Source organism: Pristiophorus japonicus, chromosome 5, assembly GCF_044704955.1.
Source record: "Pristiophorus japonicus isolate sPriJap1 chromosome 5, sPriJap1.hap1, whole genome shotgun sequence".
Taxonomy (NCBI): Eukaryota; Metazoa; Chordata; class Chondrichthyes; family Pristiophoridae; genus Pristiophorus; species Pristiophorus japonicus.
The window spans coordinates 33,399,662-33,688,019 of NC_091981.1; the positions used below are offsets into that span (position 1 = coordinate 33,399,662).

Below are 288,358 nucleotides of genomic sequence, written 5' to 3' on the forward strand. Positions count from 1 at the left end.
GGCTTTCCATGTTCCTTTGAAAGATAGCGGCTGCTGATCGAATGCCAAACGGACACCTGTTGTAGACAAACAGCCCCTTGTGCGCGTCGATGATGGTCAGTAGCTTGGATTCTTCAGCCAGTTCCTGGGTCATGTAGGCTGAAGTGAGGTCCAACTTGGTGAACAGCTTGCCGCCTGCCAGCGTGGCAAAAAGATCCTCCGCTCTTGGAAGTGGGTATTGGTCTTGCAGTGACACTCGGTTGATAGTGGCCTTGTAGTTGCCACAGATCCTGACCGAGCCATCCGCTTTTAGGACAGGGAAGATGGGGCTTGCCCAGTCGCTGAATTCAACGGGCGAAATTATGCCCTCTCTTAGCAACCAGTCTAAATCACTCTCAATTTTCTCCCGCATCACATACGACACAGCTCTGGCTTTGTGGTGCACTAGTCTGGCGTCCGGGGTGATGCGTATCACTACTTTGGTACCTTTGAAAGTCCCGACACCCAGTTGAAATAGTGTCTCAAATTTCTGTAGGACCTGTGAGCATGAACTTCGCTCCACAGATGAAATGTCGTGCACATCCCCCCATTTCCAGTTCATCTCGGCTAGCCAGCTCCTCCCCAAAAGCGCGGGACCATTTCCCGGGACAATCCAGAGTGGCAGCCAGTTCTCTGATCCATTTTGTGTGACCACCAACATTGCACTGCCTAGCACTGGGATAATCTCTTTGGTGTACGTCAGTAATTGTGTGTCAATGCGTTCTAGTTTGGGTCTGATAGCTCTGAGTGGCCATAGTTTCTCGAATTATTGGACACTCATAAGTGACTGGCTGGCCCCTGTGTCCAGCTCCATGCGTACTGGGATGCCGTTTAATAGGACTTTCATCATCATAGGTGGCGTTTTAGTATATGAGCTGTGGATGTTTGCCACATGAACCCGCGTCCATTGCTTTGTCCCAAGCATCAACCTGCCTTGCAGACCCCTCTTCTGGTTCATCTGCCTCGTAAATTAACCTCGCTACGGGCTTCCTGCACATTCTGGCTAAATGTCCACTGAAGTTATAATTTCTACAGATAAATTGTTGAAACCTACAGATTTGTGCAGCAAGTCTGCCCCCCCCCCCCCCCCCCACCTCCAGCATGAGCTGAGATTGTTGTGAACAAAAGAGCTGTTACCAGGCATTCCTCTCTGATTGTCTCTTTGATTATTCTTGAGCACTCTGTTAGTGGGTGTCAATGGCCCCATCCCGGGACGTATTGTCTACTGTGATGGCGTAAATGTCCATTCAACCTGCCATTGTCTCTGTTGAGGACCCACTCTAGAGTCTGTTACTGCCTGGGTGGTGTCGAATTGCCCTTGCCTGCCTGCGGGGTTCTGAGTCGCGTTTACAATATTAACTCCCTGATCCATCGCCACGTTGGAAGCAGAGTTGCGCGCGTATATTATCTTAGTTTCCTCCTCCCCCGCCATGAAGGTCTGAGTCATCAACACTACCGCTTCCAAGGTCAAGTCCTTGGTCTCAATTAGCCTTCTGAAAATCCCAGCATGACCAATGCCCTCAATAAAGAAATCCATTAACATCTCCCCCCTGCAGGCGTCTGTGAACTTAGAGGTTGGCCAAACGCCGAAGGTCCGCAATGAAGTCCGGTATACTCTGTCCTTCCCGACATCGGTGTGTATAGAATCGGTGTCAGGCCATGTGTATACTGCTCGCCGGTTTGAGGTGCTCACCGATCAGTTTGCTGAGCTCTTCAAAGGTTTTGTCCGCCGGCTTCTCGGGTGCGAGCAGGTCTTTCATCAGCGCGTACGTCTTAGGTCCACAGCTGGTCAGTAGATGCGCCCTTCGCTTGTCAGCCACTGCATCTCCCAGCCAGTCCTTCGTGACAAAGCTCTGCTGGAGCCTCTCAACGAAATCGTCCCAGTCCTCACCAACACAGCACCGTTCCTCTGAGCTACCGGTGGCCATTCTCGTGAGTGTTGATTCCTGTTTCTCATCGCCAAATGTAATGTCCTTACACACAACTATAAATTCACATGAGGCACATTCTGCAGATAAGGTCACCCTGTGACCTGAACCTTTATTCACAGGACCAAGAAGTGATGACCCTGCGTGGGACCTCCCTTTATATACCTGGATGACCAGGTGAGGAGTGTCTCCCACAAGTTCACCCCCTGTGGTCAAGGTGTGCATTTCTTAGGTGTATACAGTATGCAGTGTTGTTACATGAAGGTTACAGTTACATGAAGGTTACATACATGACAGCAAGGTTCCACAAACAGCCATGTGATAAATGGCCAGTTACTTTGTACTGTTGAGAAATAAATGTTGGCCAGGACATCAGGAGATTTTTACTATTCAGTTAGTCAAAGCTTTGGTTTAACATCTCATCTGAAAGTACAGCACTTCCACCCTGTGGGGCTTGAACCCACAACCTTCTGACTCAGAGGTAAGAGTGCTACCCACTGAACCAAGCAATGCCCTGGGTAAAGGAGGGGGAGTTGGGGATCCCACTCCCAATTGCTACTGATTGTCTCTAGTTTGAAAGTACACATCTGTTGGCGTTGAGAGAGGCCACAACGAATTAGTATAGTATTAGGCAGTCCCCTCATGTTGAGGATGACCTGCTTCCATACCAAAAAAAACGATGAACTCTCAGGTTTTTCAAATGATGAACCTGACATTTCATGTCCCGAACTACATGTTGAAGGGTGGAAGATGCCTGTGCGTGAATTCTTTTAATGTGTGGTGGCCATTGCACACCAGCTACCACATGGGCTTGACAGAGCAAAGTCTTGGTTCAGTGGCAAGGGTTAACCAAGACAACTGGAGACCAAGCTCTGCTGCATGGACCTAGTATGCACACTCTGCGAAGTCTGACCATCAGAGGTCACACACGAGGAATGGCCACTTGGTGGTGAGGGGAAAAATATATAAATATTATTTAAAACTGGTTTGAGAGTGAATCGCGCTTTATCGCGTGGCTTAATGGGGAACCATCTAGAGGCTTGTCCTTGAGTCCTTTTTAATTGTTAAAAGGGACAATTTGAGTGGAAAATGGCACTCATCCGCAAAGGGGGACTCTGGCCTCTTGAGCACCCCCCGAGTTCCTTTGCTCCACCATTGGCGGCCGTGCTTTTAGCTGCGTAGGCCCTAAGTTCTGGAATTCCATCCCAAAACCACTCTGCCACTCTGCCTCTCTACCTGTGTCTCCATAATCCTTTAAGTTGCTCCTTAAAACCTACCACTTTGAGCATGCTTTAGGTCAGCTGTCCGATTATCTCTATGTGGATCGGTGTCAAATCCTGTCTGAAAAAGCTCCTGTGAAGATCCTCGTGATGTTTTTACTAGGCTAAAGGAGCTATATAAATGCAAGTTGTTTTGTTGCTGTAGTAGGCACTCAATCTTTGAACTGCTCCTGATTGCAGGTGCATCTCAAACTAGAAAAAGTCCCTTAGCTGAAGGGAAGACTTTGACTTACATGCCTAGGGCTGGAATTTCAGTTGGAGGCTTCTTAGGGCGCTAATGGCGGCGGGACGGTAAATTTTGCGTCGGGAAATTGTTTGCGGTGGCAGCCAACAAATTTGGTTGCTGCGCCCTGAGAATGGAGTGGAGTGCCACCTCTCTTAGGGCGTTAGGCCGGGTGAGCAACTGAAAATCCCGAGCTAAAGAGCCGGCTTCGGAGCGCCCTAAGAGAGGCCGCCCTGGAAAAAAAATTCGACACAAAAAACATTCCCAAAATATTGCTCACCCCAAATAAAGATAAATTGCAGAAATAAAAAAAATACAACCACACTTACCTCACGCAGTCATTCATTCCCTCACCGCCACCGGTATAACTCTGACCGGCAGCTCTTTCTGGCGGGTTGACTACTGGGCGTGAACGGGTTCAGCGCGAAACAAATTTTCAAATCGGGCGATACCGGGGGCGCTGCCCACCGGCGCGATGCTCATGAGCGGTTACTGCTCAGCCCTGCCGCAGAACCAGCATCAAATTTCCTGATGGGCACGAGGAAGCTGTAATAATTTCCAGACACATTACCTCCCCTCCGGGGCGCTAACAGAGACGCAATCAAACGAAAATCCAACCTCTAATGTTTGAAGTCCCTGAAAGGGTTCGCGTGTCAATGCCTGGATTTTATTTGGAGGCGATTTCAAAACAAAGTGCTGTTAGGGCAATACCTTTAGCACAACAACAAAGAAATACTGGAATATTTCAGTACTTTTTGCAGGAAAGGCAGGTTTTGAGAAGGAGATGGAGCTGCCCCAGGGGGTCACAAGTTTATGGTGGCACAGTTATTAACATATAGCTCCAGCATAACCTTACAATCGCCATGCACACAGATTGCTAATCTTTTACACAATGAGGGGCTACTGCAAAGGGAAGAGAGACAAAAGCAGATCCCGAAAGGACCTGAATACACGAACCATTCTCAATGGAGCAGGGATCTCATTTGAGGGAGGAGAAAGAATTAAACTGTGTGAGGGGCGGATTTTATAGAACAAAGGTCACATCAGACGCACAACCAGTACACAGCCACCCCACCAACTCTCCACCCCCCCGCCCCCCCACCCCCCCCAATACTTTAGCTGCTTATAAAATGATTCCTGCCTCAAAGGCAGTAGACAAACTGAAAGACACGAGGAAGAAAGGTTTGTGCTGTTAAACAGAATACGTTTCACATCTGCACATTACTGTAGAAGCTGATTTAGAACAGTGAATGAATGAAAACCAAGAGGGGTCTTACGCAGTAAGTATCCATTCCAGATCAGGAAAGACGTAGGTTCGATCCCCCTCATCTCAGCTTAGCTGGCATTAGGGATTCCAGAACAGGACTCAGTACCCCTGGGCTAGATAGAAAGAAGGGTGGAGGAATAAATAAATCGGACGGCATCAAACTCCCAGTGTTCTATAGTGACACCTGTTGGAAGTCAGGTGAAAATGAGGCACGGCCGTGATGCCCTTACAGTTGAATAGTTTGCTGGCACCCAACTGACCAGGCACACGCGAAGAATGATACTATTTCAATCAGGTTCCAAAGGGCAGCTGGCACTGGTGGAGCCTTCACCCAACATGAATCTGCAGGAGGGGGGGAAACGGGGAGTGGGTGGGGGAGGAAAGATGTGACCAAAGCTTGCAGGTGTCCCAATCCACAAGATGGCACATTGACTTTGAGAAATATTGCTGCTGGGTGCGCAACAGTAAAACGCATTCAATCCTCAGTACTAATGTACTCCGTTTTGGGTGCCGTGCTGCGGCCTTGGCAACGTGCTGCCCTGGTGACCTAGTGGAGGCCATCGGAGGCCGTGCAGATTGTGCAGCGGCCCTCCCCTTTAAGCAAAGGGGGAGGAGCGTTGAACCACGTCAGCGCTACGCGTGCGAGATTGCACTCCACTTTCTGTGCGGGGCAGTAACCGCAATTTCGCGACCGGGGTGGGATTTCCACGCTGGCCGCAGGAAGTCCCACCCCGAGCTGTTTACCGCCCCCAATCAGGGCGCTGGAGAATTTCTCCCCCATAAACTTTCGGGTTGTCAATCCGAGCTGCTTGTGCACTGGAGCTTCATTTAAATAGAACCAGCTTGCTCCAAACAGGCCTCGCCATGCAGAAGAAGAAGAACTTGTATTATTATAACACTTTCACAACCTCAGGACATCCCAAAGGGTGTTACAGCCAGTTCTGTCCTTAAAGTGTAGTAACTGCTGTAATGTAGGAAACGTGGCAGCCAATTTGCGCACAGCAAGATCCCACATTCAGCGCTGACCAGATAATCTGTTTTTTTTTTAAGGTTGAAGGATAAATATTGGCCTGGAGTAGCAGAGGCCCAGATTACTTTGAGGCCAAATGAATCTCTCATCCTTCCTCCAACCACACAAAAACATACCTACCTATTTTTTTGGTCCTCTTCAGTTGTATAACTGAAGTGAGGAAGAGTGGGGGGGTGCTGCATGGTGATCCACACAGTTGCCTCCCAAAATGGCTAATGGCATAGGAGCCCGAGGAGTGTATTAAAAGAGCCAACCTCACAGGTGGGCATTCTGGTCACCCAGCGGTAGGCTTCCCTTCAGGATAGCAGCGGGCAAGGCACGGGCGGAGAAGGGGTGGTAAGTGCTGCACCGTTATTTCACTGCCCCATTTAGACCAACAGACCAGAGTTAGAAATCTGTTCCTCCCCACCACTAGAATGGCTCATCACGCCAGATATTGAGGCAATGAGTTTCTGTCATTGATGGATACACTTACAAACTGTGGTTTGGGAGGACACTCCAGCACAACGGGAGGAGTTACTGTCATCATTTGTTACAGTGTTAATGAAAGGGTGGGCTGCCTGTTCCCATCATACATGTGTTAACAGCACAAACCAGCAAACGATAGAAAGAAGAAAAGTAAAAGTGGAGGGCAGAGAAACCCAAGGCAAAAATCAAAAAGGGCCATATTACAGCAAAATTCTAAAGGGACAAATTGTGTTAAAAAGACAAGCCTGAAGGCTCCGTGCCTCAATGCGAGGAGTATTCGTAATAAGGTGGATGAATTAACTGTGCAGGCAGCCATTAACGAATATGATATAATTGGGATTACGGAGACATGGCTCCAGGTTGACTAAGGCTGGGAACTCAACATCCAGGGGTCTTCAACAGTCAGGAAGGATCGACATAAAGAAAAAGGAGGTGGGGTAGCGTTGCTGGTTAAAGAGGAAATTAACGCAATAGTAAGGAAGGACATTAGCTTGGATGATGTGGAATCTGTATGGGTGGAGATGCGGAATATCAAAGGGCAGCAAACGCTATTGGGAGTTGTGTACAGACCACCAAACAGTAGTGGTGAGGTTGGGGACAGCATCAAACAAGAAATTAGGGATATGTGCAATAAAGGTGCAGCAGTTATCATGGGCGACTTTAATCTACATATAGATTGGGCAAACCAAACTGGTAGCAATACGGTGGAGGAGGATTTCCTGGAGTGTATTAGAGATGGTTTCTAGACCAATATGTCGAGGAACCAACGAGAGGGCTGGCCATCCTAGACTGGGTGATGTGTAATGAGAAAGGACTAATTAGCAATCTTGTTGTGCGAGGCCTCTTGGGGAAGAGTGACCATAATATGGTAGAATTCTTTATGAAGATGGAGAGTGACACAGTTAATTCAGAGACTAGGGTCCTGAACTGAATGAAAGGTAACGTCGATGGTATGAGATGTGAATTGGCTAGGGTAGACTGGCGAATGATACTTAAAGGGTTGACGGTGGAGAGGCAATGGCAGACATTTAAAGATCACATGTATGAACTTCAACAATTGTACATTCCTGTCTGGAGTAAAAATGAAATGGGGAAGGTGGCTCAACTGTGGCAAACAAGGGAAATTAGGGATCGTGTTAAATCCAAGGAAGAGGCATATAAATTGGCCAGAAAAAGCAGCAAACCTGAGGACTGGGAGAAATTTAGAATTCAGCAGAGAAGGACAAAGGGTTTAATTAGGAGGGGGTAAATAGAGTATGAGAGGAAGCTTGCTGGGAACATAAAAACTGACTGCAAAAGCTTCCATAGATATGTGAAGAGAAAAAGATTAGTGAAGACAAACGTAGGTCCCTTGCAGTCAGAATCAGGTGAATTTATAATGGGAAACAAAGAAATGGCAGATCAATTGAACAAATACTTTGGTTCTGTCTTCACGAAGAAAGACACAAATAACCTTCCGTAAATACGAGGGGATCTAGGGTCTAACGAGAAGGAGGAACAGAAGGAAATCCTTATTAGTCAGAAAATAGTGTTCGGGAAATTGATGGGATTGAAGGCCGATAAATCCTCGGAGCCTGATAGTCTGCATCCCAGAGTACTTAAGGAAGTGGCCCTAGAAATAGTGGATGCATTGGTGATCATTTTCCCACAATCTATCGACTCTGGATCAGTTCCTATGGACTGGAGGGTAGCTAATGTAACACCATTTTTTAAAAAAGGAGGGAGAGAGAAAACGGGGAATTATAGACCAGCTCGCCTAACATCGGTAGTGGGAAAAATGTTGGAATCAATTATTAAAGATGAAATAGCAGCGCATTTGGAAAGCAGTGACAGGATCGGTCCAAGTCAGCATGGATTTATGAAAGGGAAATCCTGCTTGACAAATCTTCTAGAATTTTTTGAGGATGTAACTGGTAGAGTGGACAAGGGAGAACCGGTGGATGTGGTGTGTTTGGACTTTGAAAAGGCTTTTGACAAGGTCCCACAGAAGAGATTAGCATGCAAAATTAAAGCACGTGGTATTGGGGGTAATGTACTGACGTGTATAGAGAACTGGTTGGCAGACAGGAAGCAGAGAGTTGGGATAAACAAGTCCTTTTCAGAATGGCAGACAGTGACTAGTGGGGTGCCGCAGGACTCCGTGCTGAGACCCCAGCTATTTACAATACACATTAATGATTTGGATGAGGGAATTGAGTGTAATATCTCCAAGTTTGCAGATGACACTAAGCTGGGTGGCGGTGTGAGCTATGAGGAGGACGCTAAAAGGCTGCAGGGTGATTGGACAGGTTAGGTGAGTGGGCAAACGCTTGGCAGATGCAGTATAATGTGGATAAATGTGAGGTTATCCACTTTGGTGGCAAAAACACGAAGGCAGAATATTATCTGAATGGCGGCAGATTAGGAAAAGGGGAGGTGCAACGAGACCTGGGTGTCATGTTACATCAGTCATTGAAAGTTGGCATGCAGGTACAGCAGGCGATGAAGAAGGCAAATGGTACATTGGCCTTCATAGCTAGGGGATTCGAGTATAGGAGCAGGAGGTCTTACTGCAGTTGTACAGGGTCTTCGTGAGGCCTCACCTGGAATATTGTGTTCAGTTTTAGTCTCCTAATCTGAGGCAGGACGTCCTTGCTATTGAGGGAGTGCAGCGAAGGTTCACCAGACTGATTCCCGGGATGGCAGGACTGACATATGAGGAGAGACTGGATCGACTGGGCCTGTATTCACTGGAGTTTAGAAGGATGAGAGGGGATCTCATAGAAACATCTAAAATTCTGAAGGGACTGGATAGGTTAGATGCAGGAAGAACGTTCCCGATGTTGGGGACATCCAGAACTCGGGGACATAGTCTAAGGATAAGGGGTAAGCCATTTAGGACTGAGATGAGGAGAAACTTCTTCACTCAGAGAGTTGTTAACCTGTGGAATTCCCTACCGCAGAGAGTTGTTGATGCCAGTTCATTGGATATATTCAAGAGGGAGTTAGATGTTGCCCTTACGGCTAAAGGGATCAAGGGGTATGGAGAGAAAGCAGGAAAGGGGTACTGAGGTGAATGATCAGCCGTGATCTTATTGAATGGTGGTGCAGGCTCGAAGGGCCGAATGGCCTACTCCTGCACCTATGTTCTATGTTTCTATGTTTCTTCCTAAAGTCTTTCAGTTTGTCTGTTGCTTTCATGGCAGGAAGCATTTTATAAGTGCCTAAATCAAGGAGGAGAGGGGTGGGAGCCTGTCGATGGGTATTGACTAAAAAGACCAAAAATTCAAAGGTAAAGCGCCCTCAATAGCGAATTACTCCTGGCAAAAAAGGAACTACCTGAACTCCTCATATGGCTGGAGTCATACCTAGCGCGAAGGAAGATGGTTGTGGTTGTTAGAGGTTAATCGGCCCTAGGACATCACTGCAGGAGTTCCTCAGGATAGTGTCGTAAGCCCAGCTGCTTCACCAATGACCTTCCCTCCATTATAAGATCAGAAGTGGGGATGTTCGCTGATGATTGCACAGTGTTCAGTTCCATTCGCAACTCCTCAGATAATGATGCAGTCCGTGCCCACATGCAGCAAAACTTGGAAGAAAGAAAGACTTGGATTTATATAGCACCTTTCATGACCACCAGATGTCTCAAGGCGCTTTACAGTCAATGAAGTACTTTTGGAGTGTAGTCACTGTTGTAATGTAGGAAACTTGGACAACATTCAGGCTTGGGATGATAGGTGGTAAGTAACATTCGCACCACACAAGTGCCGGGCAATGACTATCTCCAACAAGAGAGAGTCCAGCCACCTCCTCTTGACAGTCAACAACAACAACAACAACAACTTGTACTTATATAGTGCCTTTAACATAGTGAAAAACGCCCCACGTCGCTTCACAGGAATATTATGAGATAAAATATTTGCAACCGAGCCACATTAGTAGAAATTAGCGCAGGTGACCAAATGCTTAGTCAAAGAGGTATGTTTTAAGGAGTGACTTGAAGGAGGAAAGAGAGGTAGAGAGGTGGAGAGGCTTAGGCAGCGAGGTCCAGAGCTTGGGGCCTAGGCAACTGAAGGCACGGCCACCAATGGTTGAGCGATTATAATCAGGGATGCTCAAGAGGACAGAATTAGAGAATTGGGGGGTTGTGGGGTTGGAGGAGATTACAAAGATAGAGAGGGGCGAGGCCATGAAAATAAGGATTAGAATTTTGTAATCGAGGTGTTGCTTAACCAGAAGCCAATGTAGATTAGCGAGCACAGGGATGATGGGTGAGCGGGACTTGGTGCGAGTTAGGACATGGGCAGCCAAGTTTTGGATCACTTCTAGTTCACATAGGATAGAATGTGGGAGGCCATCCAGGAGTGTGTTGGAAATTCAAGGCATGGATGAGGGCTTCAGCAGCAGATGAGCTGAGGCAAGGGCGGAGACAGGCAATGTTACGAAGTTGGAAATAGACGATTTTAGTCATGCTGCGGATATGTGGTCGAAAGTCCATTTCAGGGTCAAATATGACACCGAGGTTGCGGACAGTCTGGTTCAGTCTCAGACAGAAGTTGGGGAGAGGGATGGAGTTTGTGGCGGGGACTGAAAACAATGGCTTCGGTTTTCCCAATATACAATTGGAGAAAATTTCTGCTCATCCAGATATGGATGCCGGACAAGCAGTCTGACAATTTGCAGACCATGGAGGTGTCAAGAGAAGTGGTAGTGAGGTAGAGCTGGGAGTCACCAGCGTACATGTGGAAACTGACGCTATGTTTTCGGACAGTGTCACCAAGAGGCAACATGCAGATGAGAAATAGGAGGGGGCTAAGGATAGTTCTTTGGGGTCACCAGAAGTAACGATGCGGAGGCGGGAAGAGAAGCCATTGCAGATGATTCTCTGGCTACAGTTAGATAGATAAGAATGGAACCAGGCAAGTGCAGTCCCACCCATCTGGACGACAATGGAAAGGCTTTGGAGAAAGATAGAATGGTCAACCGTGTCAAAGGCTGCAGACAGGTCAAAAAGAATAAGGAGGGACAGTTTGCCTTTGTCACAGTCACAAAGGATGACATTTGTGACTTTGATGAGAGCCATTTCGGTACTGTGGCGGGGCAGAAACCAGATTGAAGGGATTCAAACATGGAGTTCCGGGAAAGATGGGCACGGATTTGGGAGGCAACAACACGTTCAAGGACTTTGAAGAGGAAAGGGAGGTTGGAGATGGGGCGGTAGTTTGCAAGGACGGAGGGGTCGAGGGTTGTTTTTTTTGAGGAGAGGGGCGATGATGGCAGATTTGAGGGAGAGGGGGACAGTACCTGAGGAGAGAGAACTGTTAACAATGTCAGCTAATATGGGAACCAGAAAAAGAAGTTGGGTGGTCAGCAGTTTGGTGGGAAAACGCTCAAGGAAACAGGAAGTGGGTCTCATGGACAGGATGAGCTTGGGAAGGTCAAGAAGGGAGATCAGAGAGAAACTGGAGAAAGATGTGAGATCAGGGCTGGGGCAGTGGGCTTCCTTAGAGGAAGTTTGGCCCGGTGGGCTAGGGGAAGGAAGGTTAGAGGCAGAGGCAGCTGAACGAATGATCTCAATCGCAGAGACAAAGAAGTCCATGAGCTCCTCAAACTTATTGTCAGAGGTGAGGGTGAAGACTGCGGAGTGGGGTTTAAGAAGATGGTTAGCAGTGGAGAAAAGAAGCCGGGGTTTATCTTTACATTCCAGAATGATTTTGGAATAGTGAGCGATTTTGGCAGATGAGAGCAGGACCCGATAGTGCTTTATCTGGTCCAGCCAGATTTGGCAGTGAATGGCTGAACCAGTTATCCACCATATCTGTTCAAGTCTTCATCCCTTGGACTTAAGGGAGTAGAGATCAGGGCTCTACCAGGGGAACGAGATTACCATCAGTGAATCCCACACCATCAACATCCTGGAGGTCACCATTGACCAGAAACTTAATTGGACTAGCCACATATATACTGTGGCTACAAGAACAGGTCATAAAAACATAAGAACATAAGAATTAGGAACAGGAGTAGGCCATCTAGCCCCTCGAGCCTGCTCCACCATTCAACAAGATCATGGCTGATCTGGCCGTGGACTCAGCTCTTCTTACCGGCCCGCTCCCCATAACCCTTAATTCCCTTATTGGTCAGAGGTTGGGTATTCTGTGGCAAGTGACTCACCTTTTGACTCCCCAAAGCCACAATTTAGGACAAAGCAGTCACTTGATTGGCACCCCATCCACCACCTTAAACATTCACTCCCCCCACCACTGGCGTACCGTGGCTTCAGTGTGTACCATCTACAAGATGTACCGCAGCATCTCACCAAGGTTTCATCAACCGCATCTCCCAAACCTGTGATCTCCACCACCTAGGTCAACACCGCCTCCAGTGCGCCAGTGCAACCTTCGGCCGCCTGAGGAAAAGAGTGTTTGAAGACCAGGCCCTCAAAACTGCCATGAAGCTCATGGGCTACAGTAATACCAGCCCTCCTGTATGGCTCAAAGACATGGACGATGTACAGAAGACACCTCAAGTCGCTGAAGAAATACCACCAATGATGCCTCCGCAAGATCCTACAAATCCCGAAAGGACAGACGCACCAACATTAGCGTCCTCGACCAGGCCAACATCCCCAGCATTGAAGCACTGACCACATTTGATCAGCTTTACTGGGCAGGCCACATCGTTCGCATGCCAGACACGAGACTCCCAAAGCAAGCGCTCTACACGGAACTCCTTCATGGCAAACGAACCAAAGGTGGGCAGAGGAAACGTTATAGGGACACCCTCAAAGCCTCCCTGATAAAGTGCAACATCCCCACTGACATCTGGAAGTCCCTAGCCAAAGACCGCCCTAAGTGGACGAAATGAATCTGTGAGGGTGCTGAGCACCTCGACTCTCATCGCCGAGAACATGCAGAAATTAAACACAGGCAGCGGAAGAGCGTACGGCAAACCTGTCCCACCCACCCTTTCCCTCAACGACTGTCTGCCCCACCTGTGACAGGGACTGTGGTTCTCGTATTGGACTGTTCAGTCACTTAAGGACCCATTTTAAGAATGGAAGCAAGTCTTCCTCGATTCCGAGGGACTGCCTATGATGAGGGTGATGATGAAGTCACACACCATTTTGACTTGGAAATATATCGCCGTTCCTTCATCGGTGCTGGGTCAAAATCCTGGAACTCCTTCCCTCACAGCACTGTGGGAGTACCTTCACCTCATGGACTGCAGCAGTTCAAGAAGGTGGCTCACCACCACCTGCTCGATGGCAATTAAGGATGGACAATAAATGCTGGTCTTGTCAGCGTCGCCCACATCCATTAAATGAATAAAAAAAAATCTTACTTACACTCTGTATTTTTTAATTAAAACAACAACTTGCCTTCATATAGCATCTTTAACATAGTAAATTGTCCTAAGGCACGTCACAGGAGCCTTATCAAACAAAATCTGAAACCAGGCCACATAAGTAGATATTAAGACTGGTGACCAAAAGCTTCGTTAAAGAGGTAGTTTATAAGGAACGGCTTAAAGGAAGAGAGAAAGGTAGAGGCGGAGATGTTTAGGCGGAGATGTTTAGGAAGGGCTGCCTATGATGGAGCGATTAAAATAAGGGATGCGGAAGAGGACAGAATTGGAGGAGAGCAGAGATCTCTGAGGGTTATAGGGCTGGAGGACCCTCTAGGACTGCTCCTGGGCATGGCCAAGGTGGCCATCAACCGGTCCAGGCAGCGGGCGGTCGAGGGGGTCGTTCAGCCCAACTGCCTGCCTCTCTTTCGCGGTTACATCAGAGCCAGGGTGTCCCTGAAGATGGAGCACGCGGTGTCCACCAGTACGTTCGCGGCCCTCCGCAAGAGGTGGGTGCCAGAGGGACTGGAGTGCATCATCACCCCCGGCAACCAAATTTTAATTTGATTCAAATTTACTGTCTAAAGTTTAATGTGTCAGTTTTAGTGCTCCCCTTTCATCAGGGAGCACTTGATTTACATTTGATTTACAGGTGCAAATGAAATGGTTGGAGGGTTGGAGGAGGTGACAGAGATAGGGAGGAGTGAGGCCATGGCCATGGAAGGATTTGAAAAAAAAGATGAGAATTTTAAAATTGAGGCATTGTCGTAACTATTAATTGCAATTCTTAAATCTTAAACAAGAGGAGGTATTTTCAATATGAAGTACTTCCTCCTTCAATCTAGATTATGGAAACATTGGAGGCGGAAGAAATCTGCTTGTGGGAAATGGTATTGTTGTAGAGCCATCAAATGGACTACTCCACTTAATGGACTACTCCACTTAATGGACTACTGATGTAAAAACTATAAAGCCATGTGCTTGCACAGTTCTTATCCGACAGCAATGTTGTGAAGTGCATGTTTACTGTGTCTCAAGAGATCACAGGTGCCTTTCATTTTTCTCCGCTCTCACCAATGTTTCCTTTAAGCTGCATGGCTGGGCGGCGCTCTGAATGTCCCACGCAGCCTGTGAGCTGGCTGTTAAATAGAAAACCCGCTTTTGAATGGTCCACACAGCCCATTAAAGTTGCCGTGTGGGCCAAAAAAAAGTTAGAGAGAACATTGTCTCCCACCCTAGAGGGATCCATCTTCTTGAAATCAATGCTCCATTCCGTGGAAATCCTAAGGGCTAAACTTTCCTATCATTTTTGGCGGGTTCTCGGCGATTTTCTCAGTGGTACAGTTATTTTTCCACCTGGCAAAAGTTTCCCCATTATTTTTATAGTGGTATCGCCGGGACCAAGCCGCCGACATGCACCGCCGAGAAAATCGTTCAGGCGTAAGTTTGGCCTCAATGGAAGTCCGTCCAGATCGCCGAAGGGACTGTAAAAGCTGCTTAAACAGGGCGGTAGGTAAGTACTCTGCAAAGAAAGGTAAGTTAAAGGTTCTTTATTTTTATTTTATTTTAAAACAGCGATTAGGTGTAAAAGTGTCTTGGGGATGCTTTTTACCTTGTCATTGTTTTTTTGTGAAATTTTTTTTTAAAGTCTTCCCCCCTCCCTAGGCCCAACCGCAGCCTTGGACTAAATTTTTTTTTTTAAACGCCCGTTTTACTTAGTTCCCCCTTAACCACCGAGAAAATCGCCGAGAATAAAGGTACAAGGCCCATTTTCTCTCCCAGACGATTAGTTTTAATTAGTTTTTACATAAAAGTGTAAATTTTTACCAGTGTTACTTAATAAACGTTAGCGGTTTTTCTGGGCGGGCAATCGGGCATTGAGGGGCTCACGGGAAAGTCTAGCCCTAAACGTTTGGCATCTGGGCTAGTCATCAATGACAATCGAGAGTCACCTGAGCTGGCAAATTTCTATTCTAGTCCAGAAATTTCTTTGCCTCGTCAATATTAATTACACAGCAAGTTGCAAGAAGTGGAATTCACTTCCAAGTCGTGGAGGCAGAAGCTAGGTCAACCTTCAAGTTTGGATTGAATGGGGTGTGGGGAGGGGTAAAGGATAAGGAATTGTAGGGCTATCGGGACAGGGTAGATAAATGTGATTGGGGCTATTTGCTACCGTGGAGAGTAATGGTGACACAGCCTGTTTCCATGTTGTAGTTTCTCGGAGTTGTACTCCAACACGTACCTTTTGCATTCTGAGTGTCAGCCATTTGGTAGCACTCTTGCCTCTGAATCAGAAGGTTGTGGGTTCAAGTCCCACTCCAGACACATGAGTACAAAAATCTAGGCTGACACTCCAATACATTACTGAGGGAGGTGCTGTCTTTCAGATGAGACTCTGTCTGCTCGCTCAGGTGGTCGTAAAAGATCCCTTGACATTACTTCAAAGAAGAGCAGAGGAGTTATCCCTGGTGTCTTGGTCAATATTTGTACCTCAATCAACATCATTGAAAAAAAAAAACAGATTATCTGGTCATTATCATATTGCTGTTCATGGGAGCTTGCTATGCACAAATTGGCTGTCACGTTTCCTACATTACAACAGTGACTAAACTTCAAAAGTGCTTCATTGGCTGTAAAGATCTTTGAGGCGTCCGGAGGTCGTGAAAGGCACCATATAAATGCAAGTCTTTTTTTCAAATCATTGGGGTAGAAATTGCCCTCCGCCAGAAACGGGGCGTACCATTTTTGAAGAGTTCTGGCCGCCACAATGGATCCGGCGGCCTATCCGGCGAAATTCAGTTCCTCAGGGTTTTTTTTCCAGTGGGGCGGAAGTGGATCATCATGGGGGCGGAAGTGGGAGTGGAGCGGAGTGGGCGTCACTAGCGGGTCGGAAGTTCGCCACTGTCAGTCGTCAGCACCGCGTTGATGATGTCATCGCGCTGGCGCGTCACAACGTCTCTCCCCTTCAGTTAAAGGGGAGGGCCGCTGCGAACTCTGCATTCATTTTAGTCAGGTCCACTGGGCCAACGGGGAGGGTCTCGGCCCGGCCAGCAGCCTAACATCCAGCCAGGCTGCCAGTTGGCAGCCCTGCCGAACCCAGGGGCATAATTGTCGGATCAACCTGGCAGTCGGACGACTAAAAAAATAACATGCCAGCCGCGGCAGTGTGCCCCTCCCTTTAAGGGCAGCTGTGCCACCATCTCACACAGAGTGCACTGACAACAAAAGCTGGGTCCCCACCAGATAGTAAGGGGTCAGCGCATGCACGCCACGGCGGGCATACGGACAGAGCAGTCCCGGACACCACTTTTCCGCTCCTGGGGAAGGACAATTTCTAAAATGGCGGCCCCTCCACGGAGAGTCGGCGGCCATTCCGCGCCGCCCCGTGGCTGCTGTTTTCCGGCAGTCAGAGGCCTTATTGATTTTGCTTGGATAAGGAGACAGGCGAGGCCTCACCGTTCCCCATCCTATCGATGAAACTGTCCAGCTCTCACACAGGAGTGACTGTGTGCTTCCCAATTCCTGGCCCCACCCCTGAAGGGCAAGACTTGTCTGCATGAAACATGAAACCTGTGTTTGCTGAGGGTTTATGAGTAGATGCTCATTGTTTGACCTCGGTGTTAAGGATATGTGGACAAAATCCTTTGTGCAGACAATGAAGTGACCAGCTTTAGCTGAAACGCAGAGAGCTCTGGGCAGTGCACAATGTATGCTTACCTCACGGTAGAAGAAATCATCATCCGCACCTTGTTTAACTGATTTGTTGCGTGTTCACCCCTTGGGAGCATTGCATTTCAGGAACCCATGTCAAATGGTACAAGATTAGAATTGGTAGCCCTTTAGAGTGTTCTGGAAAGCTCCCTTTACTGATGTGGCCAGCCTCAGATTACAATGACTGGCGTGAAATTTTCCATTTCCACTAGCCATCATCCTGTGGCCTCGGACCGAGATTGCCAATTTAGAACCAATTATTGCTGAATTAGGGACAGTTCTATACAGTGGGCTGGGCTCCCACCCACGAGGAACTGGAATGAGACCACCCAGACTCATTTCAGGTAGTTATCTTGCAGCATCCTTTCACATTGCAGCATTCTTCTTCTTAGGCAGTCCCTTGGAGTCGAGGATGACTTGCTTCCACACTAAAGTTGAGTCACACACACACACATGCAACACAAGCCCCTCCCCGCCCCCACTCACACACACACATGCCTCCCAACACACACTCTCACCTCTTCACTGTACATAAACAACCGTCATATCAAGTATTCATCTCTTTTAAGGCATGGGCCTTACATTAAACATCCGCAAGACAAAGGTCCTCCACCAACCTGACCCCGCCACACAACACTGCCCCCCAGTCATCATGATCCACGGCGTGGCCCTGGACAACGTGGACCACTTTCCATACCTCGCGAGCCTATTATCAGCAAGGGCAGACATCGACGGCCGTCAACACCGCCTCCAGTGTGCCAGCGCAGCCTTCGGCCTTCTGAGGGAGAGAGTGTTCGAAGACCAGACACTCAAATCTGGCACCAAGCTTATGGTCTACAGGGCTGTAGTGATTCCCGCCCTCCTGTATGGCTCAGAGACGTGGACCATATACAGTAGACACCTCAAATTGCTGGAGAAATACCACCAACGATGCCTCCGCAAGATCCTCTGGGAGGACAGATGCACCAACGTCAGTGTTCTCGATCAGGCCAACATCCCCACCATCGAAGCACTGACCACACTCGACCAGCTCCGTTGGGCGGGCCACATTGTCCGCATGCCGGACACAAGAGTCCCAAAGCATGCGCTCTACTCGGAACTCCTACATGGCAAGCGAGCCCCAGGTGGGCAGAGGAAACGTTTCAAGGACACCCTCAAAGCCTCCTTGATAAAGTGCAACATCCCCACCGACACCTGGGAATCCCTGGCCCAAGACCGCCCTAAGTGGAGGAAGAGCATCCGGGAGGGCACTGAGCACCTCAGGTCTCGTTGCCGAGAGCATGCAGAAATCAAGCGCAGGCAGCGGAAAGAGCGTGCGGCAAACCAGACTCCCCACCCACCCCTTTCCTCCAAGAACTGTCTGTCCCACCTGTGACAGAGACTGTAATTCCCGTATGGGTCTGTACAGTCACCTGAGAACTCACTTTTGGAGTGGAAGCAAGTCTTCCTCGATTTCGAGGGACTACCTATGATGATCATAACTTTTGCCAGACAACTGATGCAATGAATACACAGCATACGTTCATGAAATATGTAGAAAATGTATAGCCCACATTACAAGCAAAAAAAATGCAGAAAATGCGGAGAACCACTACAGCCGATGAGTCTGTATTATTTGGCCATTACTGAGCATTGATAGCAGCAGTGGAGAGTGATGCACACTGCCAGACAGTTGATCATATGCAGTTCAGGGTGAATGGTTCCATGCACTACTGTGCTTAACGTGTGCATTCAGCTGGTTTAACTTGAAGGGAAAAGTGCAAGCAAGGCGAGCATCGCACGTACTAACCATAACAATCGGCATTAAGCAGAGACAGCATACTTCTCATTAGCAGCAATAGGTGATATACTGCATAGCTAGTTCAACATATCGACCCCTCGTTAGGAAGTGTATTGCATTCAGTGTTTCCCTAGTACTGCATTTTGCCGAGCTAAGCCAGCAAGAGGAGGAAAGGCACACCTGAAACATTGGATATCCTGCCACTATCCTACCCACTGGGTCTACTCTCCCAGCCACAAACACCAGGAATGACCGGGGAGCAGTGCTTTAGTAGGTTGGGGCTTAGCAAAGAGGCAGTGACAAGAGTTCTCCTTCAGAAAGGCCTCCAGTCAAGATCAATCATCCATACAGCATTGACAATGTTTGGCAAGGTTACTATACCCCTCAATTTTTATGCACCCAGCTTCTTCCAGGTTTGCACTGGAGATACCTGCAGAGTCAGCCAATGTTCCCTGTCAATTTTTTTTGGGGTGCACAGCCCCTTAAACTTCCAGGCAAACGGGGTTTTTCCATCGAGAAACTGGCAAGCAGCCTGTCCAGGAGCTTCGTGCAGCTGCGTGGCCACGCACCAATGGGAACATTGGTGTCAACCAATCCCCGCACTCAGATGCACCAGGGAGGTTACGCACACTTTATTAACCAAGGCCAACACGCATTATATTTACCACTGACCAGCAGCATGAACTGGTTGCAAATTCAATCAGTTTGCTGGTTTACCGTGAGCGACGGGGGTTAATGATCACAGCCAGGGCCAGCCTTACAAGTGGGTGACCGCCCAGGGCACCATGGTCGGGGGGGGGGCACTGTGGTCGCGGGAGGGTGGGGGGGGAGTGAGTGCCGTGGTCGGGGGAGCGTCGTGGTCAAAAGGGTCTGAAATTAACGATATCGACCTCTGCGACGAACTTGGCCATCTCAAAAGTACTGTTCCTCAAGAGCAAACCAAGTTTCAAAACAAGTTCTTAAACATATGGATAGCGCTCAGGATGCTGTTAACCATGCCTATATCAGTGGCGAGCAGCGAACAGAGCTTGTAGAAGTTTAAGCTCATAAAAACTTATTTGCGATCGACCATGGGAGACGACAGGCTATCTTTGCTGGCCATCCTGCCTATCGGGAATGATGTGACTCACAATATCCTGTGAACAAAGGTTTTTATTTGTTATTGTTATTTACTAGTTTAGTGTTTAATGCAATGTTTCATTTATTTATCACTTAGCTATCATGTTATTTTTTAATGAATGATATCTTGAGATTACAGCTTTATTTCTGAAACTTTCGCTAATACCACGACTATATACTTAACCTCGAAGAAAGGACGGCAAAATACAACTTCGCCCAGGGCACCATTTTCCCTAAGGCGGGCCCTGATCACACCCCCATTTTGCAGTTCGGGCTATGTGCCCGATGCAGTGATCTACATAACCAAAAGAAGTTTTACAAGTCAGTGTTCAGCTAGTCTATGACCACCTGCACGGAATTGTACAGGTCAATGCCCACTTCCCAAGCAGTTCCCACAATGCTTTCATTTTATGCCAATCATCTGTGCCCGTCTTGTGTTAAGGGGAATGAAAGTAGCAGGATGGCTCCCAGGAGACCATTGGAAAGCTCAGAAAGCCTGGGTTAATGTCCCTCCCACCCATGGACGGAAACTGAACACAGATACAATGAGGCTCATACAGGATGATTCAACAGTATACTGTAGAATTACATAGAGTCGAGAACACAGAACAGGCCAATATGCCACACGAGCTCTTCCTAATCTATTTACTAGTTCCCACCCTGTCGCCTTATCCCTATATTCCCTTCCTCCTCATGAATGGGATCTTGAAGGGTCCCCATTCGTACAAATCATTCCTTGCCCTGGTTCTATGGGCCAGTTACCACATGCACACCTGTGGTCGGTGTTTATCATGCACGACAATAATTTTGGCTTATCTTTAGATCCACTCAAGTCTGACATATTCTACCAAATATCACGCTGGGATCAGCGGGTGTGAAAGGCCGCATTCACCTTTGGTGTGACTATCTCCCAAATGGCTGGCCCTTCTGAGGATTAGTTCATCATTCTCGAGCAGTCTATCCTTCCCTTTGCTCTGTACTTGCAGTAGACCTTCACTAGCCTAATCAGTGAACCCTTGTCTTTCCTCTATCTGAAAGGCAACCTGGCTGAGGAGAAATGAGTGTGTTACCAGCTGAAGAGGTGTCTCCCCCTGCTTTAAATGAATGCTCAGTATATTTAATAATTGTGCTCTGCATTAATTAATGTGATGCCTCATTGGATAGCCTGCTGCAACTGGTGTTAAATTGCATTTTTTAGTGCACCTTCTAAAATCTGTACCATCAGGTACAGATTTCTTTGGGCTGGAAATTGATCAAAAACCGACATCACCGGATTACCGCCCAAAAAAACACTAAGATTATTAAATTAAGGCCGGCGGAAAATTAATTAAAAAATGAAAAAAAATCCACGCGCCGGGATAAATCGGCGTTGTACGCAGATTCTTGGCGGAAAACGCGAGCCGCGTCAAATTTTGACCAAGGCTGCAAGTTGAGCCCAGGAAGGGGAGTGAAAAACACAAAAAAATATTTTTCAATAAAACAAAAAATAAAAATATCGGAAAACATTCTCAGGACCCTTTTCCACTGAATCGCTGCAAAATAATTTTTTTAAAAACCTTTAACTTATCTTTTTTTGCAGGGTTTCATACCTACCGCCGCACTCCAGCTGGGTTCTCGTGGGCGTTATTTTTCTCCTCACCTACGGGTCACTGCTGTGTCCAAACTTGGGTGGTAGCGTTTTTTCCTGTGGTCTGCTCCCCAGCAGTATTTCGAAACCGCCGGTGGAACACTTCAATGAAACTCGCACCAAGTGGTTTTCTGCCAAAAACAAAGAATTACTGCCGAAAAACCCGGCGCAAATGCTCACCAAATTCCAGCCCTCTGTACCTAAAGCAACACTCAGCTAACCTTTTATTCGTCCGTCAATCGCAATTTGCACCCTGTGGTGCCAAATCTACATATTTAAATAATCCACAAGATTAAACAGATTTAACATTGAACTCACTGACGAACGGATCGGGTGAAATTGTACTGTGCTGTTCAATAATCTTTTTTAAGTATTAGTGTGAAATTTCTTTGTCCAGACTGTTAGTGAGGATATGAATCTATTGAAAAGTAACTGGGTTAAGGCCTGTTAAAACTGCAGGCAATTTCACACAGACATGTTAAGTGTTTGATGCATTAATGTCACCCAGCACAATTCCATCCAAAGTAACATTGTCATATCTGAGTTATATGCAGCCTTCAGGGAGTTTATTGGATATAAATATACTACAAAATATATTGGATATAAATAGAAATATAAACTTACAATAACATTAGAAATACAAGAGTGTCGATGCATGCTGTGGATCCTGTAAGTATCGAAGCACTGACCACACTCGACCAGCTCCGTTGGGCAGACCGCATTGTCCACATGCCCGACACAAGACTCCCAAAGCAAGAGCTCTACTCAGAACTCCTACATGGCCAGCAAGCCCCAGGTGGGCAGAGGAAATGTTTCAAGGACACCCTCAAAGCCTCCTTGATAAAGTGCAACACCCCCACCGACACCTGGGAGTCCCTAGCCAAAGACCGCCCTAAGTGGAGGAAGAGCATCCAGGAGGGCACTGAGCACCTTAAATCTTGTCGCCGAGAGCATGCAGAATACAAGCGCAGGCAGTGGAAGGAGCGTGCGGCAAACCAGACCCCCCCCCCCCCCACCCACCCTCTCCTGTGACAGAGACTGTAATTCCCGTATTGGACTGTTCAGAACTATTGGGAACATCACCACTGACACCTGGGAGACTCTGGCCGAAGACCACCCTAGGTGGAGAAAGTGCATCCGGGAGGGCATTGAGCTCTTCAAATCTCAACGCTGCGAGCGAGAAGAGGTCAGGCGCAGACAGCAGAAGGAGCGCACGGCAAATCAGTCCCACCCCCCTTCCCCCGACAAATGTCTGTCCCATCTGTGACAGGGTCTGTGGCTCTCGTGTTGGACCGTTCAGCCACCAAAGAACTCACTTTAATAGTGGAAGCAAGTCTTCCTCGATTTTGAGGGACTGCCTATGAGGATGAAATAGTGCCATGTAATCTTTTGCTCGCGAGAGCAGACAAGTTCGACTTTGATTAACACTGAATCATTCCTACAAAGCATCGAACAAATCTGCTATATTGGTTCTTTGTTCACTATAGCGATGTTTAAATGCATTGAGATAGAGTTTCATAAGGAATTATTTATACCGTTTACACAGGACATTGAAGTAGATGTAAAATTTCCTCAAGTATGGTCTCCAAATGTCATTGAACTCAACAATCTAAATTGATCCCTGCACAAAGTAAACTCACCTGAAAGGCATTTTTTGGGCTGCAAACAGAGGCTGAGAGTTAGGGGACTGGCCGCTATATTTCTTCCGTCCCATCTGCTTGCTAAATATAAGAAACGTGGCAGATTTACAAGCATGCAGTCTCTGCTATATGTAATTTAGTCCTCTCCTCTTATAGTTCACCTACCCTGTAATACTGATATCAGTCGTGTTAGATTGAGTGTAGTTTTTGGATAGTCGCTCACTTCCCTTGGAGAACAGCGTGAAGTGGAAGGATTCACCAGCTGATTAACAGGGTGGCGTGGGCATTGTTTTCATATCTTCACGCTCTCAACTTGGAGAACAGTGTGAAAGAAAATAAAAAGGAAAGACTTGCATTTATATAGCGCCTTTTACGACCATTGGACATCTCAAAGCGCTTTACAGCCAATGAAGTACTTTTTGGAGTGTAGTCACTGTTGTAATGTGGGAAGCCAATATGTGCACAGCAAGCTCCCAGAAACAGCAATGTGATAATGAGCAGATCATCTGGTTTTGTTCTGTTGATTTAGGGATAAATATTGGCCATGACAGTGGCAATAGCTCTCATGCTCTTCTTCAAAATAGTGCCATGGGATCCTTTACGGCCACTTGAAAGAGCAGACGGAGCCAAGGTTTAACGTCTCATCCGAAAGACGGCACCTCCAACAGTGCGGCGCTCCCTCAGCATTGCACTGGAGTGTAAGCCTAGATTTATGTGGTCAAGACCCTGGAGTCGGACTTGAACCCACAACTTTTTGACTCAGAGGCGAGTATGTTACCCACCGAGCCACAGCTGACAATAGTGGAAGGATTCACAGGCTGATTAGCAGTCTGGCAGGCTGCGACTTGAAAGCTCCTTCTATGGCTTAACCACCTTTACACCAGCCGGTAGGGTAGTTAGCCCTATGTGGCGGGAGGATTTTATGGGCTCCCACAATCCACACGATGAGGGGTGTCACCTGAGGACCCGTCTGCTTCCTCAGCTGGATGTAAAAGATCCCATGGCTCTATTTTGAAGAGCAGGGGAGTTCTCCCAGTGTCCTGGTCAATATTTATCCCTCCACCAAGATCACTACAACAGATTAATTAATCATTTATGTCATTGCTGTTTGTGGGAGCTTGCTGTGCGCAAATTGTCCACTGCGTTTTGCTATATTACAAGTGACTGCACTTCAAAAGCACTTCATTGGTTGTAAAGCGCTTTGGGACGTTCCGAGGCAGTGTATAAATACAAATCTTTCTTTCTATAATTTTCTTTTTAGCATTTCTGCTCAAAAAAAGTTTTTGTCAAAACTACAAACCCAAATGTTTCATGTTAAACAAATTATTGGCTCAACTAATTGTTTTATAAGTTCATCCGATGTTTGCTACTACCATATGAAAAAAGAAGTTAAGTCCATCCAACTTTTCCCTGTCTGTTTTGCTACCCAATCTTCCCCTAAATGGCACTTGTCATTAGGAGACTTCAATAAACTCTACCCTTCTCCATAGGTGGAGGTAAAGGAGAGGAAGAGGCCGAGGGGGTAGAAAGGAAAGATCAGTTTGTACACGTGAACTTATATTTACATACAGCACACGTTGTGTTGGGCATGGGGTAGTGCCAGTTATCAATTGTGAGACAATCACTGTAAAGTTATTCCACTGCAAAGAAAACATAAGTTTTAACGTGATTGACGCTTTATCCCTTGACAGTGTTGCCTTGAACTAATTTGCTGACATTTCCTGCTGTTTTGCAACAATATAATGAGCTGTGTGCAGTTGGGACATTGTTTAACTCACCTGGGGAAGGCATGTTTCAAGCATCAATGCTGTAGTTATTTGCTGTAGTAGCAGAATTTTCTAGTTAATTATAACCCTGAGTTCTGATACTCCAGGTAGATAATTAAAGATCCTCCTGAATGGCTTCCTCACTGTAATGAATGTAATGGCTCAAAAGACTTGTTACTGTAAACTGCCTCAGATGTAAACCTGATCTAACTTTATTCGCACCCAAATTAACCCACGTGACATGGTACCCGCGCTTATATACCAGTGGCTGCGCACGCGTACAGCCCGATAACCTCCGACAGTGGCGCCCCGGTGTCTGGTGACCGCAAGCATAAATACATAACAACATCCCCTTTCAAGATCTTATTATCAGTCTTTTAACAAATTAAGATGGTCTGGGACTTTCCGCTCACGAGTTGATCGTCTCAGTTCAGCGTTCTGAGTCAGTTGTGACTGAAGACTGAGTAACCAATCTGATGGGAGTGGTAATGACCACAGCAGAGACTGGAGTTCCAATTTCAATAATGACAGCAAAGTCCTCTGATGAATGAAAGTTGGTCACTGACTGCATCTTCCTCAAGCGGTTCCAGTTCATCCGTGTGCAGCAGTTTTATCTGATCAACATGTTTCCTGCATGTTTGCCCATTCTTGAGCATGACAATAAACACTCTGGCTGTAACAGTACCGGCGATCCACTTTGGACCTTGACCATAGTTCAGTACATAAACCGAATCGTTGACAGAGATGTCACGTGACACAGCAGCATGATCATGATACCCTTGCTGACTTTGACGATCATTCAAATTGGGATGAACAAGAGAGAGCTTGGTCTTGAGACTTTTCTTCATCAGTAGTTCAGCAGGGGAGACGCCAGTAAGCGCATGAGGACAAGCAAGTCTGCAGTGAACCCTGAGTTACACGTTTCATACTCTGCTTGATCATTTGAACAGCACGCATTAGAAGCAGGTTTGAATGGGGCTGACCTCACATGTTTAATACCATTGAGTTTCATGAACTCTTGAAACTCCAGACTTGTGAAGCAAGATCCGTTGTCGCTCACAACAATGTCAGGCAAACCATGAGTAGCAAACATGACACAAAGGCTCTCAATAGCTGTAGACGTACTGGATGACATAATAATACACTCTATCCACTTTGAATATGCATCCACCACAACAAAAAACATCTTTCCCAGGAAAGGGCCAGCAAAATCGATGCGGATCCTCAACCCTGGTTTCCTGGTTTAGATGGCCACGACCAAAGACTCAGCGGCGATTCCGCTGGTACTTTACTTAGCTGCATGCAAGCATTGCACTGATGCACACATGATTCCAGATTAGAGTCAATTCCAGGTCACCATACATGAGCCCTAGTAATGGCTTTCATCACGACAATACCAGGATGAGTGCTATGTAGATCACGTACAAATTTTTCTCTACACTTCTTAGGCATAACAACAAGATTACCCCACAGTAAACAATCTGACTGAATGGACAGGTCATCTTTGCGACGGTTGTAAGGTTTGCTCTCATCACACATTTCCATAGGTATTGCAGACCAATCACCACTGAGGACACAACGTTTCACAACCGATAAAATGGGGTCATGGCTGGTCCAGATCCTAACTTGTTGAGCAGTGACAGGAGTTTCTTCACTCTCAAAGCATCCATTACTAACAGTAGATCTGCAGGTTGAGGCATCTCTACCTCAGGTGTGGGCAATGACAGACGGCTCAGTGCATTGGCACAATTCTCAGTGCCAGGTCTATGACGAATAACATAATCATCATCCTCATAGGCGATCCCTCGAACGAGGATGACTTGCTTCCACAAGAGTTCACAGATGTTTTAATGAAGGACCTAATGTTCCAGTCCTGAACTCCAGTTGAGGGGGTAAAAACCACACGTTTTTAACGTGTGGTGACCGTTGCACATCAGCCACCACACGGGCTTGACAGAGCTAGGTCTTTATCCAGTGGAAAGGATTAACCAAGGTGACTGGAGAACTGCCCTGCTGCATGGACCAACATAATCATAGGCAGACAATGTCAACGCCCATCTCTAGATACGGGACAATGCATTGGTATTAATACCTTTGTTTTCCAAAAACAATGAAATGAGTGGCTTGTGATCCGTTTCGAGTTCAAAACGAAGACCAACAGGTACTGATGCATCTTTTTGACCCCATATACACAAGCCAAAGCTTATTTTTCTACCATGCTGTAAGCTCTTTCCACCTTTGACAAACTTCTCGAAGCATATGCAACAGGTTGTAGCTTACCCGACTCATTTGCTTGTTGGAGTACACAGCCAAGCCCATGTGATGAAGCATCACAGGCCAATACAAGACGCTGACATGGATCATAGTGAACAAGCAACTTGTTTGAACAGAGCAGATTCTTAGCTTTCTCAAAGGCTCTATCTTGAGACACACCCCAGGCCCAGTTGTCGTCTTTTCTGAGTAGCATGTGCAGCGGCTCTAACAAAGTGCTCAATCAGGGTAAGAAATGACCAAAGTAGTTGAGTAGCCCAAGGAATGAACGCAGCTCCGTCACATTCTGAGACCTGGGTGCATTTTTGATGGCTGTAGTTTTCGAATCAGTAGGCCTGATGCTATCAGCTGCAATCTTCCTCCCCAGGAATTCAACTTCAGTTGCCATGAAGACACACTTCGAACGTTTCAGCCTGAGTCCCACTTTGTCCAGACGATGTAGGACTTCTTCAAGATTGTTCAGATGTTCAGTAGTGTTGCGACCTGTGACCAGAATGTCATCTTGAAACATGACAGTTCTAGGAACGGACTTCAGTAAACTCTCCATATTCCTCTGAAATATGGCTGCAGCCGAACAAATCCCAAAAGGACACCTCTTGCAGACAAACAGTCCTTTATGGGTGTTGATGCAGGTGAGTTTCTTCGAATTGTTGCCAAGCTCCTGTGTCATATCGGCCGCATCAGATCTAGTTTAGTGAATGATTTTCCACCAGCTAACATGGCGAACAGGTCATCAGCCTTCGGTAACGGGTACAGATCCTGTTTCGAAAATCGGTTAATCGTAACCTTGTAGTCTCCACAAATCCTGACAGTGCCATCACTCTTCAACACAGGAACAATAGGACTGGCCCATTCGTTAAACTTGACCGGTGACATAAACCTTTCACGTTGGAGTCTGTCAAGCTCAATTTCAACCTTCTCCCTCATCTTGTAGACAACAGACCGAGCTTTACGATAGACAGGCCTTGCATCAAAATCCAGGTGAATCTGCACCTTGGCTCCAGTAAAATTACTAATGCCTGGTTCAAACAAAGAAGGAAACTTCTTCAACACTTGAGCGCACAAAGTGTCATCCACCGATGACAACGCTTTGATATCATTCCAATACCACTTGATTTTCTCGAGCCAATTTCTGCCGAATAGCGTTGGACCATTATCTGAGATGATCCATAATGGTAGATCATGAACCACATCATCATATGACACCTTGACTACTGCACTGCCAATCACCGGTATGAGTTCCTTAGTGTAAGTAAGCAACTTGGCATTGACTGGACTCGGCTTAGGCTTCACTTCCTCAGAGTCTCACAGCTCCTTTGACTCATTATTGACTGACTCGCACCCGTGTCCAGCTCCATTGATACAGGCACGCCATTCAGCTTCACATTAACGATTATCAGCTGGCTCCTTCCCAAGAACGAATACAGACCATACACTGCCTCCTCTGGTTGTGTATCAGGGCCAGCACTGGACTGGTCATCATCAGCAATGTGATGAGTGGCAGCACGCTCGCTCAGTTGTGGGCACATTCTCTGAAGATGCCCCACTTTCGAACAGCCATTACAGGAGTACTGTTTAAACCGACACTGATGAGGCTGATGATTGCCCCTATAACATCAACAGGGCGAAATCGGATTCATACCAGTTGGTGGACTTTGAGCAGCTGCAGGTTTCACGTAAGCAGTCGAGTAGGCCCTGCCATAAGCAGCTCTGCCAGATGACGACACAATCTTGTTTACAGTACTTGCTGTGGAGCTCCGACACTTCGATGATATCTGCCTCAAATTATCATCAGTCGTCATGCATGCCTGGGCAGTCGTGATGGCCTTGCTCAAATCCAACTTCTCTTTGGCCAATAACTTCTGAAGAATCACATCATGGTTGATGCCTAATCACAAAGAAATCTCGCAGCATGTCTTCCAACACGTTCCCAAACTTACACGGCTCAGCAAGACGTCACAGGTCAGCAACGAATCCCAACACATCCTGGCCCTCGGCATGAACATGCGTGTAGAAGCAATAGTGTGAGATGATGATCCCCTCTTTTGGTTTAAGATGGTCATGCACCAAAGCACACAAATCCCCATATTCTTTGTTCGTTGGACGTAAAGGCGAAAGAAGATTCTTCATGAAGCCATAAATTTTTGGACCACAAACGGTGAGGAAAACTGCCCTGCGCTGAACTGCGTCAGCCTCTCCCTCCATTTTGTTGACCACAAAATACTGATCCAGGCGGTCGATAAAATCCGCCCAATCCTCGCAATCCGCGAATCTCTCCAGAATTCCAATAGTGCCCATTGTACATGTGAAGGTTCTTAAGTTACCTCGTCATGAATGTAAAGACTCAAAAGACTTGTTACTGTAAACTGCCTCAGGTGTAAACCTGATCCAACTTTATTCGCGCCCAAAGTAACCCGGGTGACATGGTACCCGCGCTTATATACCAGTGACTGTGCACGGGGGCGTACAGCCCGATGACCTCCGACAGTGGCGCCCCCCTGGTGTCTGGTGACCCCAAACATAAATACATAACACTCACGAAGCACAAAGATGGGTGGGAAAGCAAATTGTGAGGAGGACACACAAAATCTGCAAAGGATATAGACAGACTAAGTGAGTGTGCAAAAATTTGGTGGATGGAGTATAATGTGGGAAAATGTGAAGTTATCCACTTTGTCAGAAAAAATAGAAAAGCAAATTATAATTTAAATGGAGAAAAATTGCAAAATGCTGCAGTACAGAGAGACCTGGGGGTCCTTGTGCATGAAACACAAAAAGTTAGTAAGCAGGTACAGCAAGTAATTAGGAAGGCAAATGGAATGTTTGCCTTTATTGCAAGGGGGATAGAGTATAAAAGCAGAGAATTCCTGCTACAACTGTACAGGGTACTGATGAGGCCACACCTAGAGTACTGCGTGCAGTTTTGGTCTCCGTATTTAAGGAAGGATATACTTGCAAAGGAGGCTGTTCAGAGAAGGTTCACTAGGTTGATTCCAGAAATGAGGGGTTGGAGTTATGAATATAGGTTGAGTAGGTTGGGCCTATACTCACTGGAGTTCAGAAGAATGAGAGGTGTTCTTACTGAAACATATAAGATATAGAGGGGGCTCGACAAGGTGGATGCAGAGAGGATATTGCCACTTATGGGGAAACTAAAACGAGGGGACTTGGGACTAGATTTTCCACTTTTTTTGCATGCTTAACACCCACCTAACGTCCATTTTACCGCTGAAATGACGTATAACGCCCATATATCGCCCATTTAGCCACAAAATGGAAACTAACGGGCATTTTTCGGAAACTTATCGCCAAGTGTTCCTTTCCCCATTGCGTAACGCCGGGAAAAATAATACCACCCGCCCACTTTTTTTGGGCGGAATCATCAGAATGGGCGAAATCAACGCGCATAATATCGCCCAGCCTTAGATTCCACACAGAATTAACGCTTAGATTCAATAATACCGCCTGCCCACTTTTTTTTGTCGTAAAGATCACATTTGCCGAAACTAACGGCTACGAGATCGCCCAGCGTCACTTTCACCACCTCGCACACATATCGCACACAATATCACTCGTCAAAAAACCACCCGGAAAAAGCGGAACTAACCAGAACTAATCACAGCATTATGGACGCCATGTTCTACATCACCTGTCGCGTCCTTTAAAAGGCTGCTTTGCTTCAATTTCGGTGGAGATCGGATGTACTCTGGAGGTCTTTGGAGGTGATGTGAACATGTGTACAAACACCTTGACCATGCTGTGACCGATTGGAATTTAATAGGTGTCTTCGTCGTGACATTTATTCTTTGTGACCAATCGGTGGAAAACAAAGGGCTATTGCAAGGGGGCCTGTCCTTTCTCACCCTCTCTTGATGAATAATTACATGCTGCAGACTCGAGATGGCCGAAGGTATGCTCCACAGCATTACCTGCCCAATGTAAGATGTGCCAGACTGATGAGGAGGACCAGACGTTACACCCCCGGCAAGTGCAGGGACAAGCAGCCTTACCTCGACTTGCCCGACATCACCTGCTTCCACAAAGAGGTTATCACTGAGGAATGCCAGCTTATAAGGGGAGATCTACAGCCATCCCAGCACCAGCAGTACTGCACTCTCCGTCGAGGTCAAAGTCACCACGGCATTGTCGTTCTACGCATCGGGTTCTTTTCAGGCCTCAGCTGGTGACATTTGTGGTCTGTCTCAGCATGCCACACATTGCTGCATTAGACAGGTCACTGAAGCCCTGTATGCACGCAGGACGGACTTGATCAGCTTCCTGTCATGTATTCCACTGTCATTGAAACCCATGTATAAACTGACCTAAGTTGTACACCGTGAGAACCATGTTCAGCCATGAACTCATTGAATGGCGGTGCAGGCTAGAAGGGCTGAATGGCCTGCTCCTGCACCTATTTTCTATCACTAGGTGGTGAACTTGTGGGAGACACTCCTAACCTGGACTTTCAGGTATAAAAGGGGAAGCTCCACCCACCTTCATCACTTCAGTGCTGGCTAATAAAGGTTACTGGTCACAGAGTGACCACCTTCTCTCAAGTATGGGCCTCGTGTGCATTTATACTGTATAGTAAAGACATATCATTGGCGACGAGAAACTGGGATTTAAACCATGCGAGCATGGCCACTAGCAGCACAGACGAGAGGTACTGTGTTGGTGATGATTGGGACGATTTTATTGAGAGACTACAGCAAAGTTTCGTCACTAAGGAATGGCTGGGACAGGATTCGGCTGACAAATGCAGGGCTCATCTCCTGACGGCTTGTGGATCCAGGACGTACTCCCTGATGAAGGACCTTCTAGCGCCAGAGAAGCTGGCGGGCAAGACTTTTGAAGAGCTCAGTAAGTTGATCAGGGAACACTTTAAACCGGCGAGCAGCATGCACATGGCGAGACACCGGTTTTACACGCACCGGCGGCGAGAAGGGCAAAGTGTTCCAGACTTCGTGGCAGACCTCCGGCGACTGGCGAGCCTATGTAAGTTCCCAGACGCATGCAGAGCGGAGATGCTGCGAGACTTTTTTTATTGAGGGCATAGGGCACGCTGGGGTTTTCAAGAAACTGATTGAGACCAAAGGCTTGACCCTGGAAACAGCGGCTTTGATGGCCCAGACATCAGGGGAGGAAAAGACCAGAATGATGTTTGACAAAAATCTTGGCTTAAATGCAGCAAATGGACAGGGAGTCAACATTGTTAACGCGGCACACAGTTCTCCAGGCAGACAGGGGCAATCAGACATGCCCGAGCATGTAGTCGAACCCAGAGGGGGAATTCAACAGAGACAATGGCTAGCTGAACGGTGATTCATGCCATCGCATGGGACAATGCGGCCAGTAATGGAGAAATCAACACCTGTCAATGGTGCGCTTAAGGACAGTTACAGAGACAGTCAGAGACGATCGACTGGTAATGGACCTTTTGTTTCCAACAACGGCTCACGTTGGAGGTGTGGAGGCAAACACCCAGCCAAAGCTTGCAGGTATCAGCAATATACCTGCAGAAACTGCAACATCAGCGGTCACTTGGCGCTTATGAGCAGGAAGCCTGCAGCCAGTTTGATGTACGAGGAGGATGGGCCCGATGTAAGCCCTACAAGGCCAAATGAACACTGGGGGAAATCGCTGAAAGCTGAAGTTCAGCGAGTTCATGTGGAGCACATATACAGTTCATACATCAGGACGCCACCAATAATGATGAAAGTAGTCCTCAATGGCATCCCAGTATCAATGGAGCTAGACACGGAGGCCAGCCAGTCCCTGATGAGTAACAAACAGTTCGACAAGTTGTGGGTGTCCAAGGTCAGGAGGCCAAAGTTATTGCCGATTGACGCACAGCTACGGACATATACAAAGGAGATCATTCCGGTGCTAGGCAGCGCCACGGTAGTCGTGACCCACAAAGACTCTGGATTGTCCCGGGGAATGGTCCCGCACTACTAGGGAGGAGTTGGCTGGCTGTCATGAATTGGAAATGGGGCGATGTCAATGTAATTTCTTCTGTGAAGCGAATATCATGCTCACAGGTCCTGGACAAATTTGACTCATTATTTCAACCCGGCATTGGCACCTTCATGGGGACCAAGGTAGTGATTCACATAAACCCGGATGCCAGGCGAGTACACCACAAGGTCAGAGCAGTGCCGTACGTGATGCGGGAAAAGATAGAAGGCGAATTGGACCACCTGCGGAGGGAAGGCATCATCTCGCCAGTCGAATTCAGTGACTGGGCGATCCGGATTGTGCCGGTGCTCAAGGCGGATGGGTCGGTCAGGATCTGTGGTGATTACAAGGCCACCATCAATCGGGTGTGACTCCAAGACCAGTACCCGCTACTGAGAGCGGAGGACCTCTTTGCGACGCTATCCGGTGACAAACCTTTTTCAAAATTGGGCCTGACCTCAGCTTACATGACCCAGGAGCTGGCAAGTGAGTCGAAGAAGTTGACCACCATCACGACACACAAGGGGTTGTTTGAGTATAACAGATGTCCGTTCGGGTTGCGTTCGGCCGCCGCGATCTATCAACGAAATATGGAAAGCGTCCTCAAGTCGATTCCAAGGACAGTGGTTTTTCAAGATGACATCCTCATCCTCATGTGCGATACTGAAGAACACCTCTACAACCTGGAAGAGGTGCTACGCAGACTGGACCGGGTAGGGCTGCGACTGAAAAAGGCGAAGTGCTTCTTCTTAGCTCCAGAGGTAGAATTCCTGGGGAGGAGGGTAGCAGCAGACAGGATCAGACCTACTGCATCCAAAAAGGAAGCGATCCAGAGAGCTCCCAGACCCCGTAACACGACGGAGCTGCGTTCGTTCCTGGAGATCCTGAACTATTTTGGTAACTTTCTTCCCAAATTGAGCACGCTGTTAGAGCTGCTACAGGTGCTCCTATGCAAAGGTCGCGAATGGGTCTGGGGGGACAGCCAGGAAAGGGCATTTGATAGAGCACACAATTTGTTATGCTCCAACAATCTGTTAACGCTATGTGACCCATGTAAGAAGCTTGTTTTAACGTGCGATGCGTCGTCCTATGGGGTCGGGTGTGTGTTGCAGCATGTTAATGCCAAGGGTCAGTTACAGCCGGCAGCTTATGCCTCCAGAAGGCTGTCCCAGGCAGAAAGGGGCTACGGGATGGTAGAAAAGGAAGCGCTTGCATGTGTATATGCAGTAAAAAAAATGCACCAGTACCTGTTTGGCAGGAAATTTGAGCTGGAGACAGATCACAAACCCCTAACGTCCCTTTTGGCCGACAACAAGGCCATAAATGCAAATGCATCGGCCTGCATACAGAGGTGGGCCAATGCAGCCGGGAGTAGCATGAGTTGGAGAGGCCTATAAAGGCCCAGCGGGAGGTCGAGAGGCGGCGGCAGGCGGCGAGAGCCGGGAGCAGCGTGAGTGAGGCCTATAAAGGCCCAGCGGGTGTTCCTGAGGCGGCAGCAGTCAGCGAGAGGCGGGAGCAGTGTGAGTGAGGCCTATAAAGGCCTGGCTTGTGCAGTTTCAGCGGGGAGAGAAAGCAAAAAAGAAGTCGAAAGAAATCAAAAGGTGATGTCATAGCCAAAGGGGTAAGTGATTGGCTGGTGACTGGTAAGTAGTTTTTCATTTTCTTTTTATATAAGTAAGTAACCTGTTAACATTGTTGTCGCCAAATTAAATGTATCTAAGGATTAAGTCATGGCAGGAGAGCTCGGACACGTGATATGCTCCTCCTGTACTATGTGGGAACTCAGAGACACTTCCGGTGTCCCTGACGACTACGTGTGCGGGAAGTGTATCCGCCTCCAGCTCCTGACGGACCGCGTTGCAGAATTGGAGCTGAAGGTGGATTCACTCTGGAGCATCCACGATGCTGAGAATGACGTGCTTAGCATGTGTAGCGAGTTGGTCTTACCGCAGGTAAAGGATCCACAGCCAGACAGGGAATGGAAGACCAACAGGAAGAGCAGTGCAAGGAAGGTAGTGCAGGGGTCCCCTGCGGTCATCCCCCTGCAAAACAGATACACTGCTTTGGGTACTGTTGAGGGGGATGACTCATCAGGGGAGGGCAGCAGCAGCCAAGTTCATGGCACCGTGGCTGGCTCTGCTGCACAGGAGGGCAGGAAAAAGAGTGGGAGAGCGATAGTGATAGGGGATTTGATTGTAAGGGGAATAGATAGGCTTTTCTGCAGCCACAACCGAGACTCCAGGATGGTATGTTGCCTCCCTGGTGCAAGGGTCAAGGATGTCTCGGAGCGGGTGCAGGACATTCTGAAAAGGGAGGGTGAACAGCCAGTTGTCGTGGTGCACATTGGTACTAACTATACAGGTAAAAAATGGGATGAGGTCCTACGCAACTAATTTAAGCAGCTAGGAGCTAAATTAAAAAGTAGGACCTCAAAAGTAGTAATCTCGGGATTGCTACCAGTGCCACATGCTAGTCAGAGTAGGAATTACAGGATACTCAGATGAATACGTGGCTTGAGCAGTGGTGCAGCAGGGAGGGATTCAAATTCCTGGGGCATGGGAACCGGTTCTGGGGAAGGTGGGACCAGTACAAACTGGACGGTCTGCACCTAGACAGGACCGGAACCAATGTCCGAGGAGGTGTGTTTGCTAGTGCTGTTGGGAAGGAGTTAAACTAATATGGCAGGAGAATGCGAACCAATGCAGGGAGACAGAGGGAAACAAAATGGAGACAGAAGCAAAAGACAGAAAGGAGATGAGTAAAAGTGGAGGGCAGAGAAACCCAAGGCAAAAAACAAAAAGGGCCACTGTACAGCAAAATTCTAAAGGGTCAAAGTGTGTTAAAAAGGCAGGCCTGAAGGCTCTGTGCCTCAATGCGAGGAGTATTCGGAATAAGGTGGACGAATTAACTGTGCAGATAGCAGTTAACGGATACGATGTGGTTGGCATCACGGAAACATGGCTCCAGGGTGACCAAGGCTGGGAACTCAACATCCAAGGGTATTCAACATTTAGGAAGGATAGACAGAAAGGAAAAGGAGGCGGGGTGGTGTTGCTGGTTCAGGAGGAAATTAATACAATTGTAAGGACAGACATTCGCTTGGATGATGTGGAATCGTATTGGTGGAGCTACGGAATACCAAAGGGCAGAAAACACTAGTGGGAGTTGTGTACAGACCTCCAAACAGTAGTAGTGATGTTGAGAAGGGCATCAAACAGGAAGTTAGGGGTGCATGCAATAAAGGTGCAGCAGTTATCATGGGTGACTTTAATATGCATATAGATTGGGCTAACCAAACTGGAAGCAATACGGTGGAGGAGGATTTCCTGGAGTACATAAGGGATGGTTTTCTAGACCAATAGGGGGGAGGAACCAACTAGGGGGGAGGCCATCTTAGACTGGGTGTTGTGTAATGAGAGAGGATTAATTAGCAATCTCGTTGTGCGAGGCCCCTTGGGGAAGAGTGACCATAATATGGTGGAATTCTACATTAGGATGGAGAATGAAACAATTAATTCAGAGACCATGGTCCAGAACTTAAAGAAGAGTAACTTTGAAGGTATGAGGCGTGAATTGGCTAGGATAGATTGGCGAATGATACTTAAGGGGTTGACAGTGGATGGCAATGGCAGACATTTAGAGGCCGCATGGATGAACAACAACAACAATTGTACATCCCTGTCTGGCGTAAAAATAAAAAAGAGAAGGTGGCTCAACCGTGGCCATCAAGGGAAATCAGGGATACTATTAAAGCCAAGGAAGTGGCATACAAATTGGCCAGAAATAGCAGCGAACCCGGGGACTGGGAGAAATTTAGAACTCAGCAGAGGAGGACAAAGGGTTTGATTAGGGCAAGGAAAATAGAATACGACAGGAAGCTTGCAGGGAACATTAAAACAGACTGCAAAAGCTTCTATAGATATGTAAAGAGAAAAAGGTTAGTAAATAGTAGGTCCCCTGCAGTCAGAATCAGGGGAAGTCATAACTGGGAACAAAGAAATGGCAGACCAATTGAACAAGTACATTGGTTCGGTATTCACTAAGGAGGACACAAACAACCTTCCGGATATAAAAGGGGTCAGTAAGAAGGAGGAACTGAGGGAAATCCTTATTAGTTGGGAAATTGTGTTGGGGAAATTGATGGGATTGAAGGCCGATAAATCCCCAGGGCCTGATGGTCTGCATCCCAGAGTACTTAAGGAGGTGGCCTTGGAAATAGCGGATGCATTGACAGTCATTTTCCAACATTCCATAGACTCTGGATCAGTTCCTATGGAGTGGAGGGTAGCCAATGTAACCCCACTTTTTAAAAAAAGGAGGGAGCGAGAAAACAGGGAATTATAGACCAGTCAGCCTGACATCGGTAGTGGGTAAAATGATGGAATCAATTATTAAGGATGTCATAGCAGTGCATTTGGAAAGAGGTGACATGATAGGTCCAAGTCAGCATGGATTTGTGAAAGGGAAATCATGCTTGACAAATCTTCTGGAATTTTTTGAGGATGTTTCCAGTAGAGTGGACAAGGGAGAACCAGTTGATGTGGTGTATTTGGACTTTCAGAAGGCTTTCGACAAGGTCCCACACAGGAGATTAATGTGAAAAGTTAAAGCACATGGGATTGGGGGTAGTGTGCTGACGTGGATTGAGAACTGGTTGGCAGACAGGAAGCAAAGAGTAGGAGTAAATGGGTACTTTTCAGAATGGCAGGCAGTGACTAGTGGGGTACCGCAAGGTTCTGTGCTGGGGCCCCAGCTGTTTACATTGTACATTAATGATTTAGACGAGGGGATTAAATGTAGTATCTCCAAATTTGCGGATGACACTAAGTTGGGTGGCAGTGTGAGCTGCGAGGAGGATGCTATGAGGCTGCAGAGTGACTTGGAAAGGTTAGGTGAGTGGGCAAATGCATGGCAGATGAAGTATAATGTGGATAACTGTGAGGTTATCCACTTTGGTGGTAAAAACAGAGAGACAGACTATTATCTGAATGGTGACAGATTAGGAAAAGGAGAGATGCAACGAGACCTGGGTGTCATGGTACATCAGTCATTGAAGGTTGGCATGCAGGTACAGCAGGCGGTTAAGAAAGCAAATGGTATGTTGGCCTTCATAGCGAGGGGATTTGAGTACAAGGGCAGGGAGGTGTTACTACAGTTGTACAGGGCCTTGGTGAGGCCACACCTGGAGTATTGTGTACAGTTTTGGTCTCCCAACTTGAGGAAGGACATTCTTGCTATTGAGGGAGTGCAGCGAAGGTTCACCAGACTGATTCCCGGGATGGCGGGACTGACATATCAAGAAAGACTTGATCAACTGGGCTTGTATTCACTGGAGTTCAGAAGAATGAGAGGGGATCTCATAGAAACGTTTAGAATTCTGACAGGTTTAGACAGGTTAGATGCAGGAAGAATGTTCCCAATGTTGAGGAAGTCCAGAACCAGGGGTTACAGTCTAAGGATAAGGGCTAAGCCATTTAGGACCGAGATGAGGTGAAACTTCTTCACCCAGAGAGTGGTGAACCTGTGGAATTTCTCTACCACAGAAAGTTGTTGAGGCCAATTCACTAAATAAATTCAAAAAGGAGTGAGATGTAGTCCTTACTACGAGGGGGATCAAGGGGTATGGCGAGAAAGCAGGAATGGGGTTCTGAAGTTGCATGTTCAGCCATGAACTCATTGAATGGCGGTGCAGGCTAGAAGGGCCGAACGGCCTACTCCTGCACCTATTTTCTATGTTTCTATGTTTCTCACGTTAGCCGCCTATGACTATACAATTCGGCACAAACCGGGCACTGAAAACTGCGCCGATGCACTCAGCAGGCTCCCACTAGCCACCACCGAGGGGGCAACCGAGCATGCTGCTGAGATGGTCATGGCTGTTGAAGCTTTCGAAAGCGAAGGCTCACCCGTGACAGCCTGTCAGATCAAAGTCTGGACAAATAGAGACCCGCTACTCTCTTTAATCAAGAAATGTGTCCTGAATGGGAACTGGGCAGCCACGTACGGGGCATGCCCTGAGGAATTTAAACCATTTCACAGGCGCAAGGATGAATTCTCGATTCAGGCCGATTGCCTACTATGGGGAAACCGAGTAGTCATGCCCCAGATGGGCAGAAAGGCGTTCATCAGAGAACTCCACAATGAGCACCCCGGCATTGTCATAATGAAGGCAATTGCCAGGTCACACGTTTGGTGGCCAAGGATAGATGCAGACCTGGAACTTTGTGTTCACAGGTGCAACACGTGTGCCCAGCTGGGCAATGCGGCCAGGGAAGCCCCCCTTAGCCCCTGGTCCTGGCCCGCCAAGCCATGGTCACGCATCCATGTGGACTACGCAGGTCCTTTCATGGGAAAAATGTTTTTGGTTATAGTAGACGCCTACTCCAAGTGGATCGAGTGTGACATTCTTAATTCAAGCACATCCTCTGCCATGGTAGAAAGTCTACGGGCGATGTTCACCACCCATGGTGTACCGGACGTCTTGGTCAGCGACAATGGCCCGTACTTTACAAGCATTGAATTGCAAGACTTCATGGCCGGAAATGGTATCAACCATGTCAGAACGGCATCGTTCAAGCCGGTCTCAAACGGCCAGGTGGAACGAGCAGTGCAGATAATCAAACAGGGGATGCTCAGAATCCAAGGGGGTTCCCTACAAAGCCACTTATCACGCCTCCTGTTGGCCAATAGATCCCGACCACACTCGCTCACGGGGGTTCCACCCGCAGAGCTGCTAATGAAAAGGACGCTCAAAACCAGGTTATCCCTTATACACCCCACCATGAAAGAAATTTTTGAGAGCAGGCGCCAGTCACAATGTGACTACCATGACGGGAATGCGAGGGCGTGATGTATTGATGTCAATGACCCTGTCTTTGTCCTTAACTACGCTGCAGGGCCCAAATGGCTTGCAGGCACTGTGATTGCCAAAGAGGGGAATAGGTTTCTGGTGGTTAAGCTTACCAATGGACAAATCTGCCGCAAACACGTGAATCAAACAAAAAGGAGGTTCCCATAGAAGAAGCAGAGGAAGAACACCATGTAGAATTCACTCCACCACAGGTGACTGAACACCGGAATCAAGTAGAGGGGAGCCCAGTCACTGTGGGCAGTCTGGACAGGCCTGAGACACCGCAAACAGCAGACACTCAGGCCAGCGCCCAACAACCGGAGCCCCAACTCAGGCGCTCTACAAGGGAGCGTAAACCACCAGAGAGACTTAACCTGTGATCCCAATAAGACTTTGGGGGGGGAGGTGATGTCATGTATTCCACTGTTATTGTAACCCATGTATAAACTCACCTAAGTTGTACACCGTGAGAACATTGACCACTAGGTAGTGAACTTGTGGGAGACAATCCTAACCTGGACTTTCAGGTATAAAAGGGGAAACTCCATCCACCTTCATCACTTCAGTGCTGGCTAATAAAGGTTACTGGTCACAAAGTGACCTTCTCTTAAATATGGGCCTCGTGTGCATTTATACTGTATAGTAAGGACATATCACTTCCCTTGACCAGGGAGGCACAGAGTGAGAAAGCTCTAAGATTCTCCAGAATTGCAAACTTCCTCAAGGTGCAATAGACTATACGCACATCGCGATGCGGGCACTTTTTCAGAATGAAGAAGTTTGCAGAAACAGCAAGGAATTCCACTCCCTGAATGTCCAACTCGTTGTCGACCACCAGCAAATTATTATGGCAGTGAATGCTAAATTTCCGGACAGCGTCCATGATGCTCACATCCTGCATAAGAGCACTGTATCTGACTTGCTTAACAATCCACCACAAGGTCAATGCTGGATGCTTGGTGACAAAGGATATGGCCTCGCCACCTGGCTGATGACCCCCCTGCATGACACCCACACCGAAGCCAAGAGGCGATACAATGAGAGCCACAGAGTCACTCGCAATATCGTGGAGAAAACCATTGAAGTGTTTAAACAGCGCTTTAGATGCCTGGACCACTCAGGAGGCGAGCTCCAATACCACCCTGAGTAGGTACCTCAATTTGTGATGATGTGCTCCATGTGCACAACTTGGCTATCAGGAGGGGACAAGAATTGCCTGAAGAGTCTGACAGTCCACCTCACCACAGAGAGGAAGAGGAGGATGAGGAGGTGGACGTTGCCATCGGCACAGACAATCAGGCTGACGCTGAAACCATGCCCCCGCCCCCCTGTAGACCGCATGAAAGGGCCCGTGGTGGCATGATGGCTGCAAGATCCTTATGTCAGGAGCTCATCAATGACCGCTTTGTCTGAAAGAACGTTGGTGTTATTTACAAGGCTGACACACTGCTGGGTGTGCAGGTCATACATCGATGGTGGGCCTCACCTTGGTGACAGTTAAAGTTTAAGTTGATTGAAGTTAAGTGTAATTATACCGTTTGATGTTAAGGAATTACCAGTGTGTAACGGTGTAGTAATCTGAGTCAATGCGCAACAAGGTTTTGTTAAATAAAAAACATTTAAACCGAACATTTGTCTGAAATCATCAGTAACTCTGTAAAAACTCTCCTGGCTCCAAGCCACCTGGCCAAGGAGCTCCTCAGGTGATGCTTCATTGGGGTGGGGGGGGAGATGGCGGCCGGACGCTGCTTGGACAGATATGGGAGAGGACGGTCCCGAGGTGGGACATGCTCCGAGCCAGAAGCAAGATGTTGCTGCTGGCTCTCATGTGTCGTTGGCAATGGGGGTGCGTCACCTTGGGGTGCAGTGCAGCATTCCGGGACCACTGGGAGCCCTCTGCCACCAGTGTTCCTGACTACCAGCTCCAGGGCCTCCACCATCCCTTCCATGTATCTTATTTGTTGGACAAAAACTCGGCACCAACTATGTTCTTGGTGCTTAGTAGGCTTTTTGCTGCTGGTGAATCTCCCTCGTGCCTCCCACAACAGCCAAACAAGCACACACCACAGCCACACATGCTTTCAGTCCCTCTCAGCTCCCTCTCTCTCCTCCTGCGCATGTCAAGATGACCCCTGACCTCCTGAATCATGGGAATCGAGCGTTGCCATGCCATTGCTAAGGATGGCAACACTTTGCAGCAGAAGGTCAGAGATTTAACGCTATTGTCCATTTCATATCGCTCGCGGTAACGCCCACTTTCAAAAATGGAGACTAGGTGCTTTGAGAATGGGCGAGAAGCCGGCGATCTGAAAACCCATTTTTACCACCCACGCCGGAAGTAACGCCCATTTTTGGGCACTATGCACAAAAGTGTAAAATCTAGCCTGTAGTCTTAGAATAAGGGGCCGTCCATGTAAAACTGAGATGAGGAGAAATTTCTTCTTTCAGAGGGTTGTAAATCTATGGAATGCTCTGCCCCAGAGAGCTGTGGAGGCTGGGTCATTTAATATATTTAAGGCGGAGATAAACAGATTTTTGAGCGATAAGGGAGTAAAGGATTAGGGGGAGCAGGCAGGGAAGTGGAGCTGAGTCCATGATCAGATCAGCCATGACCTTATTGAATGGCGGAGCAGGCACGAAGGGCCAAATGACCTACTCTTGCTCCTATTTCTTATGTTCTTATGTAACGAGAAATTACAAAATCAACTTATGAAGAATATAAAAAGAATTAATAAAGTGTTCTATAGACACATAAAAAACAAAAAGGAAAATTAAAGTAGGGATTGTGCCACTCAAGGACGAGCAAGATAAACTCACAGGTAATGACAGAGAAATGACAGAAGTATTGAATAACTACTTTGCTTCAGTTTTTTACTAAAGAAGATAACAAAATAAACACTTCACTGGAGGATGAGTTTGAAAAGAATAATACAGTTGGGATAGAAAGGGAGAAAAGAATTGATAAACTAACAAAACTAAGAGAGGATAAGACCCGGATGGTATGCACCCACCCATACTTAAGGAGACTTGGGAGGAGATAGCAGAGGCATTCGTTTATATATATATATAAATAAAAGTGCAATAGCAGAGGGTATAGAGTGAAGAGTGTATTTATATAGCGCCTTTAATGTAGTAAAACGTCTCAAGGCACTTCACAGCAGTGTTACAAGGCAAAACAAATACATTTGACACTGAGTCACATAAGAAGAAATTAAAGTAGATGACCAAAGAGGAAGATCAAAGAGGAAGTTTTTAAGGAGCGTCTTAAAGGAGAAAAGAGAGATAGAGTGGCGGAGAGGTTTAGGGAGGGAGTTCCAGAGCTTGGGGCCCAGGTAACCTGATAGAATTCTTTGAAGGGGTAGTGAAAAGACTAGACAAGGGTAATGCAGTAGATGTCACATACATGGATTTTCAAAAGGCCTTCGATAAGGAACCACACGGTAGGCTCGTGACAAAGATTAGGGCATGTGGAGTCAGGGGACAAAAAGCTGAATGGATAGCAAATTGGCTAAAGAATAGAAAGCAGAGAGTCGGGGTATCGGATGGTTATTCCGATTGGAGAAAGATAAAAAGCCGTGTTCCACAAGAACCAGTGCTGGGACCATTGTTAGTCATAATTTACATATTGGGCCTGAAATCCCGGTTCTGATCTTCCCACAGGTGTTCGCCTGTAAATAAGAAAAAAGATCTGCACCTACCTGTTGCTCCTCCACACTCCAGCGATCCGGTCTGAGGCCTTCACTTCCCGCACTTCGCAACATGTTCACGTCTTCGCGATGCAGAGGGAGAAGCTGGAGTCACTTGGCACTGGACAGCCAGTAAAGGTACAGTATTCTCATTCATAATAATGGGAACTCTGTAAGTAGGAGTTCTCACCATTATGAATGAGAACCTTTCCCCAAACACCCAAACACATTATAAAAAATTTAAAAAACACCTCACATATTTAACATTAATTTAAATTAAAGTTAATGAAATGTGTCAGAAAAAAAATTTTTTTTTTAGATTATTTTTTAAAATACTGTAATTAGGATTTAAAATAAACTCACCTTAGTGGACAGGGGTTTAAATTTTATTTTTATGTTTTTTATATGTAGTAAAACTCTTACGCTGGCAAAAGTAGGCTATGCGCCTGCTTTTACCAGGCACAAGAGTTTGAAAGACATTAGCTGGGCAAGAGATGGGCAAATAGCCCAATCGCGCCCATGCAAATGTTCTTCTTCCGGGGATGCGGAAGATCTGTCAAGCTAAAACTTGACCGATCGGAAAAGCTACTTTTCAGCGCATGCGCATTGCGCACCGAAAACCGGCTTTTGCGATGCCTTCCCGGGTCCGTACACACTCCATACGGACCCAGTGAGGCCGCAATTTCAAGGCCAATGATTTGGACTGAGGAACAAGTAATTCAATATCAAAATTTGTGGATGATACCAAACTTGGGGGTACAGCTAACACTGACAAAGAAGGCAGTATAATACAAGAAGACATTAGAAAAATTGCAGACTGGGCAGTTAAGTGACAAATAAACTTTAACATAGATAAATGTGAGGTAAAAAAAATAGAAACATCACATCCACCTTAGAAAATAAGAATCTGAATGGAGTAGAAGAGCAAAGAAATCTGGGGATACAGGTGAATCAATCATTAAAAACAGAGTCACATTCGCAAGGCAATTAAAATTCTAACAAAGCACTGGGATTTATTTCTAGAGGGATAGAATTCAAAAGTAGTGAAGTTATGTTAAACTTGTACAGGACAATGGTCAGACTGCACCTGGAGCACTGAGCACAGTTCTGGTCTCATACTATAAAAAGGACATAGAAGCACTGGAGAAAGTGCAAAAATGATTTACAAGGACGGTATCAGATTGAGAGATTACAGCTATTGGGAAAGATTGAAAAGGTTGGGGCTTTTTTCTTTAGAAAAGAGAAGACTTCGAGGTGACCTAATAGAATTATGAATGGATTGGACAAGATAGATGTGGAGAGAATGTTTCCACTTGTGGAAGAATGCAAAACTTGGGACCATAAATACAAGATAGGTACTAATAAATCCAACAGGGAAATGAGGAGAAATATCTTTAGTCAAAGAGTGGTTTGAAGGTTTAGCTCCCTACCACAGGGAGTGGTTGAGGCAAAGAGCTTAGATGCTTTCAAAAAGAAACTAGATGAGTACATGAGAGAAAAGGGAATAGAAAGATGAACTGAAAGGCTGAGATGAGGTAGATAGAGGAGACTTGTATGGAGTATAAACACTAGCACAGACTAGTTGGGCTGAATGGCCTGTTTCTGTGCTGTATATTCGATGTAATTCTATGTAACAGCTTGTAATAAGTGACCAAACAAAAGATGGCCGTGAATAATTGTGTGCTACTCACGAGCACATATATACTGCAAGATCATCGTCTGAGTTTATGAAAACCCTTAGTCTGATCAGCCGAGACATTGGGGTATCCGCCTTGACTCGGCGGTAACAACAGAGTGGTACGGAGAGTTCTGGGAAGTCTCAGGGCTGGAAACACTTTGGGGGCCATTTTAACCCAACTCGCCCAGCAGAAAGCAGGCTGGTGGGCAGTTAAACTTACCCAGGTTACTTACCTGCCAGGTTCCCACAGGTCGGGATTTTAACCTGTTCTACTGAGAAATCGGCAATGACACCCGCCCATTGCAATATGCATATTGGGTCCGGGTCTGCGGAGACTAGACGTGTGGTAAGTGTCTCATACTTGGGAGGAACAGGTGACTTTGGACCTATGGTTCCCAAAGCTCTGCACCACTGGGGTTTTCTTCACCTTATGCCTGGTTCAGTTGTAGACTAAGTGATAGAGATTCATTGCCATGGTTAGTCAACAAGTCCATTATCGTTGTATCATGCGACTACAGGTACAGCGTCAAAAGTCCGGAGTTCCGGAATCCGTACTGTTCCAGAGTCCAGACACCGGGACGATCCGGACGAGGTCGTCCAGAATCCAGAAAATGTTCAGGAAGCCAGAGCCCCCGCCTCAGGCCACCGCCGACCTCTCCCCCGCCTCGGGCCCCCACCGACCTCTGCCCCGCCTTGGGCCAACCCGCCGCTGCTTGGCTACCGCTCGGCCCCCCCATCCTCCCCTGCCCTACCTACCTATGGCCCAGACGTTTCTGGACTCAGGACGTCGGAAAGACGTTCCGAAGTCCGGAAATACACGGAATCCGGAGCGGCCTCAGTCCCGAGGCTTCCGGATTTTCGACACTGTACCTGCACCAGGATAGTAGAAGACACACTAGGTGGGCCATGGTCTTTTTTAGTCTAGCAATGCCTATGTTCCAATCGTTGATGGAAAGTTGGCCAAAGCATCAGGAGAATGCCCTTTTTGTTCTTCCAATAGAGCCACAGGATCTTTATGACCCACCTGAGCCACCGGTACAGGTTGACGGGTTCTCGACCGAAGGATGGTATCTCTGAGAATACCGCACTTCCTCAAATTGAACAGGGTGTCAGGCTGAAGGCCTCGAATGGGACTTAGCCTCTGACTCAGAACAGAGAGTGCTATCAACTGAACAAAGCTAACAATGTTCCAATATTGGCCCTGAATTTGCGGCCGGAGGATTCCCGTGAGGAAATGCCTCCAATCCGTAAATAAAATGCCCACGTACCTGGGAGGTACGGAGACTCACGGTCCTGGGCCTCTCCGGGTACCTGCGGGTAGAGACCCACACATCCCAGGGTCGCACGCAGTTTGCATGCACTCCTGGGATCACGCAGGTTAGCTCGACCAATAAAAGAAAGGAATCCCCATTCATGCTTAAGGGGATTCCATATGGAAAACCCATAAGCATGAATTGGATTATCCCCAAAAAATACATCTATACATCAAATAAAAAACTTTAAGTTACATATTTAAAATTAATTAAAATGCCATTTAATTAAATATTGAAAACAAAAATGGAATTTTTTGAAAAATAAATTTAAATATTTTAAAGGGGATAAAAATAAACTTACCTTATAATTTTTAACACATAAACGATTGAGAAAAAATTATTTAATGTTTTTTATACTCTTACGCTGGAAAAGCAGGCCTTATCAGGCGTAAGAATTTCATGGGCATTTGCTGGGCAGAAGTTGGGCAAATAACCCAACTCTCCACCCACAAATGCCCTGTTCCTGGGGTTGGCTATTTCTGTGCTATAAATTCTATGTACAATGTGCCTTGGCCCATCACCAGTAGAAGCAGTAGGATTCCCTTTGGAGTTGGAGTGAAATGGTACTGCCTCAACAAACTCAATTTGCAGCTAACAAATTCTAATAGTGAAAGCAGAATCAGGCTCGCCAAAGTCACTGCTGTGTTTGGCACTCAAGAAAAGGACATTAATGCCTTGGCATTGATGGAAGGAATATTAATTAAGTCTACAATTGATTACCAAAAGCAACCACTTATCACATAATAGTGTGATGCAAAACTAGGAGTGACTAAATGGCAGTAACCTGATTGAGGAGTTCAGATAATGTGATAAAACACCAGAATGAAGATTATTTCCAGAGAGTATCTACTACAAGTGTCAGCTATGGCTCTGTGAGTAGCATGCTGAGTCAAAAGGTTGTGGGTTCAAGTCCCACTCCAATGACTTGAGCAGAAGATCGAGGTTGACACACGAGTGCAGTACTGAGGGGGTGCTGCACTGTTGGAGGGACCTTGTTGTGCAAATTAGCTGCTGTGTTTCCTACATTACAACAGTGGCTACACTTCAAAATTGGTTGAAAAGTGTTCTGAGGTTGTGACAGGTGTTATATAAATGCAAGTTTCTTCTTTATTTCATAGATTATTTTTATCCTCCTAAAGGCACTGGCTCCACAGGACCTTGCACATTCTGCATGTCAATGTAATTATAGTGGGCATCACTGCACAGCCCAATGCTATCCTTATCCCAGTGTCCACATGTATGGATAGCAATCAGGAGTGTGAATCCTGGTTGACATTCCTTAGTCCATGGGGCACTGATATCAATTTCATCCCCACGGCAACTGCCCCTAGCTAAAGGAAGCTAACTCAACACAGACTGGGTATCAAACCCGGCACCCTCTTACCTTATAAAACTGCAAACATATTTGGAGAAGGTTCCCTGTGTTAGGGCTTGGGCATACTGGATTGCCTGGGCACAGTGAACATGGGGTTCTTTTGTAGGCCGATGGCTGCATCCAATACACCATCCAGTACATCCAGGTGACCAAGTGAGACCGAACGCAGAGGAAGCAAAGTCTCTCCCAATTGCGTCTTGCTACCGGAGATAGTCAGTCCAGACATGACAGCCTCTGAGTGTCAGCCATGGCTCAGTGGGTAGCATTCTTGCCTCTGAGTTAGAATATTGTGGGTTCAAGCCCCACTCCAAAGACTTGAGCACAAAATCTAGGCTGGCACTTCGGTGCAGTACTGAGGGAGTGCTGCAGTGTCGGAGGTACTGTCTTTTGGATGAGGCATTAAACCAAGGCCCATCAAGCCTCTCAGATTGTGAAAGATCACATGGCACTATTTCAAAGAAGAGCAGTGGAGTTCTCCCCGGTGTCCCGGGCCAATACTTATCCCTCAATCAACGTCACTAAAACAGATTATCACATTACTGTTTGTGGGGGCTTACTGCATTCATTGTAACTGCTCCGTTTCCTACATTACAACAGTGACTGCACTTCAATAGTACTTCATTGGCTGTAAGGCACTTTGGGACTTCCTGAATCATGAATGTTCTTTTTTTCTTTGATGCCATTAATGATTCTGGAAGTTCATCAAGAAATATCTTGTAGTTGATAATCAGGAAATAAAATGGCAGGTAGGTATTATAATAGATCATTACAAGGTATAAAATGGCAGGTAGGTATTATAATAGATCATTACACGGTATAAAATGGCAGATAGGTACAATAGAATATTGCACGGTATTGTTTCAGGAATCAGGATGGACTGAAGATTTAGGGTCAAGTACAAGATGCATCTACAAACTGCTCAAAGTCCTTAACTATTTGAGAATAATTAATTCTCAACACATATAATTTGTTGCCTCAGTTGAGCCAGGCATTGAAGACATTTAACCTACTTCTCCTCTTAACCCATTGAAAGCAGTAGAAGAGAAGATCTATACAAGGATTTTATGCTTCATGGAATATAATGTCTTTTTCCATACTCTCTCTGGTCCTTTCTTTAATGGTCAATGGGGAAACACAAGTGAATGCACTGTAAATATAATTTGCGGCCCCTACAGGCATGTATGCATCCATAAGGGCCACGCACCTTCCTGGTTTTTGCACATGTGAAACTGATCTATGCTGTTGTTTATACTCCACACGAGCCTCCTCCCACACTGCTGCATCTAGCCCGATCAGTACATCCTTCTATTCTTTTCTCGCTCATGTACCTTTCTAACTTCTCCTTGAATGCGTCTATGCTCTTCTCCTGCACCACTCCATGTGGTAACGAGTTCCACATTCTAACCACTCTCTGAGTAAAGAGGTTAGTCTTGAGTTCCTTATTGTATTTATGGGCACATTGTAAAGAAATAAATATTTAACAGAGCAGGTGGGTAGATTCAGTGATCCAGCCTTCTCTAAAATGTTGAGCTATAGTAATGAGGATAGGGAAGAGGAGAATAATGTTGCATATTTCGCAATATTATGCCACTGTAAAATATTTAACAATGAGAATAACACGGAGCAGACAAGAAGCCAGTACATGCCTCAACATCATTATATTCAAGCACATCATCCCAGACATAGCCACATTTTCAACATCACAAATACAGACTGTTTTTCTTTCCATCTGGACAGTGATACAAGAACCCTGCGTGCTTCGGCACACTAATCTGGCTGGGAGTCTTGTAGATAAAAGCACCTACAAGGGATTTAATCTTCCACGGAGCACATTTACTGCTCATACCCAGGGCACGATGCCACTTGAATACTAATGATAACCGAGGGGGAAACAGACTGGGGTCCTGCTGAGATAAATGAATTAGTTGTTGTGGATGTGTTGTCATGCACAGTGCGCTGAAATTGTGGTGGGCGTTAGTGCAGAATATGAGAGAATGAGATCTTAATTCAGTGCTATCTATTTGATGAAGTTCACAGATAATATTTTACGGACGATGATTACGACTGAAATGAATAGTTCTGAGTAATTGCGAACTCGGATAATTAGAATAGCAAATAAAGAGCACGAGAATAACCGTGTTTGCTTACAGTTGTGTGTGTGTGTGTGTGTGTGTGTGTGCGCGCGACGGCCCATGAGGGTTGCTGGATAAACGAACGTCTGCCCCGGAGAAGGGAGGGGGTGGCCGATGGAGCGTTGAGCGCCCGGCGCGAGCGGATTACATTTCCAACCGCTGCCTTTGTTTGTACATTTTCTTCTTTTAAACGCCCTTCTCCGTTTTATTTAACACCGTCTTTGTAAACACTATTTTATCTCTTGAAACGTGCCATTTGAATGCCAGATTTCCCAGGCGAGGAATCACAGACTTGCCATGATTGGTTAAAACACTAGTCAGACGCCCCGCACCGTGTTAATTAAAGGCAGTGATCTGACCAGCAACACCCCCCCCCCCTCCCCTTCTCCTAATTAATCGCCGGGCCCTGGAACATGGTGGGCCATCCCGACCTGTGTGAGAACACCACCGCAGGTCGGGGCTATAAATAGAGCTGGAGCGCCGGGCCCTGGAACATGGTGGGCGAAGGTGCGGCGAATGAGCGTACGGGGGCCCAAGAGAGGCGAGGACCCAGGGGCAGCACGGGCCAGCCCACACTGCAATATGTGTGTGCACTGGGTCCGTGCAGCAGAGCAGGTCTCCAGTCGTCCTGGTTTAACCCCTTGCCACTGGATAAAGGCCTAGCTCTGTCAAGCCCGTGTGGTGGCTGATGTGCAACGGCCATCACACGTTAAAAAAATCCACGCACAGGCATCTTCCACCCCTTCAACTGGAGTTCAGGGCTGGAACATCGGGTCCTTCATTGAAACATCTGTGAACTCTCGTGGAAGCAAGTCAGCCTCGTTTGAGGGACCGCCTGTGGATGATGATGTATTTATAAAATACAGTGACAGCAGGGAGTGCGCTGAAGATGAAGGAGGGCGGGGGTGTTAGGGTTGTGTGATGGCACGGAGTCACGAGGCCAGTTTGGGATCCAGTGATAGGAATCTAATGGTAGTAGCTGATCTTTGATCCTTTTGTCAACTGTTTTTATATTACCGATTGCAAAAATGCATTATCACGATCGTACTTGTGCCGATCTGACACCAGATTAAGTTGGTAGTATTTAGTATCACCCTTTAGTAGGAGCGCCAAAACCTTTGCATAGGGCCTCCGGCAGGTTAAATGATGCCCCTGTCAAGATGGTTTTAGAGAGGGCAGGAATTTCATGTGTGGCAAGGAGCTGGAAAGTAGAATTATAGAATGATACAGCACATCGTGCCTGTGCCGGCTCTTTGAAAGAGCTATCCAATTAATCCCGCTCCCCTGTTCTTTCCTCATAGCCCAGCAAAGTTCCCCCTTCAAGTATTTATCCAATTCTCTTTTGAAAATTGCTATTGAGTCTGCTTTCACCACCCTTTCAGACGGTGCATTCCAGATCATAACTCGTTGCATCAAATAAATTCTCCACATCTGCTCCCTGGTTCTTTTGGCAATTATATTTAATCAGTATCTGCATCATTCTGTGAAATCATATCAACTGGGTATAAAATCATAAATGTTTATAGCAGTCATTTGTTTCAGATCTAAACTTTGCTCATCTCTTGTGCAGATGGACCATAGTGTTATCTTTAGCAGATATGGAAGCACATGACCTTTTCAAACACTGCTGAAACACTTGTCTTGCTAATGATTTTTCCCAAACTGTACTTTTTTCCTAATATGCTTCAACAGAGCCATGAAGCTCATTGCGATCCAAGAGGCAGAGGGTTGTTGAATAAGCTCCAAATCCCAGAGATGTGATTGCAGGATTCAAGTTTCTCTTCTGCTGACAGATGAAGTATTGATCTCTTTGACATCTCTCGCCTTTCCTTTTGAGTCAAGTAAGACCCGACAGGAGTGATTGGCTCCAAAATGGCTGTAGGGTCAGCCGTGGCTCAATAGGTAGCATTCTTGCCTCTGACTCAGAAGGTTGTGGGTTCAAACCCCACTCCAGGGCCATCAGCATAAAATCCAGGAAAACACTCCAGTACAGGAGTGTTGCATAGTCAGTGGTGCTGTCTTTCAGATGAGATGTTAACCTGAGGTCCCATTTGCTCTCTCAGATGGATGTAAAAGATCCCATGGCACTATGGGGGAGTTATCCCTGGTGTCCTGGTCAATATTTATCCCTCAATTAACATCATTAAAATACGGATTATCTGTTTGTGAGTGCTTGTTGTGTGAAATTGGCTACCGTGTTTCCTACATTATAGCAGTGAGCATTTGAAAAGTACTTCGTTGGCTGTAATGCGCTTTGGGATGTCGTGAAAGGCGCTTATATAAATCTTTTTCTTTCTTTCTTAAGCACAAAGGTGCAATCCACTCTGAATCACACCAGCCATGGCTCCGTTCACCGAACACAACAATGTTCAAATTGTCTTTTATTTTTGCCAACTTATATTACCTTCCAGGCTGCTACATTACTATCCTTGCTTTGAACATACAGCAACATCAACTTTATCTCATTTCTTAATTTAAGAACCCTTTAAAGTGTGTTACAAAATGCAATAATAACCCACAGTTCCCCATCAAAATGAAGGTCCCATCGTAACCTTGTAGAGTGTTGCCAAGCATTGTCAAGGTTCTTGCCCATTAGCAGAAAGGAGGAAGGGAAGAGCACTAACAATGACTTGTATTTAGAGAGCGCCTTTAATGCAGACAAACATCCCAAGGTGCTTATCAGAAGCATTATCAGACAAAACGTAAAACCAAGCCACAAGCGATATTAGGACAGGTCAAAGATGTCATTTTTAAGGAGCATCTTAAAGGAAGAGAGAGCAGTTTAGGGAAGGAATTTCAAGCTTAGGACCTAGAGAGCTGAAGGCACAGCTGCCAATGGTGGAGGAAAGGAAATCAGGCATACACAAGAGGCCAGAGTTGTAGGGCTGGAGGAGATTACGGAGATGGGGAGGGGAGGGGTGAGATCATGGAGGGATTTGAACACAAGGATGAGTCATCACTGATCAACTCCTAATGGCTGGCTACAGAATGACCTCAGCAGTGTCCTCAGACCAGTGACAGATATGGTGTATAAAAGGCACTGCTCACTGGAGTACTAATCACAGTGTCATAGAATAGGAGCCGGAGGATTTGACCTGTCCTCCTACCACCCTTAGCCCATAACACAATCTCACCAATAAGGAATGAGGGATTTAGGCAACTCCGTTTCACACAAAGGAAAATAATGCAAATAGCAACTATCACGAACGATTGTGCAGGCTGGAGCTCTTTTCTCTGCAAAAGAGGAGACCTGACAGAGATCTTGCAAATGATGAAGTGTTTCAATAGGGTGGATGTGGAGAAACTGTTTCCAAAAGTGGATATGTCCAGAACAAAGGGGCATAGATATTGTATAAAGATAGTCACTGTCAGATCAACTAAAGAAGTGAGGAGGAATTTCTTTAAACAGAGAGTGGTGAGAATGTGGAACTCATTGCATCAGGGAGTGGTTGAATGCAGATAGCACTGACGCATTTAAGTGGAAGGCTTGATGCATGCATGAGGGAGAAGGGGATAGAGGTATACGGGACAGGGTGGCAAGATGGAATTAGAGTGGGAGGAGGCTCGTGTGTTGAATATAAAAACCAGTTGAGTCATTTTTGTGCTGAAGCTTTTATGTAATTCTATGTAAGAGTAAGGCAGTACATTGCCCTTCAGGAGGGACAGTAGGCTCGCTGTGGATGGATAAATTAAGATGGGCCGAATGGCCTTCCTCATCCATATTTTTGTAATCTTTTGAGAAGGTTGCCTCTCTGGATAAAGAGAGGATGGAGAAGCATGGTAGGAAGGCTGGAAAATGGGGTTGCGATCAACCAAAATAAGTTGGGTTTTTCGGGGACAATACAACCCCTTCTGTTCACCTACCACCCCTGTGCTCACTAACCTACATTGCTTCCCGATCCAGCACAGCCTCGATTTTAAAATTCTCATCCTTGTTTTCAAATCCCTCCTTGGCCTCGCCACTACCTATCTCTGTAACCTCCTCCAGCCCTAAACCCTTTGCGATCTCAGCACTCCTCCAACTCTGGCTCATGGTGTCAGCTGTGGCTCAGTAGATAGCACACTTGCCTGTGAGTCAAGAAGGTTGTGGGTTCAAGTCTCACTCCAGGGACTTGAGAATGTAAAACTAGGCTGACACTCCTGTGCAGTGCTGAGGGAGTGCTGCACTATCAGAGGTGCAGTCTTTTGGATGAGACGTTAAACCGAGGCCCCATCTGCTCTCTCAGGTGGACATAAAAGATTCCATGGCACTAGTTAGAAAAAGAGCAGGGGAGTTATCCCCGGTGTCCTGGCCAATATTTATCCCTCAATCAACAGAACAAAAACAGATTATCTGATCATTATCACATTGCTGTTTGTGGGAGAGTGCTGTGCGCAAATTGGCTGCCGCGTTTCCCACATTACAACAGTGACTACTCTCCAAAAGTACTTTATTGGCTGTAAAGCGCTTTGAGACATCTGTTGGTCGTGAAACGTGCTGTGTAAATGCAAGGCTTTTCTTTGTTTCTAGCACGTCCCTGATTTTAATCGCTCCATCATTGGTGGCCGTGCCTTCAGCTGCCTAGGCCCTAAGCTCTGGAACTCCCTCCCATAGCCTTTCCGTCCCTCTACCTCTCCTCCTTTAAGACGCTGCTCAGAAACGACCTTTTTGACCTAGTTTTGCTCACCTGTCCCATTATCTTCTTACGTGGCTCAGTCTTTAATAACGCTCTGGTGAAGCCCCTCGGGATGTTTTGCTACGTTAACGGCGCTATGGAAATGCAGGTTTCTGTCCATATATCCAGTGAGTTCCCAGACATACCGTTAGTAAAAAACTGAAATGTAGAGCAAAGACATTTGGCTAGATTTATAAGTACTTAAATCGTTTAATTGTTAGTTAATTACACTTGGCTGGAGAATAAAAACAATATATTCCCCTTTTAATAAGAAAATCTGTGAATTTATGAGAATGAATAAATGAATGGGTGCCAGCATTAAGAGAGATTTTAAAGTCTAGAGAGTGCCCATCTAATCATGCCATGTCATTATCACTCTCTTTTACATTGGATTTGGCAAAGGCCTCAATGAATTAATTGCCTGTTATCTAGATCTTTGAGCGTTCATTTACATCATAAAATTCCAACAGACCAGAACACAGCCAACATTAACACACTGATTTTAAAGAGGGGACTTAGTTAAACATTTATTTATTAAAGGGGGGTAGTAAAGGATGGTTATAACAGTATGTTGTTTGATGCTTAAAATGGAAATGGTTGACCTTATATGGGAATTCTAAACTTCGCTCTTTTAAACAATTTGATAACATAAAATGTAAGTATGGAATCTAAAAGCTAGCATGTTTTAAGTGCAGTTCTTGTTTGTTGAACTTTTCACTCTGTCGTCGATGTTAACCTACACCTCGTCCATTACTGTACAATCCAGTGTTCCAGGACTCTGGGTGAATTGCAGACCACAAATCATGCTGGACAGTAGTGCAAAAACATCCACTGCAAATCCGTTAGGAAGGAGCATGGCGAGTTGACTCGGAGCCCCGGGTCAGTAAACAGGGACGGACTTAAGTTCGAGTCCAGCTCTGCTTCGCTCCCAAATCGGAGTCGCGACCAGCTGGGGGCAGGGGGTGGAGTCACGAGGGAGAGTTAACATCTGAGAGAAAAATGTGAGACGATGTCTTTAACCAGCTTGGTGCCAGTCATCAGGTCAGACAAGACAACGAAAGTAAGGATTAAGAGTATTTATATGAACATAAGAAATAGGAACAGGAGTAGGCCATATGGCCCCTCGAGCCTGCTCCGCCATTCAATAAGATCATGGCCGATCTGATCATGGACTCTGCTCCACTTCCCCGCCCGCTTTGGGAGAACTACTTGACCAAATACTTGTGTTAAAACAAGTTGGATATTTTTGGTGTGAAGCCAATGCATGCTGAATTAGAGAAAGCAGATATCATTGTCAGTTTCTGATTACATATAATGTAAAATATTGCCAGTCTGTGAAATGTTGCAAGTATAAGTCTGAAATAAAACTCATCAACGTTTCGAAAGCTGCAATGCCCGAATACAGTGGCTTCAGATTATTAAGAGAAAATGTCTCGGAAATCATACTTTGGAAAGTTCCATCCTTCCTCACATCATTGCACTAAGATAATAAGCAACTCTTTTATCAGCTCATTGAGGTGGAAGAATCGAGGGCAAGACAGAGTTTACCACCCACTCTCACTCCCATTGTTCCCCAATGGCAGTGTTTGCACATGGATGAGTTACAACAAGCTGGACTAGCCCCAGTTCGGAATGAAGTCTGTTGCTGTAGGTTTGATTTTCCTTCATATTTATTTTGGTTCCTTCTTTTCATTTTAGCTGAAGCTTTTCTGTTATTTTTCTATTTTTAATCATGATTTATTTCTCTATGTCGTAGTGACTCAGTGGGTAGCACTCTCACCTCTGAGTCAGAAGTTTGTGGGTTCAAGTCCCACTCCAGACACTTGCGCACAAACAAAATCTAGACTGACTCTCCAGTGCCGTGCTGAGGGAGCGCTGCACTGTTGAATGAGATGTTAAACCAAGACCCTGCCTGCTGTCTCAAGTGTACGTAAAAGATTCCATAGCACTATTTTGAAGAGCAGCAGGGGAGTTATCCCTGGTATCCTGGCCAATATTTATCCCTCAATCAACATAACAAAAACAAATTATCTGATCATTATCACCTTGTTGTTGTGGGAGCTTGCTTGTGCGCAAATTGGCTGCCGCGTTTCCCACATTACAACAATGACTACACTCCAAAAGTACTTCCTTGGCTGTAAAGCGCTTTGAGACTTCCGGCGGTCATGAAAGGCGCTATATAAATCCAAGTCTTTCTTTTTTTTCTTTTTCTTTTTCCACCACTGTTGATCCCTTTGTGTTTCTTCACTTGGAGATTGAAAACATACTGCGTTATAAATTACAAATGTATGAACAAACCACTGCTAGCCTGGGCTCAGTGGTAGCACTCTCACCTGGGAGTCAGAAGGTCGTAGAATCAAGTCCCACTCCCGAGACTTGAGCACACGATCGAGCCTGACACTCCAGTACAAGTACTGAGAGAGCGCTGCACGGTCGGACGAGGCGGCTTTCGGATGAAACGTTAAACCGAGGCCCCGTCTGCTCTCTCAAGTGGACATTAAAGATCCCGCGGCAATATTCGAAGAAGAGCAGGGGAGTTATCCCCGGTGTCCTGGCCAATAGTTATCCTTCAATCAACATCACTAAAATAGATTATCAGGTCATGATCACATTGCTGTTCGTGGGAGCTTGCTGTGCACAAATTGACTGCTTTAATGCGTTTCCTACATTACAACGGTGACAAAACTTCAAAAGTATTTCATTGGCTGTGAAGTGCTTTGAGATATCCTGAGGTCATGACAGGCGCTATATAAATGCAAGTTAATTCTCTTCTTTCACCCTGAGCACAGCTCAGCTTGATTGAACATGACAGTCACAAAACTAATCGAATCAGAGTTTTTATCTATAATTATAATTGTGAATTGTAATGACAATGGCCCAGAGTTTGCAGTCGGAGACTTCCCACGGGCGAATGTGTCTGACCGCAAACATTTCTACAAAGGTACTCGGTGGTCCCGGACGTCCGGAGGCTTGCAGACTTGGGCCTCTATGCGAAGGCCTGCAAAGAGGCCCACATATTCCAGGGGTGTATGGGCTTCGTACATGTCCCTGGGATCACATGGACCGGCCCAACCTATCAGAGGAGGAGTATTCCCATTCATACGAATGTGAATTCCAACAACCATAAGTATGAATGGGCATACCCTCCAGAAACACAAACACTGAAAGTAAATTTAAAAAACAGCATCACATATTTAAAATTAATCAAAATAGAATTTAATTATTTCAAACAAAAATGTAATTTTTTGAAAAATAAATTTACATATTTTAAAGGGTCTAAAAATAAATTCACCTTATAGGATTTTAAATGTTTAAATTATTGAAAAAAAATTCTGTGCTTTACAAGTCTTACACTGATAAAAGCAGGCTTTACCCCCTTTTCCCACATTACAACAGTGACTACGCTCCAAAATTGGCTGTAAAGCGCTCTGAAACGTCCGATGGTCGTGAAAGGTGCTATATAAATGCAAATCTTTCTTTTCTTTTATCAGGCGTAAGAACTTGAAGGCCATTTGCTGGGCAGGAGTTGAACAAATACCCAATTCTCCTCCCGTGGAGGCCCTTTAGTTTTGGAGGCGTTAATTCTTGACAGATTGCAAGTTCCGGGTTTAGGCGCATGTGCTTTGCATGCCTAACCCCGGAACAAGCTGGGACCCCCCTGGTGCAAGCGTACCTTGTACACACCTGTGGGGAGCACAAATTCAGGCCCAATATCTTCTAATATTTCCTTTGATTAGGAACCCAGTGAGAGCAGTCATGCAAACAGTCATAACTCACACGTTGAATAATTTCACTTCCCCACCCCCTTAGTCCCTAGTGATAGCAAGGTTATTCGAGGTTGTATATATTACAAAAGGAAAATGTAGGCCAAAGGCAACTGCTAACACATCAAAGCTCGGGTCACATTTACCAAATTGTTGCTTTAATTAATTATTTGCCAAAGATATTTTCACCAGCATTAAACGAGAGAGAAAAAATTGCAGGGGAACTTGGGATACAAGTTACTGATTGATTGGTAATTTCCTGGTCTTTGGTGGAGTTATGTTACATTTGAATCTTTGGGTGTTGGAGATATCCTTTTGACCAAGGGGTCGCAGATGTATCTCATTCCATATCACGTATGGTGCTGCATACAACACCTCTGGTCCCAGTGCCTTGGCAAGGGTTTCAAGCTGACTGTGCCCAAGGTACAGCATTGAGCTACCAGTATTAATGAAGTTGGAAATACCCTACAGATCTGCCTGCACCTTTGAAGTGAAAACCAGGTTCATATTTTAAGTGAAGATCCTTCATCAGATTATTTCTGACGGAGAGCCTCCAACTGAAGCCCTTTGTTTTTTTTTTCAGATTTCCAACATCTTCAGTTTTTTTTTCAATCAGTGGAAGAAAAGAACTTGCATAAACATGTAGCACCTTTTATGTCCTCAACATTATCCCCAGTGTCCTGGCCAATATTTATCCCTCAGTCAACATCACTAAATAACAGATTATCTGGTCATTATCACCTTGTTGTTTGTGGGAGCTTGCTGAACACAGATTGGCTGCCATGTTCCTCACATTACAACAGTGACTACACTTCAAAAAGTGCCTCATTGGCTGCAAAGCACACTGGGAAGTCCTGAGGCATCAAAATGTGCTATATAAATGCAAGGTTTTTCTTCACAGTTAAGAAGTACAGTCACAGTTGTTATAAAGGGAAACGCAACAGACAAAGTTGTGCAAAGTGAGATCGTACAAACAGCAATAAGATAAATGATCAGATAATCTGGGTTTTGTTTAGTGATGGTGGTTGAGGGATAAATATTGGCCAGCACACAAAGGAGAACTCCTCTGCTTTTCTTTGAATAATGCCATGGGATTTTTTACAACCATCCGAGAGGGAAAAAGACTTACATTTATATAGTGTTTTTCACGACCACCGGACGACTCAAAGTGCTTTACAGTCAAGTAAATACTTTTGGAGTGTAGTCACTGTTGTAATGTGGGAAACGCAGCAGCCAATTTGCGCACAGCAAGCTCCCACAAACAGCAATATGATAATGAGCAGATAATCTGTTTTAGTGATGTTGATTGAGGGATAACTATTGGCCAGGACACGGTAACTCCCCTGCTCTTCTTCAAAATCGTGCTGTGGGATCTTTTACATCCACTTAAGAGAGCAGAGCCTTGGTTTAACATCTCATCCGCAAGACGGCACCTCCGGCAGTGCAGCACTCCCTCAGCATGCATTGGAGTGTCAGCCTAGATTTATGTGCTCAAGTCCCTGGAGTGGGACTTGAACCCACAACCTTCTGACTCAGAGGCGAGTGTGCTACCCACTGAGCCACTGGCTGACACTGTTGAAAGATGTGGGGGGCCTCGGTTTAACTTCTCATGCGAGAGACGGCACACCTCTGATAGTTCAGCACTTCCACAGCACTGCACTGCAGTGTCAGCCTAGATTAGGAGCAAAATCTTCAACTTGGGCAGGCTGTTATTCGGGCAGTGGCAAATCGGTTGTGCGCTATACACCCAGCTTGATTCGCCTTGTGATAGACTTCAACGTATAGGAAAATCAAGTGGGGTATGTAACAGGCGACTGGTCTTGTTGCCGCCTATTTTTAAAAATGCTTTAAAATTCATTCTCGGAAAGTGGGCGTCGCTGGCAAGGCCGGAATTTATTGTCCAACCCCTAGTTACCCTTGTGAAGCTGGAGCTGAGCCTGTTTCTTGAACCGCTGCAGTCCGTGTTTATGGCCCCCACTAAAGCTCAGTGTTAGGTGCCCTGAAATGGTGCATGGTCCCACAATCTTCTGACCCAGAGGCAAGCATTCCTTGCTGCCGACTGAGCCAAGCAGCAGAGATTTTAGTGCGAGCTGCCAATAGGGTTGCGAACTCCAGTTGGATGTATTCCGGGAGGTTTCCTCACTCGATTTCCCACCTCCCACCACGCTCCCACCACTGGTCGCCCAGAATATCCAGCCTCCTCCAGCCAATTGGAAAGCAAACAGCCTCATCCCTTCCCCACCTCCAACATGTTTCCCACATTACAACAGCGACTACACTCCAAAAAGTACATCATTGGCTGTAAAGTGCTTTGAGACGTCCGTTGGTCGTGAATGGTGCTATATATAATCTTTTTATAATCTCATAAACGAAAGTGTCGAAAGAAAATGAAAAAGAGAAACTATCTTTTTAACTCTGTGATTTTTCTCCCGGAGTTGCTCCCTGGAGATTAAGTTTTAATTCCTGGAGATTCCAGGACCACCCTGGAGATTTGAGCAACCCTAGTTGGTAAAGGTGTGAGTGAGCCAACCTCCAAGGGGAGCTGCTTAACTCTGACCATAGTTAAACTGAAAGGCCCGCTCAGGATTCAATTTCTACCAACAGAGAAGAAAAACAAAAGACTTACATTTATGTAACGCCTCTCACGTCTTCAGGACGTTCCAAAGCACGTTGCAGCCAACGAAGTGATTTTGAAGCGTAGTCACTGTTGTAATGTATGAAGCCCGGCAGCCAATTTACGCACAGCAAGCTCCCACAAACATCAATGTGATCACAACCAGGTAATCTTTTTTTAAAATTTTGTTATGTTGATTGAGGGATAAATATTGAGCAGGATACCAGGGATAATTACCCTGCATTTCTTCTAAATCGAGCCATGGAATCTTTTACCTCCACCAGAGAGGGAGGATTAATATCTCATCTAAAAGATGGCTAACTAATGCTGTTGTGGGTTTCTTAACCAGATAGATGCAGACGTTTGCTAGTTTTGCTCCTAAGCACACACTCGACAACAAAGGAGGGGGTGGAGGGGTTTGGAGGCAATTGCTTGTTGCTTCCAGGAGAGTACAAATTCTCTTGGTGCTGCAACAATAGTTTGATGTAACAGTATTCAAATTCCCCTTTCACAGCTTTTGGCTGCTCTGAAATAGAGCCACTGACAAAAAGTTGGCCTCTGCTGACCTCTTGTGGTGCGCTGAGGCAATGGCAAGAGTAGAAGCAAGTGGAGAGGGATGAGTAATAATGGAGAAAAGCAATTATTACATAGAAACATAGAAAATAGGTGCAAGAGTAAGCCATTCAGCCCTTCTAGCCTGCACCGCCATTCAATGAGTTCATGGCTGAACATGCAACTTCAGTACCCCCTTCCTGCTTTCTCGCCATACCCCTTGATCCCCCGAGTAGTAAGGACTTCATCTAACTCCCTTTTGAATATATTTAGTGAATTGGCCTCAACTACTTTCTGTGGTAGAGAATTCCACAGGTTCACCACTCTCTGGGTGAAGAAGTTTCTCCTCATCTCGGTCCTAAATGGCTTACCCCTTATCCTTAGACTGTGACCACTGGTTCTGGACTTCCCCAACATTGGGAACATTCTTCCTGCATCTAACCTGTCTAAACCCGTCAGAATTTTAAACGTTTCTATGAGGTCCCCTCTCATTCTTCTGAACTCCAGTGAATACAAGCCCAGTTGATCCAGTCTTTCTTGATAGGCCAGTCCCACCATCCCGGGAATCAGTCTGGTGAATCTTCGCTGCACTCCCTCAATAGCAAGAATGTCCTTCCTCAAGATAGGAGACCAAAATTGTACACAATACTCCAAGTGTGGCCTCACCAAGGCCCTGTACAACTGTAGTAACACCTCCCTGCCCCTGTACTCAAATCCCCTCGCTATGAAGGCCAACATGCCATTTGCTTTCTTAACCGCCTGCTGTACCTGCATGCCAACTTTCAATGACTGATGTACCATGACACCCAGGTCTCGTTGCACCTCCCCTTTTCCTAATCTGTCACCATTCAGATAATAGTCTGTCTCTCTGTTTTTACCACCAAAGTGGATAACCTCACATTTATCCACATTATACTTCATCTGCCATGCATTTGCCCACTCACCTAACCTATCCAAGTCGCTCTGTAGCCTCATAGCATCCTCCTCGCAGCTCACACTGCCACCCAACTTAGTGTCATCCGCAAATTTGGAGATACTACATTTAATCCCCTCGTCGAAATCATTAATGTACAATGTAAACAGCTGGGGCCCCAGCACAGAACCTTGCGGTATCCCACTAGTCACTGCCTGCCATACTGAAAAGTACCCATCCTACTCTTTGCTTCCTGTCTGACAACCAGTTCTCAATCCACGTCAGCACACTACCCCCAATCCCATGTGCTTTAACTTTGCACATTGATCTCTTGTGTGGGACCTTGTCGAAAGCCTTCTGAAAATCCAAATATACCACATCAACTGGTTCTCCCTTGTCCACTTTACTGGAAACATCCTCAAAAAATTCCAGAAGATTTGTCAAGCATGATTTCCCTTTCACAAATCCATGCTGACTTGGACCTATCATGTCACCTCTTTCCAAATGCGCTGCTATGACATCCTTAATAATTGATTCCATCATTTTACCCACTACTGAGGTCAGGCTGACCGGTCTATAATTCCCTGTTTTCTCTCTCCCTCCTTTTATAAAAGTGGGGTTACATTGGCTATCCTCCACTCGATAGGAACTGATCCAGAGTCAATGGAATGTTGGAAAATGACTGTCAATGCATCCGCTATTTCCAAGGCCACCTCCTTAAGTACTCTGGGAATTTATCAGCCTTCAATCCCATCAATTTCCCCAACACAATTTCCCGACTAATAAAGATTTCCCTCAGTTCCTCCTCCTTACTAGACCCTCTGACCCCTTTTATATCCGGAAGGTTGTTTGTGTCCTCCTTAGTGAATACCGAACCAAAGTACTTGTTCAATTGGTCTGCCATTTCTTTGTTCCCCGCTATGACTTCCCCTGATTCTGACTGCAGCGGACCTACGTTTGTCTTTACTAACCTTTTTCTCTTTACATATCTATAGAAACTTTTGCAATCCGCCTTAATGTTCCCTGCAAGCTTCTTCTCGTACTCCATTTTCCCTGCCCTAATCAAACCCTTTGCCCTCCTCTGCTGAGTTCTAAATTTCTCCCAGTCCCCGGGTTCACTGCTATTTCTGGCCAATTTGTATGCCACTTCCTTGGCTTTAATACTATCCCTGATTTCCCTTGATAGCCACGGTTGAGCCACCTTCCCTTTTTTATTTTTACGCCAGACAGGAATGTACAATTGTTGTAGTTCATCCATGCGGTCTCTAAATGTCTGCCATTGCCCATCCACTGTCAACCCCTTAAGTATCATTCGCCAATCTATCCTAGCCAATTCACGCCTCATACCTTCAAAGTTACCCTTTTTTAAGTTCTGGACCATGGTCTCTGAATAAACCATTTCATTCTCCATCCTAATGCAGAATTCCACCATATTATAGTCACTCTTCCCCAAGGGGCCTCGCACAATGAGATTGCTAATTAATCCTCTCTCATTACACAACACCCAGTCTAAGATAGCGTCCCCCCTAGTTGGTTCCTTGACATATTGGTCTAGAAAACCATCCCTTATGCACTCCAGGAAATCCTCCTCCACCATATTGCTTCCAGTTTGGCTAGCCCAATCTATGTGCATATTAAATTCACCCATGATAACTGCTGCACCTTTATTGCATGCACCCCTAATTTCCTGTTTGATGCCCTCCCCAACATCACTACTACTGTTTGGAGGTCTGTACACAACTCCCACTGGTGTTTTTTGCCCTTTGGTGTTCTGCAGCTCTACCCATATAGATTCCACATCATCCAAGCTAATGTCTTTCCTAACTATTGCATTAATCTCCTCTTTAACCAGCAATGCTACCCCACCTCCTTTTCCTTTTATTCTATCCTTCCTGAATGTTGAATACCCCTGGATGTTGAGTTCCCAGCCCTGATCATCCTGGAGCCACGTCTCCGTAATCTCAATCACATCATATTTGTTAACATCTATTTGCACAGTTAATTCATCCACCTTATTGCGGATACTCCTTGTATTAAGACACAAAGCCTTCAGGCTTGTTTTTTTAACACCCTTTGTCCTTTTAGAATTTTGCTGTACAGTGGCCCTTTTTGTTCTTTGCCTTGGGTTTCTCTGCCCACCATTTTTCCTCATCTCCTTTCTGTCTTTTGCTTTTGCCTCCTTTTTGTTTCCCTCTGTCTCCCTGCATTGGTTCCCATCCCCCTGCTATATTAGTTTAACTCCTCCCCAACAGCACAAACAAACACTTCCCCCTAGGACATTGGTTCCGGTCCTGCCCAGGTGCAGACCGTCCGGTTTGTACTGGTCCCACCTCCCCCAGAACCGGTTCCAATGCCCCAGGAATTTGAATCCCTCCCTGCTGCACCACTGCTCAAGCCATGTATTCATCTGCGCTATCCTGCGATTCCTACTCTGACTAGCACGTGGCACTGGTAGCAATCCCGAGATGACTACTTTTGAGGGCCTACTTTTTAAATTTAGCTCCTAGCTCCTTAAATTCGTTTCGTAGGACCTCATCCCTTTTTTTATCTATGTCGTTGGTACCAATGTGCACCACGACAACTGGCTGTTCTCCCTCCCTTTTTAGAATGTCCTGCACCCGCTCCGAGACATCCTTGACTCTTGCAATTGGAATTGAAGAATGAGGAATGTGCTGATGAAGCCAATTTTCCCCTATTACAGTGATTCAAGTAATGGCAAGTGTGAGACCACCTCCCAGGGGAGATACTCCCTTTGGACTAGAGTTAAACTATAAAAGGTGCATTTAAAACAAAACACTGAATAAAACAAAAATAAACAATTGCAACTCCCCTACTGCTAAACTTCTAGCACCAAGCTAACTTTCTCAGTGCACTGCAACTCCCACAGTCCCTTAATGTGTTACATCATAGAAATATGTTGATCTATAGACATAGGGCACCTGTTTATAAAAATGGGTCATTCCTGTTAACTCAAATAGAATTACACAGTACAGGCAACTCTCGATTATCCGCACACAGATGCAGCGGGAAACTGTTGTAACAGCATTTAAAATTCCGTGTGTGTGACGTCACTTTGAAATTCTGATGTTCCTTTCGAATGTTGACTGTTGAGCCTTGCTTTTAAACGTTCTGCCTTGTCTCAGCTCCCGCTGCTGCTCGCACACAGGTCCACTGCCTCTCATAATTCATTAAAATGCCATGAACAGTTACAGGAAGTAATCAACAGGCCTAATGGTCTTTAGATCTAGAGGACTAGAATTCAAGGGTTAGAAGATAGGCTACATTTATTGGTTAGAGCATACCTGCAGTACTGTAAGCTTTAACTGTAATGTCAACTCGATTTAACGGAGAAATCGTTTACCCGGCATAGCCCAATCCCCGAGGGACCCGGATAGTCAAGAGTTGCCTGTACTTACAGCAGAGGAACAGGCCATTCGACCCAACAGGTCTAGGCTGGGGCTTATGCTCCACACGATTCATTCCACCCTATCATATACTTAGAATCATAGAATGGTTACAGCACGGAAGGCGGCCATTCAGCCAGTCGAGCCTGTGCCGGTTCTCTGCAAGATCACCTTAGCTAATCCCACCCCCGCCCTGCAAATATCTTTCTTTCAGGTACTTATCCAACTCCCTTTTGAAAGCCGTGGTTGAATCTGCCTCCACCCCCTCTCAGGCAGTGCATCTTTGATCCTGACCACTCACTGCGTAAAATAGTTTTTCTTTATGTCGCCTTTGGTTCTTCTGCCAATCACCCTAAATCTGTGTCCTCTGGTTCTCGACCCTTCCGCCAATGGGAATAGTTTCTCTCTCCATCTACTCTGTCCAGACCCCTCATGATTTTGAACACTTCTATCAAATCTCCTCTCGCCCTTCTTTGCTCTAAGGAGAACAACCCCAGCTTCTCCAGTCTATCCACGTAACTAAAGTTCCTCATCCCTGGAACCATTCATGTAAATCTTTTCTGCACCCTCTCTAAGGCCTTCACATTCTTCTTAAAGTACGATGTCCAGAATTGGACACAATACTCCAGTTGAGGCCGAACCAGTGTTTTATAAAGGTTCATCATAACTTCCTTGCTTTTGTACTCTATACCTCTATTCATGAAGCCCAGGAACCTTCTATTCCTTTCTCCCTCATGTATTCCCCTTAAATGCATCAATGCTATTGGCCTCAACCTCTCCACGTGGCAGCGCATTCCACATTCTCTCCACTCTTTGAAATCCATTTTCAATGGATGTTTACAGGGAATCTCACCCAACCATAAGTAAAGCAGAAAATGTGCAAGCAGCAAAGCTGCCAATATCTAAAAGCTTTCCGTCGATCAGTTTACTCATAAGCATCACTCCGAGATTAATGGAAAAGCAATGAGTAATTTCAAACCACAGGCTTCTGCCAATCTTCCACACATAGCACAAAGAGAAATGGCACCGGATAGATATACAATCTTACAGCACAGAAGGAAGCTACTTGGTCCATTGTGCCTGTGGCAGCTTTTTGAAAGTGCTGTCCAATTAGACCCACTCCCCTGGTTTTTCCCCATAGCCCTGCAAATTTCTTCTTTTCAATTTTCTTTTGAAAGTTATTATTCAATCTTCTCCCACCACCCTTCAGGCAGTGCATTCCAGACAATAACAAATCACTGCATTAAAAAACTTCTCCTCAGTTACTGCTGGGTCTTTTGACAATTATCTTAAATCTGTGTCCTATGCTTACTGACCTTCCTGCCAGTTTCTCCCTATTTACTCGATGGCACCAAGCTCATGGTCAACACGGCAGTCGTGATACCCGCCCTCCTAAATGGCTCAGAGACGTGGACTGTATACAGCAGACACCTCAAAATGCTGGAGAAGTACCACCAGCGCTGCCTCTGCAAGATCCTGCAAATCCATTGGCAGGACAGACGCACCAACGTCAGTGTTCTCGCTCAGGCCAACATCCCCAGCATCGAAGCATTGACCACGCTCGACCAGCTCCGTTGGGTGGGCCACATTGTCCACATGCCTGACAGGAGACTCCCAAAGCAAGCCCTCTACTCGGAACTCCTATGCGGCAAGCGAGCTCCAGGTGTGCAGAGGAAACGCTTCAAGGGCACTCTCAAAGCCTCTTTGATAAAATGCAACATCCCTACCGACTCTTGGGAATCCGTGGCCCACGACCAACCAAAGTGGAGGGGGAAGAGCATCCGGGAGGGCGCTGAGCACCTCGAGTCCCATCACTGAGAATAAGCAGAAACCAAGAGTAGACAACAGAAGGAGCGTGCTTCAACCCAGCGCCCCCCCCCCCCCGACCACCCTTTCCTTCAACCACTGTCTGCCCCACCTGTGACAGAGACTGTCATTGGACTTTTCAGCCACCTGAGAACTCAGTTTTAGAGTGGAAGCAAGTTATCCTCAACTCCAAGGGACTGCCTACGATGATGATTTACTCTATAAAGAAAACCCTCCTAATTTTGAACATTGTATATCAACAATAATATTGCTGATAAACTCCCCCCTCCCACCACCAGTTTTTGCCCCTTCACTCCACAGAACCCTCACACACGCAAGCCACTGTCTTGCTTGACTGAACTGGGGAGCGGGCGGGTGAACATCACGGCCAGATCCACACACATGCATTTGCCAGCAGGCAACCGCGGGTCGCTGGTTTTTGTTTTGCCCTCCCCGCAAGTGCAGTGGGGCGGCAGCCCAGACCAGGCAACCCAGGGCTTTTCCAGCCTGTGCGGTTCAGCACCACGTTAGGCTCATTCTGGCCACCAGGGGAGCTGCCGCCCACAAACACTTGAGCAGGTCACGGGTGGGGACTGAATTGGGGCCACAGTTGGGTTAAAACTTGAATAAGCAGATCTCCATTCTGAAAACTAGCTGCCAGAGATTTCACAGCAACCAGCTGCAGCCAGGATGTTAATGAAATACAATTAATCACAGCACAGAAAAGATACCAAGGGACAAATACAATAATTCTGCACAAATAACTTTTTAATGACATAAAAATATTAAAACCAGTTCTTTGCATCAGATCCTTCCTGCATTTTGCTAACAAAGTTTGGAGTAGCAACATTTATTTTTATCCCTCTTGAACTTTCAAAATATCCCTCAGGTCATCTCAAACAAGCTGGAGATTTTAAACTATTTTAGCTCAGAAGGCTGCACCTATCTTCCAATAGGATGTTACTGGTAGTTTTGCCCTCTATAGGCATTGATATAAATGATTGAACGCTGTCTTGTTACCTCTGGGATCTAGCTTCAAATCGAAAATGATGGAATGAAAGCTTTTGAGCATTCTCAGTCCACATCACTAAACTGCCGGAGGGACGAATGCAATGTTTTCCAGCTCAATACTTCATTGGAATACACTCCAGGGGGCTGCTATATTTTGGCATGTTAGTGGGAAGGTTTGAGACATAATTAAACACATTAATCAGCGACCCGGATTTTGCGGTGAAGATAACGGTTAGGCTGTCAGCGCGCGCCATTATTAAAGAGTAAATCAGACAGCAACTTCTGGTGATCGCATGTGCGGAGTTAAATGGGGAAATCAGGCAGTCATTGTCCGAGTTGCTCTGCTCCTCCTGAGGATGCGCTATACCGGTATCTCGCCGAGAGACTCTGCATTGAAATACATAGAACGACATGAAGTTGCGGTACTTACCCACTAGAAACCCACTAAACACGCCAGAAAAAGTTAGGGCTTATCCAGTCCAGTGTAAGTATATTTTTAACGGTGTGAAAAGTTTTTTTTCTTTGTCTCTTATCTCTCGCTCTCTTAATCCCATCTTTCTTTGCCTCACTTTATTTAGCTTTCTGTGCATGATTTGACTTTGAATATTCTAACTGACACTTCCTGGTTCAGACTCTGCATAGCTCCATAAGGATTCTTCAATCTGATTGGTTAAGGAGATGCACAGTTGCTTGTCCTGTTCACACAGGCCCCAAATTCTCTGTAGAGGGCGCTGTGCTGTTTTGAATTTCCAATCAAAGTCTGTGGGCAAGTGCAAGTGTAATGAACGGCTAGCGCCATTCGTTCGTCACTGACTGCAAAACCCGGGTCAATACTTCCAGTAAGTTAAATGAGAAGTGTATTTCATCAGTTGCCTCACTATCCAATCCCCTTTATTTAGAATTATAGGCAGATCAAACAGAAAGTTACACAGGATGTCCCAAGATGCTTTATAGCCAATAACATTCTTCTGAAGTGCAGTCACTGTTGTAATGTAGGAAACGCGGCAGTCAAATTTCCAAAAATCAAGATGTTGGTTGAGGGATAAATATTGGCCAAGACATTGGGGAGAACTCCCCTGCTCTTCTCCAAATAATGCCACAGGATCTTTTACATCCACCTGAGAGCAGACGGGGCCTCGGTTCAACGTTTCATCCTCCAACATAGTCTCCCATGGGTGGTGGGTGTAACCATTATTTGCCCCAATTAGGTACAGAAACAGAAATTTACAGCACGGAAGGAGGCCATTTCAGCCCAACCCGTCCCCACCGGCCGACCAAGAGCTATCCAGAATAATCCCACTTTCCAGCTCTTGGTCTGTAGCCCTGTAGGTTACGGCACTTCAAGTGCACATCCAAGTACTTTTTAAATGCGGTGAGGGTTTCTACCTCTACCATCCTTTCAGGCAGTGAGTTCCAAACCCCCACCACCTTCTGGGTGAAGACATTTCCCCTCTAAACCTCCGAGCAATTATTTTAAATCTATGGCTCCTGGTTCTTGACCCCTCTTCTAAGGGAAATAGGTCCATCCTATCCACTCTTTCTTAGGCCCCTCATAATTTTATACACCTCAATAAGATCTCCCCTCAGCTTCCTCTGTTCCAAAGAAAACAAACCCAGCCTATCCAATCTTTCCTCATAGCTAAAATTCTCCAGTCCAGGCAACATCCTTGTAAATCTCCTCTGTCCCCTCTCTAGCGCAAACACATCTTTCCTGTAATGGAATGACCAGAACTGCACACAGTAGCCTAACTAGTGTTTAATACAGTTCAAGCATAACCTCCCTGCTCTTGTATTCTATACCTCGGCTAATAAAGACAAGTATTCCCTATGCCTTCTTAAGGACCTTATCTACCTGGCCTGTTACCTTCAGGGATCTAGGGACATGCACTCCAATGTCTCTGTTTCTCCACACTTCTCAGTGTCCTACCAAGACCTAGCTCTGTCAAACCCATGTGGTGGCTGGTGTGCAACGGCCATAACACGTTAAAAAAATCCACGCACAGGCACCTTCCACCCTTCAGGATGTAGTTTGGGATCTGGAATATTAGGTCCTTCCTTGAAACACCTGTGAACTCATCCCTTTTTGGCATGGAAGCAAGTCATCCTCGATATGAGGGACCGCCTATGATGATGAGCATTTAATGTGTATTCCCTTGCCTTGTTAACCCCCCCCAAATGCATTACCTCACACTTCTCTGGATTGAATTCCATTTGCCACTGTTCTGCCCACCTGACCAGTTCATTGATATCTTCCTGCAGTCTACAGCTTTCTTCTTTGTTATCAACCACACAGTCGGTTTTAGCATCATCTGCAAACTTCTTAATCACACCCCCTACATTCAAGACTAAATCATTGATTATATACCACAAAAAGCAAGGGGCCTAGTACTGAGCCCTGCAGAACCCCACTGGAAACAGCCTTCCAGTCACAAAAACACCCATCAACGATTATCCTCTGCTTCCTGCCTCTGAGCCAATTTTGGATCCAACTTGCACTTTGCCTATTCATAAACTCTACCAGCTAGAAGGGCAAGGGCAACAGGTGGGTGCATGGGAACACTATCACCTCCAAATTCTCCAAGTCACACACCATCCTGACTTGGACATATATCGCCATTCCTTCATCATCACTGGGTCAAAATCCTGGAAGTCCCTACCTAATACCTCACCACACGGACTGCACGGTTCGTGAAGGCGGCTCACCAACTTCTTAAGGGCAACGAGGAATGGGCAATAAATGGTAGCCTTGCCGGAAACATCCATATTTTGAAAATTATATATATTTTTTTCATATTTATAAATGCTCTAATTCAGTGCATAGGTGTAATCATTATTTGACCCAATTGGGTGCATGGGTACAACTATTCTTTAACGTAATTGGGAGCATATGCATAGCCATTATTTGCCCCAATGCCAATAACATACTTGGGTTAGTGCAAAGTTGCAGGCAAAATAGAGAATGCATTGCATAGAATGGAGTGTATGAAATCTAAACCACATAAATCTGCTCAGTTACTGCATTGGAAGTCATCAGTTCTTCAGCAGCCACTTGCTCTCATGGTGCAATTAAAACATGTTTTTCCCCTTCAGCAAACTAGTCTCATCCTCATGGTGCTAAATCCTGCTGCAGGTCCTTCTTGAACCTCATCAAAGCAACCATTATTGTTATGAGCCTTGGCAGAGTGTGTCAGCGGGCTATGTAACTTTTGTATTACAGTTGAATCTGATCAAGTCCTCACCAGGTATCTACACACGCACTCGCAATAAGAGCCTCGACAACTTTCCCCCTCTTAACCCAATTGTAGCACGTCTTCCTTCCTCGGCAGTACAGACCCAGGATCCATTTCAGAGCCTCCTAAGTAGATGTGTTACCATCTTCATGCCCATTTAACATTGACTACAGCTTGATGCATATTGGGAGACTACAAGATGCATTGCAGCAAGTTGTTATTTCACATCATGTTGAACTCGTCATGTAGGGAAACAAACATTTCTGGATCCCTCCATGGTCTCACTGCTCCCCCAGAGATATCTGCACTCCTCTAATTCTGCCTTCTTGAGCATCCCTGATTATAATTGTTCAACCATTGGTGGCCGTGCCATCTGTTGCCTAGGCCCGAAGCTCTGGAATTCCCTCCCTAAACCTTTCTGCCTCTCTATCCTCCTTTAAGACACTCCTTAAAACCTACCTATTTGACCAAGCAATTGGTCATCTACCCTTATTTCTTCTTATGTGGCTCGGTGTCAAATTTTTCATCTTATATTATTCGTGTGAAGTGCCTTGGGATGTTTTACTACGTTAAAGACGCTATATAAATACAAGCAGTTGTTGTTGCCATTCAACACTAGCCAGTCGAGGGAGGTTAATGGACTGGAGTGTAAGGGAATGGTACAAGAAATAAAGACTGTGTATATACACAATGGTCCTATTTTACATAGACCACTGGACAGATGAGGTGCAGAGAATCTAAATCTACCACGGAGCAATCAAGTCCCTTAAAAGAGATGACAACTTTAACATTTTAGAGAGCAATTCACCCACCCGCCACATCAACTAAAACAATAAAAAGGGTCAAAATGGGTGAAATCAAAACAAAAATTCCATGCAGTGTCCACTGGTCCTGGAAGGTATCCAATGAGCCAGAGGACAGGATGGGTCGATAGCCAAGGGTCAGCCAGGAATGAACCACAGGCAAGCGGTCAGAGCAAATCTTCCGCAAGAGTCGGCACATCTTGGATGAAATGGACTTAGAAAGAATGGGTTTCCACGAAAAGTAGAACATGAGTAAGATTAGGGTGCGATTGCCAATCCTCCATAAAGCACTCTGTGTTTGAGACTTTTATCAAATCAGTCAAGCATTTCCAAGATGTTAGATTACAAAGGTTACTTTAAACCTCTTAACTCATTGCTGAGGCCACATTTAGAGCTCTGTATACAGTTTTGGCCATCTTACCTTCATAAAGACATTGCAAGTTGCTGTTATTGAGAGAATAGAGTGAAGAATGACTAAGATGATTCTAGGACGTAAAATTCTAAATGATAATAATGATAAACTGACCCTATCGCATTCGTTCTCACTGGGGAAAAATGGTGGCAACATTAGTCAAGTTTTTAAAATAATAATAGGTTGGGAGGATAGAGATGTAAAGACCTGTTTATAAAAATTAATGTGATCCCAAAACCAGAAGATTCAAGTTCAAGATAATCCAATCTTGTGTAAAACTGGAGAAATTTGTTTTCCCTCGGTGATTTGATGTGTAGAATGGACTGCCATCAGTTACTGATCTCCTTCAAAATGGAAGTTGGGTAACTTTTTGGCTGGAATTTGGATAGGAATATAGAAACAGGAGCAGGCCATTCAGCCCCTTGAACCCATTCTGCCATCATAGCTGATCTGTATCTTAACTTCAATTATATGCCTGGAGTCCATCAACCCTTAATACCCTTGCCTAACAAAAATCAATCAATTTCAGTTTTGAAATTTTCAATTGCCCCCAGCCTCAACAACTTTTTGGGGGACAGAGTTCCAGATTTCCACTACCCTTTATGTGAATTAACTTCTTCCTGACATCATCCCTGAACAGCCTAGCTCTAATATTAAGGTTATGTGCCTTGCTCTAGACTCCCCCACCAGAGGAAATAATTTCTCTCTATATACAATTTTAGCTCCTTATATCATCTTAATGGAAGGATTGAAGGATGTAGGGATAGATTTAGGCCTAAATGATTAATTAGCTGTTGAACACTGTGGTGTGTGTCATTAACTACATGGCAAGGATGCATGGAGCAAGTTTATCAAAATCGGGTCAAGTTGGGGCGGGTGGAGAGGGGGAGGGGGTGAAAACGGAAGGAAAAATACATGAGAAAGATGGAAAGAACCTACCTATTAACCTACTGCCAGCAACAACCCATGAGCCAGTCAGCACCAGCAGAAAGATTTAGGTCAGACTTGGCTCACTATTTTTAAATCCCAGCCACAACAGCATTTGTCACACCAGCAATCCTCAGACGCTCTGGTAGAGCACTGGACTGCGGATGTAGTTTGATTCGCCAAAAACTTCATCCACTCAACAGTCCTCGAGAGGACAATTTCCTTCCCATCAGACGGTGCTGAATTCTAAAAACAAGGTCTCAAGAAGTGAAACAGTGACATAGCAAACAAAAACTCAAGAAATAGCTCAAATCCTGCCATTCACACCCCCTCCCCCCAGGACAAATAAATCCTAAAAGGATATTTACAGCATTTTTGAGTTCTCGCTTTATTGACACCTTTGTGCAACAAAATGATTTCAGAAACAATCTCAGCAATTCTCAAATATAATTTACAGTAAAAGACAATAATACTCCATGTTATTGATGAAGTCTTGCAGCAAGGGAGAAATTCCACTTGCACCATGATTACAGTTCCACACCCAGATTTACAAAAGTGAACAAACCAAAAGTGTCATCATTATAAGGCACCATACAAGTGTGTTTGTGTCCGTGTATGAATCTGCCCTTCACTTGGCACGGTAGTTACAAGCACAATACAGCAACATTGTCCGATCAAAGCTAAACACAAGCATACGTGTGGAGCATAATTGACTTGCAGCGTCAGTGCTAAATCAGAAACAGCTCCCCGCATTGTCTGGGCTTTTAAAATCATTTATCTATCAATTTTCAGTTCATAGCTATACAATGTGAAAGCTGCAGAAAATTGCAACATTATTTTTTTTACAATGCAGCTCATTAAAATGTATTTCAAGATCGGTCCAGGAGAAACCCATTTAGGAGAGAGAATATACACATAGGAACAGGAGTAGGCCATTCAGCCCCTCGAGCCTGTTCCACCATTCAAGTAGATCAAAGCTGATCTGTACCTTAGCTGCATTTACCCGCCTTGGTTGGGTAACCCTTGAAACCCTTGCCTAACAAAAATACATCACTCAATTTTGAAATTATCAAATTGGTTCCCAGCTCCAACAGCTTTTTTGGGGGGGGTGGGGAGAAATAGTTCTCGAAAATATAAAATACTACCCACCATCACAGCAGTTTGAACCACATGATACAAATGAGAATACAATTGATGGAGCCAACCATTTTGCATCTGCCATGAAGCCCATTGGTAACAAAAGGAAAATCCCCTCGCTCATCTTGTTGTAAAGACTTGTGGGGTGACCTCAAAGGTCCTAAAATTATGAAAGGGTTCCATAGGGTAGCCGTAGAGAGGATTTTCCCAGTTGTGGAGGAGATCAGAACTAGGGGTCGTAAGTATAAGATAGTCACTAATAAATCCAATAGGGACTTCAGGAGAAACTTCTTTACCCAGAGAACGGTGAGAATGTGGAACTCACTACCATAGGGAGTGGTTGAGGCATAGATGCATTTAAGGGAAAGTTAGATAAACACATGAGTGAGACAGGAATAGCAGGATATGTTGATGGGGTTAGAAGAAGGATGGGAGGGGACCTCATGTGGAGCATAAACATCGGCATGGACTTGTTGGGCTGAATGGCTAGTTTCTATGTTGCAAATAGAGGTTGAGGGTCTGAAAACCTCGGGACCGAGCGAAGTAGGGCCGGGCAAGATAGGACCGGGGCGAGGTCAGGCCTCCGAGGGCGGGCTGGAGTGGGGTCGGACCGGAGTGAGGTCGGACCGAGGTCGAGCCACTGAGGGCCAGGGCGAGGTCGAACCGCCAAGGGCCGGGGCGAGGTCGGGCCGGGGTGAGGTTGGGCCGTAGAGGGCCAGGGCGAGATCAGGCCGGAGTGAGGTCAGGCTGCCGAGGGCCGGGCGAAGTCAGGTCGCCGAGGCGCGGCGGGGGGGGGGGGGGGGGCGAAGGGAGGCGGGAGTCTGGATTTTGGAACATTTTCCGGTTTCCGGACGACCCCGCCACGGATCGGCCCGGTGTCCGGATTCCGAAACATTCTGAATTTTGGAACACCGGATTTCAGACGCTCAACCTGTACTATGTAAAATAACTATGTAAAGACCAACATGAGTGTGAGCGCCTTTTGAACACAGTAATGACACTCGGGTGATGTTGACCAACTAATCAAGCTTCACCTTGATGCCACCTGTACCCCTTAATGTTACTCCCTTATAAAAATGCAATGTGCTGGGGGATTATCTGGTGCAGTAATTTAGTTTTGTAGTGGCATATGTAATGCAAAGGAAGGGAACATGTGCGAATTCCGCCAGCAAATCAAATCAGGTGGAGAAGTCCAGTTACTAGTCAATGATGTACGAAAAGATTATATTCAGTCTAGATGGCTGAATGATTTAGGCAGAATCAAAACAAATTCCAGAGATAATTATTAACTCCAGCCACCATCAAACTACTCAATCAGAAATCAATCCATAGATGTGTACAAGTCTTAGGATATCACCAGGAAATTGAAAACACATGTCCAAAACCTCAACAAGAGCACAGTGGCCAAGATAAATGCTCTAAATATAGACGCAGGTTGCCCAATCTACTGTATCTCAATGGCAAAAGCCAGCCTCTCATCGGGCATGTTCCATTGACCCTGGTATAGGTACTAGTTAGGGACAAAGACTGGGTTAGACCAGCTGAACTAGCTTGGGCAAAACCAACTGGGATAAAGTTTAGGAATTTGGTAGCCAGGATGTTACATGTGCTACTATGTGGGAAGCTTAAATTGGCAGGGCTGTTCCTTGACAATTGGGGGAGAGAGGGGGAGAAAGGAAAAAGAATAAAAAGTACCTCCCATCAACAAGTATTTACATAACGCCTTTAATGGAGTAAAATATCTCCTGGCACTTCACAGGAGCGTAATGAGACAACAAATGATGCCGTGCCACACAAGGAGATATTTAGGACAGCTTGGCGTAGGCAGCTGAAGGCACGGCCAGCAATGGAGGGGCTGATGAAAATCAGGGATGGCAAGAGGCCAGAATTGGAGGAGCGCAGAGATCTGAGGGTTGTAGGGCTGGAGGAGGTTACAGAGATAGGGAGGGGCAAGGCCACAGATGGGTTTTGAAAAAAAAATGATGAGATCACAGAGTAATCTGGCCATGGTTGTGAAATTGCCTGGACTTCCTGGCTGAAGGAAGCGGATTGGCAGGATAGCAACGAGGGAAAGCTAAGCAGGGGAGGAGATACAAAATCAAAGTTACACTGTCAGAGGTATAAGAAAAAAGAAAGACTTGTATAGCGCCTTTCACGACCACCGGACGTCCCAAAGCGTTTTACAGCCAATGAAGTAGTTTTCGAGTGTAGTCACTGTTGTAATGTAGGAAACGCAGCAGTCAATTCGTGCACAGCAAGTTCCCTCAAACAGCAATGTGATAATGACCAGACAATCTGTTTCTTTATGTTATGTTGATTGAGGGATAAATATTGGCCAGGACGGCAGGGATAACTCCCCTGCTCTTCTTCAAAATAGTGCCATGGTATCTTTTATGCCCACTTGAGAGAGCAGATGGGGCCTCGGTTTAATGTCACATCTGAAAGATGGCACATTCCCTCAGCACTGCACTGGAGTGTCAGCCTGGATTTTGTGTTCAAGTCCCTGGAGTGGGACTTAAACCCACAACCATCTGACTCAGAGACGAGTGGGCTACCCACTGCTAAGTCCCATCAGAGCACTAAAAACTGCAAACCCACCGCCATGACTGCTGCCAACATATTATAGATTGTATGTCTACGTGTTTATGTAACGATGAATATACTCTGCCATTTGGGTGTTGGTTGTGTAAAAGATTTTGGGGTGAAAATCATCTTGGACAATAATGCAAAATGGGACAGCGACACGTCAGTCCCTTCTACATTCCGCATTATCCTCTTTACCGTTAAAGTCAAAGGAAAAGAATATTGGGCAGGGTGTAAAAGAGGCCGCCAATTTGCTGTCGCCTGTTTTGCTGTCCAAGTCAAATTTCACCCACTTGATATAATCAGCTGGTGAAGGATCGAACAGCTCGTGCTGTCATAGTGATGACATTTTCATCGTACTTCAATTGACATAGTTGTAATTCGCAAAATCACATGAGAAGCCCCTCTTCAAACATCAGCTACATGTGCATTCAAGGTTAGATGATTATGATTTTGGCTGCTTGGAAGTCAGAAAAACAAATAGCACGAGTCCGCCTACAATGTATGAACAACTGCACGGTGGTCTTCGAATTCTGCTAGCTGTCAGCCACTTGGCTAATTTAAGAATATTGGGGCTGGAAGTTACACAGAGAAAAATGAACAAACTTCACATTTGCATAACCCCAATGCTCTTCAAAGCCAATGAATTACCTTTGAAGTATAATCATTGTTATGCAGGCAACACAGCAGCCAATTTTATACACAGCAAGGTCCCACAAATAACAATGAGATGAATAACCAGTTAATCTGTTTTGGCGGTGTAGGTTGAGGGATGAATGTTGGCCAGGACAATGGGGAGAATGCCCTGGCTCTTCGAAAAGAAAGCCACGAGATCTTGTACGTCCACGTGAACAGGTAGATGGGACCTCAGCTTTATGAGTCACGCAAAAGATGGCACCTCTGACAGTGTAGAGCTCCCTCTGTACTGCACTGGAAGTATCGGTCTCGATTATGTGCTCAAGTCTCTGGAGTGGGGCTTGAACCCACAACCTTCTGGCTCAAAGCTGAGTGCTACCACTGAGCTAAGGCCGACAGAGAAATAATATATTTACATGAGACAATGTGTATAGCTAGCAACAGTAGCCTCACAGTAAATGCATGACAAACCAATCTGAAAAAGTTGCTTAAATTGGAATATCCTGTCAAATAGGGAGAGCCCCAGATTCAACCGCATGACTGATAGATCAGCCAACAATCTCGGATGGTTGGCTTTTTGCTGAGCAAATGTATGGATCGTTATAGTCTGTTAGTTTTGAGTAGAATAACCACATTCATTCCCTGATGTTTCAAAAAGGTGGTCTGAATTTCAAAATGTTTGATTTGTCCACATTTTAACATTATGTACAAATAAATGCTCTCTACATCAGTGAGCTCTCTATAAAACCAACCTAAATAAAAAGTTACAGTAATTAGTAGCTTGGCACATACACAAGATCATTTTATATTCCTGAGGAATCACTTGCACATCGCCTGCAATTTTATTAGATTAAAAGATCCGTTATTTCCTTTTAGATTTTATTTTAAAATATATTCTTACTCCCAACAAGAGCTAGTAAAACTTTGGACATGATACAGTATTAATCAGCAAGTATAAAACATGTGGAAGACATATTATATTAAGCAGAACTGGGAGATACACAAATGTACAGTTCACGTTACCAACTGGAGACATAATAATGTAGATTTGGTTCATTTACAACAATTGATTGGCTGCTACATGGAGATAGGGGTAAGAGAGAGACAGTGTACTCCCGTAAAACCCTCATTGAAGCCAATAGTCATCATACCCCCCTATTAAATCGGCATCTAAAATTCAGCCCGTCGGACCTTATTTACAGCATTAATCAATAACACAATGAAGTTCACAGAAGCACCACAGTGCATTCTAATAGAAATGACTGATCCATTGTTCAACAAAGGAAGAGAAGGAAGGAAAGAAGATATGGCAAAAATAATCTAAAATCAAAAGAAAAACCCGGTAAGAAAAGCAACTGGCCTACAACCAAGGCAGTGTCACGTTAACAAGTCATTTCACATATAATGTCCATCATTTTACATTGAAAAAAGGTCAGCCCAAAACAATGTGGGTTTCTACACAAAATAGGTGAAATTATTTATTTTGTTGCGAATAGTGTACACTGAAAAAGTCTTGAAATCCAGTTGTACATTATGTGCGGCTGAACACTATGTGAATAATCATACCAATGAATTTAGTTATTTCCTACACAATGGTTATCTGACCTCAACTGTGCGGTAAGGGGAGGGAGGCAGCCATTACCTCAGGGAACTCCTATATGCCTCCTAATGGCTGGTTATAGAGTAAGCTCTGGCTGAGGCCTGGAACCAACACTGTCAATCGGAGATGGTGCATGTCACAAGACATAATAAAGAGGAGGGTAATTTCACAACTGGAATCCCAATGTCACTAACCTAGAGAACAGAATTGTTTAGGTTGCAGATCCGCTGCACTGTGATGCTTACATCATCACTCCAGAGGCCAGGTATCAAATTAAATTTTGTGTCTAAAGAAAACAGATACACAAAAGACACCAGGTGTCTTCTGGAACAACGTTAATCTACAACCTTGCAGCTTACATCATTCACTGAACATTTGGAAGTGACTTGGAAGGGTGAAGGTGGGTTGAGAAGAGGGGCAGGTGAAAAGTTGAATCTCGGTGGCATTCCCTGACCTTGGCCCAGCACACCCCTTTTTCACTGGCGCTCCAATCAATGGCGAGTTTATCCCTGATGTGATGTATTATATTAAATTGCAAAGAAGGTTGGCAGCTTTCACTCTCCAAGCTCCCAAGTTTGATCAATTTAAAATACTCAGTGCACTGAACATTGGGAGTAAATAATGTTGTCCTTCAATCCTTGAAATGTGGGGGAAGGGTGGGGTGGAGGAGGAGTTGTGTCCTGAGGAGTGTCGACTAGTGGCAATCAAGGAAAGGTTTAACACAATCTTTGGAAGACGAACGCTTGCAGCTGGTTGGATGTCTCATTCTTCCATCTGTTGGAGGGAAGAGACAATCATTGCTACAACTACTCTCCACCTCTGGTACCAGGAGCTCACTTTACTATTTAAACTTAAGACTGGCAGTATTCAGGTGAGAGTATATAGGTTCCTTTCACCAAAATGGAGGAATAAATAAGGAGTTCATGGACTACTTTCACTGGTCAATAAGACCTATTGCACATCCACCGGAATACTCCCTCCTGCATTGCAAAGAACAACCTTAAATGCCAGTCCTCTCTCGGCAAAGTATTTGAAATCCTAACTGCATTAAAAAAGATTCCCTCTTATCCCATATTGCACAATTTTGACCTTTGTTGCAGTCTGAGGTGGTGTCTCAAAGATACTTAACAAAAAATAAAGCCTTATGATAAAATCTTCCACCACTGTGCCTCGTCCTTTTCTCGTGTACCATGAAGCCAGCAATGTTAATATTCACTCAACACAGGGAGTCAGGTTTTCAAATATTTGCCCAAACAGTATTGCGACTTATTGTTCTTTGACCTCCGATTTCCTGGAGATCCACTGGTCGGTTAACTTTCACACCTCATTAGGTTTTACAGCACCTCATCACCGATGACTATTGCATATGTATTGGTCGGTCTTTTATTTTAAAAATGCTCTAAAGCCAAGAATGAAAACCTGAACTGCAACAAAAAGCTTACAACACAAAACATCTAAAAAATAAATTGGATAAGAAAAACATCCGTAAAAGCCTGCCAATTTCCCAATAAATTTTAAAACATGATTTTTTTCTGCATTTCCATGGTCATAGTAAGATTTGTTCCCCCCCCCCACCCCACCACCGCTGTACAAGTACATGTGTTTTATAGAAAACCATGGATATTAATTCTATACCCTCTAAAATTCTTTTATTGTAGCTGCTCCTATTTTCCCCTCTGCAGTCCAGGATTGGCGTACCAATGTGGAGCTCCATTTCGGTGCCTGTACATGAAATGCATGTTCTGGAGTTGTATGGCACAACCAGAAGTTGCACAGTTGACTAATTAAAAGGTTCTAGGTTATTGCTGGTGTAGTGGAGGACTGTTGCGTTTAAAACTGTGTTTCTTCTTGTTCCAAGGAGTGAGGAGGAATGTGACAAGAGACTGGGAGAGACCCAAGTTTCTGGAGAACTGGATAACGCAGAGGTTTGGGCCGGTGAAACGATCGCCGATTCTGCACCCGCTTGGCTGCCGCAGAATGCATCTTATTGTCCTTGCTGATCAATGGCTTCTGCTCCTGCACCCCAGGGTCCTTCGAACTGTTGTCCTCCAGCTCTTCATTCAGCGTCTCGACATATTTTGTTTTCACGTCAAGTTCCTCGCTGCCATGCTGAGTAGGATGGTCTTCTTCCTTAAGCTCTGCTTCACTGATGGTGTCAACAGTTGCTTTCAGAACAATCTCAGTAGAACTCTCTTCTTGTGCAGCCACATGTTCTGAAATGGTGGGCACTTGGGATTCTACATTTTCCAGTGAAGAATAGCTCTGCACCCAGGTCTTCTGGAGATACGATGGGAAGATCCTCGAGGGTCTCTCAGAGCTAGGATCTTCTTGGCTTGGTTGGTCATCTTTCCAGGAAAGGTGTTTCTCATCCAAGGTGGAAGGGCTAGGCAAAGCAGGGGGACTTGGGATTGACTTAGAGTTACCTGCACAACAAGAAAGTGAGTCAGTGTCGAAAAACAAGATGCAACATTTACTTGTTCAAAACTTGAAAATGATATCATCCTGTTCACAAAATCGTCACCTCACCCCTAGATATAAATGGCAAGGCACTTCCTCCGGAAGTAACTCCGCAAGAGCAGGAAATGGTCACGTGAGAATTTCTACAGTCTAGCCCTTTAAGAATGTCTGATTAAATTGTCTGAAATGATAATGTCATATTGCTCTATTGGGTCCAGAGCCAACAGTTATTAAAAAATATAAAAGAAAGACTTGAATTTATATAGTGCCTTTCTGGAAGTCTCAAAGCGCTTTACAGCCAATGAAGTACTTTTGGAGTGTAGTCACTGTTGTAATGTCGGAACCCCTGACTATATTCCATTTATCTTGAGAACTGGTAAATAGTAAATTGTCTCGGTGAGGGTTTGAATTTACAGGCCAGCAGGCTATAGTCTGAGGCCAGAGTTTTCAACTAGAGGCTCAGGTTCCTTCAGTCACTGAAAAACCTGGAGGACATTCTCAGGATGGCACTGCATTCAATATAGGACGACAGCATCCACACTTTGCAAAAATACTGCCACTTTTTCTTAAAATGTCATTAAGTCGATAGAGGAGGTGGTCTGAACTATATGGAGCAATATTCTAATGCACCTTAGTGATCCGCGAGCAAAAAAATAACTTTACTCTAAGCTTCCATTTATCAACTCACGTTGATCAAAAGGGCTATAGATCAGTCCAAGAGGACCAGGGAGCTGTAACTAGAAACCTCACAACTTAAAATATCAATAAATCATATACATCAGCAACAAAACTTTTATAAAATGGAATTAAAAGCAGACTCATAATGTGCGTTCAATAAGGTTTTTAACAAGTACTCGAGCATCAGTTTGTTTCGTTATCGGAGACCTTTGACTGCATCAGTCTTGTGACTTTTTTTACCCAAGGTCGACATTATTCTCAGCAATGTGCAGCTTAATCCAGGGATAAATAGTAGGAAAGACACAACAAATAGGAGAGAGAAAATTGTTCTGTTAAAATGCAAGAACAAATGATGATAAAAGTGCTAGAGCGAAAACAGAATCAGTAAATGAAAACAAGAGTTAATGAACAGGCAATTCAATTTTCAAAGTGCAACAGCAGCACAAAGAGAGATAACGAAGTTAGTGATGTGAGAAAGTAAGGAAATGCAGTTCACACAACCTGAATGTGGAAGGATCTCAAAGTCATTTGTAAACAGCTTAAGCTTCCATTAGTTAACAGTCTGTGTGCTCAAGATAAAATTCAAAGGGGAAAAATAACTTCTTTGTTCAATTGAACCCTGTGAAGCGCTGGTTTCCATTCAATTTTGCACTGCTTGAACCTGGTGTGTGCATGTAGGCAAGTTGAAGAATATCAGTGCTAGGTAAAGGATGGCTTTTCATGTCAATTTCAGGTATCTAGTATCAGCATTTGGCACTACCAGATCAGGCATTGCATGCGTCAGATACAAAGTACAGCTCCCTCCACTCCATCCGAATAATTGTCCATCACCCCAATCACTCTGGTATCCATTACCACACCAGTGCAGCACTTCCATTCCCTAAAGCCATCTCTCTTGCCTCGATAATAGAGATCAGCAATTGGTGTCAAAATCTGAGTATTTGCACCCACTAGGAGCCGAACTAAGGCTACCCAACCTGGCTCCTAAAAAGAGTCAACTCAGTACCACGTGGAGGACTATCTACTGTGATGTACGTGTTAGTTACTTCGCTTTCCCATCCCCTTCCTAAAATATAAATGGAAGAAATCGCAGATTACAGAACTGTGCAACAATCTGCAAGATGTCCCATGTATTCCGTCAATATCTCATTTATCATTGACCACGTTCATTTAAAGTCTACTCAAACACACTACAAACTGTTGAGAGAAGATCTGAAAGAGATAGAGACACCAGAAAGTTAGGGGAGAGAGGAATAATATCAACTTACAAACAGAGAGAAAATTGAAATGAGGCTGCATTTGAGAACTTGTTCAATAGATTTTGGGAGAGGCCTTAACAATAGACTGAATTATGGGGCAATTACTGAAAACAATTACTTTAAGATTTGAGTACCATTTGCATAAATATATCAATCTTGGATTAAAATTGCTTTTAAACTGATATTTTCTAACACTGCTACCCTTTGCGTAAAAAAAATTATTGTGCTCTCTAAACGGAATCTCCTATCTTATATCTATATCCCTTTGTTCTAGACTAGCAACCACTAAACAGTGTATCTATCTATTCTGCCTCAGCTCTTCATAATTTTAAACAACTGTCAAATCAGCCCCAATATCCTCTGCTCTTATTAAAAACTGCTTTTTCATATTTGTATTTCCTCATATCAGGCAGCATTCTAGTGAATGTGTTGTACCCTCCCTGTTACCTCAACATCCTTCCTCGAGTGTGGAGCCCAAATCCGCACACAATCCTCCAACTGTGGTATTGCTAAGGTTTATGCAGATTCGCCATTACATCTCCACTTCATCATCGCCACAGTATTCCATTCGAGGTGCTGCTTTGAATGTCTTGTGAACCTGAACCCAAATCCTTCTGCTCTTCCACATCACCCAGCTTTCCCTCAAATATAATTTTTCTATAAATCAAAATGAAGCACCATACATCTAGTGTCACTGAATTCCATCTGCCACTTTGTTGCACATTCCACCAGCTTATTCATATCCTCTTGCCTCTTCCGCTGGACTCAATTATTTACTAGGATTCATATTTTGGCATCATCTGCAAAGTTGAACACCATTCCCTCTAGCCCTTATCCAAATCATTGATATATACCGTGAACAGAAGTTGGCCCAGAACAGAACCCTCTGGGACATCACCACCAATTCCAACCACTCCATTGCCCTATACTCCATTTCCTCCTTTCAAACTAGTTTTTAATCCAATGTACTGCCTTTCTCCCAATTCCACATCCCTTAATCTTCTCCAATAGTCTCCTGTGAGGTACCTGGTCAAAGCCTTTCTGAAAGACCATGTGCACCGACCGCATCCACTGCATTTCCTCCCATCCACCATATTGGTCACCCCCCTCAAAGATCACGATTAGATTCATCAAGTACAATCTTCCTTTCCGAAATCAACATTGGCTGCTTCTAATTATTTTCTCTTCACCTAAATATTCAGTAATTTCATCTTTAATATTGTCAAAGCAAAACCATTATTCAAACCTTAATATAAATACATTTGATAATTCTATGGTTGATGGGAACTCGTATTTGGGTCATTGTGAGATCAACGGGCTGTTCTTTGTGAAGCAAAAGGGTAAAGTGGATAATGTAATTACATTGATGATTCAGGTAGGAAAGACAACGGATGCTCATCCGAGATGTCTGCGAGCAAAAACGAATCAATGGATCGGTTGCTGAGCTGCAAAGGCGTGAGGCGCCTGAAGTTGTTGGGACTCCTTGGAATCTGTAAACGGGCCCTCTGGGATGGAACTACTGTTTCTTCATTGGACATCCACGGTGGAATCATTTGGTACACCGACTGATCCTCCTCAGTGGAAAAACTCGGGTTATTGATTCCTGCAGGAATTATTTAGTATTACAAAATAAGAATTAGTTCAAAGAATCTCTGAAGAATTCATAAGTAGACAAGTGCAGCAGGAGGTCCAACCTAATCACATTATAGCCAATGACAAACACTGTAATGTTAGAATCTATGCAAAAGACACAATGCCGCTGCAATAAATGTAGAAGTTAGAGCTAACCAAGACTCCGTCTATACAGGACATTTAACTATGAAGTTGGATTATAGGAAGAAATGCTCGAAATCTAGAGTTTGCAAGTGTACAATAGGATCTTCAGAACTACAGTTGTGGAAACGCAATGTGTAGTTGCCCAAGTTTCAAATTTTGGAATGCATCAAGGTGGCCCAAGAGCATCAGTGTACGACATCCATCATGTCATGGGAGGCTTTGAAAAAGAAAGAGCTTGCACTTTCACCAGAACGCACATCAACCGTTCCTTCCTCTCTCTATAGCTGCTGCCTGACCTGCTGAGTGCTTTCAGCATTTTCTGCTTTTTGGTTTAGTAGCCAACAGTGAGCATTGGTCAGCTATTCCATAGAATCATAGAATGGTTACAGCACAGAAGGCAGCCATTCGGCCCGTCGAGCCCATGCCGGCTCTCAGTTAGTCCCACTCCCCGTAGCCCTGCAATTTCTTTTCCTTCAGATACTTATCCACTTCCCTTTTGAAAGACAAAATTGAGTCTGCCTCCAATACCCTTTCAGGCAGTGTATTCCAGACCTTAACCACTCGCTGTGTAAAAAAGGTTTTTCTTGCGTCATCTTTGGTTCTTTTGCCAATCACCTTTTGGTCACAAGAAACATCGGAGCTGGGCCCAGTCCCGCTCTAAACCAACGTCCACTCTTTCATGAGGTATTCGCTCAATAGCGATCAGGACTGAGAACCCTAGCTGCTTTCTTCTCCCTTACAAAATGGTGCAGAGGCAAACTGGGATGCCACTACACCAGTCCCAAGATCAGATAGCTTGGCAGAGACTGAAGATTGAATCTGGGATCTTCCCGAGCTTTTTGGAAAGCCCTTCATATTTCATTTTTAGTCTAATATTTTGGCAACAGCTACCAGGATATTGTAAATTTATGGGGCATAGTTGTGTTGATGGAAAGTGGGTGTGCATCAATGCAAAAGTACTCAACTTTAACAAGTTCACTATAGCCCTAAGGTCCAAGACCCTCTACAGGAGCTGGTCACACCAGCTGGAGTTTGCAAATCCAACTTTTAGACTCCAATACAATATAAGCAGAGAAAACATCCAGGGAGAGAAACAGTCACCACACTGAATAGTTCTACAGGAAAAGTATATTACCAGTTCTTGTTTCATCGGATTCTTCGATTGGGGCAGTAATTAGGAAACTAATTCCTCCATCCGATGTATCATAATTGTCCTCGACATCAGAGTCTGGAAGAAATGGGTAGAAGACAGCTCTTAAATACAGCAGCAAATAAATGCAATACTACGGGCACTCTTTTGCAGGGGTCATGGATTTAAATCCAGATTTACAGGATATAAAGTTTCTTCTGACTTAAAAAAAAAGGGTCTCAAGGGCTTTGTGCAAATTCAACCCAGGAGTCCATGATGCTAAACAGTTGCAGAAAATACAATCATTTTAGTTAATGACTATTTTCTTCCTCATTTTGGTCAACAAAAACAACTCATCATCAACTTCATAGCCAGTCCCTCGGAATCAAGGAAGACTTGCTTCCACTCCTAAAGTGAGTCCTTTGGTGGCTAAACAGTTCAATGCGAGAGCCACAGATCCTGTCACAGGTGGGACAGACATTCGTCGGGGGAAGGGAGAGGGGGGGGGGTGGGACTGATTTGCCGCACGCTCCTTCCGCTGCCTGCACCTGATCTCTTCAAGCTCGCGGCCTTTAACGTAGTGAAACGTCCCAAGGCGATTCACAGGAGTATTATGAAATAAACATTTGACACCGAGCCGCATAAGTAGAAATTAGCGCAGCTAACCAAAAGCTTGATCAAAAAGCTATGTTTTAAGGAGCATCTTGAAGGAGGAAAGAGAGGTAGAGAGGCCAAGAGGTTTAGACAGGGAGCTCCAGAGTTTGGGGCCTAGGCAACAGAAGGCATGGTCACCAATGGTTGAGCGATTAATCAGGGCAGAATTAGAGGAGTGCAGACATGTGGGGCTGGAGGAGATTAGAGAGATTGGGAGGGGGTGAGGCTATGGAGGGATTTGAAAATAAGGATGAGAATTATGACATCAAGGCGTTGCTTAACCGAAACCCAATGTAAGTCAGCGAGCACAGGGGTGATGGGTGAGTGGGATTTGATACAAGTTAGGACACGGGTTGCCGAGATTTGGATCACCTCTAGTTTACGTAGGGTAAAATGTGGGAGGCCAGCCACGAGTGCGTTGGAATGGTCAAGTCTAGAGGTAACAAAGGCATGGATGAGGGCTTCAGCAGCAGATGAGCTGAGGCAAGTGCGGAGACGGGCAATGATAGAGAGGTGGAAATAGGCGGTCTTAGTTATGCTGCGAAAGGCTGAGCGGGAATAGGAAATGCCAATACTCTGATGGGAATGCCCTTCGGAGGTTGTGGTAAGCATACTGCTGGGACTTTCACATCATGTGTTGGAAATAGGCACCTGTAGGATGATTTACTCGAGGACAGACGTTCATCCATTTTGTACTTAACATAACAGTGCTGGAACTTTATTTTGCCTTCAGATAGCCAGAGCCTTAGCCGACTTTCCACTCTTTAATCCAGGGGTCTGGTAACCAATTTAGTGCCCTGCAGCCAACTTAAGATCACCCAACTCAGCAACGAATAGGAGTCTAGGACATTCTTGGCCTGCAGGTCTGAGTGACGCAATCCAAACCAAGGATGGTCGGAGTTTTCCTTCAATATGAGAGGAATTTTCCAACAGGGTAAAACTCAAACTTGGTTTGTAATCCAATCCCACGTCCGGAGCTCCAGCTCCAAGGACAAGTGGAGGTCATACTCTTCCCTGGGAAGGAGGGCGAAATCGGTATGGACGTTGGGTGGCTTAGTGGGTCAGTGCACTGTCCAGTGTGTTACTGAGCTACACACTCACCAAGAACAGTCCAAGACTGATCTGTGCTCCAGGTAAAGTTGGGGTGAGACAGAGAACTTGCATTTATATAGCACCTTTCACAGCCCCAGGATGTTCCAAAGCACTTTATAGTCAATGAAATGCTTTTGAAGCATAGTCACTGCTGTAATGCAGGAATCGCAGCAGCCAATTAGCGCATAGCACAATCCCAAAAATAGCAATGTGATATTGACCAGATAATCTGTTTTATTAGTGCTGTTGATTGAGGGATGAATATTGGACTGGGGAGAAATCGCCTGCTCTTTTTCAAAATAACACCATTGGATCTTTTACGTCCACCGGGGAGGGCAGATGGGGCCTCGATTTAACGTTCCTCCGAAAGGCGGTACTTCAGACAGTGCAGCACCCCCTCAGCACTGCACTGGAGTGAGTGCCAGCCTAGATTTTGTGCTCAGGTTTCTGGAGTTGGATTTTAACCCACAACCTTTTCACTCACAAGGGAGAATGCAAGGCAGACACCTAGGCTGGCAGGAAGGGCATTACTATTGGCCTCTGGATAGGAAGGTGTAGGGATTAAACGGAAAAAAAAAACAAAAGAAGGAAGTCGGTCATCCCTGGAAAGAAGGCGGGGAACAGAGGTGAAAATGCACTCCAAGAATTACCTTTATCGATATGGAACGCAACTGTGTGTGTCGGGAGCCTTCCATTCGGCACTGCATCACTGTGTTTCTGTAACAAAATCAGGAGAGCTAGAACAGGACTTAAAGGGGCACCAGCTTCGTGATACAACTTTTGCTCATTTGTTATTGTTAATTTGCAAATGAAATCACAGCAAATGCAACTGAAATCATAACCAAACTCATCACTTGCATGCAAAAGATGATTGATTACGTTTATCTCCTCCCTATATAAAACTGTACACGCACTTTCATGGAGACCTTTGCAGGGAAGGGTCATCTTTGGAAAGCTATAATCAGTGATATACCTGTTTCCCCCACCAGGAATCAGCATTTCTGAACTCTTTTCTCAGCTAGGAGCCATCCCACTAACACCAGTGATGACGAGTTATGAACAACTCCACTCGAAAGCCTCGATATTAACCACCCACAGTGGGCGGAAAAAGGTCAGGGGAGGGGGCAGGGGGAAAATGAAAAGAAACGGGGAACATGTCCCCAACTCGCCGCGTACACACCTGCCACTATTTTCACGGTGGTGGTTTTTACGGTGCGCAAGTGTCCCGCTGTGAAGACAGGTGTCACTTTATTAACATACTTGAATCAGCCTCAGTGAAATTGGTAGCCTGAATTAAATGTAACAGTTACTGCCTAGGGTGCGACAGTGAAAGGGAGGCCGGAGCAGCCGGCTCAGGAAGGTACATTCCTTTTACACCACTCCTTGTGGATGTGGACGGGCAGGAGGTGCTCCCCCCCAGGCGCCTCAAGGAAGCCTTTGGCCTCCCCTCTGCCAATCGAGGTCTCTCTTTCCCACTTGCAGTGATCTCAGACCTCCCCACAACCTCAACCGTACTCTCCACCCCCCCCACCCCGCCCAGCACTGATCTCCAACTTTGCCCCTCCTGCGATGGCCTCCTTCTTCCTCCCTTCCCCAAGCTCTGATCTGCGGCCTTCCCCCTCCCTCCCGATTGCCAGGCAATATTTCCAAGGGCCCCCAGTTACAGCCTCTGCTGATTTTTCCATCCGGTTAACCGGCCAGCCTGTCAATTTGGCTGGCTGCTGGGCGGGAAACAAAATTAGGAGGTCCTGCCATTAATTCCAGCAGGACTTACAGGTCCCTGGCCTAGACATGTTCCCTGGCCATTTCCGCCCTCCCCCGCACCTCCCCCCCCATAAATATCAGGGCCCCAAGTGTCAGAAATGTAACTGGAGGATGAGCTGTAAGTCAGGCAATCAGTCAAACTCAATACCAGATGAGAGGGAATCAAAATGGAGCTGAACTGCACATTAATTGGCCTTTATCTTCCTCCATGTAAAAGGGATTTTTCAACTTTAACTAATTGGGCAGTATTTCAAGAAGGATGTCCTTGCCTTTATTTACCTTGTTCTTTAAGGTGAGCTTTAGTCTATGGAAACAACCATTCTCTAAAGCTTTCTGCACGGAGCATAGGAGAATGATATTTCACACTACAGCATTGCTCTGCCAAGGTCAGGCTATTAGGAACCTGTGGGCAGGAGATCCACTGAAGTGCTCAAAAGCAATTAAATAAGCACCAAAATCATGAATCTCCATTTGACAAATCTTTGTTCACAAACTTTATTGAGTTATGCGCATGCTCTTTGTAGAATCTTACATCATAGAAGGAGCCATTCGGGCCATCATGCCTCTTTGAAAGAGCAGTCCAATTAGTCCCACCCCCCCTGCTCTTTCCCATAGCCCTGTCATTTACTCCCCTTTCAAGAATTTATCCAATTAACTTTTGAAAGTTGCTGTTGAATCTGCTTCCACCACCTGTTCAGGCAGTGCATTCCAGATCATAACTTCAGAAAGACGACAAACAGTCCCTCCCGTCCCCCATACATTTTCAGGAAGGAGGTCCCACTTTAAAGTATCATTTACAAAGTGTAAAACAGCCGTGTAAAACAAAGTTTTATTCTCAATGAAAAGAAATGCCGTCACGACTTCAGTTTACCTTTTTGGCTGCTCTTTCTTTCTTCATGTTCCTAAATTTAGTGTTGTAATTGGCTCCGAGCTTGGTGGGTTTGAAATTTTCCAGTCTCTTTTTCATGGTGCGCTGGAATATCTCTTTATCTTGTTTCTCATCTTCATTGCGTATCAGTTTGTGACGGCTGTAATTAAGCTTGTACTTTAAAAAAAAACAATTGAGCCAGTGAATACAGAGTGCAGCAAGAGGTTTCACTCCTAGCAGCTCATTCGCCTCCTCTCTTACCTTATTGATTAGATAAGGGTATCATTGTTTGGTAAGGGTATCAAGGAATAGAGCAATGGTGGGTAAATGGAATTGAGTGGCAGAGCAGGCCCGAGGGGCTGAGTGGCCTACTTCTGATCCTAATGCTCCTCTGAAAGAATCAAAAGGTCCAGAGAAAATGTGTAGACACACAGTACATTAAAGAACAACGGTAAATTCAATTAGTAAATGAATCGGCTAGTGTACGACAGTGTTATACAGTACAGGCGGATCATAGGTTCAAACCTTGGTCTGTGCTGACCCAGGCATACCAGTTGGGACAACAGTTCAGTCACAAGCATTGGTGGGCAATGAATCTTGGCTGGGACGTGTCTCCTCCCCCTCATGCTCGGTCAATCCGCCCTCTTTGGGCACACACCCACCAACGAAGTACTGGAAATCTGCTGGGGCCAACTTTCCCGCAGCAAAAGAATCGGCAACTGCAAGCAGGGAGGGGAGAAACCCAGGGGAAGAGAACAAAGGAACCGACAAGTGCAATTTCTGCTCGGCCGCCAACAAACCATTTCAAAAACACATAACGATGGATAGCACATCACAAAGCAAGGCCATCCTGCCCAGTCGAGCCTTACCTTGAGCTAAACTCGCCTGGTGCTAACCAGTGTAATCACGAGTCCTTGGCCTTTCCCCAGATTCTTATATTTTTCCCTGTACTTGGTCACAGGGAAGGTTGTGGCAAGTCTATTTGCTTTTCTTATTCCATTGAGGTGAACCAATCCCCTACAGCTGTCGTATACAGACAAACACTAAAACTGATACTACAAAAATTCCCTTTTACAATTCCATCTCTTGCCTATTTGTACTTGTAATGTATGCACCTGCGAGCATGCTCACAGGTTGGTAGAGCTGTTGCAGCTCTGGGCCCTGATTCCGTTAGGTGTGTCAAGGAGGCTCAAGCACGTGGGGAGATCCCGTCCAAACTGTCCCCCGTTCGGACGGAATTCCTCATCGGCGCCAAACCCCGGAACCCCCCTCGGGAGCCGGCGCCTCACAACTTGAGCCGCCTTGGGGAAATCCCCTCCGTGCCTTTCAGTTCTGCGCGGAGGGATTTCCCGTACGGGCTGCTCCTGCACACCCTCAACCTTGCCATCCTCGTCTGCCGTCCGGACACGCCATGGCGTACCATCTTGCCGTCCGGAGGAGGCGGGGGTCCCCCCACTATTTAATCGGGGACTTGGCCTGAGGGATGGTGCACGGAGCAGTCCCATGCAATAAACGTTTACGTCGGTTCACGGGCTCCCAGGCCGCCTGCAATTTCTGCGGTCTGGAAGAGTCCGTGTTCCACGTTTTTGTGGAGTGTGCGAGGTTGCAGCCCCTGTTTCATTATTTAAAGGGGCTGCTCCTCAACTTCTGGTTGCACTTCAGTCCCACACTCCTGATCTTTGGGCACTCTGCGCGGAGGGGAGCGAGTAGGTCCGAAGGCCTCCTCGTAGGACTGCTCCTGGGTACGGCCAAGGGTGCCATCAGCTGGTCCAGGCAGCGGGCGGTCGAGGGGGACGTTCAGCCTGACTGCCTGCCTCTCTTCCGTGCGTCCATCCGCACCAGGGTGTCCTGAGAGATGGAGCACGCCGTGTCCACCGGTACGCTCGCAGCCTTCTGTGAGAGGTGGGCGCCAGAGGGACTGGAGTGCATCGTTACCCCCGGCAACCAAATTTTATTTGATTTTATATGTTTTAAGGTTTAATTTGTTTTAACTACCGGTTTTAGTGTCCCCCCTCCCCTTTTATAGGGGGCACTTGTAAAATATACGATTTTAATGTCCAAAAAAAAAAAATCACAAAAAACCTCACAAAAATCACAAAAAAAACAAAAAAAAAGGCACGTGAAAAGTGTTTGGAGTGTCCCCCAGATCAGGGGGGCACTTGATTTAATGTTTATTTATGGTTTACTCCAAAAGAGTTGTGGAGCTTTTGGAGTGTCCCCCAGATCGGGGGGGCACTTGATTTAATGTTTATTTATGGTTTACTCCAAAAGAGTTGTGGAGCTTTTGGAGTGTCCCCCAGATGGGGGCACTTGATTTAATGGTTTTATTTTTGTTTCCAACAAAAAAAAAGAGTGGTCGAGCTGTTGCACTGTGAGTGGCTTAGCCAATCATGCAATGTTCACAAGACTCAATAAAACCCCACTTAACTGAGTTCAGGTTCTCCACGTTGAGGCGTGCAGTTGTGAACCTGGTGGGTGAACTGGCAGGGTTCAGTTTCATTGTTAAACCTTTGCTAATAAACCAGCTAGTTCTTTATAGCAAATGTGTAGCTATGAATTCTTCAGCAAAGAATCCGTGAAGCAAGTACACTACAGTACCAAGGAGTGAGCTTTATCTCTCCGGGCTCCTGAGGCCACATCCAATGTTCCCTCTAATTTACGGTCTAAGTGCGTGGTCCCTTTAAATTTGTGGTCTAAGTGTGTGGTCCCTTTAAATTTGCTGCGTGGCATCTTCCAGCAGCAGCAGATGACTGGCCTGCATAGGATGTCCCGATTGGTGTATGGCCACACACCTTCGGGGAAACATTGGCCATGTACTCCCCACTGATTCTATAGCATATTCCAGATCCCTAGCACAAATACAAATATGTGTAAATAGACTGATGAATATTTATTCAGCGGAATGAGATGGGATTTTGCCAACCTTTTATTTAGTAGCACACTGAGCAAAGTGTGAGCACTAAACCAACTAGGTATCAGGTAACGGCACCTATAGCTCATGTGCTGATCATATCTGTGCACATTTTTTAAAAACTGAATAAGAAAGAAAGAGCACAACTTAGAATTCTGAACACTTCCCAAATGCAGAGGGGCAGCAAACAGCCGGAGTGGGCCCATGAGTTTCCTTACCCGTTGCCTGGGTTTGTACAGATGTTGCTGCAACATGTGGTGAGTGACTGTTTCCTCTCGATCCTTTACGCTCTTCACTCTGTTCTCAACCGCTTGCATGTCCAGGCACACCTCGCTGGTACTCTCTCGCCTGGGAAAACAAACCTATCTTGTCACAAAGTGTCAACCTTGGTAGCGCTCCCACCTCCGAGTCAGAAGTTCGTGAGTTCAAGTCCCATTCCAGTGAGTTGAGCACATAGTCCAGGCTGACACTCTCAGTGCAGTACTGAGGGACCGTTGCAGTCGGAGGTGCTGTCTTTCGGATGAGATTTTAAACCGAGGTCCCGTCTGCCCTCACAGGTGAAAGTAAAAGATCCTATGGCACTATTTCGAGCAAGAGCAGGGGCATTCTCATGGTGTCCTAGCCAATAGTTATCCCATAACCAACACCACTAAAATGGATTATCTAATCTTATCTCATTGCTGTTTGTGAGACCTTACTATGTGCAAATTAGCTCCAGTGGTTCCTACAGTAACAACTTTTCTAAAGTACTTCATTCGCTGTAAAGCACTTTGGGATGCCTGGAGGTCATGAAAGGCGCTATATAAATGCAAGACTTTCTCAAATCAATTTCAAAACTGCATTAGGATTTTTACACTCAAATCAGTTCTCGATCCAGGCTGTGTTTCAGGTGGTTTAGAGAAATGTGTGCTGACAAAGAATGGCTCTCCCTGCGTGAAACGAATGCTCAAACACTTTTGGTCATTAAGAGGAGATTCTATCGTGGCCAATACTTACAGCACTGCAGAGACAGATGAGTCTACGACAGAGTGACGAGGCCCAGTGAAGTCAACATTAACATCACTGCTCGAGCGAATAAAAGCCAAGGACCCTCGCCGTTCTCCCTACAAAAATGAAAAGCCACAAGTGTCACACATCGACGGTCAAAGGAACAGAAATTGTTCAATTAATTGTAGACACCTAGGAGGTGTAAATTACATTTTGGAATTCAACAGATATCCAGTAAATTAAAGCAGATGACAAAGACGAGGCGGACTTGCTTCTACTCTAAAAGTTAGTTCTCAGGTGACTGTACTGTCCAATGCGGAAATTACAGACTCTGTCATAGGCAGGGCAGACAGTCGTTGAAGGAAAGGGTGGGTGGGGAGCCTGGTTTTCTGCACGCTCCTTCCGCTGTCTGTGCTTGTTTTCTGCTTGCTCTCGGCGATGGGACTCGAGGTGCTCAGCGCCCTCTCGGATGGTCTTCCTCCACTTTGGGTGGTTGTGGGCCAGGGACTCCCAGGTGTCGGTGGGGGATGTTTCACTTTATCAAGGAGGCTTTGAGGATGTCCTTGAAGAGTTTCCTCTGCCCACCTGGGGCTCGCTTGCCGCATCGAAGCTCCGCGTAGAGCTCTTGCTTTGGGAGTCTCGTGTCGGGCTTGCAGACGATGTGGCCCGCCCAACGGAGCTGATCGAGCGTGGTCAATGCTTTGATGCTGGGGATGTTGGCCTGAATGAGAACACTGATGTTGGTGCGTCTATCCTGCCAATGGATTTGCAGGATCTTGCGGAGGCAGCATTGGTGGTACTTCTCTAGCGTTTTGAGATGTCTGCTGTATATAGTCCATGTCTCTGAGCCATATAGGAGGGCGGGTATCACTACTGCCCTGTAGACCATAAGCTTGGTGCCAGATTTGAGGTCCTGGTCTTCAAACACTCTCTTCCTCAGGCGACCGAAGGCTGCGCTGGCACATTGAAGGCGGTGTTGGACCCCGTCGTCAATACTTGCACGTTCTACATCAGACTTGGCTCAATCGTAACGCTCTCACCAGAGTCGGAAGGTCATGGGTCCAAAATCCACTCCAGAGACTTGGGCCCAAAATCTTGGCTGACACTTTATAGAGCTGGCACAGGCACGATGGGCCAAATGGCCATCTTCAGTGATGTCTGAGTCTATTACTGATCGTCATTGTGACACGGGCTAATTAATAGAATGATCAATGGTTCCATTACATGCCGATCTACTGCAGGAACCCCAGACTCAACTAGTAGACTGCCTGTTGCAAACATTATACTTAATTGCTCCTGTTTTCAAGGAAACAATCATTAGTGTGTTTTTATTTGACAGCAATAAGTTTTTGAGTCACGCCTTGTACTTATCCTCTTCAATTAAACCCCAACGATTTATAAATTTATTGTTCAAATAGACACATCCTCCTGAGTAAAGACTCACTATCTAGGATGAAAATCAAAGCAATTAGACAAAGAAGATCAAAGGTATAGTAAACTGAGCTGGATAACTGGAATTTTCCAATATTGTATTTGATTAGTGCTTTACAAGGGGCGGGGGTGGTTGGGAAATAAGGTTGAGAATTTCATTTCAACACCATTATTTTATATGGTCTGGTGTGATTCAGCACAATTGCCCCGGAGATATGACCAAGCTTTCCTTTAGATTATGCAAGCAGCATGTTAAACAAAGGACATCAGTGCTTGTGCAGAACATTATTGTGTCACTCATTCATTGGTGAGGCCACACTTGGAGAGCTGTGTACAGTTCTGGTCTCCTTACCTACTTGCCTTAAGATGGAGTGCAGCAAAGGTTGACTAGACTGGTTCCTGGGATGAGGGGATTTTCCTATGAGGAGAAATTGAGTAGACTAGGCCCATATTCCCTAGAGTTTAGAAAAATGAGAGGTGATCTAATTGAAACATATAAAATTCTTAAGGGGCTTGACAGGGTTATTTTCCCTTGGCTGGGGAATCTAGAACACAGGGTCACAGTCTCAGAATAAGGGGCTGGCCATTTAGGACTGAGATGAAGAGAAATTTCTTCACTCAACATTTAAGGAGATGTTTCACAACTTGCAACGAAAATATATCCCAATGAGAAGGAAAGACTGTAGGAGAAGGGATAACCTTCTGTGGCTAACTAAGGAAATAAGGAATGGTATCAAATTGAAAACAAGGGCATACAATGAGGCCAAGACTAGTGGGAGGCCAGAGGATTGGGAAAGTTTTAAAAGCCAGCAAAGAATGACGAGAAAAATGATAAAGAGAGGGAAGATAGATTATGAAAGTAAACTAGCACAACATATAAAAGCAGATAGTAAGAGTTTCTGCAGGTACATAAAAAGGAAAAGAGTGGCTAAATATTGGTCCCCTAGAGGATGAGACTGGGGAATTAATAATGGGGAACAGGGAAAGGAAATGGCAGAGACGTTGAACAAATCACGGGAGAAGACAGTAAAACATCTCAATAGTGGAAAACAGAGTGTCGGGATAAATGGGTCATTTTCCGGTTGGCAAACAGTGACTAGTGGGGTGCCGCAGGGGTCAGTGCTGGGTCCTCAACTATTTACAATCTATATTAATGACTTGGATGAAGGGACCGAGTGTAATGTAGCCAAGTTTGCTGATGAAACAAAGATGGGTGGGAAAGCAAGTTGTGAAGAGGACACAAAAATCTGCAAAGAGATATAGATAGGCTAAATGAGTGTGCAAAAATTGGGCAGATGGAGTATAATGTGGGAAAATGTGAGGTTATCCACTTTGGCAGAAAATATAGAAAAGTAAATTACAATTTAAATGGAGAAAATTTGCAAAGTGTTGCAGTACAGAGGGACCTGGGGGTCCTTGTGCATGAAACACAAAAAGTTAGTATGCAGGTACACCAAGTAATTAGGAAAGCAAATGTAATGTTGGCCTTTATTGCAAGGGGAATAGAGTATAAAAGCAGAGAGGTCCTACTACAACTGTATGGGGTATTGGTAAGGCCACACCTAGAGTACTGCGTAAAGTTTTGGTCTCCATATTTAAGGAAGGATATACTTGCATTGGAGGCTGTTCAGGGAAGGTTCACTAGGTTGATTCCGGAGATGAGGGGGTTGACTTATGACGATAGGTTGTGTAGGTTGGGCCTATACACATTCCAACAGTCTATCGACTCTGGATCAGTTCCTATGGACTGGAGGGTAGCTAATGTAACACCACTTTTTAAAAAAGGTGGGAGAAAGAAAACGGGTAATTATAAACGGGTTAGCCTGACATCAGTAGTGGGGAAAATGTTGAAATCAATTATTAAAGATGGAATAACAGCGCATCAGGATCGGTCCAAGTCAGCATGGATTTATGAAAGCGAAATCATGCTTGACAAATCTTCTGGAATTTTTTGAGGAGGTAACTAGTAGAGTGGACAAGGGAGAACCAGTGCATGTGGTGTATTTGGACTTTCAAAAAGCTTTTGACAAGGTCCCACACAAGAAATTGTTGTGCAAAATTAAAGCACATGGTATTGGGGGTAATGTATTGACGGGATAGAGAACTGGTTGGCAGACAGGAAGCAGAGAGTCTGGAATAACGGGTCCTTTTCAGAATGGCAGGCAGTGACAAGTGGGGTGCCGCAGGGCTCAGTGTTGGGACCCCAGCTCTTGACAATATACATCAATGATTTAGATGAAGGAATTGCGTATAATATCTCCAAGTTTGCAGATGACACTAAACTGGGTGGCGGTGTGAGCTGTGAGGAGGACGCTAAGAGGCTGCAGAGTGACTTGGACAGGTTAGGTGAGTGGACAACTACATGGCAGATGCAGTTTAATGTGGATAAATGTGAGGCTATCCACTTTGGGGGCAAAAACACAAAGGCAGAATATTATCTGAATGGCAGCAGATTAGGAAAAGGGGAGGTGCAACGAGACCTGGATGTCATGGTTCATCAGTCATTGAAAGTTGACATGCAGGTACAGCAGGCGGTGAAGGCGGCAAATGTATGTTGGCCTTCACAGCTAGGGGATTTGAGTATAGGAGTAGGGAGGTCTTACTGCAATTGTACAGGGCCTTGGTGAGGCCTCACCCGGAATAGTGTGTTCAGTTTTGGTCTCCTAATCTGAGGAAGGACGTTCTTGCTATTGAGGGAGTGCAGCAAAGATTCACCAGACTGATTCCCGGGATGGCTGGACTGACATATGAGGAGAGACTGGATCAACTGGGCCTTTATACACTGGAGTTTAGAAGGATGAGGGGATCTCATAGAATCATATAAGATTGACGGGACTGGACAGGTTAGATGCAGGAAGAATGTTCCCTATGTTGGGGAAGTCCAGAACCAGGGGACACAGTCTTAGGATAAGGGATAAGCCATTTAGGACCGAGATGAGGAGAAACTTCTTCACTCAGAGAGTTGTTAACCTGTGGAATTTCCTGCCGCAGAGAGTTGTTGATGCCAGTTCAAGAGGGAGTTAGATATGGCCCTTACGGCTAAGGGGATCAAGGGGTATGGAGAGAAAGCAGGAAAAGAGTACTGAGGGAATGATCAGCCATGATCTTATTGAATGGTGGTGCAGGCTCGACGGGCCGAATGGCCTACTCCTGCACCTATTTTCTATGTTTCTGTGAGTTCAGAAGAATGAAAGGTAATCTTATCGAAACATACAAGATAATGAGGAGGCTCGACAAGGTGGATACAGAAAGGATATTTCCACTTTTAGGAAAAACTAAAACTAGGGAACATAGTCTCAATAAGGAGCTGCCCATTTAAAACTGAGATGAGGAGGAATTTCTTCTTTGAGGGTTGTAAATCTATGGAATTCTCTGCCCCAGACAGCTGTGGAGACTGGGTCATTGAATATATTTAAGGCTGAGCTGGACAGATTTTTGAGCGATAAGTGAGTAAAGGATTATGGGAAGCAGGTAGGGAAATGGAGCGGAGTCCATGATCAGATCAGCCATGATCTTATTGAATTGCGGAGCAGGCTTGACAGGCCAAATGACCTTCTCCTGCTCCTATTTCTTTTGTTCATAATCACCCTCACCCAGCAAAGTGGCAGGTTTGCCCTTTTCTCGAGCAGGTAATGGATAGTGACAATTGCAGTGAACAGGAAGGGACACAATATAAGGCAGATTGTAGGTTCAGAGACCCTCGCTCTTCAATACCTTATTTGTGCACACAACATGCACTGGTTAACAACCCATGAACAGTGCAGCTTTATGGTATTGAGTGAGAGAATCATACAACAGCAAAGCAGGTCATTTGGCCCTTTTATACCTATGATGGTTCTTTGAAAGAGCTATCCAATTGGTCCCACTTCTTTCCCCATAGCCCTACAATTTTTTCTCTTTCAAGTTTGTATCCAATTTCCTTTTGAAAGTTACTATTCAAATCTGCTTTCACCACTCTCAGTTAGTGTATTCCAGATCATTAAAATTCATTATATTTAAAAAAAAATTCTCATCTCCTCTCTGGTTCTTTTGCCAATTATCTTAAATCTGTGTCCTCTGGTTATCAACCCACCTTTCAATGGAAACAGTTTCTCCTTAATTACTTTATCCAAACACTTCATGATTTTGAACTCCTCTATTAAAATCTCCCCATAATCTTCTCTGCTTTCAGAAGAACAATCCCAGCTTCTCTAGTCTGCCTACAAAACTGAAGTTCCTCATCCCTGGTGTCATTACAGCAAATCTCCTCTGCACCCACTCCAAGGCCGAAAGTGTGGTATTCAAAACTGAACAGTACTCCAGCTGAGGCCTAACTGAAGATCTATAAAGGTTTAGCATTTTCTTACTGATACTGATCATTTTATTAGACCAACACATTATCAGACATACCAACTGCCACATATACCAGCTGCCAGATACAGCCTGCCTTCTCTGCATCTGCTTAACTAACCTACCCACTGGCGCGATTACCTCAGACACGTAGCTGATGGCATCCTTCAGATTCAGCTCACGGAAAACGCTGAGGATCTTATCCCGACTAATCTGTGCCGATTTCCTCATCATTACTTTACTCAGGTACTTTCTATCAAAGTTAGTCCACCTGAAATAGAACAAACCATAGTAAGGGGGCCGCGGTTCATATAGATTAACCAAATTGAGAGGGCAGGGAAGAACTGAAAAGCAGTAAAAATCTAAAACGAACATTTGGTGAAACGTCTTTGGGTCTAGAACTCTGGGTTGGATTTTCGGCTTGTTGCCACCTCAGTTTTGGCACTGGAGGGGCGGCAAAGGTGGCTTCCAAAGCCCCACCAGGACTTGCGGTGCCGGTTTCGGCGGGGCGCGGAGCATTACCGTCCAGAAAAGAGGCGAGCCAGTGTGCAATGCCCTTGGTTGCGACACCGGCTCGATTTTTGGCTGCTGCCCGATCCTAGGCGTGGGTAGAGCGCCCTGCTCTGACTGCCTGTGAAAGTGGGTGGTCCGAACTGCAGTGGCTGCAATGAGGTAAGTAATGTCCACCTCAGGTAAGTGTGATTGTTTATTTTTTTTGCGATTTATGTTGTGGTGGCGTGAGTTATTTATTGTGAATGTTTTTGGTGGGTTGTTTTGATATATGAGGAGAGACTCGATCAACTGGGCCTTTATACGCTGGAGTTTAGAAGGATGAGAGGGGATCTCATAGAAACATACAAGATTCTGATGGGATGGGACAGGGTTAGATGCAGGAAGAATGTTCCCGATGTTGGGGAAGTCCAGAACCAGGGGACAGTGTCTTAGGATAAGGGGTAGGCCATTTAGGACTGAGATGAGGAGAAACTTCTTCACTCAGAGAGTTGTTAACCTGTGGAATTCCCTGTCGCAGAGAGTTGTTGATGCCAGTTCATTGGATATATTCAAGAGGGAGTTAGAAATGGCCCGTACGGCTAAAGGGATCAAGGGGTATGGAGAGAAAGCGGGAAAGGGGTATTGAGGTGAATGATCAGCCATGATCATATTGAATGGTGGTGCAGGCTCAAAGGGCCGAATGGCCTACTCCTGCACCTATTTCTATGTTTCTATGTTTCCCCAGGCCTCTCTTAGAGTGCTCCGAGGCCAGCTGTTTAGCCCAGGATTTTTGCATGTTCAGCTGGCCTAGCACCCTGAGAGGGGTGTACAACGCCTCCTTTAGCGCTCCACCCCACACTCAAGGCCCAGCTGCCAAATTTTGCTGTCTGAGACGGAAACTGATCCCGGGCAAACTTTACTGCCCCGAAATGAGCTGAACCGGAAATCCAGCATTCTAAGTTGTACTGTTACAGAAGGGCAGTCAGTCTGTATGAGTATTGGATCACGCAGTGATTGTTATTTCAATACAAGCACAGATCTGGCACAGAACCAGTAGAAACAAGATCTGATAGGTCATACTGCACCTTTCCCTAAAACGATAAAAATTGGTAAGTTACACAATAAGGGAAGTAAGTATTAATGAATTGTGCTGAACATTTACAGAACACCAAGGAAATCTTTCACTAAGTTTACATACTTGTCTCGAAGATAGTTGTGTCCAATTTGCCCCGAGATATCTTCTATTGCAGACAGGATGTGATCAAATGCCTTAAAAAAAAAACAGGCATAATTCTTTAAATGCGAGGAAGTGAAAATGATTTTACTTGCAACACTATGGTACAAGGTCAGTTCTTTTAAGCACCCTTAATGAAACATCCCTTTCCACCGGACAAAAAATTAATTAACTACTGCACAATAATCTCCATTTAGAAAGATGTGAATTTGACAAATTTTTGTTTGAAATGGAGTTTCATTGGAATTTTCTAAAAATGAAATGCTTAATTATAAAAAGAAAAGATTTGAATTTATATAGCGCCTTTCACGACCACCAGACGTCTGAAAGCATTTTACAGCCAATTAAATACTTTGTATGGTCACTTTTGTAATGTAGGAAATGCGGCAGCCAATTTGTACACAAGCAATGTGATAATCACCAGATAATCTGTTCTTTTGTTATGTTGATTGAGGGATAAATATTGGCCAGGACACCGGGGATAACTCCCCTGTTGTTCTTCAAAATAGTGCCATGGGATCTTTTATGTGCACCTGAGAGAGCAGATGGAGGCCTCGGTTTAATATCTCATCCGAAAGACGACACCTTCGACAGTGCAGTGCTCCCTCAACAATGCACAGAAGTGGCAGAGTGGAGGTCCCGACCTGCGTGAGAACACCAGCGGCAGGTCTGGGCCATAAAAGGAGCAGCGTGGAGGCCTCGGAGCGGCGTGGAGGCATGCTACTTCAGGGAGCAGTGCGAGCTGGTGCAGGAGGGCAAGCGAAGAGTGACGTCATCAAGGTCCAGGTCGGTGATTGGAGCGTGGGCAGATACAGCAGGAGCGGCGAGATCGGGGTGAAAGTGCAGCGAGAGATTGTAGAGGGATGTGATCAGGGCTAGCGGCCCGGGGCAGCATGGGCCAGCCCACACTGCGATGTGTGTGTGCACCAGGTCCGTGCAGCAGAGCAGGTCTCCAGTCGTCTTGGATAACCCTTGCCACTGGACCAAGACCTAGCTCTGTCAAGCCCGTGTGGTGGCTGGTGTGAAACGGCCACCCCATGTTAAAAAAAAATCCATGCACAGGCATTTTCCACTGTTCAGGATGTAGTTCGGGACCTGGAATATTAGGTCTTTCATTGAAACATCTGTGAACTCAACCTTTTTTTGGCATGGAAGCAAGTCATCCTTGTTTCGAGGGACTGCCTATGATGATGATGGAATGTCAGCCTAGATTTTTTGTACTCGAGTTGCTGGAGTGGGACTTGAACGCTCAGTCCTTTTGACTCAGAGGCGAGAGTGCTACCCACTGAGCCACAGCTGATTAACATTGACATATTTTTATTGACACATCCATTCCTGTCAGCTTTTGAATATATTTGTTCTTTGAACAGCAATTGCTGATCACATTATTGGGTCATTAAATCCACCAGCTGATCCTCAAGTTTATGACCATTTCTCCAATATATATTAAGTTCCTTTGCACTGTTGGCTCGGGACAGTTTTTAAACCACAGCCTGTTCCCTCCTTTTCTACTTCCCAAACCCATCTGCTAAAGTCATTACACTCACTAATTAAGTGTAATTTTTAGTCCATATCTTGTTTAAATGGCTCAACATCATTTAGATTTTTTTTAAGTCATTTTTTGCTATGATGTCATGAAACAGCAATATAATGATGTCATTTGCATTGTGCTTGTAAACATCCACCAAAAAGAAAAGGTTTGCCACTTTGACAAGAAATCAGTGTCTCTTTAAAAAAAGTGTTTACCAGAATATAGGATGTTTACTTAAAATCAGGAATTAATTATTGTTTAAGTTGGTCTTGATGGCAACACTGCTATTTGAAGGAGTGGGGGAAGGATTTAAAATATTTTTGGCATGCTGCACTCACTAACTACTCAGGTTTGGTGGTATAATGGTTATGTTACTGGCCAGTATTCCAGAGAGTTCAAATCTCGCCATGGCAGTATGAGAATTTGAATTCAGTTTTTAAAATCTGCAAATAAAAACTGAAGCTATCGGGTTATCATAAGAACCCAACTGCTTCACTTATATCGATTAGGAAAGGGAAGCTGGCGTCTTTACCCAGTCTGGCCTATGTGTGACTCCAGTGTGCGACTCTTTACTGCCCTCTGAAGTGGCCAAACAAGACACTCAGTCGCATCAGCACTTTCTCAGGACAACTAGCCATGCCAGCAACACCCATATCCCAAGAATAAATGTTAAAGAAAATGAATAAATCCATGAGTCCAATGTCAGCACAGGGCTAGAGGTGATGCAATGATTGTCCCCAAACTAAGAGTCAACCAAAATGGACAACTTAGGCTGTAATTTGTTCTCAACATTGCTGTTGTCACAGCAGTAGTCACAATGAAGTCATGCAAGCGATGTGCTCCCAAATGGACGCAGTGCATCATCGCAGTGCTTATTCCTGGAGGGATTCTCCTTCAACACATTTATTGGATACTGAAAGATTGGACTTACTCTTCCGTGGAGTTTCTCATTGAGTAAAGGCTCTCTCTGTGAACTCCTCTTTACTTTCAGCCAATTAACCAATGGTTTGATCGTCAGCCCCTGCAAAATATCACAATCAGCTCAGCTTCAGCACCGAACAGAATCCATAATATTTCTGATATGAATATAATAAGTTCCACAGATCAGACACAAGCAAGTTGACAACAGAAGCCGTTCATCTCCATGTCACGGTTTACATGCAGCAGTGTCTATTTTTCATTCATTCAGAATACTCAATATACCAAATTTTCCCTCTCCAACAATCTTCATAGATTACAGACCGAGGAGGTAGTCTTCATCCCTATAGGTTTAGTCTTCATCCCTCTCCATACAACAACTTGTATTTATATAGCGCATTTAATGTAGTAAAACGTCCCAAGCTGCTTCACAGCAGTGTTTTAAGACAAAACAAATAAATTTGACACCGAGCCACATAAAAAGAAATTACGGCAGATGACCAAAAGCTTAGTAAAAGAGGTTTTAAGGAGCACCTTAAAGGAGGAAAGAGAGGTAGAGAGGTGGAGAGGTTGAGGCAGGGAGTTCCAGAGCTTGGGGCCGAGGCAACAGAAGGCATGACCACCAATGGTTGAGCAGTTATAATCAGGGGTGCTCAAGAGGGCAGAATTTGAGGAGCGCAGACATCTCAGGGGGTTGAGGCTGAAGGAGATTACAGAGGGTCGAGGCCATGGAGGGATTTGTAAACAAGGATGAGAATTTTGAAATCGAGGCGCTGCTTAACCGGAAGTCAATGTAGGTCGGCAAGCACAGGGATGATGGGCGAACGGGACTCGGTAAACAGTACAGACTATATTTTTAATCCCTCTCCATACAGTACAGACTAAGGGGAATCGGCTTCATCCCGCTCCATACAATACAGACCATGGGGACAACATTGCTTCCGTGTATAATGTTTAATTCTTCTGCATATTACTGTACTCTTCCATACATGCATAGCCGATACAGAGCTTTGGTGAATTGCTCACCCTTATTGCAGTTACCCCTTTCTTTACTCTTTTCCTGTGCACACGACTGCCTGAAGCAAGCTACTCAGAATAGTTTCAATTCTGAATCTCTTCCTGAAGTTACACAGGATACAAACTGGGATGTATAGTTTATTCAAAATGAACTACCAAGTGATACCAGCCACACAACTCATGAGCACCACTTGCTATTACAATACTCTGTTAAATGTATTATCTAAATATGCAGATTAAACTTGATTTCAGGCCCACTAAAACTCTTGCAATTCAATTGGAGTCTACTTCATAAGACTACAATTTCCCATCCTAATGACAGGTTCAATTTCCTATAATGCAGACGGGAATAGACCACCCAAGAGGGCAAACCACCAGAGAGGTTGGTGTAACGTTTCATCCAAAAGACAAAATAGCTTTACACTTCCATTCATCGAGTTACCACGGAGGGTTTGTACAGCACACAGTTGGTTACCTGGAAGATGACCGTGAAATACACCACAATGATGGTCGTACTGACAAACAGTTCCTTTGTGGGCATGGTGTCATTCAGCAGCACCGCCAGAGCAAAGGCAACAGCTCCACGTAGGCCCCCGTACGACATCACCACCTGATCGATAATCTCCAATTGCACCACACGGTAGTGGTTGAGAATCCAGGTCTGAATTACAACACCTAAAAAAGGTAGGAAAAAAAAAAGAGGGGATTATTTTAGCTAAAGCTCGAATATACTGGCATTTAAAAATAAAACACACAAGACTTGCAAGTAAAGGAAAGGGCATGACTGTACAAACCGTGAATTCTATGTACCATGTGACATTTGGCAGGATTGGTATACAGATGATAAAAAGGACAATAGATAGTGTTTTGAAAGCAATGCAACTGTGTTTTTTTTTTGTTTGATGTCAACTTTTTCATCTCCTCGCTAAGGTAGAACGGTTTTCTGGGATACAATTTCATAGATCCCGAGAACTCCGGTAACTCGTTCAAGTTTTCTAATGGCGAGTCTAAGCCGAGCTATTCAGGATTATTCAATCTCCAAGAGAGGCTTCTTTGCCTTGGTTGCAGCCCGCCAAGGTATCAGTAATGGTGAATCAACAACAGAAATCCAGAGCTATTTCACCCCTCCTGGCCAGACTGCTTTCCTGTGAGAGACTGCGACCCAGTGTTTAATCAAAGTTCCTCACAAACTGAAAGAAATCTTCAGGCAAATCATTTCAGAAATATGCTGTTGTCTGAATATTCGGTGTTAGATAAGCCACAGTAATACTCATAACAAATGCAATACAAGTGTATGTGGCCGTGAATAGCACGTCATTACAAAAATGGATATTAGGTCACATATAAGGAAACCAGAATTTATCCAATGTGTTTGAAATAACAACGTTTGTTGCGCCAGGAAAAATATCCGCAAGTTCATGAATTAAAGTAACTCCCTTGACTTAGCCACTGTTGAACACATTAAGCCAACAAGTACAATAATGAGACGCATGCACCATATTGCTGAGCTGCACAACAAACATAATCCACAGCAAACTTTTGAGGCACCACGAATAAAACAATAAAATCATTTTCCCGGTGGTATCATAGGCACCGTGCCCCAGGAAGGATATATCGGCCTCGGAGGGGGTGCAGTGCAGTTTCACTGGAAATGACACTGGGGCTAAAAGGTTTAAATTATGAGAAGAGTTTGCAGAAACTAGGCTTATATTCCCTTGAGAATCAAAGATTAACGAGTGATCTAATTGAGGTATTTAAGATGATTAAAGGATTTCATTAGGTATGGAGAGAAACTATTTCCTTTGATGGGGTAATCAACAACAAGAGGACAGCACCTTAAAATTAGAACTGGAAGTTCAGATCCAACATCAGAAAGCACTTCTTCACACAAAGAGTAGTGGAAATCTAGAAATCTCTCACCCAAAAGGGGTTAAGGGGTTATGGGGAGCGGGCGGGGAAGTGAGCTGAGTCCATGATCAGATCAGCCATGATCTTATTGAATGTTGGAGCAGGCTCGAGGGGCTGTATGGCCTACTCCTGCTCTTATGTTCTTTAAAAAGCAAAAGGGTCAATTGAAAATTTCAAAACTGAGATTGATAGATTTTGTTCGGTCAAGGTATTAAGAAATACTCCTGTTCCAATGTTTCAACAACAACTTGTGTTTATATAGTGCCTTTAACTTAGTGAAATGTCACAAGATGCTTCACAGGTGTATTACAAGACAAAAAAATAAGACACCGCGTCGCATCAGGAAAAATTCGGGCAAGTGACCAAAAGCTTGGTCAAAGAGGTAGGTTTTAAGGAGGGTCTTGAAGGAGGAAAGAGAAGTAGAGAGACAGAGAGGTTTTGGCAGGAACTTCCAGAGCTTAGGACCTAGGCAACAGAAGGCATAGCCACCAATAGTTGAGCAATTATAATTGGGGATGCTCAAAACGCCAGAATTAGAGCACAGACATCTCGGACGGAATTGTGGGGTTGGAGGAGATTACAGAGATAGGGAGGGGCAAGGCCATGGAGGAATTTGAAAACCAGGATGAGAATTTTGAAATCGAGGCGTTGCTTAACCGAATCACTGAATTAGATTGCACTGCACAGCAGTGAGCCATACAGGCTCAGAATTATGCAATTGGCCGGTCTAATCATTAGCCAAAGGTCTAATCTAATCCAATCTTTAAAAGTTAACTCATCTTAGTTATTGGCCTTGGTATTCCTCGAGTGTGAGAAAGCCTTTGGCTTAGTGGTAGCATTGCTGACTTAGGAGTAGGAAGGTGAAGGGATCAAGCCCTACTCCAGACAACCCAGCAAGTGGAGATCTAAACAGGGTCCCTAAATATTGGTTGAAACCCAGTGGGACAGAGTGACCACTGGCTCAGTGGTAGTATTCCCACCTTGGAGTCAGAAGGGTTGGGTTCAGGCCTCACTCCAGACACCGAGCAGAGACCAGAACGCCGAGGTTGACATCCAATGGTGGAGGAGGGTGGGGGACTTTATCCGATCAGTGCAGGTGGACCCATGCCCACCCCGCCCCCCCCCCGTAAAGGGTAAGTGGGGTGTTCTATTTCGCAAGTTGCAGCCCACCTCGGGAGAAGCTATTCTGAAGGTAAAACAGACCATGAGGAAGGCAACAGGAAACCACCTCAGGCACTTAAGTGGCTCAAGAAACTTGTATGAGACTCGAGTTAGGACTGGCCCCAAGAACAAATTTCTCCTGAAGTAGGAGGAGTTTTTTTTTTAAACTATGGGATATCTGCTCACTATCCACTTCTGGAAACTAAACATGTATTGATGTTGGGTAACAACAGGATGTGACTCACTGTGATTTCCCTTGGATTGAACAGCTAGTTAACTTGTTACAGTCGTTCTTTTTTTAATATTCGTTCATGGGATGTGGGCATTTATTGCCTATCCCCAATTGCCCTCGAGAAGGTGGTGATGAGCCGCCTTCATGAACCACAGAGGGCAGTTAAGATTCAACCACATTGCTGTGGGTCTGGAGTCACATACAGGCCAGACCAGGTAAGGACAGCAGATTTCCTTCCCTAAAGGACATTAGTGAATCAGATGGGATTTTATATAATCCAGTAGTTTCATGGTCACCATTACGAAAACTAGGACTTTTAATTCCAGATTTAATTAATTAACTGAATTTAAGTTCCACAGCTTCCATGGTAGGATTTGAACTCGCTTCTCTGATTCAGTTAGTGCAGGCCTCTAGATTACTAGTCCAGTAACATAATCACTATGCTACCGTCTATGGACAAGCATGCTGGGATTTTCCACGTGCACTCACCAGCCTACAATTTTCAGCCCATTCATTTTGGTGGGTAGTACTCTATCCCATTAGGAGCTATACCCAATTTAAAGCTGTGGGGGCTATTTCGATTACCAAACTTCATCCTTGGCCTGTTGGTCTCCACCAACTTAGCACCTCAGTCCATACCCAGCCCTAATGAGTCAATACTGTGCTGATTAACCCCTTCAAAAAAAAAAAAGGACAAAAACAAATTACTGTGGATGCTGAAAATCTGAAAGAACAGAAACTGCTGGAAACACTCAGCAGGGCAGACAGCATCTGTAGAGAGAGAAACAGAGTTATTGTTGATGATCATTCTTCAGAAATGGAAGACGTTAGAGATGAACAGCTTTTGAGCAAGTACAGAGCCAGGGAAATGGGGCAGGAAAAGAATAAAAGGGAGGGGGCCACTCCATCACAGATGAAAGGTCATCGAGCGGAAACGTTAAGTGTTTCTCTTGCCACAGGTGCTGCCTGATTTGCTGAGGGTTTCCTTTAAAAAGGTGCTGGATAAACATTCACTTTGCTAAGATTCTACTTCACATGCGAGGGGAAAATTTGGGATGATTAATTTTTTTTTTATAAAAGAGACAAGTAGGGTCAATCAAAACTGCTTTCTTCATATCTTAACCAATTTCTACCAATGCTTTGGTGACTGCAAGAGCATTTGATTAAGCAACTGCCTATTGACCTTCAAGTACCCACCAATGACTCTGTAGACAGAGATGAAGACCAGTGTGAGAAGGATAAAGGCTGTGTCCCATCTCCATATGGTAGTGTTCACTGCAGAGATTCCCAAAAACATGAAGATAATGGTCTCCGCTCCACTTGCCAGCATTTTCATCACGTACCTGACGGTGGTGATAGACTGCTCACAGAGGTTGGCCTTCACATACTTCTGACAGCAAATGCCACAAAATGTGATACTGGTAGAAAAAAACCAAGAATGTTTAAAGATAGGAGAATTGATGCAAAAACTCAACAACATTACCATCAATGAATCACACCAGAATATTGGTCACATTTTTCCCCCTTTGCTCTCTTATGTGGCCTTCCTGAGCAACACGCCTCCTGCAGTTGAGACCCAAGAGGGTAATCTTGAACCTCCACTAATGCAGCTGCTGAGCCAGTACAAGTAGTCTGCTCCTAGGCCTCCTGACGTTGCTACTCTGGAGCCAGTTCCTAGGGAGCCCTGGAAGAATAGTTTCACACCTGCAGAGAAGAACCTAGCCCCTTATCCATCTACTTCTCATAATAAGTGCGAGACTGAACTAACTGCCGAAACGAACTAGCATCCTACCACTCCATGGTACTGGACATTGATGCCTGGAACGGGTGATGGCCCCCTTGGACATGTCCAGGAGCAGTCCTACGAGGAGGCCTTCAGACCTGCCCGTTCCCCTCCGCACAGGGTGTCCAAAGATCAAGAGTGTGGGACTGAAGTGCAACCAGATATTGGAAGAAGGGCTGCAACCTCGCACACTCAACATACACATGTAACACGGACTCCTCTAGACTGCAGAAATTACAGGCGGCCCGGGAGCCCGTGAACTGACTTAAAAACTTATTGCACGGGACTGCTCCATGCAGCACCCTCCAGGCCAAGTCCCCAATAAATAAAGGAAGGACTCCATTGGGGACCCCAGCCTCCTCCGGATGGCAAGATGGTGCGCCATGGCATGTTTGGATGGCAGACGAGGATGGCAATGTGGACAGTGTGCAAGAGCAGCCCGTTCAGGAATCCCCTCCGCACAGAACTGAAAGGCACGGAGAGGATTTCCCGGAGGAAGCTCAAGTTGTGAGGCGCCGGCTCCTGAGGGAATTTTCGGGGCTTGGCAACGATGAAGAATTCCATCCGGACGGGGGTCAGCAACAGCTCTACAACCCTTTTAGTTGTGAAACAAAAATAAACATTAAATCAAGTGCCCCCTGATTAAAGCGGGGGGGGGGGGGGGGGGGGGGGGAAAACACTCCAAACACTTTCCAAGTGCCCTTTTTTTTGTTTTGTTTTGTTTTTTTAGGGCAGTAAAAGCATACAAATTATACACGTGCCCCCTGGCTAAAAAGGGGGGGGGGGAGGGGGGAAGACACTAAAACCCAGCTCAATAAACAAATTAAACCTTAAACATATAAAATCAAATTAAAATTTGGTTCCCGGGAGTGATGATGCACTCCAGTCCCTCTGGCGCCCACCTCTCATGGAAGGCCACGAGGTATCGGTGGACACCGCGTGCTCCATTTCCAGGGATACCCTGGCTCGGATGTAGGCGCGGAAGAGAGGCAGGCAGTCGGGCTGAACGACCCCCTCGGCCGCCCACTGCCTGGACTGGCTGATGGTCCCCTTGGCCATGCCCAGGAGCAGTCCTACGAGGGAACATGGAACATGGACTCTTCCAGACCGCAGAAATGGCAGGCGGCCTGGGAGCCCATGAACCGACTTAAAAACTTATTGCATGGGACTGCTCCGTGCAACACCCTCCAGGCCAAGTCCCCAATAAATAGGGGGAGGACTCCCGTGTAGAGTGCACACAATTGGGGACCCCCGCCTCCTCCGGACGGCAAGATGGTGCGCCTTGGCATGTCCAGATGGCAGACGAGGATGGCAAGGTGGAGAGTGTGCAAGAGCAGCCCGTACAGGAAACCCCTCCAACTGAAAGGCACGGAGGGGATTTCCTGGAGGAGGCTCAAGTTGTGAGGCGCCGGCTCCTGAGGGAAGTTTCGGGACATCCTCATAGGTGCATATATTACATTGACAAAAAGGGGATCTGTGGCCAATTCAGAAGTCCTCATTGAAAATTCCTCTCCGATTTCTCAAAAGGAGAATTGGCAAGCCTCAGGAGCCCTCAATTTCTCAGCACAGAACTGAAGAATGCCTACTTTTCTCTAGAATGAATCCACTAACAGTCATATTCTTAGAAACCACTTATATTTCAAGTCTGTGTATTTCCACCATTTTCTTAGCACGTTCTTGAATTGGGGTTGGGGAGGTGGGAGGGGAACGGTTGCAAGGCACACCCACCCAATTGACCAATCTTCACGAGTGAATGGAGTCTGGCAGGGGGCAACAGAGCCACCTGATCCTGTGCTCACCCATCATCCAGACCACCTGCATTTCCAGCAAGGGTCACTGGGTAGCAATCAACCATTGCAAACTCTCTCCACTGTAGCTCAGGGGCATCATAGCTGATTATAGCACCCATACTGCAACCCCGATTGAGATCAATTAACTCCGTGGGAATTGAAACTAGCACTTTCTAGCCTCAGCTTTACTGACTAAGCCATCAGAGGAGCCCCTCCTTCCCCTTTTTGTTGGGTCTAAACAGCCGAAGTAGCAGAAGGATGGCCCCCTCTGCTGCTAACTACAGGTAGGTGAGCGAACAGTATAGTCAACATTAAACATTTTTTTTAAAACTTACGCTAAAATAGCAGAAAGGGAAAGCATTTCTGCAGTGAGGTAGGACAGGTATGAAAATACGAAGACAAATCCAGGTTCGATCACTCTTACGTGCTTGGTGAATCTGGTTACCAGGGACAACACGAAGGCAAAGATAATGCCAATGGCAGTTCCACCCAAACTTACAACAAAGAAAGACACTAGAAAAAGAAAACAATCCCAGTTAAAGCTGCAGTCTGGTGTCAAATATGCCAAACTGTGAATAAGGACACTAATATATCAACATACTACAATACTGGATAGCAATAACATGCTGCATTTACATAAAGCCTTTAAATGTAGTAAAAAGTCCCAAGGCACTTCACAGGAGTGGTATCAAACTAAGTTTGACACCGAGCCACCCAAGAAGATATTTGGGCAGATGCTTACCTAAGGCGGCAAGTTTTGAGGAGAGAGAGGTGGAAAGGTTTGGGGTATTCCAGAGCTTGGGGTATTCCAAAGCACAGCCGCCAATGGCAGAACAATTTAAATTGGGCTGCTCAAGAGGCCAGAATTGGAGGAGCACTGATATCTCGGGGGGTTGTGGGACTTAAAGAGGTTACAGAGATAGGGATGGACGAGCCCATGGAGTGATTTGTAAACAAGATGAGAATTTTGAAATCAAGGTGTTGCTTAACCGGGAGCCAAAGGAGGTCAGCGAGCACAGGGGTGATGGGTGAACGGGCCTTGGTGTGAGTTAGGATACGGGCAGCTGAGTTTTGAATGAACTTAAGTTTATGGAGGGTGGAAGATGAGAGGCTAGCCAGGAGTGTGTTGGAATAGTCAGGTATAGACGTAACAAAGATAACAAATGAGGGTTTCAGCAGCAAATGGGCTGAGGCAGGGGTGAAGTCGAGTAACATTACAGAGGTGGAAATAGGCAGTCTTAGTGATGGTCGAAGTTCATCACGGGGTTAAACATGACACCAAGGTTGTGAACTGTCTGGTTCAGATAATGGCCAAGGAGAGGGATGGAGTTGATGACTAGGGCCGGAGTTTGTGGCGGGAACTGAAGACAAAGACTTTGTTCCTCATGATATTTAGTTGGAGGAAATTTCTGCTCATCCAGTACTGGATGTTGGAAAAGCAGTTAGACAATTTAGAAACAGTGGCGGGGTTGAGAGAGGTGGTGGTGAGATTGTGCTGGGTGCCGTCAGCGCACATGTGGAACCTGACGCAGTGTTTTCGGACGAAGTCGCCGAGGGGCAGCAAGATGATGAGAAATAGGAGGGGGAGCCAAAGATAGATCCTTGAGGAACACAAGAGGTAATGGTGTGGGAGCGGGAAGAGAAGCCATTGCAGATGATTCTCTGGCTACGACTGGATAAATAAAAGTGAAACTAGGGTGTGCAGTCCTAACCTGCTGGATGACAATGGAGAGGTGTTGGAGGAGGATGGTGTGATTAACCGTGTCAATGGCTGCAGATGTGATAAGATGGACAAAAAGGGATAGCTTACCATGGTCACAGTCACATAGGATATCATTTGTGTCTTTGACAAGAGCCGTTTCAGCACTGTGGCCGAGTACAGGGAGTGTCAGCATTAGCACTGTTGTCTCGGATTTATGAGATTGTGCATTCAAACCCCATTCCAGAGACTTGAGCATGTAATCTAGAATGACACTCCAATGCAGTCCCGAGGGAGCGCAGCACTGTCAGAGGTGCCGGCATTTATTGCCCATCTTGAGATTGATACAACTGGAGTAGCTTACTAGGCTACTGCAGAGGGAAGTTACGAATATACCATGTTGGTGTGGGACTGGAGTCACATGTAGGCTGGAGCGGGTAAGTACGACAGGTTTCCTTCCCCAAAAAGTGAACCAGTTGGGTTTTACTGCAGAAGTCTCCCTTATGCACTGCTGTCCTCTCATACCTATGCCTTTGAAATAGTCCAGGCCTTCAATGTTCCCTGCTCCAACTGCAACGAATGATTTAAAGACATTGTACAGCACCTAAAAAAGGAGAAAAAAAAAGGGGTTGCAATCAGCCGAGGTTGCAAAAGGGTACTTTTATAGAATTTTCCTGTTCTGATAGAAAGCCCCTGGATTCAAACATCTTAATTTCCATAATAAATGTTCACGACATCTGATATATTCAATGCGAGAGATTTGTGACTGCATGCAGGTACCATGCTTACATCTAATGCAAAAAACGCATCCTTCAAGGACCATCTTTTAAAGTACAGCTGGCATGTTGGACCTCTCACAATAGAAAGTCTCTTTGTTGGGAGGAGTGGGGAGGATGAGGAGTCAACAAAATATACATGAAACTAAAGCAGGGGGGAAAAAAATTCAGCAGAAACTGGTAAAGTTACAAGAGCAATATAGGAACAGGACTAGATCATTCAGCCCCTCAAGACTATTCCACCATTCAATTAGATGATGGCTAATCTGTACATTAACTCCATCTACCCACCTTGGCTCCGTAACCTTTAATATCCTTCCCCAACAACAACCTATCAATCTCAGTTTTGACATTTCCAATTGACCTAGCCTCAACAGCTTATCGGAGTATAGGAAAAGAGGTGGGGGATTGGGGGGGGGGGAGGGCAGTGGAATGAAGTTAAATCCTGGAGGAAATATAGGAAACATTTACTTCCGGGTTTACCGTCCGGAAATTTCTCCACTCCACCTCCACCCACCGCCCCCCCGCTCTCATTATGGTCCTGAATAAATATCGGGCCCATAACTCTGACAGAATGAGCATCAAGTGACAACACCCCCGCACCCCCCTCCTCCCCCTCCTCCCCCTCCTCCCCCTCCTCTCCCTCCTCCCCCATCAGATACCCTGTGTGTCTCAGTATCTGCCCTATTACCGATAGGTGAGTACTATCAGCGATGTTTTTGCGTGCGTGGGTGCCATTAACTACTTCACTGACCCAGCTTGGCTCAGTTGGTAGAACTCTCACTCGCAGTCAGAAGGTTGTATATACAAGTCCCAGTCCAGCACTGGAACACAGAATCTGGGCAGACACTTCAGTGCCCTACTGCGGGAGTGCTGCATTGTCAGAGGTACCGTCGTTTAGATGAAATGTTAAAACTGAGGTCCTTTGTGCCTGTTCCACTGGCTCAGGTGGACATAATAGATCTCACGGCACTCTCTGAAAAAGAGCAATAATTTGTCCCACTATCCTGGCCAACAGTCTCAACCAATCTTTTCTACATTTCATATTTCCTACATTATAACAGTGACTACACTTCAAAAGGTACTTAATTGGCTGTGAAGCACTTTGGGACGTCCTGAGGTTGTGAAAGGCGCTATATAAATGCAAGTCTTTCTTTCTGTTTTGGGACCTTGCTGTGCACTAACTGACTGTCACAGTTACCTCCATAACAGGAGCCGCACTTCAAAAGTAACTGAGCATTTGGAAGCACCATACGACGTGATAAGTGCACGTTTTCTTCCCAATTCTGAACAATTTTAAAGGACAGACAGATGAATCCAGATTTGCGTAAAATATTTTAAAAATTTACCTAGCAATTGTAATTTGGCACTATACACATTAATAAGGAAAGCTACTGACAGTCAAAATAATAATTTGTTGTACCAGTGTTTTCTCTATAGTTATCACTAGGGGGCACCAAGCCTATGCAGTTCAGACAAGAAGGTTTGACTGGTAAAAACAGTAGCCATCTGCACTGAAGTGTCAGCTTGGATTATGTACTCAAATCTTTGGAGTGGGATTTGAACCCACAACCTTCTGGATTCAAAGACGAGAGTGCTACCCACCTGAGCCAAGGCTGTTACCATGTGAATGTAAGCTATACATTCACATACTCAATCAGTACTCAACCCCTTACATCAAAGGCAGCAGCAATCATGGGACCACCTCTCCATTGCTATGGCAGGTATGATTTATCTTGGTCAACACTGGCTCAGTGTTGCCTCTGAATCAGAAGATTGTGGATTCAAGTCGCACTCCAGAGAATGGAGCTGACTGATTCCAGTGCAGTACTTATGGAGAGCTGCACTGTCGGAAGCCCAACCTTTCAGATGAGATTTTAAAACCCGGGCCGCATCTGACCCCTCAAAGATCCACATGAACTATTTAAAGACGAGGGGAGTTTTCCCGGTGTGTTCACAAATATTTATCCCTCAACTAACATCACTAAACCAGTTTGTCTGGTTGTTTATCTCACTGCTGTTTGTGGAACCGTGCTGCGTGCAAATTGGTTGCCACGCTTCCCCACAACAGTGACTACACTTCTAAAATACTCAATCGCAAAGCACATTGGGGCGTCCTTAAGGCTGCGAAAGGCACTATAGAACTAAGAGTTCTATCTTTTTGTGGTATCTGTATTGGCAGTGCGTTAGAGGGTCCTGAAATCCCATCATCAGTGATAGAAAGAGTTATAAAGAGCGCAAAGATTTCATGTGCGTTATTGTTCCAATACATGATGAACAAAAACTCTTGGTGCCCATCCCCTTGCTGTTCTCTCTGGGAGTTGTACGATTCCAATGTAATTTCCTTTCCCCTGACGTGAATAATATGTGTGTGTTACAGCAATATCCTGTAATTATAAAAGGGAGCTTTATTCGTGTAAAGCAAGGACATCTATTAGATTGAACTATATTAATTCCTACACCGATATCATCATCATCATAGGCAGTCCCTCGGAGTCGAGGATGACTTGCTTCCACTTAAAAAGTGAGTTCTTAGGTGGCTGAGGAGTCCAATGCGGGACCTACAGTCTCTGTCACAGGTGGGGCAGACGGTGGTTGAAGGAAAGGATGTGTGGGGAGCCTGGGTTGATGCACACTCCTTCCGCTGTCTGCACTAGTTTCTGCTTGCTCTCGGTGATGAGACTCGAGGTGCTCAGCGCCCTCCCGATATCAAGTATATAATGAAGGATGTTCTACAGAGATATCCTTTGCATTGTAAATTACATTCCACCCAATTCACTTGAAGCTCTGGTTTAACTATTAAAATCCACCAGATACCATGGGTCCCATTGCAATTGATGGATTATTCAAATCACTTCAATTTGTATATCTGAACTGGGTGCACTGCAATGTATAAATACGGTACAAGACTCAAGTCCTCATTTGTTGGCCAGCACATCTCTATGGGTCTGCCTTTTAGAAGAATTAAGACTCTTTGGTTACTGTGGTAACAGATTGAGTTCCAGATTCCGGAGATAAATCGCTGGATTCGCTCTATCTCGCATGTCTTGTGCTGCTCTGCAGGCTCCCCAAAGATAGTGAGTGCGGTTATTTTTAGTTTCCCCAAGTCCTAAATTTTGTCAGCCAGGATAAATTAGCCTGCCTGCAACATCCAGAGCAAGGTGGTGTGCAGAGAGCACTTGCAAAGTGAGCTTTGTGCCTACACGGCAAAGGCTCGCAGGATCATCCTGAAGTCTTCAGGATTTCTGCTGCGAGCAAATCCGGGAGAAAAATCATAGGGGCGTGAACAAAAATTGTGTCTTACCTCCACCACCATCTCTCCTCCCCCATCCATTTTCTTTGTTTATTACTTCTAAAAATATTGACGATGGGAAAAAATGGGGTGACTCTTGAATGTCAGTCAAACAGCCAATCGGGTAACAAACCCTCTGCCCCCTTTCCGATTGGCCATGAGCAGGCAGTCTGCCATGAGGATGGACGTGTTGGGTGACCAATGGCAGAGCTTGGGGTGGGGCAATCAGAGGCAGGACGTCATGTGGTGAAACCTCCAGGTGTTATGCCAAGAGTTGGCACCTCTAATGGCTCATCAGAGAAGACCATCAAGCTTTTCTTCATCTTTTTCTGAATAGATTCAGTAAGTCTCATGGACTGGAATAATTTTAGACAGGACAAGTGGTAAGTGTAGCATGCTTGGAAGCAACAGGTGACGTTGGACCTATGTTTCCCAGAGATCTCCACCACTGGTGGTTTTCTCCGCCTCATGTCTGCTTCTGTTCTAGACTAATTGATGGAGACTGATTGCTATGATTAGTCATCGTATCATGTGACTACCAGGATGGTGGAAGGCGACGGTAGGAACAGGTGTAGGCAATTTAGCCCATCGAGCCTGTTCTGCCATTCAATGAGACCATGGCTGATCTGTGGCCCAACTCCAAATGCCTGCCTTTTGCCCATATCCCTTAATATCGTTGGTGAATAAAAATCTATCAATCTCAGATTTAAAATTAACAATTGATCGAGCATCAATTGCCATCTACAGAAGAGAGTTCCAAATTCCTACCTGTATGTGTAGAAGTGTTTCCTAATTTCACTCCTAAAAGGTCTGGCTCCAATTTTTAGACTACGCCCCCTAGTCCTGGAATCCCCAACCAGCAGAAATAGTTTCTCTCTAGCTACTCTACCTGTTCCCTTTAATATCTTGAAAAGTTCAATCAAATAACACCTTAACCTTCTAAATTCTGAGGAATACAACCCTAATTTGTGTAATCTCTCCTCATAATTGAACCCTGGAAGCCCGGGTATCATTCTGGTATCTATGCTGCACTCCCTCCAAGGCCAACATATCCTTCCTAAGGTGTGGTGCCCAGAACTGCTCACTGTACTCCAGGTGTGGTCTAACCAGGGGTTTGTATAGCTGCAGCATAACTTCTACCCTCTTGTATTCTAGTTATAAAGGCCTTTTTAATTATTTTCTGTACCTGTCCATGATAGTTAATAATTTATGTACCTGGACTCCCAAGTCGCTTTGGACCTCCACTGTTTTTAGCTTTTTGTCATTTAGAAAGTACGCTGCTCTATCCTTTTTAGTTCCAAAGTGGATGACCTCACATTTGCCTATGTTGAAAATCATTTGCCACAGTTTTGTCCATTCACTTAATCTATCAATATCCCTTTGTAATTTTATGCTTTTATCTACACTGCCTACAATGCCGCCTATCTTTGAGTCATCGACAAATTTGAATATGTGGCTTTCTATCCCATCATCTAAGTCGTTAATAAATACGGTGAGTGGTTGAGGCCCCAACACAGATCCCTGTGGGACACCACTAGTCACATCCTGACAATTTAAGCACATATCCATTATCCCTACTGCCCATTTCCTGCCGCTCAGACAATTTCCTAACCAGGTCATTACTTTGCCTTCAATTTCAAGGGCTTCAATCTTAGTTAACTCTCTCTTGTGCGCGACTTTATCAAATGCCTTCTGAAAGTCCATGTAAATAGCATCCATAGACATTGTCCTGTCCATTACTAATCACCTCTTCAAAAAATTAAATCAGGTTAGTCAGGCATGACCCTACCTTTCACAAATCCATACTGGCTCTCTCTATCAGCTGAAAATTTTCAAAGTGTTCAATCACCCTATCCTTAATTATAGAACTCTAGTAACTTCCCGACCACAGATATTAGGCTAACTGGTCTATAATTCCCTTGTTCCCGCCCCTTGCCATTCTTAAATAGCAGAGTGACATGCAATTTAACAATTCCTGTTCTTAGGTGGTTTTAGCATTTTAGAGAAACCAGATGTATCCAGTTCTACAAGTTGAATCCCTGAAGAAGATTACTCAGGAGTATCAGCAGTGCTGCTGAAGGGTCTAAATGAAGCAGTCAGTCGATCATTCTACTTCACAGATGTTAACTCCTGCTGTCTTTTTTCAGAATTTTCTCTCTTTATTTCCCTGTTCTATTTAAGGCATTCAATTGTCCCAGTTAAGGCATATGTTCCATATTGGTGCTACAGCACAAGCACCAAGAATTCACCCCAACCACTGCCAGTTTCCCAGCTTTATAGGCTGGAGCAAGAGTCCTTTAGAGTGGAGGTCTCAAGACCAGTGCTGCTCACTTACTGTGGTATAACTTAAAACTTAAAAGCGCAGCTTGCTGTACAACCCCAAATATCACGAAAGATTTTCTTTTAAAGAATCGATCATCAGATTAATTCTGATCATCAGATTAACCCTTTCCACTTTAGGCTTAATTTTTCATACATTTTAAAGAATCACTTCTACCCATCCTCCTTTTATGGTCAGTGACTATTATTTATCTAACAGGAGCTTCAGTTTTTTTTGTGTTCCCAATATTGTCACCTCATCCTGGAATATACAAGATTTCATACAAACAGCTCAATTCATTTCTGCTACTACAAAATAAATGGAGACTGACATCTGAAAATATCAAAAGTTATGACAATATTGTAAGTCGAGGTTCCGACAATTTATTCGTCAGCCTTGCAAAATGAAAGCTCACTTTTCTACAAAGTTGAAATTTATGCTGCACTGAAGTCAGATGATGTCAACTCCTTAAATATTATAAAACTGAGATTTTGTGCGAATTCCAAAAGTGTGTCAATCCCACAAAGGCGAGTTTCGTTGATGGGCAGGAAGGTTAACTGCCCTTTTGTTTGTGGAGATTGTCCTGAAGGGCATAGTGTGTGAAATAAGTTGTGGAATAGATGTCTTGCAGAAAATAACATTTTAAGATACAGTACCCGAGTAATTTCAGACATGATATGTGGTAAGTGTAGCATGCTTGGGAGCAACAGATGAGTTTGGACCTATGGTTCCCAGGGATCTCCATCACTGGTGGTTTCCACGTGTTGTGTTTGGGTCGGTTGTAGACTAATTAAGAGAGATTGATTACCATGATTAGTCAACAACTCCATTATCGCTGTAAAGTGTGACTGCCAGGATGGTAGAAAGCAAATTAGATGCAGCTTAGAGCACAAGAACATAAGAAATAGGAGCAGCAGGTCATTCGGCCCTTCATTAAGATCATGGCTGATCTTCTCCCTCAGCTCCACCTTCACACACTACCCCATATCCCTTGGTTCTCTTAGTATCCAAAAATCTATTGATCTTTGTCTTGAATATGATCAATGACTGAGCATTCAGTCCTCTGGTGGGAGAGAATTCCAAAGATTTACAACCCTTTGAGTGAAGAAATTTCTCCTCATCTCAGACTTAAATGGTCGACCCTTTATTCTGAGACTGTGATCCCTAGTTATTGACTCCCCAGCCAGGGGAAACATCCTCCCGGCATCTACCCTACCAAGCCCCGTAAGAATGTTATATTTTTCAATGAGATCACCTCTCATTTTTCCAAACTCTAGGGAATATAGGCCTAGTCTATTCAATCTCTCCTCATAGGACAATCTCCCCCATCGCAGGAATCAAGTCTTAGCTAGACGAAAAAAGACAATGTTATTATGAATGTTAAGGGTTATCCTGACACAAAACTGCCCACAATTTAACACAACCCAGCATTAATCTGACTTAGAGGTCACGAGATTGGAGCGTTGCTGAATGTTCCCGCAAGGTTAGGTTTAATGCAAGGTTTTGGACAGTATCAGGAATCTTTACTCAGCATCTGGCAGTAGCTACATTAACCTGGAAGCACTTGCTGCAGCCTGTGAACAACTGGAGAGTATTCTATTCCATAGCATCAATACTCTTCAGTTTGATGGGAAAAATGCATCCAAAATTAATGGGAAAAGTACATCTTCCTGTGGAATTTATCCCCCAAAAAAGCTTAAGATATTAAGACCCGGGTATGGCAGTGTAGTTGTTATGGTGCTGGACTAATAATTCAGGGAATGAGCGTTCAAGTCCGCTTAAATTCACTTTAAAAATTCTGAAAATATGCAGCCGCTATCAGTAAAAGTGACAATGAAGTTCTTGCATTGTCTAGAAAACGCAACTGGGAACAAAATCTGCCATCCTTACGCGGTCCGGCCTATATATGACTCCAGTCCCACACCAACGTGATTGACTCTGAAATAATATCAAACCACTCGGTTGTATCAAACTGCTACAAATAATGCCACATGGACTGCAGCAGTTCAAAAAGACGGCCCCACCACCTTCGAGGGATGATTAGGAATAGGCATTAAACGCCGGCCTTTCCAGTGACGACTGCATCCCGAGAATGAATGAAAAAATATGCCCTCTGATATAAACAAAAATATTTGGGGCAATATCTCAACATCTAAATTGAAAAAGGCACCAGTGCAAATCCGAACTTTTCCCTTCATTACCGGATTAAAGAGGAAGAAATACTCAGGAGTTAAAACGCTGCTTGAACTTACCACGGTGACTGCATCGTTAAGCAGAGATTCTCCAAACACAATGATGAACAATCCTTCATTCACGTGGACCTCTTCAAACACGGCCAACACAGCCACTGGGTCAACTGCAGCGATCAGACTTCCGAACAGAAGGAATTCCAGAAGGCTAGCGTTGACAGTTCCTGCGGAGCAAGTTGAAATCACAAGGAACGTTAGCTTTCAGTCGCAACTAGGATAACAACAACTTGCATTTTTATACCGCCTTTAACGTCGTAAAACATCCCATGGTGCTTCACAGGAGCGCTATCAAACTAAATTTGACACCAAGGAATGTCTTACAGGAGGAGAGAGAGGTAGGGAAGCGGAGAGGTTTAGAATGGAAGTTCCAGAGCTTCGGGCCTCGGCAGCTGAAGGCACGCCCACAAATGGTGGCGTGATTAAAATCGGGGTTGCACAAGAGGCCAGAATTGGAGGAGCGCAGATACTGGAAGGTTGTAGGGCTGGTGAATGTTAGAGATAGTGAGGAGTGAGACATTTGAACACCAGGATGAGAAATTTAAAATTAAAGATAAGTGACAAAGTGCCAGCCCACCACGACTCTCAACTGGTCCCCTGGTCGCCTCATGCACTAAAGTAAGTGGGGAGGGCCATCACATTTGGGAGAGGGTAAGTCCAGGGCCAGGGAGACCCATGGAAACCACAAACACCAAAAAAAAACATAACTTCCTAGGTTAGATGCCCAAATCCTGGGAGTTAAATCGGCAGCAGGTATAAACCTGACACAAATGGAGAGACAAGTATTCCGTACCCATTTTCCATCTGGGCGCTGGGAGAGACACCCAGTTCTGACCAGCAACTCGCCGCCTCACAATCCTTCCAGTCCGTGCATGGCTCCCTCTATTTCAGCTTGGCTCACATCTCCAGGTCCTGGCGGCACCAGGCCAGCAACCCAGTGACAGTGCTGGAGGTGGGCAGCGCCTCGATGTAGAGTGGCCAGGCGCCCAGCCCAGCTTGCACCCGGCTCGCCTGCTCTCTGCATGTCTCCCTGTTAGTGGTGACCCTGGCTTGGGAGAAATGCAAAGCCTCCAGGATGAAGAGGAGCTCCTTCCAGCTGTCACCAACCTTCAGTCTCGTCTGCAAACGCCAGAGGCTCCACATCCAGTTGAAGGACGTGGGCTGGTAGCACTGGATCATCGCCCCCCCCCCCCCCCCCCAGGGCTACATGGCCAACTATTGTGAGCGAGAGCCTGAACGGCGCCAACCACGCCATTCTGCAGACACTGGTGCCCGCCACCGACCCCGGCCACAACCCCCCAGCCCTGCTGTGTCCCCATCAAACTCTCGCCCATTTCCATGCTCTATTACGATAATAATGACAATATAGTTTTGCGACAGTACGATGACATGGTGGTGGATGAGTATGGTTGTCGATAAGGTCTCTCCTCAGATGAAGTTGATTTTAGTTTGGTTACTTTTCTCCCCTTTTTAGCAATGTTTAAATGTTATTTCACCCCCCGCCCCCCCCGCCACACACAATAAATGTCCACCTTCTAAGCTTTTGTTTTGGGGTGAAGAATATAAACCTGAATTTAGTCTTTATATCTTGAAGGGGAGTGAAAACGTTCACCTTTTCCAACTGACTTCACGGTGCAGATTTGTTGGCCATAAAAGAAGCGGTGTGCGGCCCAGGGAGCAGCGTGGAGGCCCCGACCTGCGAGAAGCCATCAGCGGCAGGTCGGGGTCATAAAAAGAGCGGCATGCGGCTCAGGAGCAGCGTGGAGGCATGCCACTACACGGTACAGTGCGAGCTGGTGCAGGAGGGTGACGGCAGTGAAGAGTGACGTCAGCAAGGTCCAGTTGAGTGATTGGAGCGTGGGCAGATGCAGCAGAAGCGGCAAGTTTGGGGCGAAGGAGCTGTGAGACTGTGAAGGGATGTAATCGGGGCTCAGGGGAGGCGTGACTTCGGGGCCAGGGACTCGGGCAGCACGGGCCAGCCCACAGTGTGATATGTGTGTGCACTAGGTCCGTGCAGCAGAGTAGGTCTCCAGTTGTCTTGGGTAATCCTTGCCACTGGACCAAGACCTAGCTCTGTCAAGCCCGTGTGGTGGCTGGTGTGCAACAGCCAGCACACACGTTAAAAAAATCCACGCACAGGCATCTTCCACCCTTCAACATGTAGTTCGGGTTCTTCATTCGAAACACCTGTGAACTCATCCTTTTTTTTGGCATGGAAGCAAGTCATCCTCGTTTTGAGGGACTGCCTACGATGATGATGATGACCCATTTTAACCCGGGGGCGGTAAATTACAATGATAAACAGTCACTTGCACTAGGCATTACTGCACTATGTTACTTTCAACAGTCACAGTTATTCCTCCAATCTTGCTGCACAGACAGTGAGCTGGCACCCATTTCAGCCTGGCACAGGTCTGAGCACTAATTTGCAATCTTCACTTCAGGCACAGGAAAATGATGATCCAACTCAAAAAACAAGCTTTCACCACCTCAGGATCTTTCATAGGGCTTTAGAGTCAATGAAGTACTTTTGAAGTGTAGTCACTGTTGTAACGCAGTAAACATGGCAGCCATTATACGCACAGCAAGATCCCACAAACAGCACTGAGATAATGGCCAGATAATATGTTTTACTGCTGACGGCTGAGGGATAAATAAGGTCAGGATACCAGAGAGAACTCCCCAGCTCCTCTTCAAATAGTGTTATGGGATCTTTTATGTCCACGCAAGAGGGCAGGTTTAACATCCCATCCAAAAGAAAAGAAAGCACCTCAGACAGTGCAGCACTCCCTCAGTACCACGCTCAAGTGTCAGCCTAGATTGTGGACTCAAATATCTGAAGTAGAACTCGAGCCCACAACCTTCTGACTCGGAGGTGAGCATGCTACCACTGAGCCACAGATGTCAACTGAAATCAAGAACACCTTAGCCATTTGCAAATAGACTCCGCGTCCCAGTTATCTCACGGCAAACTAAGCAAATTTGCACTTGCTGCTAACTTAAACAGGAACACAATCTTGCCTCACCTGTAATCACTTTCTGCACATTACACAAATATTCACTTATGTATGTCCAGCCTGAGTCCCACAAAGATTTATGACCGAAAATTATAACCTTCTGGATTTAAGTGGTGTCAGCCTTGGCTCAGTGGTGGCATTATAACCTCCGATTGTGGATTCAAGCCAATCCAGAGATTTAAACACATAATCTAGGCCGACATTCCAGTGCAGTACTGAGGGTGTGCTGCACTGTCAGAGGGTTCATCTTTCAGCTGAGCCATTAAACGGAGGCCCCGTCTGCCCTCTGAGGTGGATATAAAGGATCGCATGGTACTATTTTTTTTTATAAAAAGGGTAGGGGAGTTCCTCTGTATCCTGGTCAATATTCATACCTCAAACACATCACTAGAACGGATTATCTGATCATCATCACATTGCTGTTTGTGGGACCTTGCTGTGCACAGATTACCTGTCGCATTTCCTAAATTACAACAGTGACTATACCTCAAAAAGTATTTCATTGGCTGCAACGTGCTTCGGAATGTCCCGAGGTTATGAATGGCACTATATAAATTCAAGTTCTTTCTCTTTATTTCTTTTAAGTCACCTGTACAACCTGCCTACAAACAGAACCTTCAACAGCACTACAGTTTAGTCATTTGTAACATTTCAGTATAGAATTGCCAAAAATTTAGTTTACTTTCGTAAATGAAGTAAGGGATCAGACTTGGAGGGACAGCGGACATTAGAATGTTCACATTCTTGAAGTAATTCTAATCTATTCATGGGGATAATGATGGCAAATCCAACAAATGGTTAATTTATCAAACTTCAGCCATGGAAATAAAATATCTGTTCACTCGAACTCCCACCTCTTCTGTCACACAGTACAAAAACAAAACTGCAAATAAAAAGTGTTCACAAATATGCAAAATCAACGGATAGAAAAGGTTGAAACTTTTCACACCAACGAAAAAAGGGGGCGAGATTGCCCCCGCCCAGATTGGGGACGGTAACCTTCTGGGGCTGGGACTTTTAGCAAAGTTGGCATCCGGTTGCGTGACGCTAACCGCGGTTCAAACACTTTTTTGGTTGAAGGATCTCTTCAAATCAATTAGAAGCCCCCCCCCCCTCCCCCTCCCACAACCCGTTGCTTTTAGGAAAACAGATATATACTTAGACATCAGTGAGATTGGTGTACCTGCCTCTCACACCAATTCTGGGCACTCCTCTGCAACAGATGGTCACTATTAGCCACTTAGTGCTGGACAATTTTTAAAGCAGCCAGTAGGCTGGCCAAGGAGAGTGAGGGCACCCATGCACATGCTACGATGCAGCTGGAAGCACAACTCACTGACATACTGTTCCACTGTGGCACAGGATCACGGTGACAGGGAGAGTAATCGGCTCGACCAGCAGGGAGGCTCGTTGTAAAGTGAGTGAGAGCCGTGGGCCTTTGTGAGAAGGTGGGCCCAGCCATTGGGAATAATAACTTATATTTATATAGGGCCTTTAAAGTAGTGAAACGTCCCACGGTGCTTCACAGGAGTATTATGAGATTTAGAAAATTTGACACTGAGCCGCACAAGGAGAAATTAGGGCAGGTGACCAAAAGCTTGGTGAAAGAGGCAGGGTTTTAAGGAGCGTCTTGAAGGAGGAAAGAGAGATAGAGAGGCGGAGAGGTTTAGAGAGGGAGTTGCAGAGCTTGGGGGCCTAGGCGACAGAAGGCACGGCCACTAATGGTTGAGCGATTATAATCAGGAAGGCTCAAGAGGGCAGAATTAGAGGAGCACAGACATCTCTGTGGGGCTGGAGGAGATTACAGATATAGGAAAGGGAAAGGCCATGGAAGGATTTGAAAACAAGGTTGAGAATTTTGAAATCGAGGCATTGCTTAACCGGGAGCCAATAATGCACAAGAACTGAATCGATGCCCCAACTACTAAATAATGGATTTACTAAATAAGGTACCTCTGATCTGTACCTGAATTCCATTTACTCTTCTTTGTACCATATCCTTTGATAACCTATCCTATCGATCAGAGCCTTGAAAATGTCAATAGGCTTAGCATCCACAGCTTTTTGAAGGAGAGTTTTCCACGACACTGTGAAAAATGTGCTTCCTGCTGGGTATACATCAGTGATTCCCCACAGAGCGCTCCGGATGTCAGCAATATCATTGCAACAAGGCACAAAGTACAGGTCAAATGCCTATCCTCAGAGAACCGCAGTACTCCAGAGTCATTCATACACATTTCCCTGCAGTCAGTTAGAAAGCAGCAGTGAGGAAACCCTGTTGGTATACACTGCCTGGGGAAAGACAAAGACAGCAACAAGGTAGAAAATTTAGACTGCTCCTTGGACTTCCGACAGCCACAACCATTACTTGTATTTTACCCTGGTCTCACTTCAGTTGGATAAGATAAATCTACTGCTTGAATCTGTGCCCTTACCCATAATACCCGACTTGAAGATACCATACAGGGAGAGACCGGTTGTTGCAGCATTCCAAACTGTTCCAATGACTGCGTACATTAGAATCGTTCCGATGTTCCCGAAGAAATGTCGGTTGGGCATGAAGTATCCGGCATCCAGTACGATTGGTGGCAGCAGGTAGAAGAAGAAGACAGTCGGCGTTAAGGTGAAGGAGGCAGCGCGATCGGCGGCCCAGACAATTCCTCCCAGGATCAGGCCCAGCACAATCAACAGGGCACTTTCTGGTACCACAGAGGTGACTTTTTCAGACAGATGGAAAACTAAAACAAAAAAGGGAAAAGAGAGAGAAAATCAATAACCGGGATTACATGAGAATATTCTGTGTAGATTACCTGATTAAAAGTTCACGTGACAAGATTAAATCAAGTGGATCACCCCACAGCAATACAAGGGCTCGAGTTTTCCACTTCTGCACTCATCAGTCCCCCTTTCCGCACCCCGCCTCGCCCCCCCCCTTATCCCATTTATTGTGATGCACAGCAAGCTCCAATCAAAGAAGCAGAAACGTCCCACCAAGATGTATCCGATTACCGAGACATATCGTCCTACAGACGTGTCATATAAACTTTTTTTTAATATCTCAAAGTTAACGCCATAGATTTGGAGCGTTGGCACTTGCTGAAGGTCAAGCCTGTTTACCATGCCTCGGTCAAAACATGTAAAGGATATATTGTGTTATCACAAGGTTAGGACTTGATCTGACCAATAGCATTGTGGCCACACATTACAATGCATTAGTCCTTGTATCTGTAATAATGATACACGTTGACACACAATTGTGGAATAAATACATACATTTCAAACCGGTGTACTTTTTTTTTTTAAAAAACAACATGATTTATATTTCGACACTGATGCTAAAATTACTCAACTGCCAACTATCAACAGTTCAACTGGTCTCAGTCCCATAATTAAATTCCAGAGCAAGAAAGAAAATTCAACCCATTCCATAATCATCATTGCAGGTATCCAGGTACAATCTAAAACTCCCCCTCCCCAACACCACCTCCTTGCAGCTGTAAAGAATTCAGAATGTAGGATGCACATCTGCAGCAAGTTCTTAGTCAGGTTAGTAATATGTGAACCCCAAGGCATTTGATTAATGAAACTAACAGCAACCCATGTCCAGCTACAGCGACCAGCATAATTGCACTTTTAGAACAACAGCCTGTGCAATCTTTCAAGGATGGAGTAAGACATCACAAGTCTCACAGCACTCTCCAAGGAGCCACTGTATTCTTGTACTCGTTTAGAAACTGATAAAAATTTCTCTCAAACTCAAAAGGAAAGAATACTATTTCTGTGACTGATTGCCCCCAATGGGAAACTATTTCTCTTACTGCGTGCTGGGTCTTCTCATTCCGGAGTACTCAAATTCTATTTTGATCAGTTTTACTTGTAAACTAGTGCTAATTTACATGGATAGCAGTACAGTACAACACATTTCTGCCAGTGACCAGGCCAGTTCAATTTTCTAGGATCGACTCAGAGCTGCAATCCTGTGGGTAGGATTATACATTTCACTGGAAATAGCTGATTGACTACACAACACAGAAAGGAGGAATAGATGTTGATTAAAAGAGAGATTATACAGCAGCAACTGTGGTGAGTACATCAACTCAGCTCAGCAACTGCCCTAAAAATGAATGGCCCAGAACTTGCAGTCCTGATGATGGCGACCTGGCAGCGTTTGCTGTCATTTCACCTTTGAAACTGACCGCAACTTCAGGATTTAGCACGTGCGCAGCTAAACGAGGAAATAATGAAGTCTGAGTCTGTCATTCACTACTCCCCCACCACAACCCAGAGCGGGCAATCAGTGAAATCACTAATCTGACAAAAACTTCCCCTTTTCCGAAGAAATATCACCGTTACAAACCCCATAAAAAGTTAGATCCATTCAAATGAAGTGTAACTGAGGTTTTTAAAAACAGTGATCTGAGTAATAACTACAGATAAAACAACCATCTGACCCCAAAAAACTAATTTTATATTGGTGGAATGTCAAATTTCTCCATGAAGTTAAAAATGATTAGATTTTACAATTAATTTTAAAAAAGTTTTTAAAGTTTGTTCATGATATTTCAGCTTCTACCTTAACCCAATGTGTCTGCAAAAAAACTTTACTTCGCTCTCTAATTTTTTTAAGTGATTGATTATTAATGCATTCTATTTTTTGGTTCACTGTGAGAATTCTGCAATGTGATTGGCTCCTTGGGCAGCTTGTCGATGTCACAGCAGGTCACGCAATGAAATTTCCATTAAACTATGTTGATTTCAGCTGCATGGCAGAAAAGCCAAACTTCTTGCGCTGTGGGCTACTTACTTGGGGCCCAGCGGTGAACGCATTTGTTTCGCCACTGACCACAAACTACAGGCCAATGTTTTATCCAAAAGAAACCAAGCATTCTTTCCTCAGGCTTCTTGGAGCACAAAAGACAAATGAAGGACCGGTTAATTCAGATTAGGACAAACTTTTAAAAGTTCTAAAAGAAAGACTTGCATTTATATAGCACCTTTCACAATCTTAGGACATCACAAAGTGCTTTACAGTCAATTATGTACTTTTGAAGTGTAGACGCTGTTGTAATGTAGAAACAATCACCAAAGTATTCTGCATTTCTGAACATATCCCAACAGATATTAAGCTCCCACATTGACCGACTAAATATTCTGAACTAAGATTTCACAAACATCCACTATTTACAACTACCCCAGAAAACAAAAACCGAAAACTGCAGGGACTTGTGTATTGTGATCCAAGAGCGTAACATGGGTCTGTAGCTAATGGAACTTGGTCTACACTTAGCTTCCCTACAACACAGCAGTGACGACACTTCAACAACACTTCATTAGCAATAAAGCGCATTAGGGCATCCTAAAGTTGTGAAAGTTGTGCTATATAAAAGGCAAGTTGGTTCTTTGTTTATACACCAGACATTTTCAGTGCCCAGAGCACTTGGGCTAATCCCAACTGTCTCAAAATTGGAGATGGGATTGAGAGTGCAAGTTTTGACCCTTATGGCTACTGTATCCTTTCGAGTACTTTAGCTACAAGCAAAAGTTCCATTGGGCTGTACAAGATGGGCTTCTAAAAAGGATCCTTTCACACACAATAACATTCACCAGCTTTATTTTGTCAGCTGTTATGTCTCATGGATGTTGCATAGCATTCTAGCATGGGATGCTTTCCAAACTCCCTCCTCCTCTTTGTGCGGTTTCAAAAGGATACAAGAAACTAGAGCACGAGTAGGCTATTTGTCCCCTCGAGCCTGTTCCGCCATTCAATAAGACCATGGCTGATCTCCTACCTCAACTCTTTCTTGCACTATCCCCATATCGCTTAATTCCCTTAATATTCAAAAATCTATTGATCTATGTCTTGAATATACTCAACGACTAAGCATTCACAGCTCTCTGGGGTAGAGAATTCCAAACATTCACCATCCTCCGAGTGAAGAAATGTTTCCTCATCACAGTCTTAAAGGCCAACCCCTTATTCTGAGACTGTGACCACTGGTTCGAGAGTCCTCAGCCAGGGGAAACATCCTCTCTGCATCTACCCTGTCAAGCCCTGTAAGAATTTTGTATGTTTCAATGAGATCGCTTCTCATTCTTCTAAACTCTAGAGAATATTGGCCTAGTCTACTCAATCTCTCCTTATAGGACAATCCCCCCATCCCAGGAATCAGTCTGGTGAACCTTCATTGCACTCCTATGGCAAATATATCCTTTCTTAGGTAAGGAGACCAAAACTATTATGTATTAATTCTTTAAATGCTAGCCATTGCTCATCTACCGTCATACCTTTTAATGTAGTTTCCCAATTTACTTTAGCCACCTTGCTCCTCCTACCTACGAAGTTTGTTTAAATTTAAAACCCTAGTTTCGGATTGAGCTAAATCACTTTCAAACTTATTATAAAACTATCATATTATGGTACCTCTTCACTACGAGGTTATTAATTAACCCTTTCTCATTGTACAATATTAGATCTAAAATAGCCTGCTCCCTAGTTGGTTCCTCAACATATTGATCGAGGAAACTATCTTGTATACATTCCATGAATTTGTCCTCCACATTATTATTGCAAATTTGGTTTGCCCAGTCTATATGTAGATTAAAGTCCCTCATGATTACCATATTACCTTTGTTACATGCGCCTATAATTTCTTGATTTATACTCTGCCCTACATTACAACAACTGTTTGGGGGCCTATAAACAACTCCTACCAATGTTTTCTGACCCTTGCAGCTTCTTGGCTCTACCCAAACTGATTCTACTACTTGATTTTCGAAGCCAAGATCCTTTCTCTCTACTGTCCTTTATTACCAGCCTCCTCCTTTTCCAGTTTGCCTATCTCTTCTAAAAGTTAGGTGTCCTGGAATATTTAGTTCCCAACCTTGGTCAGTTTGCAACCACACCTCTGTAATGGCTATTAGATCAAACCTATTCATTTATATCTGCGCCATTAATTCATCTATTTTGTTGCAAATGCTTCGTGCATTCAGATATAGTTCCCTCCCCCATATTCCCATCCATTTAGTTATGAAATTAGGATTTATGAATATACAACTTTGGACTCTGCATCTTCAGAGAAAGGTTTTTGTTAAATATTACTGAATAAAACAATCATAGTTTGCTTACAAAATTTTATGGAATGCATTAAAGAAAATGGACAATGAACATTAGATCGTTATGCTCCACAAGGTATTTTTGGCATCAATACCATTATCTCATATTACATGCAGGTGATATTTTTACATGATGCTAGGATACAAGTTATAAAATAAAATAGTTTACTAGATTCCAAGAACTCTGTTGATGGTTTCTTATCAGATGGAAAAGTACAGCCATGCTTCCCTCTGCTGCACTGTCACAACTCATTGAGAACATTTTGTCCTCGCTGCATGTTTTAAGTTGACTCAAGTGCATTGCTTACGAACTTTCCCTCCCAAAAAAGGTTAAATCACCCATTGGTCAATAAACAATTGACAAGCACAAGTGAGAGCCCCAGATAGGTGGGCAGTGGGTACCACAAGCTTCTTGCAAGCAGCAAGGGAATCATATAGACCATATCAAACAGATCAGTGGTTCCACCAGATGGAGATATGGAACTTCAGCTTCTTGTCTCTCTGCAACCCAGTTACAGTAGGCATTGAGCCTCGAGTATACAAATGCTAGCTCTCACACCTGGCCTCCAAACCCCTTCCAGCAGCAACCAACCCAAGCTTCAGAGGCTCCTCATCAGCTGTCGATGAACGTATGGAGCATGGCCACTTCCTTTGTTCAGAGTCTGATCGACAGTGCTGGGGACCAGAATCCCCTCGGTCAGAGAATAAACTGGGCAGCGATTGCTGCAGTTCACTGGGTTCAGCAGCGTGTTCAAGGTGTGATGGCAAGGTGGACACTGGAGACTAAACTATTCTCTTTCAAATTTTTTTTTTTTAAAAAGACCTTATTTTAGTATTGAACAATTGATTATTTCCTACAACAAACTTAATTCATAGCCTTCAGCTTAGGTTTGACATGGTATTTCAACATCTGATTTCTGCCAGCTTGGTGGGATTGAGTATCCCCTATTGTTTCTGGCAGAGAAACATCAGCGTGCATTAATCCCAGAAACATTGCGTAGAAAGGTCAAGTTTCAGCCAAGAAGCAGCATGGGCTTGCCTGTGGAAGCTGACATTTGCAGTGAGCTTTAATGAAAAATATTAGATAGAAATCCAAGTTCTAACAACGCTGAGATTCAGTTCCGTGAAATCTAGCAACCTTCCAGTATTTCCGCAAATGGCCTTTCTTCATGTTTGTACCTAGACAGTGAGTATTGGACTATTCAACTATAGAAGGCATCGCATTGGAGCTCAACCCCATCCTCAAGCAGCATTCACTGGATCAATTAATCATCATCATAGGCAGTCCTTCAAAATCGAGGAAGACTTGCTTCCACTCAAAGTGAGTTCTCAGGTGACTGAACAGTCCAATGCGGGAATTACAGTCTCTGTCACAGGTGGGACAGACAGTGGTTGAAGGAAAGGGTGGGTGGGGAGTCTGGTTTGCCACAGGCTCCTTCAGCTGCCTTCACTTGTTTTCTGCATGCTCTTGGCGACGAGTCTAGAGGTGCTCAGCACCCTCCGGATGCTCCTCCTCCACTAAAGGTGGTCTTTGGCCAGTGAGTCCCAGATGTCGGTGGGGATGTTGCACTTTTTCAGGGAGGCTTTGAGGGTGTCCTTGAAACATTTCTTCTGCCCACCTGGAGCTCGCTTGCCGTGTAGGAGTTCCGAATAGAGCACTTGCTTTGGGAGTCTTGTGTCGGGCATGCGAACAATGTGGCCCACCCAACAAAGCTGGTCGAGTGTGGTCAATGCTTCGATGCTGGGGATGTTGGCCTGATCGAGAACACTAAGCGTTGTTGCGTCTGTCCTCCCAGGGGATTTTCAGGATCTTGCGGAGGCATCGTTGGTTGTATTTCTCCAGCGATTTGAGGTGTCTACTGTATATGGTTCACATCTCTGAGCCATACAGGAGGACAGGTTTCATTACAGCCCTGTAGACCATGAGCTTGGTGCCAGATTTGACGGCCTGATCTTCGAACACTCTCTTCCTCAGGCGGCCGAAGGCTGCGCTGGTGGCAGTGTTGAACCTTGTCAGGAATAAGGATCCTGGTGGGCTCCTTCACCCCCCCGGCTAACCCATTCTCCTTTCTTTCAGCCCAGACATGATGAGGCAAATTTTAGCACCCCTACTGCCACACCAGCTAATTCAGTAACCACCAGAACTGCAACCCAGGGCTGTCCTAGTCTCTGTGCTTAATGATGGCACTCCGTCAGGCACAGCAAGCTGCACAATTCAAGAATGGCTCTACACTCGAACTACAATACATTTCATTACATGAGTTTACAATGGCTACATTAAATTACAGTTCATCATCGAACCAAGCTCTTAAAAAACAACTGCTGTTTATTATAAACATTTATAATTTCAAACAGTAGAATTGCATTTTTTTCTGGAGTCAACTGGGTGCCTGACCATCATGGAAGCCCAACAACCAGGGAGCGCCAATCCACATGTAAACAGTTGCCATTTGCATCACATGATTGCACACCTCACCTCCCCAAGGAATGCAGCCTAGTCATGTAAACCCAGAGAACTTCGAGCCTTGCTTCTCGCCAACCTATGTGGAGTACAACATTATGTCATGGACTGGAGCGGTGGAAGCAGCCTCTTCAGGAGAGGAACACACCTGCAAAGAATGCCAAGGTGCTAAATTAAGAACATAAGAAATAGGAGCAGGAGTAGAACATTTGGCCCCTCGAGCCTACTCTGCCATTTAATAAGATCATGGCTGATCTGATCTTGGGCTCAGCTCCATTTCCCTGCCCGCTCCCAACAACCTTCACTTCCTTATCGCTCAAAAATCGGTCTATCTCCACCTTAAATATATTCAATGACCCAGCCTCCAAGCTCTCTGAGGCAGAGAATTCCACAGATTTACGACCCTCAGATAAATTAATCCAACAACGAGTCATCTATAGTTAGATTTGGAAATATTTCTTTTACATTTAAGTTGGATTTCCGAGTTGCATTTGGGAGAAGATGGGGTGGGGTTGGGAAATGGGAGGGAAGATAGGGAGGAAAAGGATAAATGAACTTGGACCATCCTTATACTCTCTCTACAGGTGTCAGTCGTGACTCAGTGATAGCACTCTCATCTGAGTCAGAAGCTTGTGGGTTCAAGTCTCACTCCATCCACATAATCCAGGCTGACACTCCGGTATGTACTGAGGTAGTGCTACACTGGCAAAGTTCCTGTTATTCAGATGAGACATTAAATCAAAGACCAATCTGCTCTCTCAGGTGAATGTAAAAGATCCTACGACACTATTCAAAAAAGAGCAAGGGAGATTTCTCTGGTGTTATGCCCAATATTTATCCTTCAACCAATACCACCAAAAAAGTAATTACCTGATTGCTATTTGTGGTACCTTGCTGTGCGAAAATTGGGTAATGCTTTTCTCTATGTTACAACAGTGATTTAATTGGCTCATCCTGAGGTTGTGAAAGGTGCTATGTAAATGCAAGTCTTTCTTTTTAATTCACTGGAAGGTAACAAATGCTTTACGTAGAATGGGCAAAATTCCCTACTGGCCATTTTTAAATGTGTGGGCCAGCACAGAATTAATTGCAGGGGCAAGAGTTCCAAAGTGAGATTTAACCTCTATCTTTCAATGGGGCACACACTGTTTGGCAGACAATGAAATAAGGCTGGAAATCTTACGGCAATGTTATATTTAGTGCTGTTTATTGAAAGCTTTATTGATCTTGACCAGTAGCTCTGGTAGTGGTTCGATGGGCTCCCTTTCAAATCAGCTAAGTTCCACTTTCAGCACAAGATTGCACTGCCCTGTCCTATCTCTGTAACCTCCTCCAGCCGTACAACTCTCCAAGGTCTCTGCATTCCTCCAATTCTAGCCTCTTGCACATCCCTGATTTTCATTGCTCCACCATTGGTGACCGTGCCTTCAACTGTCTGGGCCCTAAGCTCTGGAATTCACTCCCAAACTTTTCGCTCCTCCTGTAAGACGCTCCTTAAAATCTAACCCTTACCTGTCCTAATATCTCATGTGGCTTGATGTCAAACTTTGTTTGCAATGCTCCTGTGAAGCGCCTTGGGATGTTTTACTATATTAAAGATACTATGTATAGGCAAGTCGTTGTCATCTGGTTTTGATTTTAAATAGGGTTAAGTAGTCTTGACTGTCCTTCGAATTCGAAGTTTAGTTCGTGATCTGAACGTAGCAGAGTTCAGTCAAGCCCATCACAGCAGTCGGTGGCTGTGCAGGATATTCAGCATTCAACATTCAATGAGAGTTTAACAACCACAGATTCAGAATACTGAACATTTCTTGCACATCTTTCACCCACCATAGTATCCCAACTCACACCACGTTTCCCCTCATCCATCATCATCATAGGCAGTCCCTCGGAATCAAGGAAGACTTGCTTCCACTCCTAAAATGAGTTCTTTGGTGGCTGAACAGTCCAATGTGAGAGCCACAGACCCTAACACAGGTGGGACAGACATTCATCGGGGGGGAAGGGGGGGGTGGCACTGATTTACCACACGCTCCTTCCGCTGCCTGCGCCTGACCTCTTCACGTTCACAGCGTTGAGATTCGAAGAGCTCAACGCCCTCCCAGATGCATTTTCTCCACCTAGGGCAGTCTTCGGCCAGGGTCTCCCAGGTGTCAGTGGTGATGTCGCACTTCACCAGGGAGGTTTTGAGGGTGTCCTTGTAACGTTTCCGCTGCCCACCTTTGGCTCATTTGTCATGAAGGAGCTCCGCATAGAGCAATTGCTTAGAGCTAATCCTCATCCATCACCACTGTGCTCACTGACCTGCATGGGCTCCAGATCCACCAACACCTCAATTTTAAAATTCTCATCCTTGTATTCAAACTCCTCCGTGACCTCGCCCCTCTCCGGCCCTAGAATTCTGTGAACACTACTTTCTTGCAACTTTTGCCTCTTCTGCATTCCCCACTTCCTCTGCCCCACCACTGGTGGCCATGCCTTCAGCCATCAAGGCCTCCAGCTCTAGATTTACCTCCCTAAACCTCTCCACTTCCTTGAAGGTGCTCCTATCTGAATGTCCCCTTCTTTGGCTCGGTATCAGTTTTTGTTTGATTATCCTCCTGTGAACTGCCCTGGGATGTGCCCTGGGATGTTTTACTCTGCTAAAGGTGCTATATAAATGCAAGTTGTTGTTATGTAACACAAGGAAATCATAAAGGATTACCAATTTGTTAAAATAAAGCCACTGAAAGCTAACTTTTACAATGTTCTGAATGATGCTATCTATGTTGAAGGTACTAAACCCCCTAATCAGCAGTAGCAACATAAATAGCAATGCTCACTATTGGTGTGATAAAAACCACATGCTTGGAGGTACATTCTGAAAGTGATAGTTCAGAAGCTGGGAAATATACCAACAGTTTATGCAAATTTGTTTTGTATGGAAGTCACTGCTGAATTTCCAAAATAATAACGACTAAAAATCTCTTTGGCACTACACAATGTTTAAAAAAAAACAATATTGAGAAACTTAGGGAAAAGGGACAGAAAGAAAGAACTACTCTTCATATAGTGCCTTTCATGACCTCAGGACGTCCCAAGGTGCTTCGCAGCTAATGAAGTATTTTTGAAGTTTTGAACTATTGTAATGTAGAAAATGCAGCATTGTACAGCAAGATTCCACAAACTGTAAGGCAATAATGATCAGATAATCTGGGATTTTTTTTAGTAATGTTGGTTGAAGGATAAGTATAAGAAGGATAAGGACACCGGGGAGCACACCCTTGCTCTTTTTCGAATAGTGCCATGGGATCTTTTACATCCACCTGAGGGAAGACATCTCATCCAAAAGACGGCACCTCCAACAGTGTAGCACTCCGTCAATACTGCACTGGGTATGTCAGCCTAGATTATGTGCTCAACTCTCGGCGTCAGAAGGTCGCAGGTTCAAGTCCCACTCCAGAGGCAAGAGTGTTACCAAAGGGACACAGCTGACACTTGCATATTGTATATATTGTAAACACCCCCACGATTGATAAGAAAAAGAGAGAAGAAAATGAGGGAAATAATATTTGGTGGTGTGGAGGCAACACAGAGTTTTGATTTTGCAAGCCTGTAGGGGAAAGGGGGAGAGAGAGAGAGAGAAATATGAGGAATTTAGGAATCCACATCCTCAAGAGGAATGGATTAGAGATCAAATGTTTGACCTTTTGAAACTGGCAGAGACTAAACATGACACAAGGATGAGAAGGAACAATGATTCTTGTAAATGAACTAACAGGAACACTAGGAAGGATGCAAAAAGTTTTATCAGATCCAAGGAGGAAAGTGCAAGTGTAAAGTCAAGTGAAGTTCAAATGGATGAGCTAACCATAGATAAGATAAGGGATGGCAATGAAAACCTGAAATGCTTGTTCAATCACTCATACCAATGAAGATCTTCAAAAGTTGTCGTGTCAGTGTTTGGGGAATACCTGGAAGTGCAAAAACTGGGAATCCTGATGATGATTTGGCAACGACTGAGTGCAGAAATGGGAACAACATCTCAGGAATTATATGACAGTCCTTCTTCCCACTGTCCATTCCCTACATTTCAACCACAGGAGAGACCAACAGTTGGCACAGGCAAGTTCGATCTCTCTAGAAGTTGAGGGTCCAAATTCCACTGTGTTAAGAAAAATTACTAGCATTGTTAAAATACATTAACCAATGAGCTACAAATATACATTTAGGAAGTGTTAAAATGCAGAAGGTAAGGGTTGGGCATTGTTCGTGTTATAACTTTTGACTTTGGCATTAATGGATTTAAGGATGGTTACATGTTAAGTTAGATGCAGACACGGAGCTATACAGCGCCATGAATCTGGATTAGAGGATGGTATAATAACGCTCAATATATGCAGCCTGGAGCTCTGATGATATCGCTTTACTTTGCATTGCAACTCAATTTTTAATATGACTTTACTTTCCACTAAATTATGTTGTGCGTTTGAATATCTCTGTGGCCTAAGAGTCTGCATGGTGTGCAAAGACAGGATAAGCAGAATGTCCTCCAATTAAATATTGGGAAAACCGAAGCCATTGTCTTTGGATCCTGCTACAAATTCCATTCAGTAGACACCAACTCTATCCCTTTCCCGACCAGTGTAAGGCTCAACCAGATTAGCATCATATTTGGCCCGGAGCAGAGCTACTGACCACATATCCTCTCCATCAGCAAGACCACCTACTTCCACTTCCATAACATCGCCCGTCTCAGTCTCTGCTCCAGTTCATCTACTGCTTAAGCCCTCATTCATGCCTTGGTTACCTCTAGACTATTTGAATGCTCTTCTGGCCAGTGTCATGTACGTATGCTTGGAGTTACTACCACCAGGGGGCACCCCTGTTGCAGGTCAGTGGGCTGTACGCACGTGTGCGCGGGCCACGTATATAAAGCAAGCCACCATGTAATGTGGGCACTTTGGGCCCGAATAAAGTTGAGCCAGCTTTGCACCCGAGTGAGTTTACAGTATTCAGTCTATCGAGTTATTACATACATAACATTTAGCAACGAGGTAACTCAAGAACCTTCGAATGCAAAATGAGCACCATTGGAATTCTGGAGAGATTCGTGGAGGGAGAGGACTGGTCGGATTTTATCGATCGCCTGGACCAGTACTTCGTGACCAACAAAATGGAGGAAGCTACTGATGCAGTTAGGCGCAGGGTAGTTTTCCTCACTGTTTGCGGTCCAAAAATCTATGGCCTCAAAGAATCTCCTCTCGCCTGCACGTCCAATAGATAAAGACTATGAGGAATTGTGTGCTCTGGTATGTGACCATCTCAAACCAAAAGAAGGCATCATCATCTCACGCTATCGATTCTACACGTGTGTTGGTTCTGAGGGCCAGGATGTGTCGGAATTCGTCGCCGACCTAAGATGTCTTGCTGGGCCATGGAAGTTCGAAGACGCGTTGGGAGACATGCTGCGAGATTTCTTTGTAATAGGAATCAACCACGAGATGATCCTCTGGAAATTATTGGCTGCTGAGATGCTGGATTTGAGCAAAGGCCATTGCAATTACCCAGGCATGCATGACGGTTGATGATAATTTAAGGCAGATATCATCGAAGAGTTGGAGCTCCATGGCAAGTACTGTAAACAAGATTATATTGTCGTATGGCAGAGCTGCTTATATCAGGGCCTACTCGATTGCGTATGCGAAACCCGTAAGCTGCTCAAAGTCCGCCAACGGGTACAAATCCAATTTCATCCTGTTGGCGTTGTGGTGGCAATCATCGGCATTATCAGTGTCGTTTTAAACAGTACATCTGTAAAGGCTGTTCGAAAGTGGGGCATCTTCAGCAAATGTGTCCACAACTGAGCAAGCGTGCTGCGACTCACCACGTGGATGATGACGACCAGTCCAGCGCGGACCTGGATATACAACCCAGGATACCCGAGGTGGAAGTGTATGGACTGTATTCGGTCCTGACAAAGAGCCAACCGATAATGTTAATGTGAAACTAAATGGCATGCCGGTATCGATGGAATTGGATGCTGGCGCGAGTCAGTCGATAATGAGCCAAAGGACATTCGACAAGCTGTGGGACACTAAGGCTGTGAAGCCTAAGCTGAGTCCAGCTGATGCCAAGTTGCGTACTTACACCAAAGAACTCAAACCGGTGATTGGCAGTGCAGTAGTCAAGGTGTCGTATGAAGGTGTGGTTTATGATCTACCGTTATGGATCGTTCCAGGAAATGGTCCAATGTAGTTCGGCAGGAATTGGCTCAAAAAAATCAAATTGAATTGGAATAATATCAAAGCGTGGTCATCGGGGGAGGACACTTTGTGTGCTCAAGTGCTGAGCAAGTTTCCCTCGAGGTTTGAACTGGGCATAGGCAATTTCACGGGAGCCAAGCTGCAGATTTACCTGGACTCGGATGCAAGACCCGTCCATCACAAAGCTCGGGCTGTTCCATACATGATGAGGGAGAAGATCGAAATTGAGTTGGACAGACTCCAACATGAAGGGGTCATATCATCAGTCAAATTTAACAAATGGACCAGCCCCATTGTTCCTGTGTTGAAGAGTGATGGCACTGTCAGGATTTGTGGAGACTACAAGATAACAATCAACCGATTTTCGAAACAGGATCAATACCGGTTACCGAAGACTGATGACCTGTTCGCAACGCTAGCCAGTGGGAAGTCGTTCACTAAACTGGATCTGACGTTGGCCTATATGAACAGGAGCTCGTCGACACATCGAAGAAACTTACGTGCATCAACACTCAAAGGATTGTTTATCTACAATAGGTGTCCTTTTGGAATTCGCTGAGCTGCAGCCATATTTCAGAGGAACATGGAGAGTCGACTGAAGTCCGTCCCTAGAGCCATCGTGTTTCAAGATGACATTCTGGTCACAGGTCGTGACCCTGCCAAACACCTGAACAACCTTGAAGAGGTTCCACATCGTCTGAACAAAGTGGGACTCAGGCTGAAACATTCGAAGTGAGTCTTCATGGCACTGGAAGTCACATTTCTGGGGAAGAAGATAGCTGCTGATGGCATCAGCCCTACGGACTCGAAAACCAAGGCCATCAAAAATGCACCCAGGCCTCAGAATGTGACGGAGTTGCGTTGGTTCCTTGGTCTACTCAACTACTTCAGTAATTTCTTACCTAGATTGAGCACTTTATTGGGGACAGAGTGTAGTTGTAACAAAATTTGCAGATGACACAAAGATTAGTGGGAAAGCGGGTTGTGTAGAGGACACAGAGAGGCTGCAAAGAGATTTAGATAGGTTAAGCGAATGGGCTAAGGTTTGGCAGATGGAATACAATGTCGGAAAATGTGAGGTCATCCACCTTGGGAAAAAAAAAAACAGTAAAAGGGAATATTATTTGAATGGGGAGAAATTACAACATGCTGCGGTGCAGAGGGACCTGGGGGTTCTTGTGCATGAATCCCAAAAAGTTAGTTTGCAGGTGCAGCAGGTAATCAGGAAGGCGAATGGAATGTTGGCATTCATTGCGAGAGGGATGGAGTACAAAAGCAGGGAGGTCCTGCTGCAACTGTATAGGGTATTGGTGAGGCCGCACCTGGAGTACTGTGTGCAGTTTTGGTCACCTTACTTAAGGAAGGATATACTAGCTTTGGAGGGGGTACAGAGATGATTCACTAGGCTGATTCCGGAGATGAGGGAGTTACCTTATGATGATAGATTGAGTAGACTGGGTCTTTACTCGTTGGACTTCAGAAGGATGAGGGGTGATCTTATAGAAGCATTTAAAATAATGAAAGGGATAGACAAGATAGAGGCAGAGAGGTTGTTTCCACTGGTCGGGGAGACTAGAACTTGGGGGCACAGCCTCAAAATACGGGGGAGCCAATTTAAAACAGAGTTGAGAAGGAATTTCTTCTCCCAGAGGGTTGTGAATCTGTGGAATTCTCTGCCCAGGGAAGCAGTTGAGGCTAGCTCATTGAATGTATTCAAATCACAGATAGATAGATTTTTAACCAATAAGGGAATTAAGGGTTATGGGGAGTGGGCGGGTAAGTGGAGCTGAGTCCACGGCCAGATCAGCCATGATCTTGTTGAATGGCGGAGCAGGCTCGAGGGGCTAGATGGCCTACTCCTGTTCCTAATTCTTATGTTCTTATGTTATGTTCTTATTAGCACTGCACATGCTACTCAGAAAAGGTGACAACTGGGTTTGAGGTGTGTCTGAAGATAGGGCTTTCAAGAAAGCTACAAATCTGGTTTGCTCTAACAAATTGCTGGTACATTATGATCCAGGTAAGCGTCTTGTATTGGCCTGTGATGCTTCATCATATGGGGTTGGCTGCGTGCTCCAACAAGCTAATGATTCGGGTAAACTGCAACCTGTTGCATATGCTTCGAGAAGTCTGTCAAAGGCGGAAAGAGCCTACAGCATGGTAGAAAAAGCAGCTTTAGCCTGCATGTATGGGGTAAAAAAGATGCATCAGTACCTGTTTGGTCTTCGTTTTGAACTCGAAGCAGATCACAAACCACTCATTTCATTGTTTTCGGAAAACAAAGGTATCAATACCAATGCATCGTCCTGCATCCAGAGGTGGGCGCTAACATTATATGCCTATGGTTGTGTCATTCGCCATAGACCTGTCACCAAGAATTGTGCTGTTGCACTGAGCCGTCTGCCTTTGCCCACACTGGAGGTGGAGATGCCACAACCTGCAGATCTACTGTTAGTTATAGATGCTTTTGAAAGTGAAGGAACCCCTGTCACTGCTCAACAAGTTAGAACCTGGATCAGACAGGACCCGATTTTATCGGTTGTAAAACGTTGTGTCCTTAGTGGTGATTGGTCTGCTATAACTATGGAAATGTGTGATGAGACCAAACCTTACAACCGTCGCAAAGACGAATTATCCATTCAGTCAGATTGTTTATTGTGGGGTAATCGTGTTGTTATGCCTAAGAAAGACAGAGAGAAATTTGAATGTGAACTACACAGCACTCATCCTGGTATTGTCTGATGAAAGCCATCACCAGGTCTCACATATGGTGGCCTGGAATTGACTCTGATCTGGAATCATGTGTGCATCAGTGCAACACTTGCATGCAGCTAAGCAAAGTACCAGCGGAATCTCCACCGAGTCTGTGGTCTTGGCCATCCAAACCATGGTCGAGGATCCACATCGACTTTGCGGGTCCTTTCCAGGGTAAGATTTTTTTTGTTGTGGTGGATGCATATTCCAAGTGGATAGAGTGTATAATCATGTCATCCAGTACATCCACAGCTACCATTTAGAGCCTTCGTGTCATGTTTGCTACTCGTGGTCTGCCTGACATCGTTGTGAGTGACAACGGATCTTGCTTCACAAGTCTGGAATTTCAAGAGTTCATGAAACTCAGTAGTATTAAACATGTGAGGTCAGCACCATTCAAACCTGCTTCTAATGGTCAAGCAGAGTGTGCTGTCCAAACAATCAAGCAGAGTATAGAAAACATAGAAAATAGGTGCAGGAGTAGGCCATTCGGTCCTTCGAGCCTGCACCGCCATTCAATGAATTCATGGCTGAAACGTGTAACTCAGGGTTCACTGCAGACTTGCTTGTCGTGCATATTGCTTAGTTACAGGACAAGACCCCACGCGCTTACCGGGGTCTCCCCTGCTGAACTATTGATGAAGAGTGGTCTCAAGACCAAGCTCTCTCTCATCCATCCTGACTTGAACGATTGTGTTGAAAACAGACGCCAAAATCAGCAGTGGCATCATGATCGTGATGCTGTGTCACGCGACATCTCTTAACAATCCTGTGTATGTGCTAAACTATGGTCAAGGTCCCAAGTGGGTCGCCGGTACTGTTATGGCCAAGGAGGGTAACAGAGTGTTTATTGTCATGCTCAAAAATGGGCAAACATGCAGGAAACATGTTGATCAGATAAAGCTGCGGCACACGGATGAACTGGAACAGGTTGAGGAAGACACGATCAGTGACCAACCAACCTATATTCATTCATCAGAGGACTCCGCCGTCATCAATGAATCTGGACTTTCAATCTCTGACATGGTCACTGCCACTCTCATCAGATTGGCTGCCCAGCCTCCAGTCATAACTGACTCAGAACGCTCGCCCAGAAATGGAGTTGAACTGAGACGATCAATTCGTGAACAGAAAGCCCCGGACCGTCTTAACTTATAAAAAGACTGATACTAAGATCTTGAAGGGGGATGTTGTCATGTATGTATGCTTGGGGTTACTTGGCACCAGGGGATGCTCCTGTCGTAGGTCATTGGGCTGTACGCATGTGTGCACGGGCCAGGTATATAAAGCAAGCCACCATGTAATGAGGGCACTTTGGGCCCGAATAAAGTTGAGCCAGGTTTGCACCTGAATGAGTTTACAGTATTCAGTCTATCGAGTTATTACATACATAACAGCCAGCATCCCATCTTCCACCCTCCATAAACTCTGCTGCCCGTATCCTAACTTGCACCAAGTCCCATTCCCCCCTCACCCCTGCTTTTGCTGACCTACATTAGCTCCCGGTTCAACGACGTCACGATTTTACAATTCATATCCTAGCTTTCAAATGCCTCCATGACCTCCTCCCTCCCCATCGCTCTAACCTCGTCCAGCCCTACAAACGTGAAATCTCTGCGCTCTTCTAATTCTAGTCCCTTGTGCATCCCCAATTTTCATCGTTCCACCATTGGTGGCCATGCTTTCAACTGTCTATGTCCTGTATGGAGGGAAACTTGCCAACCTTGGCCAGGTGTGGACTTTGTGACTCCAGTCCACGGCAACGAGCTTAACTCTTAACTGATCTCTAAAATGGACCACACTGCTTCGACCCAAGGATCAGATTAAGATACTACAAAGGCACACCATGCTCAGTCAGCCCTGCAAAGTCCTCCTCACTAACTTCTGAGGACTTGTGCCAAGGTTGGGAGAGCTGTCACATAGATTAGTCAAGCAACAGCCAGAGTTGTTCTCACAGAATCGTACCCATCAGCCAACATCCCAGACTCCTCCAGCACCATCCCTGGGAATGTCCTGTCCCACTGGCAGGGCAGGCCCACCAGAGATGGTGTAACAGTGGTATACAATTGGGAGGTTGTGGCCCTAGGAGTACTCGACATTGACTCTGAACCCCATGAAGTCTCTTGGCATCAGGCCAAACATGGGTAAGGAAACCTCCTGCTGATTATCACCCATCACCTCCCTCAGCTGGTGAATCAGTACTCCTCTGTGTTATACGCCACTTGGAAGAAGCACTGAGGATAGCAAAGGTACATAATGTCCTTTGGGTGGGGGACTTGTATGTTCATCACCAAGCGTGGCTTGGTAGTACCACCACTGACTGAGCCCTGAAGGACATAGCTGCCAGGCTGGGCTTATAACAGGTGGTGAGAGAACCAACATGAGGGAAGAACATATTTGACCTGGTCCTCACCAATCTACCGACCGCAGATGCATCTGTCCATGACAATATTGATAGGAATCATCGCCACACAGAACTTTTGGAGATGAAGTCCCATCTTGACACCAAGGAATCTTCTATCGTGTTGTGTGTCACTACCATGCTAAATGGGATAGATAAATAAATCTAGCAGTTCAAAACTGGCCATCCATGAGACACTATGGGCCATCAGCAGTAGAAGAATTGTATTCCACCATGATCAATAACCTCAGGGTTACATATCCCTCGCTATACCATTACCATCAAGCCACCCAACCAATCTTACTTCAATGGGAAGTGCAGGAGCAGGCTTACCTGCAAATGATGTGCCAACCTGATGAAGCTGCAACACAGGACTCCATGAATGCTAAACAGTTGAAGCAGCATGCTATAGAGAGATGAGCAACCCCACAACCAACGGTTCAGATCAAAACTCTGCACTTCTTCCACATTCAGTCATGAATGGCAGTGGGCAATTAAGCAATTAACAGGAGAGGAAGGCTCCATGAACATCCCCATCCTCAACAATAGGGGCTCAACACGGAAGTGCAAAAGACAAGGCTGAAGCGTACACAACTATAAAAGGCTTTGCTGTAGTGCTGAAGACCTGTGCTCCAGAAATAGCAGTGCCTCTAGCCAAGCTGTTCCAGTGCAGCTACAACACTAGCATCTACCCAACAATGTGGAAAAGTGCCCAGGTCTCTCCTATCCACAAAAAGCAAAACACATCCAATCCTGCCAATTACTGCTCTATCAGCTTATTCTCAATCATTAGCAAAGTGATGGAAGGTGTAGTTGACAGTGCTATCAAGTGGCACTTACCAATAACCTGCTCACTAATGCCCAGTTTGGGTTCCGCCAGGAGCACTCGGCTCCAGACCTCATCACAGCCATGGTCCAATCATGGACAAATAGCTGAATTCCACAGGGGAGGAAAGAGTGACTGCCCTCGACATCAAGGCAGCATTTGACCAAGTGTGGCACCAAGGAGTTCAAGCAAAACTGAAGTAAATAGGAATCCCGAGGAAAACTCTCCACCGGCTGGTGTCATACCTAGCACAAAGGAAGATGGCTGTGGTGGTTGGAGGCCAATCATCTCAGCTCCAGGACATCGCTGCAGGAGTTCCTCAGGGCAGTGTCCTAGACCTCACTATCTTCAGCTGCTTCATCAATGACATTCCCTCCATCAGAAGGTCAGAAGTGAAAATTGCAGTTCAAATTGCAATTCCTCAAATAACGCAGCAAGGCCTGGACATCCAGAGTTGGGCTCATAGGTGGCAAGTAACATTTGCACCACACAAGTGCCGGGCAATGACCATAAACCAATAAGACAGTCTAACCACCTCCCCTTGACATTCAATGGCATTACCAGTATCAAAACATCTTGGGGATCGCTACTCACCAAGAACTTAACCGGACCAGCCAAATAAATACTGTGGCTATAAGAGCAAGTCTGAGGCTGGATATTCTGTGCCGAGTGTCTCATCTCCTGACTTCCCATAGCCTTTCTACCACCTACAAGGCACAGCTAAGGAGTGTAATGGAATACTCTTCACTTGCCTGGATGAATGCAGAACAAATGCTCAAGAAGCAGTCCGCCTGATCGACACTTTAAACATTCACTCCCTCCACCATTGGTGCACCGTGGCTGCAGTGCGTGCTATCTACAAGATGCACTGTAGCAACTCACCAAGGTTTCTTCGACAGCACCTCCTAAGTCGCGACCCCTATCACATAGAAGGACAAGGCCAGCAGGCGCATGGGAACACCATTACCTCAAGTTCCCCACCAAGTCATACAACAGCCCAACTTAGATATTCATCGCCATTCCTTCATCTTCACTCAGTCAAAATCCTGGAACTCACTACATCACTGAGGGAGTATCTTCACCACACGGATGACAGCGGTTCAAGATGGTGACACACTACCGCCTTCTCAAGGGTGACTAGGGATGGGCAATAAATGCTGGCCTTGACAGCAATGCCCACATCCAGTGAATGATAAATAAAGTTCTGGTATTCCCTCTCTAAACCTCTCCGCCTTTCTCTCTCTTTTCAAAGACACTCTTTAAAACCTACTTCTGCGGTGAACCTGCTCTAACATCTCATGTGGCTCGGTATCAAATTTTGCAAAGAGCCTGGGGATGTTTATTATGTTAAAGGCACTATGTATATGCAATTGTTTTCATCCGACCTTGATTTTAAAAAGGGTTGTGCCCAGATTTATACTGCAGTTATAATGTAAATATAGTCCAAGACAGACTTTATAGTCCAGATTTATAGTCGTTTTATCCAGACTTTTGGACACGTCCTTAAATAGAACCAAATGGTGGCAGAGCAGTGGAATTTCCCCACAGCGAACTTCCTTTAAATATTCTTTAACTAGAACCATACAACACCAATTTAACTTCTGAACCACTCTCCTATAGTCACTGAATACCATAACCTTTGGAGTTTCTTATCTGTAATCACAATGATGCCTTTATCTGGGTAAAGACCAAGAGGTGCTTGTACTTTGCAAAACTTCCTTGTGGGTGAATCCATTTGAATTTTCAAAATGGTAAAAATTAAGTTGGAAACAAACTGCATTGATAAAAGAAAAAGATTGCATTTATATAGTGCCTTTCAGGATCCCAGGATGTCCCACTGCTCTTTGCAGCCAATGAAGTGTAGTTACTGTTGTACTGTTGGAAACTCGGCACTCAATTTGTGCACAGCAAGGTCCCACAAACAGCAATACAATAATAATCAGATAATCTGTTCTGGTGATGTTGTTTGAGGGATAAATATTGGCCAGGACGCTGGGGATAACTCCCCTGCTCTTCTTCAAACTAGTGCCATGGGATCTTTTACGTCCACCCAAGGGAGCAGACAGAGCCTCGATTTAACGGCACCTCAGGCAGTGCATCACTCTGCAAGTACTGCACTGATCGTGTCGGCATGGATTATGTGCCCAAAGCTTTGGAGTAGCATTTGAATCAAGAACCTTCGGACTCAGGAGATGAGTGTGCTTCACTGAGCCACGGCTGTCACTGAAAGAAAAACATCAAAACAACAGGAGCATTTGAAAATTTTACGTTTCTTCTTTGTCTTCTGGGACTTAAAGTGCAAATTAAAAAAGGATTATTGAGTCACACATGTTCTGCAAGGTGCGTGGACATCAGAAGCCCCTTGCAGACTAGAACTAATTTAACTAAACTATCTGCTGACACATCATCACTTGCAAAAAATAAAAAATACCATCACATTCTCAATAATTTATGGGGTGATCAATAAATCCGTTGATATTTAAAGGGAGCGGTCTCCCAAAAAGGCTCTGCTCAACCACAAATACTAGGGCTTGTGGTTTTAGATGCTCAGGTTGTCTGAAGTTTATCTTGCTCTTGTCACACAGGGTGCCATTTTTTTTTTATAAAGTAAAATGAGAGCCTAAGTTGGCAGAAGCATTTTGATTGAAAAGCATGTATGACAAGGAGACAGGTTGTTCTCAAGCTCAAGGCAGAATGAGCATAAACAAAGGCACATAAAAAAATCTCGACAATCAACTGGTTCTCTCTTTCTCTCTGGAGATTGTGCAGTTTGGGTGAAGTCCGTGACTGGACCTATAGCCTGCAAGGCCATTCCCTCCAAGAATCAGCACCCACTTCACAATATTGCAAGACCCAGTATAGTGCTGTGCAATTGTTAATAAGAAACCAAATAAAGATCATTCAGGCAAGATGAAGCTGCATTTGTCGGCTTAATTCCTGGTCACAGATGACAGAGAACCTCAGAATGCCTACATCATCGACTACAGGAGGGCCCGAGTACCTCAAAACTACAAGGAGAGTCCACACCTGATGGAAAGAAGTGTTCTGTTGCTTCTGCCAGAAAATTAGGATATTTGCCATGGACCAAGAAGTCACAGAGAAAGCAAAGGCAATCAAGTTGGATTTTGCCAGACTGTCCCAGCTGGATTTATACACATTAGTGACCATCTGATATTAATGACTCCTCCTTTCGGTCCTCCCCCATAAGTGGAAACGTCTTCTCTAAATCTACCCTTTCAAACCGCTTCATAATTTTAAAGACCTCTATTAGGTCACCCCTCAGCCTTCCCTTTGAGAGAAAAGAGCCCCAGCCTGTTCAGTCTTTCCTTCTAAGTATAACCTCCTAGTTCTAGTATCATACTTCGAGAGGAATGCTGGCAAGTCACTGTGAGAAGACCTCTGATTTTCTTTGATTAGTCCCATGGGGACTTTTATGGTAACCTGAGCCATCAGGTGAGGCCTCAGTTTAAGTTTCTGTACTTAAATAGCAGATGTTAGCAAAGACAGACTGCAGTGACCTCAAAATTCGTGTAAGCAAATAAAGATCAAGATAAAGCCATTCAACCGATTGAACAAAAACAAGCTCAGGAACAGAAACTCATATAAAGAATTTGACAACTACAGCATTTGCTAAGTACAGCCTTTTTTTTTTGAGCATCATCTGACCATTTATGAACAGAAACACATTTAGCAGATACTTGTGGACTGCTGAATTGGATTTCCCTGATGGCGATTAACTGAACCATTGATCTCTCCATATCAGCTGTTCTTGACTAAAATCAGTGCCAGGTTACACTAATAGGAACTGGATTGGCCCACTCACTTTTAGTTAAACCTTTATAATCATCAAAACTAGCAGGCAGACAGACTTTGGGTCTGGGCTGGATTCAAGCCGTGGATGCTGTTCACCATGCTATTCTCATTCTCTTCTGAATGGGTCACAGGACATTTGGAGAAACCTTGCAATCAAAATGAGGAAATTCATTTTATGCAGCCAGAACAGGAAGTTCTGGTGCAACTGAGTTCATGGCTAGATCAATCCATTAAAAGAAAAAGACAATAATTGCTGAACTCAGATCAAACATTCAGTGACTTTTAACTGTACCTTACGAATTGCTGAAATGAAATATGAAGTATTATTTTCACATAAATCTTTTGCACCTTTCAAAATGGCCACTGTTGATGCATGTCCAGTTTACCGACAAAAATAAATTCTCAACTTTCAAAAACCTATTAAAACTCATTAAGATTACTAATCTTGCAAGGAAACGAGCAAACCTCAAGGCATATTATTCAAAATACAATTACAATACATTCCAACTTGATAGTGTCAGGTCAACGAATGGCAATTCTATTTGCAGAAACACCTTTACTGCAGCTCTTTAGAGAGTCACCTCTGGGCTACAACCGCTATCTGTTGATCAGAGGTTGAGATTAAGCAAGCCTTTGCATTACTAGCAGGTCCAAAGCTTCTTAATAAGCAGTGCTGAAACAGACCAGCCTTTTACAATGTCACATCACAGAGTTGTGGCAACATTTCCAGTTTCTGCCAGGGTGCAGGGAACACTGGGAAACCCACTGGATTTCCCAGTGTTCCCTTGGGAGGAGCGTGCACCCATAAGGAAACGGACATGATCTGCTGGTATTTGTTGTGCCAGATTATCCATTTGCTTCAGACACGGGAACAGGAAGATTTGCCCCATATTTAAGTAATTAAGAGATTTGAGGAACACCACCTCCCCTTGTTAAATCATGAATGCCTGTACACAGGGTGTGAAAATGTTGGATACATGTAAGGCAGGAAATGCTTTTCTTCCCAGTGTGGACAATACTCACCATTTTAGTAAAGTTTGTTGTGTTCAGTGTTGCTAACACTCGTAATACCTGTGCATACATGAGTAATTGGGGACATGACATGTGGCAAGCGTAGCATGATGGAGAACAGGTGACTTTGGACCTATGGTTCCCAAAGTTCTCCAAATCGGAGTGGTTTCCTCGCCTCATGTTTGGGTCTGCTGTAGACGAATTGATAGAGATTGAATGCCATGATTAGTCAGCAACTCCATTATTATTGTATCACGTGACTCATCATAGGCCATCCCTCGGAATCGAGGAAGATTTGTTGCCACTCTAAAAATGAGTCCTTAGGTGGCTGAACAGTCCAATACGAGAACCACAGTCCCTGTCACAGGTGGGACAGATAGTCATTGAGAGAAAGGGTGGGTGGGACTGGTTTGCCGCATGCTCTTTCCGCTGCCTGCGCTTGATTTCTGCATGCGCTCGGCGATGAGACTCGAGGTACTCAGCATCCTCCCGGATGCACTTCCTTCACTTAGGGCGGCCTTTGGCCAGGGACGCCCAGGTGACGGTAAGGATGTCGCATTTTATCAGGGAGGCTTTGAGGGTGTCCTTGTAACGTTTCCTCTGCCCTCCTTTGGCTCGTTTGCCGTGAAGGAGTTCCGAGTAAAGTGCTTTCTTTGGGAGCCTCGTGTCTGGCATGCGAACGATGTGGCCTGCCCAGCGGAGCTGATCAAGTGTGGTCAGTGCTTCATTGCTGGGGATGTTGACTGAGCATGTGACTACCAGGATGGTAAAAGGCGAACTAGATAGACTGTGGTCTTTTTCCGTCTAGAAATTCCCATGATCATATGTATTAATATGTACAATTCACAGGGGAGGTCTAGAGAGACCAAGGCTCTCTGTAGAGATTGCGGAAGAATAATTTCAGCAGAGACAATCTCCCCATCCAACATCTGAAGAGGTTCCCAAGACTCACCATTAAGTATAACACATTAATAGTGGCCACTTAGGCAACTATCAGAGGTTGACCTATGCCCTTGCAACCTGAGCCAGTTAAAGAGAAAATTGTAGAGGTAACTAAGGCAGGTTACAAATAGATAAACATATTTTCAAACCGATACCCTTGAACAAACTTTCAGCAGGCCACTCCTGGGAAGAAATTTAAAGTTCCTGACAAAAACAGTCCAACAGGAAGGCAAAAAGCTTTGTGGTCAGCAGCCCATCCATCACCTTCAACATCCATTCCCTCCACTACCCTTGCATCGTGCCTACAGTGTGTACTATCTGCAGGATGCACTTCAACAACTCGCCAAGGCTACTTCGACAGCACTTCCCAAACCCATGACCTTCACCACCTAGAAGGACAAGGTGCATGGAATCATCACCTCCAAGTCCTCCTCCAAGTCACACACCATCCCGACTTGGACATAAATCGGCATTCTTTCATCGTCATTGGGTCAAAATCCTGGAATCCCCTACCAATATTTCCACTCATTTTTTTTCCCCGTGCGGGCCCTTTAATTTCCAGCGTGCGCAGTACCTTTTCCAGCGGCAGCAGCTGGTGAGCATCCCGCGTGGGACCGAATGATTGGTGCGTGGCTGTACACCTTACTGGGTATATTGCTCCCTCCCCAACAGCACTGTGGGAGTACCTTCACCACACGGTCTGCAGCGGTTCAAGGCGGCAGCTCACCACCACCTTCGAGGGCAACTAGGGATGGTCAATAAATGCTGGCACAGGAATTATATTTTTAAACCCCAATGAAACTAAGCAAAGTACCCACGTGCGCTCTTCAAAGCTTCTATTGGTACATCTCTCAGGTATTCGGAGATTAAAGACACTACGGTGGCCTAATGAAACAGTGCTGCCACCAAGTGGTAGGGCAGGGCTTCACAACCACAAATCTTCCACAAATTTCTCAATTTCAATCTCCTCAACCCCCACCTCAACAGGAACTGGCCGCCAAGCACAAGGTCACCACGAGTTTGGAATATGGAGGGAAAGTAAAGACTAGTAAACTTGGGATGCTCTCACACACCTAACAGGTAGCTCAAATACAATGTTGGCAAAATCCTGGGAGCAGGTCATTCACACATACGTGTCAGGTATTGTCCTTGTGGCTGGTAGGGCCACAAGGAGAAATATTTTTTTTTTTTATAAATGAGAAAGGGGCACCTTTCTATTTCAAAATGGGAAGTCAAAATTTCTTCCCCTCCTTTAAAACAGAAAGTAGACTCAAAATGCCCAAGAAATGTTCCACCAACCTTAAATGACTGATTAAGAATCTTCACATGGTGGGGGGGGGGGTTAACAAGTGGAAACTCTGAGATGTACGCTATACCAGATGAGATAAATGGAAGCAGTGGATTCAGAGAGGGAGATGTTACGAGAAATATTAGGAAATATGGAATATTTCCCCTCCCCTCCCCTCCCCCCAAACCCCCAGCATCACATACTCAAGATATACAGATTCTTGTCTCCTCACTAAAGCTTGTTGAAAATTCACTGGGATTTTGGAAATTTCCACTTCTCCCAGTGTTTTAGAAGTGATACTAGTTAGTGGATTCTTTAAATTTCTCCCATCATTTGCAAAATAACCAGGTTGTTCTTTTACAGTCATAGATTGGAACGAACCTGAAGCCGCATATGAGGGGCAGCCATTCTCTTTGATTCTTGCTCCTCCACCTTGAATTTGGTTTTTAAAATAATTGCTTTTCTTCCGAAGGCGACTATGCACTAAATATGCTGATGCCCTTGAAATGGGACTGGTGAGAAAAAGGAGAGCTCATTCAGGTATGAGTGAAAGCCTGGTGTGATGGTGTACAATCTTCAATTGAATGCTACAAAACCGAGAGCAAATGGGGTTTGGCTTCAGTGGATAAAATGCAATTTCATGGGTTGTTAGGAACAATGAGATAGTCAATTTGCTCAATTACTAGATCGGACACAAATTGAAGCAACAATGAAAGTTAAAACATCGACTTTTACATCTGGATAAAGCTGGAGGAGTACAGAATGCACACAGTGGAGCATCCAACTGTCAGCCATGGCAGAGCGAGTAGCCAATGGCACCATTTCGAAGCAGAACAGGGGAGCTCTCCCCGGTGTCCCAGCCTCAACCCATATTACTAAAACTATCTCATTGCTCTTTTTACGACCTTGCTGTGCACAAATTGGCTGCCACATTTCCCTAGTGGGAAAAAGTTGAGATGCAACAGGTTTTAAGCAAGTGTAGGGGCAGGGAAAGGGGAGGGAGGGGAGGAAAGAACAAAAAGGGAAGGTCTGTGATAGGGTGGAAGTGATTACATGACAAAACTAGGTTACACACAGCACAGTCCTCGGTCTGGATGATAAGTCGAAGCTGTGTGGTTCTGCTGCTTTGCAGAAATTCAACGACTGACATTAATGGTTTTTCATCACTAGGGCATGAAAACCTCTTATTTGCATATTTCCTCAATTTAAAAAGACAAGTTTATGAGCAAAATTCTAGGTGTGATACATTGTCCCCGGGCTTTGCCTGAAAATACTATTATGCAAGCAAATGTTTGCAACCAAGCATATCAGACAATGACACATAGACAATGAGCCACGGTGGGGCAATAACAGAGTTTGATGGATTGAAGTAATCTTTCAAGAGCGTTGTGGTATTGTTGGCAATGTGGGCATACCGTCTAGGAAATCCTGGCATTGATCCCTTGTCTTTGCAGAGTTAGTTGATTTCAGCCAAGGCAGCAGAGTGGACAATGGAGAACCAGTGGATGTGGTGTATTTGGACTTTCAAAGGGCTTTTTTGACAAGGTCCCACACAAGAGATTAGTGTGGAAAATTAAAGCACATGGTATTAGGGGTAATGTATTGACGTGGATGGAAAACTGGTTGGCAGACAGGAAGCAGAGAGTCGGAATAAACGGGTCCCTTTCAGAATGGCAGGCAGTGACCAGTGGGGTGCCGCAGGGTTCAGTGCTGGGATCCCAGCTATTTACAATATACATCAATGATTTAGATGAAGGGATTGAGAGTAATATCTCCAAGTTTGCAGATTTCATTAAGCTGGGTGGCGGTGTGAACTGTGAGGAGCATGCTAAGAGGCTGCAGGTTAGGAGAGTGGGCAAATGCATGGCAGATGCAGTATAATGTGAATAAATGTGAGGTTATCCACTTTGGAGGGAAAATCAGGAACACAGATTATCTGAATGCTGGCAGATTAGGAAAAAAGGGGAGGTGGTGTACCTTGGTGTCATGGTACATCAGTCATTGAAGGTTGGTGTTGTGTATCTGTAAAGCATGCACTCCCATGTTCCGCCACCAGGGAGCACATCCCCTGAAGTCCCAAGGGATCCCAGCATCCCTTGGGAGCACTGTATATAAGCCAGCCCCCAAGGCCTGTTCCTCACTCTGGAGTGTCTTAATAAAGACTGAGGTCACTGTTACTTTAACCTCCCTGTTGCAGTCTCATCTGTGTTAGGAACACATTAACTGGCGATGAGTATACAAATCCAACGCAATGATGCAGCAAATTGTGGGCATCCTGGAGAAGTTCTCGGAGGGTGAGGACTGGGAAGCCTATGTCGAACGGCTAGACCAGTACTTTGTAGCCAACGAGCTGGACAGAGAAGGAAGCACTGCAAAAAGGAGAGCGGTCCTCCTCACGGTCTGCGGGGCACCGACCTACAGCCTCATGAAGCATTTTCTGGCGCCGGTGAAACCCACAAATAAGTCGTATGAGGAGCTGTGTATACTGGTTCGGGAGCATCTTAACCCGAGGGAGAGCGTGCAGATTACGAGGTATCAGTTCTACACGTGCCAGCGATCTGAAGGTCAGGAAGTGGCGAGCTACGTCGTCGAGCTAAGGCGACTTGCAGGAAAATATGAGTTTGATGGCTACCTGGAGCAGATGTTCAGAGACTTTTTGTATTGGGCATTGGCCACGAGACCATCCTACAAAAACTTTTGACTGTAGAGACACCGAACCTCAGCAAGGCCATTGCGATAGCACAGGCGTTTATGTCCACCAGTGATAACACCAAACAAATCTCTCAGCACACAAGTGCTAGCAATTAACTGGAACTGTGTTTGTGAGCAGAAATTTACAGGGCAGAAACCACGAGTCTGCAACTGCCAGCAGCGTCAGGTGATCCAGATGACTGAGAGTCCGCAACAAAGGATGAATGCAAGGCAATTCACACCTTGTTGGCGTTGTGGAGGCTTCCATTCAGCCTATTCATGCCACTTCAAAGGGTATGTTTGCAAGAGCTGTGGAACAATGGGGCCTCTCCAACGAGCTTGCAGATGAGCTGCAAGCTCTGCAAAACCTGCTAATCACCACGTGGCAGAGGAAGTTCGGTCCATGGTGGATCAAAGCAATTTTGAGCCTCAGAGGAGGCAGATGCTGAAGTACATGGGGTGCAAACATTTAAGACGATATGTCCACCTATAATGCTAAATGTAAAATTGAATGGCTTACCCGTAGCCATGGAACTGGACACTGGCGCTAGCCAATCCATTATGAGTAAAAAGATGTTTGAGAGACTGTGGTGCAACAAGGCACTCACACCAGCCCTGAGCTCCATCCACACGAAAATGAGAACGTACACCAAAGAGCTCATCACTGTCCTGGGCATCACCATGGTCAAAGTCACCTACGAGGGCTCGGTGCACGAACTGCCACTCTGGATTGTCCCGTGCGATGGCCCCACACTGCTTGGAAGGAACTGGCTGGGCAAAATCCGCTGAAATTGGGATGACATCCGAGCGCTATCACATGTCGATGAGGCCTCATGTACCCAGGTTCTTAACAAATTTCCTTCCCTTTTTGAGCCAGGCATTGGGAACTTTTCTGGGGCGAAGGTGCAGATCTACTTGGTCCCAGAGGCACGACCCATTCACCACAAGGCGCGAGCGGTACTTCACATGATGAGGGAGTGAGTGGAAATCGAGCTGGACAGGCTGCAACGCGAGGGCATCATCTCCCCAGTGGAATTCAGTGAGTGGCCCAGTTCGATTGTCCCAGTACTCAAAAGTGATGGCAGAGTCAGGATTTGCGGCGATTATAAAGTAACTATCAATCGTTTCTCGCTACAGGACCAATACCGGCTACCTAAGGCAGACGACTGATTTGCGACGCTGACAGGAGGCAAGACGTTCACCAAGCTCGACCTGACTTTGGCCTACATGATGCAGGAGCTGGAGGAGTCTTCGAAGGGCCTCACCTGCATCAACACGCACAAGGGACTGTTCATCTACAATCGATGGCCGTTTGGAATTCGGTCGGCTGCAGCGATCTTCCAGAGAAACATGGAGAGCCTACTCAAGTCGGTACCACGCACGGTGGTTTTTCAGGACGACATATTGGTCACAGGTTGGGACACCGTCGAGCATCTACAAAACCTGGAGGAGGTTCTCTAGCGACTAGATCGCATAGGGCTGCGGCTGAAGAGGTCGAAATGCTTCTTCATGGCAACAGAAGTGGAGTTTTTGGGGAGAAAGATCGCGGCAGACGGCATTCGGCCCACAGACGCCAAGACAGAGGTCATCAGGAACACGCCCAGGCCACAGAACATAGAACTGCAGTCGTTCCTGGGACTCCTCAACTATTTTGGTAACTTCCTACCGGGGTTAAGCACCCTCTTTGAGCCCCTACATGTGTTATTGCATAAAGGTGAGAACTGGGTATGGGGAAAAAAACCAAGTAATTGCTTTTGAGAAAGCCAGAAACATTTTATGCTCCAACAAGCTGCTTGTATTGTATAACCCGTGTAAAAGACTTGTGCTAGCATATGATGCGTCGTCGTACGGAGTCGGGTGTGTATTTCAACAAGCTAACATTGCGGGGAAGTTGCAACCTGTCGCCTATGCCTCCAGAAGCTTGTCTAAGACCGAGAGGGCCTACAGCATGATTGAGAAAGAGACATTAGCATCTGTGTTCGGGGTAAAGAAAATGCATCAGTACGTGTCTGGCCTCAAATTTGAGCTGGAAACCGATCACAAGTTCCTCATATCCCTGTTCGCTGAAAACAAGGGGATAAATACTAATGCCCCAGCCCACATACAAAGGTGGGCACTTGCGCTATCAGCATATAACTATACCATCCGCCAGGCACCGAGAACTGTGTGGATGCTCTCAGTCGGCTACCATTGCCCACCACGGGGGTAGAAATGGCGCAGCCTGCAAACTTGCTGATGGTGGTGCAGCCCGCAGACTTGTTGATGGTCATGGAAGCATTTGAAAATGATAAATCACCTGTCACGTCCCACCAGATTAGGACTTGAACCAGTCAAGATCCTCTGCTGTTCCTAGTAAAAAAAACTGTGTACTGCATGGGAGCTGGGCCAGCATCCCCATTGAAATGCAAGAGCTAGTCAAGCCGTTCCAGCGGCGAAAGGACGAGCTGTCCATTCAGGCAGTCTGCCTATTGTGGGGAAACCACGTAGTGCTACCCAAAAAGGGCAGGGAGACGTTCATCTCGGATCTCCACAGCACACACCTGGGTATAGTAATGATGAAAGCGATAGCCAGATCCCACATATGGTGGCCCGGTATCGACTCTGACTTAGAGTTCTGTGTACGGCAATGCTGCATGTGTGCTCAGTTGAGCAACGCGCCCAGAGAGGCACCACTAAGTTTGTGGTCCTGGCCCTCCAGACCATGGTTGAGGATCTATGTCGACTATGCGGGCCCGTTTCTCGGTAACATCTTCCTGGTGGTGGTGGATGCTTTTTCAAAATCGATTGAATGTGAAATAATGTCGGGAAGCACCGCCACCGCCACCATTGAAAACCTGAGGGCCATGTTTGCCACCCACGGCCTGCCTGACATACTGGTCAGTGACAACGGGCCATGTTTCACCAGTTCCGAATTTAAAGAATTCATGACCCGCAATGGGATCAAACATGTCACCTCGGCCCTGTTTAAACCAGCCTCCAATGGGCAGGCAGAGCGGGCAGTACAAACAATCAAACAGAGCCTTAAACAAGTCACAAAAGGCTCACTCCAAACCCGCCTGTCCTGAGTACTGCTCAGCTACCGCACGAGACCCCACTCGCTCACAGGGGTGCCCCGGCTGAGCTACTCATGAAAAGGACACTTAAAACCAGACTCTCGCTGGTTCACCCCAACCTGCATGATCAGGTAGAGAGCAGGCGGCAGCAACAAAATGTAAACGATGGTCACGCTACTGTGTCACAGGAAATTGATCTGAATGACCCTGTGTATGTGCTAAACTATGGACATGGTCCCAAGTGGATCGCGGGCACGGTGATAGCTAAAGAAGGGAGTAGGGTGTTTGTAGTCAAACTGGACAATGGACAAATTTGCAGAAGGCACCTGGACCAAACGAGGCTGAGGTTCAGAGACTGCCCTGAACATCCCACAGCAGACACCACCTTTTTCGAGCACACAATACACATCCAAAGGATCAACACCACCACCCGGACCAGGAAATCGAACCCATCACACCCAACAGCCCAGCAAGGCCAGGCTCACCCAGCAGCCCTGCAGGACCAACAACTGCACCTATTTTCTATGTTTGTATGTTTCTAACACGCCAACCCAGCGAGGGCACAGCCAACACACCAGAACAGACATTTGTACAGAGGAGGTCCACCAGGGAAAGAAAGGCTCCCGACCACCTCACCTTGTAAATAGTTTTCACTTTGACTTTGGGGCGGGGAGTGATGTTGTGTATCTGTAAAGCATGCACTCCCATGTTCCGCCATCAGGGAGGGCATCCCCTGAAGTCCCAAGGGATCCCAGCATCCCTTGGGAGCACTGTATGTAAGCCGGCCCCTAAGGCCTGTTCCTCACTCTGGAGTGTCTTAATAAAGACTGAGGTCACTGTTACTTTAACCTCCCTGTGTGCAGTCTCATCTGTGTTAGGAACACAATAGTTGGCATGCAGGTACAGCAGGCGATGAAGAAGGCAAATGGCATGTTGGCCTTCATAGCTAGAGGATTTGAGTATAGGAGCAGGGCGGTCTTACTGCAGTTGTACAGAGCCTTGGTGAGGTCACAGCTAGAATAGTGTGTTCAGTTTTGGTCTCCTAATCTGAGGAAGGACGTTCTTGCTATTGAGGGAGTACAGCGAAGGTTCACCAGACTGATTCCCGGGATGGCAGGACTGACATATGAGGAGAGACTGGATCAACTGGGCTTGTATCCACTGGAGTTTAGAAGAATGAGAGGAGATCCCATAGAAATATATAACATTCTGATGGGATTGGATAGGTTAGAGGCAGGAAGAATGTTCCCATTGCTGGGGAGTTCCAGAGGTCACAGTCTAAGAATAAGGGGTAAGCCATTTAGGACCGAAATGAGGAGAAACTTCTTCACTCAGAGAGTGGTTAACCTGTGGAATTCTCTACCGCAGAAAGTTGTTGAGGCCAGTTCATTAGATATATTCAAAATGGAGTTAGATATGGCCCTCACGGCCAAAGGGATCAAGGGGTATGGAGAGAAAGCAGGAAAGGGGTACTGAGGTGAATGATCAGCCATGATCTTATTGAATGGTGGTGCAGGCTCGAAGGGCCGAATGGCCTGCTCCCGCACCTAATTTCTATGTTTCTATGCAGCATATTGCCCTTTGGTTGGGAAACCGGCAAAGAAGAGGGAAAGTCGAACTGGAGTGCCCCATACAAATCATTCAGTAACAAGTCCTGTGTCATGTGTGGGTGAGTCTGGGCATTACACAAGGACAGGGTACGGTACTGTAATGGTTAAGTTACTGGATAGTAATCCAAAGGCCAGGGCCATTAATCTAGAGAATGAGAGAGTTCAAATCCCACCTTGGCAGATTGAGAATTTGAATTGAGTTTTTTTTCAAATAAAAAGCTAGTATCAGTAAAAATAAATTGACCATGAAGCTGTTGGATTGTTGTAAAAACCCATCTGGTTCATTAATGTCCTTTAGGGAAGGAAACCTGCCATCCTGATCTGATCTGGCCTCGATGTGAATACAGACTCACAGCTCCCCTCTCAAGTTGGCCGAGCAAGCAGCTCAGTTGTATTACCACCTTCTCAGGGCAACTGGGGATGGGCAATAAATGTCACATCCTCCCCATCTATCGGAAGGCTTGATTTCATACACAGCAAAACAATCACTCAATATGTTCTGTGCTGCCTCAGTGTGTCAGGGCTACATGTCCATCCAAAACGAGGCTTGGTCATTAAAGCTTGCAAACAGTTGTTTCTTTAAACACCCATTTTACAGAGTGAAATAAAAAGTTGTTGAACTTGACTCAATATATTCATAGGAACACAAGAACCATTCATCCACTTGGGCCTCTTCCCTCATTCAATTAAATCTATACTTCAACTCCATTTACCTCCCTTTGCTTCATATCCCTTGATACACTTAATCAACACAATCTTATCGATTTCAGTCCTGAAAGCTCCAACCAGCCCCCAGCATCCATAGCCTTTTGGGGGAAGAGAGTTGCTGATTTCACTCTGGAATGATCCGGCTCTAATTTTAAGATTATGTCCCATTGTTCTGGATTTCCCCCACCAGAGGAAATAGTTTCTCTGTATCGACCCTATAGAATCCTTTTAGCATTTTTAAAGATCTCCGATCAACCTTCGATACTCAATGTTTTTAGAATTTGTAAAGTGGAGTTTTCCTTGAAGGGGCCAGTGGAAAGGTCCAGTTTGTGGTCCCAACATTTCACTAGAAGAAGATACCAAATACTACCTACTTAATCTGGTGCCCGTACGATCATTAAAAAAATGAGTGTTTGCAGTCTGCAATATAAAAATAGTTGACAAATTAATCAGGGATCAGCTATCACCATCACGCAAGTTTATTTCACTGGATCTGCTCAGGAACACTGACTGTCTCAGGAACCTCATGCGAATGCACAGTGCTAACACCACCGATATTCTAAAACAACATTATTAGCAATACACCTCTGAATGACATTGTCAAAATAAAACAAACATTCAGAAAGCTCGGATTAGAAGCTGAGTTAAACAACTAAACCGAGCAAAATGTGCTTTACAAACACACTAGCGTGTTTGAATGCAAAGCACGCGATCTCCGCAATGAGAAGAAACATATATAAAAAATTGTTTTTGTGACTCTTTTACATCACAGGCAAAGTTTACCGTCAGCCCACATACAGGAGTTCATAAGAACTATTGGGTAATGTTGAATTGTGTGAAAAACATCAATTTCCCAACTGCAGTCTCGGTCATCAAAATCAATGCATTTCTGATGGCAACAGAAAACTTTTATAGGCAGTATAAGTTCCATTTTTAATGGTGTTCATTGCATGTAAAAAGAGGCCACAGGGTGTCTCACAGGGTGGATAGTGAGTCGACACCGAATGGGTAAATGTAGTTGAGGTATAGATCAAATTTAATGGCAGAATTATCTGGGGAGGCTGACTGCGCTACTCCTGTTCCTAGGAGAGCGAAGTTGGAAGGAAGAAGAGAAGACAGTGGGGCAGAGAAAGAGGCAGGTTCGGAGGTGGACTTTGAAGGTAGAGAAGGAAATGGCTAGATACAGCTGCAGGGATGGGGGAATTAAAAGAAGAGGGAGGAGGAGGAGGAGGAGGAGAGCAGGGCAAGATGGCTGGAGGAACAGCTTGTGATAGTAGCGAAAGATAAATAGACTGGTGTGAGGTCTGGAAGGGCACGTCTGGAGGAGATCAGAAGCAAGCTGTACAGAGATTTGAAGGTCAGGACAAGAATCCTAAAATCATTTCTCAGATATGGGAAGCCAGAGGAGGAGGGAAAAAGACAGAAGTCCTCACTCCTGATCACTATCCAGGCAACATCTTCTAATGGGTGGATAGACATTGGGGATGCAACAAAGACTGGGTTCTGCTATGATGCTCCAGTGGTTAAATATTCTAACAACACTCACTGACAAAGCTCACACATGAATAATTATACTGGAGGGCACCTATAACCCAGGTACCCTTATCCCAGCAAGCAGCCAAAAAAAAAAAGTAAACCAATTCTTGACATTGACCTGGAAGAATATTGTTCTCGTATGTCCTTGAGCCGAGGGAGTTACTTACTTCACACTGCATTTTACAAAGTGAGTGATTAACTAACTCTCCTGGTCCTCCAGTTTATAAAAGACACACATTCCAGACTTCTAATGTCTACTTTTAAATTACTATTACATACCAGTATTTTTCCACTGAACGGTCTACATGAATTCACTATTCTTAGAAAATAGCCATAAAGCCATTACCGTTAATTGTGTTGAGCTAAATTTTCATGTGTTTCTTTAAAAAAAAGGACACATTATCTAGCATGAAAGCAATGTACAAACAATTCTGTAACCTATCCACATTCCAATACACAAAACATCAATTTTCACAACCTCCCACTCCCCACCCCCAATATCGTTCCTTTTTCGGAAAAGCTAATTAATGCTGGAATCAAGTTCCACAGTATGTGTTGGCAGGTTATTCAGTCATTGGAGAACATCATCGCTGAGCCCATCTGATGATTTTATTATACCTAAAAAGGAAAGGACTTGCAATTATATAGCGCTTTTTACAACCTCAGGACGTCACAAAGGGCTTCACAGATAAAGAAGTACTCACAATTTGACAATGTTATAACCACTGTTATAATGCAAGAAATGCAGCAGTCAATTTTGCATACAGCAAAGTCCCACTAACCGCAATAAGATAATGACCAGAAAATCTGTTATGATGATATTAGTTGAAGGAATAAATAAATATTGGCCAGGACACTGGGAGAATTCTCCTGCTCCTCTTCCAATAGTGCCACTGGAACTCCTCAGTTTCGGATGCCCCCAAAAGTTTGTCAACATCCTTTGCCTGCTTCACGATGACATGCAAGCCGTGATCCTTACCAACGGATCCATTACAGACCCAATTCACGTCCGGACCGGGGTCACAGGGCTGCGTCATCGGTCCAACCCTCTTCCCAATCTTCCTCGCTGCCATGCTCCACCTCACAATCAACAAGCTCCTCGCTGGAGTGGAACTAAACTACAGAACCAGTGGGAAGCTGTTTAACCTATGCCGCCTCCAGGCCAGGTCCAACCTCTGTCGTTGAGCTGCAGTATGCGGACGACGCCTGCGTCTGCGCACATTCAGAGGTTGAACTCCAGGATATAGTCAATGTATTCACTGAGGCATATGAAAGCATGGGCCTTACGCTTAACATTCGTAAGACAAAGGTCCTCCACCAGCCTGTCACCGCCGCACAGCACTGCCCTCCAATCATCAAGATTCACGGCGCAGCCCTCAACAACATGGACCATTTCCCATATCTCGGGTGCCTCTTATTAACAAAGACAGACATTGATGTGGAGATTCAACATTGCCTCCAGTGTGCCAGTGCAGCCTTCGGCCGTCTGAGGAAAAGAGTGTTTGAAGACCAGGCCCTCAAATCTACCACCAAGCTCATGGTCTATAGGGCTGTAGTAATACCCGCCCTCCTGTATGGATCCGAGGCATGGACGATGTATAGAAGGCACCTCAAGTCGCTGGAGATCTATCACCAACGATGTCTCCGCAAGATCCTGCAAATCCTCTGGGAGGATAGGCGCACCAACATCAGTGTCCTCGACCAGACTAACATCCACAGTATTGAAGCACTGGCCACACTCGATCAGCTTCGCTGGGCAGGCCACATAGTTCGCATGGCAGATACGAGACTCCCGAAGCAAATGCTTTATGCGGAGCTCCTTCATGGTAAACGAGCCAAAGGGGGACAGCGGAAACGTTATAAGGACACCCTCAAAGCCTCCCTGCTAAAGTGCGACATCACCACTAACACCTGGGAGACCCTGGCCGAAGATCGCCCGAGGGGGAGAAAGTGCATCTGGGAGGGCGTTGAGCTCTTCGAATCTCAACGCAAAGAACGTGAAGAGGCCAAGCGCAGGCAGCAGAAGGAGCGTGTGGCAAACCAGCCCCACCGATCCCTTCCCTCGACGAATGTCTGTCTCACCCGTGACAGGCTCTTGTATCGGACTGTTCAGCCATCAAAGAACTCACTTTGGGAGTGGAAGCAAGACTTCCTCGATTCCAAGGGACTGCCTATGATGATGGAACTTTTTTGCATCCATCCATGAGGAAAAACAGGGCCTTACTTTCATGTCTCATTCGCTAGTCTACAAACAAAGAGCCTAACTGCAAGACCACCTACCTCCCACGCCACCAAACTTGGCCAAATCAGACCAGCAACAAACCTCCAATTTTCGGTGACACTATAACTGTCAGCCTTGGCTCAGTGGTAGCATTCTCGCCAGAGTCAGAATGTTGCGAGTTTAACCCCCACTCCAGAGACTTGATTATCCAAGTTAAGACAATTCAGCGCAGTACTGAGAGGGAATGCTGCACTATTGGAGGGGTCGTGTTTCAGATGAGTCGTCTATCCACTCAGGTGGACCCAAAAGATCCAATAGTCCGTTGTCAATGAATGGGCTACTTGTGGAGGCACGACAGGTACCAGCAATGTTAATGAGGCTTGAGGCCCAATTTCTGGCAGGCCTCCTGGTTGGAGAGGTTGCGGGGGGGGCTGGTGCATGGCATGCACTGTGCAAACTTTAGGGCCAAAATTGCCCATTTTCTATAAGCAGCGGCTACGGGTCAGTGCAGAGTGTCCCTGTGGAGGGGCTGCCATTTTTTTAAATTGTCCTTCCTCAGGTTTGGAGCAGTGTAGGGGACCGCTGTGCCAGTTTTCCCGCCGCGGCGTGCATGCGCTGATCCCTTACCGACCGGTGGCGAACCCTTCCCAAAATTGCCCCGCAGGAAATTGCCCCTTTCCCAGAATTGCCCCATAGGAGCGCGCCACCGCCAGTCGGTGCCCCCGACAACTTTTGCTGTCGGTATCCTATCTGTGGCTTGGTGGCGTGGCCACCCTTAAAGGGGAGGTGGCGCTGCCAGCGTGCCATGTTATTTTTTTTTGGTCGGCCGACTGCCAGGTCGGGCCAACAATGATGTCTGTGGGTTCGGCCGGGCCAACAACTGGCAGCCGCCCAGCCGAAACCCTCCCTGGTGGCTCAGTGTTTGCCACTCAAGTGGCTGCAGAGTTCGCAGCGCCCCTCCCCTGATGCAGTGAGACGTTGTGATGCATCAGCACGATGATGTCATCAGCGCGGCGCTGATGACTTCGAGTGTTGGCTACTCCGAACCATCCCGTTAATGATGGCCATTCCGCCCCACCCCCACTTCCGCCCTGATAATGAGGCCACTTCCGCCCCGCTCCAAAATAAAGCCAAAGTGCTGAATTACCCCGGTTTGGGTGCCCCATGCATTGGGGCGGCCGGAATACATCGAAAATGGTAGGTGCGACTCATTTTGGGCGGTGGGCAATTTCGGCCCCAAATGAGCCTTAAGGGAATTTCTACTCTATAGTCTTGAATTAGAGCATGAAGTTAGAAGACATTGAAACAAGTGCACTTACACAGTTTGCCAACCAGTTTCCCCTAATTTTCCCTTCCTTTCCTATATAATTACAACTGTATTATCTTTGCATCAAGTGATTGCCAAGATGGTAGAAGGCAAAGTAGAGGGACCTCGGTCTTCCTTTGTCTAACAATGTTGCTCCTCAAAAAATAGCACCAGTTATATCCGGGAAGCAAACTGAAGTGAGATATATACTTCAAGAGAACATTCTACTGCTGGTGCTTTGGAGTATGTATATATCGAATGCTCACAGCTGTGCACCATCCCTCAGATCTTTAACTGCCAAAAGCATGCTTGGGATTGTTTCTGTCCAGTTCTCCTCAGTAATTGATAATGGGGTGGTGTTGGGGCGATGCGTGAAATATTTTAAACCAGAAGTTGAACAGTATGGTTTAGTATATAGCAAGTTTTCCTTGATATCGAGGGACTGCCTATGATGATGAGTTAGTATATAAATGTTTATACAGTAAAGTGCCGCAAAACAAATCTTCAAAGGCAAAAACTTCTTTTGTCCAATACAGTCCCACCTTCCACCAACATCGCAGTATTTAAACATCATGGCAATGTTGTGATGAAGCACAATGTGATGAAATGAAAAGGAGGATTAATTTCTTCAGGTGATTTTTAAGCCTCCATTCATCAAACAAACAAACGTGTCACAAAGACAGGGGAAGCACAATACATAGTCCGACCAAACGTACACCAATTCTACTGCGGTTCTCTTTCAAATCAAAGTAAGGTACGTACTTCAGTTGACAGGAAGGAACAGCAAACATTATCTTTCAAATACTGCTTGACAGTTAAGCTTACGGTAAGGGGTGGCAGTGCTGGGGAATTTGAAAATGAAACACATTTTCCTTTTAACACCAAGGGACACAGTTAGGCAACACTCAGTGCAATACACAGGATTGAGATACAGCTCAGAGCCCCAATGATGAGCTAATCCCCTAAATTCTGAAGAAACACTCCACTGTTCTACTATGAAAATTTAAACTTAACAAAATCAACTTACATTGCTCTCTGCACAATCTAATGGCATCACACAAAGCAAATATAGATTAACTGGCTAGTCATCCCTTTACTGTTGCTGGGATCTTGTGTGTACAATTTGGCTACTGCATTGGCCTACATAACAGTCATTCCATTTCAAAAGGAGATATAAAATACGAAGAAAGTCTTGTCTTTTTGTTTGATCAACACAGATTGCAGTGCGATATGCTGGAAGTTTATTGAAATTATGAAAGGATGGAACAAGGCAGATAGAATCAGACTGTTATCAAGTGATTTGAGGGGGGGCGGTGATAATAAGGGGCTATAGATACAAGATTAAATGAAAGAGATTTAGAACAGAGGAAAGGAGAAACTTCTGTTCATAGATAGTTGGGTGGCTGTGAAATTCACTTCCAGGATTAGTGATTGAGGCATAAACTTGGTCAACATTAGAGACGAGATTGATGGATGGATGCATGTATGCAGGAAAATGGGATGAAAGTGGGTAAATGTTTCTGTTTCTAACTTCTGTCTATGTATTTATCTGTATGTAATTAATTTCTTGTGAGGCAGACGTGCTCCAGAGACTTGAGCTCAAATTCTAAGCTGAACTGAGGGAGTACAGCACTGTCAGAGGTGCCTTCTTTCAGATGAGACATTAAATCGAGGTCCCGTCTTCCCTCTCAGGTAGGCGTAAAAGTCCCATGGCATTATTCCAAGAAGAGCAATGGAATTCTTCCCAGGTGCCCTGGCCAATATTTATCCCTCAACCAACATCACTAAAACAGATTAGCTGGCCGTTATCACATTGCTGTTTGTAGGAGCTTGCTGTGTGCACACTGACTGCCAGATTTCCTACCTTACAACAGTGACTGCACTTCAAAAAGTACTTCATTGGCTGTAAAGTGCTTTGGGACATCCCAATGTCGTGAAAACAATTATATAAATACAAGTATTTCTTTTTATGGTGCATACCCATTTAAAAAATGTTATTTACAAGCTTGTGTTCACTTCTTGGAAGTTTTAAACATCCATCACTGGTCAAAAAGAACATCCAATGACCCTTGCTCTCTACCAGAGTTCTATAACAAATGCTACAGCGACTGATCAGTGCCAGTGGGAACTCTCGCAACGTTTATTTTCTGCTTTTTCACCTTTCCCCCCGCAAAAAAAACCACTTGATCTTTAACACGTCCTATCTGCTGCATTTCCAGTACTTTTGCAATCTACAAGTTTTATTTTCCATCTAAAATGGAATATTTGCTGAATTTTATTGAAACCTCAAAGATGTACTTTGCACATTCCAGTTCACAGATTAAAAATGCCCAGCCCCACTGAAATTCTAGTACAGCCAAATAATTACTGCGGGGTGGGGCTGGAGCAATTTAATTTAAATTGCCTAAAAAAGAGAATTGTGGATTTGAATTGCATTTTTTGACCAATGTACCATTCCTAGAATCCAAGGGTAGCGTCATTTGAATAGGAGTGGCACTGATAGGAGAGGCAGGTTGATCCAAACTGATATTTTGTTGGCAAATGCAGAGAAGCAGACGCCTAAAGAGTCAAATATTTTAACATTGTCTGGTCTGAAAAGTTAACAGGAGATGGGCAATATATAACTACATGGTGCAAACTTAGCCATACACAATTATACAGCACAGAAGGCAGCCATTCGGCCCATCGTGCTGTACTGGCTCTTATAAATCTCACTCCCCTCCCCACTTTCTCCTTTTCAAGTATATATCCAATTCCTTTTTGAAAGTTACTATTAAAGCTGCTTCAATCACCTTTTTAGGCAGTGCATTCCAGATCATAATTCAGTAACAACAACATGCAGAGCACAATGAGTAGGGTGAGCATGCCTAATTTTTTGGAAAGGTATGATCATTTTTTTTGGTGTAAGTAAGTAACAAGAAAAAAAGGATAAATATATAATTTTACACCAGACCTTCAGAAGTTTGCTCTGATAAAATCCGGCAACTCAAGGTCTGTCTACCTCATTAAAAAAAAATTCGTAGGATGCACAAGGCAACATATATTTTTTTTAAAATCAAACTTACGTTAGAGAAGCTGGTTGAATGGGAGCGATGACAATCAGATAAGTGTAATGACGTCCTCAGATGCACAAAGGTTATGGGAATGAGTGGGACTACATTTTTTTAAAATATTCATTCTCAGGATACAGGCATCGCTATCAAGACTGGCATTTATTGCCATCATTAGTTGCACGAAAGAAAGTGTTGGTGGGCCTTTTCCTTGAATCGCTGCAGTCCATGTGGTGAAAGGACTCCCAGTGCTGTTTATTTGGGGACATCCAGGATTTTGAACCAACTTGGAGGAAACTTGGAACTGTTCACATGCACCTTCTGTTCTCCTCTCTCTCTCTAGGTGGTGGAGGTTGCGGGTTTGGGAGGTGTTGGCAGGACAACAGATTTGATTGTGGTGGCCTCCAACACCGGTATCTAGGCTCACACATCATATAGAACCATCACTCAGCAAAGGCAGCCCATGATTCCAGGAGGGAAAGAAAAGGGGTAACATGGAAGAAAAGGGGAGGTAATTTACAATAAACTTCGGGGGAGAAATTGGGAGTGTTTGCGCCTCAGACTATTCGCCTGCGAGTAGCGCCGCTTACGACTCCCGCTAAATTCCACAGGAGTTTAGCGGCGATGGTAGTAGTGCCCCGCTCCGTCAGCGATGACAACGTCATCACCTTGTGCAGCAGAGCAAAGGTTGGCATCACATCTGAAGCTTCACCGGACGATGCCAGCAACTGCTTCCAGGGCGTGTACATGATGGCCGGCCGCTCGTGGGGCACCAGGTAAAGGGGAAGTGGCGTGCGCATGAATGGAAAAAAAAAATAGCCGACTTACTTGCCGCGCCCCGTTGCCTCCTTGAACATGGGGTCCGTGCCGCGATCTGGCAGCCCGACACTCCGCTTGAGTGCCGGGCTGATGGCACGGGGTGGTGTTCTTCGGCGGTCGAGGTAGGGCCCCACAGTGTCTGCAGCTTGGCCCTCCCCTTTAATGAAGGGGAAGGCCGCTCCTACGCAGCAGCACTATGCAGCCCAGTGTGTAGCGCTGCGCTCCTCCCCCTTGGTGCCCCAGATAGGAACTGCAGTGCATTTCTTTGCGCTCCACTTCCTCTCGGGGGCGGTAACCCCAATTTCGCGAGCGGAGCAGGACTTCTGTGCCTGGTGCTGGAACTCCCACCTCACAGATGTTACCGCCCCCAAACAGGGCGCTACGCAATTTACCAACCAAAATTTTACCGGTGGCCTTATTGGAATACAAAGACACTACACTCCCATCATTCAAGTGGAAGACTGATATCACAGCAGTTGAGTCACATGCACGAAGATTGATATTTTCAATGATATCAGACAGCTCTTAACGACTCCACATTTCTGCCTGGTACTATAAATCCAGCATGCCTTGAATATCTTACAGAAGGTTAATAAATAAAGATACACAATACCAGAAAAAGGAGAAAACCCCATTTATCTGTGCTTTTTTCCCCAATTATTTTGTTCCAACCTGCACAATATAAAAACTTTCACTCTCCTAGTTTATGTAGTTATCTGAACCCATGTGATAACTTATCAATAACATGCCTGGTATCTACAACTCTCCATGCATTATATCAATATGAAACATGCACTGATATGGAGTGGTCAAGTATAATTGCTATTTAGTATTTTAAATTTGTCACAAGGGAAACTCTACATTTTAGCCAATTTTCTTGTCCGACACAGCACATTAGTTCTTGGTTAGATATCCTATCCATCAAAAGTTACAAGATGGAGGAGTTTGGAGATTACAAAGAGCAAAGGATACAGTTCCTAAACCTGATACACTCCACTCCACATATTTTACTCTTTGGAAAGAGTTAAGTTAAATATAACTAGGCCACAAGAATGCATTAATTGATCGCCACAATTTACAAAGCTAGCATGACTAAGGAGTGACTTCTTTCTGTTGTGAAACAATGGTAACTTGCACTTGGACACCTCCAATTATATTCTGTAAACATTTCAATCAGAAATTCTAATACCTGTATCTTGATTTTTATCTAAAACATTCTTTGTGCTGCACTAAAATGCTAAACCCTCCCCCAACCAATGGATCAAAGCATAGTTATGTAGCCCTACTACGTCCTGTTGAGAGTGGTGGTAGACAATCAAGCTACGAATGGGAGGTGGAAGTTCCCTGATTATTCACATCCTCATCTGTGGTGGGGCCCACCATGTGACTAAGAGGCAATGCTCAGTGATTGCAAGCCTGCTCAACCAAAGTGCTGAGTAAACCATCCTATTCTCCTTCAGAGGACTCCCGCCAAATCAGATGTTAAGGTCCATCCAATTTGGTGCATTCCACATGTCATTGTAAGTGGCTCGGTGCACTGGACATAGAGAAGGCTATGTGCCCCAACAAGGTTGAAGCTGTAGCGCTGAAGACCTGGATCAATATCCTGGAACTCCCTATCCAACACCATTGCAAGAGCACCACCTTAGAACGTATTTTCATGTGGAAGCAAGTCATCCTCTACTCCGGGGGACTGCCCAAGAAGAAGAGGGGAGCACCACCATCATGAGGACTGCAGCAGTTCAAGAAGACCCATCCACTTTCTCAAGGGCAACTAGGGATGGGCGACACCTGCTGCCTTGCCAGAGAATAAAGAAAGATGGAAAAACAATTCTGCATTGTGCAAAATGAATCAACCCTCCAAATCTGTAGACTCAGGTGCCAAGAATTATGCCAAGCATTTCAAAATAGAGACTGTCCCATTAAATGCCACATTGTTGATACCATCTAGAGTCTGGGCTTTACCCCACGCAGTTGGCCTGGTGCAATGACCCTTTGTGTAGTAACCCCTCCCTCCCCTTTCCATCTACAGGATTTTAACAGCCATAAGAAAATGCAACTATTAATATAGATGCTAAGTAAATAACGGAATCCAACCAAATATTTACCTATAAGCTGATGACAAATTATCAAACTTTTTTTCAAGTCATACTACTTTAGCTGAATGGTGGAAGTTGTCAAGTTAAGTTTTGTTCTAAGTTACAGTTTTAACATTGGGAGCATTATTTTACAACAGACTATGAATAAAATTGCTTGTTAGTGGTTTTAAGTGTATAATCTAGACTTTAAACAACTAAAGATTAGAAGACTTGCAGCACAATTCATTAAATAAACAACATGGTTCCCGATTTAAACCCAATCTATATTTAAATAGGTCGAGGGCACAAAACCACTGACATATCGTGTCAAAATGTCACATGAATAAGACAGAAAATGCAAAACACCTCTCCCCAAATCCGCTGCAGCTCATCTTAGAGGCCCCTCCGACTACTGCTCCTGGTCCCTTGTAGATCATTTGTATTTACAATGTTGACATCTCCACATGGACAAAACAGCAGCTATTCAAAGGTTGGATTTGCATAGTGCAAAGGGGTTTATCTACATCATGCTGTCATAAATTCGATGTTTTGTAATACAGGTCATCAGCAACACCGTGGTTTTAAAAGTCTCATCCTAGTGTTGAAATCCTGCCATGGCCTTACCCCTCCCCATCCTTGGAACTTCCTCCAGCCCTCTGAGATCTCTGCACTCTTCCAATTTTCATCGCTGCACCATTGGCAGCCAAGCCTTCAGCTCCCTAGGCCGAAGCTCTGAAATTCCCTCCTTAAATCTCTGCACCTCTCTCTCCTCCTTTAAGTTGCTTTACTTTGACCAAGCTTTATGTCACCTGTCCTACTATCTCCTTATGTGGCTCAGTTCAAATTTGGTCTGATAACTCTTCTGAGAAGCACCTTGACATATTTTTACTATGTTAAAGGTGCTATATAAATATAAGTTGTTGTGATTGATACAGAAAGTGCAAACCATTAGCATATGACCAAGGAAGATAGGTAATGAACAATACATTTGCCGTTTTAAACAGATGTATTCCTTTTGTTGACTGCACAACCCCCAAACCTACCCTATACACAGTGCAGAAATATTTGAATAAGCACTGGTTGAAAAATCTCTCTGGATTCTCCACTACTGGCATCTCTTAGTTTGGGAAACAGAAACATGTCCTCCCACTTACAGTGTCAGCTGTGGAAGGTTGTGGGTTCAAGTCCCATTCGAACACAAAAATCTAGGTTGATACTCCAGTGCAGTACTGAGGGAGTGCTGCATTGTCAGAGGTACCGTCTTTTGGATGAGATGTTAAATCGAGGCCCCATCTACCCTCTCAGATGACATAATAAAGACCGTGGCACTATTTCGAAGAGGAGCAGGGGAGTTCTCCTTGTCAATATTTATCCCACAGAGCCGTTATCTGTTCATGATCACATTGCAGTTTGTGGGAGCTTCCTGTGCAAATTGGCTGCCACGTTTCCTAATTACAAATGACAGCACTTCATTGGCTGTAATGCACTTTGGAATATCCAGTGATCATAAAAGGCATTATAAAAGAAAAGTTTTTCTTTTTTCTTTCATTAGTGTATATTTTTTTTTAATCCAAGATGTGGAAAAAGCATTTGCATCACTGACGTTTGTTTCCAGTGTGACCCAAATCTCGCAATATAGCATCCAGCCGCCTTATGAACATTAAAAGTCTTTTGTCTCTATTGTCCCATCCAGATTATTTGGTGCCATTTATCTCCGATACCATTTAACATATTGTTATAGCCCTCAGGAAAGGTTCACAGGAACATAGGAACAGGAGTCGGCCATTCAATCCCAGTTCAGCCACTCAATTAGATCATGAATGATCTGTATCTCCATCTACCCACCTTGGTCCTGTAACCCTTGCCGAACAGAAATCTATCACTCAGTTTTAAAATGTTCAATTCATCTTGCCTCACCAGCTTTTTGAAGAGAGTGTTTTAAATTTCCACTACCCTGTGTGTGGAAAGAGTGTTTCCTGATATCAGCCCAGAATGGCCTGGCTCTAATTTTAGGGTTCTTCCCCTTGTTCTGGATTCCCCCGCCAGAGGAAAATGCTTCTCTCCATCTACCCTTTCAACTCCTTTAAGCATCTTAAGCATCTCAATTAGATCACCCCTTAAACTTTTATACACAAGGGAATACCAGCCTAATCTATGCAACCGGTCCTCATTAACCATCCCGTTAACAGCTTCCTTTCTGAAATGTAGATCGTGGCCTTCACCAATCTTTCCTCACATTTCACCCACGTCATGCCTGAACTCCATTATAGTTTGATAACACGAGGTATTGTATACACCAATTACTGCAATTCATTTTTAATGGGGCACTTACCCTTTTAAGAACCTGGTGAGAAACAATACACTGGAGCATAATCTGTGAGCTCATCTTACAAACATATATATATAAAAAAAGAATTAAGTAAATATTTGGAGGGTACAGGAGGTATTGGAATTCGAGTAGAGAAGCTAATCAGGCTGAAAAATTGCACAGCAGACGCAAAGAAGCGGGGGGGGGGGGTGGAATGGTGTCCTCGTGTGCTGAAAATACTGTAATTCTCTTTCTTGTTTAAATTTTTATAGTTCAGTTAGTCCTGTCGCTCTTCTCTGCACCCTCTCCAATGGCCATGTGCTTTTTTGGTTATGAGCCTTGAGCACAAAAAAAATCTAGGCCGACATGCCAGTGCAGTACTGAGAGAATGCAGCACAGTCAGAGCTGCCATCTTTCAGATGGTGGACGTAAAAGATCCCATGGCAGTATGTTGACAAAGAGTACGGAGTTACCCCCGGTGTCCTAGCCAATATTGGTCTCTCAATCAACATCACTAATACAGATTATCTGGTCATTATTACATTGCTGCTTGTGGGAGCATTCTGTATGCAAATTGCCTGCCGCATTTCCTATATCGCAACAGTGATTACACTCCAAAAGTACTTCATTGCCTGTAAAGTGCCAGTGGCCCTGAAGGCACTATATAAATGCAAGTCTTTCTTTTGATGACCAGAATTGAACATACTTCAAATGTGGCATAATCTCTTAAAAACATAACTCTAATTGTTAAGTATCCCAGCATTCTGCAGTAGGTTTCTGACACATGGATCTCCCCAGCTAGTAACAACCCGCGACATGGAAGATATCACGTGAAGTCATATAGGGCCCTCTCCTACATACTCAAGGTTGGGAAACCCCTTTATTAAAAAAGCATATTAAAGCACTAAGTCATCCAGGCAGGTTTGCAGCCAGTGATTAGAGACCTGTACATCAGAAACCAGCTGTGCTGCCACAGATCTCGGATTATATGAAAGCAATGTTGCTATCAGTAGCAAACTTGACAAGTTTACATTTGGTTTCAATATGCAGGTCATTAGTGTAGATTAGAATCAACAAGGGTTCAAGGATCACGCCCTGTAGGATTCCATCTAATTTTTCCCCTTTCCTCTTCTCCCTTCCCAACAAGTCATCGTCACTCAAAAGCTCTCCTCTCCAATCTTCTTTTAAATAAACGTCTTATCCAATTCCATGTTCTGCCATTGATTTTGTTTGGTAAATGCTAAAAGATCGATCCTTGTTTATATATTTGATATAAAAGGGGAAACAATGTAAATCATTTAGAGTCAAAAAAGACGATGAATTAGTTGTTTGCCTTGCACTTGTACAGGTACTTAAATCAATACTCGGGTACATTAATGATTGACTAATGAGCAATTGGCTATTCTGCTCTCATCAATTGTTTCCCAATAATTCAGAGAATACATTTTTTAACAAAACAAACTCAATGAGGCATTTATGAATATTGATCACCAAGGAACTTACAATTGTGAATGCCTAATTATCAAGTCTATCATTAAGTCGCTAAGTATTAGTATTGTTTACTCTTCTACTTTCATTGCTATGGACATATAAAGCACTCAGCTGCAGTTACCCTAAGCAATGTTAGCAAAGTGATGGCTTGGGTTGCTGCTACTAATGAGAAAGGAGAAAGGAAGGATGAACTTGCATTTCTCTAAATTACAACCAGTGATTACATTTCAACAGTACTTCATCGGCTGTAAAGTGCGTTAGGATGTCCCGAGGTCGTGAAAGGAGTTATAGAAATGCAAGTTCTTTGTTTCTTTTTTGCATTTAGATAGTGCCTTTCATGACCACAGGACCTCCCAAAGCACCATACAACCAATGAAATACTTTTGAACTGTTGGAATGTAGGAAATGCGGCAGCCAATTTGCTCGCAGCAAAATCTCTCAAAGTGTAATGAGTTAGTGACCAGATAATCGGTTTTAGCGAGGGATAAACATTGGCTTTGAGAACAGGAAGACTCCCCTGCTCTTCAAATACTGCCATGGGATCGTTTGCATCCACCAGAGAGGGAAGACTTTGGTTTAACTTTTCATGCAAAAGATGGCACCTCCAACAGTGCAGCACTCCCTCAGTACAGTCTATGGAGTAGGGCTTGAACCTACAACCTTCTGACTCTCAGGCGAGAGTACTACCAACTGAGCCAACATCTGATTGCAAGTGAGCGACAGCCGGCTGGGTTTTTTCATCTGCAATCAATGACAATGCCCTCCACAGTCAAAATCATCACCATCATCATAGGAAGTCCCTCGGAATCAAGGAAGACTTGCTTCCACTCTTAAAATGAGTCCTTAAGTGGCTGAACAATCCAATATGAGAGCCACAGTCCCTGTCACAGATGGGACAGATAATCGTTAAGGGTAAGGGAGGGTGGGACAGGTTTGCCACACCCTCTCTCCACTACCTGCGCTTGATTTCTACATGCTCTCAGCAATGAGACTCAAGGTGCTCAGCGCCCTCCTGGATGCACTTCCTCCACTTAGGGCGGTCTTTGGCCAGGGACTCACAGGTGTCGGTGGGGATATTACAAGGACAAAGCCTCCCTGATAAAGTGTAACGATTCCTCTGCCCACCTTTGGCTCGTTTGCCGTGAAGGAGTTCCGAGTAGAGCGCTTGCATTGGGAGTCTCGTGTCTGGCATTCGGACAATGTGGCCTGCCCAGCGGAGCTGATCAAGTGTGGTCAGTGCTTCAATGCTGGGTTGGAAAGACTGGATGTGGGGAGGATGTTTTCCCTGGCTGGAAAGTCTAGAACAAGGGGTCACAGTCTCAGGCTATGGAGTAGGAAATTTAGGACCGAGATGAGGAGACATTTTTTCACTCAGAGGGTGGTGAACCTGTGGAATTCTCTACCACAGAAGGCTGTGGAGGCCAAGTCACTGAATATATTTAAGAGGGAGATAGATAGATTTCGAGAAACAAAAGGCATCAAGGGGTATGGGGAAAAAGCGGGAATATGGTGCTGAGATAGAGGATCAGCCATGATCATAGTGAATAGAGGTGCAGACTCGAAGGGCCGAATAACCTACTACTGCTCCTATTTTCTTTGTTGCCACGTTTCTATGTTGGCCTGGTCAAGGACACTAATGTTGGTGCGTCTGTCCTCCCAGGGGATTTGTAGGTTCATGCGGAGACATCGTTGGTGGTATTTCTTCAGTGACTTGAGGTGTCTATTGTACATGGTCCATGTTTCTGAGCCATACAGGAGGGCGGGTATTACAACAAAATAGGCTTGCTAGCACTTACTGCTGATACTTGGACATGAAGAATGGCTACCAGAAGATTGTGAATACCCACAAAACTGTACAAATGTCTGTGCTTTCTTGTGAGGAGAGATGGGAGAAAGTAAGGAACCCAATAAAAATTGCATTCAGCCATCAAGTCTTTACCAACCATTCAGGAATTCAACCTTAATGCCTTACATCTTCAGCCAATCACATTGTAGAAGTCATCCATTGTATTGTACCATGTTTGTGTCATGAAATAAACAACCTTGCCTGAAACAAAATACAATGTCTACTTAGTGTCAGCATACAAGACATATGCACACAAGTACATCTTGACTTTCTTCTGAAGTTCGTACAAACAAAACATTTTGGATCAGTGAAGTTCCCTTCCCTTATGTATCGAGTGAAGAAACCGACAATTTAAATATTTAATGCTCCCTTTTCTACAACTCCAAAAAAACAAAGGAATAGGAAACATGCAAGTTTAGAAGGCACTCTGTACCTGGTTACAGAAGCAATTGCCCAGAGACTCCCTAAAGGGCTCATATAGTAAAGTCAGTATGTAAGTGAGCCGTAGTGAGCCGTAGACAAGGATCACGTTCCACTCCACACTGAGTTAGCTGATCTTAGCCAAGAAGGAAGTAAGTATGCTGCAAATCAGCTTCAGCACCACTTTTGGAGGGTCATGGGAAAGAGCTTAGTTCGTTCCCTGCCCCCACCCCAGTGACTTTCGCTGGAAGTACGCACATGTGGACATCAAGGGAGAAAGATCCATTCACCAACCGGCATCACAAGATGAAGAGCGATGGCTTGACAAACAGACAGAGGGACATCAGCACTCGTGGAAGCAAACATAGAATGTCTTCGGGGAAAGAGGAGAAAAATGGTGGTTTTGGAGAGGGGGGGTACAGTGGGTGAGAGAAAACTAAAGAGGAAATTGCAGCTAGGAAAAATTTTTATCTCGGGAAAATATTTACCTCATAATTTAGAACACAACTTTAGTCCAGCCTTTAAAATACTGGTTCTTCTTTATTCATTAAATGATCACTCTCTCTGAAAACAATTTGGGAAACCTTTATCCCCTCCCAGATAAGAAAGTTCCAAGTTTGCATTGGGTGAGACAAATTAGCCACGGTGGCTATAGAACCATTAAAACTGGCCTCATTTTTTCCCAGCTTAGTAAGTTTGGTCAGGCCTTGGCTCTCGATTTTGATTGGGATCCAGCGACTCCTGCCAGAAAATTTCCTAAATGTGACCAGGGTTTGGTCATGGCTGCAATGCCCTCTTCCTTCTTTCTACCCACCCCACAGTGGGAGCAATAGCCTGCTGACACTCCCTCTCCAGACTCATAGATAAAGGACCACTGAATGGCGGCAGAGTGCCCATGGAATCAAACCCCATCTTTTGGGAAGAGAGCAAACAGGAATGTGTCAAAGACATGATCTTTGTGGTGATATACTGCTCCATCTCCCCAAAACAAAACATTTGCCAAGCATATCTTTGGGAAGTCATTGCCCCTTTCATCCTGTCCAGCAATGCTGAAAGCAAGAACAAGCTGCCGGTTCTTGGATATTAACAGGGCAATTTGAAAACGAAACTAAATAATTAAGGTATTTTTAAAGCTCAAGTCGAAAATCATAATTATAACACTCCAATTTTTAAAATAAGGCAACAGGATGAATTCACTGCTTGGTAGCTCCGTACATGGCTCAGCTGGTAAAAGACAATGATTAGTTGATCCCTGCTGCCCAGAAATGGTCATGGTTCAATCCCTGTTCTTTCTTGAGTCAACTGTTCTCAGCATGGAGAAGCAATTCCTACAATTGGCCCCAGTATAAGAGATAAAAGGCAACCAGCACGACTGGAGCTGACCTATATTGGTCCAAAAATAGTTGTCAAAACAACAGTGAGGCTAATAGAGCTCACCATTATTGAAGTTCAATTGCCACAACATCATCAAGCGAGGGCAGTTGTGTGATTAACTGCAGAAAATCGAGAAGTTGCTGTCGGAGATGCAAAAAGCTAGTGGGGAAAAGAGCGGGAAAGTGAGACTAAGTGGATTGCTCTTTGAAAGAGCCGGCGCTGACTTGATAGGTCGATTGGCCTCCTTCGGTGTTGTACCATTCTATGATTCTATGAAAACAGCACCTTGCAGTCTGACTCCCCATTCAAATGCATTGAGCGGTGTGAAGTTGCTGTATTTACACTGTAGATACGAAGTAAACACGCTACAAAAAGTTAAGTCAAATAATTTCAAGTAGAAGTACATTTTTTAAAATGTGATGTTAAATACTGCCAGCCAACCTCTCTGCCACTGAAAATTAACTATTACAAGTGTGGTGTCTCATTCCTTCAGGTTTTAATTGTTGTCGGAGATTTTTTAAATTTAAATGGAACTTAATTTTTTTACTTTCTTTTCTTTCTCTCTCTCTCAAATTTTTCTTTCCCTTTATTTCTCTTTCTGATTTAACATTGAATTCAGTATTTTAACTTACACTTCATTGTTCAGTCTTTACACTGTTCATTTCACAATCTATCGATGTGATTGGTTAAGGAGACACACAGTTGTTTGCCTTATTCACTCAGATCTCAGATACCCTGTAGAAGGCGCTGTATCGTTTCCATCTCACACTTCCAGCAACTTGCATCATGGAGAATAAGTGGGCATGGGCAAATCTAACTAATGGTGGGCGCTGTTCATTGACAGGAAGTTTTGGGCCATTATATGCCTGGGCTATTGTTCACTGGAACAGTAAACTCCATTTAGTCTCATTGGTCTCATTCAATTCTTCGCCAAACATATATCACATCCATGCATACTTTCCTCTCAATTTAATCATTTTGTTTTGTTAAAACCAATCCTCCGAAATAAATCTTCAAAACTTGTGATTTCCCCAAGAAACCCATAATTTCCAGATCTCAAAAGTTAGACTTTGAACAAGTCAGAAAGCACAGGACATGGTTAATACATCGAGACATTTACCATGATGGGGAAACGTTTGATAGCTGCTCTAAAAATTGATAGCCTGTTACTGTCCCAAAATGCCCTTCTTAACCAGATTTATTATATCAGACCATCCATTTAATAGCACATGTAGTTACATTAAAAGTGCTCACTAGGTGTGAGTGGGAAGGGATGAAAGAGAGATTGTGCCAGGATCAGATTTAGTAGAGAGATCAGCCCATGATTGAAAAGTCTGCCCACAGCCACAATCTATACTCAACAAATGACAACTTGGGCAAGTTATGCAAACAGTCTTTGAGTCCATGAAACTCCTATTCTAGCAACAAGTATTTATATAGCGCCTTTAACATAGTAAAACATCCCAAGGCACTGTACAGGAGCATTACCAAACAAATTTGACACCGAGCCAGACAAAGATATATTAGGGCATGTGACCAAAAGGTAGGTTTTAAGGAGTGTCGTAAAGGAGGAGGGGGAGGTAGAGGGGAAAAGAGCTTTAGGGAGGAAATTCCAGGGCTTAGGGCCTTGGCAGCGGAAGGCACGACCGCCAATTAAAATCGTGGATGCTCAAGAGGCCAGAATTGGAGGAGTGCAGAGATCTGAGAGTTGTGGGGCTGGAGGACATTACTGAGATAGGGATGGATGAGGCCATGGAGGGATTTGAACATAAAGAATTTGTTTTAAACATGAGGCATTGCTTAATCAGGTGCTAATGTAGATCAACAAGCACAGGTTGATAGGTGAATGAGACTTGGTGCAAGTTAGGACACGGGCAACAGAGTTTTGGATAGGTTACGGATGAAACGTGGAAAGACAGCTAGGAATGAGCTGGAATAGTCAAGAGGAGGAGGCAACAAAGACACGGATGAGGGTTTCAGCAGCAGGTGACCTGAGGCAGAGGCAAAGTCGGGCGATGTTACAGAAATGGAAATAGGTGGTTTTAGTTATGGCGCAGATGTGGTCAGAAACTCATCTCAGGGTCAAATATGACAGCAAGGCTGTGACAGATTCAGCCTCAGACAGAAGCTAGGGAGAGAGATGGAGTCAGTGGCAAGGGAACGGAGTTTGTGGCAGGGATCGAAAAAAAATTACTTTGGTCTTCCCAAAGTTGGAGGAAATTTCTGCTCATCCAGTACTGGATGTCAGCAAAGCAGTCTGACAATCTAGAGTGGAGGGGTCGAGAGAGGTAGCGGTGAGGTAGAGCTGGGTGTTGCACGCGTACATGTGGAAACTGATGCTGTGTTTTCGGATGATGTCGCCGAGGGGCAGCATGAGAAATAGGAGGGGGCCAAGGATAGATCCTTGTGGGACCCCAGAGATAACAATTCGGGGGCGGAAAGAGAAACCATTGCAGGAGATTCTCTGGCTATGACGGGCAAGGGGTCAACTTCCTGGCAGGAGGAGGAGGTGATAAAGTCTTCCTGCACAGGTCTTTCAGATCATTTATCTGGTAAGTTTAACAAAGCATATTAAAAAAAATCAATTAAAAAATGACTGACCGGATATATAGCTGCACAGACCTGCATGATACAGAGAAACAGACACCTAGGATTATGTAACTAAAAATATCAATTTCAAGCGAAGCTCTCCCTTGAATGTGCCACGGTTCATTTTCAAAGCAATTTATCCACGCTGCTTTTCTAGGGCACACAATCCAAAATTAGTTTGCAAGAACAAGAGGGCAACCCCCAAGGTAAAGGCGAGAGAGAGAGAGAGAGAGAGAGAGACCCAGGAAAACATCTAGTGGAGACCCCAATCGCTCACCAGTCTTCGCGAGAATGGCCACCAAAATCCAGACAGCGATGAGGTAGGGGTCCTGCACATGATGCCAATCGAAGATGACGATCTTGTACGATGTCGGCGACTTTTCCTCGCTGGAGTTGCCGTGTGCTGGGCTGGAGTGGGGCTCTTGAGGGACAGTCTGGGGTCCGCTGTACGGGAGGCGGCTGGCGACTCCTTCTCCCGGGCAGCGAGGCAGCCAAGTCAGGGCGAGCAGCACCAGGAAGCAAAGGCTGTAGCTGGCCGCACACTCGCTCCTCGCCCTCCCCATGCTGGTGGTCCTGGATGATCCGCGATCGAATCCGCGCTGACGCCGGCTCGAATGGCTCTGCCCCAGCCCTGGCCGCTCGAATATTTAAAGCCAGCCAATTAAGAGGAGGTGGGGCCAGTCTCTCACCTCGGACACAATGACAGTACCTGCACTTTTTACTGACACCAAGACTTCGCTCCCCTGCCAGGCAGCTCAACTGAATGAGCGACTCATGCCACCTCCCCTCCTCTCCTCTCCTTCAGTCCATCCTTTTTCATTTCGAAAGTCATTGCTTTGAGCTGAATGGTCGGTTGGAAAAGGTGACTGCCGTTTAATTGTTGGCTGAAGGAGAGCTCACATCCCAGACAAGTCGATGGCAGCACCGAGTGACAATCCGGTCAGAACTCAGGTCGTTGAAGGTGTCTTCCCAAACTCAGCACTGCAGGTCCCTGGGATCCTGGAGAATCAACCCAGCGTGGCCACACATCGCCAGCCTTCTCCATCCCTGGGCTAAACTCTCACTGGAACATCCACTTCGTCTCATTCTCTCCCGCTGGACCGACATCCCACCCCTTCCCTCCCCATTCAATCAGTTCTTGGCTCAATATTCGAAAATAACATTTGCAAAACTTTGTGACTCCCCCAGAAAGAGAGGCACGAGTTCCTGATCTCACCATTCAAGGCAGAAAGCACAGGACTTGTTTAATAGGCGGAGACACATTTGCCCCCGATAGAGCCAACGAGACATGTACCCAAACATTGACAGCCTGTTACTGCCCTCTGCGCCTGGATTGATTCCATCAGGCAATGGATACACCCCAGGAGCCACGGTTACTCTTTGCAAGATTGAAAGCAAGTTCGGGTTTTCATTAAAAAAAATTAAAGTTGCAAAGGTCATCTTTAATAAGAATAGTTAAGAAATGAATAGCCGGGGTGATGCAATTTTTGGTTCTCCGGTGTATGTCACGTCTAGTACCATGGTTAGGTGCAGCAAGTATATTGCGAGACCGTTCAAGATATTAGCCCGTGATAAAGATTTATTAGCTACTTGTACTGAAATATTAAATGCGGTTGGGTACCCAGCCGTCACAAGTGAGAAAATGTGTTTTTTTAATATCGTTCATTTATGGAGTTCACTGAGCATTAGAATACATACGACCTTGCTAAATATATATAAGTCACCCATTAAAAGTGAAATGACCTGCTAGCAAGGAAGTGCAGTTGAGAACGAGCTTTTCTCAATGAGGACATGCTTTTGGAGGTTGTGGCGACGCCCAGTGAGGTGCTCAGGTCACAGGTCTGATGGGAGTTTTAATATTTGACCATTAAAGAAAGATTCGAATTTCTATCGCTGCTTTCACGATCTCAGGACGTCCCTAAGCACTTTACAACCAACGAAGTACCTTTGAAGTGTAGTTACTGTTGTAATATAGGAATCACAGCAACCAAATTGCACACAGCAAGCTCCCACAGACAGCAATGTGATAATGACCATCTTGCGATATTGGTTGAGGGATCGATATTATCCAATACACTGGGCAGAACCTCCTTGTTCTTCTTTGAGGAGTCCCATGGGATCTTTCAGGTCCACCCAAGGGGGCAGAGAGGGTTTAAAATCTCACCTGAATTACAGCACCTCAGTCACAGCAGCACTCCCTCAGTACTGCACTGAAGTGTCAGCCTAGATTTTGTGCTGGAGGCTGATGGAGTGGGACTTGATCCCACAAGCTTCTGCCTTCAAGGCAAGAGTGCTACCCACTGTGCCACGGCTGTTGAATGATTAGAGTATATCGCTCCGATCACCATCCTGGGTAGCAACACTTTCCACCTCACAGCTGGTGAACCAGATGATGAAGTGCCTGGGGATTGGAAGTTAGGAGAGTGGGGCTGCTCATAAGCAATAGAGATTGCCCTAGTGTCAGACAATGCTTGGAAGGGAGGGGGTTTGAGATCTAGGAACGTATGAACAGGAGGCGGCCATTCAGCCCCGCAGCGTGTTATCGTTCATTCAGTTAGATCATGGCTGATCTGTGGCCTAACTCTATTTGGCAGCCTTTTGTTTCATATCCTTCGATAACTTTACCTAACAAAAATCTATGGATGTCAGTCGTGATTTTAATTGACCCAGCATCAACAGCTTTTTGGGAGAACAATTAGTGTACGTGATGTATGGCACTATTTGAGAACAGAGCGAATCAGAAAAAATTGGCCCATCCATCAAGTCACAGCAGAATATTTAATGGAAATGCCTGTAAGGGCAGAAGTAACTAACACATGTGTAGAGGCCCAGAAGGTACATCAGGAGTCAAAGGACAGCCAAAAGATCAATGCAAATAAAAATATTTCCTTTGATGGGGACAGGGGCAAGGTGATTAAAATATTAAATATGCACTACCTCACCCAGTTAATGCAATTTCTAATTAGTGCCAGTATTCATTCTGGATTTAAATGCAAGACAGGAATTACAACTTTACAAGTTTGTAGCTCTTTATTAGGCGCAAGCCATGGCTCAGTGGTAACACTCTCGCCCCAGAGTCAGAATGACATGGGTTCAAGTCTCACTCTGGAGACTTGAGCTCATCATCCAGACTGACACTCAGTGCAGTACTGAGGGAATACTTCATTGTTGAAGGTGCCCCCCATCTTCCACACTCTCTAAACTTGAGCTGATCAAAACTCTGCTGTCCCATTCACCCACCACCCATGTTCACTGACCAACATTGACTCCTGATCCAGCAACGTCTCACATTTAAAATTCTCATTCACATGTTCAAATCTGTCCATGGGCTCCCCTCTTCCTATCTCTGTAAACTCCCACAACACAGAGAACTCTGCATTTCTTCAATTCTGGCCTCCTGTGCATTCTTGATTTTCTTTATCCCATCATTGGCCCCAAGCCCTGGTATTCCATCTCTCTCTCTCTCTCTGTGAAGACACTCTTCAAAGCCTATCTCTTTGACCAAGCATTTAATGTCTGAATATATCCTTATGTGGCTCGATGTCAAATGTTGTCCGATAACACTCCTGTTTTACTACATTAAAAGACACTAGATATAAAAGAAAGTTTTTGGCTTTCATACAATACAACAATGTCTACACTTCAAAAGTACTTCATTGACTACAATGGCCATGATAGGTGCTATATAAATGCAAGTCCATTCTTTCATTAAATTATTGTTTGTCAAGGTGCAAAGACTTGCATGCTCAATGAAATAGCTTTATGTCACAAGGGGTCAGCAGGATAAATGTTGCAGGTCATGTAACTAATGTTTAATTCTGACATAAATGTATTAAACTCCCTGGGTAAGAATATTCCATGTGTAACATCTGCTCCCAAAAGATTAAGACTGCATCCTGTTTAAATTAACTCAACCAAAGAAACTGAAAAGTGTTACCCTGAAGAGTGTGGTATAATCTTTGTGAATAGTTAACCGTTTTTAAAGTACACTGCTGTTCAGTTTATTTTTGTTAATCTGTATTCTCTTTTGCTTCTGTAATTTTTAAAAATTTGGTCAATACATTTGAATACAAAGAGGTCTGTGGCATGGAAATTTGCCACCTGCCAAACTGAAAAGTAGAGATCATGTGTTCTCCAGCAAGCAATTTAGAACCAGAGGTTTACAGCACAGAAGGAGGCCATTCAGTCATTGTCTGTGTTGATTCTTTGCTGGAACAATCCAAAACTAACCTCACTGCCCTGCACTCTCCCTATAGATCTATATCTTCCTTGGCTTCAAATACCATTCCCAATGTTCTCAAAAGATGCAATGGCCTCTACCTCAAACACTTCTTGTGGTAAAACATCCCATGCTACAGGAACACTCCATGCAATGAACTTTCTCCTCGCCTGAGAATTGTAAATTGGCATCAAATTACATTTGACCGCAATAGACATTAATGGTTGATCTAAACGTTAGCCCAGTAAAAGAGATTAAAAGCTACAGATTTCATTTTGTATTGACAGCCTGTTTACAGAAACAGTCATGGCATTCACAACAAAAAGGTGTTGGACACCACCCAAAATACATCAGTCTGGTCATACAAGGCTTCAGATGCCTACAATGAATATCAGTTCTAGTTAACAATGCTCCAGGCCAGTTATGTTATTAGAATACCAAAATATTTTGTTTTAGATCTCCATATTTGCACCTCCGAACACATCATACAAAAGAGGGAATATGTGCAATATGTTAATGTGTAATTCATTATGGGGTTTGCACTCTGGAATGGTTATCAATCATTTAAAAGCAACATTTTAGCAGAGCTAGCATAATTGGCCTGAAGTAGAGATTATTCTTCTCATTAACCATTGATGCTGCCACCATCATCTTGCATTTAAGTTAGAAAGATCTCAAGAAGCTTTAGGGGTAGTCAACATGTTAAATGGTTGGTCAATAAGCCAGGAAAGGAAATATTACAAGATGTAACCAAAAGCTTGGTTGGAGAGATGGGTACTGAGGAGGTTTTGAAAAGAAGGAAATGTGGAGAGAGAGAGGTGAGGTTTAGGACTCAGATGGCTGAAGCAATGTCGTGAGTGAAGAGGGGACAAGGGGGAGGAGGAACATTTTCCAAAAAGACCAGAGTTAGAGGAACGGTATGTGAATAGAAACGTGAAGTGATACATTTTGGTTGGGAAAATAAGAGACGAGGCAATATGAACTAAATGGTGCAATTTTAAAGGGGAAGCTGGAACGGAGAGACCTGGGGGTGTATGTACACAAATCTTTCAAGGTGGCAGGACAAGTTGAGAAGGCTATTAAAAAAAAACACATGGGTATCCTTGGCTTTATAAATAGAGAAAGAGAGTACAAAAGCGTGGACGTTATGCAAAATCTTTATGAAACAATGGTTACATTTCAGCTAGAGTATTGTGTTCAATTCTGGGCATCATCATCATAGGCAGTCCCTCGGAATCGAGGAAGACTTGCTTCCACTCCAAAAATGAGTCCTTAGGTGACTGAACAATCCAATGAGAACTACAATCCCTGTCACAGGTGGGGCAAATAGTCATTGAGGGAAAGGGTGGGTGGGACTGGTTTGCTGCACGCTCTTTCCACTGCCTGCGCTTGATTTCAGCATGCTCTCGGCGATGAGACTTGAGGTTCTCAGCGCCCTCTCGGATGCACTTCCTCCACTTAGGGCGGTCTTCGGCCAGGGACTCCCAGGTGTCGGTGGGGATATTGCACTTTATCAGGGAGGCTTTGAGGGTATCCTTGGAACGTTTCCTCTGCCCACCTTTGGCTCGCTTAAAGTGAAGGAGTTCCGAGTAGAGTGCTTGCTTTGGGAGCCTCGTGTCTGGAATTCAAACTATGTGGCCTGCCCAGCGGAGCTGATCGAGTGTGGTCAGTGCTTCAATGCTGGGGATGTTGGCCTGGTCGAGGATGCTAATGTTGGTGCGTCTGTTCTCCCAGGGGATTTGTTGGATCTTGCAGAGACATTGTTGGTGATATTTCTCCAGCGACTTGAGGTGTCTACTGTACATGGTCCATGTCTCTGAGCCATATAGAAGGGCAGTTGTTACTACAGCACCACACTTTCAGAAGGATGTGGAGGGTGCAGAAGAGATTTACTGGAATGGTATCAGGAATGTGGGAGACTGGAGAAGCTGGGGTTTTTCTCCTTCGAGCAGTGATGGTTAAGAGGAAATGCGTTCAAATCATGAATGGATTTGATAAGAGTGGTGGAAGTAAATTCAATTGTAACATTCGAGAGAGAATTGGATGAATACTTGAAGGGGGAAAAAATTCAGAGCTATGAGGAAAGAGCAGGGGAGTGGGATTCATTGGATAGCTCCATCAAATAGTTGGCACAGGAACATTGGGCCGAATGGCCTCCTTCTGTGCTTTATCATTTTATAATTCTAAGGTTCCAGGTGTGTATAAAACTTTCAGCAGAAGAGGGGCTGAACTAGACATGGAGCGGAGAAATATTGGAGAAGGACGTAAGCAGTCTTTGTGATGGAAAGGATATGGGGTCTAAACTCAGCTCGAGTTCAAACAGGAAGCTTGCCATCTGGATCAGCCTGAGACAATTGTCAGAGGGTAATGAAATCAGTGGCAAGGGAGTGGCATTTGTGGCAGGGACCGAGATGATGGCTTTGGTCTTCTGAAGACGGAGCTGGAGGGAGTTATGACTCATCCAATATTGAATGTCAGGTAAGCAGTCTGACAGCACAGGCTGATAAAGACTCGACAGGGCCTTGGAAAAGGGGAGCCAGGCATCCATTGATGAGCATGTGGAAGTTGGCCTAACGTCTAAAAAGGATACCAAGGAGCAACCTGTGAATAAAGAGGAAGGAGCCAATGATAATGCTAGAGGTGATGATGCATAGAAAGGGAAAGAGGCCATTGTTGAAGATGCTTTGGCCACATTCAAAAATGCCTTGGAACCACATATGGCAATCCCAAGCAGCTAGACAGTGTAGCAGAGGTATTGGAGGAGGATGGCCTGGTCGTTATGGTGTGAAAAGATTGAGGAGAATGAGGCTGAACCATGGTCAGACACAGAGGTCAGTTACAACTTTGGTTCGAGCCATTTTGCTATTGAGAAGGGTAGAAGCTGGTCTGGTAGATCCACATGAGAGATAGGCACAGAGTTGGAAAGCAATGACATGTTTAAGAGAAAAGGAGTGTTGGAGATGGGTGAAAATTGCTAAAGATAGAAGGGTCAAGGGCACTCATCCTTGAGGGAAGGGGCTTTGATGGGGAAAGGAATAAAAGGAATAGTCCCAGAGGAGAACGAGCCATTGATAATTTCATCGAGAATGGGGGTCCAGGAAGCAGTAGGTAGATCTTGTGGAAAAGAGGAACTTGAACAGAGGAGCTTGAACAGGGTATTTGGGCAGGGTGGGGGAGGTGGAAAGAAACTGCAGAAGGCTGGAGGTTCGCGGCTAGAATGGATGGAGGGAACCAAGGCCCAAGATGAAGGGGTGGATGCAGCTACATTAATCCAGGACCTCAAATCTGGCACCAAGCTTATGGTCTACAGGGCAGTAGTGATACCCACCCTCCTATATGGTTCAGAGACATGGACTATATACAGCAGACACCTCAAAATGATGGAGAAGTACCACCTGGCTGCCTCCGCAAGATCCTGCAAATCCATTGGCAGGATAGATGCACCGTCAGTGTTCTCGCTCAGACCAACATCCCCAGCATTGAAGCATTTGTTAAGTCTCAAATAAAGCAATGTGACACAGAGTACTGTAGACTTGAGTAAGTGTGAACTTAGTCTCCTTATTCTGACTCGAGTGCCGGCACAGCATGGGAGGCCATGCTTATATGCAGTGCTCCCAAGGGATGCTAGGATCCCTTGGGACTCCAACAGATGCACCCTCTGGTGGTGGTAGAATGCTGGTTACAAGATATTGCATACATAACAGCATTGGCCACACTTGGTCAGCTCCGTTGCATGGGCCACATCGTCCGCATGCCTGACACGAGACTCCCAAAGCAAGCGCTCTACTCGGAGTTTTGACACGGCAAGCGAGCCCCAGGTGGGCAGAGGAAACATTTCAAGGACACTTTCAAAGCCTCCTTGATAATGTGCAACATCCCCACCGACACCTGGAAGTCCCTGGCCAAAGACCGCCCTAAGTGGAGGAAGAGCATCCGGGAGGGCACTGAGCACCTTGAGTCCCATCGCCGAGAACAAGCAGAAATCAAGCGCAGACAGTGGAAGGAGCATGAGTCAACCCAGGCTCCCCACCCACTCTTTCCTTCAACCACTGTCTAGCCCACCTGTGACAGAGACTGTAGGTCCCGCATTGGACTGTTCAGTCACCTGAGAACTCACTTTTAGAGTGGAAGCAAGTCATCTTCGACTCCAAGGGACTGCCTATGATGATGAATGGTCTCCATTTTGGATATCAAAAAAGCCAATGAACTCCTCCCCCTGGATGTTTGAGGCAAGAATGGAGGGGTGAAGCAGGAAGGGGTTTAAAAGGAAGTGGCTGGTCATAGAAAAATAAAAAAAGGAACCTTTGGCTTTCCTTGTTCTCCAGAACTTATTACGCTCATTGCCTTTAATGTTCATAGATTATTCAGTCCCCTCACTTGTATATAATTTGCAGTCAGCAGCTCGATGTGGAATTTTCTGTTCATATGCCATATTCACAATTCCAAGAACCCTGGTCTTCATTACACTCCCCCGTATTTCCAGGGCTTGTAATGAAATGAATGATAACTGCATATGGTGGAGACATGCCCACACATGTAGCAATACCCGAACTGTGCAGGGGGCAAGGCTGGTGCTTGAAAGAAAGAAAAGACTTTGATTTGTATAGCGCCTTTCACGAGCACCGGACGTCTCAAAGCATTTTATAGCCAATGAAGTACTTTTGAAGTGAAATACGGCAGACAACAAACCGCAACAGGAGCTTGGAGCAAAATGGCTTCACTTTTAGAAACGATGTATACAATTCAAGATATCCACAAGTTTTCTTACAGTTGATTATAATTTATATCGTTTTATTATGGGGTTATAGGGAGAGGGCAAGGAAGTGGAGTTGAGGTCAAGATCAGATCAGCCATGATCTTATTGAATGGCAGAGCAGGCTCGAGGGGCCAAATGGCCTACTCCTGCTCCTATTTATTGGCCCAGAAATTCTGGCCTCCCCAGGTCCATACGGAGTGTATATGGACCCGGGAATCATTGCAAAAGCCGGCTTTCAGCACACAATACGCATGCGCTGAAAACTGGCTTTTCCGATCCGTCAAGCTCCAGCTTGACAGATCCTCCGCATCTCAGGAGCTAGGACACTTACAAGGGCAAGATTGCGGGAGTTACCCATATCTTGCCCAGCAAATGTCCTGAAAACTCTTGCACCTAGCCTACTGTTACAGGCGTAAAAGTTAAAAAGAAATTTTAAACACATTTTATTGTTTAAAAACCCTGACCACCATGGTAAGTTTATTTTAAACCATAATTAGAAAACCTTTTTTAGAAAAAAAAATTTAGATTTACAAGACATTTATTAACTTTAATTTCAATTAAAGGTGTGTTTTCTATTTTTTTATTATGGTGTTTAGTGTGTTTTTTTTTCTCATTAATAACTGTGAACTCACTCGTAGATACGGAGTTCTCATTGCTATTAATGAGAAAGCTGTGGAATACTATACCTGATTGGTTGAGCAGTCACATGTGACTGCACCTTCTGCGTCCAAACCTGGAGGACGGGAGAGCGCTTCAAAAGCACGGGAAGAGAAGGCCTCCCCAGCGGAATCCCACGCTCCTCCAGGGCCACCAGGTACTTTCATAATAAACCTCCGGTCGGTAGAGTTTATCCGAAAGAAGCCTCCAACCGGAATTTCAGGATCAATATGTTATGTTCTTATTATTTGCCTGCTCCTCAGTACAGAACCATTTAGAACATAGGAACAAGAATAAGCCATTCAACCTCTTGAGTCTGTTCAGCCATGATCCAATTGAACGACAGATATGTATCTCAACTCTATCAACCCACCTTGGTTCTGTAACCCTTGCATAACAAAATTCTAAATTTCAGTTTGAAATTTTCAATTGACGTAGGTCACAGCAGCTTTTTGGGAAAGAGTTTTCCAGATTTCACTACCCTGTGTGTGAAGAAGTGTTTTCTGACATCACCCCGGAATGGCCTAGGTCTAATTTTAAGTTTATGACCCCTTGTTCTGGACTCCCCAGATTGCTCAAGCCAGGAAAGTTACAGTTTAGAGAGAGTAGATGAACTAGCTGTGATGCAATTATAGGATAAAAGTTTGGAGAAGAAATATCTGCACACATCACGGCAGGTGAATGCATCGATGCTCTGAACACTGATCGTCACCATCAGAGGTGAGTAAGGCTTTTATCCTCATCCGGAGCAATTTATGCCAGAGGAAACAATCTTGCCCAATTCGCAACTCACCTCCCCAACCCACCCACACACCCATCCAATTTGCAGAATCTAACTACCTCAATGTCTTGGCAGGTAACTGCACAATGTGATGCAATATGGCACCACAGTAACTGAAACACTCCCAATGTTCAATCCTTGGTTTCTGCAGAATTAGTTCATCAAGTCTGGGCAGCAGCTAATGGAATATAAAAATCACCCAATTACCCATGGACTATGGAAAGAGGGATACTAAAATAGCAAGTGTTCATATGCCAGATCTTTATGTAGTTATCCCGGATAGAAAGTGTGCATCTAGACAGGATTAAGATCCGAAATTCTCTCCCCGGTCAAATGATCAGTAAACACCCATAGTGTAGGATCATTTGTTGAAGTATAGGCACTCAACCATTATCCACTCAGATACAGCTAAGATCAGTAACTAATGTGACTGGGGAACGTAGATGTCAATGATTTCAATGTTCAGCAACATTGAAACACTCACTCCTTTTGTAATTTAAAAATTTTTTTTTAAATAAACACGAGAAACTGGTCCAAGATTCTCATTGCTTTACTTGAGCATCTTTTTGGGCGAGCGATCATTTGGGCAGTAGATGGGCGAGATGATGAAAGTAATGCTTGCCGATAATCTGGGCGTTACTTTCCATTATATGCACAAGTGATGACGTCAGATTTTTTTTTAAAGTATGGGTAGGTGGTTCAGCTAATTCCCGACGTTAACTGTATGCTGAAAGTTACGCCGCCGATAATTGGGCGATAGTTTCCATTTTTACTCAAATATGGGCGTTAAACTCAATCTCAGTCGTTAAATGGGAGGTAACTGGGCGATCCCAATGGAAAGTCTAGCCCAAGGTATTGCATAGTTTGAGGTTCTGGGAAAGCAATGAATAATATGAGCCTTCATTTCAACAATGGAAAATGTAGAAAAGATGAAGAACATGTCGACCAGCGTGTCTAGAATGAGTGTATGTTCAAGGAGCTTGGATACATACTGAGGGAGAGCAAGATTTTTTTAAAAAGAGCCAGCTTTTGTGGTGCAGCTGACACAATGTTGTGCAGTGTGCGCCACTAAAATATATATCTTAAAAGGTACACCCAGATAATCATAACTGATCTTATCTTTGTACAGATGCCGACTCATCAGTGTATTTGCAGCATTGTCTGTTTTTATTGCCTACTTCCAGCTGTTTCAAAAATGTCTACACAGTGTAAAAGTCAAGTGATTTAAAGCACTATAGAATATTGCAAAATCAAATCGATTTTAAACCGGGTCATAAAAATTGCATTTGAAAGCAAGGACATTGAGTTTGTCTATAAATGAAGTATTTAAACCTGGCAGCCAAAATAGAACATGTGTTATGCAACTGAAGAGGAGCATAGGTACAACTTTTAAACTAATACTCCGATGGCTGGCCACCTCTCTTTAAACCTCTAAACTTCAGCTCTGCTGGCCATATCCTAACTCGCACCAAGTACTGTTCACCATCACCCCTGTGCACGCTGACCTACATTGGCTCCCGGTCCAGCACCAGCTCCAATATAAAATTCTCTTCCTTGTGTTTATATATTTTAAATGGCCTCATCCCTCCACATCTCGAACCTCCTCAAGTCCGACAACACTGAGAACTCTGCGTTCCTCTAATTCTGACCTCTTGTGCATTCATGATTTCCTTCACATCCCCATTAGCAGCCATGCCTTCAGATGACTAGGCTCTATGTTCTGGAATGCCCTCCCTAAACCTCACCTCTCTCTCTCTCTCCACTACTTTAAGGCCCTCCTTAAAACCTACCATTCTGAAAAAGCTATTGGTCAACTGTCCTAATATTTCCTTATGTGGGTTAGTGTCAATTTTTTTTGGACAATATTGCTGTGAAGCATCTTGGGATATTTTGATACATTAAAGGCACTATATAAATGCAAGCTTTTGTTCTGGAATTTCCTCCCTCCATATAGCCTCTTCTACCCTCCTTTAAGATGCTCCTTCAAACCTACCTCTTTGACCAAGCTTTTGGTCATCTGTCTTGATATTTCAGTGGCTTGGTGTCAAAATTCGATTGATTAACGCTCTAATAAAGTGCCTTGGGACATTTTGCTACGTTAAAGGCGATATATAAATGCAAGTTGTTGTTGTTGTTGAGCAGGTTTTAAGGATCATCTTAAAGGAGGACAGAGGTGTAGCGAGCGAAGAGGTTTAGGGAGGGAATTCCAGAGCTTAAGGCCAAGGCAGCTGAAAGCACAGCCAGCAATGATGCCAGAATTGGAGGAGCGTAGAGATCTTGAAGGCTTGTAGGGCTGGAAGAGGTTACAGAGCTAGGGAAGAGAGAGGCCATGGAGGGATTTGAAAACAAACATAAGGATTTGAAATTTGAAAGGAAGAGGAGGAGGATCATCATCAAGAATTTATATAGTAGTAAAACACCCCAAGGCGCTTTACAGAAGCATTATCAAAACAGAATTTGACACCGATATTACAAGGTGATATCAGGTGCAGGTGACCAAAAGCTTGGTCAAAGAGGTCGGTTTTAAGGAGCATCTTAAAAGGAGGAAAGAGAGAGGGAGAGAGGTGGAGAGCATTAGGGAGGGAATTCCAGAGCTTAGAGCCTTGGCAGTTGAGGGTGCGGCCGCCAATGGTGGAGCGATTAAAGTCGGTGATGTTTAAGAGACCAGAATTGGAGGAACGCAGAGATCTTGGAAGGATGTCGGGATGGAGGATATTACAGAGATAGAGAGGGGTGAGGCCTTGGAGGGATTAGAAAATCGAGGCGTTGCTTTACCGGGAGCCAACGTAGGTCAGTGAGCACAGGGGTGATGGGTGAACAGGACTTGGTGCGAGTTAGGACACGGGCAGCAGACTTTTGAATGACCTCAAGTTTACAGAGAGTAGAACATGGCAAGCCGGCCAAGAGTGCATTGGAATAGTTTAGTTTAGAGATAACTATAAATCCAAGTTTTTCTGTAACAAAGGCATGGATAAGGGTTTCAGCAGCAGATGAGCTGAGGGAGGAGCGGAGTCAAATGATGTTAGAGGTGGAAATAGGTCTTCTTAGTGAAGGCTAGAATATGGGGACGGAAGCTCATCTCGGGGTCAAATATGACACCAAGTTTGCGAACAGTCTGGTTCACCCTCACAGATAGTTGCCAGCGAGAGGGATGGAGTCAGTTGCTTGGGAACAGAATTGGTGCTGTGGACCAAAGTCAATGCCATTGGTCTACCCAATATTTAGTTGAAAAAAATAGCTGCTCATCCAGTACTGGATATCGGACAAGCAATCATCCAACACCTCCAAGTGAATAAAATTAAACTGTGCTCGCCATCCTAACAAGAAATACAGCTCGAGTCACCAAGAACCCAAATACAGTAACCTCTAAACCACATAGCAGTTAGGACTATGTGCAAGGAAATAGTCCTGTAAATAGTTGCAATATAGATCAATAACCCTATATATCAACGACCCTATAGCATTGTAATTGTATTTAAGCAAACCAGCTCTATCTAAAAAGCAATTATAAAATGGCTTAATGTTCTGTAGTGGTAAACTTTAAAGACTAAAAGAAAAACTTCATTTAGACCAAAACAAAACTATTTTTACAAACATTGTTCATTTATTTTCTTTGCCACACAATATATTAAAGCACCATGAATATAAACAATCAAGTGTACTCTAAAACCCAATAAAAAATAAAAAAGATAACTCCATTTAAACCAATGATATTCCAAGCACCATCAATTTAAGTAAAATCATTTCACTATTTCATCAACCCCACCCAGTGTTGATACCATGTGTATGTGATTTTGGATCCCTGCACTGAGACCCAGTGATAATGAGGTCCACCTGCGGATCGCATTCAAAATCAAGATCTCTAATCCTTATCGTAACCATATAGCTTTCATATCGACTGTATGATCTAATCTGAAGTTTTTTTTTTTAAATCACTTGATCTCCTAATCTTATCTTGTATTTCAAAACTAAATGCTGAATCTCAACACGCGACTCCATACAATAGGCTCGATAACAAATGTCAGACACCAGTTTCGCAATAAAGCCACAGTAAGTTATCTGGCAAGCTTCAAGACTAACTTTCGCTCTTCAGACACAGACTAACATTTAATCACATATGATATCATCTAATAAACTTGGTACAATTATAAACCCTAATTGCACAACTTGTTTGTTTGGAGTCAAAAGAACAATCGTTTAAGAGCAGGTTACACACAATATGCTTGCAGTGCAGTAAGCACACTAAAATTATCAAGTTAAATCAACAACTTGTGAAAGAATGACAAAACACTAATGAGGATATAGAAGGTGGGGTGCTACAATTACCTCAGTATCCCTGGCCTAGTGCAGGGAATAACTCTCACTGTCGTATATACAACTTTTATAACATCTTTAGCATAGGAAGATGTGCACACCACCATCCAAGACAAAGCAGTCCAATTGCCTGGCACTTCATCCACTTGCCTAAACATTCATTCCCTCCACTATCTCATCATCATAGGCACCCCCTCGAGATCGAGGAAGACTTGCTTCCACTCTAAAAGTGAGTTCCCAGGGAGCTGTGCAGTCCAATGCAGGAATTAGTGTCTCTGTCACAGGTGGGACAGACAGTGGTTGAAAGAAAGGGTAGGTGGGGAGCCTGTTTTGCCGCACGCTCCTTCCGCTGCCTGCGTTTGATTTCTGCATGCTCTCAGCGACGAGACTCGAGGTGCTCAGCGCCTTCCAGGATGCTCTTCCTCCATTTTGGGCGGTCTTGGGCCAGGGATTTCAAGGCTTTGAGGGTGTCCTTGAAATGTTTCCTCCGCCCACCTGGGGCTCGCTTGTTGTGTAGGAGTTCCGAGTAGAACACTTGCTTCGGGAGTCTCGTGTCGGGTTTGTGGACGATGTGGCCTGCCCAACGGAGCAGGTCGAGCGTGGTCAGTGCTTCGATGCTGGGGATGTTGGCCTGAGTGAGAACACAGACGTTGGTGCATCTACACGATACATGGCACCAATTCCAAACCCGCAACCTCTACCACCTAGAAGGGCAAGGGCAGCACCTTCAATTTCCCCTCTAAGTCACACACCGGCCTGACTTGGAAATGTATCGTCATTCCTTCTTAGTCACGGGGTCAAAATCCTGGAATTCACTCCTTAACGGCACTATGGGAACACCTTCACCATACATCGCTTCTCGGCCTTTTGGCTAAGATCATGCATAACTGACCTGACAGGGGAGTAGCCACCATAACCCCAAGGTGGTTCTCCCTGGATCAGGAAGGTATATGCTTGCTTTTTTGGAAACAGGAGGTGGGTGGGGTGGCTTGACTCATCCACCTCCACGGAGGTGTGTGGGGGGCCTGACCCATCCACCTCCATGGCACGAACCTAGTATTGCAGTACTTCCAGGAACGGTGCAGTGGTTCTCGGCCTTTTGGCTAAGAGCATTGGCGCAGAGTGATCCTTGATGTGTGCAAGGTGACCTCTGGCGTTTGTGATTTGACAAAGAATTGGAAAGATTGGCTACGAATTTAAAAAAAAATACAGACTGCAGCGGTGCAAGAAGGCAGCTCACCACCACCTTCTCAAGGGCAATTAGAGTTACCCAAATCGCAGGAACAATTTATTTTTATTTTTTTTAAAAAGGTGCCTTTAACAGCACCTCCAAAACATGTGACAACCACCTCATGAAGTGTTGGGCTCCAAGTATTACAGTGGGGTTTGTGCTCTCAATCTTCTGACCCAGAGGCACAAGTGCTCCCATTGTATCTGCAAGTGCATGAAGAAAATTTCCTGTAGCCTGAATCAGAAATAGTTCCATACCCTCTAAGAGCAGAATATCTGAGGAAGTAATTGCATTGGAGGCTGTCCAGAGAAGGTTCACTAGGTTGATTCCGGACATGAGGGGGTTGACTTATGAAGGTAGGTTCAGCCTATACTCATTGGAGTTCAGAAGAATGAGAGGTGATCTTATCGAAACTTATAAGATAATGAGGGGGCTCGACAAGGTGAATAGAGAGAGAGGATATTTCCACTCAAAGGGGAAACTAAAACTAGGGGACAATGTCTCAGAATAAGGGGCCACCCATTTAAAACTGAGATGAGGAAGAATTTCTTCTGAGGATTGTAAATCTGTGGAATTCTCTGCCCCAGAGAGCTGTGGAGGCTGGGTCATTGAATATATTTAAGGTAGAGATGGACAGATTTTTGAGCGATAAGGGAATAAAGGATTATGGGGAGCATGTAGGGGAATGGAGCCGAGTCCAAGATCAGATCAGCAATGATCTTATTAAATGGCAGAGCAGTCTCGAGGGGCCAGGTGACCTGTTCCTATTGCTTATGTAACATTCCAAGTGCACTGTGGAAAACTCTACATTATGTATCCAACGACATGGTGTGCCTCGACTTCCAAAAGTCATTTAACAATAGTTTAAAGGCTCTAATTTAAGCTCAAAGCAATAGTGATTCGTGGAATATCTTGGGGATGGAGATCAAGACGCTCCTTAAACCTACCTCTTTGACCAAGCATTTGGTCACCTGGCCCAACTCATTGTGGCTTGGCATCATATTTTTGTTTGATGACACTCCCTGTGAGGCGCCTTCGGACATTTTACTATGTTAAAGGCGTCATATAAATGAAAGTTGTTTGGCTAGAGGAGTTACAGAAGGGTGATATTGGCCGAATGGAAGTACTGAGAGGGGTGCCCCAGGGATCAGAGTTTGGGCAAAATTGGACACCAAGCCACAAGGAGATATTGGGTCGGATGACCAAAAGCTTGGTCAAAGAGGTAAGTTTTAAGGAGTGTCTTGATATCCATCCCCAAGATATTCTATGAATCACTACTGCTTTTAGCTTAAATTGGAGCCTTTGTTTGTTTGAAAATAGAAGCGAGAGAGGCAGAGAGGCAATTCCAAAGGTTTGAGCCTAGGCAGCCAATGGTGGGGCAAAATAAATCATGGATGCACAAGAGGATAGAATTGGAGGAATGCAGAGTTCTCAGAGGGTTGGAGGAGGTAACAGAGATAGGGAGGGATGAGGCCATGGAGAGATTTGAACACCGGGATGATCATTTTAAAAATTAGTCATTGCTGGACCGGGAACCGAAGTAGATCTGCGAGCACAACATGTGGTGGGTGAACGGGTCTTAGTGAGAGTTGATCATCATCATAGGCAGTCCCTCAAAATCAAGGAAGGTTTGCTTCCACTCCAAAAGTGAGTTCTCAGGTGATTGAATAGTCCAATACAGAAATTACAGTTTCTGTCATAGGTGGGACAGACAGACGTTGGAGGAAAGGGTGATTGGGGAGACTGGTTTGCCGCACGCTCCTTCCACTGCCTGCGCTTGTTTTCTATATGCTCTCGGCGATGAGACTCGATGTGCTCAGCACCCTCCCGGATACTCTTCTTCCACTTTGGCCAGGGTCTCGGGTGTTGGTGGGGGTGTTGCACTTGATCAAGGCGGCTTTGAGGGTGTCCTTGAAACGTTTCCTCTGCCCACCTGATCAAGAACACTGATGTTCTTCCACTGGCAGCAGAGTTTTGGATGAACTGAGATTATAGAGGGTGGAAGATCAGAGGCATCAGAGTCTTAGTATACACAACCCTCAACATATCCAACTAGTACCAAGTTGCAAAAGAAACCAAAGCTAATTGAATACTGAACTAAACACTACAAGTCAGAGAGAGTCATGCTCAAACTCTACAGTGCTCTGATCAGTATCTGATACTGGTCATCAGAACACAAGGGAGACATTTAAGAGCAGAACACAGCCACAACCCCGGTGACAGAGGTCAGAGTCTTGAGGAAAGATTGGATAAACTTGGGCTTTCTAGCCTTGAGAGGTGATCTTATTGAGGTAGAGATTGTAAGAAAAAAATCCAGATAATTTCAAACTAAATATGCAGATTAGAAGGGGATGGAAGAAAAATAGCAAATTGCCACTAAGATCTTCAGTGATAAAATAAAAATCTATTCTGTGTATTAAAGTGTATTGGATATAAAATCCTGGAATTATTTAACAAATAATGGCTCTGCAATAGGGGGAGACGAAAGGTCATATAGAGTCATTTTTGATGGATGAAATGATGGGCCAAATGGCCTAACATGTAATTATTTCTGATGCTTGGATATTGGTCTTTATTGATTGTTACATTTTTTATTGATTAGATTTTGAAATGAAGAATGTAATAGTCAAACATTGATTGAAGTGAGAACAATGAATCATTTTAATTATATAACTGACAAGGGAAGCAGATAGTCTTGTGCCATATTGCAGTAAAATGTGTGCCAAGTCACATATAGAAGCAATCGCTTGCATGTAAAAATCTGAATCTCAGGCCTAGAGCTTCATTATTGTTATTTGAATACTGGGCTTCGTAATCACTCTCTGGTATATTATTAAAAGTAAATTATTAAACACGTCAGGAAGCCGAGCTGCAAGACATTGCTGAGGAAACAAGATTAAAAAAAAACTCTCCTGGTGACAGAGTTTATAAATGCAGGACCCAGCAAGACCAGGAATGTTGCCATATTTAATTCCCAGTCTATGCTCATGAATTCAAGGCAGCAGCTAAGGCATGAGAAATTCTCAGTACCTGTAAGTTAGAGTGAAGAAAGAAAAAAAAACTGGAATCCCACTCCCAATTCCAATCCAGAATCCATTACTGGAAAGGGCCAGTGTGTGCAACATCAGGCAAGGAAAAGATCATACTTAGCTGTGACACTCTCTGTGGTCAAACAGCCATTCAGATCTCAGGTCTAGGATCACCCTAAGAATGGACACTTTGACGAGGTATGTACGAAATGGTCAGTACCCATGGATCTGTTCCTCAACTTGAGAAATTTGGGAGGGGATGGGGAGGGTGTTGCGTGGAGACAAGATATTACACTTAGCTTCTTTGGCACACAAAAGACAGTATTAAAGAATATTATTCCGGAACGATGATGATAAAATCAATATTTTTGATTGTGGAATTTTTGAAACTCTGTCAATCAATCTCCAAATACTTGAAATCACACACTTTATTATGCAGCAATGCAAGCACATTTAACATTTTAAATAAAAACTCTTGCAATTACATTTTAATCTGGTGTTGTATCTTCCAATTTCCTACATGAAATGGTGAACACATTAAAAAAAAAAATCTGCAAAATTTCAGCACTTATGACTGCTAATAACCATCATGCACACAAGTTAAGCACTCGGGTCATCAGTAGCTTTATTTCTAGTTTTGAATATGTCCAAATCATTGTTAATGTAGGTTGCAGATTTGAAGGCTTCAAAATTGCTTATAAATTCAAGACAAAAGGAATAGCTAAAGAACTGGTTTTATTAGACTCCATCAATCCACACTAGATCACCAATGATCACATACTTTGTACTAGACTACCAAAAGATCTCAAAGTCACACCTCCTGTAAAAGGATCAAGTACACCAACTGTGGTACCAGATGTTGGGGATCAATCACAAACTCCCCGGGGCCGAATTTCAGCCTCCTAATAAGACCCGTGTGATATATTCACAGAGCACAAGCACACACAGCTTCCAACATGGCAGGCAGCTCGGTCAGAAGCCTCCGGAATCTGCCTGGTTCTGTTTATTATTAACCCTGCAGTTGCAGTACACAATACGTCCACATCCACAATGTGGAGCTACAAACATTACAAGCTTACAGACATTACACTTCTCCCTCCTTAATGAAGAAGTTATTATATCATACATAACTTTCATGTTTATACATAACACAGGATATAGACTTAATTTTTTTTCCATATTTACAAATTTAACTTTACCACTTGTTTTCGGTTTCGAAGAGGATACCTTCGCTCTCGAACAGAATCTTCCAAACCTGATGTCGATTTCATACTCATTCGAGGCTCATCCTGAGGACCGTTTTCCTCCACGGAATTTCCTTGATTTTCATTTGAATTCACTCTAACTTCAGGCTCTTTGTTTTCCCAACTCGGACTCAGACTTTCATTCCGATTCGCTCTTGGATTTGTTTCCAGTACATTGGATTGAGGATTTGCTACTGGTGTACCAAAACTATCTGATGAATAATTGAATCATTCCCACCTTCAACTCCTTTCATGTCTGTAAGTAAAATATCAATATGAACAAACCTAACCTGTCCATTATCAAACATCTTTACCAAATATGTGCGAAGACCACATATCTTCACCACTTTTACCATTTATGGTGATGGTTCTTCACTCTCACCACCTGGTTTAATTTCACACTTCTCTCTTTTACTCTACCTCAATCATGATTCTCTTTGTCTTAATTGCGTCTCTTCTACGCACTGTGCCAAATTTGGGGTTTTAACAATGAGAATCTGGTTCGTGGCTGTCGTTTGAGAAACAACTCTGCTGGTGTTCTACCAATAGTTGTATGAGGAGTATTTCGATATAGAATCAAAAAATTAGCCCATTTGTGATCCAATGACAACTGTCGTCTCCTTGGGTTTAGATTTAACATTTTTTGTTAAAATGAGAGCACGTTTTACAATTTGTACAGTGCTCTCTGCTGCACCATTCGAAGTAGGGTGGTATGGTGGAACCTTGGTATGTTTCACACCATTTTTGCTCGTGAATTGTGCAAATTCTTCTGAACAAAATTGTGGTCTATTATCCGAAACAATTTCTTCAGGGAGGCCAAATGAAGAAAATAATTTTCGTAAAATGTCCAATGTTTTATTTGTTATTTTCCACATTGGAAACACCTCAACCCACTTCGAATGGCTATCACAATGAACAATTGTTGTCCTTCTAACTCAGCAAAATCAATATGTAGCCTTTGCCACACCCTGGGAGGCCATTTTCATGGCTGTAATGGTACTGCTGGTGGTTGCTTGCTTACCGATTGACATGTCGTACATTGACTCACGATGTATTCTATATCTTTATTAAGGCCTGGCCACCATAAATAACCATGCAAAACTCTTGGTCAAGCACACTCCCAGGTGCTGGTCATGGAGGTCTCCAAATAATTTGGACCTGAATTTATTTGGTATAACCACTCTTGCACCCCACATGATACAATCTTTATCTACTGATAAATCATTCCTACGAATGAAGAAGGGATGTGTATCTTTGTCTGTTACCTAGTTTGGCCATCCATTTGCAATATACTCATACACCTTTGGCATCACTGGGTTAAGTTTGATTGCTCTACCAATCTCTTCAGCTATGAATGGCAGTTCATCAATGAATGAAAAATAAAACACTTCTTCCCTATCGGGTGTAACTTGTGATGGGGCAGACAATCTAGACATTGCATCAGCATTACTGTGATCATCTGTATTCAATATCATATGTATATGCTGACAAAGTCAAAGCCCATCTCTGCATTCGGGCTGCAGCTAATGTTGGAACTGGGGACTTTGGATGAAGGATTGCTGTTAGGGGCTTATGGTCCTTAACGATGGTAAACTTACAACCATACAAGTATTTGTGAAACTTCTTGATCCCAAAAATGAATGCCAAAGCTTCCCTTTCAATTTGCACATAATTACTCTCACTGGCACTGAGAGTGCGTTGAAGCAAAAGCAATTGGTCTCTCCTCCCCACTACGTGATACATGAGAGATCACTACCCCAACTCCAAACAGAGAGGCATCACATGCTAGCTTAATCTCCTTAGATATATCATAGTGAACTAACATGGTGCTCTCTACCAATTTGCTTTTCACTCCTTGAACGCTGTATCGCATTCTTTTGACCACTTCCAATGGACCTGTTTTTTCAATAGTTCATCAGTGGATGTAATACTGTAGCCAAATTTGGTAGGAACTTCCCATAATAGTTCAAAAGACCCAAGAATGAACGAAGTTCAGTGACATTCCTGGGAGTGGGTGCATTTCTGATTGCATCCAATTTTTCCATGGTTGGATGTAAACCATCTTTGTCTACTCTGTACCCGAAGTACTCCACTGAGTTTTTAAATAACTCACTTACGAGCAGACACTCGTACTCTCTGCTTCTCTAGCCATTTGAGGACTTCATTCAATATGTTATGATGAATTTGCCTATTTGGTGCTGAAATTAGTATGTCATCCAAATAACATACTACCCCTTCAAAACCTTTCAAAATCTGGTTCATCACCCCTTGGAATATGGCAGAGGCAGAAGACACTCCAAACAGTAGCCTATTAAATTGATATAGGCCTAGATAAGTATTTATAGTCAAACATGACTTGGACTCCTCATCTAGTTCAAGTTGTAAATAAGCATTCGTAAGATCCAGTTTTGAGAAGATCTGACCACCTATCAGTGTTGTGAACAAATCTTCTATATTCGGCAATGTATTGGTGACATTACCTGGTTTACGGTTACTTTATCACCACACAATCTTACCTTACCATCGGACTTAGGTACAACAATGGATGTAGCCCAATTACATCGATCTATCTTACAAATAATGTTCTCAGTCTCTAGTCTTTTGAGTTCTTGCTCAACTTTCTCCTTGAGTGCATATGGTATGGAACGTGGCTTGTATTAAACCAATCTAGCATCCTTCTGTACCCTGACACTTGCCTTGAATCCGACTGCCCGTTTCGCAGAACACCTTCGGATACTTCTTGATAACCTCATCCATTGATGAAAATCTCGCTTCCACACAGATAATCTTACTCCGATCCAGCTTCAGTGAGTTCAACCAATCTCTTCCTAGTAAGGCAGACTTGTCTCCCTTCACTACTATTAGAGGCAAGTTCTGAAATTGATCTTTATATTTCACCGGTACGGTGATACGACCGACCACAGGAATTTTCTCTCCCGAGTAGCCTCGCAGCTCTATCTTGGATTTTTCCAGTTGGAAATCACGCATTTTGTCGAGCTGCAGCGATTCCAGTACTACATACATGGATGTATCAGTGTCAATTTCCATTGGTATCTTGAATTACACAATATCCATGTGGATTCTGATGCTTTCCAAAATCGCTGTCCGTTAACCTCGTGCTCCTGATGACGTGTAACTCTAACATCTCCTCGTCCTGTTGTTGTTCTTCCATGCTATGTAGTCTCTTGGGATTTCTACTCATAGCTTTGAACGCTGGACTCATAGCTTTAAAAGCTGGTTTACCCTTCAGTCGGCATGCCTTCGTAAGATGCCCAGTCTTTCTGCAGAAGAAACACTCTGCCTTCATGTATGGACAACTTTGAGCAATGTGTTGTCCCAGGCACCTATAGTGCGACTTCGACGCTCTGTTAGAATTTCCAGTTTCTGAGGCTTTGTGCCCCCACCGTCTTTTACTTTGAACCTGCAGGTGATTTACCTCGGTTGACTGACGACCGTAATTATTATTTAATTCTCAGGAATATTGTTCGGCCATGCCCATCGACCTCGCTGTCTGACAAGCAATCTCAAAAGTCAAGTCATCCATCGTCAATAACTTCCTTCTGATCGCAACATTTTTCACCCCACAAACAAAACGCTCCCGTAATGCTCGGTTTTGAAAGTTTCCAAAATTACAGTGCATTCATAGCTTTTTTAATGCTACGATGTAATCACTGATATTTAATCAGTCTTTTGATTCCGAATCCCGAAACGATAGCTTTCAGCAATTTCTAACGGTTTGGGGTTATAGTGCTCCTCCAGCTTCATTAAAATCTCAAAGCGTTGTGTCTTTTGGCTCGTCAGGCACAAGCAGATTTACAAGAGTGTCATATAATGCCGGACCTGCCTCCGATAAGAAGATCGCTCTCTTACGTTCCAACACAGCCCGGTTCTGGACTGCACTGTTTGGAACTTCGATTATGTTATTTGCAGTGAAATACATTTCTGGCCGATCCACATACGCTTTAAAATGTTCCCGGTCGTGTCTATATTCCCCCAAATGTCCGATTACACCTGCCATTTTAATCTCTAGCTGTTCACACCGTGTGCTGTATTTTACCTCGGATTTTTGTAGCTTTTTCCAAAGACAGAAACTTCCAAAGTCTCTGTCGGCTGGCTGAATCCTTCACCAACAAAATTTAAGCTTTAAATCATTCGAAAAAATCCCATCTTGCCGCCAAATGTGATATATTCACAGAGCACAAGCACACACAGCTTCCTACATGGCAGGCAGCTCTGTCGGAAGCCTCCGGAATCTGCCTGGTTCTGTTTATTATTAATCCTGCAGTTGCAGTACACAATACATCCACATCCACATCCACAGTGTGGAGCTACAAACATTACAAGCTTAGACATTACCGCCCGTTACAGCCGGAAAGCAGCAGCCACACAGAGGTGTCGAATGACTGCCAATTTTTTGTTGCGAAATTCTCCTTTGTTTTTCCCAGCAGTCTGCACTTCCACCCCGCTGCTGCCAAGCCCTCCCAAGTGAGTCATCAAAGCGCGCTCTGCCGATCTCCCGCTCCGCAAGCAAAATTCGCTAAAAAATCTTGCAGCCACCGCTCGGTGCCCCCAACAGATTTTTCTGTCGGTGGTGTGCAAAATGGCGATGTGGCCCACCATTAAAGGGGAGGGCGCACTGCCGTGGCTGCCATCTTGTCAGCCGAGTCCCAGGTTGGCCCGACATTTATGCCCCCGGGTTCGGCCGGGCTGCCAACCAGCAGCCTGGCAGCCCCTCTTGGGTGCCAGGCCACTGGCCTGGCCGAAGTCCTCCCTGGTGGCCCAGTGGACCAAATGAAAATAATCGCAGAGCTCGCAGCAGCACTCCCCTTTAAGTGAAGGGGAGAGACATGGTGACGCGCCAGCGTGAGAACGTCATCAGCGCTATGCTGATGACTGACAGCTGCGACCACTCCCACTTCCGTCCCTTGTATGACCGATCTTATGATCTCCGCCGCAATTATGAAAGACTTGCGGCCTGCTCGGAAAAAAAAGACAAAGAGTTTCGTGCAAGAGGCTACTGCAGCGGCGAAAACACAGGAAAATCGGTAGGTGAGACCTGCTTCCGGCGGAAATGAATTTCTACCCACCACTCCCACCTACCACATCATTTTAAAAGCTTTAAATCACATCCTTTTCTTTGTACCATGAACTTTCTTTTCAGTCGTGTGGCTGCAAATGTAACTTACATGCACCTTTATTGCAGAAGAGCATCCCAATGCAAACCAGGATGCACAATCCAAAAAGAAATGGGTGTAAAAGAAGGAGTTTTTAAGGATTGGTGATCAAAGGCTTAGGCACTGACCACACTTGACCAGCTCCATTGGGTGGGCTACATTGTACTCATGCCCGACACAAGACTCCCAATGCAAACGCTCTACTCGGAACTCCTACACGGCAAGCAAGCTCCAGGTGGGCAGAGGAAACATTTCAAGAACTCCCTAAAAGCCTCCTCGATAAATTGCAACATTCCCACCGACACCTGGGAGTCCCTGGCCAAAGATCACCCTAAGTGGAGGAAGAGCATCCAGAAGGGCATTGAGCACCTCGAGTCTCGTCGCCAACATGCAGAAAACAAGCGCAGGCAGCGGAAGGAGAGCGCGGCAAATCAGACTCCCTACCCATCCTTTTCTTCAACGACTGTCTGTCCCACCTGTGACAGAGACTGCAATTCCTGTATTGGACTGTTCAGTCACTCGAAAACTCGTTTTTGGAGTGGAAGCAAGTCTTCCTTGATTTCGAGGGACTGCCTATGATGATGATGATGTCAAGGAAATAGGTCTCAAGGAGGAGAATTTTAATGGAGGATAGGGAGGTGGATACCTTTAGAGTATAGGGCCTAGGTAGGCAGAGGATACAGCTACCAAAGATGGGGCAAAGAGGAGATGCAGTAGACACTAGAGTTAGAGGAATAGGCAGTTCAGAAGGAGGGGGTTGTAGAACTGGAGAAGGTTACAGAAATAGGGGAAAGGCAAGGCCATTAAGAGATTTTAAACACAAGGATGAGAATTTAAAATTTTTTGATGTTGAGAAACCAGGAGCAAAGTTGTGGGCTTTGGCAATGATTAGATGAAGATCCAGATCAGATGCAACCAATATACCCATTATCTACATTCACACTAGAATGCTCACTGAAGCAAAATGTCAGGGGGAAATCAGTGCCCAAAACTGGAGCCCAGCACAAATCAGCATCCTTAGGATAACCAGAAAAATGACACAATTACTTTCAAGAAAGGAAACTAGGTCATATTCTGAAGTGCAAAATAAAGTACATTCCAAAATGACAGTATAAAATGAATCCAGCAGCAGCCTGTCAGCATGCCAAACAATCGTACCAGAAAGTTTTTCATGCCACAAAGATCTTGTATTTATCTAGCAGCTTTCACTACCCTCAGGATGACCCAAAGTGCTTTACAACCAATCAAATTCTTCTCAAAATATAGTCACTGTTCTAATGTAGGAAGCACAGCAGCCAATTTTGCACAGCAAAGTCCCACAAACAACAAATCAATCAGTTAATGACCCATATATAATTTGTTTTTAGCGATGTTGTGAGGAATAAATATTGGCCAAGACACTTGCCTGTTCTTCTTCAAAATAGTGCCGTGGGATCTTTAATAATAGAAAATGCTGGAAATATTCGAAGGTCATCAACCTGAAAGGTTAACTCGGTTTCTCTCTCCACAGATGATGCCTGACCTGCTGAGTATTTCCAGCATTTTCTGTTTCAGATTTCCAGCATCCGCAGTATTTTGCTTTTGTGCCATGGGGTCTTTTACGCTCGCCTGAGGGGTCAGACAGGACCTCGGTTTAACGTCTCATCTGAAAGCCAGCATCTCAGGCAGTGCAGTACTGAGAGTATTGAGAGTACTGCACTGGAATGTCAACCTAGATTATGTTCTGGAGCAAATATCAAAAGCATACTGAAATAGATGTATATGGAAACTTAACAGTCAGAATTTCCAACAACAAAAGTTGAAAAACAGCTTGTTTTAGATTTTACACAAGGCGCTGATGAGCTACAACAGACAGGAAGCCCCAAGTCAATGCTGAATTAGCAGAGCACAGTTGCAGTGTTAAAATTGGACTGAGCAGTCATAAGCTTGGAAGAGGGAGAGGTGGGGAATTCCCATTCCAGAACAGTATCCAGTAATCACTGCCAGAGGTGTATGTATGGCCAAGATCAGGCTTGGATGTAATGCTCCCTGTTGTCAAACAACCTGCACCATTCTTGACAAAGCCCTCCATTATTAAATGGCTTCTGGGCAATGCAATAGGGACAACTGGTACTCCTGGAAGGAGAGGGGAAAGGGAAGGAACCAAAAAGAAAAATAGAATTAATTTTTTTTTTTTAAATCGGTTCTTTAGCTTGTAGTTAGCATTTCTTTCTCGAAAAGGAATCTAACTAGCATTTTTACAAGGTTCACTCATTTCAAAAATTGATTGATGTTACCTGCATATCCTATATGCACCCAATTATCCTCCAGAACTAGAAGATACGTAAAATACTTAATAATACACGGACCTTTGCAGCAGACTGCTTAAAAATCCATTCTTGTGATAAGAAAGAAAGACACACAATAAAATGCTAAGAGAATCAGGAAGTAATGAGCCATGAACCACAAGGCGTTTTCTCCAGTAATGAGGAGACACCACCTTACTGGGCAAAATAACTCAAGTCATTACAAGTAGCAGCAGCAATTAATTACCTCAAAATGACATCATAAAAGTCTAACCAGGGTCATCAGTTCTGACTCATTGAGTTCCACTAGGTCCTGAACCGGTTCAGCAAGCAGTCAGGATAAAAAGGTTCCATAAACAGCTCTGAGCATTAGCCAGCAAAAGCTTTTGGTCAAATTTATCTAAATTATTATGTTCACCCAAAAATATTTTTCAAATGTAACCAAGCAAAAAAAAAAAATTTATTCTGTAGAATAAAAGGCTTTTTTGGTTTATCCAGGTAGTTCATTCAAGGAGCCAGGAAGAACTGCAGCCAATTAGCCAGATACAGAGAGTCCAATCACACTCCCTCTCAAACACAATCACCACGACAGCCCCCATTTAGATGGTCAGGGCATCTCCAGTCCAGGCTACAAGACAACTGGAATTTGCAGCCATCGCAAAACATTCAATTGCTGTCTGCCAAATATTTTTGTATAAAAATAAAGTGATTGCACAAGCATTAAATTTTCAATTTCAATTGCAACTGCAGACCATCACATCTTCATCATAGGCAGTCCCTCGGAATCGAGGAAGACTTGCTTCCACTCGTAACATGAGTTCTTAGGTGGCTGTAGAGTCCAAAAATGAGAACCACAGTCTCTGTCACAGGTGGGGCAGATAGTCATTGAGGGAAGGGGTGGGTGGGACTGGTTTGCCGCACGCTTTTTGCTGCATGCTCTTTCCGCTGCCTGCGCTTGATTTCTGCATGCTCTCGGCGACAAGACTCAAGGTGCTCAGCGCCTAGATATACAGGCCATCACATAGATATACAGCAAGCATACAATCCATTTAAGATTTTCCCTTAACAAAACTGTCCAGTTCTTCATTCCTACTGGTAACCCGTCATCTTAAGTGTATGGAAGAAATTCTAGAAGTTGTTGTCCTAACTGTATAGCTTTGTATTCACAAACAATCTTCCCAGCCATCCCCGATTCTCACTGTTTTGTTGTGTTACAATCAGTTCATAAAGGGAAAGAACAGATGAGCTTTCATTTATATTCTCTTTTTTTCATCTCCTTAAGTTGTTCCAAAGTGCTTCAGAGGTGATGAATTACTTTTGATGTGTAGTCTCTGTTATATTAGGTAAATGTGGCAGTCAAATTTGAACACAAAATCCCACAAACAACAAATGAGATGAATGACTAGTTAACCTATTATGATGATGTTAGTTGAGGGATAAATGTTGATCACGACATCCAGAGAATGCCCTCCCCTTCTTTGAATAGTTACACGGGATCAAGATCACCTGAACAGGCAGATGTCTCATCCGAAAGATGGCACCACCGACAGTGCACCACTCCCTCAGTACTGCACTCAAGTGTCAGTCTAGGTTACGTTCTCAAGTCACCTCTTCAATTCTTACTTTCTCCTTCAACATTCTGACTCAAAAAGGCAAAAGTGCTACCACCTGAACTAAGCCAACAATGGTAAACAATCACTAGCTCAGTCTTTTCAAAATTTAAAATGTTTTAAATAAAAGTCATACTTCATAAGATCACCTTTAACAATATATCTTGTTGAGGTATTTGGAAGGTTTCAGGAAATGCATTCAATATCCTTTATTTCAAAATTTATTTTCAAGACATTGGCATTTAGACATAGTTCATCATTAGGAGCACGGTGCAGAGATTTCTCCAGTAGAGGGCACGTTAAGTGTTGACAATCCAGTAGAGAGATTTTTTTTTTAGGGTCAGCTGGGCTTCTCATGGCAAGATGCCAAACCAAGCTACTGGCAAATTACCACAGATGGAGGCTCTATAAAAACAGTTAACTGTGGAGAGAAAAGACAGATTAATGGTTCCAATAAAAGTCTTAATCATCACTCCAACAAACAGGATTGAATAAAGGGAGACTGGCGAGAAAAAACTTTCAGCTAGAGAGAGTGCAAATTAATGGATTGAATGACTTGCTCAGTGGCAGCAGTCCCACCTCCCAGTCAGAAGGTGTAGTGTTCGAATCCTGCTCCAGTCTCAGTGAGTGGAGACCAGAGCTCCCAGTCTCAATCCTGGAATGGTATCCAATCGAGGGCATGTTCAGTGTTATTATCCAGTTCGGAAATATGGATGGCCCCACCACCCACAGCATATGGGCTGTGGGAGCCCAAAGAACCCTCACGCCATATAGGACTAACCACCCTGTTGACTGATATAAAGATGGTTACGGTCATGGAAGGAACGTTCACGTTGTGGCCAGACTGCTGATCAGCCCGTAAATCATTCCATTGCTGTTCTCCAAGGGAAAAGCATGAAGATATGAAGACAAGAACTTGCAAACTACTTAATAGAAATGTTAGATGATATAAGGATCATTCATTAAAATGGGAAGTGGGTGTGACAAATATTAAACAAAGGAACGCAACAGAAAGGGTGCACACATTCATCAGCAAGAGAGGGGAAAAATAAATCACCACTCCCACAAAATACTGACCACGAAAATAAAAATATACTGTTCCTGAAACTTGCACCGATACTGACTGGAATGGTGCAAGAGGCCAAAGATGGAGAGTTGAAGTGGGGAGTCCCCAATGCAAACTAAAACCCTTGGGAGTGAAAGTGACAAGTTAGCCAGGAGTAACACTTGCCAACGGAATGGAGACATTTGGTGAAGGCATTTATGGTGTGTGGTCGTCTCCCAATGCAGAGGGTTTGGAAGAATTACACGAATTGCTGTCTCACAATAGGGATATTTGGGACCTCGTGCAACTGTATGCGAAGAGGTGAATGAGCAATCTGCTGCGGTTACATAGGAAGGTGGCAAGCAAAGAGCAGGGCAATTGAAAGAAAGAAGGAGATTCCTGAATGAATGATCCCTCCTGAAAGAATGATCCCTCCTGAAAGGAGAAAGAGTGAAAGGGAAAAAAAAGATGCACTTGGGGGTGGGATCATGTCACAAGTGGCAGAAAATAACCTGGAAAATGGCCCCCGAGTCTTCACCTTCAGGCAAACTATCCCTCCTCGTCCCTCATGACTTGTCTGCAGCCTTTGACAGGGTTGACCACTCTATCCTTCTCCAATGCCTCTCCACCGTCATCCAGCTGAGTGGGCTGCACTTGCCTGGTTTCATTCTTATTTATCTAATCTTGGCCCCTTTCCATTTCTCAACTACACGTTGCCCCTTGGCGACAGCATTTGCAAACACAGCGTCAGTTTCCACATGTACACTGATGACATCCAGCTCTACCTCACTGCCATTTCTCTTGACCCCGCCATGGTCCCTAAATTGTCAGACAGCTTGTCCAACATCCAGTTCTGGATGAGCAGAAATTTTCTCCAATTGAATATTGGGAATACCAAAGCCATTGTTTTCGGTCCCCGCACAAACTCCGCCCCTCTCCATAACTTCTAACTGAGACTGAACCAGACTGTTCGCAACCTTGGTATCATATTTGACCCTGAAATGAGCTTTCGACCACATACGCAGTATAAGTAAGACCACCTATTTCCACCTCCGTAACATCGCCCGTCTCCACCCTTGCCTCAGCTCATCCGCTGTTGAAACCCTCCTCCATGCCTTTGCTACCTTCAGACTTGACTATTCCAATGCACTCCTGGCTGGCCTCCCATATTCTACCCTCGAGGTGATCCAAAACTCAGCTGCCTGTGTCATACATTGCACCAAGTCCTGCTCACCCATCACCCCTGTGCTTGCTGACCTACATTAGCTTCTGGTTAAGCAACACCTCCATTTCAAAATTCTCATCCTCATTTTCAAATCCCTCCATGGCCTTGCCCCTCCCTATCTGTAACCTCCTCCAGCCGCCCCCACCCATTCCCACGCGAGATGTCTGTGCTCCTTTAATTCTGCCCTTTTGAGCATCCCGGATTATAAATCGCTCAACCATTGGTGGCTGTGCCTTCTGTTGCCTCGGCCCCAAGCTTTGGAACTCCCTGCCGAAACCCCTCTATCTCTCTTGTCTCCTTCAAGACGCTCCTTCAAACATACCTCTTTGACCAAGCTTTTGGTCACATGTGTTAACTCCATAAGTAGAAATTCGGTGTCAAATTTATCACAATACTCCTGTGAAGCGTCTTGGTCATTTCACTGCATTAAAAGGTGCTATATAAGTACAAGTTGTTGTTGTTCCATCCCACCAGTCTCCTGCACTTGAAACCAATGTTTTTGTTCCTCTGTTCTTTTGTCTCTCATTTTCTTTGTGTGGGCCTCCCTCTGCCTTTTTATCATTTCAGCACTTTTTATTTATTTATTTATTGCCATTTTCCCACCGATTCTCTCATAAACCAGTTTTCCATTAAGCAGTTTGCAGGTCATTCAACCAATCAATGCACTGTAACTGAACTCTCTCTCAATTCCCCCCTCCATGCACAACCAACTAGAACGCTTATTTATCTTCAGTTTTAATTTTCAGTTCAAAACAAAAAAGTTATGCCTAAACCTCCAACATTTGTATTTCCAGTGCAGTGCTGAGGGGGTGCTGCATTGTCAGAGGTGCTGTCTTTCAGATGAGACGTTAAATCGAGGCATCGTCTGCCCTCAGGTGGACATAAAAAGATCCCATGGCACTATTTCGAAGAAGAGCAGGGGAGTTAACCCCAGTGTCCTGGCCAATATTTATCCCTCAATCAGCATAATAGAAAGCAGATTATCTGGTCATTATCACATTGTTGTTTCTGGGAGTTTGCTGTGCGCAAGTTGGCTGCCACTTTTCCCACATTACAACAGTGACTGCACTCCATAAAGTACTTAATTGGCTGTAAAGCGCTTTGAGACGTCGGATGGTCATGACAAGCACTATATAAATGCAAGTCTTTTTCTTTTCAGATACTGACTTGACCTGGTATGTATTTCACAGTTTGTGGGGTTTTTTGTTGCAGGAAACATTTTTCCAAGATGGAATGAGGCCTCTCTCCCCATAGGGACACAGCCCATTTACCCAAAACCAGAGAGATGAACTAATAATCCAGAGAACACAAGTTCAAATTCCACCATTGCAGTTTGAGAATTTAAATTCAGTTTTTTTTTAAATTTGGAAACAAATAGATGTTGTCAATAAAAATGACCAAGAAGCTAATTAGGGAAAGGAAATCGACTGTCCTTACCTGGTCTGGCCTTTATGTGACTCCTGTCCCACACCAACACAGTTGACTTTGGACTGCCCTCTGAAATGGTCTAGCAAGCCACTCAGTCATATCAAACAGAAGGCCCACCACCTTCTCAGGACAACGAAGGGTGGACAAATGCCAGTCTTGCTCGTGATGCACACATTCCAAAGGGCAGTGGGAGAAAGAATATCCATCATGTTGCTCTTCACATCCCTGCCACCCCCCCACAAAATGGGTTTACATCACTGACTTTATGAAAGCATTAAAAAAGGTAGAGTTTGAGGGGGGGAGGATTTATATAGAATCTACTGTACAGAATCAGGCCATTCAGCCCAACTGTTCATTAATGGAGCATTTGTGTTCCACACAAGCCTCCTTCCATCCCATCAGCATATCATAGAAATTTATGGCACAGGAGGAGGCCATTTGCCACAACATGTCTGTGCTGGTAGAAAAAGAACTAACCAGCCTAATCCCACTTTCCAGCTTTTGGTCTGTAGCCTTGCAGTTTATGGCACTTCAAGAGCATATCCAAGTACTTTTTAAATGTGATGAGTTTTTCCACCTCTACCACCCTTCAAGCAGTGAATTCCAGACCCCCACCACCCTCTGGGTAAAACAAGTTTCTTTCAACTCCCCTCTAATCCACCTACCAATTACTTTAAATCTATGCCCCCTGGTTATTAACTTCTCTGTTGAAGGAAATAGGTGCTTCCTATCCACTTTATTTAGGCCCCTCATAATTTTATACAACTCAAATAAGTCTCTCCTCAGCTTCCTCTGTTCCAAAGCACACAGCCCCAGCCTATCCAATCTTTTCTCATAGCTAATATTCTCCAATCATGGCAACTTCTTGGTAAATCTCCTCTGTACCCTCTCTAGTGCAACCACATCTTGTAATGTGGTGACCAGAACTGTATGCAATACTCTAGCTGTGGCCCAACTAATGTTTTCTATAGTTTTAGCATAACCTCCCTGCTCTTACATTATATGCTTTGGCACCTTATCTTAATCACCTTATCGACCTGTGCTCCTACCTTCAAGGAGCACCTTTTATTCCTTTCTCTTTCAAGTGCTTATCTACCCTCCCCCTTAACGCATCTATGCTATTCGCCTCAACTACTTCTTGCAGTAGTGAGTTACTCATACTTACCACTGAGTGAAGAAGCTTCTCCAGAATTCCCTGTTGGATTTATAGTTGACCATCTTAAAATTGTAGCCCTAGTTTTGGTGCACCCCACAAGTGGAAATATCTTATCTACTCCTACCTCATCAAACCCCCTTCATAATTGTAATGACCTCGATTAGGTCACCCCTCAGTCTTCACTTTGAGAAATGAGCCCAGCCATTCCTGATGAGCATGTCCACTCATTTCTGGTATCATCCTTTGTACAATAATGATAGTTCATCCAAATGGTGCTATAACATTTACACTCATACATTTGTAACAAAGATAAGATAAGATTATCCAAACATTCTTTTCCATCAGGATTCTCTCCCTTGAAGTAATTGACTTCCTGTTGAGTACAATTGCACAGGTATCAGTCCTCCAGAACTTCAACCAAGTCAACATTGGCAGAGTAATTTGATAATAAAATAGAAACATAGATAGAAAATAGGTGCAGGAGTAGGCCATTCGACCCTTCTAGCCTGCACCGCCATTCAATGAGTTCATGGCTGAACATTCAACTTCAGTACCCCATTCCTGCTTTCTTGCCATACCCCTTGATCCCCCTAGTAGTAAGGACCTCATCTAACTCCTTTTTGAATATATTTAGTGAATTGGCCTCAACAACTTTCTGTGGTAGAGAATTCCACAGGTTCACCACTCTCTGGGTGAAGAAGTTCCTCCGCATCTCGGTCCTAAATGGCTTACCCCTTATCCTTAAATACATCACATCAGAGACTATTCTCGACCTCCCCCAATGTCCTCACGGAGGGGCTTCCAAACAGGGAATGACTAGATAGCAGTCAAATAGGAACTCCTGCCGATTGACTCCCTGCCCAGATTCACCAAAGACAACTGCAGTGCTCCCATTAGGTTTGTGAACACAAATTGCTGCACATTGCCACAATTACCATATCCATTAACTGAATGGAATTAAAGTTTGGGATAAAATTATCTAAACTGCTCATACGAGATAAGCTGAAGACAGTTCAGAAGCACCAATTAGCACTGCACCCAAAATGGCCATTCTTGCTGGATAAGCTCAGGCAGCAAGTGTGGACAGGTTATTTGATCAAACTGGCACCACAACTGCCACACACGCAGATGACCTTATAAGTAAGTGCCTCGAGACAACAATCAGAGGGATTCTGCCTCGTCGTTTTATTCTCTTCCCCCACGCAAGCCTTCGGTTCAGAAGCCAATTGTACATCCTGGCTGAGATGAGCTAACTCAAGAGACCAATGATCTATTGAGTTGGCATGCATGACTCAGTACCACAACAGGTGGAGAATTTATCCCAGGAACATTATTGTTGTCTCAAGGTTCTGCATTTTTTTTTTGTTCCCGCAATCATATAATTTGACATGAGCAGAGGTGATGGATTCAACAGTGAAACCAGGACTTTTTTCAATGTTACAAAGAAACATTATAACTTGTATATATTATATAAAATATTGCACCTACGACAGTGTTGCCATTAACACAACACTGCATCAAATCTAACACTTGTTTTCATGAACCATTGTGCACGTTTGCCAAAAATTAATTAATTCGCTTAGATCTGGGGCTTTTAAACAACAACAATTTCTATTAGCACCTTTAATGTAGTAAAATGTTCCAAGGCATTTCACAGGTGTGTAATCACACAAAAATTGACACCGAGCTACATATTGAGGTATTAGGGCAGATGGCCAAAAGCGGTGGACAAATCTTTTATCAAAGAGGTAGGTTTTAAAATATAAGTAGCATTTTCAGTTTTTCCAAAGCAGACCAGATAAATGGACATCACAGCTGAATAAAGAAATGCTCCTGTAAGGATTCCCTTGGCCAATATAATTGAAACACATATTGTCAAAGTCTTTAACGGTAATCAACCTTCTATGGAATCTATGAAGGAACTGTTCAGAAAGTCTTTCAAGTTATGCACCAGGCATGAATAAAAAAAGGGACTATTTGTACTGCACTTATTGTGGCCCCCCCGCCACCGTCAAGCCATGTCATCCACATAGTTCCAGAAGCAGGACCTGGCGGCGGGGGGAGCTCGTAGGGAGGTGGGGGTGAGGGGCGTAGGGAGGCAGGGGTGGGGGGCGTAGGGAGGCAGGGGTGGGAGAGATGCTTGGTGGTGGGGGTCGGGGAAGAATGAGGCTTGGTGGGGGGGGGGTCGGGGAAGAATAAGGCTTGATGGGGGGGGGGGGGAGGTCGGGGAAGAATGAGGCTTGGTGGGGGAGGGGAAGAATGAGACTTGGTGGGGGGGGGGGTCGGGGAAGAATAAGGCTTGATGGGGGGGGGGGGGGGAGGTCGGGGAAGATTGAGGCTTGGTTGGGGGGGGGGGTCCGGGGAAGAATGAGGCTTGGTGGGGGAGGGGTCGGGGAAGAATGAGGCTTGGTGGGGGAGGGGGGGAGGGGAAGAATGAGGCTTGGTGGGGGAGGGGAAGAATGAGGCTTGGTGGAGGGGTCGGGGAAGAATGATGCTTGGTGGGGGGGGGAGGGGAAGAATGAGGCTTGGTGGGGGGGGGGGTCGGGGAAGAATAAGGCTTGATGGGGGTGGGGGGGGGTCGGGGAAGAATGAGGCTTGGTGGGGGGGGGTCGGGGAAGAATGAGGCTTGGTGGCGGGGGGTCAGGGAAGAATGAGGCTTGGTGGGGGGGGGTCGGGGTAGAATGAGGCTTGGTGGGGGGGGTCGGGGAAGAATGAGGCTTGGTGGGTGGGGGGGTCGGGGGAGAATGAGGCTTGGTGGGGGGGGGGGTCGGGGAAGAATGAGGCTTGGTGGGGGGGGGTCGGGGAAGAATGAGGCTTGGTGGGTGGGGGGGTCGGGGGAGAATGAGGCTTGGTGGGGGGGGGGTCGGGGAAGAATGAGGCTTGGTGGGGGGGGGTTCGGGGAAGAATGAGGCTTGGTGGGGGGGGGTGATGGGGAGGCAGGAGTGCGAGAGATGCTTGGTGGAGGGGGCGGCGAAGAGTGAGGCTTGGTGAGTGGGAGGGGCATGGAAGAGTGAGGCTTGGGGGGTGGGAGGGTGAGCATGAGAGGGGCTTGGGGGGTGGGGAAGAGAGAGAGTCTGGAGTGGGTGGTTGGAGTGGGGAGGGCAAACTCAGCGAAGACGGATCACGTTCTACTAACGCCTTACAAGGAACATCGTTGGAGTGGATGATATCCAGAAGCCACAACACTGTCACTATTCAATTCATACCCACCAATAAACCTTTTAGCAATCTGCACACAGTGCCCCATCTATGGTGGGGGAGGGTGGTGGGTGCGAAGGATGCACTTGGACTGGGGTATGGCACTTCGGCTGGCTCTTGCATTCTTCTGGGGAGCGCTGTTCTCTGTCGCTTCAGGAAGTCATAGTGGATCGAGTTACAATTTGCAAAGTCAGTGAGACCTTGGGATGGGCGCTTCCAGTGACACTTTCCTATAAAACTTCAGGGTGCGGCTTATCCTCCAAGGGGATCAATCAGAAACAAAGGGTGGAGCATGTTGGCCGTTTTGGCAGTACAAATAAACGTGTCCTTAAAAAAAAAAAACACTTTAAATCCATTGCAACCCTTCTAACCAAACACGCCTAAAGAAAGGAAGGAAAGACTTGCATAAATTGCACCTTTCACAATCTCAGAACATCCCAAAGCATTTCACAACCAATGAAGTACTTTTGATGCATAATCACTGTTGGAATGGAGAAAAAGTGGCAGCCAAATTGCATAGAGCAATGAAATAAATGACCAGACCATTGGTTTTAATGTTGATTGAGAGATAAATCTTGGCCAGGACACCGAGGAGAACTCCCCTCAATCAATCATCAAAATAGTGCTATGGGATCTTTTACGCCCACCCGAGGGCAGACAGGGCCTTGGTTTAATGTCTCCTTCAAAAGAGAGCACCTCTGACAGTACAGTACTCCCTCAGTACTGCACTCAAGTATCTGACGACATTTTGAACACATGATTTTCTGACTCAGAGCCGATGGTTCCACTGAGCAAAAAGGGGTTGGACTTTGAATCCAATAAATGTCGCCTGAATTTTACCTTCAATTCAGGCAAGTTTGACCACTTTTCAAGATAACTATCTCAAGGAGGAAAGGTTGTATTGGTCCTATAAGTCCGGTCAGGCAACATAAAGCACTAAAGACAGTGGTCCTGAAATTCCATAAGTGGGGGGGGAGCGGTCTCTTGGAGGAACTTCAGCAGAACCTCGGAAATAAAACGGGGGGAAATCTGGTGTAATGGGCTTGTTGCCATTTTTCAGGCTTCTGCCAGAAAAATGACATCCTTGGGACAACTCTCATGATATGTCAGGACCGGTGGCTGCAATAAGTCTAGAGTATAGAGCAGCCCCGCATAACCGTACCACCACCCCGCCCACTCCAGTTGAAGGTAGGAAGGATGTGGAAGCGGAAGGCTAAAAACAGAGATATTAAAAAAGAATACATTTTATGACCCATTATTTTAAAAATGTATTTCAAAAGGTTTTCCAAATAATCAAGATTTCCAGTAATTGACAGGTCTGGAATGTGGGACCATCGATACAAGATTAAGAGCAAGAGATTTAGATCAGGTTTTGGAATTCATTTCCAGGGTTCGTGGTTGAGCCAAAAACTGTCAATTTTCAATATTACATTGGATAGATGAAGGAAATGGGGAATATGGTAAATTGGATCGAATGATTTGCTCGTGTGGCGTGTAGAACCCGACATGGATTGGTTGGGTCAAACGACCAGTTGTAATTTCTATGCATGTTAATAAGCGGAGGTAAATTGTTCAAGGAAATTACAAAGCTTTACTCTATCTTGTCTATGATACATCTGACCCGGGAGTGCTCACTGCACAAATATTTGACATCTGAAACCAGAAGTGTTCCATTCCCCAGTTCTGATGTCCTACGCTTTGTTAAGTGCAAAACAAGTGGTTTATGCCAAATGTCCATGTACACCTCAACAAGTGGTGAGGAGTACATGACATTTGGCATAAAGTATCAGACTTCATCATAAACCTACTTCAATATTTCCTATCTGTACCATAGAAAACTCAAATGGGCCACTGTAATTTGCGGAGAAAAAGACGCAGGTAAAGCCCGAAGTTAGTTCATTATAAAGGATCCAAAAGAATATTCTACACATCACCCAGCTCAAACTGAACCCTCGCTAGCGCAAAATAGTAGCAAAGGAATTCAGACTTCTCACGAGCATCGAATTAGGCCATCAATAAACCAAGAGGGTAGAGGTAGGATTATTATATATTAAAAAAAATTTCAGTTTGAAGAGAACATCTATGAATAATTGGTAGGTCTACCATCAGTTTTGTCACCTTCACTACCAGCTTTTTGCTATCTGCTAAAAGATTATGCATTTCCAGATGTTTATCTATGGATCCCAGCTCGTTAACTCTACATTCGTTAACTCGACATTCGTTGTGTTATTGGAAAAGTTAGCACGGTGACAAAAATGGGGAAAATCGGTCATTTTTAAATAATTACTGTTTTGTTAAACGTTGATATTCAACTCAGCTGTGGCTCAGTGAGTAGCACATTCGCCTCAGAGTCAAAAGGTTGTCCCACTCTCAGGACTCGAGCACAAAAGTCTAGGCTGACGCTCCAGTGCAGTACTGAGGGAGTGCTGCAATGTTGGAGGTGCCATCTTTCAAATGATATGTTAAACCATCCGTCTGCTCTCTCAGATGGACATAAAAGATCTTATGGCACCGTTTCGAAGAAGAGCAGGGGAGTTATCTCTGGTGTCCCGGCGAATATTTGTCCCTCAATCAACATTACTGCAACAGATTATCAGGTCATTATTACATTGTTGTCTGTGGGAGCTTGCTGTGCTACCACATTTTCTACATTACAACAGTGACAACACTTCAAAAGTACCTAATTGGCTGTAAAACACTTTGGGACATCTGGTGGTCGTGAAAGGCATTATATAAATGCAAGTCTTTTGTTTTCTTTTCACATAAGAGTGGAGCAAACAATGAAATCAAGCCATCAGAATATGAGACCAGGAAACCAAAAGTTGGCAAGAGTGAGGCATCAGTTTCATAAGTCGTGGATCACAAAACAGCTTCAATGAAGGTTGAGGGCAGCAGGCGGCCATCGGTCACAGCACTGCTGAAGATATCACCTACTAGTGCAATGGACAAATTCATGGTATGCTACTGAGCCATGCACAATGGTCATCCCCCAGGCTTCATGCCCAACCCACGTCAAGTTCGGCAATTTCAGCTTGACGGCAGTAGGCAATAGATTTCGCCTCAGTATCCAAGGGCTGGAGAGGGAGGGGGGAAAAAGTAGGAAATGCAAACAGAGTGTGAGAGAACAAGCTCTCGACTGAGACAACTAGTACAGTTTTCACCTGCCAAGTATTAAACAGATCAATTTTTTTTTTTTTAATTATTAAAAAGTCAGACTCACCACTCGATCCTGCACAAATGGGACATGGAAGTGTCAGCAGAATGCTGGAGAGGTTGTGTTAGAACCGTCCTGCGATGCATTTTTTGGTCATACCCAAAGAACTACCGCCACAGTCTAAAGATTGTGCGCGGAATCCAAAAGGAACACCGAACCACAGGCTTGAACCATAAATCACTGCACCTCGGTATTCACCATTTGTAAGTGCCAATTTTAAATCCATGACACACACCACCACCACCACCTGCCCCGCCCCGCCAACTCGATGAAATAATATTTCCCTATTCACCATCACAATGCTTCATAAGTTTTTTTGAAAACAGCACTCTCCTCTCAGCATCAGGTAGGTTGTGCCATATTAATGAAATGTGGGCTTTTAATAGCATTTTTAATTTGAGCTACGATTCCCTGGGTGGCTTGCAGCCCTATGCTTCATACTGGCAGGTTCAATTCTGGGCTTTCCACCATTCCCTCCACCCTCCAGTCACACAGACAACACAGTACAGAAGGGGAAAGTCAGATTCCCTTCCTTGGGCAGTCCAAAGGTTCTTGTTTATTCTAATACAGGTAGTCAGACCATCGTAAAATTTAAATTAACAAACTCCAAAATAATCTGGTCAAAATTTATTAGCAAGACAAGAAACTGCAAGCATGCATCACACACATTTTTAATTCTGCTTTTTGTAAAAAAAAAGAAAAGTACACAGTACAATTACATTTTAGTGTAGTCAGACTACAAAGAGTCTTGAAGGTTGTAACAACCATCATCATTCTTATACTGAAATCTTGGTGAACTGTACACTGTATTCCCATAGAAGGCAATTATATTCATTTTGAAAGCTATTAATATCAATGCACTGATTTTTTAGATCCTTTCATGCTATAACAAGTTGATTATATAAATAGATGTTCCCAAAAAACAATTATCTGACATTGTTCAGATACTGTGCAATGACAGAACACCAGTACCTCTATTGGAATGAATTCACTGGGACCACTGACTGCCAGACACCGAACAGAAGTAAAGAGGTGAAGCGACAGGCTTTGCAACCGTATTCCTTATTCAGTGTGCCAATTCAGCTCAGTTGATAGAACTTTGGCCCGAGAATCAGAGGGTTGTGGGTTTAATCTCCACTCCAGGACTGGGAGTACACAATCTAGGTTGGCACTTCAGTATTGAGGGAGTGCTGCATTGTCAGAAGTGCCATTCCTCAAAGGAGATGCTTACCTACATTACAAAGTGACTAGACTTCAAAAGTACTTCATTGGCTGTAAAGTCCTTTGGGATGTCTTGAAGTCATGAAAGGTGCTGTATCAATGCAAGTTCTTTTTTAACACTGATATTAAGAGATCGCATGGCGCTATTTGGAGAGATGTTCCTCTTTCCAACATGCCTAAAAAAAAGCAAAGCACATCTCCAACTGAAGAATTAAGTTTGTTCAGATAAGCATCTACATCAGAGTGGTGCCAGAGACTGACAAAGGATACACTCAGATGCTGCATCTAAATGCTTCTTAAATGATTCCAGGGTTTTTTGCCTTCACTATTCCACTCAATGTGAAAAGCCACCTCCTGATATTAGTCCCAAAGTTACCCTTCACTAGTTTGAACCCATATCTTCTTGTCCTGCTCCCAATTATTTTAAAGTAATATTCCAGATGAGCCTTTTCCATACCATCTTATTTACTAGTCCAATAATATACCACCACTACACTACTATTAAGTTAATCAGGAGTAACTCCTAGATTACAGACATCAACGCTTTGCAGTTCTTTTATTAATCCTTTTTTGCCAGATTTTCTTTTGGGGTGTGGGGGGGGGGGGTGGGCGGTGGTGCGGAGGGGATGAATGAACAAGAAATACTGGAGCTTTAAGGAATAAAGGAAGAAACCTTCATACATTGACGAGGATGATACAAGCGCTCTTGGACAAAGGAGTGAGGGAAAATCCAGGATTCTTGCTCCCAGCACCATCCAGCGACCCTATGCTAGCCAGTGATGGTGAGACAAGGAGAGATAATCTCTCTCCAGGCCCCACAGCAGGGAGTCTGTCGCTTTTTAACCTGGCCCACAAATAGGATTCTTCTCTATCCCTCTTCAAACATGGTTTTGTCCCCTTATCCTCATCCTTCAGTGTCTCTGCATTCCCTGGCCCTCAGCATTGCTGAAACAAATTCAAGGAGATTTTATCAAAGAGAGATTTCTATGCATAGACTTATTTATTTACCACCCTCTCCTCCTTCATCTCTTTCTATTGTTTCTTTGCTCTGTCTCCTATGTTTTACCTAAGGCCTTTGTACCCTCCCTACCACCACTTGTGTTGTGCTAATACGGCATGAGCAATGCCAAATTAAAAAAGATTCAGATGTTTCTGCAGGCATCAGCACAAACAGATTAACTGGTAATTCATCGCTTTGCAGTTTGTGGGATCTTACATGTGCAAATTAGCTGCTGCACTTTGCAGTGGTCTTGAGCACAAGAAGGGGATAATACAGTGATAATTCTTTCAAATGAGTTAAAATGATTTATTGTTATAAATATTTGAGCCAATCAGGTTGTGTGATTTAAACAGACAAGATGTTAGTTATATAACTGATAAAAACCACGAAGAATGAATTGGTAGTTATATAGCGCCTCCCAGATCCTCAGGACATCCCAAAGCTCTTTACAATCAATGAACCATTTTTTAAGTGGAGGCAAAGATGGCAACCAATTCTCACACAGAAAGGTCACACAAACAGCAATAAGAAATGCAACCAATTAATTTGTTTGCAATGTTAATTGAAAGATAAATATTGGTCAAGACACTGGGGAGAACGCCACTGCTGTTCTTAGAATAGGGGCGTGGATCTTTGACATCCACCTGAAGAGGCCTTGGTTTAACTTCTCAAAGATAGGAATAATAGCCCTAGATTATATGCTCAAGTTCCTTGACCTACGATTGACTCAGAAGGGAGGATGCTCTCACCAAGCCAAGGCCGATACTTGAACTAACACATCATCCGAGACAGCATTAATCTGCAATCATGTAAAATTCATGGATGTTTCAACCTTCCTTTTCTCTGGTTATGAAGTCATCAGATTTCAGCGATCAAATAACATCTGACCAACTTGCTTCTGGGTATCTAATTGCACTGGTGTGGGTTAGACAGTTTATTAAAGAATGTATGGTGCAATGACATGACTAGAAGCTTGCAACATCTCTTTATGCAAGTGCTTCACTGATGTTTAAACAAAGCACTTGTTTTAGTCAGGAGTTAATACTGTAAGTAAAGCTGCCAGGTTAGCTTGTTGGGTAAGTCACTACCTTAAGTATCACCAACTCATGCATACATAAATGTTTATGCACCCACACAAAAGTTCACTCGCAAAATGGCCATTTGGTTAAGATATCAGAAGAGCCCACCCAAGTACCATAAAAAATATTACTTTCCTCCTTCTGCACTCAACGACTTCTCATCCTTAGTGATTTCAACCTCCATCTCAAATCATCATGCTCTCTCTCCTTTCAGTTCACTAGCCTCTTGTCCTCCCTTAATCTTTCCCTCCATGTAAACTCCCCAACCCATTGACCTTGACATCTCTCGTGGCCTCGCTACTCCCAATTGCAGATAAGGCCATCTCTGACCACTTCCTCGTATCATTCTCCACCTACAACCCCTTCCACCCAATCCCTTACCCTACCTTCTGTGTCCACCCCTGGAAAAAACTCTCTCCTGACTCTCTTACAACTGCACTTATCAACTCCCAACTGTCCAGCCTTGGGCCCTCCCTTCACCATGACATCTCGGCAGCTACCGATCTGCTCAATCACACCCCCACCACCACCACCAGCTTTGTTGTCCTAGTCCCTGTTAAAACAATTACTCTCTCTCACCCTGGTCATTCCCTCTGTTACAGCCCTGGTCTTCACTCCCTTAAGTCCAACAGATATGGCAGACAACTGGTTTAGACATTCACCGCCAAATGTGCTGGACTGCATAAAGCATTATCGAGTCCTGCTCACGTCTGCCAAAATCCCTCACTATTCCAGAATCATTCTGGAATGTAAAGATAAATCCCGGCTTCTATTCTCCACTGCTAACCGTCTTTTTAAACCCCACTCCCCAGTCTCCACCCTCACCTCCTAAAGAAAGGTGTGAGGCGCTCTTGGATTTCTTTGTCTCCAAGATTGAGACCATCCGTTCGGCTGCCTCTGCCTCTTCCCTTCCTTCCCCTAGCCCACCGGACCAAACTTCCTCTAAAGAAGCCCCTTGCCCTAGCCATGACCTCACATTTTCTCCAGTTGCTCTACAATTTCCCCTCATGACCTTTCCAAGCTCACCCTGTCCAGGAGACCCATTTCCTATTTCCTTAACCTTATTCCCAACAAACTGCTGACCACCCAACTTCTAGCTCCCATGTTAGCTGACATTGTTAACGGTTTGCTTTCCTTAGGTACTGTCCCCCTCTCCTCAAATCTGCTGTCATCACCCCCTTCTCAAAAAAACACCCCTTAATCCCTCCATCCTTGCAAACTCATTTCCTCTCCAAAGTCCTTGAACGTGTTGCCACCTCCCAAATCCGTGCCCATCTTCTCCACAATTCCATGTTTGAGTCCCTCCAATCCGGTTTCTGCGCCTGCCATAGTACCGAAACAGTTGTCACTAAAGTCACAAATTACATCCTTTGTTTCTGTGACAAAGCCAAACTATCCCGACTCATCCTTGTTGACTTGTCTGCAGCCTTTGACACGGTTGACCATTCTATCCTTTTCCAACGCCTCTCCACCGTCATCCAGCTGGGTAGGACTGCACTTGCCTGGTTCCATTCTTATCTATTTAATCATAGCCAGAGAATCACCTGCAACGGCTTCTCTTCACACCCCCACATCATTACCTCTGATGTTCCCCAAGGACCTATCCTTGGCCCCCTCCTGTTTCTCATTTACATGTTGCCTCTTGGCGACATCATCCGGAAACACAGAGTCAGTGTACACTGATGACACCCAGCTCTACCTCATTACTACTTTTCTCAACCCTTCCATGGTCTCTAAATTACATCCAGTTCTGGATGAGCAGAAATTTTCTCCAATTGAATATTGGGAAGACCAAAGCCATTGTTTTCGATCCCCGCCACAAACTCCGCTCCCTAGCCACTGACTCCATCCCTCTCCATAACTTCTATCTGAGGCTGAACCAGACTGTTCACAACATTGGTGTCATATTTGACCCTGAAATTAGCTTTCGACCACATATCTGCAGCATAACTAATATCATCTATTTCCACCTCCATAACATCGCCCGTCTCCACATTTGCCTCAGCTCATCCGCTTCTGAAACCCTCCTCCATGCCTTTTTACCTCTAGACTTGACTATTCCAACGCACTCCTGGCTGGCCTCCCACATTCTACCCTACGTAAACTAGAGGTGATCCAAAACTCGGCTGCCGTGTCCTAACTTGCACCAAGTCCCGCTCACCCATCACCCCTGTGCTCGCTAACCTACATTGGCTTCTGGTTAAGCAACACCTTGATTTCAAAATTCTCATCCTTATTTTCAAATCCCACCGTGGCCTCGGCTCTCCCTATCTCTAATCTCCTCCAGCCCCACAACCCCCCCGCCCCCCACACCCCAGAAATGTCTACGATGTTCTAATTCTGCCATCCTGAGCATCCCTGATTATAATCACTCAACCATTGGTAGCTGTGCCTTCTATTGCTTAGGCCCCAAGTTCTGGAACTCCCTGCCAAAGCCTTTCCACTTCCCTTTCCTTATTCAAGACACTCCTTAAAACATACCTCTTTGACCAAGCTTTTGGTCACCTGCACTAATCTCTACTTATATGTGGCTCGGTGTCAAATTTGTTAAATCGCATAATACTCCTATGAAGCGCCTAGAGACGTTTCACTATCTTAAAGATGCTATATAAATACAAGTTGTTGTTGATTAAAAGGCACAGCACAATAAATGATTAAAAGGGAAGGATTTTCATGATAAAAAGTAGTTATTTTTATTTATTTTTCAAAGCACAAGTATTTTTGGTTGTTGACTTTGAAATTAAATCTGGTTTGAAGCTTGCCCCATATCATTTTGCCAATAAAACTCTTTGCAATTGAGGTCAATCCATAATCTAGGTTGTTCCCATGGAAGGGCGCGTGATGCCGTCGAGAGATACAGGGACAGGATTGTTAAATACTGTAGGAGCAGCAGACAGTAACACAGTGGTCTTCTTCAGTCACCTCAACTTTATTGAATTAACAGTTTACAGTCGCAAGAAAATCTGCATCCATGTTTCTCCTGCTGGATTATGGACACTTCACCACAGGAAGCTGGTCTCAAAAGAGCTTGTTCTCCAGGTCCCTGTGTTGACCCAGCTAGAGAGAACAGGTCCCGAGCAGTAATGCAAAAGCAAGTGTGCAGCATATAGAAACAACAAATGGACAATTATATAGAGCAATGTCCTGTTTGTATCTTATCAGGTTTCCACCCCCTCTCCCACCCCTCCACAACACTAACATGGCCCTAACCAAAGTCACAAATGACGGTCACAGTCAATAAAGACTATGGAGCATTATCGCTCCTCAACCTCACTGCAGTCTGTGACATGGTTGACCATACCAACCTCCTCCAATGCCTTTCCTCTGCGGTCCAGCTCCGTGGTACTGCCCTCGCCTGGTTCCAATCTTAGCTATCCTATCGTAGCCACAGCACCTCTACCAATGGCTTCACTTTGCACCCCCACACCGTAACTTCTGGAATTTCCCAAGGATCTATCTTCGGTCCCCTATTCCTCCTCATATGCGATGCTGCCCCTTGGTAACTTCAACTGAAAACATGGGATCAGGTTCCAAATGTGCGAAGATGACATCGAGCTCTACCTCTTTAACTTTCTTAACCCCTTCACTGCTCCGGTGTTGTCAAACAGCTTATCTGATGCCGAGACTTGGATGCACCACACCTTCCTCCAGCTAAACATGGAGAAGACTGAAGTCTTTAGTTTTCGCCCCCACCACAAACTCTGTACTTTTGCCAACAAATCCATCCCCATCTCTCACCGCCGTCTCTCAGACTGAAGCAAATTGTTTACAAACGTGCCATCCTATTTGACCATGAGCCAAGTTTCTGACCCCGTATCCCCTACATCATAAAGGCTGCTTAATCTGACCTCCATAACATTGCCCACCTCGATCCCCTACACTGTTGAAACACTCAGTCATGTCTTGATCACTTCCAGACTTGAATATTACAAAGCTCTCCTGGCTGATTTACCGTCTTCTACCCTCCATAAACCTCAACTCATTAAAAAAAACACTGCTGACTGTATCTTGTCCGATACCAGGTCCCACTTGCCCAGTCCCCCAATGCCTGAAATTTTAAATGATCATACTGCTGTTCAAATCACTTCATGGCCTTATGTCTCCTAGCTCTAAACCTATTCACCTTCCACCCCACTAAGACCATCCTCTTTGACCATATTTTTGGTCACTTCTCCTTTGACTCAGCATTTTTTGGGATTACGCCTCTGTGAAGCACTTGGGAACTTTGTCTACCTTAACAGCACTATATAAATGCAAGTTTTTATTACTACATCTATGTGAACATTCCAAAGTGCTTCACATAGAAGGAATTACTTTGCAATGCAGTCAATATTTTTCAGTAGCCAAACACAGCAACCATCTTACACAATGCAATGTTCTACAAACAGTGAGATAGATGACCAATTCACCTATTTTGGTGCGGTTAGTTGAGGGAAGAATGTTGGCCAAGATACCAAGGGAAATCCCCAGCTCTTCCGAAAGTGCCATGAGATCTCAAACGTCCATTTAAGTCGATGGATGGGACCTTGTTTTAACATATCCAAAGACAGAGGCCATGATCCTTGCATTCAAGGTTTAAAAATGCACAGGTATGAATGTTTTTTTAAAAACACACTGAGAATCCAACTCAACAAATACCAAAATCTGGGATCATGACAACAAGGTGCCAGCTCCAAAAATAAGCAAATACACTCACTGCTTTCATTCTTCACACATCATATTCTCAATCTTGGTTACCAGGCCAACAAGAGCAATAGAAATGACATTCCTGGGAGGTGGGGAATTGGAATAATTCAGCAGCGGCTATCTGGCCTAGCATTCAGCTCAAGAACACTGAGCAAGGGTGGACTCTTACTGCCAGCTGTTTTAGTTAAGGAATTATTGCCTGGGACAGATAGCAGCAGTCAATCTATTATAAACAGTAAGCACTGCAAATAGCCTTAAACATTCCTCCCCTTTTACCTGTGCAAAGCACCTCAAAACGTTGAGAGAGAAGCATTATATAAATGTAAGCTACTGTAGCATTTTGCATAAATCAACCTAAAAGGGTAGAATTGGACCCATTGTGTTCATTTTTAACATCTTGACATGCGCATCCATCACCAGCAGTGGAATGCACAGCGGATTTCAAACCCCAAATGATACAAGAACTATTACCAATCTGAATATAGAGTAGGTCAACGTTTTAAAGCGACAGACTTGAAAAGATCGTTTTTAAAACTAATTTAACAAGCTCTCTCCGCTCCGTTTGCGGACACTTTCCTCACTTTAGCTCATGCTACAACGTGTGCAAGTTCCCCCCACCCCAGAATTTACTGTCCCTCTGCATTCGACTTCATCCGAGTTTTCCCCCCTTAAAACACCTTTTGTGAGCTTAGCATCAAATGAACATCAGAACAATCTCCCACGTTGAAAGTTCTCAATGCGTAACAGTAAGGGATTCGGGTTAAGAGAAAGCACATGCACATTCCACATCACAGCTCTTTATTTGCCGGCTGGACAGAAAACATTTCACAGAAAGAGACGCCCGTGGGACAGCTCTGGAGACCAACGTCCCATCACTCACCTATCTTAGCCAAACTGGCCACTAAGATCCACAGCGCTATGACGTAAGGGGATTGGACATGTTCCCAATGGAAGGAGACGATGTGGAAGCCTGACTGGTGGTCGTTCGTCTCGTTGCCTCCGTGAGAGCCGCCGGGCTCGGTGTAGCCGCCGGGGTGGGCTTCCCCCATCGAGCTCAGAGCCACCGGACAGCAGAGCAACAGACCAAGAGCTGTCAGCAAGACACACCTAACCGCACACTCGCTCCTATCTCTCCCCATCTTCTCCTCCACTGTCTCTGACCAAATCCTGGGTGAAACCGGTTTCAAATACTTAAACCACTCCTCCCGGCCGCTCGATTTAAAAACACAGCCAATTAAAGGTAGGGGAGTCAATTTACAGGTCTCCCAAAAGACTAGGGCAGGAGGAGGAGGTGGCTTGCATGTTCACACTTCGTCACGCATTTCTTTTTGATATATTGAATTCCAAAATGAAGCAATCCGTTTCACAAGGTGTCAGCGATGTCTGCAGCCTACCCATCTGCCAACACATCGCTCCTTCCCTAATCTTTCATCACATTTTTTTTGGATACTTTTAACTTAGAAGAGCCACTGTCTTAATTAAGAAGTGACCTTCATACATTTCGTCTGTCAACTGTCCAACTCCAAGCATGCCAGTTTTGGAAAACACATAACCATAGTGACACATGAAATGTAATTTGTTTGCATGTACTGCAAGGTATCCCGTATTGGACGGAATTGCACTTGAACTGGAAAACAAGGAAATGTAACGAACAGAACTGCAGTCAGCACCCAAATAATAGTGTATGGGATTGCTGACCGCAGCTGTATTGAAATGCCTTTGAACGTACTGTACAGATTTTTTTATGAATAAAGTATATTTTGAAATCAAAAAACATAACCCTAACGTTTGAGCACAAAATGGTTATATTAAGGAAACCATTTTTTTCCAAAGTTCTGAGGAAGGAGGAACCTCAAACGAATAAAAAAAAATAATAGATTATCTGGCTCAACTTTATCTATTGAGTGACAGCCAAACAAACCCAGGTGAATACTGGTTTGATCACCAGTCTGTGCTGAGTTATTAAACCCGTCTAAGCCCCAAGTTCTGAAATGTCCTCCTTGCTTCAATACCTCTCTCTCCTTCATGGTAAACGAGTCAAAGGTGGGCAGCGGAAACGTTACAAGGACACCCTCAAAGCCTCCCTGGTAAAGTGCAACATCACCACTGACACCTCGGAGACCCTGGCCGCAGACCGCCCGAGGTGGAGAAAGTGCATCCGGGAGGGCATTGAGCTCTTCGAGTCTCAATGCCAAGAGCATGAAGAGGCCAAGCGCAGGCAGCAGAAGGAGCGCACGGCAAACCAGCCCCACCGACAGCTTCCCTCGACAAATGTCTGTCCCACCTGTAACAGGGTCTGTGGGTCTCGTATCAGACTGTTCAGCCATCAAAGAACTCACTTTGGGAGTGGAAGCAAGTCTTCCTCGGTTCCAAGGGACTGCCTATATGATATGACCTCTCTCTCCCTTGTTAAGATCCTCCTTAAAACCAAGCTCCTTGACCAAGCAATATCTCCAGGCTCGGGGTCAAACAGTTGTCTGGTTAGGCTGCTGTGAAGTGACTTGGAATGTGTTACTCCGTTAATGGTGCTGTATAAATGCAATCTGTTGTCAGGGCACTACAAATGGCTTCAACATCTTTGGGTTACAAAGGGTGAAAAAATTGCCCCGCCCTTTTGCTCTTAATTGACATCTAGTGCCTCCTGCTGGGTGGGCATTGTGTGGCCGTTGGGTGCAGACAGTGTCCAGCTTGATTGTGATGACCCTGTGGTCATCAACCTCCCACTAGTCACGGTGAAGGCATACCAATGATTATCAAACAGGCGATGATGGAGGCACCCTGGTAATTGTAACAGTGGTATCCCAGCAAGAGGCAATGGTGGTCATTTTCACATTGGAGAGTAAAATCAGCATTGTGCGCCAGGTGCTTAAAATAAAAACCACACTTTTTTCCTTTCTAACTCTTAATTGCACCCTTAAGGAGACAGTGGGTTTCCCCAGTGACATCAGACCCCAAAAATCTAACTAAAGCCCTCTCTTTTTAGAGGAACACAACTAATATCACCCAAATCATACAGAAATAGAAAGGAAACTGATCAAATCAAACTGATCATGACATTATTTGTAGTGTTACCTATGCATTCCAGTCCCTTCAGTGCCCACCGATTGTGGAAGGCCTCAAGTGTATAGACAAACACCACCTGCTCCTTCTCCAGGGCCACCTGGACGCAGACAAAGCAGCGGAAGAGAGGTAGGCAGCCAGAGCAACCACCCCCACAGGCCGCATCCAATCTGGACACATGTATGGCTATCTTGGTTAGAGTTTTTCTTTCTAATGATTTCAATGGAAAGTTTATCCATTGAATAACTGAGCCATACAGATCCAGGTGAATACTGGTTTGATCACCAGTCTGTGCAGATTTATTATACCCATCTAAGCCCCAAGTTCTGGAATTTCCTCCCTAAACCTCCCTGCCCTTCTTTAAGACCCTCCTTAAAACTAACCTCTTTGACTAAGCTTTTGGTCACCTGACTTGTAACACTAGTTTCACAGTCCAGTGGTAAGTTGACAATTACTTCCAGAGTCTTCGAGAGAATTGGATTGAAGAGAGTCAGACAGGGAGAGGGAGAAGGACAGGGAGAGGGAGAAGGACAGGGAGAGGGAGAAGGACAGGGAGAGAGAGGGACAGACATAGACTGATCGAAAGGGACAGAGCGAGAGGGACAGAGAGATATAGATTGATCAAGGAGGATAGGGAGAGTGAGAGAGACAGACATATATTGCGAGAAGGACAGAGAAAGAGGGGGACAGAGACAGACATAGACTAATCGAGCTGGACAGAGAAAGAGGGACAGGGAGAGACAGAGAGGGACAGGGAGAGAGAGTGACTGATTGTGAGGGTCACACAGAGAGAGAGAGAGAGAGAGAGAGAGAGAGAGAGAAACAGAAAAAGAGGAACGGAGACAGATACAGACTGATCGAGGGAGACAGGGAGATTTGCTGTTAAAGAATAGGTGAGGAAATTAAAATCTAAGTAGATGAGCAACGGCAGAATTTTCTTGCACTCACTGAGTACGAAGGCAGTAATGGATTCAGAAAAAACACGATTGGTACTTATGTCAAGAGTTTCTTTTCTGAAATTCCAATATTGGCTGAAAGCAATGCACATTGGAACAAAAAATTGCATTATTACTGGACACAAAGAGAAAGGATTGTGGACTACAGTTTTTAAGAAGTATATCATAGATCTGACACCAGTTTCCAATCTTGTTTTTCCTTCAAGGCATTAAAGTTTGTATGAAGAAAAGGATTTGCATTTATACAGCACTTTTTCCACATCCTCAGGACATCCCAAAGCACTTCATAATCAATGATTCTGAAATGTGGTGAATGTTATTATCAGGACCAATGCAGCAGTTGATTTGCACTCAGCAAGGTACCACAAATAGCAGAGCTGAATGACCAGTTAATCAGCTTAAACATCCACTCCATCCACCATTATGGCTGCAGTGTGTACTATCTACGAGATGCACAGCAGCAAGTTGCCAAGGCCACTTTGGCAGCACTTCCCAAACCCACAACCTCCAACACCTTGAAGGTCAAGGGCAGGAGGTGCTTGGGAACCATCACTTCTAAGTTCTCCTCCAAGTCACACACACCATCCCAACTTGGACATATCCCCGTTCCTTCATTACCGTTGGGTCAAACTCCTGGGACCTGACCTAATAGAATTGTAGAAGGACCTTCATGAAATGAACTTCAGTGGTTCAAGAAGCGGACCCACCACCACCTTCACAAGGGCAACTAGGGATGGACAAAAATGCCAGCCTTGCCAGTGGCACCCACATCCCGAAAATGAATAACAAGAAAAATCTGTTTTGGTAATGTTAGTTGATGATTGAATATTGTGCGGGACACTGATAATATCTTAAATGCACCTGAATAGTTTAATGTCTCATCTAAAAGACTGTGGCCTTGCTATTATTATAGAGGTGGCATCCAAGTGGGTGGCAGGGGATGGAGTTGCGAGGGCAAAATCCAGAAGTGAACTCAGCAGGTCGGAATCGGCGATCTCAGCTCAAGTGAACCAATTTATTTTGACTTCCAGGTTTCACTTCTGCTGAGCAGCCATGATGCGTACCCGCAAGATGCAATCTCAGCTCTATTTAAAGGGACAGCACACAAATGGAAATTGGAGGCATTCAGGATGGATGGTGGACTTGGAGCAAGGGCAGCAACCAGATTCAATGACCCATCACTGGAATTACAGCTGGGGGCAGTCAGGAGCAGAAAAGACATACTTTTCCCCAGAAGTAGGAGAAAGAAACTTGTGGCTCGTGCCTAGAAGGTGTACTTGGAGATGGCTGAGGTGGTGAGCAGAAGCATTGTGCCCAGGTCTTGGATGCAATATAGGAAGCGGTTTAATGAACTAACCAGATCGGGAAAAGTGAGTACATTTGCTGATTCGCCTACATTCTGTTGTTTAAGCCCCTGTCCCCTTTCACTCTGTCTTGCTAACGGTTCTCCATCACTTCACTCCACACACCCACGTAACCTTCAGCAACACCCAGTTGAAAAAGTTCAGGGCGTTGGTCACTTTCACAGGCACTGTAAATGCATGGCCACCAGGGAGCAGGCCTTCCTGTCGGAGGATGCAGATGTCTGCCACCAACTGAAATGACAACCTCAGCCTATGGAAGCACTGCTCTTCTGTGAAACCAAGGAAGCTGAGCGTCTGGCTGTAAACCCTATGATGTGAGATGCAGGGAACAGTGCCATCCCTTATACATGACCTTCTTTGACCTTACAAAGGCCTTTGACACTGTCAACTATGAGGGTCTATGGAGCATCCTCCTCCATTTCGGATGTCACCAAAAGTTCGTCACGATCCTCCGCCTGCTCCACGACGACATGCAGGCTGTGACCCTTACCAACGGATCCATTACAGACCCAATCCACGTCCAGACCGGGCTCAAACAGGGCTGCATCAATGCCCCAACCCTCTTCTCAATTTTCCTCACTGCCATGCTCCACTTCACAGTCAACAAACTCCCTACTGGAGTGGAACTAAACTACAGAACCTGTGGGAACCTGTTCACCGTCTCCAGTCCAGGTCCAAGGCCACCCCAATCTCTGTCGCGAGTTACAGTACGCGGACGCCGCCTGCATCTGCGCACAGAGGCTGAACTCCAGGACATAGCCGACGTATTCACTGAGGCATACGAAAGCATGGGCCTTACGCTAAATATCCGTAAGACAAAGGTCCTCTACCAGCCTGTCCTCGCCGCATAGCACTGCCCCCCAGTCATCAACATCCACGGCGTGGCCCTGGACAACGTGCGCCATTTCCCATACCCCGAGAGCCTCATCAACAAGAGCAGACATTGACGACGAGATTCAACACTGCCTCCAGAGTGCCAGTGCAGCCTTCAGCCACCTGAGGAAAAGAATGTTTGAAGACCAGGCCCTCAAAACTGCCACCAAGCTCATGGTCTACAGGGCTGTAGTAATACCCGCCCTCCTGTATGACTCAGAGACATGGCCCATGTACAGTAGACACCTCAAGTCAATGGAGAAATATCACCAACGATGTCTCTGCAAGATCCTATAAATCCCCTGGGAGGACAAACACAGCAACATTAGCGTCCTAGACCAGGCCAACATCCCCAGCATTGAAGCACTGACCACACTTGATCAGCTCCGCTGGGCAGGCGACATGTTTCTGACATGCGAACAGAGACTCCCAAAGCAAGTGCTCTAGTCGGAACTCCTTCATGGCAAACGAGCCAAAGGTGGGCAGAGGAAACGTTACAAGGACACCCTCAAAGCCTCCCTGATAAAGTTCAATATCCCCACCGACACCTGGGAGTCCCTAGCCAAAGACCGCCCTAAGTGGAGGAAGTGTATCCGGGCAGGCGCTGAGCAGCTCGAATCTCATAACTGAGAGCATGCAGAAATCAAGTACAGACAGAGGAAAGAGCATGCAGCAAACCAGTCCCACACTCATCATCATAGGCAGTGCCTCGGAATCGTGGAAGACTTGCTTCCACTACTGAAGTGAGTTCTTTGGTGGATGAACAGTCCAACACGAGAGCCACAGACCCTGTCACAGGTGGGACAGCCATTCGTCGGGGGAAGGGGGGGGGGTGGCACTGATTTACCACACGCTCCTTCTGCTGCCTGCACCTGACCTCTTCACACTCTTTGCGTTGAGATTCGAAGAGCTCAACGCCCTCCCGGATGCACTTTCTCCACCTAAGGCGGTCTTCGGCCAGGGTCTCCCAGATGTCAGTGGTGATGTCGCACTTCACTAGGGAGGCTTTGAGGGTGTCCTTTTCCGCTGCCCACCTTTGGCTCGTTTGCCATGAAGGAGCTCCGCGTAGAGCATTTGCTTAGGGAGTCTTGTGTCTGGCATGCGAACTAAGTGGTCTGCCCAGTGAAGCTGATAGAGTGTGGTTAGTGCTTCAATGCTGGGGATGTTAGCCTGGGTGAGGACACTGATGTTGGTGCGCCTGTCCTCCCAGGGGATTTGCAGGATCTTGCGGAGACATCGTTGATGATATATCTCCAGCGACTTGATGTATCTTCTGTACATCGTCCATGCCTCTGATCCATACAGGAGGGCGGGTATTATTACAGCCCTGTAGACCATGAGCTTGGTGGCAAGTTTGAGGGCCTGGTCTTCGAACACTCTTTTCCTCAGCCGGCCGAAAGCTGCACTGGCACACTGGAGGCGGTGTTCAATCTCTGCATCAATGTCTGCCTTTGTTGACAAGAGGCTCCCGAGGTATAGGAAGTGGTCCACGTTTTCGAGGGCCGCGCCATGAATCTTGATGACTGGGGGGCAGTGCTGTGCGGCAAGGACAGGCTGGTGGAGGACCTTTGTCTTACGGATGTTAAGCGTAAGGCCTATGCTTTCATATGCCTCGGTGAATACATCGACTATATCCTGGAGTTCAGCCTCAAAATGTGCACAGACGCAAGCGTCGTCCGCGTACTGCAGATCAACAACAGAAGTTTGGATGATCTTGGACCTGGCCTGGAGGTGGCTTAGGTTAAACAGTCCCACCCACCCTTTCCCTCAACGATTATCTGTCCTACCTGTGACAGGGACTGTGGTTCTCGCATTGGACTGTTCAGCCACCTAAGGACTAATTTTAAGAGTGAAAGCAAGTCCTCCTCAATTCCGAGGGACTGCCTATGATGATGTGAGATAGTGCTTCCTGCAACCTCGGCCCCTCTTGTCTGCACCTCTGTCCTGTACACCTGCTGATCCCACTACAGCACTGCATCGCTGCCTTGGTTGGTGATGGTCTTCCCCTTCTATCAAAAGCATCCAACATGCCTCCCCTCCTGATCTTGCCACTTTGAAAACCTCCAAAGTTGGAAACAAAACTGTATCCACACAAGAACTTTCTGCCAAAAACTCTCTTTGCCAGAAAGAACTGAGACACCAGCTGCAATAAATGGGCTTTTATTCAGACGGGACAGCAAGTTTAAATACCCACCTGAACTGTTGCTCAAACTCACATCGGTTTCTCTGGTCAGTTTCTCAAGCCCCGGGAAACCCATGCTGCACAAGTCAAATTTGGAACCAAGTTAACAATTTGCAAAAATCTCATTAACGTGCCCTAAGGATGTTAATTAGGGACTTAAGCACCAAAACAAATCTAGGCTGACACTCCAGTGCAGTGCGTAGGGAGTGCTGCACTGTTAGAGGTGCTGTCTTTCGGATGAAACGTTAAACCGAGACCCCGTCTGCTCTCAAGTGGACGTAAAAGATCCCATGGCACTATTTCAAAGAAGAATAGGAGAGTTATCCCTGGTGTCCTGGCCAACATTTATCCTTCAATCAACATAACAAAAAAGCAGAATATCTGTTCATTCTCATATTGCTGTTTGTGGGAGCTTACTTGTGCACAAATTGGCTGCCGTGTTTCCTACATTACAACAGTGACTACACTTCAAAAGTACTTCATTGGCTGTAAAGCGTTTTGAGACGTCCGGTGGTCATGAATGGCGCTATATAAATTCAAGTCTTTCTTTTCTTTCTTTAATTGCAATAAGTGCATACCAGCCTGCAATAATTGAATCCCTGACTTCAGCGAATAGAATTCTTGGTTGCTTCCAAACGCGCCTCCATTAAACCTGGAAGTGGGCGCGTTGTACTTCTGCTGTAAATGTCAAAGATATTAAGCCCCCCGCATTCCCTCCCGACCCACTCCCAAACACCCATTCTTGTGATTTAAAACTCCCCCCTGTACTTCTGACAGTGCATTGGAGTGACAGTCTATATTAGCTTTTCAAATCCTGTAGTATGGCTTGAACTGATACCCACTGACCCTCAGACGAGAGGCAAGCTGACAACTCACTAAATGGAATATAATGCATAATCACAGATGCAATTAATGTGAGCATATCACTGAAGAGATACAGTTGTAGAAAAGATCAACAGTAAACCTACTTTAATATAAAATCAGAAAATGCTGGAAATACCCAGCAGGTCAGGCAGCACGTGGGGATAGAAACAGAGTTAATGTTGCAGGTCATTGATCTTGCATCAGAACTGGAAAAAGTTACAGATGCAACTGGTTTTAATGGGGAAGGGGAGGAAACAACAAACGGAAAGGTCTGTGATAGGCAGGAGAGATTAAATGATAAAAGGGATGATGGTGCAAGGCAGAAGGCGGTGGTAATGGGACAAGTAAACAAACAAAAAAAATGGGTCCGGGGAGGTGCAAGTGGAAAAAACAGAATCATTACCAATGGCTGCTGTCCAAAAAAAATGGGAGCAGTGGTTATGATCTGAAATTGTTGAACTCAATGTGGAGTCCGAAGGTTGTAACGTGCCAAAAAGAAAAATGAGGTGCCATTTCTCGAGCTTCATTAGAATAGTGCAGGAGGCCAAGGACAGAGAGGTCAGAGTGGGAGTGGGGCGGAGAATTAAAATGACAGGCGACTGAAAGCTCAGTCACACTTGCAAACTGAACGGAGGTGTTCTGCAAAGTGATCACCCAATCGGAGTTTGGTCTCCCCAATGTAGAGGAGACTACATCGTGGGCAGCGAATAGTGTACTAGATTGAAAGAAGTACAAGTGATTGCTTTGCAGAACATCTCCGTTCAGTCTGCAAGCGTGACCCTGAGTCTGTTGAGCTAATTAAATTTTGAAATGTTTTTACAGTTCCAAGAGTTTTACCCTTTTTTCAGGATCGTGACATCTCAGTCATTGCTCTGCCCCTATATACTGAATTTGTACTGATGCCCAGTTCCATTGTACACCAGGAACTGACGGGTCAAATAAAAGCTTGTAACATTTAAGCTTGAGTGCCCTTGCGTACAACTAGATACAAAGGTGTACCTCTCCGACAATGCAGTTACCTCTCCAGTCACAGTTAAGTCACAGTGAGTGTCAGAAGCCTTTTGAACCATGAAGGTTTCACAGTCAAGCCAGATCCTGTCCGCACCTGATCACTATCACATGACATCAATTGAACAGTGCACTTCAATTGGTGTCACAGGATAGTGATCAACAACAGGAATGCTGGCTGATTTTAGTTGCCCCTCCCTAGCTCAAGGGCACACATTTCAGCATCCAGAGACTGACCCAGCTGAAGGCAGCTAACAGCATAGATAATGCATTGAACCTGAGCCTGTTTCTAATCCTTAGGGCTCCGTACACTTACACACAAAATCATTGGGAAATCTTGAAATGTTAAAATTTCTTTATTGCAAAATTAATGTTAAAAAGGTCAATCATAGTTCCCCTAATTGTTAAGGGAGTTTATTCAGTGAAGTAGCTGTGCCAAACAAACCAGGAAGGCCCCAAGTTGACCATGTGCTGAATTAGTTGATCTCAACTGGGAGAGGGTGGGGGCACTCCAATTGTCCTTCAATATCTCTAAATTGTAGAGGGGATAATTAGCTCGGGTTGCGATGACTGATGTTATTTCAGAGATTGTGCTGGAGAGGTGGGTAGTATGTGAGGGGCGGGCAGGATTGAGCTCCGATGTAGTACTGTCACTTTTCCCACCACTATCAAAAAAATCTGTTGACGACTCATTGTAGGGTTGCTAACCCTCCTGGAGTCTCTGAGAATTAAAGATTAATCTCCAGGATACTGTTGCGAACAAGCATAGAGTCGAAGCATTGGGCAGTTGAAAATAACTTGTGTTTTGTTTTCATTTTCTTTGAACACTTTAATTTATTAGCTGTAAAAACATTGGAAATGGGAAGCTGTTTGACAGTCACATATCATCCAAATCGGATAATGAAGAGGCGGTTCACTTTACAGTCGGCCATGGGAAGGCGTGGCACTGCGAGGATCGACCACTGGTGGGATTGTGGGGGTGGGAGGTCCAACCTCCAAGAATATGTCCAATCAGTGCTACCAACCCAACCTCAATGTCATGACTCGTGTATATAATAAGACTTGCATTTGTATAGTGCCTTTCATAACTTCAGGATGCCCCAAAGCGCTTTTCAGCCAATTAAGTACTTTTGAAGTGTAGTCACTGTTGTAATGTAGGGAAAAGGCAGCAACAAATTGTGCACAGTAAGGTCCCACAAACTGCAATAAGGGAGTTGGATAAAAGAAAAAAATTGCAGGGCTATGGGGAAAGGGTGGGGAATGGGTCCACCTGAGGTGCTCTTGCAGAGAGCTGGCATAGGCTTGATGGGCCAAGTAGTCTTCTTCCATGCTGTAACCATTCTATGATTCTATAGTAGACACCTCAAGTCGCTGGAGAAATATCATCAACGGTGTCTCTGCAAGATCCTACAAATTCCCAGGGAGGACAGACGCACCAACATTAGCGTCCTCGACCAGGCCAACATCCCCAGCATCCAAGCACTGACCACACTTGATCAGCTCTGCTGGGCAGGCCACATAGTTCGCATGCCAGACACGAGACCCCCAAAGCAAGCGCTCTACTCAGAACTCTTTCACAGCAAATGAGCCAAAGGTGGGCAGTGGAAACTTTACTAGGACACCCTCAAAGCCTCCTTGATAAAGTGCAACATCCCCACTGACACCCGGGAGACCCTGGCCAAAGACCACCCTAAGTGGATGAAGCGCATCCGGGAGGGCGCTGAGCACCTCGAGTCTCGTCGCCGAGAGCATGCAGAAATCAAGCGCAGGCAGTGGAAAGAGTGTGCAGCAAACCAGTCCCACCCACCCCTTCCCTCAACAGCTATCTGCCCCACCTGTGACAGAGAATGTGGTTCTCGTATTGGACTGTACAGCCACCTAAGAACTCATGTTAAGAATCTTCTTCAGTTCCGAGGGACTGCCTATGATGATGATGATTCTATGAGATAAGTACAAGATAATCTGTTTTTTTTCAGTGTTGTTGGTTGAAGGATAAATATTGGCCAGGACACCAGGAGAACTCCCCTATTGTTCTCCAAAGAGTGCCATTGGATCTTTAACGTCCTCCTGAGAGGGTAGTCGGGGCCTCGGTTTAATATCCATTCTGAAATACAGCACCTCCCACAGTGCAACATTCCCTCAGTACTGACCCGGAGTGTCAGCCTATATTATGTACCCTCCAACTCAGAGACAAGTGTGCTACCACTGAGCCACAGCTGACACATAAAGTATCTTTGGTCATAAGGTAAGATCACTCTCCGATGGTGCAAGACCCGGCGTGTCTCCTGAATGTTTAGTTGGTCGCTGCAGAGCATAGTTGGGTAGCGAGCCATACAGACCAGGTCACAGTCAGCATTGCAAGCTGGGCTTTTAAAAGTAGCGCTCTTGGGCTAGGGCAGGAAAGATAACCCAGGGCTCCCATTCCTGATTGCTGGAAAGTGTGCATGCAGATGTCAGGTGAGGACAGGACTAGGTTTTGATGTGATACCTCCCAGAGCCGAATAGGCTCACACGTGAAGAACGGGCACTTGCCCCAACGTACTGGAGGGCTGTTTCAATCTCTGGATGCCGGCAGACTTCCAGAGAGGAGCAGAGAAACGTTTAAAATATAATGAAAACAAAACATTTATTATTACAGAGGTATTTACAATCCCTCACACACTGGGGTAGAACAGTTACTGGACCTGTTGAAATTTCCACTTGTTATGCGAGTGAAGCAATTTCTTTGTGCTAGTGCAAATACATCCACAACCCGCTGAAATAGATTTTAGTTCGGTTGGTTTGATGAAGTCAAAGATTGAGCATTATTATGAAAAACTTGTGTCGCCAATAATTTTGCAGGGTATGAGTTTGAACCTAGCAGTTGCTTTATTTTGCCACATACTGGGAGAATGACGGTGCTTTAAATGACAGGCGAGGAGAGAATTGCCTCAGATTGTTTTTTCCTGAAATACCAGCTTTATCAGATTGAGATCTTGGGATCCAACAAATTTGCTGCAACCTTCAAGTCCTTCATAGTATTTATCTCAGCATTAACGACCCCTTGATTAAGTCTTCCTCGATTCCGAGGGACTACCTCTGATGATGGGCGACCCCTTAAATTACAAAGAAGAAGAAAAACTCCTTAAAGAAACTACTAACTCCTCCGATCTCTCCACAGATTCTGCCTGACCGACTGAGTGATTCCAGCGTTTTCTGTTTCTGTGTTCAGATTTCCACCATTTGCAATTATTTGCTTTTTGTTCAAACTCAGGGCAATCATTTCCTAGGACTCAGATCTGTAAATTGCCTGGTGTCACTTTGTAAATTAGCTCTGTCACTGGGTAGTTAATGTAGATAATGTGCTTTGTTAAAGTTGAGTGGGATAATGCTCAGTCTTTCCAGCTTCCTTCTGTGATTTACCTGAAGTCATTATCACACTCATTGAGCAAAATGTCATGTGATGAAGCTCTGGTCATACAGATAGGGTGAAAATCTGGTCTTTTGTTGCACAGCGTGAGAGAACAACTAAAGGCTATTTTAGGAACATAGGACCAGGAGTAGACCATTCAGTCGGGTAACCATATTTTCTAAACCGAATCCAAGGATACACAGGGAGGGAGCACAGCAAAGTAGCCAACACAGAAAATGTAAGTTCCGCAGCATTTAAAATTCTGACGGGGTTAGACAGGTTAGATGCAGGAAGAATGTTCCCAATGTTGGGGAAGTCCAGAACCAGAGGTCACAGTCTAAGGATAAGGGGTAAGCCATTTAGGACCGAGATGCGGAGGAACTTCTTCACCCAGAGAGTGGTTAACCTGTGGAATTCTCTACCACAGAAAATTGTTGAGGCCAATTCACTAAATATATTCAAAAAGGAGTTAGATGAGGTCCTTACTACTAGGGGGATCAAGGGGTATGGCGAGAAAGCAGGAATGGGGTACTGAAGTTGAATGTTCAGCCATGAACTCATTGAATGGCGGTGCAGGCTAGAAGGGCCGAATGGCCTACTCCTGCACCTATTTTCGATGTTTCTATGTAGCGAGCCAACATTTTTTAGCAGCCTATATTTTAACAGTTGCACATATACATTGCAAATGCAAAGCAAATGTGCATATAATTACTGCCGATGTGACGTCACACTACTGAAGTGCATTCAGACACTATAACATAATAATACAATGGGTCGTAAATTGCAGCCTCTCCGGTTGCGTGCACATGCGCCCGAAGTGGCCCCGCAAGTTCCGGGTTTAGGCGCGTGATGCGCGTACGCCTAAACCGACACTTGCGATTTGTCAATTTCTTTTGACAGATCGCATGCATCCCCGGGAGAAGGGTCTTCGCAGGCGGAGATTTGGGCTATTTGCTCAACTCCTGTCCAGCGAATAACCTTAAAATTCTCCTGCTTTTACCAGCGTAAGAGTTTTTAAAGATAGAAAAATTAAATTATCACAAATTTTTATTTAAAAAACCTGTCCATTAAGGTAAGTTATTTTTAACCCTATTAAAATATATTAAACAAAATTCTAAATTATTTTTTTCCAAAACATTTAATTTCATTCAATTTCAATTAATTTTAAATAAGTGGTGTTTTTTTATTCATGTATTGTTTTTCAGTGTTTTAGGGGTATTCTCATTGATAATAATCAAAGCTCCGTACAATCGGAACTCACCATTACTATCAATGAAAATACTCTGAGGAGTGCAGAGCGGCGAGAGATTGTGGAGTGATGTGATCCGGGTCCAGGGAAGACCCAAGTTCAGGGCCCAGGAGAGGCAAGGGCCCAGGGGAAGCACAGGCCAGCCCACACTGCAATATGTGTGCACACTAGGTCTGTGCAGCAGAGTTAGTCTCTAGTTGTCTTGGTTAATCTTTCCATTGGACCAAGATCTAGCTCTGTCAAGCCCGTGTGGTGGCTGGTGTGCAACGGCCAACACACGTAAAAAAAAATCCACGCACAGGCATCTTCCACCCTTCAATATGCACGTAGTTCTGGATCCTGGACTATCAGGTCCCTCATTGTAACATCTGTGAACTCATCCCTTTTTGGTGTGGAAGCAAGTCATGCTCGATATGAGGGACCGCCTAAGAAGAAGAGAGATCCTTGAAGGTAGCAGGCCAGATAGATAAGGTGATTCAGAAGGCATTCAGAATACTTGCCTTTATTAGCTGCGGCATTGAATACAAGAGCAGAGATTATGCTTGAACACTAGTTCATCATAGGCAACCCCTCGGAATCAAGGAAGACTTGCTTCCACTCTAAAATTAATTCTTTGGTGGCTGAACAGTCCAATACGAGAACCACAGTCCTTGTCACAGATGGGACAGATAGTCGTTGAGGGAAAGGGTGGGTGGGACAGGTTTGCCGCACACACTTTCCGCTGCCTGCGCTTGATTTCTGCAAGCTCTCGGCGATGAGACTCGAGGTGCTCAGTGCCCTCCCGGATGCACTTCCTCCACTTAGGGCGGTCTTTGGCCAGGGACTCCCAAGTATCAGTGGGGATGTTGCACTTTATCAGGGAGGCTTTGAGGGTGTCCTTGTAACGATTCCTCTGCTCACCTTTGGCTCATTTGCCACGAAGGAGTTCCGAGTAGAACACTTGCTTTGGGAGTCTCGTGTCTGGCATGCAAACAATGTGGCCCGCCCAGCACAGCTGATCAAGTGTGGCCAGATCTTCAATGTTGAGGATGTTGGCCTGGTCAAGGACGCTAATGTTGGTGTGTCTGTCCTCCCAGGGGAATTGTAGGATCTTGCGCAGGCATCGTTGGTGGTATTTCTCCAGTGACTTGAGGTGTCTACTGTAAATGGTCCATGTCTCTGAGCCATACAGGAGGGCGGGTATTACTACAGCCCTGTAGACCATGAGCTTGGTGGCCTATTTGGGGGCCTGGTCTTCCAACACTCTTTTCCTAAGGCCACAGCTAGAGTACTACGTGCAGTTCTGGTCACCACATTACAAGAAAGGTGTGATTGCACTAGAGGGTACAGAGGAGATTTACGAGAATGTTGCCTGGACTGAAGAATTTTAGCTATGAGGAAAGATTGGATAGACTGGGTTTGTTTTCTTTGGAACAGAGGAGGCTGAGGGGAGGCCTATTTGAGTGTATAACATTATGAGGGGCCTAGATAGAGTGGATAGGACAGACCTATTTCCCTTAGCTGACGGGTCAAAACCAGGGGTCATAGATTTTAAGTAATTGGTAGAAGGTTTAGAGGGGATTTGAGGGAAAATTTCTTCACCCAGAAGGTGGTGGGGGTCTGGAATTTACTGGCTGAAAGGGTGGTAGAGGCAGAAACCCTCACCACATTTAAAAAGTACTTGGATGTGCACTTAAATTGTCGTAACCTACAGGGCTACGGACCAAGAGCTGGAAAGTGGGATTAGGCTGGATAGCTCTTTGTTGGCCGTCACAGACATGATGGGTCGAAATGGCCTCCTTCCATGCTGTAAATTTCTATGATTCTATAATTCTCTTTGATGATCCAGGCCCACGTGATCCCAGGATGCCTGAAAGCTCTTGGGATGCGTGGGCCTCTGTGATGAGCTGCACATCTAGGCCTCGGAGCAGATGTGTTAACTCCTCCGGGACCACCTGTAGGAAGCCTCCGACCACAAAGTCTGGCCCAATAACACTGTTCAGGAATGTAACTTTATCATACCCACTGTCGATACTGCTGCAGGCTCTCGCTGACACCTGTCCTTTTGTCTCTGCTGCGTTTGAATGTCACCGACCATTTTTTCAAAAATAAACACGTCCTATATTAATGGAATCAATGGGCATAACTGTCACCAACCAACCAATCTGCTTTCGAATTGCGACCATTTTGAATCCTAGGGGGCAGGGTGCGAGATGGGATGAGGTGACAAAATCAGTAGCCCGCTGACCAATTAGCTTTCCACCGCCTGCGATTCAAACTGGTACATTCCGTAGTGATGGAAGAGGCGGGAAAAAAAGTGGGTGGGCTTGATTGTCGAGCAAGGATTGGTCGGGAGCGCAGCAGAACCTGTTAGCAGCATGTGCCAGCCCCTTGGCACCCGACTGACATGAACGCTAACTAATAGACCAGTCCCTTACACCACCGAGCCCACCTCAGGGTGGACCTTCCTGACCAATTGGTGCTCATGGTGGCCGTGATTGACAGGGGTGCCCAGGACGGAAACATCTAATCAAGTTAGGCTGAACAGTACAGTGTATGTGTGATGAACGTCACATTCCAATGCGAGAAATTAAAAGTTAGAGTATTCTTTTATGAACCGGGCACTCTTTCGGGGATATTGTACGCCCGGGGACACAGCACCTTATCCGGGCACTGCTCCCGGGAAAGCAGGGGCGTATGATCACCCTACCATTCAGCCCCTCGAGAACTATGCTTGATCCTAACCAACTTTCTGTTGGTGCAACACATAGTTTCCAACACACAACCCAAGCAAATCAACAACAACTTGCATTATATTGCACCTTTAACGTAAGAAAACGTCCCAAAGCACTTCACAGGACAAAAATGTGCACCGAGCCAAAGAAGGAAGTATTAGAATGGGTGTCTGAAAGTTTGATCAAAGGTGGAGTTTTAAGGAGAGGTCTTAAAGGGGGAAAAGGAGCTGGAGAGACGGAGGAGTTCAAGGAGACTATTCCACAAAGGGAAGGCAAAGTTGCCAATGAGGAGAAATCAGGTTAAGAGTGGAGTCAGAGGACCTGAGAGCTCGGGGAGCGGCGGGATTGGAGCACTGGAGGAGGTTACAAAGATAGAGAGGGGCGAGTCTATGGAAGGGTTGAAACACAAAGGTGACAATTTTTAATTTAAGTCATTGGGGTATCAGGAGCCAATGTAGGTCAGCAAGGACAGGATGATGGGAAAGCAGGACTTGGTGCTGGAAAGGGTACAGGCAGCAGAGTTTCGGATGAGCTGAAGTTTACAGAGGGTGGACGGTAGGAGGCCAGCAAGGAGACCATTGACATAGTCAAGTCTGGAGGTGCCAAAGGCACGGTCGAGGGTTTCATCAGCAGAGGGGCTGAGGGTAGGGATTGAGGTGGGCGATGTTGCTGCGATGGAAGGACTGAGATGGAAGTTGCTGAGATTGAACAGGATGCCAAGGTTGCAAACAACCTGATTCAGCCTGAGACAGTGGCTGGGGAGAAGGATGGAGTCAATGCCAAAGGTTCAGAGATGCAGGTTGCAGCGCATTTATATTATCAACCTGCCTATAGTCGACAGAAAAACAAAGAGTTGGTGCTTGCACTGTCAATCTATCAGGTTACTTTGACCAATACCACTGACAGCAATGTAAGTCCAAAGCAACTAAACACTAGACCCCATTTCTTCTGGTTTGCCAGTGAGGTCAGCATACATATGCTGTGTCTACCTTTGCAGCACTATTGCTCTGCAGAGAACTTCCCAGCCATTGCTGATGGTTTTGGCACCTGAGAAATGGTTTATAGTTGCCATTTTAATACCCACTTTACATTATGGCACTGCTCCCAATGGCAACCCTGTGTTTGGAGGCAACGCTACAGAATAAATGAGGTGCCAACGGTACCTTTGGAAGTGTCTAACACATCACAGGTAGTGGTTTTGACACTTGTCTCTGGAGTTAGTTATTTGGGGCCCAAGTTTCGGCATCAGGTGAAAACGGCGCACCTCCGAGACTTACGTGACCTGCCTGGGCTCGAAGGTGCGCCGGAATATTTTGCTGCAATTCTCCGGTCTTCCTGGACCGTGGCGTGGCGTGGCGCAGCGCAGTCTTCCTGGGGCGGAGCAAGCTGCAGGTGGGCGGGGCTAAGGCCCTGCGTGTCTGAAGACTGCCGGCTTTGTTGCAACGTGCGCGCCTGCGCAATGGCTCAGTAGGACGTTTTCTCCCAGTCTGTTTCAGAAAGGTGCGGGTACTGGGGAGGGATGGAGGAGCGTAGAAAGAGGGCACTGGGGAGGTGATCGGTGGGAGAGAAACATGGGGAGGTGATCGGTGGGGGAGAAACATGGGAAGGGCTGGAGAAGCATGGCAAGGGATGGAGGAGCGAGGCAAGGGATGGAGGAGTGTGGGTTGGGGGGCACTCGAAATGATCGAAGGGTCGGAGGAGAGAGCAGGGGTGCCTCCATCCAGCCTCCCCCCCCCCGCGTTCAGCCACAACCCCCCGCCACACCCGCCTCCCACACACCCCAACCACACACCCCCATCTCACACCATCCCCGCCACCACACCCCCCCCCCCCACTCCCTCCAACACACCCCCACCCCCTTCCACACACCCCCACACACAAACACACCCCCACACCCGCCCCCACATGCACCCTACCCCCCCCAATGCCCCCACACACACCCCCACCCCTCACTGTCGGATACAGAGAGAGAGAGAGGGAGACACTGACAGAAACACCTTCCCTTCACATAAAGGTAGGACTTCTATTTTTTAATTTTTTATTGATTGGTTGCTTATTACTTTGGTCTTGGAGTTTTAGGTGCAGGGTTCCTTCTATTTTTTATTCATTAATTGCTTGTTACTTTTTGTGCTTCGTAAATGTACTGCTTTGTTTTGTGCTTACTGCTTTAAATGTATTTTGCTTCTTTAATGTTGTTATGAAGGTGTTTATGGAAAATCCTTTAACTTCCCTCGCCCCTCTGTTGTGATGTTGATGTGTCCTTTGTGTTTAATGCTTCCCAACCCCCTCTGTCTCTGGCTGTGCCTGCACTAAACTTAATTCTAGGTAAGGTTTTTCAGAGCTTACAAAAGTGGATACTTACTCCATCCTAAGTTAGTTTGTAGTAAGTTTTCACTGCCGAAACTTGCAAAACAGGCCTGAGTGACTGGACACACCACCTTTGGAAAAAAAAATACCTTACCTAAAGCCAACCTAAACTAACTCATTAGAACTGGAGCAAACTATTATCCGAGAATTGCAATTTCTAACATACTCCAAACTAAACTAGTTGCTCCAAAAAACTAGGAGCACCGCCACCTGAAACTTGGGCCCATAGTATCCTGTGCCTAGTGGCACATGAGATAATCTCACTTCTTCCACGAATATTTGTTCACAGCAAGATATTTGACTCTGATCGGAGTATCACCTTGCCTTTCATCCAGCAGATTGTTGTTCTCCACAGTTGATGTTTATATCCTACGGTCTGTAACAGACTCATCTTGTCTCAGAGTTGTTTGCAAAGGCATTTTTATGTGGACGGGTAGTTAGCTCTACCACGAGGACTGCTCGACTTTACGACCTGTCTTGCTTGGTGGAAGTCATAACTGCCAGCATAGCTCTCTGGGTCATTGGAGATCTTAGGTATCAGCCTTGGCTCAGTTGTAGCACTCTCATCTCTGAGTCAAAAGGTTGTGGGTTCAAAGCCCCTTTCCAGAGATTTGAATATAAAATCTAGGCTGGCAATTCTGTGGAGTACTGAGGGAGCAATGCACTATCGGAGGTCGGATGAGATGTTAAACCGAGGCCCCGTCTAACCTCTCAGGTGGATGTAAAAGATCCCATGGCACTATTTGCAAGAGAGTTCTCCCGGTTTCCTCACCAGCATTTATCCCTCAACCAACACCTAAAGCAGATGATCTGGCCATTTATTTCATTGTTGTCTGTGGGAACTTGCTGTGTGCAAATTGGCTGCCTCGTTTCCTACATTAAAACAGTAACTACACTTCAAAACCATTTCATTGGTGTAAACCGCTTTGGGGTGTCCTAAAGTCACGAAAAGTGCTATATAAATACAAGGACTTTCTTTTCTTTACTTTTAGGAGCATGCAAGCCTTCCCACTAGATCAAGATGCAGTCGCTAGAGAAGGATGTCTCTGGAACGAAAGTGCTGGTTAATACGTCCCGCAACTATCATTTACCATTAGGCCCACCATTTTATCTCAGTCACTTTCCATATTGCTGGCTGGTTTACATCTTCACTCAACATTGGGGAGGGCCCACAACCAAAATTGTAACCTTTTGAATGCATCTCTCTCAAAACAGCACTTGGGCATATCTTGTACATACCCCCTGAAACCAAGCTGCAGTATAAACTGGACAAATCTGTCAATAATAGGAAAGGAAAGGATTTGTATTTGTATAGCACCTTTCATGACCTCAGAAAGTCCCAAAGCGCTTCACAGCCAATGAAGTACTTTTGAAGTGTAACCACTGTTGTAATGTAGGAAACATGACAGCCAATTTGTGCACACCGAGGAATCACAAACAGCTATTTCAGTGATGTTGGCTGAGGGATAAATACTGGCCAGGACACCAGGGAGAACTCTCCTGCTCTTCTTTAAATAGTGCCAATGGGATCTTTAACATCTACCCAAGAAGGAAGAGGGGGCCTTGGTTTCATGTCTCATTCAAAAGACGGCACCTCCGACAGTATTGCACTGGAGCGCAGTCTGGATTTTGGTGTGGGGATTCAACCCATGCTCTTCTGACTCAGAGGCAAGTGTGTTGCTACTGAGCCATTGCTAGGAAAGTAAAACAAGAAATGCTGGAAATACTCAGCAGGTCAGCCAATATTGGTGGCGAGAGAAACAGAGTTAACGTTTCAGGTCAATGACCCTTCGTCAGGACTGGAAAAAGTTAGAGATGCAACATGTTTTAAGCAAGCCCATCATCAGAGGCAGTCCCTCGGAATCGAGGAAGACTTGCTTCCACTATTAACATGAGTTCTTAGGTGGCTGCACAGTCCAATACGAGAACCACACTCTGTCACAGGTGTGACAGATAGTCGTTGAGGGAAGGGATGGGTGGGACTGGTTTGCCGCATACTCTTTCCGCTGCCTGTGCTTGATTTCTGCATGCTTTTGGCGACGAGACTCGAGGAGCTCAGCGCCCTCCCGGATGCATTTCCTCCATTTAGGGCGGTCTTTGGCTTGGGACTCCCAGGTATCAGTGGGGATGTTGCACTTTATCAGCGAGGCTTCGAGGGTGTCCTTGTAACATTTCCGCTGCCCACCTTTGACTCGTTTGCCGTGAAGAGTAGAGCGCTTGCTTTGGGAGTCTCATGTCTGGCATGTGAACAATGTGGCCTGCCCAGTGGAGCTGATCAAATGTGGTCAGTGCTTCAATGCTGGGGATGTTGTCCTGGATGAGGACGCTAATGTTGGTGCGTCTGTCCTCCCAGGAAATTTGTAGGATCTTGCGGAGACATCATTGGTGGTATTTCTCCAATGACGTGAGGTGTCTGCTGTACATTGTCCATGTTTCTGAGCCATACAGGAGGGCTGGTATTATGACAGCCCTGTAGACCATGAGCTTGGTGACAGTCTTGAGGGCCTGGTCTTCAAACACTCTTTTCCTCAGGTGGCCAAAGGCTGCACTGGTGTACAGGAGGCGGTGTTGGATCTCGTCATCAATGCCTGCTCTTGTTAATAGGAGGCTCCCGAGATAAGGGAAGTGGTCCACGTTGTCCAGGGTCGTGCCATGGATCTTGATGACTGCGGGGCAGTGCTGTCCGGTGAGGACAGGCTGGTGGAGGACCTTTGTCTTACTGATGTTTAGCGTAAGGCTTATGCTTTCTTACGCCTCAGTAAATACGTCGACTATGTCCTGGAGTTCAGCCTCTGTGTGTGCGCAGACGCAGGCATCGTCCGCGTACTGTAGCTCGACGACAGATGTTGGAGTGGTCTTGGACCTGGCCTGGAGATGGCAAAGGTTGAACAGGTTCCCACTGGTTCTGTAGTTTAGTTCCACCCCAGCGGGGAGCTTGTCGACTGTGAGGTGGAGCATGGCAGCGAGGAAGATTGAGAAGAGGGTTGGGGCGATGACGCAGCCCTGCTTGACCAGGGTCCGGACGTAGATTGGGTCTGTGATGGATCCGTTGGTAAGGATCACGGCCTGTATGTCGTCGTGGAGCAGGCGGAGGATGGTGACGTACTTTTGGGGCATCCGAAACGGAGAAGGACGCTCCATAGACCCTCGCGGTTGACAGTGCCAAAGGCCTTTGTAAGGTCGAAGAAGGCCATGTATAAGGGCTGGTGCTGTTCCTTGCAATTTTCCTGTAGCTGTCGCGCTGCAAAAATCATGTCCGTTGTGCCCCATAGGGGACGAAATCCGCACTCCGACTCCGGGAGGAGCTCCTTGGCCACGGGGAGAAGATGGTTGAGGAGGACTCTAGCGATAACTTTCCCAGTGGCTGATAGCAGGGAGATTCCTCTGTAGTTGCCGCAGTCGGACTTGCCCCTTTTTGAAAGATGGTCACGATCACTGCATCTCTGAGATCTCCCAGCATGCTCTCCTCCCTCCAGATGAGAGAGATGAGGTCGTGTATTCGCGCCAGCACAGAGGCAGGGAAAGGGTGGGAGGAGGAGAAAGAACAAAAGGGAAGATCTGTGATAGGGTGGAAGGCAGGAGAGATTAAATGTCGAAAGGGATGATGGTGCAAGTTGAAAGGATATGGTAATGGGACAAGTAAAGAAACGCAAGATGGGTCTAGAGGAGGTGTAAAAAAATGTCATAATCATTAGCATCGGCTGCCATCTGAAAAAATGGGGACAGAGATTATGATCTGAAATTCTATTTAATTCTCTACCTCACTCCCACTCTGACCTCTCCTACACTGTTCCAATGAAGCTCAACTTCAGCTCGAGGAGCAGCAACTCATCTTTCTCTTAGGCAGTTTACAGCCTTCCGGACTCCACACTGACTTCAACAATTTCAGACCATAACCTCTGCCCCGATTTTTAATGGCAACTGTTGTTCCAGCATCTGCAGTATTTGTTTTTTGACACTGCTAGGAACTGGGTTGTAGCAGCAGAAAGGGTTGTGTTCTAAGTGGCTGGGGGCGGGATTAAAAAATTGATGCATGTGCTTCCTTTAACATGGATTATTTTGCTGTTGACATCATTCTGCAAAATTAACTAGGTGGTTTCCTACAGCAGCTTAAGCTGGAGTCACCTGTCTGGTTTGGAGCTCAGCAATCTTTTTTTGGGAGTGGGCACTTAGTCATTAGCTTAATAACAGACTAAATAGCAAAAGCCTGGATTTCAGTTGCTGTATTTAACACTGTGTGACACAAACAGGCTCATTTAGCAATTACATATGTGCGAGCAGTACCATGTTGTCTCTGAAGACTGTATTTTAAAAACTAAACATGCCTATGTAGAAGCAATTTGGATTAAAATCCAGTTTTAATTGTGCATTTCCAACCGCTTAAGTATCCACTTCCTGATATCAATCCTAAACTTAACTTTAACGAGTTTGAACATATGGCCCTCGTTCTATTCCTGCAATTTGATTTAAAGTCATATTGTGGATTAATCTTTTTCTCCACCTGTAACAATATTATTACCTTCAGATCAACCTAGGTAAACTTGAGGAGATCCAAAACTCAGCTGCCTGTGTCCTAACTCGCACCAAGTCCCGTTCACCCATCATCCCTGTGCTTGCTGACCTTAGCTCCCGGTTAAGCAATGCCTCAATTTCAGAATTTCACCCTTATTTTCAAATCCCTCCATGGCCTCGCCCCTCCCTATCTCTGTCATCTCCTTCAGCCCCAAACCCCGCCCCCCGAGATATCGGCTCTCCTTAAATTCTGCCCTCTTGAGGATCCCTGACTATAAATCGCTCAACCATTGGTGACCATGTCTTCTGTTGCCTGGGCCCTAAGCTCTGAAATTCCATCCCAAAACCTCTCCGCCTCTCCATCTCTCTTTCCTCCTTGAAGATGCTCCTTCAAACCTATCTCTTTGACCAAGCTTTTGGTCACCTGCCCTAATTTCTCCTTATGTGGCTCAGTGTCAAACTTTTTGTCTTAGAATACTCCTGTGAAGCGTCTTGGGATGTTTTACTAAGTTAAAGGTGCTATATAAATACAAGTTGTTGTTGTCGCTATAAAATAAATTCTATTGAAGTATTGTTGAACAACTTCCCTCAAAATATTTATTTTAGTTATTCTCTCATTTCATTGAATTTATTTACGTACCTGACTTCTGGTCTTAGTTATTTCCGACTCCGAGACTATCACTCTGTGTTCACCCCTGAGCTCACTGACCTACAATGGCTCCTAGTCCTGCAATGCCTCGTTCTCATTCTTGATTTCAAATCCTTCCATGGTTTCACTCCTCCCTATCTGTAATCTCCTCCAGCCCTACAACTCTCTGAGAATTCTACGCTTCTCCAATTCTAGGCTCTTGCGCATCACTGATTTTCATCGCTCCATTGCCAGCTGTGTCTTCAGCTGCCGAGACCCTAATTTCTGGAATTCCTTCCCTAAATCTCTCCACGTTTCTACCTCTCCCCCTTCCTTTAGGATGCCCCTAAAACTTACCTCTTTGACCTCTCCTGTCCTCATATCTCCTTATGTGGCTTGGTGTCAAATCTTGTTCAATAATGCTTCTGTGAAACTCCTTGGGACGTTTTACTATGTCAAAGGTACTACGACTTACATATCTTGTACATTTCCTAGGTCACTATCAAATACTAGATCAAGATGAACATCATCTCTCACGCCTTACATCAACAAAATACTGTGGATGCTGGAAATCTGAAATAAAAGCAGAAAATGTTGGAAATACTCAGCAGGTCAGGCAGCATCTGTCGAGAGAGAAACAGAGTTACGTTTCAGGCCGATGACCTTTCATCTGCGATAGGGTGGACTTCTCCCTTTTTTTTTCCGGCCCCTTTTCATCGACGTTAACTCTGTCTCTCTGTATTCATCCCTTGAACCCACAACCTTCTGATCAACTGAGCCAAGGCTGACATCAAACTGAAACATTCCTCACATTTGGTTACTGAGACTGCGCGGTGCTTGTCGTGTTGATGGGCTCAGCTGAAAGAATAAGCAACCGGAGCTCCTCACAATGTCCTGCGGCCACTCAACTTCAAATTGGCAAACTTTCTGCTTGGTGGAAATAGAATTGTCTGTGTGTCTTAAAACGATTATTTCTGGGTGCGCTTCTTGTATTTTTGAGCTTATTACCGCCAATTAAATACTTTTGGAGTGTAGTCACTGTTGTAATAGTGACTACACTCCAAAAGTATTTCATTGGCTGTAAAGCGCTTTGAGATGTCCAGTGATTGTGAAAGGTGCGATATAAATGTGTCTTTCTTTATTTCTTTAAGTATCCTGGAACAGATGAGTAGTTACTGTAAACAATGAGGAGGAAATCAGATGACAGAATGGGCAGGAGCATAAGATTTTGCAGTGTCATTCAGAGAACATGTAATTAAATATTGCATCTGAGAATGGTGCTCATCTTAAAAGTTGACAATGTATGCTGATCGTATTTATAAGCATTTTGTTGCTTTACACTGTAATGAATAAGGTGACATGGCAGATAAGAACAAGGGAGCTCATTTAAGAAAACAGGATTCTTGCCAATAACACTTCTAGGAGTGTTCACAATTCTTATCTTCATGGAATATCATGGAACTTCCATGAACCACAATTAAACTTTTAAGATTGCATTCGAATTAATTTATATAGATCCCTATTTGCACATACTAACAGATCTTGCTGGGAATTTATGTGGAAACAGGGAGAACAAAGCGGCAATAAAAAAACAAGAGAAAGAAAGACTTGTATTTATATAACTCCTTTCACAACCTCAGGACATTCCAGTGATTTACAGCAAATTAATTACTTTTGTCGTCAAGGTTGTAATGTCGGACATCCAGCAGCTAATTTGTGCACAGCAAGGTCCCACAAACAGCAATAAGATAAATTATCATAAAATCTTTTTTTTTTGTGCAATGTTCTTTGAGGGATAAATACTGACCAGGACACCAGGAAAATTCTCTTGCTCTTCTTCAAATAGTGCAATGGTATATTTTATGTCCACCTGGCAGGGAGGCAGACAGGGCATCTGAACAATGGCACCTCACTACTACACACATTACAACAGTGACGACACTCCAAAAGTACTTCATTGGCTGTAAAGCGCTTTGAGACATTCGGTGGTCGTGAAAGGCGCTATATAAATGCAAGTCTTTCTTTTACTGCACCAAGGTGTTAGACTAGATTATGTACTCAAGTCTCTGGAGTAAAGATTGAACTTGACCTTTTGACTCGGAGGCGAGAGTGCTACTACTAGAATAGCATCATAGAAGTTTACTGCACAGAAGGAGGCCATTTCGGCCCATCGTGTCCATGCCGGCCAACAAGAGGCTATCCAGCCTAATCCTACTTTCCAGCGCTAGGTCCGTAACCCTGCAGGTGCCGGCACTTCAGGTGCACATCCAAGTACTTTTTAAATGTGGTGAGGGTTTCTGCCTCTACCACCCTTTCAGGCAGCGAGTTTCAGACCCCCACTACCCTATGCATGAAGACATTTCCCCTTAAATCCCCTCTAAATTTTCTACCAATTACTTTAAATTTATGCCCCCCAGTTGTTGGCTAAAGGAAATAGGCCCTTTCTATTCACTATATTTAGGCCTCTCCTAATTTTATACACCTCAATGAGGTCTCCCCTCAACTCCCTCTATTCCAATGAAAACAAATCCAGCCTATCCAATCTGTCCTCATAGCTTAGGTTCTCCACTCCTGGCAACATCCTCGTAAATTTCCTCTGTACCCTCTCCAGTGCAATCATGTCCTTCCTGTAATGCGATGACCAGAACTGCATGCAGTACTCCAGCTGTGGCCTAACCAGTGTTTTATACTTTTCAAGCATAAACCTTGTATTCTATGCCTCGGCGAATAAAGGCAAGTATTCCGTATGCCTTCTTAACCACCTTATCTACTTGGCCTGCTACTTTCAGTGATCTGTGGACATGCACTCCCAGGTCCTTTTGTTCCTCCACACTTCTCAGTATCCGACCATTGCTTATTAGTCCTCCCCAAATGCATTACCTCACACTTCTCTGGATTAAATTCCATTTGCCACTGTTCTGCTCACCTCACCAGTAGATTGATATCTTCCGCAACTTTCTTCTTCATTATCAACCACACAGCCGATCTTAGTATCATCTACAAACTTCTTAATCATACCCCTATATTCAAGTCTAGATCATTGATGTATATCTCAAAAAGCAAGGGACCTAGTACTGAGCCCTGCGGAGCCCCACTGGAAACATCCTTCCAGTCGCAAAAACACCCATCAACCATTACCCTTTGCTTCCTACCTCCAAGCCAATTTTGGATCCAACTTGCCACTTTGGCCTGGATCCCATGGGTTTTTACTTTCGTGACCATTCTGCCATGTGGGACCTTATCAAAAGCTTTGCTAAAATCCTTATAAACACATCATACACTTTGCCTTCATCGACCCTCCTGGTTGTTTAGCGAGTTGGTCTTACCGCAGGTAAAGGGTACACAGCCAGATAGGGAATGGGTGACCAACAGGAAGAGCAGTGCAAGGAAGGTAGTGCAGGGGTCCCCTGCGGTCATCCCCCTGCAAAACTTTGGGTACTGTTGAGAGGGATGACTCATCAGGGGGGAGCAGCAGCAGCCAAGTTCATGGCACTATGGGTGGCTCTGCTGCACAGGAGGGCAGGAAAAAGAGTGGGAAAGCTCTTGTAATAGGGGATTCGATTGTAAGGGGAATAGATAGGCCTTTCTGCGGCCACAACCGAGACTCCAGGATGGTATGCTGCCTCCCTGGTGTAAGGGTCAAGGATGTCTCGGAGCGGGTGCAGGACATTCTGAAAAGGGAGGGTGAACAGCCAGTTGTCGTAGTGCATATAGGTACCAACGATATAGGTAAAAACGGGATGAGGTCCTACGAGACGAGTTTAGGGAGCTAGGAGCTAAATTAAAAAGTAGGACCTCAAAAGTAGTAATCACAGGATTGCTACCAGTGCCACGTGCTAGTCAGAGTAGGAATCACAGGATAGCTCAGATGAATACGTGGCTTCAGGAGGGATGCAGAAGGGAGGGATTCAAATTCCTGGGACATTGGAACCGGTTCTGGGGGAGGTGGGACCAGTACAAACCGGACGGACTGCACCTGGGCAGGACCAGAACCAATGTCCCAGGGGGAGTGTTTGTTAGTGCTGTTGGGGAGGAGTTAAACTAACATGGCAGGGGGATGGGAACCTATGCAGGGAGACAGAGGGAAATAAAATGTAGGCAGAAGCAAAAGATAGAAAGGAGAATAGTAAAAGTGGAGGGCAGAGAAACCCAAGGCATAAAACAAAAAGGACCACATTAGAGCAAAATTCTAAAGGGGCGAAATGTGTTAGAAAGACAAGCCTGACGTCTCTGTGCCTCAATGCGAGGAGTATTCAGAAGAAGGTGGACGAATTAACTGTGCAGATAGCAGTTAATGGATATGATGTAATTGGCATCACGGAGACATGGCTCCAGGATGACCAAGGCTGGGAACTCAACATCCAGGGGTATTCAACATTTAGGAAAGATAGACAGAGAGGAAAAGGAGGCGGGGTGGCGTTGCTGGTTAAAGAGGAAATTAATGCAATAGTAAGGAAGGACATTAGCCTGGATCATGTGGAATCGGTATGGGTGGAGCTGCGGAATACCAAAGGGCAGAAAACGCTAGTGGGAGTTGTGTACAGACCACCAAACAGTAGTAGTGAGGTTGGGGACAGCATCAAACAAGAAATAAGGGATGTGTGCAATAAAGGTACAGCAGTTATCATGGGCGACTTTAATCTACATATTGATTGGGCTAACCAAACTGGTAGCAATGCAGTGGAGGAGGATTTCCTGGAGTGTATTAGGGATGGTTTTCTAGACCAATATGTCGAGGAACCAACTAGAGAGCTGGTCATCCTAGACTGGGTGATGTGTAATGAGAAGGGCCTAATTAGCAATCTTGTTGTGCGAGGCCCCTTGGGAAGAGTGACCATAATATGGCAGAATTCTTTATTAAGATAGAGAGTGACACAGTTAATTCGGAAACTAGGGTCCTGAACTTAAGGAAAGGTAATTTCGATAGTATGAGGTGTGAATTGGCTAGAATAAACTGGCAAAGGATACTTAAAAGGTTGACCGTGGATAAGCAATGGCAAACATTTAAAGATCACATGGATGAACTTCAGAAATTGTACATCCCTGTCTGGAGTAAAAATAAAACGGGGAAGGTGGCTCAACCGTGGCTAACAAGGGAAATTAAGGATAGTGTTAAAGCCAAGGAAAAGGCATATAAATTGGCTAGAAAAAGCAACAAATCTGAGGACTGGGAGAAATTTAGAATTCAACAGAGGAGGACTAAGGGTTTAATTAGGAGGGGGAAAATAGAGTACGAGAGGAAGCTTGCCGGGAACATAAAAACTGACTGCAAAAGCTTCTATAAATATGTGAAGAGAAAAAGATTAGTGAAGACAAACGTAGGTCCCTTGCAGTCGGATTCAGGTGAATTTATAATGGGGAACAAAGAAATGGCAGACCAATTGAACAAATACTTTGGTTCTGTCTTCACGAAAGAAGACACAAATAACCTTCCGGATGTACTAGGGGACAGTAGATCTAGTGAGAAGGAGGAACTGAAGGGTATCCTTATTAGGCGGGAAATTGTGTTCGGGAAATTGATGGGATCGAAGGCCGATAAATCCCCGGGGCCTGATAGTCTGCATCCCAGAGTACTTAAGGAAGTGACCCTAGAAATAATGGATGCATTGGTGATCATTTTCCAACAGTCCATCGACTCTGGATCAGTTCCTATGGACTGGAGGGTAGCTAATGTAACACCACTTTTTAAAAAAGGAGGGAGAGAGAAAACGAGTAATTATAGACCGGTTAGCGTGACATCGGTAGTGGGGAAAATGTTGGAATCAATCATTAGGTATGAAATAGCAGCGCATTTGGAAAGCAGTGACAGGATCGGTCCAAGTCAGCATGGAAGGGAAATCATGCTTGACGAATCTTCTGGAATTTTTTGAGGATATAACTAGCAGAGTGGACAAGGGAGAACCAATGGATGTGGTGTATTTGGACTTTCAAAAGGCTTTTGACAAGGTCCTGCACAAGAGATTAGTGTGCAAAATCAAAGCACATGGTATTGGGGGTAACGTACTGACGTGAATAGAGAACTGGTTGGCAGACAGGAAGCAGAGAGTTGAGATAAACGGGTCCTTTTCAGAATGGCAGGCAGTGACTAGTGGTGTGCCGCAGGACTGAGTGCTGGGACCCCAGCTCTTTACAATATACATTAACGATTTAGATGAAGGAATTGAGTATAATATCTCCAAGTTTGCAGATGACACTAAACTGGGTGGCGGTATGAGCTGTGCGGAGGATGCTAAGAGGCTGCAAGGTGACTTGAACAGATTAGGTGAGTGGGCAAATGCATGGCTGATGCAGTATAATGTGGATAAATGTGAGGTTATCCATTTTGGGGGCAAAAACATGAAGGCAGAATATTATCTGAATGGCGGCAGATTAGGAAAAGGGGAGGTGCAGCGAGACCTGGGTGTCATGGTTCATCAGTCATTGAAAGTTGGCATGCAGGTACAGCAGGCGGTGAAGAAGGCAAATGGTATGTTGGCCTTCATAGCTAGGGGATTTGAGTACAGGAGCAGGGAGGTCTTACTGCAGTTGTACAGGGCCTTGGTGAGGCCTCACCTGGAATATTGTATTCAGTTTCGGTCTCCTAATCTGAGGAAGGACATTCTTGCTATTGAGGGAGTGCAGCGAAGGTTCACCAGACTGATTCCAGGGATGGCTGGACTGACATATGAGGAGAGATTGGATCAATTGGGCCTTTATTCACTGGAGTTTCGAAGGATGAGAGGGGATCTCATAGAAACGTATAAGGTTCTGACGGGATTGGACAGGTTAGATGTAGGAAGAATGTTTCCGATGTTGGGGAAGTCCACAACCTGGGGACATAGTCTTAGGATAAGGGGTATGCCATTTAGGACTGAGATAAGGAGAAACTTCTTCACTCAGAGAGTTGTTAACCTGTGGAATTCCTTGCGGCAGAGAGTTGTTGATGCCAGTTCATTGGATATATTCAAGAGGGAGTTAGATGTGGCCCTTACAGCGAAAGAGATCAAGAGGTATGGAGAGAAAGCAGGAAAGGTGTACTGAGGGAATGATCAGCCATGATCTTATTGAATGGCAGTGCAGGCTCGAAGGGCCGAATGGCCTACTCCTGCACCTATTTTCTATGTTTCTATGTTGCCTCCTCGAAAAATTCAATCAACTTAGTCAGACACGACCTTCCCTTAACAAGTCCGTGCTGACTGTTCTTGATTAATCCGTGTCTTTCGAAGTGAAGATTTATCCTGTCCTTCAGGATTTTTTCCAATAATTCTCCCACCACTGAGCCAAGGCTGACACTGAGGGCCTCCTGGTGACTGCTGAAATATTACTGATGTGTATGCTGCCTCTGAGAGAATATATCTCACTAAAAGAAAGCAACTACAATAGTGAATCACATACATTGTGATCATCTATGGTTAATCATCTGATATACTCACTCCTAGACTTTCATTTCCTGCAAGAAAGGGTGGTTTATTCATGCATGCTCAGCAGTTGAGACTTGCCACGTTTGAGATGAAGAGCACTGTTCTATTACCATTTCTCTTTAACCGTCATCATTTTTGAATTACTCTTCTCATTTATTGAAATGTAACGTTTCAATTTCTAGGTTCCTCAAAAATTAAATTGCTTCCAGAGCAATGCAATATCTGATCAAATCGTAATATGGATTCATGAGGTCAAGGATGCAATGTCTCTGAAGCATTAATCAGGTGGCAAGTTTAAACACTATCTGGGGATAAATCGATTAATTGAACACAAACAACTCACAATAATAGTGGCTCGGAGATTTAACAGCTCGCATTAACAATACTATATTTATGATTTGAGGCAAAATAATTTTCGCATGGAAATATGAAATGCTAGTAAATTGCCTGTAGCATTCCTCACGGTCAATTGGTGAATATTAAAGAAAATAATTTGTATTTTATATAGGACCTTTTACAACCTCAGGGCGTGGGATCTTGCTGTGCACAAATTGGCTGCTGCGTTTCCTGTATCATAGTAGTGCCTACACTTCAAAAGTACTTCATTGGCTGTAAAACTTTGGGACGTCCTGAGGTGGTGAAAGACGCTATATAAATGCAAGTTCTTTTTTTCAAATTAAGTCTTCAATTGTTGGTAATCAATTGCATATATATATAAGTGTTAAGAATCTATCCATATGTTATTAGGGACCCTGAGAAAGTTTGAGATGTCCCCAAAAAATTGAATGTATGATCCTTGTAGAAGTTGGGTAGTTTAATCGAGCCCTCCCTGACCAGTTCATTAACACCTGTCTACAGGTGATTCATTCCAACGATCAGACCAATTCCTTGTCACATCTTCAGTTCGTGGCAGCCTGTTTCCCGCTTCTCGCTGTCTCTTCCAGCGCCTTCTCCCAACCGTCAACAAGATCCGTCTGGTGACACCGGACAAGCTCAGGCTCCGTCCCGACTCAAGGGCAAGTGGCGCTTACTTAGGAGTTCGTGATCGGCGGTGAGAGCAGCGCAAGTATTTCGGTGACTGCATTTTGTAATTTATAAATGACTTTCTATCGGACGAAACTGAAATTGATTAATTCTGACACACGCAGTTTTTCGTATTTGATACATCCAGCCGGCGAAAGAGCCTTTCATTTTAAAATTACTTTCTATTTACTTCTTGGACTCTCCTTACCCCTCCTTGTCGCTTTGTCTATCGTGGGACATTGTATAAGTGCCACTGAAATAGGTTGTTACTTGATTGGCATTGTGATCTAGCTTTTCATGCTCAAGAGTCTTGTAGAACTATTCACTTGAGTTAAACAGAGAGAGGGGTTTCACAATAGGTGATCGATCAATACCATCACGGAGTTTAGAAGCTGTGCTGCAACAATGTTTACAATATAACGAGACTGGAGAATAAGATAAAAGTGGAAAACTTGTTCGACATAATGCAACTGGGCGTGGAGTGTTTGCTGATGTGAAGATTGACAGTTGGAGATGCCTTTTCCTGTTCAACATGGATCATCCTGCTCCTAAATAAAAAAAACTAAAGCAAGGACGTATTTAAGTGCGATTATTTATATTGAGTGTCTGACCATGGTTGGGATTGGGGGCGGGGCGGGGGGGGTGTCTTTCATTAGTAATTAGGTAGATTATTATGTTTCATAAAGTTTACAGAATTTCATTTACTTTCTCCAGTCAACGTCCAGTGCAGAACCTCAGGATAGTTATTTTGGCCTCGGAGTGGGTCCAGTGCAGATTCACCAGAATCTAATTTTCTGCGATTGAACATTGGGAAGACCAAAACCATTGTCTTCAGCTCCGCCACAAACTCTGTTCCCTCACTACTGATTCCATCTCCCTCTCCAGCTACTGTCTGAGGTTGAACCAGATTGTTTGCAATCTCAGTGTCCTGTTTGTCCCTGAGCTGAGCTTCCAACCCATATCCTCTTCATCATAAAAACTGTCTTCTTCCACCTCCGAAACATCACCAGTCTCCACCCCTGCTTCAGTCCATCCACTGCTGAAACCCTCATCCATGCTTTTCTTACCTCCAGACTCGACTGTTCCGAGGCTCTCCTGGCTGACCTTCCATCTTCTATCCTCCATAAACTTATGCTCATCGAAAACTCTGCTACCTGTATCCTAAGTCACACCAAGGCCTGTTCACCCATTACCCCTGTGCTCGCTGATCTACATTGGCTCCCAGTCCAGTAGCACCTCAATACTAAAATTCTCCTCCTCATGCTCAAACCCTTTCATGGCCTCGCCCCTCCCTATAAGAACATAAGAAATAGGAACAGGAGTAGACCATACGGTCCCTCGCGCTTGCTCCGCCATTCATTAAGATCATGGCTGATCTGATCATGGACTCAGCTCCACTTCCCCGCCTGCTCCCCATAACCCCTTATCCCCTTATCATTTAAAAAACTGTCTATTTCGGTCTTAAATTTATTCATTGTCCCAGCTTCCACAGCTCTCTGAGGCAGCAAATTCCACAGATTTACAACCCTCAGAGAAGAAATTTATTTTCATCTCTGTTTTAAATGGGCGGCCCCTTATTCTAAGATCATTCCCTCTAGTCCTAGTCTTCCCCATCAGTGGAAACATCCTCTCTGCATCCACCTTGTCACGCCCTCTCATAATCTTATACGTTTCGATAAGATCACCTCTCATTCTTCTGAATTCCAATGAGTGGAGGCCCAACCTATTCAACCTTTCCTTATAAGTCAACCTCCTCATCCCCGGAATCAACCTAGCGAACCTTCTCTGAACTGTCTCCAAAGCAAGTATATCCTTTTGTAAATATGGAAACCAAAACTGCATGCAGTATTCCAGGTATAGCTGTAGCAAGACTTCCCTGCTTTTATACCCCATCCCCTTTGCAATAAAGGCCAAGATTCTATTGTCCTTCCTGATCACCTGCTGTACCTGCATACTATCCTTTTGCATTTCATGCACAAGTACCCCCAGGTTCCGCTGTACTGCGGCACTTTTCATTCTTTCTCCATTTAAATAATAACTTGCTCTTTGATTTTTTTTCTGCCAAAGTGCATGACCTCACACTTTCCAACATTGTACTCCATCTGCCAAATTTTTACCCACTCACTTAGCCTGTCTATGTCCTTTTGCAGATTTTTTGTGTCCTCCTCACACATTGCTTTTCCTCCCATCTTTGTATTGTCAGCAAACTTGGCTATGTTACACTCAGTCTCTTCTTCCAAGTCATTAATAGAGATTGTAAATAGTTGGGGTCCCAGCACTGATCCCTGTGGCACCCCACTAGTTACAGGTTTCCAACCAGAGAATGAATAATTTATCCCGACTCTCTGTTAGTTAGCCAATCCTCTATCCATGCTAATATATTACCCCCAACCCCGTGAACTTTTATCTTGTGCAGGAACCTTTTATGTGGCACCTTGTCAAATGCCTTCTGGAAGTCCAAATACATCACATCCACTGGTTCCCCTTTGTCCACCCTGTTTGTTACATCCTCAAAGAACGCCAGCAAATTTGTCAAACATGACTTCTTCATAAATCCATGCTGACTCTGCCTGACTGAATTTTGCTTTTCCAAATGTCCTGCTACTGCTTCTTTAATAATGGACTCCAACATTTTCCCAACCACAGATGTTAGGCTAACTGGTCTATAGTTTCCTGCTTTTTGTCTGCCTCCTTTTTAAAATAGAGGCGTTACATTTGCAGTTTTCTAATCTGCTGGGACCTCCCCAGAATCCAAGGAATTTTGGTAAATTACAACCAATGCATCCACAACCCCTGCCGCTACTTCTTTTAAGACCCTAGGATGCAAGCCATCAGGTCTAGGTGATTTATATGCCTTTAGTCCCATTATCTTACTGAGTACCACCTCCTTAGTGATTGGGATTGTGTTAAGTTCCTCCCCCCCCCCCCCCGCCCCCGGCCCATAGCCCCTTGACTATCCACTGTCGGAATATTGTTAGTGTCCTCTACCGTAAAGACTGCTACAAAATATTTGTTCAGAATTTCTGCCATCTCCATGTTCCCCATTACTAATTCCCCGGTCTCGTCCTTTAAGGGACCAACATTTACTTTAGCCACCCTTTTCCTTTTTATATACCTATAGAAACTCTTGCTATCTCTGAACTCCCCCAGCTCTATAACCCTCCGAGCTTTCTGCATTCATCCAACTGTAGCCTCTTGTGCATCCTGCACTACCTTCAACCCACCATTGGCAACTATGCCTTCAGCTGCCAAGGCCCTAAACTTTGGAATTCCCTGTCTAGTCCTCTCCATATCTCTACTTCTCTCTCCTCCTTTAAGGTGCTCCTTAAAACTTACCTATTTTATTAAGCTTTTAGTCACTTATCCTGATATCTCCTTCTTTAGCTCTGTGTCAGTTATGTCTGATTACGCTCCTGTGAAGTAATTTAGGATGTTTTACTATGTTAAACCACTATATAAATGCAAGTTGTTGTTGATATCTGGAAAAGGGTTAAATTAAGACAAGTTGCATAAACTTGGCTTGCATGCTCTTGAAATTAGAAGTTTGAGGAGTATTCAATGGAGGCATTTAAAAGGATAAAGCAATTTGCTCTTTGTCCTCTATCATTCTAATTGCAGTATTTCTCTTTGTTCTTTTCTCTTCCTCTCTTTCACGCTCTATCACTCTCCAGCTGAAATATTGTTATTTGTTCTCCTTCTTTCCTTCTCCAGCTGCAATAATACTGGGTGTTCTCTCTCTCTCTCTCTCTTTCTCTCTCACACTCACTCTCTCCATCTGCAGTATTGCTGCTTACATAGGATATACTGCACTGAAGCAGACCATTTGGCCCAACTAGTCTGTGCCAGTGTTTATACACTACAAACCCATTCTACCAGCCTCATCTCAACCTTTCAGCATATCTTTCTATTCCTTTTTCTCTTATGTACTTGTCCAGTTTCCTTTTGGAAGTATCCAAGTATTTCTGTGGTGTGTGTTATCTCTCTGTCTCCTTTCTCTTTCTCTCTCTCTCTCCAGTTGCAGTATTACTGTCTGTGTTCTTTCTGCAATTGCAGTAATACTGTCTGTGTTCTCTCTCTCTCTCCAGTTGCAGTAATACTGTCTGTGTTCTCTCTCTCTCTCTCTCTCTCTCTTTCCAGTTGCAGTAATACTGTCTGTGTTCCCTCTCTCTCCAGTTGCAGTATAAGTGGAAATCTCAGCGGGTCAGGCAGCATCTGTGGAAAGAGAAACAGAGTTAACATTTCAGGTCAATGACCCTTCGTCAGAACTGGTGAATGTTTGAAATGAATGGATTCTTAAGGAGCACCGAGCTATGGGAACCCGCATAGCTCCTAGCTATGCCTGCCTTTTCATTCTTTGTTCCAGTCCTACTAGGGTCCCCTCCCTCACCTCTTTTTCCGGCATATTGATGACTGTATCGGTGCTGTTTCCTGCTCTCGCCCTGAACTAGAAAATTTCATTCACTTTGCATCCAATTTCCACCCTTCCCTCACCTTCACATGGTCCATCTCCAACTCTTCCCTTCCCTTTCTCGACTTCTCTGTCTCCATTTCTGGGGATAGACTATTGATAAACATTCACTATAAGCTCACTGACTCCCACAGCTACATTTCCTCCCACCCCGCATCCTGTAAGGACTCCATTCCATTCTCCCAGTTTCTTCATTTCCATCGTATCTGCTCTGACGACACCGCCTTCCACATTAGTGCCTCTAACATGTCTTCTTTTTTCTTCAACCAAGGATTCTCCTCTGCCGTGGTTAACATGGCCCTTGACCGTATCCATTCTATTTCCCACTCCCTGCTTCCTCTTCCTCTCCCTCTCCCTCTCAGTACCACGACAGGGTTCCCTCGTCCTCACCTTTCACCCCACCAGCCTCCACATCCTCCACCATTTCCGCCACCTTCTGCGTGATCCCACCATCAATCACATCTCCCCCTCCCCTCTCAGCATTCCGAAGGGTCCGCTCCCTCCACGACATCCTGGTCCATTCTGCAGTCACCTCCACCACTCTCTCCCCTTCCCATGGCACCTTCCCGTGCAAGCGCAGGAGATGCAACACTTGCCCTTTTACCTCCTCCCTTCCCACTGTCCAGGGCCCCAAATACTCCTTCCAGGTGAAACAGTGATTTACTTGTACTTCTTTCTGTTTAGTATACTGTATTCGCTGCTCACGATGTGGTCTCCTCTACATTGGGTCACCCAAACGCAGATTGGGTGACCGCTTTGTGGAACACCTATGTTCAGTCCGTATGCGTGACCCCGAGTTTCCGGTCGCCTGTCACTTTAATTCCCTGCTCCACTCCCACTCCGATCTCCATCCTCGGCCTCCTACACTGTTCCAATGAAGCTCAACGCAAGCTCGAGGAACAGCACCTCATCTTTCGTTTAGACACTTGACAGCCTTCTGGACTCAACATCGAGTTCAACAATTTCAGACCATAACCTCTGCCCATATTTTGCTCCCTTTCCTACTTTTTTAAACCCCCACTGATCTCAAGTTGGCTCATCATCCCTTTCGTCTCTCAAATCTGTCCTGTCTTCCACCGTATCACAGACCTTCCCTTTTATTCATTCCTCCCCTCCCCCTTTCAGTGCTTCTTAAGAATCTGTTCATTTTGAACATTCACCAGTTCTGACGAAGGGACATCAACCTGAAATGTTAACTCTGTTTCGCTCTCCGCATATGCTGCCTGACCCGCTGAGATTTCCAGCCTTTTCTGTTTTTATTTCGGATTCCAGCATCCGCAGTATTTTGCTTTTGTGCAGTAATACTGTCTGTGTTCTCTCTGCCTTGTGTGCTCTCTCTCCAGCTGCAGTAATACTGTGTTTCTCTCTCTCTCCAGTTGCAGTAATACTGTGTTCTCTCTCTCCAGTTGCAGTAATACTGTCTGTGTTCTCTCTCTCTCTTCAGTTGCAGTAATACTGTATTTTCTCTCTCCAGTTGCAGTAATACTGTGTTCTCTCTCTCTCTCTCTCTCTCCAGTTGCAGTAATACTGTGTTTTCTCTCTCTCTCTCTCTCTCTCCAGTTGCAGTAATACTGTGTTCTCTCTCTCTCTCTCTCTCTCTCTCCAGTTGCAGTCATACTGTGTTTTCTCTTCCTCTCCAGTTGCAGGAATATTGTGTTCTCTCTCTCTCTCCAGTTGCAGTAATACTGTGTTCTCTTTCTCCCCCCAGCTGTGGAGGTGCTAGTGGGCGGAGTTTACACGACCGGGCCCCGCCCCCGGGCTGTGAGCGACAGTGCTGCAGTGCGCCTGCGCAGTGAGGCCTGGTTTGAAGGGATGGCGCTGACGGCGACCGAGGATTGGGTCCGGCAGAGAGTGGAGCTGAACGAGGAGCGGCTGGGTAAGGGCGAGAGGGGCCGGAGCCCGAATGGAAAGGGGGCCGATTGCAGCTTGGATCAGGGACATCAAACCGAGAGCCAGGTGGCCCAGCATCGGTCCCGGGGTTACTCCCCAGGGAAGGGGTCGAGCACTTTTGGCCAGGCCTTTCCCCAATTGGCCTGTTCTGTCCCTTCCAACTCCTGTGTGTACCCCTGGGGGCCACTTGCAGGCTCTTAATCCCCTGCTTATCGGAGTTACTCAGGTTCAGGGTTTGAGGTTTAGTGTTAGAACCTTATTGTCCCACACCAGGGACTTGAGCACAAAAATCTATGCTGACACACCAGTGCAGTGCTGAGGGAGCGCTGCACCGTCGGAGGTGCCATCTTTTGAATGAGACGTTAAACCAAGGCCCTGTCTGCGCGCTCGGGTGGACGTAAAAGATCCCATGGTACTATTTCGAAGAAGAGCAGGGGAGTTATCTGCGGTGCCCTGGCCAATATTTATCCCTCAATTAACATAACAAAAATAGATTATCTGGTCATTATCACATTGCTGCTTGTGGGAGCTTGCAGTGCGCAATTTGGCTGCTGCGTTTCCCACATTACAACAGTGACCAAACCTTTTTAAAATGTAATTAATTAGGATGTCCTGTGGTCAAGAAAGGCACTATATAAATGCAACTCTTTCATTTTATTGCCAACACCATTGTCACTAGACACTTCCATTCTTCATACAACATAAATGCAATAAATCAGTGTATTACTCTAAAGACAACATAGTTCTGAGTGTGCATTATAAAGGTTTACCAATTGCATGGGATCTGCAGAGCAGTTTGGTGGATGGGCCAATTGCTCAGGTTTGACAATATGTTGCCCTTGTTTGCCCATGTATTTTCTCTTTGGGTTGTACTGAAGCAAGAAGTATACAAACCCATTGACTCAGATTTTGCGGTCGGTTTAATGGCGTACTCTCAGAGTAGGCTGTCATGTTACCTTTGAAATGGACAGCAGGTTCTGGATTTCCAAGCACATGAGCTATTTCCCAAACTTGCGATCTGTCAAGTTCTGACTTGACAGATGAAATGCACTGACATGAAAATCCTAATTGCTAATGCAGGGTTTGGCTAATTGCCCATCACTGCCCAGCAATTATGTATGAAGATTTTATGGCTGGTGCACAGTGTAAGGGGATACCACCTGACACATCCAAGTAATTTAAAAAACTGTATGAGGCCGGAAATGGAAGCATTTGCATATGACCCACAAGATTTTGTCCATGGTGTCCACTACTTATCATGATTTAAAGGTTAATTTAGTTGGGGATTAACTCAGTAAATATCAAGAAAACTATTGTGCAGTTCTGCAAGTTTCTGCATTTATAACTCTTAGATGTCAGCATGAGAGTCATTCTTGCAGCTCTTAACAAATATTTGAAGCAGCAAAAGCATTGCACTAGCAATGTTAATACGCAAGTTCTTCTTGACCTTCTGTTTGCTGATTGGAGCACCAGCCCACATGATCCCAGGTATGCTTATGCACATGGTGCGCCCCTGGGTTCTGTGAGCCACTACGCTGCGCTCAATTCTGCAGCGTCTGACAGCAACTTTTCGCTTGGGGCCTCAACCGGCAAATGCGCATTCGGTACGGATGCTGGTGGCGTAATCCTTAATTAATTGGCGGAGCAGGCTCGAGGGGCTAGATGACCTACTCCTGTTCCTAATTCTTTTGTAATTGCAGTGGTTTGGAGTTTTCAGTTTGTTGGTGAGATCATCTGAAGCCGAGGTTCAGTGCTCCTGGAGGTGTGCACAGGCTGCAGTGTATCTGCTGTCAGTTCAACCTGGATAGAGAACCCAACCACAGTGCAGGCTGATGGTGAAGGGGTGTGAATGTTACTCTCTATGTATATGAAGGGGAAAATGGGAAGGCTTCTCTTCCCACGAGCGGGCCCTTTGATATAAAGGGTCGACGCTCAACCCAACCCGGGTAGCAGCCCTCGAAGTATTAGACGGAGATGGATGGCAAGGTATAACGATCTTTAATTACGGATGACCGGGAACACTTCTCATCACAGCCGCCTGTGAGTGGAGATGTTCCCTGAATAGCAAAATTGTACATCATTTATACATTTCATAGATCCCTTCGCTCCCCCCCCCCCCCCCCCGGTACAATCTCCCTCGATTTCTAATTGGTTACCTTATTAGTAATATTTTGGATTGACAGACCAAGATCTCAAGACAACTTTTAGACCTTAACTGGGATGACCTCATTGGGTTAGAATTCGCTGCTCGTATGTAGCGCCTAAAAGTCTGTTGAGAGTCTTTTCACAGAGTCTTGTCGGACTGGGCGTACCTTAATGTTATCTAATGTTTTGGTACATCAATTGTACATCAATGTTGAATCAGAGGCCTCTGGGTCCTTGGTGCTGAAATATGTTAGAATGTGAGGTCAGCCAAGACCTTCTGCCCCTTTTGCTGTGCCAATGTAGAAGCCGGCACTTTAAACTTTATTTCGCTTATATCCTTAATGCCAATTTTCTCTTACAATTCCCCGCTTTGGCCTTTGGCTATACACCAAGTAGGCCATATTCCCCGGAAACTACTTCCCCGTGGGCAAGTTCCAGATATGTCCGTTCGCCTGGGTGGCCAACTCCCAAACTTCAGGACTTCCTGTGACTTCTCCCGCAGGGCTATATAAGGTAAGTCCTTCTTGTAGGACTGTTTAAATTTTCGTCCCTTATTGTCTTAATCATAGTGCGTGCCCTAGCATGTCGTTTGGCCTGTTTAATTCGTGCACAGGTTAACCCTACCAGTACCATCAGGACCAGGCCCTGTATTACTACAAGTACATGTGATATAATTCTTATCCATGGGTGGATCTGAATATTAAGTCCAATGTTCCACAGTTTTGAGTACCAAGGCTGGTCAGCCAGCATCGCGTTAGTGTCTCTTTGTAGGTTGTCTATTTCTTCCATCAGCCGGATATACTGTCGTCTTTGGTTTTGGATTCCTTGCACCAATTGTAATTGTTGCTCATTTAATTCGAGTATCTGTTTTCCTTGTTCCCATACCGCTTCCTTGTACCCTTCTGGAGGGCATCCATGACTGTTCTGTGGATAATTTCCGTTGTCTCAGGATGTATGTGGTATCCATTTATGTCTATTTTTCCCATGGGCCTGAAACAGAAGTTAGGGTTGGTGATGACACAGGGAGTGACTCCTCCCCTGGTCTTAATCGTCGGGTTGGCTGCTCCTGTGCTCACGCACCAATCTCCATTCCCTTGTGGAGCAGCGATTGTTTCGGAATTGCGTTCGAGAGGAGTGATACTCAGCATGCATCCGTTTGTTTGGTGGAATCCGCAATCATTATCTGTCATTCTTAACATACCTCGACATAAAACCACTTGGTTATTTTTATAGCAGTTGGTTATGTCAATGCCTTTGGTACTATTTTAATCACCTGTCTGGAGGGTTGATGGTAACACAACCGTGTTCAGTTTCTTTCTTCACCAGTATTGTCGGTTTGGTATAAGGGGTCTCCCTTTGTTACGTTATACTGTGGTATTGATTACATGAATCCGATCATATTCACATGTCCAGTAATACATCTAAATTTTGGCACCCGTGCGTGACTATTTTTCCGTACCTCGCACGTGTTGTTCATGTTTTTGGCTAGAGTCCAATATGCCGTTCGGGATCCAATCTGGTATGTACCCATTCTGGAATTGCTCCAGATTATGTTGTACCTCACTCAGTATCCAGGCCCCATACCCGGAGCAAACTATCTCAGCTTGTAATCGTTTACTTGGGTCGTTCCCCATTACGTGTATCAAATTTATGGTTTGGCATGTTCCTGTAATGTGTGGGCCACTTGTAACCGTTCCCCTTCCGCGCCATCTCCCAACTGCGCTTGTAGGGCTTGGCTATCTATTTCCCTCCCGAATAAACCCCTTAAGATTTGCGTTAAGATGTTAACCCGGTCGTCTATTGCATATAGGTCTATGGAATTCATCGTTGCAACCCCCGCCGCATAACCCGTGCCTAGTGTTTCCAGTATTCCCTTTTCGTTTGACTTTGTTCTGTTCCCTTTCTGACATTAAATCAAAGTAGTGGATTCCGGGCCTTCGAGGATTCGTTGTGTCAGGTTCTGGTATAGATTTATAGTTTCATTCCCACAGAAGCTAGGAAGGATGATATCTGTTAGGTTTAGGACTACCGCAAGTAGTCGCTGACACACCCCAAAATATATCCTTTCCTTAGATTCCTTTATTACTGGCCCCCCTTTGGCTCCAGTCTTTATGGACGGGCATATGGGAGGACTTGCGTGGTTGTGCTGGGAAGAGGAGTTGTCCCCAGGGTGGTTGTCGAGGCAGCAGTAGGGGGTCTATCTCGGACAAGGATGTCCCAACACCACTGGTCTGTACCCACGCATGGGGAGGCCAGACATATCTTCCACCTGGTATCCCTTTGTCGTGGCCTTTCCGAAAATTGAGTGAAGTCGGGCGTGCACCTTATCTATCCCCTCCCTACAAGTGCAACTTCCTCGTTCTTCTTCTAACACGAAGCATACTGCGGTCTCATTTACTGCTAATGTTATGCCCTTGTTATTGTTCCACCCCCACTGTCGGTTGGAATCTCTGTTAAGTTGTGTTATGCCCGTTAGTCCAATGCTACAATTTAAATCTACTGTTGTGCCGACTACCACTATTAGGGTTTTCGAATCGGGATCACAGCTAACGTTTTCTGACGTCTTATAATATAGGCCTTGAGGTCCATTACTTTCTTCATCAATGGATGTTCCGGCTCCAAGGAGAGATAAGATCCTGTAAAACACGTTTTCCGGTGGCTACCAGTTGGTTAGGATCCAAATTGTTCAACTGAGTTCAGTGTTTCCATTTGCCTACACCTCTCATGTCTATGCAAGCGCATGTGTCACTACCCATAATCACCGAGTGGGGTCCGGTCCATTTTGGTGAGAATCCAGGTCTTTCAGGATTTATATTTACCATGTCCCGGCTCCCTATTTGAGGTACCTCTGAACCCTTTGTACCTTCGTGTCCCTTTCTAGATCCCTAATAATTTGTTGGTCTCTGGCTTGTGCTCGTAATTCATGTGTTTACAGAGTCCCATCACGACCCTCCGTATCTTATCCTTGTAGGGCCCTACGTCATCACTTCCAGTAACCAGCACTTCTGGCAGTCTCATGGATCTTCCTATCATTAGTTCAAAGGGGGTCAGTCTGGTAGTCCGGTTAGGGGTAACTTTTAATTTCATTAGGATTTGTGGTAGTAACTCAACCCACCCCTGTCCTGTCCTCGATTGCCTTAGCCAGTGCTGTTTTTAAGGTCCTATTCATTCGTTCTACCAATCCGGAAGACTCAGGGTGGTATGGGATGTGGAATTTTTGTTTAATTCCCAACAGGGCGCAAGCTTGTTTCATGATTTTTCCCGTAAAGTGTGTACCCTGGTCTGAGTCCAACTGTAGTGGCATTCCCCACCTGGGTATTAGTTCCCCGGCCAGGATCTTAGCTACTGTATCAGCAGTGCAGTTTCTAGTGGCGAAGGCTTCTACCCATTTTGTAAATTATTACCAGACAGTACATTTTTCCCCTTTGGCTATTTGTAAGGCTTCCCAGGGTCCCTTTGGGCGAGTTTGGTGTTCCAGCCGGACCTTTAGCTTTTTCCCCGGCTTGTGTTTAGCGCATGTTATACATTTCCTACAATGGTTTTCTATGTCTCTACCCATTCCTTTCCACCACCAACATCATGACATGGAGTTCATCATGCCGGTCCTACCGGTATGGGCGTATCCATGGTAGAGACTCAATAGGTTCTGTTGGATACATTCCGGGGCCACTACATAGTCATTTTTCCTCCAGACTCCATCCGCCCTCCCTTTTAGCTCCGTTCTGTTCCCACACTTCTGTTTCTTGTGGGGTGGCTTCTCCCTGTATCTTGAGTGTGTTTACTTCCTCCGTTTGGGTAATACATGAGCCAGTCGGGGCGTTACTAATCATATCTAATCACTGCACATTCCTGAGGGAGGAGGGATGCTTCTACCAATTCCTTAACCATCTCTTCATGCCTAATGGGTCCCCCTCCCGATGTCACGTGCCTCTTCCAAGCAGTCATATAATCATGTACCACCCCGAAGGCGTAACGGCTATTGGTGTATATGTTGACCCTTTTCCCTGCTGCTAGTTTTAATGCTTCAGTGAGGGCTACCAATTCTGCTACCTGAGCCGATAAGGGTCCCCTTTTCCTGACTTGTCCATTGTTGTCCACCACTGCCCATCCTGTTCGTGGGGTTCCGTCTACATATCAACGGGATCCATCCACATAGAGGTCCATATCTGCCTTTTCAAACGGGGTTTTGCTAATGTGACTCCCTTCCCCCTCATTTCCGTGAGACCACACTGGTGTTCTTTACCTTCGGTGACTATCCATCCTGCGAGATTATTCGCATTGTCCTTTATTATAGTCATGGCGCCGTTTGTGGGTAAGTGTATCGCTTCCCAATTGGCGCGCTGTGCGTCGTTTACAGTTCTTAACCTTCCTGTGTTAAGTAATTCCACGAGGGTATGTAGCGTATGTAAGATTACTATAGGCTCGCTGGCCCTCACAGCCCACGCCGCACAATCGAGAGCTGCGACACATCGGGACAGTCCTGCGGCCACCGGTCCTTGTTTCGTGAAATAGTATGCCCACGGGCCTTTGCCTCTCCCCGTGTTCCTGGGTTACCACCGCATTGTAATGGGTCTCACTATGGTACATATACAGGTGGAAGGGGCCAGCAATTCTGATCCGGCAGTCCCAAGGCGGGTGCACTCATAAGGGTTTGCTTCAGTTGTTTAAACACCGCCTCCTGGGGGCTACCCCAGTCGACGAGCTCCTGGGAGGGCCTTCCTCCTTTTACTAGGGTCCTGTATTGGTTGGGCCATCTCCGCATACTCTGGAATAAAGTTCCGGCAATAGTTAAATAGTCTCAATACCTGTCGGACCCCTTTTACCGTTCCTGGTCTAGGCATTGTTCTAATAGCCTCCTTCTGATCTGCGGGCATCCGTCTATTAGTAGCCCAAGTACGTAACCTCCTCCTTTCCCACCTGGGCTTTCCTAGGATTTGCCTTCAACCCCGAGTGCTGTAAGGCCCCTAATACTGTAGTTAGGGGCAACATGTGTTGTTGCTCAGTACCTGAAGCGATAAGAATATTGTCCACGTACTGCTGTATAGTGCTTCCTTCTCCTACTTTCAGGGGTTCCAGGATTCCTGACAATGCCCGGTGGAATATGCCCGGCCTATTGTGAAACCCTTGCGGCACCCTGGTCCAGTTATACTGTTTCCCCTTTACAGTGAAGGCAAACTTCCTCTGTGACTCCTCATCCAAAGGTATAGCCCAGAATCCGTTCACTATGTCGAGTACAATAAAGATTTTATGTTCTGGGTTCAGGTCATTGAAAATAATGGATGGGCTTGCCACAATTGGATGTTCCCTTGGGGTGACCTTGTTCAGGGCTGTATAGTCGACAGTGAACCTGTAGGTTCCCTCGTGTTTCTTTACCGGCCACACCGGTGAATTAGTGGTGGCAGTTACTAGCTTTACCACCCCTTGTGCTCCTAATTCTTGCACTATTTGGTGGACAGCTACTTCAGCCTCGGGTTTAAAGGATATTGTCTGTGGACCTTATGTTCTGGCCCGGGAATTTTGACCGGGTCAACTTGGGCCAGCCTGCAATCCTGTTTGTGCTGTCGGCATATGCTGCCCCACACGCCCTTCGTTTTCCACTCGGGCTGTATTGGGACAATCCTTGCTACTCGCTGCTGCTGATGTCCCGGACAGTCGAACTTCTGTTGGGTCTTATGTTTCTCTCCCCATATTATCCGATTACGCTGGGGGGTCTATAAGTGCCCCTACTTCCCTCAGGGTGTCCATCCCTAGTATGGTGCCTTCCGGGTTAGGGCAGCACCAAAATTGGGTGGGTATCATTATTCCCTGTATCTTTAATAGTACTACTTCGCTTAATATCCCTTTTTTGGATCCTCCTCCTATCCCTTGAATATTAACCGTGGTTCTTGTAAGAGGGAGGTCTAGATTAGTTATGGATACCGACGCTCCTGTGCCCACTAGCATGTTGCACTGCCGGCCCCCTAACACTGCACTAATAAACATAGGGGAATCTAGCGTCGGCCTACCCAACCTTCCCTCGGGGGCCGGTAACCCCTACTGGCCAATTTAAGTAAGTTGATGAGCTCCTCGTTAGAGGGTGGCTCCGGAGGGGGTGGGGCTGGCAGTGTTGTTTGTCGGAGAATTTCCATCAGTTCCTCACGCGTGATGGGTGTCCCTGTCTGTTTTCTGGTTTGCTGGGGGCTCTTTCCTGCCGTCCTGCCTCCCACTGCCCAGCATCTTTTTGCTACGTGTCCTAGTTTGTTGCAATTACGGCACCTGGGTCTATCCGTCCCTTTTTCAGCCTCCCTTTGCGGGCAATCTCTGCTAAAATGCCCGTCCTGATGACATGTGTAACACGTCAAGGGGGCTGCGCGGAGGTCCCCCCATCTTCCTTTTCTCCCGTCACTAATGCTGCCGCCACTATCTTGGCTACCTTTTCCTTTTGCTCGGCCTTTAATTCCTCCACGTTTTGTGCCCGTTCTAAGATTTCATCATAATCATCTCCTATCTTGAATCTCAGCTTAATTATTTTTTGATGCACCTCCCCCAGTCCATCCTTAAACATTTCTAAAAATGCCGCGTCCTCTTTATCGGAGTTGTTAGCCCTTGAGTGGTCCTTGTACTCGAGCCACTTCTGTTCTTCATATTCCTCTACAGTTTCGTTTGGTTTTTGGATTACTTTTTATATCCTGCTGCAATTAGTTCTTATTGGTCCCCAACATTCATCCATTTCGTGCTTGAGGCCTAGTATCCGCTGTGCCTTAGTTCACATCGGGTTTCCCATCGTCATCCAGTTGTCGTTTTGCACGGCTTGGGTAGCCCTTTGCCAGTTGACATTACCGGTTTTAGCCTTTACCAGACCGTGTACGTCTCCTAGGGTTAGATCATGTGTATCGAACATTTCCTCAACCTTTTGGCAGAATTCTGTATTTGTGCTATTTGGTTTGGGATGGGTAAATCTTTTAGCAGTGTCTTGTCTCTCATGCGGGGTGAGAGGAACTTCTTATACGGTGATGTGAACGGGTTGCTGCCCGTGTGCAGGGATGGCGGTAGTACGTACCTGTCATATGCTGGGGGCCCTTCCTGGGTCCTGTTATTATTTTGGGGCTCCCCTGCCTGTACCTCTTTCAGGGAGGGGTATATTTGGGGTACTGGGGAGGTTATTTTTGGGTCAGGTGTTGCTGATGCGCACGGTAGGGTTTGTCCGTTCTCCTGTACAGCCTTTTCTAATTCCGTTATTTTAGTTTTTAATTCCTGATTCAATTCAGTGTGGGTATCTATTTCTTTTACCTGTTCCTGGTAACAGGTAAGGATAATTACTTGGGTCATTTCAACCTTGTGTTTGGTCTGACTATCCCACCATTTTTTCTGTCTATCGGGGTATCCGTGGGCTGCCACCCTTTCCGTTTCATTTCTTCCAATGATGTTGCGTATTTTTTGCCCAGCAAATTTAGTAGAGACCCTTTTGGTCCCCAGTTACATTCTTCCTCCTTTTTTCTTTGCTGTCCTGGATTCCTATTCCCTCATTGGTTTTATTCGCCTTTTTACTAGCCGGGTTACTTTGGGGAAGGTGTAGCGGTCTTGGGCATTCCCTTTAATTCGTGTTTGGGATGCAGGACGTCGTCTATATGCCTCCCCTTGGCGCCGTACACTCATACTGCCACGCTTCCAGGTCATTGGGCCCAAGTTTCCACATGATTCGCGCCTGATTTTTAGGAGCAACTGGTGGAGAACGGACTATTTTAGAAATCGCAATTCTCCACATTTTATTTTCTGCAGTTCTAGTCAGGTAGAACAGTTCTAGTTTAGAACAGAATTTTTTCTTCAAAAGGGGGCGTGTCCGGCCACTGACGCCTGATTTGAAAGTTTCCACAGTGAAAACGTACTCCAAACTAAAGTAGAATGGAGCTAGTGAAGATTTTTGTAGAACTGAAAAAACCTGTTCTACACATTAAAAAATCAGGCGCAGGTTACAAATTAGGCGTCCAGAACGAGGGGGGGGGAAGGGAACTCATTAAATTCGACAATAAATCCTTATTTATACTTCTACAAATATTATACAAATAAATCCAACCTGAATAAACATTTATAAGCCAAGAAAAGATTAAATAAACCATCTTCCTACCTGTGTGAAAGTGCTTCAGCCAGGGAGAATTCTGCAGCCGTTCGTGTCGCTGAGCGGGAGGGAGGGAGGGAGGGAGAGGGAGGGAGGGAGAGAGGGAGAGAGGGAGAGGGGAGGGAGGGAGAGAGGGGGGAGAGGAGAGAGAGAGAGGGGGGGGTGGGGGAGGGGGAGAGGAAAGGGTGGGGGAAGAGAGAGCAGGGAGGGGGAAGAGGAAGAGCGGGGGGGGGGAGAGCGGGTGTCGGGTCGGGTCTGGTCGGCGGGGGGGGGGGGGGGGAGCGGGTGTCGGGTCGGGTCTGGTCGGCGGGGCGGGAGGGGGAGCGGGTGTCGGGTCTTGTCGGGAGCGGGGTGCAGGAGCTGGCCGTGGGAGGAACCCCAGTGAGGCCATTCAGCCAGGGCTAGGGGCTGCGTGCTTCGGGCCCCTCCCACACAGTTCGGCGCCTGGAGCTCCTGCACTTGCATGCCGACTGTAGCGCGCATGTGCAGAGGTCCCGGCACTGTTTTCAGCGCAGGGACCTGGCTCCGCCCCCCCCACAGCTCCTGCTGGCTGTGCGGAGGGCCAGAGGACCTGTAAGTAGGTGCAGAATACCGAGGATTTTTTAGGAGCCGTTTTCGGCGCGAAAAACGGGTGCCCAGCTCTGAGGGGTGCCCGTTTTTTTTCTTGTGGAAACTTGGGCCCAATATGTCTCGTCTCTGCGCCGTGCGCTTGTCAGTAGGTCTCATCCATATGTCTTCCCTTGCTTCGTACCCTCGCACTGCCGCGCTTCCTACACGCGCGCGTCTCAAAGAGTATGCCTTTTAACCCTCTCCCACCCCTATATCGTCCCTGTCCTCTGTCTCCGTCCCTCTGGGACCTGCTACAGATGATTCTTTGTACAGATGTCCTTTCCTCCTGGTTTACAATGCCTCAGCTCTAACATGAAAGTGGTAAATTACACATACTCACCCCAACAGCTGGATCATTGTTCTGTTCGGGAAGTTATTGTACTCTGCTCGCAGCGCCAAATTGGAGGGGAAAATGGGGAGGCTTCTCTTCCCATGAGCGGGCCCTTTGATATAAAAGGTCGATGCTCGACCCAACCCGCATAGCAGCCCTCAAAGTATTAGACGGAGACGGATGGCAAGGTATAACGATCTTTAATTATGGACGTCTCATCATAGCCACCTGTGAGTGGAGATGTTCCTTGAATAGCAAAATTGTACATCATTTATACATTTCATAGATCCTTTCGCCCCCCCCCCCCCCGGTACAACCTCCCTCGATCTCTAATTGGGTTACCTTATTAGTAATATTTTGGATTGACAGACCAAGATCTCAAGGCAACATTTAGACCTTAACTGGGATGACCTCATTGGGTTAGATATTGCTGCTCGTATGTAGCACCTAAAAGTCTGTTTAGAGTCTTTTCACAGAGTCTTATCTTGTCGGACTAGACGTACCTTAATGTTATCTAATGTTTTGGTACATCAATTGTACATCAATGTTGAATCAGAGGCCTCTGGGTCCTTGGTGCTGAAATATGTTAGAATGTGAGGTCAGCCAAGACCTTCTGCCCCTTTTGCTGAACCAATGTAGAAGCCGGCACTTTAAACCTTATTTCGCTTATACCCCTGATGCCAATTTTCTCTTACATATGCACATTGGTTAAATGGTCAACTGTGCACATACAGTGGAGAGCAGATATGATTAATGCTTCATCTGTTTGCGCGGTTCTTAAAGTTACCTCTCCTCCTTAAAACCTACCTCTTTGACCAAGCTTTTAGTCACCTTATGTGGCTCGATGTCATTTTGTTTGTTAATGCTGCTCTGAAGCACCTTGGGATGTTTGACTATGTTAAAGGTTCTATATAAAAGCAAGTTGCTGTTGATTATATAGTGGCACCAGCACTATGATTCAGTGTCAACTCTTGTAGGTTTATTGTTTTCTCATTGCAGTAGCAGAACTTGAGAGTAGGACATGAGATGTCCTACATTACAACTACACTTCAAAAGTATTTTGGGCTGTAAAGCGCTCTGGGATGTCAAGAGATCGTTAAAGGTGCAATATAAATGCAGATCATTTTATTTCTGTGTGGCTAATATAGGAGGAGCTGAGACCAGTTTAGTTTGAATTACAGCTATATATTTTTTTATATATTTATATATTAATCTATAAAGCAGTATGTTACACAAGATTCAAGTTTTAATGTGACACATGGAGACATTTCTGTATTTATTTCATGTGATGCCAGATATTTAGGATAAATTTGATTTTTAAAAAAATGGGGTCAGTAAGCTGGGAGGATGCCATTGTACTGTGACATTGGTGACCAATACATATAACTGGTTGTGTGCAATCAAGCCTTAAGTGCTGGTCTTGGCTTAGTGCTGGCACTTTTGTCTCTGAGTCAGAAGGTTGTGGGTTCAAATCCCACTCCAGCGACTTGAGCACATAATCTAGGCTGGCACTTTAATGCAGTATGAGACCTCCTTATGTTCTCAATGCTAGATTGTCGGAGGTGCCGTATTTTGGATGAGACCTTAAACCAGGGCCCTGTCTGCCCTTTCAGGTGGACGTAGAGATCCCATGGCACTATTAGAAAACCTGCCGCTGCTGTTTCCTCGCAGGGCGGGGCCTTAATAGGAGCGGCGTGGAGGTGACCCGGCACTCTGTGCGGCCCTGACCTGCAAGGAAACACCAGTGGTATGCCACTGCAAGGTACAGCGCGAGCTGGTTCAGGAGGGCGACGACTTAGAAACATAGAAACACAGAAAATAGGTGCAGGAGTAGGCCATTCGGCCCTTCGTGCCTGCACCGCCATTCAATGAGTTCATGGCTGAACATGCAACTTCAGTACCCCATTCCTGCTTTCTCGCCATACCCCTTGATCCCCCTAGTAGTAAGGACTACATCTAACTCCTTTTTGAATACATTTAGTGAATTGGCTTCAACAACTTTCTGTGGTAGAGAATTCCACAGGTTCACCACTCTCTGGGTGAAGAAGTTTCTCCTCATCTCGGTCCTAAATGGCCCCTTATCCTTCAACTGTGACCCCTGGTTCTGCACTTCCCCAATATTGGGAACATTCTTCTAACTTGTCTAAACCCGTCAGAATTTTAAACGTTTCTATGAGATCCCCTCTCATTCTTCTGAACTCCAGTGAATACAAGCCCAGTTGATCCAGTCTTTCTTGATATGTCAGTCCTGCCATCCCGGGAATCAGTCTGGTGAACTTTCGCTGCACTCCCTCAATAACAAGAATGTCCTTCCTCAAGTTAGGTGACTAAAACTGTACACAATACTCCAGGGTGTGGCCTCACCAAGGCCCTGTACAACTGTAGTAACACCTTCCTGCCCCTGTACTCAAAACCCCTCGCTATGAAGGCCAACATGCCATTTGCTTTCTTAACTGCCTGCTGTACCTGCATGCCAACCTTCAATGACTGATGTACCATGACACCCAGATCTCGTTGCACCTCCCCTTTTCCTAATCTGTCACCGTTCAGATAATAGTCTGTCTCTCTGTTTTTACCACCAAAGTGGATAACCTCACATTTATCCACATTATACTTCATCTGCCATGCATTTGCCCATTCACCTAACCTATCCAAGTCACTCTGCAGCCTCATAGCATCCTCCTCGCAGCTCGCACTGCCACCCAACTTAGTGTCATCCGCAAATTTGGAGATACTACATTTAATCCCCTCGTCTAAATCATTAATGTACAATGTAAACAGCTGGGGCCCCAGCACAGAACCTTGCGGTACCCCACTAGTCACCGCCTGCCATTCTGAAAAGTTCACATTTATTCCTACTCTTTGCTTCCTGTCTGCCAACCAGTTCTCAATCCACGTCAGCACACTACCCCCAATCCCATGTGCTTTAACTTTGCACATTGGAGGAGAGTGACTGGATTGAACATCGCCATGATCCAGGTCGCTGATTTGAGCATGGGCAGATACAGCAGGAGAGGCAGCAAGCAGCAGAGAAGCGGCGAGAGATTGTAGAGCGACGTAATCGGGGCCCAGGAGAGGCGAGGGCCCGGGGGCAGCACAGGCCAGCCCACACTGCGATATGTGAGCGCACTAAGTCCGTGCAGCAGAGCTGGTCTCCAGTTGCCTTGGTTAATCCTTATCACTGGACCAAGACCTAGCTCTGTAAGCCTGTGTGGTGGCTGGTGTGCAACGGCACCACACATTAAAAAAATCCACGTAGAGGCATCTTCCACCCTGCAATATGCATGTAGTTCAGGATCCGGGAATATCAGGTCCCTCATTGTAACAGCTATGAACTCATCCCTTTTTGGTGTGGAAGCAAGTGATCCTCGATACGAGGGACCGCCTAAGAAGAGACAACTATTAGAAAAAGAGCAGGAGAGTTTTCCTGGTCCTGTCTAATATTTATCCCTCAACCAACATCACTAAAATAACTTGGACGC

General features: G+C 45.1%; 2 protein-coding genes and 1 non-coding gene across 4 annotated transcripts in view; 2 read left to right on the forward strand and 1 right to left on the reverse strand.

Moving 5' to 3' along the window:
* Window positions 1–82,828: 82,828 nt before the first annotated feature.
* slc9a3.1 (solute carrier family 9 member A3, tandem duplicate 1) lies at window positions 82,829–234,898 on the reverse strand. 2 transcript variants are annotated; one of them, XM_070880484.1, is made up of 17 exons: window positions 234,628–234,898; window positions 129,677–129,979; window positions 124,231–124,391; window positions 116,116–116,194; window positions 114,227–114,404; window positions 111,516–111,736; window positions 107,493–107,692; window positions 106,014–106,103; window positions 103,516–103,586; window positions 101,967–102,096; window positions 96,075–96,181; window positions 95,297–95,426; window positions 92,171–92,344; window positions 90,186–90,252; window positions 87,796–87,888; window positions 86,247–86,487; window positions 82,829–82,913 (listed from the first exon to the last, which is right to left on the reverse strand). In XM_070880484.1, the coding sequence occupies exons 1-17, from the start codon at window positions 234,884–234,886 to the stop codon at window positions 82,910–82,912; spliced, it is 2,508 nt and encodes an 835-aa protein (XP_070736585.1). In that variant the 5' UTR covers window positions 234,887–234,898; the 3' UTR covers window positions 82,829–82,909. The 2 variants fall into 2 exon arrangements, with proteins under 2 accessions (XP_070736585.1, XP_070736584.1); XM_070880483.1 differs by lacking the exon at window positions 234,628–234,898 and adding an exon at window positions 185,473–186,251.
* On the forward strand, window positions 200,774–200,971 carry LOC139264925 (U2 spliceosomal RNA). Its single transcript, XR_011593424.1, has one exon. It is a non-coding gene; the product is annotated as a U2 spliceosomal RNA (small nuclear RNA).
* Window positions 234,899–273,617: 38,719 nt separating the features above from the next.
* Window positions 273,618–288,358, forward strand: part of cep72 (centrosomal protein 72) — a 230,603-nt gene continuing 215,862 nt past the window's right edge. Inside the window, exon 1 of the mRNA XM_070880485.1 lies at window positions 273,618–273,682. Within this exon, the coding sequence (XP_070736586.1) occupies window positions 273,619–273,682 (64 nt within the window). The 5' untranslated portion in view covers window position 273,618. The remainder of the gene's footprint in view (window positions 273,683–288,358) is intronic.

What these genes read in the sequence shown, in the direction of transcription:
- slc9a3.1 (XM_070880483.1), bottom strand. Translation starts at nt 185,758, where the DNA reads ATGGGGAGGGCGAGGAGCGAGTGTGCGGCCAGCTACAGCCTTTGCTTC. An exon ending in CTCTGTCTACAGAGTCATTG is followed by an intron (nt 107,693 to 111,515) that starts GTGGGTACTTGA and finishes TACCTTTTTTAG; the next exon opens with GTGTTGTAATTCAGACCTGG. An exon ending in TGTACAAACCCAGGCAACGG is followed by an intron (nt 92,345 to 95,296) that starts GTAAGGAAACTC and finishes TTTTTTTTAAAG; the next exon opens with TACAAGCTTAATTACAGCCG.